The 288,358-nt window shown below is 37.6% G+C and overlaps 9 protein-coding genes and 1 long non-coding RNA gene across 21 annotated transcripts in view; 7 read left to right on the top strand and 3 right to left on the bottom strand.

The window, feature by feature from the left end:
- The window catches only part of LOC133521466 (uncharacterized), a 520,259-nt gene extending 488,908 nt beyond the window's left edge, over nt 1–31,351 (top strand). Inside the window, exon 2 of the mRNA XM_061856440.1 lies at nt 29,803–31,351. Within this exon, the coding sequence (XP_061712424.1) occupies nt 29,930–30,685 (756 nt within the window). The 5' untranslated portion in view covers nt 29,803–29,929 and the 3' untranslated portion in view covers nt 30,686–31,351. The remainder of the gene's footprint in view (nt 1–29,802) is intronic.
- Nucleotides 31,352–68,317: 36,966 nt separating this feature from the next.
- LOC133521491 (glycine receptor subunit alpha-2-like) lies at nt 68,318–115,701 on the top strand. 4 transcript variants are annotated; one of them, XM_061856485.1, is made up of 10 exons: nt 68,318–70,570; nt 97,829–97,896; nt 103,739–103,806; nt 104,446–104,675; nt 105,078–105,160; nt 105,648–105,806; nt 106,920–107,118; nt 107,574–107,784; nt 107,991–108,104; nt 108,741–115,701. In XM_061856485.1, exons 1-10 carry the CDS (start codon nt 70,479–70,481, stop codon nt 108,957–108,959), a joined length of 1,443 nt encoding a protein of 480 aa, XP_061712469.1. In that variant the 5' UTR covers nt 68,318–70,478; the 3' UTR covers nt 108,960–115,701. The 4 variants fall into 4 exon arrangements, with proteins under 4 accessions (XP_061712469.1, XP_061712470.1, XP_061712472.1 ...); XM_061856486.1 differs by having other exon boundaries at nt 104,461–104,675; XM_061856489.1 differs by having other exon boundaries at nt 70,437–70,570; nt 97,833–97,896.
- On the bottom strand, nt 115,687–118,882 carry LOC133521498 (mitochondrial inner membrane protease ATP23 homolog). Its single transcript, XM_061856501.1, has 5 exons — nt 118,449–118,882; nt 118,328–118,373; nt 118,159–118,240; nt 117,601–117,825; nt 115,687–117,000 (listed from the first exon to the last, which is right to left on the bottom strand). The coding sequence occupies exons 1-5, from the start codon at nt 118,684–118,686 to the stop codon at nt 116,806–116,808; spliced, it is 786 nt and encodes a 261-aa protein (XP_061712485.1). The 5' UTR covers nt 118,687–118,882; the 3' UTR covers nt 115,687–116,805.
- An 808-nt stretch (nt 118,883–119,690) lies between these two features.
- On the bottom strand, nt 119,691–126,256 carry LOC133521495 (protein-lysine N-methyltransferase EEF2KMT). 5 transcript variants are annotated; one of them, XM_061856497.1, is made up of 6 exons: nt 126,117–126,256; nt 124,630–124,786; nt 121,403–121,744; nt 120,981–121,242; nt 120,568–120,783; nt 119,691–119,893 (listed from the first exon to the last, which is right to left on the bottom strand). In XM_061856497.1, exons 3-6 carry the CDS (start codon nt 121,724–121,726, stop codon nt 119,706–119,708), a joined length of 990 nt encoding a protein of 329 aa, XP_061712481.1. In that variant the 5' UTR covers nt 121,727–121,744; nt 124,630–124,786; nt 126,117–126,256; the 3' UTR covers nt 119,691–119,705. The 5 variants fall into 5 exon arrangements, with proteins under 5 accessions (XP_061712481.1, XP_061712479.1, XP_061712482.1 ...); XM_061856495.1 differs by having other exon boundaries at nt 126,073–126,212; XM_061856498.1 differs by lacking the exon at nt 126,117–126,256 and having other exon boundaries at nt 124,630–124,852.
- Nucleotides 122,150–150,902, top strand: LOC133521486 (uncharacterized protein YdcI). 4 transcript variants are annotated; one of them, XM_061856476.1, is made up of 18 exons: nt 122,150–122,286; nt 125,410–125,538; nt 126,138–126,176; nt 131,094–131,120; nt 131,527–131,616; nt 131,711–131,800; nt 138,278–138,609; nt 139,098–139,251; nt 139,611–139,837; nt 140,322–140,567; nt 141,852–142,086; nt 143,095–143,216; nt 144,565–144,712; nt 145,361–145,444; nt 145,845–145,987; nt 149,130–149,342; nt 149,914–150,170; nt 150,600–150,902. In XM_061856476.1, exons 1-18 carry the CDS (start codon nt 122,263–122,265, stop codon nt 150,785–150,787), a joined length of 2,748 nt encoding a protein of 915 aa, XP_061712460.1. In that variant the 5' UTR covers nt 122,150–122,262; the 3' UTR covers nt 150,788–150,902. The 4 variants fall into 4 exon arrangements, with proteins under 4 accessions (XP_061712460.1, XP_061712461.1, XP_061712462.1 ...); XM_061856477.1 differs by having other exon boundaries at nt 138,347–138,609; XM_061856478.1 differs by lacking the exons at nt 126,138–126,176; nt 131,094–131,120; nt 131,527–131,616; nt 131,711–131,800.
- Nucleotides 150,891–168,685, bottom strand: LOC133521480 (uncharacterized). 2 transcript variants are annotated; one of them, XM_061856468.1, is made up of 26 exons: nt 168,385–168,685; nt 167,220–167,439; nt 166,647–166,801; nt 165,978–166,097; nt 165,397–165,679; nt 164,780–164,861; nt 164,368–164,545; nt 164,070–164,176; nt 163,660–163,792; nt 162,922–163,085; nt 161,951–162,118; nt 160,887–160,953; nt 160,548–160,718; nt 159,838–160,026; nt 159,311–159,387; nt 158,710–158,980; nt 158,104–158,346; nt 157,783–157,956; nt 155,737–155,880; nt 155,116–155,231; nt 154,645–154,764; nt 153,854–153,986; nt 152,900–153,037; nt 152,316–152,428; nt 151,570–151,692; nt 150,891–151,251 (listed from the first exon to the last, which is right to left on the bottom strand). In XM_061856468.1, the coding sequence occupies exons 1-26, from the start codon at nt 168,493–168,495 to the stop codon at nt 151,152–151,154; spliced, it is 3,900 nt and encodes a 1,299-aa protein (XP_061712452.1). In that variant the 5' UTR covers nt 168,496–168,685; the 3' UTR covers nt 150,891–151,151. The 2 variants fall into 2 exon arrangements, with proteins under 2 accessions (XP_061712452.1, XP_061712453.1); XM_061856469.1 differs by lacking the exon at nt 152,900–153,037.
- A 459-nt stretch (nt 168,686–169,144) lies between these two features.
- On the top strand, nt 169,145–194,299 carry LOC133521485 (activated Cdc42 kinase Ack). The gene is made up of 10 exons (XM_061856475.1): nt 169,145–169,478; nt 171,189–171,442; nt 172,207–172,621; nt 174,544–174,745; nt 179,444–179,639; nt 182,180–182,305; nt 182,896–182,969; nt 187,459–187,665; nt 188,114–188,233; nt 188,711–194,299. Exons 1-10 carry the CDS (start codon nt 169,389–169,391, stop codon nt 189,880–189,882), a joined length of 2,856 nt encoding a protein of 951 aa, XP_061712459.1. The 5' UTR covers nt 169,145–169,388; the 3' UTR covers nt 189,883–194,299.
- Nucleotides 194,300–197,805: 3,506 nt separating this feature from the next.
- LOC133521483 (receptor-type tyrosine-protein phosphatase N2) lies at nt 197,806–236,253 on the top strand. Its single transcript, XM_061856472.1, is given in 22 exon segments — nt 197,806–198,255; nt 213,829–213,912; nt 221,541–221,594; nt 222,288–222,351; nt 223,071–223,205; nt 224,705–224,792; nt 224,869–224,998; nt 225,094–225,840; nt 226,108–226,263; nt 226,963–227,059; nt 227,138–227,227; nt 227,307–227,386; nt 227,465–227,532; nt 227,688–227,906; nt 228,342–228,490; nt 228,916–228,970; nt 229,372–229,593; nt 230,038–230,235; nt 230,888–231,054; nt 231,589–231,642; nt 232,187–232,364; nt 233,273–236,253. Coding segments are annotated over 21 exon segments (3,147 nt in total). The 5' UTR covers nt 197,806–198,255; nt 213,829–213,833; the 3' UTR covers nt 233,390–236,253.
- Nucleotides 236,254–240,758: 4,505 nt separating this feature from the next.
- Nucleotides 240,759–250,499, top strand: LOC133521497 (glyoxalase domain-containing protein 4). Its single transcript, XM_061856500.1, has 6 exons — nt 240,759–240,980; nt 241,525–241,574; nt 242,854–243,119; nt 247,334–247,489; nt 248,492–248,668; nt 249,575–250,499. The coding sequence occupies exons 1-6, from the start codon at nt 240,891–240,893 to the stop codon at nt 249,685–249,687; spliced, it is 852 nt and encodes a 283-aa protein (XP_061712484.1). The 5' UTR covers nt 240,759–240,890; the 3' UTR covers nt 249,688–250,499.
- Nucleotides 250,500–265,695: 15,196 nt separating this feature from the next.
- LOC133521507 (uncharacterized) lies at nt 265,696–270,161 on the top strand. The gene is made up of 6 exons (XR_009799909.1): nt 265,696–266,830; nt 267,242–267,361; nt 267,895–268,024; nt 268,276–268,358; nt 268,836–268,956; nt 269,950–270,161. It is a non-coding gene; the product is annotated as an uncharacterized LOC133521507 (long non-coding RNA).
- The last annotated feature ends 18,197 nt before the right edge of the window (nt 270,162–288,358 follow it).

Raw genomic sequence — 288,358 nt, forward strand, 5'->3', positions numbered from 1 at the left:
TTGGCCGAGTGGCTCAGGCACCTGCCGCGATAGCAGAGGACGCTTTTTTGACACCAGCCCGGGGCACTAGAGGCCTTGGTCACTTTTTCTTAGTATATGACATTTATATTGGTTTATAGCTTATCCAGCTTCCAAATAAGGAGTAGGTACATTATAAAAAGTTCCAAGTTAAGGAGTGGTTCGGAAAAAATGTAGCAGCACATTATGTGGATTTTTCATTTTATTTCGTGATACTTTTTAAGCAGTGCTTTTTTATAGTAATATGTAGATACTATATTCTATAAAATTATTTACAATGGTATTTAAAATAAAAGCGCGAATTGAAGTTTCGCTTTTTATGTTACACCTCTCCTAACACTTTTTGAACAGCGTCTTCTGAGATAATTTCTGAGGCGTTTCTCATAAACATAGTTTTTTATTTTAGTTTAATGAGTTTCTTAATACCTTATTAAATTAACACTTTTCATTTGATTCCACTTCAAAGTGGAGGGTAAATGGAATTTCCACTTTTGTGTATTTGCCATTTTTAGGGTTCCGTAGCCAAATGGCAAAAAACGGAAGCCTTATAGATTCATCATTACCATGCAAACTTCCACCGAAAATTGGTTTGAACGAGATCTAGTAATTAGTTTTTTTTTAATACGTCGTAAAATTAAATAAAAAAATTTTTTTTTCGTCAAACCCATACGTGTGGGGTATCTATGGATAGATACCCCACACGTATCCACCAAACCACCACCATACCACCAAACCATGCAAACTTCCACCGAAAATTGGTTTGAACGAGAATGGTACGGAACCCTTCATGGGCGAGTCCGACTCGCACTTGGCCGCTTTTTTTCAGAAATTTGTCTCCCATTAAAAAATCTCTGTCAGAGGTTAGATTGGAGAGAGTTCTTGACTACCCAAGATAAAATGCAGTTTATTGGTACAGTCAGCATCAAAAGTAGCGGATGAAATAACGTTTCATAAGTAACTACCATTCTGAAACAGCTTAACAAAAAGTGATTTCTTTAATATAGAACAACTAAGACTGTAAAAGATATACTTTTGAACGCGAATTTTAGAAATTTATCTATATTTGGAAAAGTTATCCGGAACATCAGAGACTTTTGGCGCGTTGTTTCATCCGATACTTTTGATGCTGACTGTAAAACTTATTGATAATATGATATTCCTAAAAGCATAAAACAAGTTGTGAAAATGGAAATTCAATTGTGGCATTGTGGAAAACGGCAAGTGAAGATTGTCAAATTGTGTTGTCCAAAAAGATTCAAAGTACATTGTAATAAAAATGACAAAACTCAAGCAATCTCATATTTCTCAATATGATTTTATTTTTATTTTATAGAGTTAGATCTACAGATAACTTAAAAAATAAAACTGCTACGTAATTAGCAAAAAAATACCAGGTAGTTCACTGTCACTTTTTTACTGATCCACTCCTTTAAAACATTGCTCATTATAATTTTCCTGTTCCTAGACCTCTCTGAAACCTCGGCATTATCAAGATGAATACGCTCATAAATCGCTCATGTCCCTGAGAAGCCGAGCCTACTCGCGGCTTAACGCAAATGCCCCCACTATCAACACAACCTCCCAAAATTCGACCTCGTTCGCTTGAATTTTAAACACTATTTCCATATACTACGTTTCTTTTTCCAAAATAAAGTGACGTAAAATAAGACATTGCGACGATATCAATTCAAAATATATATCCTTATCACTTGAAGGGCCACATTTCGAAGAACTTGTTTATCTGAATTCCGTAATACAAAGTATACTGAGGGAAGTTGGTAAACATCTATTAAGCGTATATTAAGTATCCAGGTGAATTTAAACAGTTTCGTTAGTTTTAGAGACATTACGCACTGTCGACTTGTCGCCGGCGACTATAAGTGATTACGCATTTGATCTCCGGTCGCCCGCCTTTGTTTAGGTCGCCGAGAGACTAAGTCGCCGGCGACAACTCGACAATGCGTCTCACTATACTCAATTGTATGCAAAAGTAGTTTGCGCAAAGAAGAAAGGGCAAATTTAAGCAAAAAGTCTGACATTATGTAGTTAATAGTATTCTATAGATAGGCACACTCCGAGTGCTGCGTATGATATAAGAAATTAGATTATAAGTAAGTGTATTAGATTAAATGTACAATTGTAACAGGAGCCAAAATTACAAATATAAATTATTTATATTTAACTTTCAGGATAATACAACAGTACCATAGAACAACATAATACCTAAACAATTACCGATTTTCACCTCGACTAAGCCTCAGGAAATTCGTTGTTTTAAAATTAAAAATAAACGTAGTAAATGTATTAAGCATTTGATGTTAAGTATTTTTAATATTTCGATTATATAATCAATTTGTTCGTTTATTCATACCTATATAACTAGAGTATATTTTCGTCAAATAAAAACAGAGAGCGAAAGATAAAGCAACAGACTTCGTTTGAAAATTCATCAATTTCTCAGAGAAACAAGAAAAAGGAACAAAAGAATAAGATTTACAAGAGACTGTATATAATGAAATCCTTACCATTTATGGAATTTTCCTCATTATAAATAATATTATGAATACAAAATATCACAGACCTTAATTCTTTGAAAACAGTGGGTATTTTTAGGGTTCCGTACCCAAAGGGTAAAACAGGTCCCTAATAGGGACCTAGGGACTCCCTATTACTAAAACTCCGCTGTCCGTCAGTCTGTTTGTCTGTCTGTTCCAGGTCGGTCACCAGGCTGTATCTCATGAACCATAGACAGTTGGAATTTTCACAGATGATTTATTTCTGTTGCCGCTATATTATAAAATACTAAAAATCAGAATAAAATAGTAGATCTTTAACCAAGGGTGGAAAGTGAACCATATCACTCGAGTTATTTTATCCAATAGTTTGAGGGCTCGATGATTAGGTTGCTTTTACCCGAGTTAAACACTATACTTTTCATTTCGACTATAAGGAGAGTCAAATAAAAGAAATATTGATTTATTATGGTTATATGTATATTTCTTTAGATCAAATTATTAACAGTTTAGGTATTTAGTACCGATAACGATTCCCGCCTTTCCCTAATTAGATTTTTTTTAAATGTTTTGTCATAAATATAAAAATGTAGGTCCTGCCAGAATGTTTATTTTTGTGTATAAAATAATATTTAATATTTATATGTATGAAATAAACATAAGTATTTGTTCGTAAATCAATATAAATGACGATAAATGTTTAAAATATTGTCATTAATTACATTCATTCATTCAGTTTCACTTTTTTTAAGGCGCGTATACATGAAGGCCGTTTCAGACACATCCCAATTTAAGATCGGATTGTCTATGGTTTTAGAATATTTTCCGATCTAAATGCAAATGGCGTCAATTCCAGTCGCTAATTCTCTTAATCGTCAAAATACTTTTTTTTTAATGCTATGCAATTGACATTTAATTTCGATAATACTTGGTTCGAAAACGCGGAAGCTAATATGCTTTTTTTTTTAATTACTGAATAATATGGCATATATGGCTGTTAGCCGTTCGTTGTACGAAGTACAAATTAATTTTTTTTTTACTTTCCACCCTATTACGTTTGGAAATCCAATTTTTTATCCAGCTATCAGTCTATGAAAGGTGAACTTTCCGAATGGGAGAGATGAAAAAAATATTTAAGGGCGCTTCCATACAACAAACGTGATTTTTATAGATAAGGGTACGGAACCCTTCGTGCGCGTTTCCGACTCGCACTTGGCCGATTTTTTACATTTACGTTTATTAACGATGCCGGATATGTAAAAATGTCACACACGTTTTTAAGGTGCAGTAGGTTCAGCCAGCAGAGTTTGAAAAATCGTAGCACTTTTTTAGATGACAATACGGTTGCCAAAAAGATTTTTCCAGATTAACATCAATCAATCAATACAGATTACTTGACTTTCGCTTGATAGAACGTAGGTCTAAACCGCACCTTAAATTTTTACCAATTTTTGCGCAAAAGCTAAAAATGTGAAAACTTATCAATTATTTTATGTTATTATAACTACAAACAATTCAAATTCAAAAACTGATATCTGCGATCCCAGGCACGCATAGCCATCTCACTCGTGCTTAGGCTCAGTAAGAGTGAGAGAAGAACTTGAACCCACGGGGGTTTTATGATTCTTTGCTATACGTTGCCCATCCAAATGTACCAATATGAAAATGAATTTATGATAGTGTGATTGATTTTATACAAAGTCACATGTAATCACACAATGATTGAAATGTCATTTTATCACAGACATTATTAAGAGCTCGGTAACGGTTTTAGAGCAAAAATGTAAAATTGATAGATTTTTTTTTTTTTTTTTTATTTATTTATTTAAACTTTATTGCACAATACATGAAGAGTACAAATGGCGGACTTAATGCCAGAAGGCATTCTCTACCAGTCAACCATGAGCCAAACCGAAAGATCATAATTGGTGCAGGGTCAGAATACAGAGTAAAATGACAAAAAAAAAATCACAATATTACCTATATAAAATTATACGTACATAAATAATATGATACATAAATATAAATACATACATATATAAATATATACCCATTGTGAAACATCATGAGGACGACCTTTGAACCTTGTCAAACAGATGCTTGCGCAACATGCGCTTGAAGGAGAATTTGTTCTGGGCTTGTCTCATAGAGAGAGGAAGATCATTCCACAGCCGGATTGCCTGAATGTTGAAGGAATTCGACATGAAACCTGTACGATGTCGAGGGACAATAAGTTGAAGGCTACGGGAGGTTCGGAGATCGGTGCCGGGGCGCGGAGTAACAAATTTGAATTTGGAACGAAGGTAATCAGGGGCTGAAGGATTAAATAAAATTGTAAACAAAGTGCAGAGAATACGCAAGGATCGACGTTCACGAATAGGGAGCCAGTTAAGTTTTTTGCGATAAGCAGAGATATGGTCGTATTTTCGGAGTCCAAAGACAAACCGGATGCAATTGTTAAGTAACCGATCGAACTTGGTTAGGTAAGCTTGTGAGAGATTGCTGTAACACACATCAGCATAATCCAGGATGGGCAGAACGAGGGCTTGGACAAGAAGAGTCTTGGTGCAGGTCGGGAGAAAATGTTTGAACCGATAAAGTGCTCTTAGAGTATTGGTCACTCTACGACAAACGTCAGACACCTGAGGATCCCAGGTCAGCCCACTATCGATGATCAACCCCAGGTTCTTCACTTGCGGCACAAAAGGTATATCTACTTGCTCATACTGGATAGGGGCTAAGTACTTCGTGTCCGTCAAAGACAGCAAGCGCGCACTACCAAGTATGATGGCCTGACATTTGGTGGGGTTCACTGCAATGCCATAACAACGTGACCAGGTAGATATGAAGTTAAGATCAGCGTTCAAATCAGCAATAGCTCGATCCAAATCATCGGTGCTTGCTTGAGTGTATAGCTGCAAGTCGTCGGCATACAAGTGGTAGGAGCATTTAATCTTAGCGGTAATGAGGTTAATAAAAATGGAGAAAAGCAGTGGGGATAGAATGCCACCCTGTGGAACCCCAGATTGGAGTTCACACCAGTCCGAAGAAGATCTGTCAGCCCGAACTAACTGATGACGGTCCCGGAGATAGGAAGCAAACCATTCAGCCACAGATGATGAAATGTTCACATTCTTAAGAGAAGCCAAAAGTAAATCGTGATCTACCGCATTAAACGCGTTAGAGAAGTCGATAAGAACCAACACTGTAAGCAGCGAAGAGTCCATACCGATCCTCACGTCTTCGACCACTTTGAGCAAGGCGGTAGAAGTGCTGTGGCCACGACGAAATCCGGACTGAAGAGGTGATAGCAATTGATTAGAGAATATGTGGTGAGATAACTGTTTATGAACTGTGGCTTCCAAGATTTTTGACAAAAAGGGTAGAACTGAAATGGGACGAAAATCTTTAAGTGAACTGGGATTGGAAACTTTAGGTAATGGAATGACATGGGCATTACGCCATAACGAAGGAAAAACCCCAGAAGACATTGAAAGGTTAATAACATAGGTTATAACCGGGAGGATACATTCTAAAATGCCCAAAATCATCGTCCTACTTAACTCCTCATGACCTACAGCGTTGGATTTAACAGACGTTAATACCTTGCGAGTTTCATCATCTGTGACCGGGGTGAAAGAGAAAGTTTTATTAGAAATACAGGGCAAGGCATTGATATGTGAAATACTGTGAACTTTAGTGGCGGGATCTAGTGAAGAAGGCTTGGCAAAGTGCACGTTTAAGTCATTTAATGAAAACGAAGAAGTTGCAAAAGAAAAGTTATTAGAAAAATTGTTAGACTTGGCCACACCAATGGATTTTAAAAATTTCCATGTTTCGGCAGGGGATGACATGGCAATGTTGTCATGAATGTGTTTCCGTTTAGCTGCTCTTACCATCTGGTTGCACTTGTTCCTAGCCATTTTAAATGCACACCAATTTTCTTCGCAACGATCGCGCTTAAATTTACGAAACGCCCGATCCCTCCGCGTCATCGCAATACGGACGACTCGGGTGATCCACGGCGCAGGTGGGCGTTTAAGTTGGACTTTTCGGACCGGCGCGTGTCTATCAAAAAGATTTAAGATCGACGAGTTTAAAGACGCCACCGCCTCATCAACTGACGGCGCCGACATGACGGACGACCAGTCAGTCGCATGTGCGTCACGCTTTAAGGCCTCTATGTCAAGTCTAGCAAAACTACGCAGTTGAACAGACACACGATGCACCTTAGGGGGTCGAATACGGTAGCTCAGGTAAATGAGGTCGTGGTGTGAAAAACCAGGGGCAGAGAGTTGGCCAACCATATTGACGCGTTCAGTGTAGGAAACGATAGCAAGGTCCAACCAGGAGTCTGACGTGTCAATGTTATGATGCGTAGGCAATAGAGGTAGTACTGAAAGGTCAGCAGACTCAACAATAGCATTTAGTTTGCGCGTCCTGAGGCTATTCTTCATGAGATCAGTATTAAAATCACCTAAAATTATCTGATGTGTGTAATCAGCGCTAAGTGAAAAAAGAATAGATTCCAGATCTGTGAAATAATCAACACTAGGCGGACAATAGAAAACTCCTAGTGCAACTTTAGTACCTGAAATATTAACCTCCAGTATTAAGTACTCCACAGATCCAGAGAACAAAGACGGAGATGAAGAAATAATTTTGAAAGGGATGTTACTGCGGAGGTAAATGGCAACACCACCGCCACCCTTACCTATGCGGTCGTTGCGCAGTAACACAAAACCGGGTAGACCGAAGGAAGTGGAATCAAGACCGGGTTTGAGCCAGGTTTCAGAAATGAGAATGGCGTGAACATTGCAGGAAGAGAAAGTGTCCAGAAAATCATTGTAGTGGCAAGGTATGCTTTGTGCGTTAATGTGACATGTGTTAAAGTGTTTAGTGGCATTTTGGAAAGCACGACTCAAGCAGTTACCCAGAGTGTCAGGCTCGGACAATGAGCTATTGAGAGAGTAAAAAGAAGCGGACGTGTCGCAAGCAGAGTGAAACGATTCGCCGTCGAACATAATAAATCACAATGAAAGGTATAAAATATAATATATATAATATTTATAAATACTATTTATAAAAGTGCCGTGTGCACAAAAAGATAAACCAATAATCTAAATGCTTTCGGTTTACCCCACCAGTCGACCATTTTACCATGAAACCAAACAGAACATAGTAAAATTTAATACGAAATTTAACACAAAAATATCAACAAGTTTAACAAGCTGCAGCAACGAAAAAAAACATTCAAAGTAGAAAGGATAAAAACAGTATAATAATTATACCATGCAAAAACGAAACGCACAAAAGTTGACAGCTAAAATGTCATTACTATTTTACTCATAACGTCAATAAAAATATCATTATTTTACACAGACCTATAAATCTATGGACTAGAAGTACCTACGAAATGAGCGTGCCTACCTAAACTATTTTGTCGGAAAAAATGGCGTACTTCCGGTAGGGCTGCATTGCTCTGTCTTAAAAAATATCGATATCGATAAATATGTTATCTGCCTGTCTATCGCTAATTTTGACATGAAAATTAGCATAGCTGGAGTTTAGTAGCAACGTGGATTGAATTAAGTGTTAATCACCATATTGAGCTGGATAGAGTCGACGAATCCTTCTAAGCCTGTAAATTGCAAGCGGGTTGCTGTCCGTAACTCTGCAGTTTGTTTTTTAATAGGATAGACTGTGGGAGTGTTATGAGAACACTTTCACGATCTGTGCGATAGCACCATGTTTGATAAATGATGGTGCAGAGTTCGCTTATTTCTATCCATTTGGATATTGAATATTGGATTCCGTTAAGATTAATTAGATATTTGCTATGCATATATACCTCTCGCGTCGAATGGTGCCTATGACAGTTCCTTCAAGTCTTTGCTGTCTGGGTTTAGTTTAAAAATTTATTCAATATCTTTTTACCATATTTTATTACTAAAACGTTATATTTCTAAATAAATTCATGTACTAAACTTCCAAAAAAATGTCTTCAAACATTTTTCGTGATAGCTGCGCCATATTAAAATAAACTGTCACTGTCATAGGGACCATCATTCGGAAGTTTAGCATATTAATTTATTTAGAAATGTAATATTCAAGTAATGAAAATACAGTAAAAACTCATTTCTTTAATAGTTTTATAAATTAAGACTCACCATAAGAGAATTTAAGGAAGTGCCATAGGGATCATACTTTGTATAGGCCTAGTCCTTTGTGTTGAAAGGTAAGATGGTAGTAGCAGTAACTTTAGAAGGGTTAAAAAAAAAACAATTTTTCACATAATTTATTCATTGCGGAACAGTATCAATTTATTAAAATAATTCCTGTAAGACACCTTTTCTGTGGCTTTTTTCCCGTAATACCGGTACCTAATGTCGATATAGGCCTTAATAATGCTTTTTATTAATAGCACCCTGTGGTTCGTGTCGTGTTCCACGCTTCCGGTGGATAAAACGTTTTGGTTATCGAAACCATAAAATTCAACAAAGAATTTGAAGACGTACAGATAATATTCTTCTGGCTTCTTTTTAGTATCAAGATGTTTTTTTATCACGTTCTCTGCTTTTTTAATTATATTTATTACATCTGTTGATGCATATTTCAAGCCTCCCCTTGATTTTAAATAAATGAGGCTCTTTTTATTTTCTTCGCCACTTAATAACTGCAAACAAATGTCGCACTTTAAATTGTTTGACAGTTTCCTGCATACGAAACCGGCTATATATTCCACCACACTTTCTTCATATTTGTTCGTATCACTCGCCAATGACTCGAAATATGTTTCGTATAGTTCGCTGTGGTCCTCCTCTATCTCGACGAACCTGTTTTTTTCCGTCAAGTTATTAATATTTTCGATAGGACTGGCGCTTGAGCAAGTTAGAATATTTATTTGCTCGAGGGCGATGCAGTTACCTATCCCGCCATCCCGAATTTCTGCTCTCACTAGCAATTTTTTGTACGCCGCACGAAACTGCACAGCATTTGGGTTGTTGTTGAACCCTCCCCTCGCTCGTATCGAGGAAAAAAACAGCTCTAGATGGTCCTGGCTGATTTTATACATGGGTATGTACTTTAATAGAGCTTTTTCTTCCACCACGTCTTCGTACAGATTCAATGCGCTCGTCATATCGATTATGAGGCCAATGAAGCCGGTTTTCCTTCGGGACTGTATTAAGAGCTCTCCCGAAGGAAGCTTTAATCTTCGTAAGTATTCAATGGCGCCTTCAAAAAATGCCCGAATAAAGCCTATATTGGCCGGACACATTGCCTTTTTTAAGCCAGGAGGCCGCATAGAGTGGCTGTTTAGTATATCAAATACGTTGTTAATTGTATTAATAAAGTTCACAGTGCCTTCACAATCTTTAAAGTCCTCCAATTGTAATTCATTTTTACAAAACAATAAGGCGTCAGCGACGGAATTGCTTAGCAACTGTGTTGCCAATCGCACCTTCATCTTCTGTTTTTCATAGAAGATATGAGCCTTTGATATTTTTGTTGCGAGATGCAATCCATGCTGTTCTTGCAAGCTCAACAAAAGTTGTAGATATCTGAACTCTACTTTTCTTTCCAGACCATCGATCAGTACCCTTAAGTCACCTAAGGTATTTCTGATGAGTTTGATTGCGTGACATGGGTCTATAAATGAGTGAACTCTGTTGTCGTTGTCGGTTTTAAATGATGTGCTTTCTTGAGTTTTATTAAGGGGACAACCCAATGCAGAAAACATGCTAAAATTGGAAGCCGGACCGTCGCAAGTAACGGATACTACTTGAGCGCCTGTGTTTTCCGTCATTTGAATGGCAGTTTCTACCAGAAGACATTTTTGCTCGCCGCTTAGGGATGTTATAAAAAAATAGCCGATTGGCAGTTTCCAAGCACCATTAATGCATGTTAACATTAACACCAGACACTGATTGGCTTCTTCGGCTGAATCACAATCGATATGGTGACCATAATCTACACGACCATGATATTTTTGGGCTTTGGGGTCCCATGTTAAGCCTTTTCTGATGGCAATCTCATCTAAGACAAGAGCGCACAAAATTTGTTGTGGCTTACTTTGCTCTACCTTCTTCTTCAAAGTATCAAATGCTTCTTTAGTAAAGCCAGCTTCTGCATTTACGTTTTGGTACCACTTTGATAGGGTGCGGGGGTGTGGCAAACACGTGTTGTATACTCTTCTGATATAATCATAAGCCTTGGGTGACAAAAAGTGTAATGTCAAGGCAAATTTCCGTATTTCTTCAGAATATTTTTTTTCTAACGGCAACCCTTTAGATTTTGCAATCTGTCGCTTTAAAAAATCCTGAGAGCCACCGCATTCCTCCAGAAGTATAGATTGTTCATTATTTATAATCAATTTTTGTTTTAAATCTTTGAGAATGTCTTCCAAATTCCCGATCTTTTTTCCTTGCCTCCGCACCTTCTCTTGCAATCTTTTAATCTTCTTCTTTTGCTCTTGACAGATTTTTTCCAGTTTTTGGAACTTATTGAACTGCTGGCTGACCTAGAAACAATATATTTATGATATTAGTAATATATTTATAGTATTTAATATTTTGATTTTAACCTGTACCGTTATAGTTAAACGCTACGGTAAAAAATGTTTTCTAGGGGTTCGTTTTAAAAAGCTAGGGTTATAATAATTTTAAAAGTCAAATGCGTCAAAACTGACTAAATCGCCTCTTGCTATTGGTCGCACATCTAGGGCTCTTAAAAAAATGAATAAACACATATCTTACCTGGTTTGCAGCAGGAACCAAAATTTTCTTTGTTTTAGCAGGTTGCTCTGTCAAGGGGATAATTTTTTTTTGTAAAATGCTAGCTTGACTTGCGGCTGATGTCGACGATGGCTGAAGTAAAAATAATGAATAACGTGAATATAGCAGAGCGAGAGAAAACGCATGAGACAAAAAAACTCAAGAATATAACCCCTCTAGATCTACATTCCGGCTTTCTTAGAACTTTTAAATATACAACTATTTTTGCTTTAAAATAAATAAATAAAAATTTTATATTTTCAGATTCCTCAGATCCATAGATACAGTACAGTTAGCCCCAAACAGATAGTTAATACTCCCGAAAAAAGAAACCAAGAAAAAACTTATACATTTAAATTTCGAACATATTTGAGGTTCTTTATTAAATACTAAATATTACCTGGCCTGCGGCAGGAATCAGAATTTCCCTCGCTGGTTGCTCTTTCAGGAGAACCTCTTCTTCTTGAAAAATGCTATCTTGGCCAGCGGCTGATGATGATGGCTAAAAGAAAATTAATAATAACATGAGTATAGCTGAGCGAGAAATAAGTTATGGGACAACAAAGGACCCAGCAGCAAACAGGGAAAAGGTGGTTTCAGTAAAATCTCACGAAATTTTAACTTTTTCCTATGTTTGCTGTGGGACCTTTTCTCAGAACCTGTTAGGACTTTTATTTTACATTAAAAATGTATAATTCATTTTTATTATATTTTATACAATATGTTCATTGTATAATGTATATCATTACCAATTACAAATATTTTCAATTGATAAAAATATATATTAAAAAATAGTTTTCATTGGAAAAAATCATAATAAAAGTTTGCTACGGATTGGATCAATCACTGTCTATACACCGTGATTTTATTGAATCCCGTTAACTTTAGGGTATGGGTAAGTACGTTTAAGAAAATTAATAGCATAGTTAATTTAAAAAAAAAAATTTTTTTACTATTTTATTGTTTTTACTTTTATAAAAAATAATTAAATGTTGCTTATAGCGTTGTTGTAATACGGGCATTACATTTAATTCAACCTAACATTTGAAAACTGTGACATCAATGTCATTTCTAACATCAATCGTCCGAGATAGTACTTACATTTAGAGACAAACTCGTACTAAATACTAATCAATATGTAAACAGGCCCTAAGACAAGTGCATACGTTCGTAAGGGCTTTATAAGATAAAAATAGATTATTGATTACCTCCGAAATGGAGTTAATTAGAATACCATTGTCTTAGAGTAACTTACTTACTTTAAGCTCAGGAATGCACCCTTGAAATTAACAGAAATAAAAATAAAAACACGGTCTATAGAACAAATCCTTACCATATCATAAGCCGGAAACGAATATTTCTTTGGCTCCATCTTTCCTTGAATATTACCAGTTTCACACAAAACAGGCACATTTTTTGAAGTTGGCAGCTGAAATAAAAAAAAATATATATAAAGTAGAGAAACTTACAATATTAGTTTTCACTATGTATGTACATGTACAAAGACTATGAAAAGAATAATGTATGTGTTATATGTAATTTACCATTTCATGAGCTGGAGTCAATTTATTTTCTTGGTGACTCATTGCAGTATCTTGTTCTTCTGGAACATTACCCGTGCCACATAATACCAGAACCGGTTTTGAAATTGGCGGCTGAAAATTAAATTTATATTAAATTAAGTTGATCTGAATAGAAGTTATCAAATTTTGTATTATAAATTCATAGGATATTTAATGTTGATTTAAAAAATACCACAGCAAATATTACCATTTTTGGTGACGGATCCAAATTTTCTTTTTGTGTGTATATCATATGTTTAGATGTTGATGGCTGTAAAAAGAAGAGACATTTAATCAAAGACAATAAATGAACTTTAATAACATCCCAGATAAAAAAATAAGACACATAGTGGTCATAAAGAGAAATTACCATTAAAATGGTATGAAATAAGGATTTAGTCATTAGTTTTAGATGCTAAGTATATAATAGATTTACCATATTAAACAACGTCGGTACGGCATTTTCACGCAATCTCACCACGTCTAGAGTTCTGTTGAAATGGGATTCCTCAAAATGTAGGGAACAGATATACAGTTCTTTATGTCGCGGATTTATGTTCTCCAGGCCAATAGCGTTAAGCCATTTTCGACGCAAAACTTCATTTTTTGGAACACTGTAAAGTTGTAATAGACACATTAGTATTAAAATAGCTTTTTCTAGGCGACGCCGGCAATCGACATTAGCACTTCCCTATGCTAGACTGTCAAATATACTATATGATTTAAATCATGAAAATACAAGGCAAATATAGAATATATGTATATATTCATATTAGAGACATCAAACATGTCTTAAGAACCATAAGAACTAGGCAAAAACTAGAACTTAAGTGTACTTTTTTGATGAAAAACGGTTACTAACCTGTGAAGGGTCAAATTCGGTCGATTTTTCGATTTTCGTGCACCACACTGTTTTATTGAACACATAGGCATATTGCGATAGCATCACTTGATGTCCACACCACAAAACCGAACGCTAAAACTGATTTTAACAACGAAAACTACTATTTAAACTACAAAGTTGTTGTCCACTTGACAGCCGATCTACTACAAACAGCGGGTTTGACGTCTGGCGGTTAAGATGGCGGCTGGCAGCCGGAAATAAACACGTGGTAATAAAGTCAAACAGTACCGGAATTAAGAGCAACTAAATGTCATGTTATCTCTTTCATCATACGTGATGGGCTGTTGGAAAGAAAGAGACAAAATATGTTTTTATGTTTCTATGTCGATTTCATATACATTTGTATAACACAAAGTATCTATAGTAGAATAGGGCCTCTCCTCTTTATTTTTTCCTCATTGTTATTTTATTTTACAAGTACTCACAAGGAAGTTTAATATGAAAATAACTATGTAATTAAAACTACAAAGAGGGTAGCCTTAGGCAAATTGAATTAAATAAAACTAAATGAACTAGCTAGTGTAAGAAAGGCAAGTTTCAGAGCGAGAGAGCAAAATAGAGTGTTACTGCAGCTTAATACTATGAATAACACCGGAGGAAACACAGCACCTTATTTAACATCGTCTCGCACGTTTGTCAATCAAAGACTTAGCAGACTCGGGCTCGACAGCAACAGCGGGCATCGACGCAGGCGCGGCGCTTGCAGGGGCCAAAGGCGAAGGCACCTCTGTTGCAGGGGCTGCACGCTGAGAGTTGCTAGGGTGCTTCTCAATCAGAGCATGGAGTTCCTCAGCAGTAAACAGCCGTTCTTTCTTTCCGCTGGCCAGCTTGACATAAATAGTACCGTCTCTGGTCCACACTCGACGCATACCAAAGTGCTTGCGAGCTTCAATAAACACAGTTTGTCGATGTTTAGTCAGAAACTCCGATATTACAACCGAAGATCCTTTAAGCGCCGTTTTCTTGGTCCAAACTGCATTCCTTGCCTGGAGATTGGAGAAGCGGACTAGAATAGCTCGGGGTCTGCCCTGGGTCGCAGATCCAAGCCTGTGGCACATTGAAATGGACGCGCAGGTGACCTCGGGCAAGTGTAGATCTCTCTGGCAGATAGTGGCGATAGTTACAGCAACATCCTCATCAGCCACCTCCGGAACTCCACTGACCACCAAGTTTTTTCTACGGTGACGGGTCTCCATAGCATCCACTGTTCGGTGAATACCAAGGATTTGCTGCCGGAGCAGCTCAAGCATAGCAGACATTTGCTCCTTAAAACTGCTTACCTCTTTGCTGAGGCTTGCTATTGTGGGATGGGTGTGAGGCGATGCAGTTTTCAATTTGGAATCCAACTCCAGGAACCTCTTGTTGAAGTTAGCCTCGAGGGTCTTCTGTGTCTCCAGGATGGTTGACAATGTGTCCATAGTTGTGTGTTTGAGAAGAGAGGCAGTGTCAATACAAAATGTCAGGGTGTAAAGGTCGAGTGGCAGGTTAGTGCTGTTATTTTACACTAAAGTCATCCAAAACAATAATCCACACACTTTGGGGTATAATAATTACTTTTTGATAATGTAACAAATAAATTAGAATAAATAACTATTAAATTTAAATAAATTAATTAGCATGACAGTAAACAGATTTAGTCCTTGAAATTGTACACCTTTTGTTACGTAATATCTAAATAACAAGTATTGGTTTCTATTAGCACGTCTTCTCATCTTGCCTTTTAATAATGAGGTCGCAAGCGTGCGTCCCCGGTAATATATGACAAGAAGGGACAGTTTTTAAAAATTTATCAAAAAATTATGGTGGTAAATTATACAAAACGATGTATAGGAACAGTATCAGCAAATGTTGTAGATTCTTTAAGTATCAAAATTACGTTGAAGTAAATTATGATGATGAAGTACTAATTGTGAAGTACTAATTGAGTTTGTTTTCAAAAAAAAACTTTATAGTATAGATAGTACTTGTTATTACTAATAGTTAACAAAAGGTGTACAATTCCATCGACTAAATCTATCAATTTGTCATTTTTGCAACTAAAATCGATAATGGCCTCTTAATTAATAAACACTAAACTTTATGTCAATTCCAAGACAAAAATTTAAGTATGTGAGGTAGCTACTTACTACATAAGCGTTACCTTTAGAACATTTATATTTCTATCAACCAAATTAATGTTGTTAATTTTGTTACACTTCTATCCACAAGAAACTATGAGTCAAGTAAGACAAATGAAATTAATTTCAATATCAAGTTGCCATCGTAGGGTAGTTTATATTCCCGACTCTGCCAAGTAATCACTGGAAATCTTGGCCACAAATATATGTATTGAAGTGAGAGTAATGTTGAAGCAATTTCAAATCAAGAACTGATTTTGACGGTGTTCGAACGCCACTTCTTACATTCTGTCTTATTCGTTATGGCAATTAAACAGCTTAATTAAAACTTACACATAATCAAAAGCAAAGGTGATCCGCCATATGCTTCGTCAAAACACAAATGTAATTCGCACAAGCATCGTCACAAACTTATTCTACATTAATTATTTCTGCAACAAGCTTCGTTCGTACCCCATTCCCCAGTTCCCGTTTGTTCGTTCGTCCGTTCGTTCGTTCTGTCTTATTGTTATTTAAACTTATTTTCAATTCAATCTGCTTTATTAGTGCATTTATTTGGTTTCTATTCAGAGATGTGTATGACCGTACCCGTCTGTTTTCAATATCAGTGTGGCTACCACCAGTTCAGCCCTGAAATAAACGCTATGGAGAACGTAACTTACTTTCTATGCATCTCGCTCGTACTTACATATAAGTGCAAGAGAGATGTATAGAAAGTAAATTACGTTCTCGATAGCATATATGTCAGTTTTGACATTGTCAGTGACTCATAGTACGGGTACAAGTGGCCTATTCGACTTGTCCTAGTGACTTGTCGAAAAATAATAATATGTGGTAGCCACGTTATATCTTGATACAACGTGGCTACCACATATTATTATTTTTCGAAGTACGCTTGTGACGTCTTGTGTTCATTGTATGACAAGGTGGTAAATAAAAACTGTGATCGTGTGCTTTTCGACCAGCTATCCGCTCGCTATGACCCTTCACAACGGAGTTTCGACTTGCAGGTAGTTGGCAACCACACTTTTATTGTGTAAACGTCACAACGCTTACAAAAAGTGTGATTGCCAACTACATTCAACATTTATTGTGTAATATGTTATTCCGACGGGCCAAAAGCCCCCGGTGTGTCAATTCGATCTAAAGCGCGGTTGTTAAGCGTGTTGAAAATATCCTATAGGTTTTGTTATGCAATTATTGTCCTATTTCTTAATAAAAATACGTATAATGTGTAGTAAAGATAATAAACAATATAACAACGTAATCTTTCATATAAATTCAAGATTGTACAACCCTTGTTGCAACCCTTGCTACAATGCTATGCTATGCTTGCTATGTTGTGTTTGCTTGTTGGCAACCCTTTAATGTGACTTGTTGATTTAAAATCTGAAATGATTCGTGGCAGTTTTATTCTCTCAAAACCTTCCGAGGATCAACGTCACCTATTTCTTGTATCAGATAAACGGGGCCTGATTACTCGGATCGGATTCCCTGCCTGGCCAGGAGTTCTCATTCGTCGCCTGGGCGAATTGCAGTCGAACTAGTCTAGCGTGATCTGAAATGTATTGATACATTTATTATGATAATTAACGACGCTGGTTGATCCCAAACCTAGACAGGAGGCCTTGTTCACTTTTTCTTTCGTAGGTAAGTATATTTATATATTTATTAAATTTGATTCAGGCAACAAGGCCCATATTACAAATACCTTACAGACTTCTTCTTCTTCCTTGCCTTATCCCTTCATTTGGGGTCGGCTCTCCTCGTCCTTAGGCGCCAGGACAACCTGTCCTGGGTTGTCTCTGTGTTCAGCTGTGCCCGTTCCAGATCTTTGGCTACGGTTGTCCACCACGTAGCAAGCGGGCGCCCTCCTCCTCTTCTCTCTTCCGGGATAGCCAAGGCCTTTTTGACTGGGTACTCTTCGTCCCTTCTCATAACATGGCCAAACCAACGCATTCGTCTCTCCACCAGCTTATCCCCTATGGGTGCAACTTTGAAGGAGCCTCTGACGTATTCGTTGCGTATCCTATCTAATACCTTACAGACTAACATACATATACATTTTATAAAATTACTACTAAACACTATTTAGGCGACAAAACGGCGTGGCTCCGTTGAATCGGCTGCTCTTGTGTCGGATTCGGCAGTTTGCCCCGGAACCTCCGATGAACCGATATGACGATGATGATATGATATTTCTTTTACTTTATATATTATATAGAAGTGTGACTACTAAAAAACTGGATCAATGCAAGTCAAACTCGCCCACCGCGGGTTGCGAACAAATTTATAGGTACATATTATAAAAAAAACTAAAAAAAGATTTGGTCCCCCATACAACTATAATAAAATTACAAATGTAAAAGTATAGTTTTAGATTTTTTTCCTCTACTTGTAGTACGAGTATAATCATCAAAGTTATAAAATCGAATTCGATGGCATTATTACGCAATGATAACATTATCACAGACGTTAAATTTATAAAATAATAAAAAACAGTATTTATACATTTTGCTGTCCGTAATTTTCGGTTAGTGTGTGTAGATAAAATTACCTACTTGTACCCAATTGGAAGGCATAAATTCACCGGTCCTTAGTCTTTGGTCGACTGTGCTTCATAAGCGACTGGAACGACACCTGGAAGTGGGTCACTTTCAATTAACGATGCCAATTACTTTCCCGGAAATTTGCGCTTCCCTTTGGAATATAAATTACAAGCGAATATGAAGTAATCACAGTGAAATTAATCAATTTAATTAACCGATATATGCTGGTAATTATAGCGTGAATATTACTTTATTATTAACTGTCCAGAAATGAACGTAAGCATATTAATTTTTGTTCTAATATCACTGTGTTTTACTCACTCACGTGATCTCCGCAGATTAAAAACCGGCCAAGGGCATGTCGGGCCATGCTCAGTGTAGGGTTCCGTAGTTACTCTTCTGTCACAATATAGGTATCATCTGCTATTATGTAGTATAGTAGATTGTTAACCAAGGGATGAACTGGTACCTTCCACCCGAGTTGAACAAATAGGCAAATTTGCATAATCAGTACCTAATTAAAGTACTTAGGTACTTAATAGACGTATGGCCATGATTTTTTCCTTAGGACTTACTTGCAACCGGGGACTTTTCATGTCTAAGATAAATATCCTATAGCGAAAAACATTTAGATTGCTATATTGACGATAAAATTTTTTTAGAAAACTACAGTAATTTTGCAATGATTTTGTTCATTAGTGTATCGTCCGTCTAATACTCATAAGTACAGGCTTTGCTAGGTATAACATATTTAATTTCTAACAAAGCTCTTAAACAATCTATATTGACAACCTAAACTAAAATATAATAAATTACAAAATTAAACCTAGAAATAAAATAAAATCACTTCCTTACTATAAAATAAAGGTACTTACCTACAAAAAAAAGCTTTGCTTAGTTTGGGGCTAGGTCGATTTGTATAAGATTGTCCCTCAAATATTAATGTATTATTTTATTAACAAGTGTACATCTTAATATTCTTTTTGGATCGCTGAGCCAAAGCAGTTAGTTAGTTTAGTTAGTTAATATTTTTTTGAGAATACAGTAACTTGCCCTTAGACTTACGATAAAATATCTGATGGTTAGACAAACCACACATTTAGTTATGTCGCCTAAATCGAATTAGTATTTAAGATTGTGTATTATTTATAATTATATTTTACAGTACATATGGTGCTACTTTACCGCACTAGTGCGAAAATTAGCATATTACGTTACTGTGTCGAACATTTAAAGGGCCATATGTACTGTAAAACGTTGTACGATACATGTGCGAATAGATAATTCGCAACTCGTGTCGATTTAAAACACTCTCTTCGGTCGTGTTTTAATTTATCGCCACTCGTTTCGAATTTCCTATTTTTCGCACTTGTATCGTAATGTACTATTGTTCATTTGTACTGTAGTTTCACAGTGCCTTGTTAGTGCATAATTCAGTAATACTGTGTAACTAATATTAATAAGTTGTGCCTGCTCCGACCGGTTCATGGGTGTCTATATTGTGAACGGGTTCCAGCAGGCATTCTACATGACATTAAAGGCCTCCTAGGGATCTCTACGTTTTGGATCTATATCCCCATGCAAGCCTATCAAAAGACCGGGATCTATAGGCCCGTGAAATACAAGGAGATAAAATAATAGATAAATGGTAATATGCATTTATGACATGGCTTAGAGTCAAAAAAAGTTGAATAATTAACGCTTCAGTTCATAAATATTATTATTGGATATTGTTTTCTCGACACGCCCGATATTAAAACATTTCCATTTTGGAAATAAATGAGGAAAACACGTGTAATTCGTTTGCGCTAATTAATCTTTCGGATCCACTTGTTATTCGTCATTCGCAAGCAATAATCGTTGCGATGATTAATTAGCTTTCGACGAACATAATCCTTCGGATCGTGTTTCACAACAAATATATTAAGCATGTTAACTGCTGTCGAATCCACTGTGGGGGCCTTCTAAGTCAAATATATATTAATACTTAAATGCTGATGCAACGTATAACCCAAACTGTTGAAGCCAAGAATTTTGAAATTTGAAACATATATTTTCCTTAATCCAAGGTTAAAATTGAGGTTTTAAAGCTGTGAATGACTTATTTATTTAATTTTGACTGATACAAAGCTTTTAGTTATTAAATATAGATAAATTGAGGTCACGATTTTATATACAACTTATTTAGGTATTTTAGGATTGACATTAGACGCAAATAGACGGTGAAAAATTATACTTTACAAAAGGGAGTATAAATCAGTATCACATCAATAAAATAGTTACAATTGTTTATTTGCATGAAATTACTTTATTTTTCTGACAAGTTTGTACCAGCACTCTCGGATAAGTCTTCAAACTAAGGGTACTTTTCAGTAACACGCTTAGATTTGACCTCCATACAACAAGTAGATTTTGTAAAACATGTACAGTAGCAATAATGTCAATCTAATTCATATGAAATATATATCAAAATCAAGTAGTGTATTTTGGACGTGTGACTCTTTCTGAATATTACCTAAAATTATTATGCACAACTGCGGCAGCAAATTATGTTAAATTATATTCTAAATTATTCTCAATTAATTAGCTTTTAAACGATATGCATAATAAGGAATCTGTATACATAGCGTTTTTATAAATAAAAACCTTTGTGACATAAATTATGACCTGACAAAGTCCATAAGCACGTATTAAATAATAGAAAGTAATAATTTCATTGATTTTGGGTACATTTTAAATTTAGTACTTAGCTATACATATTGCATCATCTAAACGGGGTAGAATTCGGCAGGTTACTTTGTTGAAACCGTTTAAATACAACACAGGACGGCCTACAACGTGCACGGTGTAATGTCTACGAATAAGCTACGGGGCTACGCTCTACATCATGGCATACGTAGGCTATGTAACGGGTAAAATATTATCCTTAAACTACCCAGCACTTTATAATTTTAAAGAAAAAATCGTGATTTAACATTGATTTGATGTTAATAAGCAGTCTCCGTGAATCTCGGTCACACTAATATCTAACACGGATAGGAGCAAAACGAACTGAGCCTTCATCAACACATAATCTTTTTTTTTTTTTGTTAATTGGACTTGAAATATTGTTTTGTTTTTAATCGTGATGTAACATTGATTTGATGTTAATAAGCAGTCTCCGTGAATCTTACTCACACTGATATCTAACACGGATAGGAGCAAAACGAACTGAGCCTTCATCAACACATAATCATTATCTTTTTTTTTTTTGTTAATTAAAAATATTGTTTTGTTTTTAACTGCTGCTTAAACCGTACTACTTACGGCCCGATTCGAAGAATGAGATACGATACACTTATCATAAGTTTTGGTTTAAGTAAGTTCTCATTTAGATATCGTTTGTATGTCGTATAATTGACAGAAGCAACTCGATTCGGGCAACCAATGTCACTTTGAAGGTAGAAATATTAATATATCTTTATATAAAAAAAGTCTCTTGTTACGTAGGTTTTGCTCTCATAAAACATTGATACCAAAATATGTTTAGAAAAGTAACAATAATTCAATTCAAGATTTTATACGTTTTCGCGATTGAACGGGTAGGTAATTTATACTATCTGTGTTATACATGTTATTTCAATCTTTATTGGTCGCTTTTATAAAAAAAAGAATCTATTCCATCTATCTGTGTCGCGAACTTTATTGGATTTTTTGTTAAAATTCCCTAAATTTAAAGAATTAATATAAAAATAATTCCTTAATTTACATTGTCTTTGCGTTATATATACAGTCAAAGGCCGAAATTAAATGAAGGTCACAGGAAAAGTCACCAAAATCCTGCTACGAGAAATTAATTAGAAATTCGGGCAAAATTTGTACGTACGCCACGGCATTGTTTTTCTTTTACATTGTCCGAGAGTTGTGCAAAATGAATCCCGCAGGAAAGATTACTTACATGGAAAACAAAGTGTTGTGCTTAAGGCGACCACACCATATAATAAATAAGAGTATAAATAGAACACCAGCGCGTGCGAAATAAACAATTAAATACATTCGCCAATATAAAAATATGGTTTAGGTATATAGAATGTGAAATAGTCGGAAAAATGATACACTATTTTAATCGAAGGAGTGGTGAGACTAGTACCGCTTAATTTCAGGAGCCTAGTTGATTTATAAAGAAAAAACTGCCTTTGATTAGCTACCTGTAGGTAGCGGTAGCGGTTGTTTGGATATAATCCGCTGACAGACTTACAGACAGAGTAAACTTAGTAACAGGGATTGCCACCCTTGTAACGGAAAAGCAAAGGAGGTTACTAAAATCATCCAAAAAAAATTAAACAACTTTTATATCAATGTTTTCGGTTAGTAACAGTGAAAATATACAAAACACTAGCCGCCATAAAGGGGATTCTCCCGCGCACTTGGCAAATTGAATGCACCACTACGTCCTAGCTGGCTAAAAATAGTTCCACGGTAAATGTGTTCGTAACTACTAACAGCGACATACTTAACTGACCATGGATAGACCTTTTGTCGTTGCTATAAGGTTTAGGTATGATCAGTTTGCTCTCTAGATAGTTTACGTAGAGAAAAAGCTTTCCACCCGCTAAGGCGATTATGTCGCTGAGCGTTAACTGCTAGTAGGTTAACACTAAGTAGAGAAACAAGACTGAACCGAGGCCGCAGTCCTTGCCTTGGTCTGCTGATACTATAAATAAAATGTAATAGCATAACGTGCAGGTTTTATTTAGCAACCTTGTATAATTAATTTTATTAATACATGAAATCAGTTATTAAATTGTAGTTAAGTTACAAGATATCATTTATATAAATGTGTATACATGTATTATTAAATACTTACCTTTGAATCAACTTCAATTCAAAGACAAGATATATACCTACGACGAAATGCTGTAATGAACAAAATGGATTAGGAATCCTTAAACAGTAAGATATTGATTAGGAATGATAAGTTATTGATAACACCGCTTCACATTACAATTTATCGCCAAAGCACATAAGCCTTTAAACGCTGTATTCACTCAAAGTAATAAATAATAAGCAGCAGCGTACTCCCGATCAAAGGCCAACAATGGATCGGCTAGGTCACGGGGAGCGTATTACGGCGAGGATTACACACGTCATGGCGAGCTATGCAAGGCTGCAGGATCTCAGATTAGAGTCTCATATTACACCGTACCGTTCCAAACCGGTCTACTGGCACTAGGACACATAATTAATAAGCAATGGTGAGCCTGATTAAAGGTCGGATCGGGGCTCAGGACCTCTTTGTCCACAATCCCATTTCGTCATCTTTATAAATTGTCCACTATGCCATGTCCAAAGCATGTGATTCCTAAATCATCACCTTCCTAACTTGTCCACGTTACTATTTTGACTACAGTCCCTGATCGTCTGCATTCCTATTTTGACCACAGGGCTATTTCATCCGCTACTAATACTGAATAATGCTGACTGTACCATCCATTATCCCGACTGGCTTCTATAAATAAGACAACATCGGCACTCTTCTTTACTTCTGCATTTATTTATTTCCAACTGAATAGTTTTGTTGGCCTGTCATTTTGACCTCCACCAATGCGAGGATTGTGGACTATATAGGAATGTGGACAAGATAAGAAAGTGACGATATAGGAATGTCGACTATTCAGAACAGTGGAACATATGTCAATATTGTGGGCGAAGCGGTACTAAGCCGGGATCGATACTGAGAGCGTGGTTATTACCGGAGGATTATACACCTCATGGCGAGCCATGCAAGGCTGCAGGATCTCAGGTTAAATGATGTCTCATATTACACCGTACCGTGCCGAACCGCACTACCGTACAAAGGTCATATAATTAATAATCTGTCAGGTCCACTGCTTATTAAATATTAATTAAAGACCGGATACGACGAGAGCGTATTACCGGGACAAATAGTTCATGTTGCACGATGACGTGCTACCATTTGGCACTAGGCCATGTAAATATTCATCAAAACATACCTGAGACCCATCCGAGTATCGAACGGGAAATGGAGAAATCAGGCTGGTATGATTACCGCACAGATATAGACAAGAAATGATAGCCGCCATATCTCATATGTCATGCGTTTTTATAACAAGGGCGACATAAAACTGTAAATAGTATCGGACCAAGATAACTCTGCGTGGTATTTGCTATAAAAAAGTTTGGCAATGACATCATTCATGTCAAATTTCTATGTAGATATGACGTTTATAATGACATTTCCTTACTTTATTCCATTCAAAACACTTCATCTCGCGGTATCAGGTTTTATTTAAGTCTCGTAAATAATATTGACCATAATGCACATAGTATTAATTGAACGGATATAACATTTTGTGTATATAGTCGTTACATGATAAAACTGTTGTAATGATGTCGTTTTCTTTTACCTAAAAAAAAGTAATTCGACACACCTAGACACCTTAACTCAAAAAATCTTTTTAATGAATAAATAGTAAAGTTTGTAAAAATGCATGTTTTTAATGAAATAAACAAGATTAAATTTTAATTTTTTATTAATAATTTAAACGTTTAGTTTACGGCTCGCCTCTCGTTTGGTGTGGTAGACCAGGTGCTAACTTTACACTCTTTAAGTAAGTTGTTGTAATGCTACCGGATGAGAGTGTAAATCCTGGAAGTGCCTATACTTACAGTACAGGATTTTTTGTTTCACCCTCGCACAGGTTATGGTAAATTAGTATGAGCGAGATATATTGAGATTTATATACTGTTGGTATCATCTATTTCAAATCTAATTAGACTCCGGGACTAATCCAATGGAAAAATCCTGATGAAACAAAATATTATTTAAGTTTTACCATGGTAACCGGTTTTCTTATCCGGATTATAAGTAAAACTTTTGTTCATACTAATTGTATCGTAATTAACTTTTTTATTTTTAGATTTTATTGTACCCTAAACTTTTGCTAAAAGTGTATTTTACTCGGAATTTGAAAAGTTAATTCTTCTTTAGAACAAAAAAAAAAATCTCGGCGACTTAAAGTAGGTAGTTAATTCCTTTACAGAGCCCTATATTTTTTTACAGTACAGTATAGTCCAGTAGCGTATTAATGAAAGGGTATAAATATTATGAACTAGAAGGAAGTTTAATTACCTACGTCATATTTCGTTTCTATTATTGATCAAATTTGAAATGATAATTAATTATTACAGAATAAAATCATATTTAATTTATGTTGATCGATCAATACCCTCTATCTGGATAGTGAATTTTATTTAATTTTTTATAACTTTTTTCACGGCGGGAAAAAGTTCATAACTTGTGATATAACATTGAAGAAATTGTAACTATATTTGAAGTTAAAATCTCTTCAATTTTATATCTTGAGCTACCAAATTTTTCACGCCGTGTACAGAATTATTCTTAAGTTACGTGATATATGCCAAGGAATATCACGTGTATGTATACAATACATCCATCTTGGTGATTATATCAAAACTACTAACCAACTAAGTTTTCGCATAACATAAGTTTTCATCACGTTCCGAAGAGAAACTCGATGAATTAGTCTTAACTGCGAAGCTAAAGGTAATTAGGCGTGTATTATTAGCTCCGCCTTTTCACCTAATTTTCTCGACAGTGAAAATACGCTGAAGTCATAAAAATTATTTGACGTTAAATATTACTTGAATCAAAAATTTTTTTAATATATAATTTTCGTTCGTATATAATTACTTAACTGCCGACATTAATGTGGGCGTAATTTAATATCTACAGTTAGGTGGAATATTGACCCAATAATGGCATCTAGTAGATGAAAAGAAAGAAACGATTTGGACGTCCGGTTAATAAACCTCTTAAGAGGCCAATGATTTCCAGTTCGCCGGAGGATATCGCGATAACTGACAGGCTGATATCGTCCGGCGAACTAGTAATCAGTGGGCTCTTTTAGTATAATGTGGAGAAGTTTGATGTCAATCAGTATATGGGCAATACATATAAAACACATTTGAAATTTGCTACAAATCCGTATAATTAATGATATATTTACTTGTCATCAACTTTTTTTTATGTAATAGCAGGCAAACGAGCTGACGCATCGCCTGACGGTCAGTGATTACCGACGCCCATGGACACGCCAGCAGAGGGGTTGTAAGTGCGTTGCCGGCATTTAAGATGGGAATACGCTCTTTACTTGAAGGGCGTATCGGTCCGGAAATACCGTAGGCGATAGTTTACTTAAAATTCAGTTTAGTTCACTTTTTTAATTTAGAATCGAAACTGGAAACATTCACTTGTTGTTCGAACAATCTTAGTTTCAGCAATGCCAATTGCAAGAAAGAAACATGACAAAATATAGATAAGACAATATGTAACTAATGTAAACGTGCAACTACTGGATTATACAAAGCATCACCACTTAAATATTTTATACGCATGAACAATTTGTAAGGTTTTTAATAGCATAAAATCGCAGCAGCAAATAACTTGTGTTTCATGGACACACGAAACTACGGTAGAAAGAAAATGAAGATATAATAATAATTCTCTGACAGCGTCTGGCCGCAGGTTACCTCTATAAATTCGGACCCTACTTTATTTCCACGATATAAATCTGTCCGGTTATCTTACTGTATGTGGTGTTTTGTATACTTTCTTATCGTTTTGTATTATTTATTAGGTCTTGTTTAACATTCGGTATGTTTTTCATAAAAAATAATTTAGAAATTAAATCTTTTTTCGGATACTGATACATATTTAAGTACTTCCCTTAACATTAGTCATATATAGAAGCAAAATGTTATTGTATTTTTTTACATTCAAAAACATCATCACGGGCCCTTTATATTTTCAAAATATAGATAAATCTCTTAAAATTCTAGTTCAAAAGTATATATTTTACAGTCTTAATTGTTCTACATAAAGAACTATCACTTTGGTAGGTACTTTCGACACCTTGTTTGATCCGCTACTTTTGATGCTGACTGTACAGTGAGCTGCGAAATTCCATGGAGAAATTATGAATGTATTCATTGATAAAATCACCATGCACTTTTACGGCTGATGGTGCAACTGAAATTTAATCAGACATGGTTTCGTAAGTATTTCTATCAAACCAACTTTAACCTATCAGATTTTTGCTGGAGTCTTCCCTTACAATTATAATCCAGTTTTCTATATAAAAATCTCAATTTTGCGTTAGCCTCCTATTAATAACAATTGTTAACTTTTCTCTAAAACTTTTAACAACAAAATTATGTTGCCTTTGAATAATGATTGTGTTATCCTGGGTACATTTTTGTTTGTAACGAATTACTGAGACGAAAACACTTTAGGCAATTTGTCAAAGGTCATTTGATTATGAAAAGACTTTCGTCCCTGTTAAACGAAATAAACGCTAATTAGATTTGGCTAATTCGAATGATGACGTGCTCAAGCTGTTTGCCGGCCGGTTTTCACCTTCGTAATATGATTCGCCGGGCCCGTTCCAACATGTCTGTAGCACGAGAAATAACATTTCTGTTTATTCTATTAGGAAAATTGTATTCCTGGGCTTATACATTTAACTCTCTTCTCAAAACTAAACTAAATGTGTAAATAACAATTTTGTAGAATGTTATTTACTAACTTCACTTTAATCTTATTAATTGTATTTCATCATTCAGATATAATTTACTTATTAATTCAAAATCAATGACAATGATCATAACCTCATTCATGTACTTACACTACACTATTTACTACGAAGAAAAAAAAATTGTGGACAATCTTACACAGATCGACCTAGCCTCAAACTAAGCAAAGCTTGTACTATGGGTACTAGGCGACGATATACATACGTTTTCAAATAAATACATACTCATACGCATAGAAAACACCCATGGCTCAGGAACAAATATCTATCATATCTATCAGGACTATTGGCTTCATAGGCAGGGTCACTACCCCCTAGGCCAGACCGGTCGTCAGAAAGTAATAGTTGAGAAAAAGAAATAGTACGGTCGCCAAGCCGCTCAGAGGCCAGATTTAATTGACTCAGCGCGGCCTTACCCACAACCGGTATCAATGTGTTCGGACAGTTCTCCTGATCACCGTACATGCGGTAGTAAAGCGGAAAAATGGTGGAGGGGATAGTAATGACGTCACAAAGATGGCGGCCGGACCTATTCTTTTTGGCGGTGTATCTCGAAAACCACTTAACCGATTTTAATCATCGAGGTGTCAAATAATAGCTTATATTATGGAGATTATTTCCTTTTCTACAAACATTTACGTGAAACCTATAGGAAAAAAAATAATCACAAAAAACAGTTTTTTTATAAAATTATTATTTTTTATTTTGTAAAAATCTCCGTAAATATTAGCATTTCGCAAATTTTGTTTAATATAAAACATATTGCTTCATTATCAAGGAATATAATGAGCCTTAAAACATACAGATCGAGTAATAAACAATGAAGCTACACTCATTTATTTGCGCATGGGTAACGATAACTGGCTTTTACCGGTCGAAACTGTGGTGACTGTTACGATACGTATTGAATGGAATTTATAGAGTATCGGTTTTAATTACTGAAATTATAATTAAAATTATAAAAACCAGACACAATAATGTTACCTTACTTCGACGTTTAGTCTCTTTTTTCGTCTTAATCATAGGTAGGTACATATTTCTTTTTACTTAAAAATTTTATACAGGGTGAACTTTTAACCACCAGGCATACTCTGCGCAGCGACTTTATAGGTCATACTTAACAACTTTTACTATGGGACCAATTCCGAAATCGCGAAAAAATTTTTGACGGTCCCATATAAAGGTGCGACCAACTTTACCAGACCAACACTTTTCCAAACTGAGCTACAGCTGTCCGATGAAGTTAAGTACTTAGGACTAACTCTCGACAATAAACTCAATTGGAACAAGCACATCAACAAACGGATAGACAAGGCGGGAGTTGTCTTCTGGCAGTGCAGAAGGATGATTCGTAAGAGGTGGGGACTCAACCCGAAAATTACCCTCTGGCTCTATAAGACGATAATCCGCCCCTTACTCTGTTACGGTGCTCTGGTTTGGTGGCCAAGAACAAACCTAGGCAACGTACGAGACAAACTACAAAGACTTCAAAGGCTCGCATGCGCGGCCACCACTGGCTGCACGAGGTCTACCCCGACTGCAGCCATGGAGGTCATGCTAAACCTTCCACCGCTGCACCTACACATACAGCAAGAGGCCAGTCTCTCAGCGGTAAGGTTGCGAACCCTCAAGATATGGTCTAACATCACAGGAGCTCTTCACACAAAATGCCTGGAAAAGGTGTATGACGAATTTCCAGTGCTTAGGTCAGGCACGGACCGGATTCACAAACAAGCTATCTTCGATAAAAGGTACAAGATACAGTTATATGAGGACGACAATCATGAAGGACTCAATCCCCGGGAGCTGAGAATCTTCACTGATGGGTCCAAAACAGACAGCGGATCGGGCTCTGGAACCTTCTCAGAACACCTGAACATGTCGATCACCACTCCGCTAGGAGCCCATAACTCGGTATTCCAAGCTGAGTGCATGGGCATCATAAACGCGGCGGCTGCCATCACTGCAAGGAAGGTAGTAGGATCCTCCATCCGCATACTCTCCGACAGTAGAGCAGTCTTAATGGCTCTAAATAGCCATATAGTTACATCCAAACTTATACACGAATGCCACGAACGACTAATGGAGGTATGTCATAATAACAAGATCACCCTACAATGGATCAAGGGACACAGTGGATCCCGAGGTAACGATGCTGCGGACGAGCTTGCCAGGCAAGGATCGAATGCGGGGGCGATTGGTCCGGAACCGATTCTCCCGATACCATTTAGCAAGGTACGCTCAATGCTGCTGGCACGTACAGGGAAACTACACACAGAACACTGGCTGAACCAGACTGGATGCAGACAGGCAAAAGAAGCCATGCCTGGCATCAACGGAAAACTCACAAGGGCGCTCCTGCAACTAGGGAAGGTCCGACTGAGTATGGTAACCAGTGTCATAACAGGTCATGGACTATTTAACAAACATCTTTTCACAACAGGTGTCACAGACAGTCCCCTGTGCCGAGGTTGCATGGAGACAGAAGAAACAGCCTCTCACGTGGTGCTGGAATGCAGCGGAGTGACTCCATACAGGGCTAAACATCTCGGATCTCCGAGAGACCTCCCCGAGGTCCTACTCAACATCAAAGGTTTGATAGGATTCCTCGAGGAGCTGGGCTGGCAGGACTAGCCCACCCCCAACATATCACGCAAAATAGGCGCAAGTCGTCGAGTTGCGGAAAAATCGCCCGAATACAATACAATACAATACAATACAATACAAGGTGCGACCAGACCGCAGCTTAAAAAACGGTCACGATACGGAATCGCAGTGACGCGTCGTATGCGTACCGTTTTTGACGCATGCTCCCCACACCGCTGTTTAAAAAACGGTGACGGTACGGAATCGCAGTGACGTGCTTCACGCGAATCTTTTTTGTTCGCAAAACAGTTGCGTCTTTTACGTCACCGGTACGGTGTCTGCCATAAGATCTCCGTGTAATATTTTTTGCGATTTTTACGCAGTTCAATTTACGGTGCGTCAGCTTATTTTAAGCAGCGGTGTGGCGAGCATGCGTCATGGACCCGGGTACGACCTTAAACTACGTCCAAAAGAGAGGTATGGGCATTGTGAATGTCATCTCGCTTTGTGTGGTAGGGCACAGCCAGTGGGTGTCATTCCAGATCCAAATTTTCTTGCGTGATTCGGCATTGGTCCCATAATAAAAGTTGTTCAGTATGACCTGTAAAGTCACTGCGCAGAGTATGGCTGGTGGTTAAAATTTCATCTTATACCTATATTCGACACAAGTAGTAAGTACTTACAGACCAACTATGATACACATTTTGCCTGTATAGTGATCAAAGGGCGGCCGATGGATGCAATATGGTGACGAAAGCATAAGATGGATAAGACTTAATAAGTTTTGAGTTATATTTATGTATAAAAATATATGCATTTTTTGTTATTATATCAGTAAGTTCCAAATAATGATGAAGTATCACTTTACGAATACGCACCTCTTACATCTGTAGATGTAGAGAGGTCATTTCCCCTGTATAAGTGTATAGTGAACTATAAAAGGAATGGACTGAAAATATCGAATAAAGAAAAATTATGATTAATTATTTCAAGAATAAAACACTATAACTTTTTTGAAATTATGTTGTCTTTATTTGAATCGATTGTAGTCGTATTCATATTACGTATATCGTTCAACATCATTTTGACGTAATTTGCATCCGTCAGCCGCCCATTAATAGTGATACATAGTGAATAAATTAATACCTGATTTAAAACATAAACTGATCTGACTGATCTTTCCGGCCGATTTCGACCATGGCGACCACTTCGACTCCTAGTTAGCTCGGCGCTCATGCGCCCGAAGATGGCTGACATAGCCGATCTTTGAGGTGAACCCCCGCGCACATTGAGGGCACGTGAGGACACCAGCTAGGTAGTGGTAGTGAATGGACGCAGGCTGGCGCGTTTTCAGCTCGTCGCGTTTAGCGTCGAGGTCAGCTTTACGTTGCTCCTCGAAATCGCGCACATTGCCCTGCACCAGCCTGCGCCACTCAGGACGATAAAAATAACAAATAGCATGTTATTTAATTCAGTAATCATTAATCAGTCTTAAACAATGAACATCATACTTTTAGATTAGACAACAAAATGTATATTTATACTGTGTTTCGACTTGAAAGATTTTACTGCTTTAAAACATAAGACAAACCTACCAACGAAATGTATAAAAAAAAATGTTTTTTGTGATTATTATTTTCCTATAGGTTTCACGTAAATGTTTGTAAAAAGGAAATTATCTCCATAATATAAGCTATTAGTTGACACCTCGATGAATACAATCGGTTAAGTGGTTTTCGAGATACACCGCCAAAAAGAAAAGGTCCGGACGCCATCTTTGTGACGTCATTACTATCCCCTCCCACCATTTTTCCGCTTTACTACCGCATGTACGGTGATCAGGAGAAACGCCCGAACACATTGATACCGGTTGTGGGTAAGGCCGAGCTGAGTCAATTAAATCTGGCCTCGGAGCGGCTTGGGGACTACTAATAGTAAAAGTTGTTCAGTATGACCTATAAAGTCGCTGCGCAGAGTATGACTGGTGGTTAAAAGTTCACCCTGTATAAAATTTTTAAGTAAAAAGAAATATGTACCTACCTATGATTAAGACGAAAAAAGAGACTAAACGTCGAAGTAAGGTAACATTATTGTGTCTGGTTTTTATAATTGTCATTATAATTTCAGTAATTAAAACCGATACTCTATAAATTCCATTCAATACGTATCGTAACAGTCACCACAGTTTCGACCGGTAAAAGCCAGTTATCGTTACCCATGCGCAAATAAATGAGTGTAGCTTCATTGTTTATTACTCGATCTGTATGTTTTAAGGCTCATTATATTCCTTGATAATGAAGCAATATGTTTTATATTAAACAAAATTTGCGAAATGCTAATATTTACGGAGATTTTTACAAAATAAAAAAAAATAATTTTATAAAAAAAACTGTTTTTTGTGATTATTTTTTTTCCTATAGGTTTCACGTAAATGTTTGTAGAAAAGGAAATAATCTCCATAATATAAGCTATTATTTGACACCTCGATGATTAAAATCGGTTAAGTGGTTTTCGAGATACACCGCCAAAAAGAATAGGTCCGGCCGCCATCTTTGTGACGTCATTACTATCCCCTCCACCAGTTTTCCGCTTTACTACCGCATGTACGGTGATCAGGAGAACTGTCCGAACACATTGATACCGGTTGTGGGTAAGGCCGAGCCGAGTCAATTAAATCGTGTTTCTAGAGGGCTTTTGAGATTTGGCGACCGTACTAAAAGACCTACGCATTTTACCCTCTTACGTTCAACATTTAAGAACAAATCTTACAACGTGGTATAACTACATATACTAAAATAACACGCTCATCTTGGAAAAGGTGGCATAAAAATAGTTGAAAGAAACCAACGTTTGAATGGATGGCAAGATGAAAAGAAACTGGAATTGCTCAAACCCCCTAATCATAAAATTCACAAAAGGCTAACTTTGAAACTTTTTACTGTAGAATTACTGATAATTTCATCCTTCATTTGAGCAATATAAGCTTCTATTCAATTATTTTGCAACAAAAATTTAAGCATTAGACACAAGAACTATTTTGAAACTTGTACCTTTTATCTAAGAAAACTATGAGACGAGTACGCAAAGTTAGACGAAGTTTTTTGTTTAGTTCGCAACCGTTGTATGTTTTAGCATAGTAAACATCGCGCCTCGGGAGGTGGACTAACTTTAGACATCTAACCAAGAAGTAATCGCGGCTACCAGGAGAGTAAGTATACTTTAAGGTTTAATTTACTTAGGAATTTTTAGTAAGGATTTCTGTTAATTTTAAAAATGAAAGTTTTTCGGTATTGGATTGACCTATAACGCAAAACGTAAATTACGAGTAAGTAACACAAGTTAAATAAGAAGTGGTAAATTTAATTAAATACTTTACCACTTGCTTAATTACTTCAGGGTAGGTATGTATATGAATTTAATTATTAATTAAAAGATACCTATTTATTTGCATCGAGAAATACCACCATACACACACATTAAAATCGATCACTCAAATTGTGCTGAGTTTGGTTGTCTACTCGACCTACTTCACCAAAGATTGAGTTAACGATAAATGGGAAACTTAATCTACCTAATAATAGGCATACATATACATAGTGTAACAACTATGAACAGCATTGTAACACAGGTTTTTACCTAGCTCAGAAGTCAGGGACTTCAATCACTAAAATGTACTTACCTTAATGCCAATAAAAAATTATTTTATTTTATTTTATTTATTTACTTATTGTTTTTTTTTTTAATATTGTACAATCGACTTATAAGTATCTCAACATACAAAAATGATACAAAACATAGAAAAATAAACAATTGTAAATAAAATTAAGTTCCAAAAATACACACGTATTTCATTAGTCTCATAAGATTCGCGAATCGCTTGGTGTGTTTATTCATGATTACTAATTAAAAATACAGATGACAAACAGCGGAGGACAGATATTTAGTTTATAAAAATTGATTTAAATTTTATCTTCTAAATGAGCCTTTTACAATATATTCGTACACGTAGCTTATATTTGTCACAAAAGGAATTTTTAAAATAATATTAAATTCCATCAATTAGCCTCCTTCACAAATTGGTCTACTGTCTGGAATAAAGTTAAATTAGGCCCGTACCTGCTAACAAAAACGCATAATTTCCACAGGACTCGTGAACAGTTAATAAATCATGAATACGTATTGACGGAACTCCTAACTCCCAAAGCATCCGCCTCCGTAATTTATTCATAAACATTTCCCTAAAAATAAGCAGAATCGGAAACAATGAAAGTGTCTAATGGGAAAAGTTGGGAGCTCCACAATTAGGTGATTCCTGCGGGCAAATGTTTGCACGCCGAGGTGCGTTAAGGCCTCCTCTGGCTTACGGCTCGGCTAACAATATATACCCGGGCGCATTTCTATTTTGTACTTCGTCAGCTCGTAGCATAACAAATATAGAGACAAAATGGGATCCCTTTCTTTCCCATATTCTTATTGTTCCGAATTTCGATAGTCAGAAATTGATATCCATATAATTAAAGAACATAAAGATCAATAGTCATAATTTTTGCTAAGCATAACGATTAATAGTTCGAACATTATCATTCTATAATATTAAATACTATAATCGCAAAAGTTATAAAATTGATTAGTATAACATTCTAAGGCCTATGCATTATTATTCAGAAATATTTTAAGGCATACATTTTAACGGACTAATGGTTATTATTCATATAGTTTTAATTACTAAAGTGAATTACACAAAACATGAACAAAAAATCATGTTTCCCCTGGTAGGTTCGTTAGTTACCTTGTGTCCCTCAGAGCGAAAATAGAAGTCCCGCGAAGCGGGGCTCCGTCGACTCGTTGGCGGCACGAAATGTATTAATAAGTTACATGAAATATAGGAAACACAGGTAAAGTCAGTAAGCCAAACAAAAAATCATGTTTCCCCAGGTAGGTTCGTTAGTTACCTTGTGTCCCTCAGAGCGAAAATAGGAGTCCCGCGAAACGGGGCTCCGTCGACTCGTTGGCGGCACGAAATGGATTAATAAGTTACATGAAATATAGGATATCAAGTGAATATCGATCATTATACCTTGCGAAAATAGACCTTACGACAATTATTATAAACAAGTTTATTACCTTCTACATTATGTAATGATATAGAATCTGAGCTTTGAATATTATGACTAACAATAATGATGACCTGCAAAAATCGGATCTACAATTTATGTCGTTAAATTTTATGACTATTAACAATATGACTAATAAAAATTATGGTAGAAAACGTTATGGACTGAGAAAATCGGAACTAAAAATTTATGGGAATCAATAGAGACCCAGACAAAATATATAAATATATAGTCAAAGATAGAGACTGAAGATACTCACGGCCCGATCCGAACTTTTAAATACGTCAATTATTAGGTCTGGATACGAAGTGGTTGTCAGTGTTTTAATAAGGCAGGAAATTCCTTTAAATACCATTCCTAAATAATATTCTCGGGATTGGGTGCACTTGCGTCCGCGCTTGCGTTTAAAACTAAATAAGGGAGATTCATATTAGCCCATGAAATTGGTACATTTTACCTAACATCAAATGAGGTAGTTCTGTTTTTTTTAATATGTTGGTAGTGATGAAAATAAGTAACAAATCCAAGTTTTCGACCTCGAAAGCCCATGGGATCATTTTAAAGTACGTGAAAATCCATTAAATTTTTGAATTTTTTTCAGTTTTTGCACACTGCACACTTTTAAGAAGATGATATTTGCAATTAATTGACTATAATTTAGTCTTAGTAAGCCAAATAATTTCTAAGATACGGCTTTTCAAAGGTTCGCAAAATTTTGAACTAACTGTAACTGCAAAAACGGTTGTACCAGCAGTTGTGGTTGCAGGAAAGCAGTACTCAAATGCTCAGCTGTTTGCAAGTACAGTAATGGTCAATCGACCGGACCGGAGATTTGTGCCGACAGTGAAAAACCAGTCATTGATAATCCACCATCAAATGACAATTTCGACCGCCCTGATCAGGTTGACGAAGAAATGCTACCACACAAGCTGGCCCCAAAAGGAGTGCTGTGAATCCAAAGCACCAGCCTGGTCCATCAAAGATATACAAGAGATACGAGTTATAACAATTTCGCTCGCTGTACTGTATATTATACACACAATGATCCGAAGGGCGTTCGAGGTGGAAAACTTGGATTTGTCTATTTCATCACTACCAATACATATATAAAACAGAACAACCTCATTTGATGTAAGGCAACACCTCTTTTTTGGTATGATTTCTATGATTATATAAAGACTTCGGGATTATTTCCTCGGATATCTGTGACGTTTTTGTTCATATTTCTTTTTCTTCATCTTCGTCTTAACGAGGTTAATAATTCCGAGTTATGGAAGTTTCTGGCTTTTAAGACGAAAGTGGAGGACCTGCGCGAAATCGCCTTTTCATACAAACATAGTCCTCATTGTCCTCTCTGGATATTAATATTGAATATATTTTACACTACTTGTTGTATACTGACCAAGGCCAAGTCCCTACGTTTGATTTTTTCGAATTTGTAATTATTATAAGAGTTAGGAGCATTTAAAAATTTGCTTGGAAACTGTTTTTCGCACCAAATTTTTATAATAATCGAAAAATCGAAAAACGTCAAAGGACATCAAATTATGTAAAAATGTTTTCCATAATGTCAATATTCAGAGAGGAAAATGGGGACTACGTGTGTATGGAGAGGCAGCCATCCCCTTTCCTCTAAAGGGAAGGGAATAGATTTCGCCTTATCGAGGTTTGAGCTACCAAGGTTCCTCTGTATTCACTTAGCCATATTGAAAAACTTTCATCAAACAATGGAAAAACTTCTCGACCTTTTTCGATTCTAGTGGCATGGAAACAATTTTAACAATCAACTCCGGAGAGCTGAATTTTAAATTAAATTATAAGTAAAGCAGAGGCTTTTTGCTGTGTTTTTACAATCAATTTGCCAAAAATGTGAATCCATAACAAAACAAAAGCCGAATCGTTGATTTAATTCCGATTCCGTTGATTTAATGAAGCTTCACTGTCAAAACAATTTGCGCTACTTTCTGGGGTAGTATTCAAACCTTATTCTAACTTGATTTTTGATATCTCGGGTCATAACTGTCATTTGATCCTTAAAGAATATTTTTTTTATACTACGTCGGTGGCAAACAAGCATACGGCCCGCCTGGTGGTAAACGGTTACCGTGCCTATGAACGCCTACAACTCCAGAGGTGATACATGCGTGTTGCCCTTAACACCCCGCATCCTCGTTGAGCTCTGGCAACCTTACTCACCGGCAGGAACACAACACTATGAGTAGGGTCTAGTGTTATTTGGCTGCGGTTTTCTGTAAGGTGGAGGTACTTCCCCAGTTGGGCACTGCTCTAAATCTGGAATGACATCCGCTGTGCTGTGCCTTATTACCACACTAAGCGAGATGACATTCACAGTGCCCATACCTCTCTTTTGGACGTAGTTTAAGGACATACCCGAGTCGGAGTCCGGAAAAAGGTGTTAAAAATATCAGCATAGATATTTTTTTTTCCGAAAAACGTCATACTCTACGAGCACATTTAAAAGCTACTACTGAATAACGATACTTGACATTGTCAAAATCATCTTAAATTTGATGGAGGCCATATTTTAAAAGAAGAAGAAAAAAAAGTAGACATTACAGCCATTATCGAGAAATTATGACAATTAAATTAAGACATACTACTCCTGAAGAGTTATGAAGGAGGCGACACAATTGTCATTTATCTACCAAGTTTTAATAACTGTTGAAAGTTCAGAAACAAGTGTAATTAATTAATGGAGCTAAGCTTCTAGTCATGACAGGAAATAAATGTCACAAGTACGTATTGGATTGCTTATGCTAATAAATTAGTAAACTGAGCTCAGTGGAGATACCTATAACAGTTGTTCTGATTCTGACTAAAAAAAACATAGGATTTCTCACTCACACTCATGCCGTTCCTGGTATGTTTTTTTTTCTGTTTTCACTATCTCACAGCACAGATTTTGAAAGTACAATAGTTAAGTACTACTCAGAGCCTGCGTTGAAGCATTTATTTTGTTCAAGGTCTACGCTCGTGATACAATTTTGGAATCTTTTGCTTGCTCGGGTATCAACATTAGCATGAGAAGTTAAACAACACCTGCCCTCTTGTACATCAATAGTATTTTATACAATCGTGATATAATAGAGAGCTTTTCAGTCGAGTACCGTGTTTAGGCAACGAAGCTTGCTGAGTTGCCTAAGTGAGGTACGAGATTGAAAAGCTTATAAGACCTAAACCTAATAAGTAATAATAACCTAGTAAGTAAAATTGGTAAGTATCTAAGTAGACAAAAAGACATAAACTCGCGAGCCCCCGCCCGCCCGTCCCCGTTCTATGGGACCGCGGCGGCACGTAATTGGTCAATTTTTTTATAGTTAAAAGAAATTTTATAGCTGACTTGGGAGCCCATACATGAAAAGTATGCAATTATAGTTTGGTATACGAAATCATAATTCAACGATTACAGTCGACGAGTAGAAAAATAACTATTTAGAATCAGTGCCCCTAGTGTAAATTTAGTCGATAGCGAAACGTGACGTACGCGTTTGCGTTAAGTCTCATTTTGTATGGGTTTTTGAACAGCGCGCCAAGCGGGACGTTTTGGAAAGTCAAAAATCTCATACAAAATGACACTTAACGCAAACGCGTACGTAACGTTTCGCTGTCGAAAATATTTACACTAGGGGTACTGAAAACAATAACCTATGCTAATACTAAGATTATGTAAGTACATGAAGTCAGTATCAAATGCTGTTTACGTTAGACCAGTTGTTCAAGATTTCGCATAGGAAGATTAGGTAATTGTTATTTCTCGTAGTTCTTAGCAGCCAAGTGGGAAATGCATATACTCGTAGTTTATCCGCCTTATTTATAGTAGACAGCAATAATAAAACTTATTACAATTTCGAAATGTGATACGAACTCGGAGGGACTCGTAATACGAAGAAGTGAATTTAGATCTAAACACAGTTTTCATTAAGTAAAGCTGAAAATGATTTGTATTTTTCTTAAATAAAATATACCATAGTAAATACGTAAATTTAGTAAATACGTAAGTAAGATATCTAGGTCTGCATTATTTTAGTTTTTATATAATGGCGATTCAACCTGATGAATAACGCGTCGCGCTCGGGCGCATTTGGTTTCGCATTAAAAGAAGCAGTTATAGCAGAATCAATATATTTCCAATGTAATACAAATATATCAAATTTCTTTTGAGAATTGGCCAGCTGCATTCTATTTGCCAGGGTTAAATTTACGAGCCCCTGGAGTATAGCGTCGGGTGTCGCACGTCGTAAAGACTTAGATCAGGTGTTATAGCTCGCCCGGCGATTTACTATTTACCCAAACGTTAATATACTGAAAGTCGTAAAGATATATCTTTAATTTTCTTCTTCTGCTCTGCTTCTGTAGAAAATGCAAATATGAGCACACATATTAAAATTTAATGTGACTCTTTCATAGTTTATGGCTGATACGTTTAAGAAATTTTCGGTCTTGTATTCATTTTAAACATTAATTTCTTCCTTTATTTATAACTTCTAGTGGCCATATAACTTATCAGTTAAAAATGATAATAATAATGCTCAATTTTTTATACTACGACGGTGGCAAACAAGCATACGGCTCGCCTGGTGTTAAGCAGTCTCCGTACCGTATGAATGCCTGCCACTCCAGAGGTGTTACATGCGCGTTGCCGACCCTAACACTCTGTATGTACCCTCGTTGAGCTCTGGCAACCTTACTCACCGGCAGGAACATAACACTATGAGTAGGGTCTAGTGTTATTTGGCTGCTGTTTTCTGTAAGGTAAAATAAAAATTAGAGGAAAAAATGAATTTTTAGGGTGCCTCTCCTACACCAAAAGTGGGGATGATTTTTTTTTTGTTCAACCCTATAGTGTGGGGTGTCGTTGGATAGGTCTTTCGAAACCAATATGGGTCTTACTTAACCATTTTTTGATAAACGTAATATTTTCGGAAATAATCGCTCTTAAAGAAAAAAGAATAGCATGTGCCCAAAAAATAAAAAAAAGGGTGAAAGTAAAGCTTACTAAAAACTTTCAATGAAAACAATAGCAAACCTGATCGGTCTAGCCGTTTTTGAGTTTTTGCAAAAAGTTTATATTGACGAATGGGTAACTATAGAACCCTACACTGAGCAGGGCTCGACATGCTCTTGTCCGGCTTTTTATATTTGGGCAACAGGCTTGATTATTCTAAACAAAAAAAATGAGATATGATGAATAAATACGAAAAAACGACGTTTTCTTAAATCGTAATTTTTTTATCTCTCTGTTAACTTAAACACTGCTAGAGCTACAGGAGCTCCTAAAGTATTGATTGTAGAGTAAAAATAAACATAACCAAATTTGTAGGGAATTTTATGGTAAAACTTTTGTCTGTAGTACCTAAGCATAATGCTATTCGTAAAGATATTCGAAATATGAGCAAAATTCTGAAAAAAGGTACCTTCAACCCCCTCCTACACCCTCAGCACAACCCCCAACCTCGAGGACTTTTAGTATGTTTATCTGGAGACCACAAGGTATAAGTATACCAATTTTCAATACTACACGAATTATTTCCCCTGATTGCCCATATTCGGGTTAATTTTCTTGAGCAATTAGGCATTCCATACAATGGTATACGTACTTACACTCAAGCTTCGCAATTTTATAACCTAATACTTCTGCACCCCCACCCGTCGCCTTTGGCTCGGTAATTTGTAATCACAAGCATTTATTTTATCCTTATTTTTAGGGTTCCGTACCCAAAGGGTAAAACGGGACCCTATTACTAAGACTCCGTTGTCCGTCCGTTCGTCTGTCCGTCACAGTTGACATTTTCACAGATGATATATTTCAGTTGCCGCTATAAAAACAAATACTAATAACCGGCCAAGAGCATGTCGGGCCACGCTCAGTGTAGGGTTCCGTAGTTACTCTTCCGTCACAATAAGCTAAAGTACCTATAGTAAATTGTTAACCAAGGGATGAAACGGTACCTTTCACCCGAGTTAAACAAATAGGCATATTTGCATAATCAGTACCTAATTAAAGTAAGTCTTTTTACTATGAAGGGAAAACTTTTTGCGATAACTCAAAAACAGCTAAACTGATCATGTCTGCTATAGTTTTCATTTAATGTCTTTGTTAAGCTATACTTCCACGATTGTTTTCATATTTTTTGGATCTATGGTTCAAAAGTTAGAGGGGGGGACACATTTTTTTTTTCTTTCGGAGCGATTATCTCCGAATATATTCACTTTATCAAAAATGTTTCTTAAAAACCCCTATTAGTTTTGAAAGACCTTTCCAACGATACCCCACACTCTAGGGTTGAAGCGAAAAAAAAATTTCACCCCCACTTTACGTGTAGGGGAGGTACCCTAAAAAAAATTAAATTTTTAGATTTTATTGTACGACTTTGTCGGCTTTATTGATTTGTATATCCGTGCCAAATTTCAGCTTTCTAGCACTAACGACCACGGAGCAAAGCCTCGGACAGACAGACAGACAGACAGACAGACAGACGGACATGGCGAAACTATAAGGGTTCCGTTTTATGCCATTTGGCTATGGAACCCTAAAAAGTACGGAGCCCTCGATGGGCGAGTCCGACTCGCACTTGTCCGGTTTTTTTTTTACTTTTTTGCCCTCATTGCGTCGTGGCGATTAAAATCCTTCCTTGAAAATCCCCAAAAACTGTTAATGTTTGCTAACTCTGAAAGACATAAATTAATCCAATGAGCGTTTTTAAAGATCAGTAGAAGCATTAGCGTTACCCAATTTAAGCGAGACCCGTAAGTTTAAGGGCCATTAGTGCCGTCTCCGGATTCGGAGCTACGGCGATTAAAACTTTGCTTTTGCTCCGAGGCGATTGCGACAAGATAAGGCAACGCTAATTCTTTTAAAAAGTTTGTGATATCTCTATTCGAATGATACCGAGACTTCCATTGAAAATTATGATCCATCCAAAATTGAATTTTGACGTTAGGAGCAGGGACTGCATAACCGAAAAATAGCAATACCTTTATATAACGGTATGACGTCATACCGGTTTCATCCGAACCATTTAGGTAGCCGAATAAATTTATTTCGCCACCGAAAAATAACGGTACCGTTATTTTTTCGGGTACCTTAACCGCTTTCATAAAGGTACCCTATCAGCTTAGGCGTCGTTGCCAAGCCGCCCACGCCTTGCGCTAATTTGGTTCCTATTGAATGAAGTTGTATGTACAGTCAACCAATTTGATTCCTAGGCCACTATAGAACCATGCCATAATGACTCCTGACACAGGTACTTCATACCTAATAGAAGGACTCGACCACTGTGTATTTACCAACTAAGATTGAAATGAAATAAATGATTATCTTATCTTATCTTATCTTATCTTAAGGTATATACCGGAAAAAAATCCGGTACCGTTATTTTAAAACGGTAGCGATACTTTTATATTGGAGCCGCGCGGCCTAACCGGTATAATGTATCTGTATCGTAATTTCATACCGCTATCATACCGTTATACCGTAACCGAGATCAGTCCCTAGTTAGGAATAGACACTTAAAAATAAATTGAAGAAGAGTGTGATGTTTCTTCTCGCATGGTTACTATAACTATTAATAATATAACAATGGAGGTACTTGCAGGTACCCTGATCTGACCGATCTTAAACGATGGGTTCTCTTTGACTTCCTCGACCCATGTGAACGAGCCTGTCCAATTTGCTCCGTGTCCCCACTACCTACAGTTTTGCTAATAGTATAATGTTATTTTCCCAACTACCTACCTCTGTATTAATCGGGGTAACGCAATAATGTTGCCACATTAAAAGTATTATTCAACTGTTATCTTTGATGAAAACACAAATAAATCATGACAGCAGCATTTGTGTAAACATTCCTCCAATAGTTGTTATCTTTTACTCAGGACTCTTTACATCCCTACCGGGCACATCGCTAATTCACCATCCAATATAAGTTTTGCATATAATTACACATAGTTGTTGTGAATCCTCGGGTCAAGTTATACTAGAAATGAGATACCAGTTGAGACATAATAATGATTGGTGAATTAGAGAGCGGGCTCGGGCTCCGCCATTCACAATCTTCAAAGGAGCGTCCCCGTCGCCATTGTGTTATCTGAATACAATCGCGGAATTGCGTCCTACGCCATCTGATATAGCTAACATCCACTTTGTACTTAATTGACTGATAGCCAATAAAAACAAAAAGCTGGAAAGCAAGATAATCTCGACTCCGATGTCTGAAACTGAATATAAATTCATATATAATAATAGTTTTTAAAGTTTAAGATAAACGACATTAGGAAATAAGATATTTTATTATATTTTGTAAAACTAGTTCATAAGATTGTTAACTAAAGGCTTATTGAACCAATAAAAAAGCAATATTTGCCAAAACTAACATAACCCTTTTACATAAAGACTCCATTCGGAAGTCTATTATATTATATTCGTATGAGTCGTATGTATCTCGACACATTACTTCGACATGACATGAATTTCGTTTTTTTACATCTAAACCAACAGATTGACGGAACAGTACCTATTGATGACTGTATAAAAGTGACCACATTTTTAAGTGGGATATTTTTACGCTAACCAACCATACCTTACCCGTAGGGTAAAAATATCCTTCAAAGACAACATAATATTACATACAAAACCAAATATTTAGAAGTTGCTTGGAGATTTATTAGCTTTTTGCCCAACTGAGCAAGGTTTGCGGTGGGTTTATGGCGCGAAAAGGTTAAACACTGCCTCAACTGTGCTTAAATATTTATTCTGAGCAAATTTACGTTTCCACATCTAGATTTAACTACAAAATAATTTGCATAATAACTTAACGATATCATCCCTACATATTAAGTACGTTTTATTATTTTGTAAATTTTGTTTCAATATCGTTTGCACTACTAATCTTCACCTACAGTAAGGCACAACCGATTCCTTAAGATGTAAGGTATGTTGGGTAAGACGAACACAGTTTATTTTGCTCGGGGCTAGAGGAACAGTATGAGAGTTCCTTACAAGTGTTTCTTTCGCCAAAAATCTATATTTTCAACAAAACGATTGTAACGAGGGGGTAAGTAATGGAACGTATACGAACTTATGCTTATATCTAAAATAGGCCGTTGAGGCATTGTACCAAGGATGCTGGCGGCATTTCCTCGTTATATCGCAATACTGATACGTTGTGCGAGAAAGCCGCCATCTCTTCGGTCGCCAGTTACGTCAACCAGCCGTTTCGCGAATTCTGGAGGACCCCATGGACCTAGAGTTTCAACGCCAAATGGAACAAAATGGTACTCTCTACCGAGGCTTTTATATTAATTACGTTTCAAAATTTCGGCGCCTTCCGCCGCTGCGCCCGCTTTTACATTAGTCCGTTGGAGGTGGGACGGTGACAGTGTGTCTACGAAGGTAGCATCCCACACTAATATCCGTCCCAAGCTCCAAGGAACTAAGGACACCCCATCAGGCCTCTTGCCATCATCCCTGATAATGCCAGTCGGCTCAAGACGAGCAGGCACATTGATGGTGGCAAGAGATCGACTGATTATGTCATTAAGCGACGCATGTCTTGAAAAACGACCTGCACTTTTTTGACAAGATAATCCATGGTGTCCCAGTCGGTCCACGTCCATGCCATAATAGCATATATGTGGCGTACATACCGAAACCCCGACTCGCAAACCAGTCGCCAGTCTTAGGGAGGTCGGATCCAAGAAAATACCAGTATTAGGTGAAGGATGGGCATGTAGCCAGTAGCCGGCTTCCCGGGCTCCGACCGCCAAAAGCCTCGCGTGATCTGGACCTGTATAGTTGTTTAGAGTAGTATTGTAAGTTAAATCACAGTAAATATTATCCCAGCTCCTTTGTGATTTTGGGTTGTCTGGAAATTGTTTGCCCGAGCAAGCAATTTTAAAATCATTTTTAGCATCCTCAAAGCCCGCAATCTCACAGTTTGTGGGCAAAGCCCTTAAGATATTTCCTATGAGACCAGACGTGCTGTGAGTGGATAGCAAAAAGGCTGGGGAAGCCACACTGGAAATTGATTGTGAATTCCTAAACCTCCGAATCGAATAGGGAGGGACGCTTGAGACCAGGAAGGCTCAGCTGAATGTTTAGAATCGTCTCTAAACTAAATTTGATCAAATCGTCTATAGGCGATAATATATTTTGATATTTCCAAAAAGGACAGCAGCGGAATCACAAGAGCATAATGAGGGCTAATTTCGAGTAACCGACTCGTGTGACTTTTGAATTTAGATATAGAGTTAGAAACCGGGAAAAGATTCTTCAAATATAGGAGAACCCAGGAGGCAAAGATAATCCTTGTCTACTAATTTTATATTAGGAGCCAGATCGTCAATTTTGGATTTTAAGTCGGTCAAAGTACAAGAAGATTTGTGAATAAAGAGTTCGCATTTGCTGAAATTTGGTTCTAAACCAATATTTTCGAAACTGCTCTTAATAAAAGACAAATCAGAGAGCACAGTATTCACGTCACCTCCTAGGGTTCCGTCATGTAAGTACCAGACGTTGAATTTTGATTAAAAAAATTTAATAATTGGATTTATAGCCAAACTAAAAATTGCTGGCCTGAGAGGGTCACCTTGCTGACAGCCAACCTAGATAATTCATGTGCCTTGTACATTAATTTAGATGAGGCTGAATAGCAAAAGAAAAGGTAATTGTACAGTTCCGGAATTTTGTCCTTAACTTCTGTCAGCAAAGTGTCCCTTTTATCCGAATTAAAAGCATTTTTCACGTCAATTTTGACTACAATTTCACAATCATCGAGTGAAAGGTAGATCCTTAGGGCATGGACGGCTGCCTCGCACCCACCTTTCGTGCCAAAACCTAACTGTACTGGTTCGAAAAGGGACTGCAATTTTGATCTAAAGTGTCTAACCGCATTTTTTGATGCCAGACGTCGTAAAGTAGACCCCACCGCAATGGGTCTCACCCTTCTGTCCTTTTTGGTTAGGGCGATCAGGTTTGCACCGTATAGGATAGGAACAATTTCGGTGTTAATTTTGCCTGACAACATAAGGTTTATTAATTTAGTAAGGGAACAAACAGATAAGCTGCTCACCTGCGTCGCCCACGGAATAAGAAATTATGTCCTTCAAATGTTGGGGCGAGTTCCCATCCAGGCCAGCTGCCGAACCGACATTTTGAAAGACATTATAGCGTCAATAATGTCCTTGCCTTCGATTTGGAGGCAGGCCTGGTCAGCCGTAGGTGGGGCAAATGAGTGTGGTATTGAAGGAGCCGGGGGATGTTTAGAACATAAGGCCGAGAGGGTATGAGGAGTATCTGGCGATAGCACGTCGTTTGTCAAAAGAATACGGACGGCACCTTTAAGATCGCCTTCGCTAATTTTACTTTCAATTAATTTGGTTCTATTGAAGGTGAATGGGGCGCACCCTTTCGAAGGTCGATAAATCTGTGGAGTTGTATTCGAAACGCAATTGTTTTAGATTTTTTGTGTTAAGAAATTGCCTCATCCTTTTTGGCATGAAGGGTATTGAAAAAAAAAAGGAAAAGTTTATGCCAATCATCAATTTGATTATTTTCCACACATTTTGTAATTAATTTTGTAATGAAAGATGGTTAGCGACTGTAATCCTAGCGCCGCGCGGAACTCTTTTAACATCGGGAACATTATTTTTAAGTTCGCTGAGGTATAAATGGAAATGGATAGAATTTGGTGGGTCAGAAAGGGGGGTGGTCAAAAAGGATGTCTAAATTTAGACCGGCATCGTTTTGACTGATACAAAGACGGTGTTTTTTGGAAATATGAATGTTGAGGCCTCTCTGCGTTTTAAAAGAGTTATCGCATTGTACACAAGTAAAATTTAGGTATGACGTGCCATCGCCTAGTTGAGTTGCGGCATGCATCCACTTACCAGAAAACTACACTCCAATAGTACCAAAATACTTATATACGTATTAAGATTATATAAAACAGAATGAGTTAAAATACTTGTTATATGAAACAGCGGTATGTTTAATATAATGTTATACTCGTAATACTATTAACTTATACTAATTGAAAATAGACATTTACTGCATAATTTTTGACGTTATTATACGTTTTGATCGTTTGTAAATTGAAATTATGCAAAAAGTTCGTATTCATTACATTACGCACCCGTAACGAGGCCTCAATATTACAATCAAATAGTGTTGGACACGTACCATTATATTCCACTAGCAACCCGACTCGGCTTCGCACAAGTTACACAAAATCATAAGAATTATACCTAAACCTTCCTCAAAAATCACTCTATTAATAGGTGAACGCCGCATAAAAATCTGATTAGTAATTTTTGAGTTTATCGCGAACATACAGACAGACCGACGCGGCAGGGGACTTTGTTTTACAAAATTTATATTCCTAAACGTCTCACAATTCCCTTTAGTTCCACGACCAGTCCATCCTGTACAAGTGGACGTCTAAGCAGGTGTCGATCGAAAAAGAAAAACCAATCTCCTTAGTGAAAACGTTGTGTTTGAATAAAACATGCCGTAAACTGCTTCGCTAACGGCCCCGTGATACCGGTGAAGCCTACTTGGGTTCCACGCAAAAAATGAATTAAGTACCCTTTAAATGCAAAGTGACTTATTTCATTTCTATATTATAAGGTACAACTTATCTGCACATTCCAACTCCCGCAGGCGAACGTAACCCGTCCTAATATCGAACATTAGTATATTTACAAAAACGTTCTTGGAATTCTTTTGCACCAGGTTTATTATTATTAAGTTAAGGGGTAATTTACATAAAAAGCCGAATTCATTGACATGACAGCCGACTCATATATTTTTCAAAACATTGAACACGTTTAAAATTATTTATGTAGATAATTGATGATTGTGCTTTTCCGCGACCGTCATAGACCCCGCTGATGGTTATTCAGTATATTATACTTCGTAAATCCAAGACAACAAATATAATTTACTAGCAGCAGTACACGTTATCGTGCAGTCCAAGTCACATATTTTAGAGATTATAGTATTTAAAAAACAAGTTCGCGCTGTCCCTCTCACTCGCTACGCTGCGTTCCTGCTTCAACATCGCTCCTCCAGTACTCATTACATGTTTTTGTGTTAGTCCGAGTCACACGTATTTTCGCCAAAATAGTGTTCCTCTAAATATGTGTACCTAATTGTGTTTCGATTAATGTTTATTGTGCGCTGAATAAGAAGTATAGAATCAAAACATTATTTGAACTGCCGACCGCCGTACCCTCGAACGAAAAATTTATGTTTATTCAGCTCGGCAAGTCTAGTCTCGTTTGCCATACTTACATGGCAGTTAAACTTTCAATTTGAAATTGTAGGTATATTCGTTTAGCGTAATAAACTTATTACCTAAGAAATCAAGCAAGTAATTTTTACGTTCATACGAAATCACATACTACAACTACCTTCTTTTTTGAATAAATAAATTACGGAAAAATAAAGTATGGGGCTACAAATAGATTACAATTTGAACTTTAAATAATTGTAATACGTACTATTATAGTATTATTTACTAATATAATATTATTTAGATTTCATTTTATGATTGCATAAAATGCAATGTTCACTCACATTTTTTTTTTACGAGATGCTTTCGCGTACAGATTTAAATATACAAACCATATCTGAATAAAGTTAATATATACTAGGTAATCGTTTCACGAAAGCGGCTTTTACCATGTCCGATCTACCCTACCATACAATAAAACAGATAACAATGGTAATCCTTGCCGATTGGTAATAAGTGCCTATGAATGATAACAAAACGCGTCTTTATGCAAATGTACATACACAGTACCAACAAGTTTAATGAGCGTCTTATGAGGATACCTATAGGTATAAATATACAGGAGTAATGTCAATCAATACACAATCTATAAGACATTGGAAGACTATTTAGTCTGACTGACAGTTTAAAGTGTTTAATGCCATTAATCGACGTATACAAACGGGACGTGCTATGCGTGCTCCGATACCGTGCGCCCCATGCCCCATATGAGGGCCATAGTGAATCTATCGTATGGATCATGACGGATTAGGTAGTAGGCTTTAATCGGACATCGCGGTATCGTCGAGTCTTGGGTCCAATCGATGTGGTCGCCTCCTAAATTTGATCATCAGTTAGTTACCCGCTTTGTTATTATTAGACAGCTTTGATTAACATAATATAATATAATTTTAAAATGAAATATATTATGGAAAGATATACTTGATTTGTGTAATATTGTGGACTCCGTCTAATAATAATTCTCCTTTCCGTGAGTACTTAGAAGCTTAGGTTTACTGTGCAACAAGATATTCATCAAATAGAAAATCGGTATTAACTGTGTTGATTAAAGTTTTAATGTAATTTTATAATGCACATTAATTAATAGTTCAAAATTAAAACACATATTAAATCAATATTTTCTTATAAATGAGATGTCGACATGGTACTATATTTGCCCCACTTTAATAGTGAAGAGGCTATCATTACTCCACAATCATTGTGTCGAGGGCTCCGCTTTCACAGCGTCGAGGTTATATTTGCCCCACTTTAATAGTGAAGAGGCTATCATTACTCCACAACCATTGTGTCGAGGGCTCCGCTTTCACAGCGTCGAAGCTATATTTGCCCCACTTTACTAGTGATGAGGCTATCATTACTCCACAATCATTGTGTCGAGGGCTCCGCCTTAACAGCGTTGAAGCTATATTTGCCCCACTTTAATAGTGATGAGGCTATCATTACTCCACAATCATTGTGTCGAGGGCTCCGCTTTAACAGCGTCGAAGCTATATTTGCCCCACTTTAATAGTGATGAGGCTATCATTACTCCACAACCATTGTGTCGAGGGCTCCGCTTTAACAGCGTCGAAGCTATATTTGCCCCACTTTAATAGTGAAGAGGCTATCATTACTCCACAATCATTGTGTCGAGGGCTCCGCTTTAACAGCGTTGAAGTTATATTTGCCCCACTTTAATAGTGATGAGGCTATCATTACTCCACAACCATTGTGTCGAGGGCTCCGCTTTAACAGCGTCGAAGCTATATTTGCCCCACTTTAATAGTGTTGAGGATATCATTACTCCACAATCACTGTGTCAAGGGCTCCGCTTTAACAGCGTTGAAGCTATATTTGCCCCACTTTAATAGTGATGAGGCTATCATTACTCCACAACCATTGTGTCGAGTGCTCCGCTTTCACAGCGTTGAAGCCATATTTGCCCCACTTTAATAGTGAAGAGGCTATCATTACTCCACAATATTGTGTCGAGGGCTCCGCTTTCACAGCGTCGAGGCTATATGTACCCCACTTTAATAGTGAGGAGGCTATCATTACTCCACAATCATTGTGTCAAGGGCTCTGCTGTCGTAGTGTTGAGGCTAAGTTTGCCCCACGTCATAGTGAGGATGCTATCATTACTCCACAATAATTGTGTCAAGGGGTCCGCTGTCGCAGCTGTCGCAGTGACGAAGATATATGCCGCACTTTAAGTTATATGTACTATACAATTCCACAATAATCGTATCGAGGCCTCCATTTCCGCAGCGTCGAGGCTATATGTGCTTCATTTTAAGTGTCGAGGTTATAATGCTACGGTCATTTGGTTCTTCGGTTGCTTTGCTCCTTTTGGTCGCTTCGCTCTTCGGTCGCTTCGCACTTCGGTCGCTACGCTCTTCGGTCACTTCGCTCTTCGGTCTACAGTCGGTCATTATACATATCTCAAAATGATATCGTCAAAGATATATAACGTTGCTCTACTATAACAGTGTTGATGCCAATGTAATGATTGAAGACTTTAATAGTATTGGAAGTAGCTTTACGCATGTAAATATAAGGGACTAAAGAGCAAAAATATTTAAGGTTGAGCTAAAGTTTACAGGACTTGTAAAAATAATGAAATATAAAGGAGGTTCTTGTTACGCTCAGGTAATTTAATAGGTGTTAATGCGGCCTAAAATACCTTAAACAAAATGTACGCAATGTCATTGCCCTTACAGACAAAGAAATGCTGTATGTAAACAACATATAGGAAAAAATATATCTGTAAACCCTTTAACCCAAATTTATGATTCGTACTCATATCACGCTGTTATATACTCCTAATAACTTCAAACGTCAGCTTTGATATGCTGTCAAGAATATACCATATCAACGAGCCTAATGTAATAAATCCGGTACAATCTACTTACGGATTCTCAGCTCAAAACTTCAGGGGAACATCGCCGCATCAAACAAGAGGTGAACCGCCGTTGATGCACTATCCCGCGACGCGAAATAAGTGCTGTAAATTGTGCAACCATGCAACTAGAGTTATGCTGCCACGTGTTGCAGTCGCTTGCGCTAAGTAGCTAGATTAATAATCGCAATAAAGGGTTGAAATCCTTTAACAATAACATTATTATTGTCTGAAATGTAAATGCTCGGGTTGTCATATTGTCTTGCTGTAAAAGAAAGCTTAAATAGTTTTCATTTTTAGTCGCAATGCACACTGTACAGTTTTATTGTAGGTAACGTTAAAAAATGTTACTCCTTAAAATGAAGTACAAGTTACAAGTCATGCCAGATATTTTGTTCACAAATATATCATAACTCAACACATAATCTACCTAAGTTCCTTGCCACTTGTTAGCGTAGTAGCCATCATCGTTCAGATACGCATAAGCAGATGAGATTAGCTATTTAGTTATAAATAATATCATATTACTATTTCTTGATCTGTGGTAATAACTAAAATTAGTCCATCTATATTTTCAAAGTGATAAGTTTCAAATACTTAATACCTACAGGATACTCTACTAGTAATTGTCCAGACTTAGTTTTAAAGTACTTACATATAGCCTTGATATTTATGGTAGCTTTACAATGAAGGAAATTCTCCTTTATCTACCTCACTCAAAGGCTATTTACCGAGGAAAATATTGATTGCTGTATTCAAAATTAACTTTAAAGTGTCGTAACATAAAATTAGATTATATTTTAGGGTCAGTAACGCGCATGTAATATACCTCTGCAGTAGCGGGCATTCATAGGCTACGGTGATTGTTTACCATCAGGCAGGCCGTATGCTTGTTTGTCTCCGTTGTAATTACATCCAGAGAATGGTTGGTAAATTCTAAATTATACAAAATGGTTTGTTTATATGGTTACAGACAGAAAATGCCCATCTAAAACTTATTTAGAGCCAACTAAAGCTTGAAAACACATTTACACTTAATGGCGTCCTGGCTTGTAAATGACATAAAAATAGTTGTACCTTGTGAATATTAAGATATATACAACTTTATCAATATACTACAGTGAAATCAAAGAAAGTTTTATACTTTTTTAATATTAACGAAATGAAATACCAAGAGCAATTTCACTCCTTAATTTTATTATGCTATACATACATTTTACATTTATACTATGTGGATACATAAATAATTATTTAAATTGGATATAAATTAATAACTTCTAGGTGGTACGTTGTTCTCTTTAGTCAAAATCAATAATATCAGTATGTTCGTAACATACTGATTTGATATCGATATTTTATTTTATTTTCGCATTCAGGATTTGAATTTAAATACAAAGCTCTGAACATCTGCTAGTAAATTATATTTGTTGTCTTGGATTTGGATACGAAGTATAATTAATAATCAAACGAACTTACCTGTGAAGTTTGATTACAATTATGCGAGTATCCAAATCCAAGACAACAAAGACCCGCCCCCCATCCCCAAAAATGAAAATAAAATAGTCTCTGTTAATAACACAAAAATAACTCTGAAATAATGAGTACTGGAGGAGCGATGTTGAAGCAGGAACGCAGCGTAGCGAGTGAGAGGGACAGCGCGAACTTGTTTTTTAAATACTATAATCTCTAAAATATGTGACTTGGACTGCACGATAACGTGTACTGCTGCTAGTAAATTATATTTGTTGTCTTGGATTTGGATACTCGCATAATTGTAATCAAACTTCACAGGTAAGTTCGTTTGATTATTAAATATAGTAGTTTTTAAAATAACTTCTCACTCTATTTAAATAAGTTCGTACAATATTTTTTTGATTTCAGTATCCGTTTAATATGAGCTGTTTTGTCAAGGTTTAAAATCCAATATCATGCAATTTATGATTTATGACCACTCTAATTAAACTAAAATAATAACAAATACTAAAAAGTAAAAATAATAGCTAAAAATATTATAGGGTTTACTTTATGTAGCTCGTCGTTATATATCGTACACCGTGTACATTTTATTCGCCCATTCGCCCCAAAGGTAAGGAGCTGATTGAATGCCTCACAAGAACGATCGAATATCAAAATACCCATTTGTGTTGGTAAGTAGTTATAAAAATGTTAGATAAGAAGCATCACAAGCTGAGTGTTACTGCGCTTTTTTGTAAATATATTAGCTTTTCTGAGCTAAAAAATATGAAAAGAATTTAATTTGTTCTAATAATAAATAAGAGTTAATTATTAATCTTGGGCTTTCGTTAATTATTAATATGTTATTGATTACTTCCAAAATATATCAAAGTACCACCTTGGCCTAAAATACGTCAACGAATTTTTAGAAACATCTTTCTTACTTACACGTATTTTACAAAATGTAATTAATAATTAAAATCAAAATAATTTAATTAAAACCAATCTTACTATCTTCAAAATGGTTTTTTTTTTGTTTTTTTTTTTATACTACGTCGGTGGTAAACAAGCATACGGCTCGCCTGATGGTAAGCAGTCTCCGTAGCCTATGTACGTCTGCAACTACAGAGGAGTGACATGCGACATGCGCGTTGCCGACCCTAAACCCCTCCCCCCCCCCTCGTTGAGCTCTGGCAACCTTACTCACCGGCAGGAACACAACACTATGAGTAGGGTCTAGTATTATTTGGCTGCGGTTTTCTGTAAGGTGGAGGTACTTCCCCAGTTGGGCTCTGCTCTAGATCTGGAATGACATCCGCTGTGCTGTGCCCTACCACACAAAGCGAGATGACATTCACAATATCCATACCTCTCTTTTGGCCGTAGTTTAAGGACGTACCCGGGTCCCAAAATGTACAGTAAAAAAAAATGTCAGCGTATATATATATATATACATATACACCGTGTTAAGGGTAAGTACACTCCGGGGTAAGGGTAAGTACGTTTAAGGAAACAAAATGGCATAGTTAACTTTCAAAAAAAGATATATTTTTTTATATTTTTTATTTCTATAAAAAGTAATTCAATGTTCAAGTTACATGTAGCGTTGTTGTAACACTGGCATTACATTTAATTCAACCAAACAATTGAAAACTGTGACATATTAATGTCATTTCGAACATCGATCGTCCGAGATAGTACTTATGTTTAGTAGCAAATGTACACACTCGTACTAAACACTAATCAATATGTAAACAGGCCTTAAGGCAAGTGTAAGGGCCTTATAAGATAAAAATATATTATTGATTATCTTCGAAATGGAGTTAATTAGAATACCGGTGTCTTTGAGAAAGTTACTTAATTTAAGCTCAGGAAATAAAATGGGACGCTACATGCGTGGATACACTGGCCCCGTCCCATCTTCATGGCACTTCCGTCTCACCGGGTGCCGCGGCGGATGCGACTGAGCAAAAAAAAGAGCTAAGTACAGCCGCATCGGCCAAGAATATAGTTTTACCCCTTTTGGTGAGGAAACACGTGGCCCGTGGGGTCCCCGTGCCCTGAAATTTTTTGGGGCTTTGTCAATGAGGCTTGTGGATGCGATTGGAGACCGTAGGGCTGGCAGCTTTCTCGCACAGCGCATTAGTATTGCAATCCAGCGGGGTAATGCTGCCAGAATCTACGGCACCTTGCCGAGGGGTGAATTTTTATTTTAGTTTAGGATTTGGGTTTTTTCTAATTATTATTAATTTCGATGGTTATAATTTAGTTTAGTTTATAAGTTTTGATACAATATTTATGTTATTTGGTTTACTTGAATTGTATTGATAAATAAATAGAATACATAGAAATAATATGAAAGTATATATAAGATACTCTATGATAAAAACATACAGTTAGGTATAATGACATTTCATGATATGGCAACAATTTTCATTATCTATTAGTAAAAATATGATATTTGAGTCGAGTTTTGCACGTTAAAGAACACGTGAACTTCTGAGAAAATACCTTAAAATCGTTATTAACATGAATATAATAAAATGTGGGTTATAAAATCATCACAAATTTTAAAATTTAATTACGGTGCGTGTTAATGTTCAATATATTAGTTTCTTGTCTTATTACTAGTAAAGTTATATCAGTTACACGCGAAAGTGAATCTGTAACGTGTGTGTGTATGTGGAACAACTTTTGGCTAAGCTCAGGAATGCACCCTTGAAATTAACGAAAAAAAAAACACGGTGTATACATAATATATTTTTATGTTTATTTGTTTATGTATAACCTCAGTACACTTTAATTGTACTAATTACTCTAATTAGCAAGTAATATCTACTCGTAAGTCTCTCTTAATAATATCTACTCGTATATCTAATCTATACCTAGCTGAACAGTAAAAGAAATGACTAATCACTACATCTTATAAAACAAAGTCCTCCGCCGCGTCTGTCTGTTTGTATGTATGTATATTCGCGATAAACTTTATCAATAGAGTGATTTTTGAGGAAGTTTTAGATGTAAAATAGTTTACCTGTGCGAAGCCGGGTCGGGTCGAACTTATTATGAACAATCCGAGTAATCCGGCTAGTTAGATTAAAACAAAAGAAGGAATTAAAGAAATATTTCTGGTGAAAATTTGCGTAGGTAACTAACGCTGCCAACGCCATCTTCGGGACAACTTGAAAACGTTAACGCCATTGGCGCCGGAAAACTTGTTACACAACATGCTCCATTTTCCAAACATTATCTTTGTCTTCGGCTAGATGGCAGTAATGAACGTAGCTATATTAAGATGAAATTATGAAAAATACTACAGTATTTACACTAGTCGATGCAAATTGATTTCATAATTTTTCACAGTTATTACACTGTTCCGCTTCAGATGCGTTTTCGGTGAAGTGCTTTAAGAATCTTCTTAAGTGGGTTTTACCGCATAAGGAAATATATTAGATTCGTGAGTTACAGTCAACTGTAAAAATATGGGTGTACACATCTTACTCAAAAATATGTCCCATAGTATCTTATTCCAGTGTAATAAGAGCGTAGTACCATATTTATGAGACGGTTCTTTCGATACATATTTTTGCACTTGACTGTACTTATCATATTTAAGCTTTTTCTTAATATTAACTTGTAATACTAATATTTCTATGTTAATAATTCATTTTAAAATACCACACAACCTTCCGAAATGGGTTTCCTTTAAATCATCGAACTCATGAGCAGTCAATTCTACAAATATAAAGTACGTACTTAAATGATTGCGGCCAAATTCGTTTGTGAGAAATTCCGTAGACGAGCGTATTTTTTTTTTGAGCGTACTACTTTCAACTGCTGAAACTAAAAACAATTGCTGCTTTGACGATGAAGATAACAATTGTTTGATAAAATTGCTCATGTACGAAATTTTCTGTAGACGGATTTGGCCGCATTGACTACTTACAGTCGCCAGTAGATCACAATTTGGATCGAAAATCCGACAATGTCATAGCCAAGTACTTAGTATGTTAACGGCCTAAAGCATGTACATCACTTTAAGTACGATATTTATTATTGTAATGTGTGTCATGTATTTAGCCGTGTATAAATCAGAGACTGCGTCGAAAGAGCCTTGGGGCAGTCACGCAGGCCTTCATTAAATACCGCCCTTGGTTCGGTTTTAGCAAAAGTCACACGCATTCTGCCAAATTTTCTGTAGCGTAAAAGTTTTAATATCGGCGCGTAGTTTGGATTGGGTTTGTAAAAGTACGCACCGAGGGCGGTAAAATAAACAACCTTTTAGCACGAGTTTTATAACATGTATTTCGGTTAACGCTGTGTTGATATATTAAAAATCATGTCAACTGTAAATAGCATAAGAGCTGTGCTTTTAGCTGCTCTATAAATAAACAAATAAATAAACAGGGGACCTAGACAATATGACAATCGTTGATAGAATACGCCAATTGAAATAGGATGTATGGAAATAATCATGTGAATTCTCGTAGCATCTGTCATCTCGATACATTTTTCTATTCGTTTGGCGTTTGTCGATGTACGGTTGTCATCTTGGCTAGACCCCCTGGTGTTCTGTCCTTGAAAGATAATCATAACCACATTCATTTAACTCCGCGCTCTGTAAATTATATTGAAAATGAAAAAAAAGTTATTTTATTTACGCATTCGCTGCCAGCGATCCACTAGGGTTCTCCGTTCGTATGCGCTTTTCGCTACGTACGTGGCTCGCACTGGCAGTGAATGCGATAATTGCTAGTCACGTAGAGGCTGCGAGTGATCTACGACTACCGGGCCTACCGCGTAAGACGAAAATCTCAATCACTAACGCTCTTGCATATTTCATCAATAGAGAAGCAGATAAAGAAATTTCGATTTACGTTATTCGCGATAGGGCCTCGGGCATATCAGTCATTAAATATATAACCGAAAAATAAACATAATGCAATTTTTATATCTCCATGTTATCCTGTCCTTTGTCGCTTGTCAAAAATGTGTTATTTTTAAATAGTGGTCTTAAAGTTTAAATGATTGAATATTAGAATGTCGTTGAGGACAGATGCCCGATTCGGACCTAGCCACACAGGAAAGTTAGGTTACTAAAATAAATTTGAAACACTTGCTTTCTAAAATTTGCAAGAATCTTACACACTGTTATTAGAAATATAAAGACGGATATGGTTTTAATAATGACCTACTACACCCCGAGAATTAAATATTGTATTAAATAAGTACATCAATCAATAGAGGGCGAGTAAAGGCGGGTGTCAGTAGCGCTGAATTTTAAAGTTTTGTTGAATCAATGCCGCTTCTGCTCACGTAGGTAGTTAGCGAGACGACGCCGTCGGGCGAGGCACGAAGGTTCCATCAAACTTGGCAAGGATAGTCAGATGTGAATAACAAAATACACAGTATTTAATAAATTTAAGTGTAGGATATTAAAATAACTATTATCGCATGAGATTTCTAAAAAAATATGTTTGTCTTCACTAGAAAGACTGTACTCTCAGTAGAACCTATAGAATAGACTTGCGGGCAGTAATAGTCAGTAATCACTATGACCACCCATGATACCATTGATAACCCCATGATGTCGCCCATGACTAACCCTATGACAAATCTATGACCACCCCCATGACCAACTCTATGACTTTCTCCACTACCACTAAGAAGGTAAATAGAAGGGTATATCTCCCTTCAATACTATTTTCATACCTATATATTTCTCATTTAATTTTTTCATTCAAAATGTAAATACATTTTACTAATAGAATTGAAATATGAGTGGTCAGTACCACTCAATCTCGCTGGTATTGCAATTATTGTTTTTCACAGATTTTCGCGGGGCAAAATCGAGCATTTGAAATTCAAAACTCAGCCCATTTTTACAAATGTGTTCTATCGAAAATATAATACATGTATTTTAAATCCGAAATCTGAATCACCTTAGTAAGGATTATTAGTATTGTTACTAAACTATAAAAAATCACTTCTTACTCTTACCTTCAAAAAGTTAAAATGTAAATGAATTAGAAAAAAAACTTACTTTTGCTCATACATAATTAACATAAAATAAGCAGCTTAGTGTATACCAATTATAATTAGAATCCAGAATAAATTAAGGAATAAAATCGTAGTTAATTAATCTTCTATTTCGCTGAACATTTTAACAATTTCTTAAATTTTCCTGTTTATTAATTACAGATGCAGACACAATGCTCTTACTGCTGTTACAGTAAATATGTAACTATATTCAAATAAGCTATTTTAAGTAGACTGTACTACAAGCATAAACCTACAACTGTGACCTTTCATATTCACTGATAATTTCTCAGTAACTTGAGTTCATTTCAATTTTCTTTCCGAGGAAATAGAATATACCTTCTTAGATATATGGCCTTGCCTTTATCTGTCTCAACTAATGGGATATTAAACATTCTTAGGTTTGTTAATTCTACTGAGAATCTGGACTACCGTGAGTAGAAATAATATTATGTCAATGCCATATTGGAATGTGCAATGCAATACGAAACTCGTAGTTTTCTGAAAAAAAGGCACCTAGAAGGCATCGTTGATTAGTGTTAAAGTCAACTAACCCTTTAATTTATCATGTTCAAAAAATATATAGCGGGTGGATAAGTATACTAAAGGTTTACAGAGCAAAATGCTCTTGACTTATATCAGGTGGCATTTACCCTGCAAGGCAATTTTGAATGGTTTGACAGTATCAGTAGCCTGTTTTGCTATTTCAGTCAGTCTCAATACAAAAAGTACTGAGGTTGACTGAAGTAGCATGACAAATACGAACATTTCCGAGAAAATACGATGGAAAACAATTATGCACTACATTATGTATAAACGATTTACACAGCTCTATTTTGCTATCCAATTGGATCGGATGACATTTACCCTGCAAGGCAATTTTGGACGGCTTGACAGTAATCAGTGACGAGGTGTATCACATATCTGAAAATTACTTAGAAATACATATTTTTTATCTAAAAACACGCAGAATGACGTGTTTGAGTAAATAGTGAAATTTATATGTATGTTAACACTTTATTGTACATAAAAGACAGGTAAAGATACAATTAAAAACAAATGTTGGCAATGTACAAAGGCAAACTTACCATACCAATACCAAATTGTGCATGCAATACCAAATTTGCATAATATAGTCGCATGAGGGAAAATAAATATATGTAATTTAAACTGCCTAATTAATCAAGTGTGAGCGTGTATATCACAAAATTAGCAAAGAAAACTAATTTTAGTGAGCACGCGAATGAAGGAATGGCACTTTCAAGGACTAAAGTAAAAGGATTCTCGTCATACAAAAACGTTAGGTCGCGATCGGGCCTCATCCAACCAGCAGCCGGAAACAAGTTTCTTCTAACAGACATTTATGATTACTAAGAACAAGGAGTCGCTGTATTATTTTCTTTCTTATATGTGGAATTAATTAGTTAATACAATATTTATTCATTTATAAAAACTTGTACAAAGAATGTTACAATGCACGTCAAAAAAATTACTTAAATAAATGGTGTTAAAATAATATTAAATTTTAAAAATAAAGATGGTGGCCTAGGGGTAGAACATGCGACTTGCAATCCGGGGGTCGCGGGTTCAAACCCCGGCACATACCAATGAGTTCATATTTACCAGTCCCTTTTCGGTGAAGGAAAACTACGCGAGGAAACCGGACTAATCCCAATAAGGCCTAGTTTTACCCTCTGGATTGGAAAGTCAGATGGCTGTCGCTTTCGTAAAAACTATTGCCTACACCAATCCTTGGGTTTAGTTGCCAAGCGGACCCCAGGCTCCCATGAGCCGTGGCAAAATATCGGGACAACGCGAGAACAGCTAAATAGATTATTTAAGAATGTTTTCATCTCGTAGAATGTCTAAATTCATTTTCTTTCTCTTCGCATTTTTCAGTCGCGACGCGACAGTCTCTTCTTATTATTAAATTTAAGTGTTTTATATTGTGGATAGCCTCTGCATTGTTGCGCCATCATGAAACGCCTAGTACGAGTTACACGCTGTCTGCATTAACACATTCACCGCTGAGCTATGTCGTAGCCGATAAAATAGGTTTCCCGGTATGTAGAGGAAATGCTTCGTAAAGCAAAACGACAACGTGTTATAATTAGCGCTGATTGGTTATACGCTAGTAAGGGCACCTAGGTGCGCAATCAACATGCCAATCGTTTACGCTCCGTCACTGTCGCACTAATATGGAAGAGTGATAGAGAGAGATGACTACGCTACGCTACGGAGCGTTAACGATTGGCATGTTAGCTAAGTAGCCTGGGGGTCTAGCCGAGATAACAATCGTTAGCAGAAAACGAAACGAAACGCTATTGTCTCTCCATTACTCCACCATATTATTGTGCGATAGAGATAAATACTGTTTCGTTTCTCGGCGAACGATTGTCATCTTGGCTATTGAAGTTGTAGAATACAAGGGGTATTCTACAACTCTTTCAATGGTTTGAAACCTGTTACTTTTTAGTTCGATTCTACATTCATAACAACTGTATTTACCTATACGTGACTAGACATCTCATACGTAAATATGACGAAGCGTCTTTTGAACTTAAATAATGTTCTTGATTTAACATTAAACTGAACCGTTGGCACCGTTAAGGGGCCCACTGATTAACAGTCCGCTGGATGGGGTCAGTCTGTCAGTTAGAACAAAAAGTTGATAGTTCCGAAAAAAGTTGATAGTGATAATGAACAACTGACAGTCAGTTTTAAAGTTCACGAAGAATTTATAATCAACTCAAATCTTTTTACTCCGTCCGGCATTTCCGGCATGCGGTAGGTTAAAACCCGGCGGTTAGCATAAGTTTTTTGTTTGTTTAATGAAACATCGCGACTGCAGAGACTTCCTTGCCCTACTTCGGTCTGTCACAGAGTTAAGCTTCGTTAGCACGCACACGGCCGTACGAAATTGTTGCCTTACAAGTTTTTATTACCTACTTGTAATGAAAGTTATGGGATCAAGTCTCTGTAATAGTGTAAAATAATGTTTTAGGTCCTCAATTACATGGGAAATTATTAGGGGAGGTATCAGGCAGTGTTGGCAGAACGTTAATTAGAATTGACCATATTGAAAATTAACCATTACAAATTGAACCGTAAACTGTAACCTTTTATTACGCCAAGTCCCCTAAGAAAAGTAGAAAACCTTTGGGGTCCCTTTCAATTTTGTAGCGATAAATGAACAATTGAAATAAATGACTAGTGTTTCAGTATTTGTTTTATAATCTAACTTATTTAATTTTGAACTTACAACCTGCAACCCATGAGCTTTTATTTCTTCCAACCTGTAGCTACTTTGCATAAATTTCATATACTTACATTAGCTTTCGCTAGCTATTTCAACGTATACGTTTGCGTGTTAAAACCCAGAAAAGAAACGGTTTTGCAAAACATACAATTATAAAAGCCTATTTTTTTTCTTTATTATTCCAATTTTTTAGATAATATGTACAACAATAAAACTCTTCATCTGGTGGTAAATATATAGGCCATTTTATGCACAATGAAGAGCTGATTTTTTAGTACTCAAATACTAACAAATACCTATGTTTATTAGAGCGTATTAATGATATTTTAGTTTACAATCAGTAAAAAAAGAAATCAAACAAAATATGTTTACCCAGGGCCACAAAATAAACAAAGTTTATGGTGGGGATGATATAGGTACGTCTTACGTTACTAGAAACTAATATTAATAAAAAGCTAAAATACATAGCATAGCCGCACGGTAAACGTCGCTAGGGTCCCCTAGACGCATGTGGTGGGAAAATTTACTGGCTATGGATAGAGGTTTTGGTGGCTGAGTTAGCAGAGCTCTGGAGTATCGATCCAGGAGCCATGAGTTCAAGTCACACCCAAGGCAGTAATTTTTCCACTTTTAAATTTATTCACATTTATAATTCGCTAAATAATCGAGCCTTGAGTTTAATCTTTGTCACAATATTTGAGAGGATATATACAGAAGATCTAAGCCGAACAGACGCGTGACGAATGGTTAAAAATGTTCTTTTATTGCTACCTAGTGCCGGACGATGCAACGTGGGAAGGCTGGGAGCCTTGATGCACCGACAATTTAATCGAGGTCGTAGGGAAGCTTTGCATGAGCGCAGGGACCACCAGTCGCTTCACAGTATCTTCACAGATAGAAAGACTGTTATCAAACAAAAAAAAGACGTTTTTCGATAACAATATATTTTACAACTTAACTTGTGGGTATTACGTAGGAGTTTAAGTAGGCACATGTAACAAAATCACCAATATTGGGAATCGTTGTTAAGAGCCCTGACAAATAACATACAACTACATTTGTTTTCATTAAATAAAATATCCAATCAATAAAGCGACTTAGAATAATAAATTAGCGCGCTGAATCGTGTGTCAGTGTCGGCGAGGGGCGCCGGCGCAAGCGCATATGCTAGTTGTATAGGCTAAGGTACATCTTATTATATTTTAGAAAACATTTAACTGTACACCTTGTTTTAATTAAATAAGGTGGAAAATTCTATGGATCCTCGAATGTCGTTACTGTATCTGTGCTTAAAACGACAGCTCGGGACATCTGGCACGCTATCATCGCGTAGTGCGTCTTATTCCGGCTTCACTCCAACACCTAAATAACCAGATTTTTCAAATACCAGACGATGTTACGCAATTGCAATTGACATTAGTCGATGTCGCGATCTCTCGTCTATTTAAATAAGAAGCAACGGTTCCAAGATCCAACCTCACATATTTTCACTGATTTATCTATTAAGATTCAATCAACACTAAATTAAATTGCTTTTTTTGAGTGTATCTACATTAGTTACACCATTAAAACGAGGTTGTAAAATAAAATCAAAGGGCGGATGATCGTTAACTAGCATCGCCGGCAGGTTGGGTGCGATTTATTAATAAATCCAACATTGACAAAGACCGCCAAAACACCTGGCTCACGGCCAGGCACGAAAAAATTAGCCTACGCTGGCTGTCGCTCGCGGAACAATCCCACGACGCGAACTACTACCGAATGAAATTTTTTATCACAACCACAGGTCGTTTCTAGTATAATTTGATCTCCAAATTCAGTAGCCACTATTCGTAATCGAAGATCAATATACAAGTTACAATTAGCAAGAGGCGGTTTTAGTGTTTGGGAATAAGCTTTAGCGACTGCACTCCCGAAATAAACTGACGGAAACGTTGATGTTCCTCGGAGATTACGCCGTTAAATGAGCCTACAAGATAAGTATGTGCTTGTGTTATGTCAGATGGAGGTCTGTGACGTGTGTTATCGACTCTCGTTCTAATTTTTTGTAAATTTGCTCGCGATGGACTATGAAACTTGTTATTTTATATGCAATTAGGTGCAGCGATTAAAATGGTCAAAAAAATACGACAGTGTCGACTTTACATCATACAAGAAACGTTCCCTGGTTACAAGGGAAGTAAATACTTAATATGTCTTGGAAAATATCAGTGAAGTTCTTATCCCGATTTGGACAATCTAGACTTTAAAAAGTGTGACATCATGTTAAGAAGTGTCCGAGACACAAAAGTTAATAATTTATTGGTGAATTCATAAGATCTACCAAATTATTAACAATATTCAATTTATGATCGGCCATTGCCAAAGTTTGATATTGGACACCAGTTGTAAAAAGCGAGTGTCATATCGTTAAGATGGCAACGTCACGTCATGCGGCGTCTCGCCGCGGCTCTCCACGTTTGCGTGTAACGTGCGCGAAAACAATGTGTTAAAATTAGCGCAAACGCGCGCCCCGGCCGCAGCGAGACGCCGACTAAATATTTATCGAACTTCCGAACCAGCGATAATTATCGGCCGACAATTGCCCACTTTGTGCCCGCGGCAATTAAACGGACGTTGATTACCGTTGTTGTTTGAAAATTTGCAAATTTTCGGAAATAGAACGCGATGAGTGACTCGTTTTACGTGCCCGCGTTTTATGGTGCTTCATGCGTTTTAGTAAAATTGCTTACTGATCTTGTTGATTTTTCGTAACATTTTTTTACAAGGCCTTTTTATTAACAAATACACGTTTTTAGTTACCTACACGTTTTACTGTAAAAGGAACCTAGTGCCGGGAACCTCTGCTGTATAGAGATTACCGGGCAAAGTGACCCATTTCAATGCTCTTGAGTGTACTTATACTAAGGAAACATAAAATGAATTCACAAAGAGTATATAAACTACATTTAACATTTAACACAGCGTTGTATTGAGAATAAATTGCAAATGGCAATAAAACACGTCCGTAAAAATGAATGTAAACGTAACGTAACACATGTTGCATAAAGAAACCAATGATTGTGTTAGTGTGTTACCCAACACGGGGGTAAAGGGAATCCGGTCAAGTGCAAGTTTACACTACGACATACTGGGCACGTTCCATGGCGGCACCGGTGACAGCCTACGCGTTGGGTGCTACCAGCGAAAACTGCTTTTCCCGCCTGTTTATAATTATTAAGAGAATATATTAGCGGTCATTTTTCCATACAAACGTTCTCGACATTTTTCTCTTTGGATTTTGGCCAAATATAATAAATATGTCTTATAATAAATATTTTTTATATGAGTTCAATATTACCAGTAGCTGTGTCTGTACGTTTTGCTTTTTTTACAAGCTTTTATTTAATTTGCCCTGTTAGTATGTATGGGACAAATCTTGCAGGTTAAATTTGACCCACTTCCCGGTTTCCGATGAAGCTGAAAATTTACATACATATGTAAGTCGGGTGACAATGGAATATTATGGTACCATCAAGCTGATCTGATGATGGAGACAGGAGATAGCCATAGGAAATCTGTGATAAAAATCTCGATGAGTATTAGTTGCCTGTGGAAAAAAAGTACAGTCAAGCGATAAAAGTTTGTACCAAAAATGAATTTTTTGCCAAAAACTTATTGATATTCTTGTTTTTATAATAACTAGGTTGCTAAAACAGTCAAATAAATGCGCCACGAACAGACACCTATCACACAAAAATCGGCAACAATAAACGCAAAAATCAAAACAGATAATTTCTTTCTCATCTGTTCCCAAAATTTCGTTTCGTTAAGTTTTGGAAGAAGAAAATTTTGACAACGGAACCTCGTTTTCTGAGATTTTTGCGCAAGATTTTTCGCCTAAGCTGCAATTGTCCTTATCGCACTAATTTTAGGAGCCATCCCCGTCATTGCGACGGAGATAATTACCTAAAATTCTCAAATCTGAGAAGGGGCTCAGCTGTTATTTTCTCTTAAGGTTGTATTCAGCAATACTAGAAGTATCCTCTTCCTGTCGTATAATTAATCATTTATTGGTATTTTTTTTCTAATTAATTGTTCTTTAAATTATTTATACTATCGTTTGAAACATTTGACATATATTTAAGAAAAAGTGAAGTAAAATTTGAAGTATTGACATATCACTTGACAGCTGACAGATCATATCCATAATATATTCAGGACAAGAAATGAATCTATCAAATTAATATTAGCCTTGATTTGATAGATTTATATCTATTTTTCATTAACTTTATTCTGAAATGTATCATAATAAATGATGAAAGAAATGGTTAAAATAAAATAAAATAAACAAGATATTTATCACGCCATTAAAATTGTAGTAATTTATGACAGGTAGGTACCCCCACCACGTAAAGTTTATTAGTTCATAGTGTGTAATAGCTAGGTACCTATAGGAGCTTACATTAAATTTACCTGTCATGTGGGGTAAGAGAAATATACCTAGTTAATTTTGCTCGGGGCAAGTGAAACTGACTAACTGCTTTGGCTCAGCGATGGCCTCCGAAACGAGAGAACGCCGCCTATCCCGATCCAGCGCGATTTCCTGCCATGAATTGGCATTCAGCCGACGCTGGTCCGCCTCCACGACATCACACCAGCGGTATCTGGGGCGCCCGATTGGTCGACGGCCGGTTGGTCGCTCCAAGTACGCTTCCTTGACTGCCCGATCCTCCCCGATTCTGAGTAGGTGAACGAGCCAGCGAAGTCTGTGGGATTTTGTTACGCCAATGATATTGGGCTCAGCCACCAACTCATCGACTTCGGCATTTTTCCGGATCCTCCAGGAGCCATCGCCACTTCGGACAGGTGGATGTTTCTGAGCACTTTTCTTTCCGCTATCAGGCGGTGACTTTCCTCTTTTTGAGTTAGTGTCCAGTCCTCACAGCCGTACATTAGAATAGGCCGAATGACGGTTTTATAGATTCTTAATTTTGTTACTCTTACTGAGAAGCCCGAACACCAACACTTTATGGAATCGTAGTGCGTTTTGAATGCGAAGTCCAATCTCCTCCTCCCGGGTGTTTGTATCGGTGACTGTACATCCGAGGTAGCGGAACTTGTCAACACCCTGATAGACGGTACCCTCCACATGAAGGCTGTCACGGCGAACTCGCGTGTCTTTGTACCGTTTCATGTGAAGATATTCGGTTTTTGTTGATTGATCCTGAGTCCTATGTTGGTTGCTTCCTGCTCGAGGACCTTTACCGCCTCCACCACCTCTTCACGGCGTTCCCCTAACAAAGCAAGGTCATCCGCGTACCCAATCACCTTGTGCCTCCCACCCAGCTCTACTCCAATGTCAAGGGTTATCTTATCACTTTGCGGACGACAAGGGGGCAAGTGAACAGTATGAGGATTATCTTCAAGTGTTTCTTTTGCTCTAATGTTTTTCTTACCCCATCTAACCTTATCTTTACACTACTGCGGCAGATGGGAGGTAATATTTTCGAGCATATATATGTATGTGTGTCCATTTGTTTGGAACGCAAGGTGTGAATTCGTCAGAATTGTGGTAGTTACATTGGCTATGTTAATTTATAAAATTGCACCCGCATAATAAAAAACGGGATTTTGTTTTTTTCTTACCGTAACAATATGGGTATCAAATGAAAACTAGTGAAGACCATTTCAAAATTATATATGTAGCAGCAGAATTTTTTGTATTTATAATTAATTACTTGTTAATGATGTGATTTCCAGTGAGTTTTCTATTCTGGCCTATGCTATTGTGAAAAACGGTCTGCTATTTGTGTAACCAAATGTGTGAAAGCCGTGAAAGGGCAACGCACTGATAGCCTAATTGAATTAGATTGGGTTTGAATCGACAGTAGCCGAATGCACGCTTGGGACAACAACTATCTTGAATAATGTCACTAATAAAATAATGCAGGGCCGAGCGCATCTTGGAGTTGATCCAAGACTTGATACGTATGTGACCATTAGGTGTGAAGAGCATACACCACTCCACTTTCAGTGGCTGTGATGTGACGCACATAAACGCCACTAACTCTAATTCTAATATTCTCTGATCTAATCAAATCGTACACTTAATGCCAACTCTATAAAGGCGTTATAAACACAATTTCCCTATCAATTACACGTTTAACTAGACAACATTTGCATGACTCAATGATAATTTAAGAGGAAACATTCATACATCGATTGATCCTCTGTAACCCTTCTAAATTTACTTGCAAAACAACATTTGCATTCGGTTCGAGATTATGAACGACCGTTATCATTCGATCGGAACGATAAATATCGTCTGATGGGTGAATGCCGAATCGGCCCGACTGGCGAGGTTCCTGCCGACGACTTACTCTATTTGCGATGCTATGCCGCAGCGCACGCAGCCGAAGTTGGCAAAAATTAAATAAATTCAAGCGGTCGCACGCAACTGGGCCTCGCCTGGTGAACGTGACGCGACCAATACTTTGCTATATTCACTATCTTTTGTCACACGTAACGTCGGTTAATGCGAGTAATCCTGTTGTAATGTACGATCGACCTCGAAAATCGCTGGACGCTTTAGTTAGCACATTGTAATTTTTTGAATTGACAATAGTACATATTAAACCTGACAGAGGTATTGCAGTTATAGCAAACTCCGAGGCCAACAGAAGAGCAGATTTTAATTTCTTTATTGTCTCTATATCTGCTGTAATCCGTTTGTTGTTGGTTTGTTGCATCTTATGAAACTAAGCCTTTGTTGACATCGTGATTGCGACCGGCACGGTATATAGCACACTGGTGCAAAGTGCAACCAGCATTATAAGTACCTCCGTTGTTTATGCTGTAACCAAGGCAGTTTAACTTACATTTTGTTGTGCCTATAGTACCTAGTGTTTGTCGAGTTTGTACCTGGAGCGTAGTCTGTGGCTGGGCACAGCGCGTCACGCGAGTTTACTAAGCGAATTATTTTATTAACCTTACAACCGTTACACCAGATATTAATGACCATTTTATCGTACCTGTCGTTAACATGCACTTCAGCTTAACATTAATGTGCGTAAAATTACTTTCGTGGTAAACGACGAACAACAAACTCTTAGTATCTAACTAAGAACAAAAAAAAATAAACAAACCATAATAATTGTTAATTAATATATGTTCATGTTATTTACCTACTTATTACATTAAAGTAGACTTTATTGTACTTTCTGTGGCTATGCCTACGTAGGTATACATTAAATTTATGTACAACGTGTAATCAAATTATTGCCAAGCCATTTCAAGGCAACGTCCATCTTCACATGGAATCTACAGTCACTTGACAGTCGAACGCGTGGAATCTAACAAAAAAACTCGTGGGAAAACGCAACAGCAATCAATTTTTTTTAAAGATCTCATTGGTTATAGATTTGCGAGCGAATGATGCGAATCCATTCAGATAATCGTCTAGCGCGTCACGAGCCCGATATTCCCGTGACAAGCGGGTTGTTTACAGCAGGTGCACAACGCTGCCGCATACGCCGTAGACGGCTGCGTAGCGGGCTGTAAGATCTCGGACGCGTCAGAGCACGGGGTGAGAGCGATCCGTCCGCGAAGGTTGCGCCCGTGACCGCGCCCGCCGGCCGCCGCGCCCGCAGTACCGTGCCGCGCTCGCTCCTCCTCGCACCTCCCAGCCCGAGGACCGCCAGACCAGTGTAGTGATGTGCCCTTGCTGATGATGTGTGGCCGCCAGTGTGTGACAGTGCGCGCGAACCGCGCGAGGCCCCGGCCCAAGAGACCGTAGCCCGACATGTGGAACTTGCTAGTGCCGTTGCTGGCCCTGGTCGCTTCCGGCGGTGGGGCCACCTTCGGAGCCAACAAAGCCCTGCTCGACTGCGCAAGGTTCGCAACACCCTCATAACAATTAAATAGTTAAAGTTTAAAGTTTAAAACAAGAAAAACTTTGAAAGCAAGAAAATCTCTCCATACAACGAGCTCTAAAAGAGAGTAAAACTTTGTATCCCATTCCGGTCCTTTACAGAGTTTTGTCTCTTTAAATCAGATTTTACTTCTACGACCCTTCCGAATACATTCTACAAATTACATTATGCATGGTATAACTTGTTTCGTAGATAGTTTTTAAACTTTTTCTTATTTTTATAAAGGTACGTTACATTACTTAGATATAGATACATGTTACGTAGGTAAATATATAAGTGTTTATGGAACTTAGTTCAGTAAACATCTTTCTAGAATAAACTGAACAAATACTGCTATTTCACTAATAATATTAAAATGTTGCACAAAACTAAGAATAGACATTATAATTAGATATAGTATGAATGCTATAAAATTCAGCAAATCTACATAGTAGTAAATCGTAATTGAACTGGCAAATTGTGCGGGGACCTCGAATCCGAAAATAATTTGGATGCGACACGCGAGCCATCACTGCCGTCTGCGAACTCGCCCAAATAATTATTATACTTACAACTTTTGCTTTGCTGAATAATTAATATTTTCGTATGACATGATAACTAAGATTTGTAATTTTAGTAAGTAAATAAATATTTTTATTACACAAATACGTTAAATATAAATTCTTAACAAATAAATTGCACAACATATCAATATATAACTTTACCCCAATACTTACAATTAACTTGGAGTTAGCGAAAGTCTTATTTTTGTTTAATTTAACAATGCCACATTTTTCTGGCTTCTGCATAGCGCTCGTAATATCGAGGAAGGCCAAAGGTCACACTTACTTACTTTCCCGAACACATTTTGGGTAAGCGAGGAGCTATTTGTAAATAAAAGTGGATTTCCAAATTTTCCAAGTACATTCTCAAAAACAGTGTCACATGCACTTTGCCGATTCTTTGTTGATAATAGGGCATTTAGGGCATCAAGTAATTTCCCAGAAATCATTTTGAAATAGGTGATCTAGAAAACCAATTGATGTTTAATCTTTCTAGTGTTCAAAAATATCTAAACATACACTCTGATGCTTTGACAATAGAAGTTTATAGACATTTGTGATCATCAGCATCAGCAGCTATGATATATCTGTGGGTAACTTGTGTAATAACTAAATAGTCTGCAACTACAAAATTCTAAGCTGACGGACCTTTTGCCCAATATTTTGGTCGTACCTTAACATCCAAGGACTTACATCATTCATTATATAACGATAACATAACAGTAAAGCGCTTATTACATCCATATGGTCGCCGGGCACTATTTTTAGGGAGGCTGTTCCACGAAAATAACCACCCTATAGAGTGCTAACTATAGTTAGCATCATAACAGTAGTTTTTCCGTTCCACGTAAGATCAGGACACCTATACCAATATACTTAAAAATTAAAACGAATTTACTTCCACAAACGATATTTCTATTTCGGTTTAAGTGTAAAAAAAAATATCGAACAGAATATTTTTAACTATTCGAGACAAAGTACCTATATTTTTACATTTCAAATGGTATTGTTAACGATGTTCTGTACCCCTAGTGTAACTTTGATCGACATCATAACGTGACGAACGCGTTTGCGTTAAGTCTCATTTTGTATAGGATTTTGAGTTTCCAAAACGTCCCGCTTGGCGCGCTCTTTCGAAATCCAATACAAAATGAGACTAAACGCAAACGCGTACGTCACGTTTGGAAATCGAATTTAGTTACACTAGGGGTACTGATATTTCGTGAAACGGAAAACTCAGCCTGGTCATCGGAAATCCGTGGTACATTACATACCTACACCGAGCCGCTTTCGTTTTGACATTGACTTGAAAAACGACCCGATTAGAAGAATGATTAAGACACGTTTAAGATCTTGGAAAGATCTTTAAAAGATCGATAACTAAACGACACGTTTATTTTGATTCCGCTGTGATCCCAATATGATCTATCTACGATATTTCAAAGTGACATTGGTTGCCCGAATCGACCTGCTTCTGTCAATTATACGACATACATCGTTCTAAATGAGAACTTATCGTTATCGTATCTCATTCTTCGAATCGGGCCGAAAGTGTATCAATATGTTGTATTACTGCAATGTTCTGCCGCCAGAGTGCAGCACTAACAAATATTGTAAACCATAGAGTAGTTTATACATCTTCTTCTTACAGACCGACTAAACCTTAAGAGGCTGTCAACACCCAATGTCCTTGAAATTGATGTTACTTAAACAGTTTTTTAAGAAAGACTATTTGTTTTAGTCAAGTAAGAAAAATATATGTTCATATTAATTATATTTCAAAGACCGTGGTTGTACTCGATACATGATTGAACGAAATCGGCTCGATAGAAAATAATTGCAAAGATTGGTCTTAAAATCACAATTAAACGGTTTTATGTCTTTATTGTTTTGACTTATGGGTCTGCAATTAAAATCACAATTTCAAAACATTTATATCTAAACCGTGGTTGAGTAAAATATTACACTAATAATCCACTTTTTTTTATTTAAATATTTTTTCTTATTATTCCCTTGCCCAGGCCCAGTAACATGCGACAGTGCTATCTCATTTACTCCGATAGAAATAGACAGTGTGCGCGCTTTAGGTATTGACAGCCTCTTAAACAGTTTTTTTAAGAACTTTTCACCATGACATTGATGTATCAACACGGTTTGTTTACAGAGGGCATATCGCGAAACGCAAAAATCGTTATCTGCTTCTTTATGCCTCGAATGTGCAAGAGTAATAGAGAGGCAGAAACCAAAATTTAGATTTTTGTGTTTCGTGGTAGGCCCTTATGGCCCGATTCGAACTTTATGATACGTCAAAAATTTGCTAAATATACAATATGGATTAGATATGTGTTAGTACTTATGTGCTAGTGGCGCTTTCTACGCAGAGTTTTGCGTTATGTGTAGTAAGGCGTATTATGCTGTGAATGATTTCATAGATGATAAGGATGCCTTTAAGCCAGTAGCTTGATCTTGATAGTATGATAAAAATGTCAGTAATAGTGTTTTCGTTTTCTTCCTGTGAAATAACCATACTAGCGTCCAGTAGAACTGACACAAGAGAACATCATGTTCTCGTTTGATTGTATTATTTTAGTTTTGGACACTTAGAGACCTTATACACCTCTAAGATTTTATTTTATTTTAAATTTTATTTTATTTTAAATTTCATTTTATTTTAATACCTATTTTAATGATTTGGACACTTAGAGACCTGTACATCTCTAAGTCAATTTAAATTTATAATTTAGTTTTATAGGTAGGCACTCCTTATGAATAATATGTAGTCGCGTTTATGTGGCGCTATGCCGTCTTTAATGTAACTTACAAGCACAAATGTTGTATCTCACATTTTTTTTTAATTATATTTATATTAATACAACCCGGCAGCTTGAACATGTCATGCTCGCTTAAAAGTCTTTACTTACGGTGGCGTCGTTGATCGGGTCGCCACTTTCCCGAATGAAGGTTGAGGGAGGCGATGGCTGAGATACACGTCATACTCGTGAACGGGTGCTGTTTGTGGAGACCGGTCTGTTTAAGCTTACACGGGGTACAGGTTATGTTAAAGTATGTAACTTTACTTTTGAGTGACATTAACGTGAGACACTTCATTCGGTTCTTGTCTGTTTTAATTTTTTGTCTTTTAATTATTTATATAAGAATTCAAGCCTTGGCGACCCTCTACATCTCTAAGGATAATTTAATATATATTTTTATATTTTATCTCTGACACGTAGAGACTTATACATCTCTAAAGAATTTTAGTATTTTATGGTTTTATTTTTTTATCATAGTTTTTTTTTTGTGTAATTTGACATTTAGAGACAGTATACATCTCTAATAAAGTATTTATTATTTCATAGATTCGATATTTGTAATTGTTTTTTTTTTTAATTTATTGTTTGTAAAAATGGACATGTAAAAGTGCCCCTGTGGCCTATTTGCTGAATAAATGTTTGATATTTGATATTTGATATTATATTCCCTATAAACGCTCAGCTACCTTAGTTAGACCTAGTAAATAGTTCCTTGAATTATTTCCATGGGTCATCGCTCCATTATGTTCATCTCGACTTATATTATTATTATTAATAAGCAGTTTCAATAAGAAACAAAGTAAATAAAGCAGTTAGTGTCAATTTTAACAATTCGTTAAGCCACTTTCGGCCCGGCTTTGATAAATCACCCAATTAGGATGTTCATTCAAAAGTATAGAAGATAGATTACCCGATTCATTCCATTATTACCGTAGCATTTAAAAGACTTCGCAAATAAGACATCAACTACTCATTAGGTTTTTTTACGATGTCAGTCATCTGTATAAACCGAAGATAACTTAACAATAAGAACTGTCAATATTTATTTAAGATTTATATTGCAGATAACACTACAATGCACCTCTTAACTAACTTATCTAGGGCACGTATTTTGTAGGTAATAGTGTTTTCTAGCCGTCTAGTGAGCTATCTAAGCGCCACTTGCACCATCCCACTAACCCGGGGTTAACTAGCTAAACCGCTAACCCAGTGTCATATTGTACTGGTAACCATGGTAACTGCCGGTTTAATTGGTTAACCCCGGGTTGGTGGAATGGTGCAAGTGGGCCTAAGAGAGTTATACAAGATAACTGTATAATGGAGACCTCCTAGTCCTAGACTTCCTTAAACATATCATATTATACAATGATTCTAAACGCTACCTATCTTGCACACCTACACTCATTCTATTCGTCATCCGAGAAGAACTCTTTCTTTAAGAAGAGCTTTCCAAACCTTATTCTAAAAATGAATAAATAAAATAAATAAATATTTGGGGACAATCTTACACAGATCAACCTAGCCCCAAAGTAAGCAAAGCTTGTACTATGGCTACCAGGCGACAATATAAATACTTACATACAATACAAAACATCCGAACATCCGTGCTCATCACACAAATACATGTACGTACATGGTCACTACCCACTAGGCCAGATAGGTTGTCAAGCCAATTTTTTTACGATAGCGACTGCCATTTGACCTTTCAACCTAAAGAATAAACTTTGCCGAAAAGCAACTGGTAAACGTTGGCACAAGCGGGGTTTCCAACCCACGACCCTTAGTTTAAAAGTCGCACGCCTCACACCACCACGGCTTCAACCACTTTGTAACTTTATTATTACCAGTCGATATAATTTAGTTGTCTCTAGTGTAAACATATTATTTTGCAATAAATGTTGTTCAAAATAAGAAGGCACTTGTAATACAGAGGTTTAATCGTCAGAGCGATTGCATATCATTAGATTCGAGTCACGTCCGGTGTTTCTGGCTGCTTTGTAACACGATTCAAAAGAACGTGCGTATGACATATTTACAGGAACAATTTTGTTATAAATTACATTTGCATACCCTTTTTATATGGAAAGCAACTATTCTAATTTGAAGACTTTTTTAGGGATGTGGACAGTAAGGACGTCCGACGTGTTGCCTCTCTGTAGCACTTGTAAAATCGTACGTAAGTGTGACAGGGAGGCAACAAGTCGAACGTGGTTCGCGGTAGGCCCTCAGTTCAAATGTTCATTTGCGATGTTATAACTGTAATAACAACTGTAAAAAATGTTTTTGTGACACGCACTTTTATTGCTGGCTGTACTTCTCATTACATGTCTGCCTAGTGTTTTTTGACCCCTTCTAATGAGCCTAAATTCGATTTGTTTGTGTTTTTCATTGAGGAATTCCTACCTTTACTACCTTATTTACTACCTTCCGCCTGCATCATCAAGTCAGCTCCATGTTAGTATATTAAGTAACAAGTTTTGAAGGAAACATATACAAATAAATAAAAGTGTGTAAAGATGGTCGGTAATAGGATAGAAGAAAAAGCTGAGCTATGTGTCTCAGACTCGATTAACTGAAGACTCGAGAGTCTCAAACTGGGGTTGGCCGGTCGAAGTGTTTTACATATGGCACAAGCATAGGTTTTACCTGTCAATCCCACAAATAGTGTCAAATACTTGTTTTTTTTTATATATTTTATGGTCCGGATGCTAGTCCTAGCCAAATCCCATAGAACAAAACTAGAAGCAGGGGAAACCTATGCTGGCGCTATTTATAAAAACCTTTTGCAGTACATATGGTGCTACTTTACCACACTAGTGCGATAAATTCGTTACTATATCGAAAATGTATGCCATATGTACTGTAAAGCCTTGTAAGATGCGAATAGGTATTTCGCACTTGTATCGTAATAATGCCCTATTAACATTCGCCAACCCCATTTAAGAGATCACGTTTCGATAGAATGACTAGAGTCTAAAAAACTGACTTGACTCCTAAATGGACTCCAATGACTCGACTCGATTTATAAACAATACGAGTAGATCTACAATGACAATCGCAGCTATATTTTTTCGGTTTTTTTGGTCGCGTCATTGCGGAATTACCTTTTTTTTACTTTAGTAAAAACAATGCTTTATGCAGCCTTACTGACGATGAAACATAAGCAGTCATTCATATTTTTTTAAATATTTTTTTAAGTTCTAGGTAATTTCAAATACTTAGAACGGCCCAACCCAGGGCTACCGCGTTTAATTTCGCCGCTAGGGACACTAGTGTAGAGTGAGGTCTTTCAAAATGTCAAATGCATAGAATTTTTGAGGTTTGCAAGCTATTGTGGTAATTGTGATAAAACTTTTTCCATCTTTGATAAATCATGATAAACATTAGATATAGTTCAATAAATGGTTTAAAAGAAGTGCCAACTAAAATATATTCAAAATTAATCAGGTTCAAAAAATGCGAAATCTAGACGTTAAAATACCTTTGTGTATATTAGAACGTATTTTTTTAAATAAGCATATACATCAAATTATATATAAATGGTTTTTATTTCTCATGCTCTGAAAGTGGGTCGTTGTTGTTCTATTAAGTGTGCAGAAAATGATATGTTTCTGCACTAGAGCATTATACTTTCTCAGTAGGTTTTTTCTTTTATATTACGATAAGCAATTTTACAATTTATTGTACAATTTCCATTCTAAAATTAGATAGATATTTTTTCCTGATTTGTTAATTGAAAGTACCCTCAAGTAATGCTATAAAAGTGTATGCTTGTCATATTTTTTTTGAAATACAAATATGTTTTACTTTCTTTGTATTCAAAATGACAAGTAGAATGTTTAACTCGGAAGAAACGCATCATTTCATCTCTTGGTTAACAATACTAATCCATAATGTCAATATCCAAAGAGGAAAATGGGGAGTACGTTCGTATGAAGAAGCGGCCGTCCCCTTTCCTCTTAAAATCCAAATAAAGCCTATTTTCACATTGTTACCTTGATTTGGGGCAAGGTCTTACATTATAGATGTTAATTTAAATTTCCCCGATAAACTACAAGCTTGTATCAAATGTTTTCGACAAGTAATGAGTAAAGTTATCGCTAAATACGCGTAGCGATCTAATCAAAAGTTAAGGGGAAAGTGGACGAACGATAAATAAAGTTTAAGAAAAAGCCTCGAAAAATCAAGTATTTATGCTCGAATAGACGGCGATATACCTTAGGCCTATACTCGAGTAGGTGGCGACACAGTTTGATACACATAATTATCAGTGAAAGAACATGGGTCAAATAGCCATATGTCATTCTAACAGTTTTAGTTCTGTGTCGAAAGATGGCAGTAAATTTTGTTGACTACAAAATTTATTTTGACAATATGCCTCTATACATTTTCTTTGATATTGACATCACAGAAAATATTTTAAAAAAATTAACCTGTTGCCTTTTCTCGATGGATTAATTAAAAGGCTTATTTAGACAATGCGAGAACTCGCATGCGAGTTTCATTACATTGCGGTATTTGATCGGCCGGCTGAATTGTATGTAACCTCAATAGTCCGCTATGTAAGTAAAGTCGCATGCGAGTTTCATTACATTGCGGTATTTGATCGGCCGGCTGAATTGTATGTAACCTCAATAGTCCGCTATGTAAGTAAAGTCGCATGCGAGTTTCATTACATTGCGGTATTTGATCGGCCGGCTGAATTGTATGTAACCTCAATAGTCCGCTATGTAAGTAAAGTCGCATGCGAGTTCGCGCACCGTCTAAATGAGCCCTAAGAGTTGGAAGCGGACAAAATTGGACATATTTTTGGACGCCTTTAATACAAATATGTATGCAGGGGTGCCAAGCTTTGATGAGTATATCAAACTGTGGGGCAAAATTGTTGTTTACCCGTTCGTGCCAATATTGATACCCGAGCAAGCGAAAGATTAAAAAATTGAACCATGAGCGTAGCGTGTAGTTCTAAAGTGGAGTCTTGAGCGCTGCGAGGGTTTCAAGGTACAAGGGTTAAACAAATTTTGCCACCGAGTGAAACACAAAAATTTTCACCACACCAACGCGAGGAAAATTCTAACACTAAAATATCAAACAAAATCAAATACATATGAACGTTATTAAATATTTATCATTCAAAGTTATAATTTAAAAGTCAATACTACCAGCTAACATAAGGAAACAACTCAAAATTTGCACCAGATTACTATGCCACACATGTGGATAAAACGCAAATGACAATCAAGACTATCAAGGAGTGGTGAAATAATATTTTCTACAAGTAATGATAATTTCCAGAAAAGAAAACAGGGACAACTTTTTTATAAAGAAGCGATCGTCCATATCCTCTTGAATCGTTTATATTATTCATTTTAATGCTACTTTATGTATACTGTAGGGGCCAACGCGTATGTGTATTTATATCTCAGAGATAGCGAACAACATTGCAATAAAACTGCAGTTTAATTAAATCACCGCACCTTGTATTATAATCATGTTACTGTGTAACTACATATAATGGGATCATAGACATTAGACATTTGACACTTTTATTAAAAATATGTATACACGACCTTCTTGCACATACATTTAGGTTGTGTATACATATTTTTGGCACTTTGTCCGTGTCGATATTTAATACCTTGACAGTACGTGCAGCTAATTACGCTCGGTGATATGAATTGGTAGTCAGATCACAGAAAACCGCCTTGGCCGGGGATTGTCTGTGAGTCAGATCTACCAAAGAGATGCTGTACGAGGGGTAATCCAAAAGTAATGATAATTGAATACTTTTAGTGGATGAAAACATTAAAAGGAAGTATGATTATTTAATGCGGTTCCAAGCTCGTAAATAATAAAAAAAATATATAAATCTGATTAGTGAGATAAATCCATTTATTCGTGAGTTGTCAGAAAAAATGCGCGGAAATGGAGAACACTGAAGTAAGCGTCGATACTAAAACACTTCAGTACCCCTAGTGTAAATAAATTCGATTTAGAAACGTGACGAACGCGTTTGCGTTAAGTCTCATTTTGTATAGGATTTTGAGTTTCCAAAACATCCCGCTTGGCGCGCTCTTTCTAAATCCAATACAAAATGAGACTAAACGCAAACGCGTACGTCACGTTTCGAAATCGAATTTATTTACACTAGGGGTACTGTTTGAAAAAAAAATACTCACATTGAACCAGCTTTGTGGGACTCTACTTCTCCGTATTCTACAGTTTCACGCTGATGCAAGGAGTTTAACCTGGGTAGAACATCAACTAAAGATAAACACCGAGAAAACCGCCCATCTATCGTCCTTACCGAAAAAAACGTCAAAAAAAATCACAATCTCGTGTTAACAGATAGAAGGATACCTATCAGGCATCTAGTTGAACTCACGAGGATCTCGTGAGGCAGTTTACACATCAAAAATTTCTCGGCTCTTTGGGTGCCTAGAATGTTAACGGCCGAAAAAAAGACCCCCTACAAAGCTGATGTTGCAGTGGCTGTCATCGTCGTGCAGGATTCAAATTGCCCCAGTGTAGGCCGAAACGTTAATGCAATTGACCATTAACTATTACAAATTGAACCGTAAACTGTATCCGTCCGTTACGATTTACGGTTCAATTTGTAATTGTTACTGATCAATTGCAATTAACGTTCGGCTAACACTGACAACTCCCATATTCGGTAGATCTAGCCCCCAGCGTCTTTTATCCCTTTCCACGGCTAAAGCAAGATCTTGGAAGCAACACATTTGTGAATGATAGCGAGGTAATGGCCGACGAAGGCATTTATTATGGGTCTACCAAATCATTTATTTTTCAATAAAATAAATAATAAAGGAATCTAGGAGACTAGATTTAATGATACAAGTTAAATATGTATTTCATTTCTCATGCTCTGAAAGACGGTCATTGTTGTTCCAAAAAGAGTGCAGAATGTGATACGTATCTGCAATAGAACATTTTACTTTCAAAGTACGATTTTTTAATTTTTTTACGATAGGCAATTGATATTTAACTTAATATTTAACTCCCCATTCCATAAATAATGATACTTTTACCTATATGGTTAATTGAAAGTAGGTATCCTCAAGATATGCTATAAAAAATATACTTAGTCATGTTTAAAAAAAACATGTATTTTACTTTCCTTGTATTCGAAATAAAAAATAGAGTGTTTAACTCGGGTGAAATGCATCATTTTATCCCTTGGTTAACAATTTACTATTTTTTTAGTTTATTTATATTACAACAAATCATATAAAGAACTTAAAACTAAGATAGACAACTAGAACTAGTAAGAAGAAGTTTATGCGTGGTGTAAATGCATCACTCCGCTCAACTGCTTGCTTTAGTAGATACGTAAGTATAATTAAGATAAGGAAGGTATATGTAAATAAACGTATAGCAGGTAACCCCACCATCACACAGTCCCGTCCGCGTCCGTTATGTAAGATGAATTTTCTTGAATGCGTTTTTACAAGTGTTTTTACAGAGGCTGTTTTTATAAACATCTGTTTATTTAAACATATGATATGTATTTCATACTAATTATCATTACTTTTGGATCACCCCTCGTATCTTTATAAGTACATATGTAGAGCAAATAAGACTGTGTCAGATGCTTTGGAACGCGAACTGTAGAGATATACACTAAGGAGCAAAACTGTCCCAATAGTAGCATATTAGTAGAATGTGGAGACGTTGATGTCGATCAAGGGGAGGGGCACATGGTTAATACATAACAGTACTCCTTGAAATTTTCTACAAATCGGCCTAACATATGATGTACTTGGCATTTACGGTTATTTTGTAATTTCGTATCGAAAAGTAGAAAAAAACACATTTTTCTTTTTTCCAATATTTCTATTTCCTCCTATGAAAACTCCAAATAAGGATGATGTTAGGCGGATTTGTAGAAAATTTCAAGGAGTACTGTTATGTATTCATCATGTGCCCCTCCCCTCGATCGACATCAACTTCTCCACATTCTCTAATATGCTACTATTGGGACAGTTTTGCTCCTAAGGTATCTCTACTTTAATTATTCCAGGATAGTAGACATTTACTTTTGGTGCGTTATTTTCTCCACTAGGTACTATTGATGCTAACTGTACCATACCTTAATATAGCCCTTTAACATACATTCTTTCAAGTGAAGATGCAAATCCTTCTACAGAATTTATTGTTGTACCTACTATATGCTGGTATTTCATCAAATACAGCTTTTTTGAAATATTATTGGTTTAAAAAAGTTCGTTCCCGCGCAATGAGGGTTTCGTTCAAACTTTTAACTATTTCATACAACTATATAAACACGATTTTTTACATTAGCCATTATTAAGCCATCTATGTGCAAATTGGTTAACTAATTAGCGCGAACTGGTGTATGTTAGTTTTTCAGGGATAATTCTTTATCACGTGAACCGATTTAAATGATTTTTCTTTTATTTGAAGGAACGTATCTTTACTGTTATCTCATAGAAATTTCGAGATAGAAGAGTTACCTATAACAAATAATGATATGATAATGATAATATAGTTTAAAAAACCCATAATTTATCTTTAGCAATTTTTTTTGGTAAAGGGTACATTTTCCTCCATAAATCAGTTTTTTATACGCTGTGAAAAAAAAATGTTTTAGAATGTACAATTTAAGCTCTCTCAAAGTGTTACCCCATTTGACCTAGTATCTAGACTTGGAAATTTTGGTCAGATTATATTATGCTTATTATGCATATCCATTCCCTGTGTCCCTCGCTAAAATGCCCGAAACAGAATGTTTTGTTTCGCTTCCTAATGGGCCCCTAGCATAGTCCGTACGGGCACAAAGCAGAAAGTCCTGAATCTCGGTAAGAGCATTTATTTGTGTTTAGCAAAAAAATGTTCCTATTTATTGATTTTTCTATATACATATAAATATAACTAGTGGCTCTGTGAGCTGTAGACCACGCAAACCGCCACGGCTCCGCCATTTTGAAAAACTTCCGTAAAATGAATCGACGAAAAAAATCCATAAGTATAATTCTTGACCCTGCTATCAAAATTTCACGATAATCGGTTTAGAAATGCGACCATGTAGAGGAAAACATTCGGACATACGAAAGTATTATTTTCCAAGCTGAAACTGAGACCTTCGCTAACGCTCGATCAACTAAGATTATCCTTATACCTATTTTTTTTGTGTCACCACAAAGACAAAGACACTCTGTTGCAGATTGGTACAATGTTGTCCACAGTTTGGGCAATGCTCGTTACCCGGGTGACAGAACGCGCAATGAGAGGTATTCAGAGCAAGGGTCTATTTCTGTTGTCACAGTTACGGTACGGGCCAGTCGGTTATATTTGGACTTTAGTGACGCAAATAGCAGCTATGAATGCGTTAATTTTGGCTCGATAGTTCAACTATTGTTATCATTAGCCCATCCGTCTGTTTGACCCAATTTGTGCAGTTTTATTTATTTACGATCTTGACAGAAATGGGACCGAACTGGAAATATACATTTTTATACGGAGTTGCGAGGTAACAAACATTTAAAAAAAAAATCGCCAAGTGCCCAATTGTTTCTTTCTGTTTATGAAGTCAGTTAAAAATTGCAAGCTTATAAGTATAACTTGTCATTACATAAATATAGGATACTTTTCGAGTCATACCCGGGAGATAAAGAAAAAGCTATAATTTTCCCCAGAACAATATACCTAACGCCCGTTGCCACTACCACCAGTAGTAGTAATATATACTTAAATGTTCCACTGTTTATTTTGAAGTAGGTATAATTTATCTATTAAAAAGGTGTAGGTATAATTTTCATGGACTGTTGACCCAGAAGCCTAGCTTGATATTTATATCGCCTACTTTTCCATAGCGGTTGGACTTATTAGAATATTGGCGGAAAACATGAACTTTTGTGTGTTTAAGATCTCTGATAAGGTAGTCGTAACCCGCAAATCGCGGCCAGCACCTGTTAACAGTATTATACAAAATAAATATTACATTTCATATTTATATCTACTGTAAGATTTATATTCACGAAGGCTTAATAAATTTATAATATCTTAGCACAGATCAGTCAGATGCAGGTCACCAAATTATACAATGTTAACACAAATAGTATTGTTCCACACTTACTGAAAACTTAGTATTTAAACACCCATTTGTATTTGATAATAAAATAATTACGATAATTCAACCTACATAGTTTGTGCCATCCACGAAGACACGCCCCACTCTTCTTCCTAATCGCTTATAGTACCAGTGAACAACCGTTTAGCAGTGTAGTAGTTCTATCAACACACATTACTTAAGGACCGAAGACAGCTCCTTGAGGGACACCACTAACAGCGCAGCTTACGTGGGCGATGACTCGCGAATGCGACGCGGCGCGGTGCGGCGCAGCGGCCCAACGGCATTCGTTGATCGCCCACGTAGGACACTTCCATAGGTATCAAAGGATTGAATTCACCCGCGCCGCGCCGCTTCGCGTTTGCGAGTTATTCGCTCAGGTAAGACACTGCCTTAGAACCTCAGTAGGTTCAGTCAGGTCCTCCCCTACTCTGAATCTCATTTTTCTTACACTTGATATTAAAATAAGATAATAATAATAATTCAGCCTTCATAATTTAGTTTGTGCCATCCACGAAGACGCGCCCCACTCTTCTTCCTAATCGTACCAGTGAACATCCGTATACTTATATTACTTAATGATATTTACATAAATAACGACAAAACATATACAAGGCGTCCCAAGACTATGGGACATCAAGGGAAAGTACCTTAAATATCGTAGATCCTATCTACTGAAATATCTCCTATTTTGCTGAAAGAAGACTATGTTATTTTTAAAAGTCAGTAATTCTGCATTTAAAGATTTTCTAAGAATTACTTGCTTCATCTGGGAATCGAACCCACTTAAATGTAAAAAAAACATCACCCCTATTTTTATGATGCCAAGCGAAAGAATGGACAAACAATAATAATTCTTCTTCAGTAACATAGTATTTAAAAAAAAAGGAAAAACGTAAAATGTTTAAGTCAAATTTCAAGAAAATTATTAAGTCGGTTCGATTCCCAGATGCAGCAAGTAATTCTTAGAAAATCTTTAAATGCAGAATTACTGACTTTCAAAAATAACGTAAAGTCTTCTTTCAGCAAAATATCCTATCTACGATATTTAAGGTACTTTCCCTTGATATCCCATAGTCTTGGGACGCCCTGTATACTTAGGTCATAATGAAAGTTCCTGTAATATCTAAAAGTGTAGTACTTTGATATGCAACATTTTTATGATCGCTTTTCTTAACTCTTTCTGACAATGCGTACTAATTTTCTTTACGATGGGATCAACCTGAAGAGTATACGGCCCGTTTTTTCTAGAGCACTTTTTTTATGAAAATATGGACCTTCAGCGATTGTGTGCGATTTTCTGTCGCATAAGTGTACGTACATGGAGTATTTTTTATACTTAACTCATTTGGATACCTGAATTTGTCTGAATCCGCTGATATGCGATTTTTTTGAACTTTTTTATCATTGAGCACACAACTGCGACTCTAGTTTAAAGGGTCGCTGTTGAAAGACGTCCTTTTCGATTATCTTCCGTAAGATTAAAGGCCGCCAACGCACTTACAAACCCTCTGGTGTTGCAGGTGTCCATGGGCGGCGGTAATCGCTTACCATCAGGTGATCCGTCTGCTCGTTTGCCTCCTCTACCATAAAAAAAAGATTAATACGAAAGCGACTGAAATTATGAAACCTACTACAAACAGTCGCACGAAAAGTTGGTTTCATTATAAGATGATACTGGAAGCCTGGTATAACTTTGTTGTCGAATGAGGGCACATTGAAAGTCGTAGGTACAAAATTCTAACACAATACAATTTTCAAACTGCCGGCATTCCAAAATTACACATCACACTCAAATAAATTGTACCTCAAAAAATAGACAAGGGTTTATATTTTTTTAAATAAACGTTTTGTTTCACTGCGTGATCTCTAAGTAGTAAGTAGTAAACGTTCCCTATGTAAATACCAGAAAAAAGTGAATACGTAGGTACGAATTGGTTAGACACTGGTTAGACTTAGCTAAATATTGATCACAAGAAAATATTTCTAAATAACTCACTCTAATCACTCATCCCGGTGTTATTGAAGAAAGAAACAATATATTTTACAATTTCTCTCAACAAAAGTACACACCAATATAAGCTAGTGTAATTTAGATGCAGCACCACCTGCGCGACATTCGCCCCGCGAGTATTATGTCCTTTGACTATTTTTTGCTGCCGCATATGAAACCCTTATCTCTTTGAAATAGTTAATGGACTAGATAAGAAAATAGGCAGCTCCGAACTTATTCAGTCACAGTGTTACATTAATGGCGAGATGAAAGGGGATGCTGATGGCATCCCGCCTATATAGCCTTACGGTCAATATTATTATGTATTATTATTTAGGGGTTTTGCGGGCATATGAGCGCCACTTCGACTAATCAGTGATCTATTGTGACGGCCCTTTAAAGTTCATTACTAATGCCCGTGGAATCTAGGAAGTTCCAGATTCTTTGGGCCGTAATGTTCTGTACCTCATAGGGTTGCTAAGTAGGTACTTCTATTTGACATTAGTGGTCCACAGAAACAGAGAACGTGCAATGCAGTCTCCTATGACTCCTGGCAGAACATGTCGCATCTTGTTTCTTTCCAATTTGAAACATGTGTTTGTACAACTTACAATGTCCAGTCAATATTCTAGTCACCGCGCAAATTTGTGCCTTTTGAGCCCTAGAAGTTTCTTAGCAGTTTTGCTGTTCAACGGTTACTAACGTGTTATCGGAAAGTTTCCCTCTTTTCCAGTGGAAATTTCCTGAAATTTTGGAGAACTTTTGCAACTTTCCACACTTTCTGAAACTTGCACTTTCTGTACTTACGGTGCGAAGTTAAAGGCTTTGACTGTGTGGTAAAAGAAATTGTCGTCGTATTTTACGTTTACAAACAGATTTGCATCCGACTTCTCCTTATTTGATTAAATAAAATTAAGTTTTATTAGGCGGTCAGTATTTTGTCAGTATCGTTCTACCTTTACTTATAATTCATGTTCAGGTATGACCAAGTATGATATTCTGTTTGACGTGACGCTTGCATAATCAGGCACAAAAACGAACTCGATACCGTTATTCTCATGGACTACAGAGCGCAGGGAAGCGTTTGCTTCTTACGTACCAGTATAAGCGTTACCTCGATTTAGGCAGTTTCAATGGATATCGGAGTTACATATAGATAAGTTTTCATGACGTTCGCTTACGACGGAAACACAGCAGGCTGGTGTTAGCTGATCTGCGCAGACGACTGGCGCACAGCCAAGCACTCAGACATACAAATGACAATACTTTTTACATCTAACCTCGACAGAGCAGACTAGACGTATAACGACAATTCTTTTTACATCTCTTACGTCAGCCAAACGATGTGCCGAGAGGACAGAGCATGCTGCACGAATACTTTAGATTATAAACTCGAAAACAAATGTTAATAAGATAATAACAGTGCAATTTTTTTTAACATCTCTAAATGCTCAAGTTTATTTAACTGTTCTTCTAATACAAGAGAAATCGACATTGAAGCTCAGAATACGAAGAAGCAGATTTATGTAGGCAGACGGAGAAATACAGCACAAGGGCAATTAGCCCCAGGCCCATCCCTGTAGTTGACTCTGTTCACCCAGCTCAAATCACCTGGGTCAATTAAGTAAACTAAAAATACACTTTATTCACCTTTACGTCGCTGCGTATTTCTCCCACACTGTTACATTCTTTCAGTCTGTCGTATATCTGAAATAACTACTCAGATATGACTATCGAACATGGCTCCAGTACTGCGTACTTACAAAACCGTACGTACTTACATGCTTTTAAAATGTCAACTGACTGAATTATAATCGCTTATAACGATCACAATAAATATTCTACAAAGACCATTGCCCTTTTCGCGTAGCAACTCTATCCCAAGGCCACAAAGATTATTTTGCAACGTTATGGTATTAATTCCGACGACATGTCCACTGGTCAGGTGGCCGCAATCCATCAGAGTGAAATATGCGGATGCTTCTTCTGAACGGAGATCTAAGACAGGGAAAATTTCGCTAGGTTAAAGATTACCTATATCCAACGGTATGTGCTGTAATAATACATTTCAGTTACAAATCGCACCTACCTACACGTCAGTAGGTTAGTATGATTAAAATCAAGGTGTTCTATTTTGTTTTAATCAGTCGTAGATTGTATGCTTAAGTTTTGTGTTAGTTTTAATACTAAAATGTGTTTAGAAGCACTGTAAGGTATGAATTGGACAGGGACTTTAATAGTATATGGTGCAACAGGTACATAATAAGTGTTCCTAAAATAGAAGGACCGAAGTTACAAAATGAAACGAAGTTGAGTTTTGTAAAGACAGGCTCGAAAATTTTAAGACCTAATTATATAGGTACAACATACTGTTGCACACTATTTTTTTTTTCTAAAACAGTAGTAAACACCTAATATGATAAATAACATCATAATAGAAATTGGTTTGTAGATCTTAGCCAAGAAGTCAACATTAAAAATACAACAGTTACATAATATTGCCTGAATATTGCTATCAACACTGCTGTTATGATCCTAAAGACAGAGGCCCCCGCCCCCCACGCCCCGCACTTATGAATTTGATTTCGACATCACTAACAGTCAAAAATAAGTGCTGGAATAAATAAAAAATGGTTATTTTAATACAATTTGTAAATAGATGATATAACTGAAATGACTTTTGAAAATCAGGTTAGCATTGTTAAAATAATACGTCATAAACACATAAAAACATATCTGATTTCCCCGCAACTACAGTTTGCGGCTTTGTTTTTTGGCACACCATTGTGTAAGCTTTATTTGAAACTAGCATTTCAGAATTATTACAGCTTTGTCGCGTATCTACGAGAAACAATCGTGATAAAAATAAACATTATACCTATTAACTAGCATGAGGTTTACGAATGGTAAATTATCTATGTCAACTCTATAAATAAAACGTAATGAATGTACAAATCATAACTTTTTCAGTCATATTTTTGGCTCAATCCAATTTGAAACACTATCCATGGCGGCGGTTGCTCGTGGCCCCTAATCATCAGATGATCTAGAGATGAAAACAGGACCTTTTATTAAAATACACACTAAATTTCAAGACTCTGCCTAATCTAGAGCTGCTAAGTGTCACGTTACGAGTCAAGCCAATCTGAAATACAGTGGCAGCCGACAATTCGAGTTGCTCTTCATTGGATCCAGAGGGAGAAGCTGGTAATGGGGTACGCCTGCCCACAGGTTAAAACAGTATTCCATGTGTGGGCGGTTGTCCGAGACAACTAATGAAATGCCACTACTAGCTGGATCAATCAACAAAACTATGGTTCGTGAATTAAACAACTTGTATACTCTTTAGCTCAGCATTGGATTCACCAATGTTCGTCAAGCTATTTGGAATGAAACCCAGAGCTGCTAAAATTATGCCATTACAGTTAAAGTTCATTGTTATGCGCCATCTTTGCTGGCTTTTTTAATTTATCCTGTTTCAGTCCAATTGGGTACTTGACACATGTTGAATATTATAACAAAATTTAGTTAAGTGGATAGAAAATGAGCCATCTATTATAAAAAGCGGCCAAGTGCGAGTCGGACTCAACGTCAAATGCTAAGTGTCACGTGCTGTTATGAAACACTGTATGGTTGTATTTTTTCAATATCCCTAAAAGAGTTCAATATATATCCACAACGTAGCTATTGATTATTTTTTAAACACGAAGACATTTCAGTACAATTTTGGGAGATTAGGCGTTTTAAGGTACTACGAGTACCTTCTCTTCGTGGTTGAAAAATACTATACTTCAGAGAACAAACGTAAATTGTTAGTAGCCTGTAGGCTCCATCACTTTGTCGGCTAGTGTAAACCGGCGCGGAAAAAATTACATAAATTTCATATAAACTATCTACACAAAAGCATATGCGTTTATGAGGGTGCTAAATTAAAATAGAACAATAGAGACGTAACGTTCTCGAGAATCATAAATGTCGGACGAGCCAGCTAAAGCAATTAAACACCGTTTCAGCCGCCTGTTTATATTGTAATAACAACTCTTACCTACTTAGGAGACGGATTATTGGACACCGTGGGCTAGTAAAACCCGACAGATTTTAACCAGGTATTCCTGAGGTCAGAAGGACCAAAAAATGTTATACACGCAAGTTTTGGTCAAACTCGAAAAAAAAAAATTATACCCCAAATTTTTTGCTGTGTATACTTTGCGAGGCGAGGCGCGGTATTTGTTTGCTACAAAGCGGAAAAAATGGCTACAAGCGGCGTAGCGCGTAGCTTGCGCCGCCAGTAAATACGCTATAAAAACGTAAGATGTGCGTAATTTATCCCTACTGAAAGGAATGATATGGTTTATACGTGTACTATAATTCTTTTTTTATAATATTAGAAAAAAGTTTTTATTAAAAAACACTTTTGAAAAACTCTCTTTGACTCTTTTTTCGTATCATATATGATGTATAAAAATCATGAACGATTATTTACATACTTTTGCTTTCATTAGTAATGCAAACTATTTTTTTAAAAGCGTCAATAACAATTAATTAATTTTCAAGATTGTTTACCTTTTTCCTAATTCTAAAAACAACAAACTATTGTAGCGGTTGCAATCAAGTGGTGATAAAATTATTTAATTATTAGACTGACAATGCTTTTAATTGTCTAACAATAAACATTTCACATTGAAGCGAGATTCGTTTATTATACATTATCCTGCTTACCTTGCTTTCTAAAGTCTTCTTCAGCTGTTTGTATTTTTATATGTAATACGTGTAATATATGGCAAATAGTACCCATATAATAAGTAGATGGTTTCCTAGGGATTTTAACATCGACATATATCTAAGGACGGGCCTTACGGGCACTAAGAATGATACTAGTTCAGCGGTATCACTCACGAATTCGAGCCAATCGTGCTGTATCTGTACCTATAACGCAACTAATTGCGACCAATCGCGCGCGCGGTTTGAATTCGTGTGCGTGACACCGCTGTACTGGCCCCATTCTTATTGCCCGTAAGGCCCGTCCTCAGATATATGTCAATGAATTTAACCCTTTAACGCATGTAACAAAAATTATTTATTTAAATTTTCATTAGAGTTAAATATTATAACTGCCATATATAGCTGCGTATGCAATTGCAATTTCAAAACATACAAGTAAATCTCAATATGCACAAAATTTTACAAATATATATATATATATTTATTTGTGAAAATTTACTAAAAATGTAATATGAAATGGAATATAAAATGTATAAACCTACATATTTTTAAGTTTTTATGAAAGTAAAATGCAACATTATAATTAATAGTCCGAATTAGCCATCTTTTCATCTCATTTACAACCATACTCGTACACCTGCGCCAACCAATCGCATGAGAGATCGCGCAGTTTGAGAAAGTATTTTTTTACAAGCGCTCTATGTCTATTTATAAGATTAGAACTGACACGTGCTTTGTATTAATGAAACGGTATGTATGAGTCACAATGCCTTTATCTTAAAAATACTTACCATGTTGCCTGGGGCATAGGATCGCCAGCACGTGTACGCAAATGTGCAAACACGTCTTTTGCATCTTTGTATGGTACTTTGATTTGATTCGTGAGTCGCATACGTCGACTCACGAATCAAATAAAGATGATAGAGAACCTGAAAAGCTAGCTACTTTAGATTTGACACCCGTATGTTCAGCGAAAATATTTTTTTCTGAAAAATTATCGTTTTATATTCGAAACTTATTAAAATGTAGTAGAGATTCTGGTCTTGTGACGATTTTGCGTTTTGGACGACTTACATTCCTACTTTTTGAAATAATCAAGTTATCAAGGTTAGTTTAATCATCGATTTCATGTTCTTAGTACACGAAATCGATGATTTCTTCGATATTTTTTACTTCGGAAGAACATATGGAGTTCTTAAGGTATTTAATTGATCTTCGTTTGATCCGTACTGGAAGTGACACCCTACATAATGAAGAAAGAGGTTCAGCAACAAATATGACCGGTCAGAATCGATCCATGAAGCTGATTCCGTTTTAATAATTTCATGTGGTTTTCATCTAATTTTGATACGACTTTGAGGCTTGTCATCACTGCCATCACGCAACTGCGAAAATGCAAATAAAAAGCCTTGTAATTAGGGGTGAACTGAAAACCAGCGCTGCGACAGCTAGTCTGTAACACACCAAATGCTGAGTTATCCCTTTTGTCAGACTATTGTTAGTTAATATATACTTAAGAATATATGTCAATTGTAGATAACTGTTGCTGTTATTGTTGCTGTTGTATTCTTGTATGTGTGGCAATATGGGGCATGGCATACTGCGTCCGATTCGCACGTCGCTCCGTAGTTTGAGCGAGACAACGCTGTGCGCGTATTATAGCGACGTGCGAATCGAACGCAGTGAGCCATGCTCCTAAATAATTATTATTCTTATAAACGATTCTGATTCACTTAATTGCATTTCGTCAGGACCAATTAACGTGAGCTGCTAACGATGATCTGTGTTCACGGTGAAGGTCCTATCAAAACAATAGGAAAACCATAACAAATTGTTTAACCGGAATCGGCCTCCAGTTGCGGCCCGCAGTTTCCGGTAGAAATGAGTACTGTACTGTAATAATCACATCTCAATGACGAAATCTCATGTTTGATTACTATAATATTTTTATTTCATAAAAATCAGTAACTATTACTTATGAACGCAAAATAATGTAAGTGATCGTGTGTGATTATTATTGTTACATACATATTTGCCGTGACTTATTTTTCATAAGTGTTTTCAGTAAAAAGATACGTCAAAATCGCTTAACTACTTTCTTACATCTTTCTTATGCCAAAATAACGGACTATAAGATATAGCACGGCCTACATTTTCCTAAAATATTAGTACATTTGTATTTTACCCTATAATAACTTCAATATAAAAATATGTCTACACACGAATATCTTTTTTTAACACAAGGCTGCCTTACTTAGTTGCCTATTATTGTATAATGCATCATAATTAGTCACGAAATGTTACAAGAACATTTCCTTTTCCGCGTTTAAATAAAACGATATTAATCAGACTAGTTTCTGAGTCATAATAGGTACTTAGTGCAATCAAAAATATCGTTTTCTGCTGTCCATCTATAACTTCTTCATTATATTCTTACATATTAAAATCACTACAAATTCGAAGACATTTCATTGAACACATCTCACGATTAATTGGGCACCGAAGAATTTACAAATACTAACGGACTATTTATAGTAGTAGTAGTACGAGGGAATTATAGACCCGAGTTTGCCATATTCTTCCCCCTGGAATTACACACAATGTTTTTCATCACACTTGCGAAGTAAAAACAAAAATTTGAGGGAAATAATTCTTAAGTGCGGTGACATTTCAAACATTAGTCCGACATATTGTCATTTCTTTACAGGTTAGGCACAGCCCCATCCGGCATTCAGCCACGATTGAAAATCATGTATAAATATTTAAAACGGCTATTAAATTAAATATTTATAAACATAAACAAAAATAACAGTATTTTAAAAGTAAAATTCATGTACGCTACTTGGTTTGTATGAATTAGTGACAATAAAAAAAAGCTATGTATCCTAGGGAGTTATAGCTTTTTTTACACAATCCATAACCACGGGATCAATATATGTAGGCATGTATGATATAGGATCTTTTTCGAGCAAGTGTGATGAAATAGTACATTTCGATGCTAGTGCGGAAAGTATGTATATTACTTGCTACAAGAATGACATTTCCGCACGTGTAGCGAACGACGTTTTTTAATACAGTTGCGAAAAAATAAGAAAAACAACAAGTACTTTTTTATGCATGTTTTATAAGACAGAAATAATTGAAAATATTATACTATTATTACCTAAGTATCGTTATTTACGATTATTTATGTATCGTAAGTAAAAAGCACTAGTTCGCGAAATCTTACTTTCCGCACGCTAAACAGCTACGTAAAGTAGCACTTTTTGAGCAACTGTATTAAAAATATATTAATGGACACTGGTCTTGAATTTTTGTTAGATAAGAACAATTGTCTTCCAAGTAAATACCTATTTTAGCTAGGAGAGTTCTGTATGACGTATAAAAATGAGTTTTCTACTACACTTAAATCGACCGGGATATAAACCGTGATTACCTTTTATATTGTTTTTATTTAGCTCCCGATATTTCTACGCACATGCATCTTGTTCACGGGTCTGCGTCGAAATATCGGGAGCTAAATAAAAACAATATAAAAGGTAATCACGGTTTATATCCCGGTCGATTTAAGTGTAGTGAAACTAACCATGAATCATTCAAAACTGTTATGAGTTTTCTACTTAAAAATAAGTAGAAGAGTCAATTAAATAAATAATATAACATTACATGCTGGCTTTATTACATGCTTAGTTGCAGCATGTAATAAAGCCAGTGTTGCAGTTTGCGTCTTATTCTTCCTACTGTTAATGTTTTCTTGTGTAATAGTTTACCGTTAATAAATGATTTTCTGCTTTTTATAGTTCCGTACCAAACAGGTACAAAAGGAACCCTTATGGTGCGACTCTGTCCGTCCGTCCGTCCGTCTGTCTGTGTGTCTGTCATATCGCTAAATATCTCGAGAACCATTGACATTTCGCATTTTGTGAACAACGCTAACCCAGTCATATTGAAAGTATTAAACCAGACAAAGAAAATGCCCAATATGAAGAGGGGGCAAAATTTCAAAGTCTATTGACTAGGTCAAATGGGGTATCGTTTGAAAGACCTCAAATTGTACATTTGAAAACATTCGTTTTCTTCTTTTTTTCACGGTGAAAAAGAAAATTGTATGAAGGAAAATGTGTAAAAAAGACCATTAAGGGGGGGGGGGGGCTTATCTCCGAAGTTTAATGAAGAAAAAATTTCTAGTAGATGCTATGCTTTATCGATATTGTCAGAAACTTGCTCCGAAAAAATTGTTATCAGTGCATATTATGGAACAGTCTACCCATTACTGACGTACGGAGTAATTTTTTGGGGAAATTCTGTTGATGTTGATAAAACATTTATATTGCAGAAAAGATGCTTAAAAACTGTTTTTAGAATGTACATGGATGAATCGCTACGTGAAGTGTTTAGAGAGAAGCGCTTTTTGACCCTTACCGGTATTTATATATTAGAATTAAGCCTATTTGTAAAAAAACACCCTGAATATTTCACAAAGCGTTCATGCAAAGAAAATATCAGATCACAATATAAGTACAATATGGTACTTCCGAGAACTAGCACCTCAATATATAAAAAAAGTACGTTCATATCTGCTATTAATGTCTTCAACCATCTGCCAAACGAAATAAAAAGCCTCGAAGGAAATACTTTTAAAAGATGCTTAAAAAACTTTTTAATAGACAAAGTTTTCTATAATTTAAAAGAATTTTATAACAATGTAAACCTAAATGTATATTAAAATATAGTTTAAGATAAAATATTAAAACCTAGTTTAAGTTAAAAATAATTGTATACCCGAGAAGGGTAAAACTGTTGATACTCATCAAAAAATGTACCTAAGTCATATTCTTGTACCTACACAGTTTGCACAATAAATATTTCTGATTTCTGAAAAATTATGGAATTTTTACATTATATTAACATATATTACTATAAATTTTACAGGCAAAATATAATAATATTTAATTTTAAAATATATTTTTATAATGTGTATGCTAGTCTTAAGGTATTTATCTATGGGCCACTAGTTGCCTGAAATAAAGGTATAAATAATCAGACTTCAATCTTGGTAACTTTATTTTTTATTAACAAAAAATATTTCCGAATTCAGTTTGCAATTTAGCCAACTTTACGTCTGTTTATTACACTTGAAATCTCTATGAGATAACATAAAGAAAGAACAATGTTTGAAATTAGTTCACACGATAGAGAATTATCCTCGAAAAACTAACATACGTGCATTACATCGCGCAAATTATTTAGACAATTTGCAAATTATACTTTTAGTACTTATATGTACTTCTTATCAAAAGTCTTTCGCCTTTATAGTTACACAGGATAATTCAAATTTTGTACGGAACCCTCGGTGCGGGAGTAAAACGAACTCGCACTTGACCGGTTTTTTATTAAGTTATTTGAAGGCTTGTAACATTTATTTTCGTTAGAACAATAGCAAGGGTGAGAAAGGGAGCCCTGAAGTTACAAGTGCAAGCGATGACCTATAACGATAAACAATATACAATTTCCGTCATCCTTCATTGTGACACGTTTTAGTTTGTAGCCGCCTTCGTGTGCTCGAACATGCAATATTTCATTACCAGTCGGTCGTGTAATTAATATACCTACATGTGCAGTAGATTTCGAGAAAGTGCTGTTTTATTCATGCGAAGAAAACAAGAACAATAACAGTAAGAATTCACGTATTAGTTGATTTTAAAATGATGAGTTACGAAAAGTGTGTAAGGTAAATTATGCGAACCACCCAACCAGTTGATTTCCATTTACGAATTTGATTTTTAATTGTTATAACGCAACTAGGTACCTATTATAGATCACTATCACGAAGTTTAACATAGAGAAGGATTCATTCCTATTTGTCCGCCAGCAACAGATGGGAATAGGTGCATTCCGAACAATTACTTCTCATCAGTGCCGGGCGGGGAGGAATGGGAGTGAAACTATTCTTCAGTAACATAAGCACCATATTATCCTTAATCAACTGTGAAAAATTATACGAGAATAATAGATAATATATATCAGGAAATACCTACGCAGCTAAACTGTCTCTGGCAGCGCAGCTTAGTGGCCCTAATCCACGCAAATGCCAAGTAAATTCTTCGCCTTCCCATAATTGTATTAGTGGAATCTCCTTATGCATTATCTGTTACATAAATAAACGCCATTGTATACACGTAGTTAAATATGTTAGCTTGTCGGCGCAGTTCGATGCATTATTAAAGTAGCCTGTCTGTCAGTCTGTTGATGCTGCTTATTGTGATGAATTTTAAATTATTGTTTCCGTTAATTCTTCAATTTTTAGTAGACACTACAGCTATATACGAAACATTCTTTTTTTGCCAAAAACATTGGTTGATGCAGGTAAGTTAACAAGAGGATGGCCTATATAACTCAGAATACGATTTCTACGAAGCTAATAATTTTCGTAGCACATACACGGGGGTCAAATCAAAGCTCTTTCCTAAAAGTACTTATAGAACTTTTTTGGAATTGTCAGTCTACTTTAATCCATTTTAACTGCTGTCTGTGAGATAACAAAATGTTTACGCAACTGAGATTGATAAAAGCAAATAAGGATGAACTAATTAATATACATATACAATTTATGATTTGTAAAACTAGCCTCTGCCCGCAACTTGGTCTGCGTGGGATGATGATGATGATGATTGATAAAACTACCCTATGTACTTCTATGGCCCTCAAACTATCACCATACCAAGTTTCATCTAAATCGGTTCAGTGGTTTAAGCCTAAAAACAACAGACAGACAGACAGTAAGACAGAGTCACTTTCGCATTTTTATACTTATATACCTTTTAGGTAAATACGGTGATAAGAGTACCCATTTTACAAAAAAAAAATACCTGTGATAAGTAATAGAGCCGTGAGACTATAAATAAGGTGAACATCACAGTATTTACATGCTAACAAAAGAATGGTTATTTGAAAATCTTCCCCTTAAGAGAGAATCGTTTAGTGATACATAAACGAATATGTAATCTGAACACTAATCAGTGAACCTTGTTTCCAGCCAGATCCTGTACCTGGAGCAACAAACGTACGACATACCTTCAGACTATAACAGAAACATTCCACCTGGTGAGTTCCTAGGTTTCTACACCCTTATTCATTTTGAGGATCAACGTATAGTTGTCCTCGACGCTTTTTTTTTTATAATACGTCGGTGGCAAACAAACATACGGCCCGCCTGATGGTAAGCAGTTTCCGTAGCCTATGTACGCCTGCAACTCCAGAGGAGTTACATGCGCGTTGCTGACCCTAAACCCACCCCCTTCCCCTCGTTGAGCTCTGGCAATCTTACTCACCGGCAGGAACACAACACTATGAGTAGGGTCTAGTGTTATTTGGCTGCTGTTTTCTGTAAGGTGGAGGTACTTCCCCAGTTGGGCTCTGCTCTATATCTGGAATGACATCCACTGGCTGTGCCATACCACACAAAGCGAGATGACATTCACAATGCCCATACCTCTCTTTTGGACGTAGTTTAAGGACGTACCCGGGTCCACGGGCGCTAAACGCTAAACGCGACGAACTGAAAACACGCCAGCCTGCTCCCATTCACTTCCAGTACGTGGCTGGTGTCCTCAAGTGCCCTCATTGTGCATGGGGGTTCACCTCGAAGATCGGCTACGTCAGCCGTCTTCGAGCGCACGAGCGTCGAGCGAACTAGGAGTCGAAGTGGTTGCCACGGTCGAAATCGGCCGGAAGGATCATCATCATCATCACACTTTTATACTTCCTGCCTCGCACATCTAAACTGTGGGATGAACTGTCGCCTGCGGTAGGTATTTTCGGACCGATACGAACTTCAAACCTTCAAGAAAAGAGCGTAGTCCCTTCTTAAAGACCGGGAACACTGGTGTTACAGGTGTCCATAGGCGACGTCTATAACTTAAAAAAATATACGACACGCATAACTAAATCACATTCACATTATTCAAATGATCAACAAGCATGTTTAAACACCAGACGTAGGTGTAAGTATTTATTGACATTTTCATCCAGCTCATAAAAATGTCTTCTCTGTCATTAATTTTTATGGTGTTTAAAGTTCATCATCGAAGTCATTCACCTGTGTACAGATTTACATATACCTACAATGCTTGGTAGATTGTGAGTAAAACGTATGTATGTATGTATGTAAACATTATGTCGTACATGCGACACATTACAAAATACGATAAAACACAATATATACAACGTACAAAGGCGAACTCGTCCCTCTAAGGGATCTCTTCCAGTCAACCTTTGAGCAATTGAGCAGTAACTGTTTCGTACCAGTATTTGTGAGATTGACGTTATTTTATTTTTTCTGTTCAAAAATTTTATTTTATTTTATTTACGACAATTATGGTCACCCTCTTTGTTTTATCCATAACAAGTGACAAATTGAATGTCATCGGAGTCTGGTTACTTTTGAAAAATTGTATCTCACTCAAGTGTGACATCTTATTTTCTTCATAAGTTCAAAGTGCTATCATAACGGTTAAAGAAGTTTTATCTTTGTTAATTAAGTGTTGTAGGGTGTCCATGACTGTAGATAATCAAATTTGTCCTTTAAAAAGTTAGATAACAGAAAAAAGCGTGATTATTATACTTAAATATGACGATGAACGATTCATTAACATTTACTGATTGTGTAGGCTTGGTCCTGCTCATGTCTCATGAATCACCCTGTATAAATATCTAATGTGTGGAGCGATAAAAACAAAGTATTGCATATTTAAGAACTTTTTTGAAAACGTGTACCACTTTTTAGATCACAATACGGTTGCCAAAAATTTAATTAGAAATCTTGAGGATTTTCTCTAGTTACTTCATCGATTCGAATTTTTTACTTACGCTTGATAGAAAAAAATCACGAACATAGGTCTAAAGCGCACTTTAAAAATTTGTTTAAATATATGCACGAAAGCTAAAAATTTTACAATAACTTCTAAAAATGCTCAACTTTCTTTTTGAGGGAACTCATCGATTACTTTTTTCTGTTACCATTGAAAGGATGTGTACCAATATACATATGTATTTGGTCTCTTTGGCCGTCACTATCTATTTGATGTTGAGTTTACTTAACGGTTTTCTAACTATGTTCTCGGGTTATATCAGAGAGTGTTCTCTATCTCCCTCTCTCTGTAATTTTTCGCATAAAAATAGTCCATTATTAATTTTCAATGGTATATTTTTAGTCGGTAGGCTAGACATCGCGCCTAACGATGGCTGTGATCCATCCACTTAAGGCCGGATCCGGATATTATTCGGCGGATTCAGCGCACCTCGTTTTTAGCTTATCATTCATTAACTTCGTTCATTAACTCGAATCAACAAGATTTTATTTATGAAACGCCTCGTAATATCTGATATTTACTTACTTTTCAAAGCTTACTCAAATGATATACTTTTCCGTGTCATTTTCCCACTTATTTGGAGTCAGCTTTTCTAATTATTTTCGTTAGGATTCTTCGTCCTAGGTGGGCTCCGATGGGAATTGGGCTCCTTGTATAGGTATTCCTCTTCACTGTAGCCAGCCATGTCAGTCAGTCTTCCTCGTCTCGATTATATGTTCAAATATGATATAGTACAATACAATACAATACAAATATACTTTATTGCACACCTCAATACAGAAACAGTACAAATAATACAACACATAAAGAAGAGGTAAACAACAGGCGGTCTTATCGCTAAAAAGCGATCTCTTCCAGACAACCTTTAGGTAGCGGAATTAAAAAAAATATATATATGTTATGTCAGTAGGTATAGGTAGTATATAGGTAGGTAGATAGATTAATATTACAATAATTATGCATATAAAATACATATTTGCTATAGATCGTGTCATCCACGATTTGTTCGACTTCTGTGTAAATGCGAAATATGCTCAGTGTTGCTAAATATGTTATTTGTAACTAACCTTTTCATAAATATTAGTCAAGAGACATACATTTCAATGCACAGACCTCCACTAAATCCTCCACAAGTACCGATCATGCATTGCCTATGTCTGATTTTTACCCCTATCTTATTTATTATCGTGCTAAAAACAGCTATAGTTCCCTTTCATGCAGTGTCATACTTAAGCATTTTTATTACTGAAACCTGAATCTTAATTTTAATTTCAAGGTTGGCTTGATCAATCGCCCCGTAACACGTTCAGTAGTAAAAGTTTTGGTTGTTTATTAAAGTTCTATCGTGTCTGCGGCTCTGACGTAGTCATTTTGGCGGAATTGAACTTTAAGTATTGATTTAACAGTCGTGATGCCGTTTAAAGCTTGAAAGTTATGGCTCAGTTTACTAAATACTACAAGGGGTTTTGAAAATTATTAGATACTTTCTCTTTAAAGTAAATGGCATGACTTGGAAAAAACAAATTTACCTATCTTTGTCCGTACCTAAACTAAATATGTTGTATGTACACGTTATTGTCGTTGTCTTACGAGTACACAAGATGTTCACAAGGAACCTGAAAGATTTTAACCACGCATTTCTGAAAAGAGGTAGAAGAAATTTTTTTAATATGACTTTAGATGAACATCGCCAAAAAAATATCCTTTTGTTTTCTTTTTTGGTTTTTTGAATGTATATAAAAAGTAAATGCTTAAAATGAATTGGTGCTTTGCTTTTTCCTAAAATCTAGTTTTTGCAAAGTGTTACTTGTCACTTTTTGATATCTGTCAATGACGATACGAGTATTTAGACTAGGCTCCATAGTGGCAACATCACCATCAAAAAGGCGTTTTGCACAAAGTAACAATATAAAAATGTTTTTTTTTTTATTGGTATTAACTCTGAAATTAGGCGAATTTCTGGCATTTTAGTCTTTAAATATGATCAGAAATACACTTATAAAAATTTTCGGGTTCCTCGTTGTATGCAGATTTTAAAATAACCCGGAAAACTGTACTGTTTCGGGCAATAGAATTTCATGAATGTTTCCAGAATTAAGTAACACTTGAACGATTTAAATTGAACAATATCAATTGTTCAAGACGCTCAAATGAAGACTACTAGGTTAACTACGCGGATATTCCAACCATATTATTCAAATGTTTGAAATAGTATATATTATAGGTTAACTGGAAGAGATCCCTCTTAGGGATAAGTTCGCCTTTGTACTACACAATTATGTCCTATCTGATGTAATCAATATTTATTTTTTTCTCGTGTATGTTTACTTACTTACTTAATGTTCTTTTAAAAAGACACGAAAGTGTTATATTACGGACCTGTACTTTTTGTATTATGTAAATATCTAGGAAATATCACCATATCGTAGGCATCCCGGTAGCAATCTCCTTCGTTAGTTTATAATTGTGTTGGATATTGAAATGGTTGGTTGATTGACTTGAGAGACAAATATAGAGAAACGGTGCATCCCGGTTATATATAGTGGCAAGGCGACACTTTCATCGAAGCCTCTGCGCTGTTCGCTGAACATAGTATTGTATAAATAAACCTTTGAGACATATATTTGCACTCCCGTATAGCTAAAACGCACGACGTTATTTTTTAAATGTCATTATCACCGTAGCTTCCCTCAATCCAATCCGGAGGTCGCGGGTTCAAACCCGAAACCGATACGAAATATCATTTGATATTCACCAGTCGCTTTTCGGTGAAGGAAAACATCGTTAGGAAACCGGACTATCCCAATAAGGCCTAGTTTTCCCTCTGGATTGGAAGGTCAGCTTTCAGTGGCTAATGTAACACGATGTAGTAGTTGTAAACCAAGATGACAATCGTTTGCAAAGAAACGAAACGAAATGCTGCCTGTCTCTATCGCACTAATATACAAGCGTGATAAAATAATTTTAAAACCAAGGGATGAAAGGCACCCATTTTTGTCGAGGTTTAGTTTCTCACTGCGTTCGAGCGCTAATGGCGAGCGAGACTGAAATGGCGCCTTTCACCCGAGTTAAACACTCGTCTTTTCATTTCGAATACGCGGATACATGTGAATTTAAAAAAAAACACGGCTCAGTTTAAACTTTAGTAGTATCCATTCAGAATACTTCCATTTTAAAATTTAGGTAAAAATATCGTTATTTATGGAATGTGGAGTTCCTCGTAATTATCAGAATGGAAATTGTACAGTGAATCCATTTAAAACCAAAATTTGAATTTTTCGTAAAAAAAGAGAACGTACTTAGAAAAACTTTCTTTGTAGAAAATAAAGTGCTCTAGAGCACAAACGTATCATTTTCTGCACATTTTTAGAACAACAACAACCTACTTTCAGAGCATGAGAAATGAAAACACAATAGCGTTAAATTTTCTGCAAACGATTGTCATATTGGCAAGGCCCCCTGTTGTAGCCTACTAGTTATAAATATCGTTATTTATGGAATGGGGAGTTAATTATCAGAATGGAATTTGTACATCGAATCCATTTAAAACCAAAATCTGAGTTACTCATCGTAAGAAAAAGAAAAAAACTTACTTATAAAGTACAGTGCTCTAGAGCAGAAACGTGTCATTTTCTGCACAATTTTTAGAAAAACAACAATTCACTTCCAGAGCATGACAAATTAAAAATAATTATGCCAACAAAAGTTATACTCGTTGCGTCAGACCAAGACAACTGTTCAGTTGTTGTTAATTTTAAGTTTAGTTATGCCGTACTTTGTTTTTCTTTAATGAGCTACTAAGTGGTGGCAACTGTATTGGTTTATGAATTATGTAGGTACAGATACTAGCTATAAGAAACATGTACCGTTTGTGCCCAAATAAACATTAAAATATTAAGACAAGTCTGCAACCATTTTTATAGTACACGCAGTGCAAGTGTCATAACTTCATAGAAGTTTCACGTTTAAAATAACACTTGCACTGCGTGTGCTATCAAAATCGTTGCAGAGTTATCTTAGTCTGACTCTACCACGTAAGTACGTGATTATTTTTAATATTCTTGTTTTGTTTTCAGGAAAGAACACAACCGTGTTCATAGGGCTCAATGTCAACCGTGTTTCGGGAGTCGATGAGAATAAGGAGGTAAATATATGTCGCCTGATCTTAATTTAATATGGGAGGCCTACTCGACTTACTTCCTCCTAAAATACACGTGCTTTGACCCTTTGGCCGCCAAATATCAACCTTCGTGCATTGCGACAAGGTTCTCAATGACGCGCCGCGCACGATAGGCGTGGCGTTTAACTTTAAAGTGGCTGGAGGCAGAATTTTAATTTTTTGCAAAGGGTATATTATCCAGTTACCTCTACTAAGGGCCGGTTACACAAAACCAGACGGTTATGTGTCAACGTTAAATTCTTTGCAAATTTTTATTGTCAAATTAATAGCTCATTGCGGAGTGTCGTTGATCAATCCGTCAATTGTGATTTGTGCAACTGGTCCTTAGTCTTCGTAAATACCTACGTAAAGTACCTACTCGCTTAGTTCGGCTCGAATAAACATTATAAAGCTCTGTTTTGTTCTATTTAAATCTATACATATACAAGGTATAACCATAGGAAGCATTCCACGGGCTGTCCGGTACAAACGCATTTTTTTCATGTATTACAATTATTTTCCGGCGTTTAAAGCCGATGAATGTACGGAACAACGGTAGACAACTTCCAACTGGAATGCTCCTTAGTTGTCTTCTCCCTAATGATATTAATTTGAAAATATAAGTTTCTGTTCTTCAAGGAGATAACACTGGACGTGTTCCTACAAGTGTCCTGGAAGGACCCTCGGCTAAAGGTGGGCCTGGAGTCCATCGACCTGCCCTGGGAGTTCCGCCAGCTGATCTGGACGCCGGACCTGTACATCTGGCAGCTGCAGACCATGCGGATACTCTCTGTCTTGCAGGAGATGGCCTCGCTCAGGCTTTATAAGAATAGCACCGTCTCAGTCAGTATTGGGTTCGTCCATTGACATTATTATTTAATTTTACATACTAAATAGATTTGTCTTTTAAACAGACTTTAACTACGATTATATAGTAATAATCAGCGAATAACGGAGATGAAAGTAAGATTCTACTCGCATTTACAAAACAAAGTAATAAACATAAAGCAAACTGTATTCATATATTAGTTTCATTTTAATTTGATCTCGATTCAAACAGACATATGGAATGTGTTATTTTAATGTTGTGACATAAAACTAGCTTTTGTAATGGCGTTGACAACTTAACTTTGAATTTACGATCTGGCCGGAAATATTAAAATTGTTGCTACAATCTATTTAATGGGCCAATGGACATGAGTTGTGTGTTTAAGATTTGATTTGTGTGAAAATAAAATGTTTTCAATTAATTTTAGCGCGACGATAACAATAAAATGCGAGATGGACTTCGTGTTATACCCTTTAGACGTGCAAACCTGCAACATTGATTTTAGTAGCTGTAAGTATAAAATTAAAAGTAGTAACTTTTATTATTATTAAGAATTCGTATCATCAAATTCTACTAAGTTTCTTATGCGCCTACTGCTTGAACATCAACAAAATTTGACATGCAGCTGCAAGATAACCGCCTAATTTTATTATGTTATGTGATCTGTGACCTAGAGATCGCTTAAGCAATGAGCTATTATGCGTGACATGTTTCATTTTTTTATTATGCTCTACCTATTTTAACTTCTTTAAAGAATTTTGGCGAAATGTTGTTCATTACTTGCTGTTAATATCAAAGCATACTTACGTACGTATGAAATATTAATTAAATTGTGCATGAATGTCTTTTGCTAATATTTATGTATATACATAAAACCCATACATATTTCAGTATATGCCATAAAACTGGCTTTCTTAAATGACTACACTACAGTGCCACTGTTCATATAATTTCCAAACGTAATACTGTAAGTAATCATGACCTAAACTGTTTTCAGACAAATACACATCGGAGTACGTGAGATTCGAATGGCGGGAGGTGCCTCCGTGGCTGGGCTGGCGGCTGGCCGGCGGGCAGCGCAACCAGTTCCGCTTGCCCAAATACGTAGTCAGCTTCACTACGGACAAAAGTAAACATATTGCCCAATATGGTGAAGGTAAATGTATATTTATTGCTTTGCGCTTAAGTTTGCGCCTCATAAATCACTAATCATGTACGTATCCAATTTAGGACCGAGTTATGAACAATTTTGACATTCAATCGCTTTTGACTGTAATTAGGGACAGAGTCCAATCCTTTGTTAATAGGTTCTCGGTGTTTCCCGAATGCAGATTAAGTATCTTATCTCTAAATGCTTATTTGCCTAGTAATTTGTGTTACTGTCAAAATTGTGTCTCGTACGGTCGGATTCTACTAATTCTATACTGCTACGCTCTGTCGCTTGCCGCTGGCATGACGCAAATAAGCTGGGTTCGGATGAAACACTGTATTGCAATTATTTTGTCAACAACGACATGTAATTTTCTATAAACTTGCATATTCGCTATGTCACCGTCATCCGTGCCAAGCAGATGATACCTTTTTGTTCTTAGTATTGGGTTGTGTTGTTAGTCATTTCTGTTACTCTTCTAATATATGTTTTCATAATCATAGTGTGTGTTTGTAAAGCTTGGTGGTTAGTTTGTATATGTCATGTCGTTAACAATACTGATGTTTTACTGTGTCCTGTCCTAGTGTATAGATGTTGAGCTACGTTTTTGTTGGTGGAAGTCTTAGATAATAATAAGTACAAGAAATAAAAATCGTAGTTAGCTTATTGTTTGCAATTAAAATGTTCCGTTGAGAATGTGTTATGTTGAGTAGTAGAGTAGATTATGAGATATTCTCTACTAGTTACAGTAATGTCAGATAAAATATAGAACTGAAGTCTGCACATGTATCTACAGTCACTAGTAAATGTTACTTAAAAGTTTATTGGAACCACTCGTGATAGCAATGTAGTAGTCGTATAAAAGTTCACCAGAATTAGATCAGAGAGAAGTTAGTAGCAATTTGAAAAAAAAATGCGTTTTACTTGCAACAGTAGGTTCCTAGGTTTATTAGTCGAAAAGTAAACATTGGAATCACCATACAATAGACCTCTTTGCACGACAAGGTTGTCTTGTCTGCTCTTATTCTATCACATTACTGACTTTCTCTCTGAAAATATATAGCTAGATTTTTTTGTGTCTAGACTTGGAACCTACCTACCTATTTGTTATGCCTCCAGGCGAGCATTCGGCAGCGCGGCTGCAGATGACGCTGTCTCGCGAGCTGCGGGGGTATCTCCTAGAGAGCTATCTGCCCTCGTCGCTGTTCGTCATCATTTCGTGGGGCAGCTTCTGTGTCATCCCCGAGATCGTGCCCGGGCGCATGGTCCTGCTTGTGACCACCCTGCTGTCGCTCGTCACCATGTTCGACACAGTCAGGTAAGGTCTCAACTTTCAAGGGTATTTACCTCTTAGGGAGCTGGAGCCAATTCAAACTTACATTTACTTTCGCACGTGCATTTCGCTCGTACGTAGGTTCAGCTACTGGCGCAAGCGAGAAAAACGGGCGAATGATATAACAACATAATAACATCATTCTGACATCCAAATATAAAGCCAAATTGCTGTAGTTGTTCTGCATCATCAACTCCTTAGGCAGCTTCTTTTCTTCCATAATCATAAATAATAAGTGTGTAAGTCTTGAAGATCCTGTAACAGAAAAAGCAGGCGGCCTTGACGCCGCCACATTGGCATGTCCTAAGAGCATTATTTATTAACCTGGTCACAATGCTCAAAACAGGTGAAATGCATATTTTTATAAGTTATTTAAATTCAATATAAAAATATTCCAGTTCGTATTGTAACGTTATTTATTGTTCATTCTCAATTTGCAGTACAAACTCGCCCGACGCGCTCGAGCTGAAGTGTATAGAGGTGTGGCTGATCTCGTGCACGATATTCGTGTTCCTGGCGTTGCTCGAGTACTTCGTGGTGCTGTTCGGCATCCGCTACGACAAGAGCTGGTGTCGCCGCCGAGCGGACATGCGCCGCGCCGCCTCCGCCGCGCAACTAGCTCCACCCCCTGTACACGTCAACCATTCTCAGGTACAGACCAATACTAATATAGTGCATGAGTAGCCTTTTACTCCATTTTATTCTTAATAGAACGCTTATTTTGCTATATCTCACACAATCCGCCATGAGACGAGAGTGGATCTCAATGCCCGAGACGCGGGTCAACTGTACCTACTATATCGGACGTGCATGCGGTTGATCCCAGGGCATAAATTATTATTTTCTTGCGATTCCAGAGGTTGAGTTGCACTCCCGTGACAGGCACCCCACAGGGCGGAATGTTCTCGCCGACCCTCAGTGTGGAGGACGAAGGACTCAAGCAGCAGCTCGACCATCAGACCATTTCGAGGGTAAATATTAAACGACTCATGTAACACGCCTTTAGAATCTTGTATGTTTAATACTATGTAGATTGCATTTTGTAGAATATTTTACAAATAACGTTCATTGGGCAGGCATTACTATGCCACTAACGTGTGCTCTGTGTGCTTAGGATGTTGCATAAATTTGTTTTAAAAGTGACCAATTTTTAGTCATCCCTCTCGGGGAAAAGGAATTGGAGAAAAAATAAGGTCGGAACTGAGTCAAGATCGAGAAGTAAGGTAAAGATAAATTAAAGGCACTGCACTGTGTGGCTACAGCACATCGCAGTTCGTAGCCGGCCACGTCTATTAGGTGGAAGAATATCAATTGTAGTGAGGTATCACAATCACGCGCAAGACTATAGGCTAACTGAAATTTCTACGTCGTCCTACCTTTACTCTCGCTATTGACACTGTGTAAGTACTGTACTAGACGCTAAAGTAATTTCTGATACGCTTACGTAGCAAATATTGTTTTAATTGAAGTATATTTCTAAGTAGTGCACAGCTTGCGGCGCATGTTAGGCCTGTGTAATAGTATGTAGGCTCAAGGAGGGAGGGGCGCTCGGCTAAATGTTGTACATTGCGTGACTGTTGTGTGTACTGTAGTGTTTTGGCCGGTAGGACTCGCCGCCGATGATGGAGACGCTGGGCGGGCGCGCCGCGCAGGGTGCGCTGGCGCGGGTGGGCGCGTGCATCGACAAGGGCATCATGTTCTGCGGCGCGCAGCACGGCACGCTCGACCGCATCGCGCTCATGCTGTTCCCCTGCTGCTTCGTGCTCTTCACTATCATATACTGGACCACGTACCTAAGTGAAGTGCATCGGCACCCGCCGAAGTGAAAGTGTCAAACGATTTACGATCACATTGAATGTGAAGTGCCTGTGCGAGACATTGTGTGTTGTAAATATTGTTAGACAAATGCTAGTCGATTATACAACATTAGTTATACTACTTACGATCTACGTAAGCTAGGTTAATTTTACAACGAAATTAAAAATATTTAGAATTATCTTCAAGTGTTCCGTAATAGTATAAAATACTTAGGATAATGTGATATAATTATATCTTGCTATTTCTTATGTACTTACCTATGCTTGACGACGCTGTAGGACAATATTTAAATTACGATATGAAGAACAAAGGTGACTCCTACATTTATAAGTGTACATATCCTAAGTTTAGGTATCGGCACGGATTTTAAGTGATGCTGAACTTGACAATATACCTACAAATGGAAGTTTAATTTTAACCTCTATTTGTTAGGACCACGGTCGCTTTTTGAAATGCCAACAGATGTCACCGTTCAAGATCCGTGACACATTGTCTACTTACCAAAGTAGATATAAAGGTATTATGTACATGCAAATTGGAACAATTATTTACAACCGTCCAGAACCAAGCCTTGTGCCTTTGTAACAAATATATATATGCTACATACCTACAAACCCATATCAATAGATATATCCCTAAAACCATGTGCCCTAAAATTAGGTTTTAATCCAGTTAGGAAAGGTTTTCTTGCTTCTGTGAATTATACGACATACAAACGATATCTAAATGAGAACTCATCTAAACCAGAACTTATTGTTATCGTATCTCATTCTTCGAATCGGGCCGATAAAGTATGATACTAATTTGGCGTCGATAAACAAATAATAACTCACTTGGAGCTTATATTAACGTACTTTTTATATAAATACCTCTCTACTATATTACTTAATAATTATGTTTGTAAAAACGAGATATCAATCTAATTATGTAAAAAATATTAGTTAAGTATTGAACGCTCGCCTGTTCCGTATTGTCTACCACACTATTGCGATCGAGTCTGGTTAAAATGTACACCCAGCTGCAAAAGTTCATACATATATGAATGGAATTGATTCATATGTGGGTATGGACTTTTGCAGCTCGCTGTACCCAAAAGTCGTTTACCCACTACTGGTAATTAACACAGACAGTGATTAATCAAATAAAGTCAGAAACGAATATTCTATATAACTTTTGACCATTATATCAACTTCAAGTGACTATTCTTGTCAACTTTTTATTTTTAATATTACTTAAGTACAGTCAGCAACAATAATAGCGGATGAAACGCTCCTAAAGTATCTGACACCCTGGAAATATTTTCTATTATAGAAATATTATATATTATATACCTCTATATAAGCGGTGGTGGCCGAGTGGATATGACGTCCGACTTTCTATCCGGAGGTCGCGGGTTCAAATCCTGGCTCGTACCAATGAGTTTTTTGGAACTTATGTACGAAATATCATTTGATATTTACCACTAGCTTTTCGGTGAAGGAAAAACATCGTGAGGAAACCTGCATACATCTGCGAAGAAATTCAAAGGTGTATGTGAAGTCCCCAATCCGCATTGGGCTAGCGTGGGGACTATAGCCCGAGCCCTCTCGCACATGAGAGGAGACCTGTGCCCAGCAGTGGGACGTATATAGGCTGAATTATTATATATATCTCTACCGGTCTGGCCTAGTGGGAAGTGACCCTACCTATGAAGCCGATGGTCCTGGGTTCGAATTCCAGTAAGGGCATTTATTTGTGTGATGAGCACAGATATTTGTTCCTAAGTCAAGGATGTTTTCTATGTATTTAAGTATTTGTATATTATATATATAGCTGTCCGAATACCCACAACACAAGCCGTCTTGGCCTACCGTGGGACTTAGTCAATTCGTGTAAGAATGTCCCTATAATATTTATTTACAGTTTGCATTCTAAAGAATCTGTTGCAGTCTAATTATTCCACATACAGGGATCAGTATAGTTTTGATAAGCTATCAGAGAATATTGATCGCGTACTCTGATCCGTTACTCTTGGCGCTGATTGTACATAACGCTTGAGTGGTAGTGGGTTAGACAATCTAAAATACTTTAAGGGACCATTAAACTTACTCGTACTTATATACTCGTAAGTCAGCTGCTTTGCGTGATGGTGAAATTATCGTAATATTGTACACTGACGTCAATAATAACATTACTTAATGGCGCTAAAATATTTGCCATCGGTACCCCTGGGATTTTGAGTTTCCAAAACGTCCCGCTTGGCGCGCTGTTTCTAAATTCCATACAAAATGAGACTTAACGCAAACGCGTACGTCACGTTTCGATATCGAATAAATTTACAATAGGGGTTCTCTTATCCTTTCAACGAACGAGTCTGACTTTAGTTTTCAAAGTGGCGAAACACTCTCGTCTCAGTCCCGCTTCATGACCAAATGAGAGGAGGCAATAAGGTAGAGCCTCGGCTAAAGTCTCAAGAACCCTCAAACAAAAACCCGCTCCCATACAATCGTAATTACGCTCTTATTTTAAAACGACAAATTGAAATAATATAAAACTTGGCATGAACGGTTTATCAATCAATATTTATTTGCAAATGAAAACATTATATAATGCATGCAAATACAATTTTTAACGAACATTACACCACTGGTAATGTCAAAATTAATAATTAAGAATTATAGTCTATAAGTAAGAATAATAAATTAAGAATAAAAATCTATTACAATCAAAAAATAAAGTAGGTATAAAAAGAAATTAAATTTTATGTATTTAAATGTCAATTAATTAGAGATTGGGAATGAAACTAAGAAATAATGTGAAGAAAAAAAAATAACATGATGAACATATACAACAAAAATAGTGGGGATCTGTTTAAGGGCATGATCGGTATCGTGTACTGATTATAAAAAAAATCAAAACTCTTTTGACACGATAATTTTTTTTTCTATTGGACAGGTCGTCCAATTCGGACAACCCTCCATACAAACTTCGACTTTTTTTTTTACCGCGATACCGCACGAACAGGATACTATTACGATACTGCGTGATACGATTTTGTTATCTATGACTGGTATTTGTTTCTGTTGCTAAAAATTGCAATATAGGTTATAAATAAAATAGAGCGTGTAGAAGTTTTCAATGAAAAATGTCTACTCGCTCTATTTTCTTCGTATTACAATTGCTAGCAACGAAAACTAGTCCCAGACATAGAAATATGTTACTTGAATTACCATGTCAAGTTTCAAAATCGTTTTAAAATGAAAGCGTGAATTCGACTGACATACATCGATGTCCCTTATCATTACTACGTCAAGATACATCCTAATAAGAAAGCCTTCATTAATTCAACATTGTTACTTAAACCGACGCTAATTAGTTGTAGGTAATAATCCAGCCCCCTTTCAGTCTTATATTAAGGTCCGGCAGTAGTCAGGGCAGCGTGTGGGTATCTACTTAAGCATAAAACCCTACACAAGGATAATTACTATAGAGAGATAAAAACCCCTTGATATTATCCTTGGTTGGTAATCACTAATCACCGAACCAGTCGATTACAATTCAAATATTGATAAAAACAAGAAGGATCGCCTGCGAGCGATAATTATTTTTTATATTAAAAGGAAAATGGGAAAAATCACTTGCGACTTTTTGAAACACCAATCCGATCGCTCTTAACCAACCGAGCCACCGAAGCCTACCAGAAGCGTGCGAATCTTTCCACTCCTTCCTATTTTTCTTGTAATATATAAATTGAAATACTTGGTTATCACCCTGGTGCGATTTCTGGAGTTTACGGTTAGCAGAAAACCATCCGTTTGCTATCTTGACCTTCAAAAAACTCTGATCAGAGGGTTTGCTATCCGGATCCGAAATGTATGAAATTATCCGAATCTGGATCCGGATCCACGGATCATCCCATATATTTCAGACCCGTTGTGCAAACCCTAGTCCTGAATAACAGTCAAAACGAGTATTGGGATCAAACTCCGATTCTTAATATAAATTGTATTATAAAAAATAATTGATTAAAATAATTATTTACGTAATAAATAACGTAGCCAGAGATATTTTTATTAAAATTTCGCTGAATTCAGCGAATTTGATTGTAAATAACTTTTATAATAATGTAGTAAGACTGCTCAGTAAGAATTTATACTGTGTAGATTATGTACGTAAGTTTGTTTAAAATCTTATCGCTTAGATTTAAATTACATTTAAGTTAAATTAAGTTTTCCAATCTAGTCAAATATTCAGTACTTAATTTTGTAGTAAGCACCTAATATTGTTTTACAAAGTGTTTCAATACGTGACCAAACCTGTGGATTTAGCTAGAAGATGATTATGCTAAAAGCTATTTATATTATAGCCATAATGAGACGTTATACGTGCTGGGTAACAGCCATTTTACATTTAAGTGGGTGTCCGAAACGATATTGATATAGTCAACAAACATTACAACAATAATAATATCGGATCGGGCTATATAAGACAGCAATATAAGGCCTATTCGAATTCAATGCGGCCGAGACTGCGAATCGTGTCACGTTCGTATTACCTATATCAATAACGACAACAACAAATCAAGTTAAGGTGATTAAACTTCAAATAGGTTTGAAGCACCCCCATAACGGACGCCAGAGTACGTTAAGGATCCGTGAATACATCCCAACAAGCGACAGGAAAACCTGCAGTTATGTGTACAAAATCTCATTATGTTAACTTAACATTTTGTCGCACATTTAATACCTCGGGAAATATGGTCACTTATTTTTCCCTAGATTATTTTCAGTGACATATGTGTAACTATAGTCAGCAGCAAATACACGCGGGCGAAGAGTTCAAGATTTTTAAATTCTGTATGCCCATTGCTGTGATTGCAAGAGGCTAGCCTAGATAGGCAGTTATTTACATCGTTGCACATCTGGTGCTGACTGTGCTATTCTCAAGCAAGTATCAAGATTGCTTGCTAGCATCAACGCGCGTTATAAAACTTAGCACAAATTAATGTAGGTATAGTATAAACGACAGACTCCCTGATGGTATAGAGATATATCTACTTATAAATTAGCTGGTATATTCCTGAACAGGCACTTATCTATCAGAATAAATATAGGTAAGGTCAATGTGGAGAATACCGTCTACAATTAAGCTCTTTCGTCACTTTTGACACTTGCGTTTGTACAGTCGCTATCCGATATATCTGAGCGGCCGAGGTTCTCAAAAATATCTGAACACGCACTCTAAAGCGGCCCACTGATTAACTGTCCGCCGGACGCTATCGGTCTGTCAGTTCGGAACTGTCAACTTTTTGTTCTAACTGACAGGCTGATACCGTCCGGCGGACTGTTAATCAGTGGGCCCCTTAACGCCTTAACAATAGAGGTGTATTCAGATATTTGTGAGCACCATGGCCGCTCCGATGTATCTGATGGCGATTGTACAGTCAGCGTCAAATACTTTGTAGCAGTCAAAGTGGCCAAATAGTTCGGTACACTATACTAAATATAGGGTGTACCGAACTATTTGGCTACTTTGGTTGCTACAAAGTATTTGACGCTGACTGTACACATACTCAACGTACAGGTCGGTAAAGCAGGAGTGAAGCTTTCTTCCTTTCCTTTCTGACTGTGTCTGAGCACTTACTTTACTCTTTGGTCTGAGCGACGTACCTACAATAAATATTATATGCGCCTCTTTCCCACATTGACTTTACTAACGTCAGGTTTTTTTCAGTCATTAAATCAAATGTTGACTTATTCTAAACTTCTGCGACCCTGCTAGAAGGGATCAAAGTGACAATTTTCTTTTCATGTCAATAATATTTCGAAACATAATAATTTCCTCATAGGTAATGTGAAAAGCAGTATGAGTCACATGGTAGCAAAATTATCGCTACCTTGGCCATTAACACTTGCATACCTCACTACGCTCAGGATTCTATTATATTATGAAGAATCCTTCACTTCGTTCAGGATTCAATGTACGCCCTCGCTGTAAATATGTCATTTTGCTCCCTTGTGATACAATATACTATTGTATCATGCAACTAGTCTACTGAATAAGAATCTTTGTAATAGTTTTTCACCATTTTATAAACGTAAAGGTGTTTAATTTCTTAGTTTATTTTTATATATGTATTACCTATATTATGTCCTCACAACTGAGGTGGAAAGTTGTGTGTGCCACACGAGACTAAATTTGTTTGAACCTCGTACTTACACTTTCGCTATGCTCAACATTCTAATTAGAATCACTCGCAGCAAAACACAACGTTGCTCTCTTGTTGGACAAACAACATTTATTTCTACCTTTCACACATGTAGGTAGATAGTATAAGTTTATAAGTGAGATAATATCAAACGAAGCTAGGACTGCTGCGATAAAATATAATAACTATCAAGTCTTAAATAAATTTGACCCTTTTTGCCAAAACTTCACTTTGTCGTTTGTCAAAAAGGATTACTATAGCATCCTCATGCCTTAAATATACACGAAGGAACCATTGATAATTCTATAAACCTAAGTATAAATGCTATTGTAAGCCAAACTATTACAATATTTTAGGGTATTTTAGACACAGCTTTGAAATTATAACTACATAGCTCATAAATTTGTGCCTTTTCTATAACACTATGCTTTTTACTCGAGGATGTAAAATTAAATGGGAACAGGCTGTAAAATAATACTTTGAATTCTTAAGCAATAATAATGTAAAAGTTAATAATGTTGATTCTGTAAATAATGAAATAAAAGACATTATTTTAAATTCAACGCAAATTTTATTCCCACCTACATGTCAACAATCTTAATACATATGCTACTACACTTCACCTGTTGCCTACATAAATATTTCATAACCAGTGATCGGCGATTCGGTTGCAACGTCAAGGGATCTGGTAGAAATCAGGGCTAGTAAAATACCTTTTAATATCATTCCAAAACCGTTATATCATTAATTTCCCCTCCTTGCGTCGTATTCCTGAACATCTTACGATCTTTCTCCATCTGTTTCTGTCTCTGACGGTGTGGAGAGCCATGTGAACTGTGGTCTCAAGAGTGGTGCGGATCTGGTCAGACCAACGTATTGGACTGCGTCCGCGTCCAGGCCTTTTCCCATCCACTTTGCCGGTCACAATGAGTTTTTCGAGGTTGCCACCGTTTTTCATCGTTCATTTAAAAACCGGTTAATTGATAGAACGCGAACTAAAAAAATCGTTCTCTCTCCTTATTAGGGGACGAAACTTTATGGTTCACAGGGAACGATATAATACCGGTTCAACTCAAGAGTCTCGATTAAACTCGTTTTGAAAGAGATAGCAATACCTACTTAGGCACTCATTCTATCTTGATTCAATATTTTCAATTTAACTGATTAATTTCTTTCCACAAAAACGAAAGATGAACGAATTTGGCATAAATTTGGCATTTGGACCTACATGTGTTGCGGTCCAAACGCAACTGTTACTGTCGCACTAATATGGAAGTGATAGAGAGATATGACTACGTTACGCCACGGAGCGTTAACGATTGGCACGTTGGCTATGCACCCTGTTCTTTAACCGGTAATTGCAAACGGAGACGAAATCCTTTTCGTTCCCGGGTGAATGAACGAAAATGGTTTGAAAAATAAGTTTCCGATTGTCTTTATTACCATGTATGTCAAATTCTAACAAATATGTATGTGCGAAAGTGACGCTTGACACGACAGGCGAAAAAAAATCGATTGTTTACAAAAATGCTATTTATGTAGGTAGTGTCTAAATACAAAGTACCTATTTAAAACATTTGATAATATATTGTCTTTTACCCCTACTAGCAAACGAATCGCCGATCACTATTAATAACCATACCATATGGTCATAATGTATATAGAAATCAATCATATCCATAGTAAGAGGCATCTCTAAGCACTCTGATCATGTCGTCAGAGTTTCTGCGTATCCGTCTGCCTATGGGTTCCAGGTCTGCATAACATTTTGGAAATACCTTTTCGATGATATCCACAGCTTCAGCTTTGCCGATTTGACGCACTGCCAACACTGAGTACAGAGCTTTCGTTTTTACGCAATCCTGAAATGTTACATAAATATCAGTTGAATGTTACACCTTTGCTGTGGCAATTAGTGTAATCAACCATACTTTGCATGTGAACATGTTAAGTCTCCTTTAGAATATAAAATGTTAAAGTGAACTACTCTTTACGTGGTTTGAGGCAGATTAAAAGTGAAAAAAAAAACAAGGAAAATAGAACTTATAGGCTATTTAATTTTTTGAAGATGCATTACAAACATTTAGGGTATGGAAAACTCAATTGATTGTTTATGGGTTTCTTACATAACTAATTCCATATTCAAACTAGTTATTCATTAGCTGTTGGGACTTATGGCTGTTATGCAAGGTATGATAGTTACATCACCATCAATTTAAACCTCCCCATCATCAAAGTATACTTCTAGCTTACAGTGTTGTGCCAATAACTGGGGCATTCCAGAAAAATATCAGGTATGTGATGCTACTTTTTTAATAGTTCCAATAAATCTTTTGATTTAATGGTGTATAATAATACAGATTTCTGCAGGTTATTCAGGTACCTGCCATATGCATCATATCTCGACAAATTAGACCTTTTTCTGGAATGCCCCTAAAATATATATTAGAAGTTGTACCAACCTGGTGGGCCTTCCTAATCTTAGTCCAAGAAGCATCACCTTGAGACCAAGCGCTAGTGAAAGAGCAATGCGTCAGGTTTGCCGCTCGGATCTCCGAACAAGCTAGATGTTCCATGTTCTTAAAGTCAAGCTCATTGCGGCAGTAGTCGAACATGTGGATCATCTCATGAACCAGGACTCCTTGAACCATGCCCTTTCGCGTGCTTACATTCTGGCATACTACAATCTGTAAGTCAATTATTTAAAGATTTTTAATCTAATTAGACTAAAGATACAGGAATACAAAATAAACTAGCTAGAATTTGTTGCTACCATCCTCAAAATGATCATAAAAATCTAAACGTAATTTGAAGAAATTGAATGATGCAATAATGTAGTAATCATAAGTACATTTAACACCAGACTGTCTGTTAGAAAAAAGATATTATTCTATCTATGTTACATTTTACCAATTTCATGTCAATTATTTGATAGAGGAGAAATAATAAGTTCATATTCTTATACACTGCTGTGCCAAACTGTAAAAATACAAGACTAGAATATAATAAAATAGAATTACCTGATTGAGCTCAGGATCATAGCCTCCGCTGACAGAGTAATCACACACTTCACATGAAAAATGTCTCCGAATATCTATTGGGCTGGAATAACAAATATATATATATATTATTACTTATAACAACATTTATTTATAGTAAAGTAAACAAATTTTTAACTTCTTCACTTACCATCCAGAGCTTTTTAGCGCTCTCATCATTAGTTTCACAATAGGACCTGGAATCAAATAAAATTATAGTTTATTTTTCTATTATTTACCAAATAAACTAAGCTAAGAATATAGAAACTCACTCGTTTTAACACACTCAACGACATTTTGTTCACATTTTAACTTTTCTACATTTTCTTTCCCCTCTTTTCCGACAAGTATATTTCCTATTTTAGGGGAAAAGGTTCCTCGTCTCTCAGGATACAAATCATAACCCCAAGCTTCCTCCTTTTTGGGCCCAGTCTGTGTAGGGGTTTTACTAATGTCAGGGCTGGCTTTACTTTTAGGTTCTGGTGCCGGAGCGTTACTAAACATTTTCATACATTAATACCCCTAATAATAAAACACAAAATATATTTTTTTAAATGATCTAAGACCACTTTTAGAACCTAAAATATCCAAGGCACACACAAGTGCCGAAAAGTTACCATATGATTTTGACAGTGACAATGACAGATAATGATGTAATGGTCGATAAAGACAAGAATTTAAAAGTAGATCAAAATTAAATATAATATTAAACTCTTGAACTAATGTGAATTAGTGTCTTTTGTTAAAAAAAATATATTAAATTATACAAGCAGTTTTATAATAACCACAAAATCCTTTTTCCCTGTATGCATTAAGTAGGCACGCTTATTACATAAACGAGAGTTTAATATAAGCTTGAATAGCTTAGTAGGGTTGTGACACAAGAATCCGATTTATAATCGATTTGTAAACCAATAATTATACCATTGATCAAAATTAAAATTATAGCTGTTCGTCCTCCATTGTAATATCTTTCTGTGTCCCTCTCATCAAAAAGGAGATGCTTTAATAATTTATCGTGATCGTCGATATTAACACAATTTATCGTCACAACGATTTTTTTGTTTAAGTTCCCGATTTCTGTACGATGTCTGGGGGCCTACCGGGAAAATCGAAATTCGCAAATTGCGGGGATCTTTCTCTCTTACTCTCACTAAGACGTAATTAGAGTGACTGAGAAAAATGCCCGCAATTGACGACCTTCGATTTTCGTGGTAGGCCTCCTGGACCAATTTAAGATTATTTTTTTGTTTGAGTATACAGTACATTACATTGGTATAGTCAGGGGGCCTACCGCGAAAATCGAAATTCGCAAATTGCGGTGATCTTTCTCTTTTACTCTCACTAAGACGTAATTAGAGTGACAGAGAAAAATGCCCACAATTGACGAATTTCGATTTTCCCGGTAGTCGCCCAGGATCTAATAATGGTATCCTGGGGAAGTTAAGGAAGTTCTTCATATATTACATGCATACCTATATAAACACATATGTATAAGTATATCATATTATATACTTACACATATGTGTTTATATAGGTATGGTATGCCTGAATTTAATTTCATTTAATAGTGAGACGGGAAATAAAGAGCAAAAATATACTTCAATGTTTTTATTTCTTATTATTTTTAATAAACATCTATGTTTATTGTTGTAGTCCCAATCAATTAATTCGCTGCACTCCAATGAAATTTCAATAAACGTAAACTCATTATTATCTGAAATGAATAAAAAAAAACAAAAATAAATAAAACCTTTTTTTTGTGAAACGTAAAATAATAATGTACATATATTTTAAGACATTAGGGACTTGTACTATGTATTAATAAAAATATTTTTTTCATTTTTAGGCTTCCGTACCCAAAGGGGAAAAACGGGCAGGACCCTATTACTAAGACTCCACTGTTCATCGGCCTGGCTGTCACCAGGCTGTATCTCATGAACCGTGATAGCTAGACAGTTGAAATCTTCACAGATGATGTATTTCTGTTGCCGCTATAACAAAAATACTAAAAAAAGAATAAAATAAATATTTAAGTGGAGCTCCCATACAACAAACCTGATTATTTTTGCCGTTTTTTGCGTAATGTTACGGAACCCTTCGTGCCCGAGTCCAACTCGCACTTGGCCGGTTTTATCATAAATTGTAATGTTTAGATTATTATATTTGACATAATTATTGTACATGTATATTCATCATGATCATAATATAAATTCATATAGATTAACGTACAATAATGTATACTGAAATTTATTATTGCAATAATGTATAATATGTATAAACCAAAGTAATGTATACAGATGTGCAACATGCGACTGCATGATATTCATGACATTTGTAAAATATTTAACAATAGTTATTCTATTAAACTGAATTCAGATTTAATCTTACCCAATGTTTTTCGAAACTCATTAAAAGTGTCTTCATTGCGGATAACGCTAGCAATGTATACTTCTAATTCAACATTCTTGACAAATAACCTTCGTAATACATTACAAAGTGGTTGTAGAATTGAAGGGTCATATACTATGTCTGCTCCAATTACAACTTCTGGCAAAAAGTGACTAGGCATTTCATGGTCATCATTCCAATCCAACATCATCGCTTCTGAAAAGTGACCATAATAAATAAAATGAAACAAATATTAATTAAAATTAACAACTCTTTCGATACAATTATGGAACAAATCAAATTATACATATAATATATTTTACTAAATATATTAATTTTTTTTAGAGATACCGTATTTACTGTAAGTCATAAAATGAATTTATGTTATGCTAGTAAAGCATATAATTTATTACCTATATTTGACTGACAATTTCTCTCTGAACCAGATAAGTCGTTCATTTTTGCACCACTGGAATCAGGAAAATTAATAATAATATTTTCCTTTATTGCTTTCAATACATCATCATGACAATCAGTTAAAACTATAGACTTGATTTTACAGTGTTTTGCTATGGTGATTCCAGTAAAACCAACTCCAGAACCAAGTTCTAATACTTTTTTATTTAAAAATATATTTTTATTGCATAACGCCCAGTCTGCTAGCATCAGAGCAGCCTGAAAACATAGTCAACATTTAGATGTAGCTAGTGTAGGTAATAATAATCTTCAGCAATATAATTGTTTGCATTAGAAGGAAATAAATTACTAAGCCAACATGCTATGTGAATGCCAAATGTATATCACCCCATTTATTTGTGATGATGCGGTGACTAACCTTAACAGGCTGATAATTTACCTCCCAAGTTCGCATTCCAGTGGTCCCATTCACAACCATGTTATTAGTTTCCTTTATTGTAATAATATCTCGAAGGCTATCGCCAATAACATAGTGACGGTAGCAAAACATGCCTGAGCTTTCACTTTTCATTGCTGAGCACAAGAATTCGTAAATATCGTCGTGAATTTCTTGATAAGGTTCAATAAAACCGATCAGTTTCTTGAAAAAAAGTTTAGAGAACTCGTTTTTAACTGGGTAGCGTTTTAATAATTCACTGCGAACTGTTGCATCAAGAAATGCTCCTTGGTTATTCCATGTCATTACTTCTGCATCTTCAGGCTACAATAAAATAACATTACACTCTTAGATCAATATATTTTTAGTAATACATTGAAAAACATTTTACTCATTATATAATTAACTCACCTGTAGATAAAATGTTAATGATCCTTTGAAATAATTCCTTATAAGGGAATCTAAAATATTGTCAGCCTTCATGTTTAATAGGTGTAGTATTTTTTTATAAAATACTGATTTAATACAAAGTTTATTCTTTCCAGATATTAAGGTTATGAATATGAACCATGTTATAAACAAATAAATGTCAATGTCACGTCCGTCACGTCGTCACGCCGCTTCACAGATAAAGACAAGTTTTACTATCGACTCCGTAAATAACATAATCGAGTAAAATAATCGTCGTAGAAAATCAACACTATTGAATGCATTATCAACACGCACGATGATAAATATTATTATTCAAGCGAAACTAACGAGTCAGCACTTCAATGCTGTACATTTTACTGTAACTTGTGTAATAACACTGATTAAGGATACGTTAATGTTATTTAAAGGACATGGGATCGTGCCAGTCGTGCTTGGTAAGTATTCTTTTAAATAATTGATCATTTTAACAATTTTAACAGATAGTTATTGTCATTACTAGGTAGGATATTATGTCTACTTTAACTATCTAATCGTAACGTTTCCGAGCTGGTCGTGAGTTGTTGGTTTTTTTTTTAACTATAATTACTTATATATATATATATATATATATATATATATATATATATATATATATATATAAATTAATATGTATATGAATTAATTGCTGTACCCTTACAGGACAGGATCTGTATTCAATGTAATACATATTATATAAGTAATAAAAATGTTATGTTATGTTGTTATTGACGTTTTTTAATACGAGAATAGGTGAGTAGAGTAAAAATAGTAAAATTCGTTATCATGTTTAAATCTACCTTCATTTTGACAACGGAGTAGTGATGTCATACATAATTATTTTGTTACATTGATATCGATATTATATTAATGTGTGGGGGTTCCCCTTCTGATATGCATGCTCCAGCCCTGCTCTGAATAATATCCTTCTCGCGCACACTATCCTGTCTAATGTTTTCGTAAATTGTAATTTTCCACCATTTCATTTTCCAAAGAATACCTTTTGTCATGCGAAAAAAAAACCTCTATCCGTATCCAGTACGTGTCGTATTTCATATAGTGTATTGGTTGCTTACTCGTTGTCATCTGATACTGCTTGCGTTGTGTTCAACATACGCAATAAGCAGTAACAACAAAACATCATGCATTTGCAGGCTCCTTTTTAGGGTTCCGTGCCAAAAAGGTACAAAAGGAACTCTTACGGTGCGACTCTATCCGCCCGTCCGTCTGTCTGTCACATTGCTAAATATCTCGAGAAGTATTAAAGATATCGATTTGAAATTTGAGATAGTTATGAATAACTCTATCCCAGATACATTAATTGTGTTATTTTTTTTTTAATTATGGAAAATGCCCAATATAAAGAGGGGGCAAAATTTTGTCTAGTTACTAGGTCAGGGGTCGCCAAATGGCGGACCGCGGTCCGCATCCGGACCGCCGACCCATTTTGTGCGGACCGCGAGAACACAGCAACTTTTGCACTACAGAGTACGTAATTTAAAATAAAAATGTATCCCCCGCATTATCTTTGTTGACGTCAATTTGAAAACGGCCGGGCGAAGTCACTAGCTAAGATAGTCCAGATAGTCCGCAACAAAAAATGTAATTTTTCTCATTGATATGTAGAAAAATACCTTTGTTATTTCTGTAATTACATTTGTTTAATAAATATTTTTTCTATAAAATGTTGTGCGGACCGCGATGGTCAATTCATTTCTTAAAACAGACCCCGAGCGAAACTAATTGGTGACCCCTGTACTAGGTCAAGTGGAGTATCATTTAAAAGAGCTCAAATTGAACATTACAAAACAAGTTTTTTCATAGTGAATAAAAATTAACTTATGAAGGAAAATGTAAAAAAGGGTATAGAGATATTTTAAATCCTGAGGATGGACATAGAATAAAAAATAAAGGTACCCAAATTAATACTTACTATTTATATTGGTCTAAAGATGTAAAATATTGTTTACTGTACATATGGTGCTACTTTCCCGCACAGGTGCGGGAATGAGCACTTTCCGTGCATATGTCGAAACTTTAAAGAGCCCTATCAGCCATATGTACTTTAAAACGTTGTACGATACACGTGCGAATAGCTCCCTTCGGTCGTGTTTTAATTTATCACCACTCGTTGCGAATTTCCTATTTTATGTACTTGTATATTTAATACACGCCATTTATTAAGATAATTTAAAAAAAAATACATTTTCAAGTTTAAACTGTACATTTCTTATCGAATATGTAGTTTGACATATACATATGACACGATAGTTGACAATGTTTAGAAAATTGCATGCAATTAGTTGCAAGCGGTATTGGCCGGGTACAGAGGATTTGGCGGGAAAACAAAAACGATCGCAGCGCTTGATGTGGCCAAAGTTGGCGAAAACTCTCACGGCGTTTCGGTAGTTCTCAGTTAGTATGTTCGCGATAAACTCAAAAACTACTGTACGGATTTATTTATTTATTTAGACTTTATTGCACAAAATATATACAACAATATACAAATGGCGGACTTAATGCCAAATGGTATTCTCTACCAGTGAACCATAGGGCCAAACAGGTGCAGAGAAAGAAATATATTGAATGAATAAAAGAAAGCAAAGCATACTTATAAATTACATAAATAAATACATAATAACAATATATAAACTACCACACATTATAGAATACATACTATAAATATAATAATGATGGATATTATTCGAACTCTTGTTGTAGCAAATGCTTTACGCAATCAATTCGCTTGAAAGAAAACTTACTTGGAGCTTGTCTAATATTTAGAGGGAGTGAATTCCAAAGACGACTAGTCTGGACGAAGAGTTTTACATGTGGTTTTCATCTATCAATAGACCGACGACCGGTCTGGCCTAGAAGGTAGTGACCCTGCCTTGAAGCCGATGGTTCCAGGGTGAAATCCTGTTAAGGGCATTTGTATGATGAGCACGGATATTTGTTCCTGAGTCATGGGTATTTTGTATGTATAGTATATATAATATATGTCGTTGTCTAAGTACCTACAACACCAGCCTTATTGAGCTTACTGTGGGACTTAGTCAATTTGTGTAATAATACTAATAATACTAATAATGTCCTATAATATATATTTTTTTATTTATATTATTTAATAGAGTGATTTTTGAGGAAGGTTTAGGTGCATAATTTATTTAGGTTTTGTGTAAATTGGTTTAAGGATAACTTACTATACTCATTCTTATCTTCTGAAAAAAGATCATTTGCAAAGATATTTACACGAATATAATATTAATCATTAACAAATTAAATACGTTAGTTACATTGAGCATTTCATACGGATTATATACATAAATCGAATCAAAACATGTTTAAAATAACTTTAATATGATCGAGTCTTACGGGAATAAAAAAAACGTAACAGCTAAACATTTTATCTAGCATATGTCCACACAGATGTAACGCATGTTTTTTAATGAAATAGTATAGCTAATTTATACAGTATACTAACATTAAGTGATTGTGATAATAATTCGCATTGAATTGATACACTTTAAATGATTTTTAAGGGGGGTAATGATTCAACATCGAGTATATTGGATAGGTCTCGGTCACCTAAACGAGTTGAATGCACACAAACTTGTACTACACGAGTAAGAACGCCAAATCCGACTTCATATAATCGGAGTGTTGCACAGGTATAGTATAATTCTCAATTTTTAACTTAAGTAATATTCTTTTTTAATTCCGTAAAACCACCCAACTATAGTCCAAAGCTCCCAACTATGGTCCACAAATAAACTCAATTTTTCTCGTTCAGGTGTGTATTTTACTATATTTTTGTAGTTCTAAGACAAAGTCTGTTTATAAATGGAAGGTAAAACTAGGAGTAAACCAAAAGGAACATTGGTATAGATACTTAGTTTCCTTTTGAACTTGTGGACCATAGTTGCAGTATTGGACTATGGGTGGTTTTACGGTTTTCGGGTTAAAGATATTTATTATTCTCAAAAGAAATTAACATTTCACTTCATGAGACTTAAAGTTTTGGACTATGGGTGGTTTTACGGTTTTAATATGCTCTGGTAGTTGTTTCGCTAAATAATTATATCGTAGGTTTTTTAACCGAATCTCAACCCCAAACAATATAACTTTAGTAAGTTGAGTAAGTCAATAAAGCAAGTAGTGAGTTATTTGTTGTAATGTAATAACAACTATAGTCTGACAAACACCTTTTTCAGTAGAAAATTTTCTGTGGAACGATAACTCTTCGCACCTATTTATTTATTTTTTACAGACTGCTCCATTTGCGCATCCACAGAACGAAGACCGCATTATATATTGTTAGAAAAATACACTTTTCATGGTTGTCTATGCTCCCTTCCTATAAAAAGCTAGGTGACCATAGAGTTCTCTCTCTCTCATTTCTGACAAGCCGCCTATGTAGCTGTAAGTTATAATATGTGTCGTCCATTAATTTATTTTAAAACATAATTGAAATACGAAGTCTCTACAGTCGTTGTGTGTACCTAATTCCAAATGCATATTAATTATTCAATATAATTCCTGCATGAAGATGATTGTTTGATTTGTGTCCGTCACCACGAAAACCTTCCTGCGCTCTCAACTCTGCTAAAAGGTTAGTGGTCCAGAAAATAAAGGTCTACTGTTTTATCCCATGAAGGGTTTTTACTGTTAGAATAACAGGACCTGTGAATAAAACTTGAGTGTTGTCGACTTTCACGAGCACGAGGTATAACCTCAAAATGGCGGAATCACAATCATCAAATCATTTTGCTACTTCTACATTAATTGAAAAGCTGCACGGACTGGATAATTATTTATCTTGGAAATTTGCAATTAAAATGATGTTAACATTGGAAAATTTGTGGGGCTGCGTCGATGGTTCCGACGCGGACGGCGGCAAGGACGCGAGGGCGCTGGCGCGCATCTGCCTTTCAATTCAACCCAGCTTATATCAGCTTGTAAGAAATTGTACAACATCCAAGGATGCCTGGAAAAAGCTCGCTGACGCCTTTGAAGACAAAGGACTTTACAGGAAAGTACTCTTACTCCGACAGTTACATAGAGTTGAGTACCACAATTTCTCCTGCATGTCTGACTACATAGAAGGTGTGATGAAGCTCGTCGCCCAGCTCTCTGATATAGGGAAGAATATTGAAGATGGCGAAGTGGCCGAAATATTGCTCTCCGGATTGCCAGAAGAATACAATGTTTTAGTATCTGGCTTGGAAACAGCTGGATTAACAAACACACTCACTAGTGAAATCGTCCGTACTCGACTTTACAGGAAGATCATCGAAAAAGCAACATTCAGACTAACAATGATACATCAACAGCGTACATGATAAAGAAGAAGAACACCAAGCTTTTATGCTCATATTGCAAGCGCAATGGACATGTGGCCCGCAGATGTTTCAAGAGGAAACGTGAGGAAGCAAAGGCAAATAAAGAAGATCACACATTGTATGCTGCTGCCTACTCCGCATGTACCTCTGAAGACTTCATCATTGATAGTGGCGCAACGGTTCACCTAGCAGGAAATCAAGAACTTCTTCATGAAACCAAAAAGAAAAAGTGTTTGATATCTATTGCTAATGGAGAACAGCTTAGCAGTGAGCTCATAGGTAAAGTTCCTCTTAATGAGAAAACTTGTATAGATAATGTAATTTTTGTGCCACAGCTGGCAAGTAATTTATTATCAGTAAATCAAATCACTGAAAAAGATTGCATTGTCGTTTTTGATAAACAATCCTGTAATATTTACTATAAAAATTCATGTAAAATCACAGGCAACTGTTTCTTATCTGCTAACAAAAGTAATGGGCTTTATAGACTTAAGTTGCAAGAGCAGCACATTCCCAAATTAGGTCACTCTGCGTCTCTTCACTCTAGGCAGGGATTACAGAGTGCCAATGCTGCCGTGCCCGCGCCAATGCATCTTTGGCATAGACGCTTAGCACACCTGCATCGCGACGGTATGTACGTTCTGGGTGGAGGAGATCAGTGTGTTGGTGTCGTTTTTCAGAATAAACACGATTTGCCAAGCAGCTGCGTGCCATGCCTTACTGGGAAGATGTCTGTGACACCTGTTCCTAGGCAAGGAAGTGGACGTGCTACTAAACCACTGGAGCTGATCCACAGTGACGTGTGTGGTCCGATGCAAGTCAGCACTTGGAATGGAGCCCGCTTCTTGCTGACATTCACTGATGACTGTACCAGGAAAAGCTTCGGTTATCTCATGAAGAATAAGTCAGAAGTAAGTTCCCATTTTATTGATTTTAAAAATATGGTAGAGAAACAGACTGGGTTACATATCAAAATTTTACGTAGTGATTGTGGTACAGAATATTGTAATAGTAATTTATCAAGTTTTCTTAAACGTCATGGTATAATACACCAAACGACTGTCCCTTACAATCCAAACCAAAATGGTGTCTCGGAGAGATTAAATTTAACAATTCTTTCGAAAGCTAGAGCTATGTTGCAGGAAAGTGGTTTGGATGATCGTTACTGGGGTGAAGCTGTGATGACAGCAATCTATTTAAAAAATAGATCCCCTAGTAGATCATTATCAAACAAAATTCCGGAATGCGAGTGGACTGGGTCAAAAGTTGATCTGAGTCATTTGCGCGTCTTTGGCTGCAAAGCATATTCCCATGTGCCACATCAGAAAAGACGAAAGCTTGATGCTAAGGCTAATCTATATATATTTGTTGGTTATGGTGAAACATGTAAAGGCTATAGATTAATTGACCCCAATAATCCTCGCAAGGTAATTTACTCTCGAAGTGTAGCTTTCTTAGAGGATGAATTTATGGACAAGACACCAGTTACGAGGCAGGCTAGAGAGCATTTTATTATACATGATCAATTAAATTTTACCAATTTTAATAATAATTGTTATAATGATATTTTACAAAATAATGGTGATCATGTAGCAAGTGATAACTGTGATACTAGTGTTAATGAGAACTGTGATATTAGTGATAAGTCTAAAATAAGCTCTAAAAATGTTTCAGATGCGGATGTAACGCCAACTGCGCAGTCTCCGCTCTCTGATCAGTATCTGTCGCTTGATGAAGATGGTGATGAGGGTGATGTGAACCTGCACTCAGACACTCCATCCTCTCTGCCAGACCCATCACTTCGAGGAGGAGAGTCGATTTCACCGGTTGCTGCCGATGCGTCGACATCTCGCCCCGTTCGCAGTACGAGAGGTATTTTCCCAGAGAGATTTAATGATTTTGAACTGTTGTCGCTATATGTCACTGATAGTTATCAAGATGAACCACAAACATACTCCGAGGCTATCAGTTCCCCTGAAAAACATGAGTGGCTTACAGCTATGAGAATCGAACTTGATTCAATGGTAAGAAATAATGTATGGGAACTAATAGACCGGCCTATGAATCAGAATGTTGTTAAAAATAAGTGGGTTTTTAAAAGAAAATTAGATTCTGCAGGTAATCTTGTTAGATACAAAGCTCGTTTGGTTGCCTGTGGTTACAGTCAAAAAGAGGGTAAAGATTTTTCAGATATCTATGCACCAGTAGTAAGACATCAAACCCTCAGACTTTTGTTTAGCATTTCAAATCAGCTGGCTCTACATATGGATCATATAGACGTTACAACCGCGTTTTTAAACGGTAATCTTGATGAAACAATCTATATGGAGCAACCGGCTGGTTTTAAAACAGACAAAAATAGTAATAAAGTATGTTTATTGAGAAAAAGCATATACGGCTTGAAGCAAGCAAGTCGTATGTGGAATGTAAAAATTCATCAAGTGTTAAATGAAAATGGCTATAAACAAAGTAAATGTGAGCCTTGTGTTTATGTTAAGAAAACCAAAGAGGAATATATTATCTTAGCATTATATGTTGATGATTTTTATGTGTTTCATAATGGCTGCATTGATAAATTGCTTTTACTTTTAAAGAACAATTTTGAAATTCGACATTTAGGAAATTTGAAAAATTGTCTTGGTATGAAAGTAACTGTAACAAACAATATCACTGTATTAGATCAGTCAGACTACATAAGGCGCATTTTAGCTAAATTTAATATGAGTAATTGTAAACCTGTATCTACTCCATTGCCAGTAAACTGCAGGCTGGATAGATCTGATAAGCCCTGTTTAGAAGATGAGAAATATAAATACAGACAGCTTTTAGGGTCACTTATGTATTTATCAGTGTGCACTCGCCCAGATATATCTTACGCTTGCAGTCAGCTGAGTCAGTATAGTACATGTTTCGACCAAAGTCATTGGCGTGTTGCTAAACGGGTACTTAGATATTTGGCTGGAACAATAAATTATGGTCTTTGTTTTCAAAGAAGTCGTAGTTTAAATATTGTAGCTTATGCCGATAGTGATTGGGCAAATGACTTGTCGGATCGCAGATCTTATACTGGCTATGTTATAAAAATTGGTGAAAATGTGATTAATTGGGAGGCTAAAAAGCAGAGATGTACAGCCCTGTCAACATGTGAATCTGAGTATATTGCCATAAGTGATGTATGTAAAGATATATGCTTTGTTAAGAATTTCTTGTCGGAAATAATTGACAAACATTTTGATGTTACTGTATATAATGACAATCAGAGTGCTCAGAAATTGTTATTAGTTAAAGAATATTCCCATAAAAGAACTAAACATATTGATTTGCGATACCATTATGTTAAACAGCTGATACAGGATAAGAAAATCAATGTTATGTATTTACCTACAGATAAAATGCTTGCTGATATATTTACTAAGCCTTTGTGTATTGAAAAACATACATGTTTTGTAAAGGGTCTAAAATTGAAATGTATAGAATGTTAGTGCATTCATTGACATTTGTAATTTTGCTTCTTCCTTTTTAGTTTATTAACATGTATGTACCAATAGCTATCACAGAGTTTTTTATTACAGGAGCATATAAGGAGGAGTGTTAGAAAAATACACTTTTCATGGTTGTCTATGCTCCCTTCCTATAAAAAGCTAGGTGACCATAGAGTTCTCTCTCTCTCATTTCTGACAAGCCGCCTATGTAGCTGTAAGTTATAATATGTGTCGTCCATTAATTTATTTTAAAACATAATTGAAATACGAAGTCTCTACAGTCGTTGTGTGTACCTAATTCCAAATGCATATTAATTATTCAATATAATTCCTGCATGAAGATGATTGTTTGATTTGTGTCCGTCACCACGAAAACCTTCCTGCGCTCTCAACTCTGCTAAAATATATGAAAGATTAAATCAACCTGTAGTAAGTAGCATCATTAAAACAAAATATTTGAGGTGTTTTTCGTTAACTTGTAACTTGCAAGTTGACTTCTTCCACAAAGTCTGCCCTCAGAGAACAAAGCCCAAACAGTCATATTTTGCGATTGGCTTTGTACCCTCTGTAGGTATTTCGCTATTAAAATTGTGAGTTGTGGGTCTAAGTCATATACTTACTTGATCGTGTGTATTTATAACATGAACAGGGAATATATATATATTATATAATAATTTTTTATTAAATTAATTAATGAGTTTAAACTCTGGATTTATTAACATTGAAAAAAATTAATATATTATCAGGCAGTACCTAAGTAATAAAAATTATGAATGGTGTATATTTACATTTTACATGCCGCACAAATATAAAAGATTTGTATGTTTTATTTTAGAAGCATGTCGTAATACCGGTACGCAATGTTCAACCTACAGGAAATTACAATAGACTAACATTTACCTTAGGAAGTGGTACCAGTACAAGGGTAAGCACAAGCTAATTAATTGGTACTTATGCTCATTGCTCATGTAATATTTTAAACAGAAAACAAATTAAATCAGGGATTTGTTTAATTTTAGACACGAACCGTACAACAGACGTGCAATGTTCAACCAATTATAAATGATAACAGACCAATATTTACCATAGGAAGTGGCAACAATTCAAGGGTAAGTAATATTTTTGATATTTTCAATATCCCATAGTACCTACGTGGATAGAAAATCATATTACTCTAGGCAATATCTGGGGCCCGAGATTCATCAGTGTCCCTACACCCCTGTATTTTTTAGCAGAGTTGAGAGCGCAGGAAGGTTTTCGTGGTGACGGACACAAATCAAACAATCATCTTCATGCAGGAATTATATTGAATAATTAATATGCATTTGGAATTAGGTACACACAACGACTGTAGAGACTTCGTATTTCAATTATGTTTTAAAATAAATTAATGGACGACACATATTATAACTTACAGCTACATAGGCGGCTTGTCAGAAATGAGAGAGAGAGAACTCTATGGTCACCTAGCTTTTTATAGGAAGGGAGCATAGACAATCATGAAAAGTGTATTTTTCTAACACTCCTCCTTATATGCTCCTGTAATAAAAAGCTCTGTGATAGCTATTGGTACATACATGTTAATAAACTAAAAAGGAAGAAGCAAAATTACAAATGTCAATGAATGCACTAACATTCTATACATTTCAATTTTAGACCCTTTACAAAACATGTATGTTTTTCAATACACAAAGGCTTAGTAAATATATCAGCAAGCATTTTATCTGTAGGTAAATACATAACATTGATTTTCTTATCCTGTATCAGCTGTTTAACATAATGGTATCGCAAATCAATATGTTTAGTTCTTTTATGGGAATATTCTTTAACTAATAACAATTTCTGAGCACTCTGATTGTCATTATATACAGTAACATCAAAATGTTTGTCAATTATTTCTGACAAGAAATTCTTAACAAAGCATATATCTTTACATACATCACTTATGGCAATATACTCAGATTCACATGTTGACAGGGCTGTACATCTCTGCTTTTTAGCCTCCCAATTAATCACATTTTCACCAATTTTTATAACATAGCCAGTATAAGATCTGCGATCCGACAAGTCATTTGCCCAATCACTATCGGCATAAGCTACAATATCTAAACTACGACTTCTTTGAAAACAAAGACCATAATTTATTGTTCCAGCCAAATATCTAAGTACTCGTTTAGCAACACGCCAATGACTTTGGTCGAAACATGTACTATACTGACTCAGCTGACTGCAAGCGTAAGATATATCTGGGCGAGTGCACACTGATAAATACATAAGTGACCCTAAAAGCTGTCTGTATTTATATTTCTCATCTTCTAAACATGGCTTATCAGGTCTATCCAGCCTGCAGTTTACTGGCAATGGAGTAGATACAGGTTTACAATTACTCATATTAAATTTAGCTAAAATGCGCCTTATGTAGTCTGACTGATCTAATACAGTGATATTGTTTGTTACAGTTACTTTCATACCAAGACAATTTTTCAAATTTCCTAAATGTCGAATTTCAAAATTGTTCTTTAAAAGTAAAAGCAATTTATCAATACAGCCATTATGAAACACATAAAAATCATCAACATATAATGCTAAGATAATATATTCCTCTTTGGTTTTCTTAACATAAACACAAGGCTCACATTTACTTTGTTTATAGCCATTTTCATTTAACACTTGATGAATTTTTACATTCCACATACGACTTGCTTGCTTCAAGCCGTATATGCTTTTTCTCAATAAACATACTTTATTACTATTTTTGTCTGTTTTAAAACCAGCCGGTTGCTCCATATAGATTGTTTCATCAAGATTACCGTTTAAAAACGCGGTTGTAACGTCTATATGATCCATATGTAGAGCCAGCTGATTTGAAATGCTAAACAAAAGTCTGAGGGTTTGATGTCTTACTACTGGTGCATAGATATCTGAAAAATCTTTACCCTCTTTTTGACTGTAACCACAGGCAACCAAACGAGTTTTGTATCTAACAAGATTACCTGCAGAATCTAATTTTCTTTTAAAAACCCACTTATTTTTAACAACATTCTGATTCATAGGCCGGTCTATTAGTTCCCATACATTATTTCTTACCATTGAATCAAGTTCGATTCTCATAGCTGTAAGCCACTCATGTTTTTCAGGGGAACTGATAGCCTCGGAGTATGTCTGTGGTTCATCTTGATAACTATCAGTGACATATAGCGACAACAGTTCAAAATCATTAAATCTCTCTGGGAAAATACCTCTCGTACTGCGAACGGGGCGAGATGTCGACGCATCGGCAGCAACCGGTGAAATCGACTCTCCTCCTCGAAGTGATGGGTCTGGCAGAGAGGATGGAGTGTCTGAGTGCAGGTTCACATCACCCTCATCACCATCTTCATCAAGCGACAGATACTGATCAGAGAGCGGAGACTGCGCAGTTGGCGTTACATCCGCATCTGAAACATTTTTAGAGCTTATTTTAGACTTATCACTAATATCACAGTTCTCATTAACACTAGTATCACAGTTATCACTTGCTACATGATCACCATTATTTTGTAAAATATCATTATAACAATTATTATTAAAATTGGTAAAATTTAATTGATCATGTATAATAAAATGCTCTCTAGCCTGCCTCGTAACTGGTGTCTTGTCCATAAATTCATCCTCTAAGAAAGCTACACTTCGAGAGTAAATTGCCTTGCGAGGATTATTGGGGTCAATTAATCTATAGCCTTTACATGTTTCACCATAACCAACAAATATATATAGATTAGCCTTAGCATCAAGCTTTCGTCTTTTCTGATGTGGCACATGGGAATATGCTTTGCAGCCAAAGACGCGCAAATGACTCAGATCAACTTTTGACCCAGTCCACTCGCATTCCGGAATTTTGTTTGATAATGATCTACTAGGGGATCTATTTTTTTAAATAGATTGCTGTCATCACAGCTTCACCCCAGTAACGATCATCCAAACCACTTTCCTGCAACATTGCTCTAGCTTTCGAAAGAATTGTTAAATTTAATCTCTCCGATACACCATTTTGGTTTGGATTGTAAGGGACAGTCGTTTGGTGTATTATACCATGACGTTTAAGAAAACTTGATAAACTACTATTACAATATTCTGTACCACAATCACTACGTAAAATTTTGATATGTAACCCAGTCTGTTTCTCTGCCATATTTTTAAAATCAATAAAATGGGAACTTACTTCTGACTTATTCTTCATGAGATAACCGAAGCTTTTCCTGGTACAGTCATCAGTGAATGTCAGCAAGAAGCGGGCTCCATTCCAAGTGCTGACTTGCATCGGACCACACACGTCACTGTGGATCAGCTCCAGTGGTTTAGTAGCACGTCCACTTCCTTGCCTAGGAACAGGTGTCACAGACATCTTCCCAGTAAGGCATGGCACGCAGCTGCTTGGCAAATCGTGTTTATTCTGAAAAACGACACCAACACACTGATCTCCTCCACCCAGAACGTACATACCGTCGCGATGCAGGTGTGCTAAGCGTCTATGCCAAAGATGCATTGGCGCGGGCACGGCAGCATTGGCACTCTGTAATCCCTGCCTAGAGTGAAGAGACGCAGAGTGACCTAATTTGGGAATGTGCTGCTCTTGCAACTTAAGTCTATAAAGCCCATTACTTTTGTTAGCAGATAAGAAACAGTTGCCTGTGATTTTACATGAATTTTTATAGTAAATATTACAGGATTGTTTATCAAAAACGACAATGCAATCTTTTTCAGTGATTTGATTTACTGATAATAAATTACTTGCCAGCTGTGGCACAAAAATTACATTATCTATACAAGTTTTCTCATTAAGAGGAACTTTACCTATGAGCTCACTGCTAAGCTGTTCTCCGTTAGCAATAGATATCAAACACTTTTTCTTTTTGGTTTCATGAAGAAGTTCCTGATTTCCTGCTAGGTGAACCGTTGCGCCACTATCAATGATGAAGTCTTCAGAGGTACATGCGGAGTAGGCAGCAGCATATAATGTGTGATCTTCTTTATTTGCCTTTGCTTCCTCACGTTTCCTCTTGAAACATCTGCGGGCCACATGTCCATTGCGCTTGCAATATGAGCATAAAAGCTTGGTGTTCTTCTTCTTTATCATGTACGCTGTTGATGTATCATTGTTAGTCTGAATGTTGCTTTTCCGATGATCTTCCTGTAAAAGTCGAGTACGGACGATTTCACTAGTGAGTGTGTTTGTTAATCCAGCTGTTTCCAAGCCAGATACTAAAACATTGTATTCTTCTGGCAATCCGGAGAGCAATATTTCGGCCACTTCGCCATCTTCAATATTCTTCCCTATATCAGAGAGCTGGGCGACGAGCTTCATCACACCTTCTATGTAGTCAGACATGCAGGAGAAATTGTGGTACTCAACTCTATGTAACTGTCGGAGTAAGAGTACTTTCCTGTAAAGTCCTTTGTCTTCAAAGGCGTCAGCGAGCTTTTTCCAGGCATCCTTGGAGGTTGTACAGTTTCTTACAAGCTGATATAAGCTGGGTTGAATTGAAAGGCAGATGCGCGCCAGCGCCCTCGCGTCCTTGCCGCCGTCCGCGTCGGAACCATCGACGCAGCCCCACAAATTTTCCAATGTTAACATCATTTTAATTGCAAATTTCCAAGATAAATAATTATCCAGTCCGTGCAGCTTTTCAATTAATGTAGAAGTAGCAAAATGATTTGATGATTGTGATTCCGCCATTTTGAGGTTATACCTCGTGCTCGTGAAAGTCGACAACACTCAAGTTTTATTCTACACGAACACAGGTCCTGTTATTCTAACAGTAAAAACCCTTCATGGGATAAAACAGTAGACCTTTATTTTCTGGACCACTAACCTTTTAGCAGAGTTGAGAGCGCAGGAAGGTTTTCGTGGTGACGGACACAAATCAAACAATCATCTTCATGCAGGAATTATATTGAATAATTAATATGCATTTGGAATTAGGTACACACAACGACTGTAGAGACTTCGTATTTCAATTATGTTTTAAAATAAATTAATGGACGACACATATTATAACTTACAGCTACATAGGCGGCTTGTCAGAAATGAGAGAGAGAGAACTCTATGGTCACCTAGCTTTTTATAGGAAGGGAGCATAGACAATCATGAAAAGTGTATTTTTCTAACAGTATTCCATGTCACTTTATTTTATGTTAGGATAAAGGTCCCTTGAAGTTCGGTAATGTATTTCCCTTGTCACAAGTCCCTGTCCTCTGGTTCGTCGATTACCACGTGTACGGATTTCCGATAACCAGACTAAGTTGTCCGATTGACGAAATATCAGATCATCGTTAACAATATTTATATTTATTTATTATATTTTAGAAACATACAGTCGTTTACAAACAGTACTTATACAAAATTGCTGAAGTTTAGACCTAGAGTTTCATTTTTTACATAAAATCACAGTCTGTTTTTTTTTTTTTTTTTCTTTAAGATTACAATTTTAAATGTTACCCAAAACTAAACATTTGAGAGCGTAAAAGAAAACATGCATAATTACATTTATTACCTAAAGAAAAGCACGTTTTAAAGTATTAATGGAACAAGTAAATATATCTATGTTAGAGAGCTTGTCAGTTTCGTTAAATAGTTTGCAGGCACGTCTTATGAATATATTTTGTGCATAACACGTTCTACTGTTGGGAATCGAGAATAACCTTTTCTTCTGACAGTGGCGCTGACGTCTACGAGGAACTCTGAGCTGTATTTGGTGTAGTAGCGAGGGGACATCTAATATATTGCGCATAATTTTATAGAGTAAGACGGAATCTGCGATATCTCGGCGGTTACTAAGTGTTTGAAGTTTATGGTGGATCAGTGATTCGCTATAGCTAAGATGTGTGTGACCAGTTCTAAAATATATTAAGAAACACTTTGTTTGGAATTCCAAAATGTATTTATTTTATAGTATATTGGTAACGATGTCCTGATATTACGTGGAACGGAAAAGTATACAGCGAAAATCGAAGTTCGTCAATTGCGGGCATTTTTCTCTGTCACTCTAATTAGGTGTTAGTGAGAGTAAAAGAGAAAGATCCCCGCAATTTGCGAATTTCGGTTTTCGCGGTAGGCCCCTAGGCCTAGCACGTGAGGGCCCTACCGCGAACCACGTTCGCCGTGTTGCCTCTCTGGCGCACTTGTAAATTCAAACGTAAGTGTGATAGGGAGGCAACACATCGAACGTGGTTCGCGGTAGGTCCTCTGTTGACCGGGCCTCCCTACAGAAAGTACCCGGCGTTCATTTACAAATAACAACTGTCGACAACTATTATTCACAACTATTACCAAACGGCACAACACTGGTTTGCTTGGTGTATTTTAGTATTCGAACGTACAAACAGCTGTCGGAGCCGTGCTGCCACTGTCACTGTCAAGTAGTCAACAATTAATTAACTTGTCGCTCTCGGCGCTTTCGTATTTTTAGGATTGACTACGTTACGTTTTGCTTTTATACCGATTTCTTTTATTTACTTAAAGTATAGGAAGAAGAAAACCAGGCTAAACTATTTTTTTTTCATGCGCTGCAATGGAAAAACCTACAACTACTACCCGAAAACGGAAGGCCGCGGTTGCAAAACAAGAGCCATCAACAAGTAAAAAACTTAAGACTGATAAAGATGAAATATTTAAGGTGCCAGCAAAACCGGAGTCTAAACCCAAAGCCACAGCTAGTAGATCGAAGAAAATAGAAACAGTGTCAGATCAATCAGATGACGATGGACATGAAAATACCGAGCATATTGTTACATGGGATGAGGCAGAGGTGCTATCGCAGGTTGAGAGGGTGCCGTTATACTTGGCTAAAAGTTTTGTTTCTCTACTAAGTATAGGGTGTACTTTACCCTTCATTTGCAGATACAGAAAGACTGAAGTGGACTACTTAATGCCAGATCGGTATGTTTTATTAAGTTTTATTAAGTTCAATTTTATTACTTATAGTAGGGTAAGCATCCTAGTGCTTGACATGCTAATGCTCAATATATGGCAGCCTGCTGACACCTCTAATGAAAAGACCTAAGTTTTTAAGGTAATATCTAATGGGACATAACATAATTTTATGCATGTATTGAAATTTAGTTGATTAAGTGATGGTGAAATATTGTTAATAAAATAAATTGCCAGTTATAGTTACATCTCCCAATTACATTATCAGGCTCAGTAATTACTATACATGGTGTCATTCATGAAGATGCATGCCTTGACTCGTAATTCAAGGTTAGATTTGACAAATCTGTGCATCATCACAGATGACACAAACTATACCACAAGTTCAGAACCATAGTAAACCATACTAATAATAAGACAACTAGTAAGTTTTGGTTGTCACCTGATGAAATGAAATACTGTTTACAGTGACAAAATAAATAATGCTTTATTTTTAGGCTTCAAGAATTGTTTGAAAGCTACCAAAACATTACTGCTTTAAAAAAGAAAACTAAAACTGTAATGGAGACTTTGAGAAAATCTAAGAAATTGACACCAGATGTTGAAAGAAGTCTTTTGAATGCTCGGAATTTATCAGAACTTGATTTAGTGGTAAGATATATTTTATTGTATTGTACAACAAGCAGGTTTGATGTTGAGTAGGACCTTGAGAGCTCCTGTGATGTGATGTTTGCTCTCTACTGTATGTGGCCATACCGTTGCATTCCTGCACATAATAGGTTGTCTCTTCTGTCTCCATGCCACCTCGGTAGAGGAGACTGTCTGTCAAGAAGTAATGAATGATACTTCTTCAAATGAATTCATTCTTCATATTGCTTCTGGTAATGAATTATTTTTAGCTTTATTGGCTTGTTAACCTATTTACGGCGAAGAACACCATATGTGTCTTCATTTTGTACTGTAAGCAGGGCGCCTGCAACCGAAACTATCAATTTTTTAAATATTTTCAGTATGCCCCATTAAAGACCCACTCCTTGTCACTGGCAGAAAAAGCGCGTAATCTAGGCTTAGAGCCTTATGCCATGAAGCTGCTCAATGGAGACTATGTAGATCTACGGACATTGTGCACTGATAATGATGAGCTGTCCTCAGTGGACAAAGTGGAGACACATGTGACACACATCATTGCTGATGTTATTTATAAGGATACAAGAGTACTTGAACAGATGAGAAAATTGTAAGTTTATTTTGAATTAAAAGGCATTTATTTATAGGCATGCATTCTACCAGTTTTGCATGTTGAACTCCTATTTATCCAAATAAATATTGTAATATAGTGTATCATAGTATAGTGTTTCAAATCAATATGTACGAGTATCATTATGTTACTCGAAATAAACGAATTTTAATTTTTAATTGTAAATTAACTTATCACAATAAATAAATAAGTAAATAAATTCGCAATAGACCCACTAATATTATGATTTAATAACATGCATTTTCTTTGCCATAAGGCCATAATGTACCTAAAATAAATTCCAACATAATCTCATTATTATCAGTTTATCATACTTACACAAATCATATTATAAATCTTGAAGCATCAAACATCCAAAATATTTACTTCAATATTTCTGTGATAAAATTTTGAGAAAAACCAATTGAATTAACAGGGTTTGTTGATAGGACTAAAATTATTTCAATTGTTTTTTCCATTACAGGAAAGAGGAAACCAGATTCACAATTCAAACCAGCCGCACCAAAAGTTCAACAAAACCAAAGGAAACTGAGAATATGAAAACGGACACCAAATCTGACCCTGAAACTTATAAAGTGTATTTTGAGTGGAAATGCCCAGTGCATTTCGTTAAACCACATCAGACCTTGGCAGTTAATAGAGGAGAAGATGAAAAAATACTTAGTGTTAAAATAGTGGTACCTGATTGGTTTCATCAAAAGCTGGAGAGGTATGAACTGGTATATGGTACTGATATCTATTGAATACATGTAATGTCTTATCCATATGATTCCCATCAAAAACTGGATACGTGTTACAAGAGTCTAATAAATTTGTACCTACAATACAAGTATACAGCAATCACATACCATATTTAAGTGGAAACGCTGCTGTATTATAACCACGCTGTTTGTCTGCTATTAAAATATAAAATGTAACTAGAGTATAGAAGGCTCAAATTCCTTTGAATTTTGTAAGATTCGATGACTCCAGCTGTTTTATTTGAATCAATGCATAAAAGTTATAAAACCCTAGTCGCGTTTAACATTAAAATCTTCAGATCATAATTAGTCTGTGGTGTGATTTAGAAATTTGTGGTGAAAAGGGGTGAAAGGGGAAATTTTAATGTTTCATAAACGTGAACGGCCCTTAAAAGTATTCCATTTAATAAGTATTTCATTTTAGTGAACACAGTACAGATCAGTGGTTCCCAAAGGTGACCGAGCTCTGACCCACCTAACAAAAATTGCCAAATTAGGACCCACCTCTTGGCAGTCTTAAATAGGGAGCATGAAATATTATTAGTACCGGCTGTTAACCTGATCGGTGGGCTATCAGCAAGTCGCCTTATGTTCCAGGGCCCACTCAAATTTCGCTCGCGACTCACCAATGGATCGCGAACTATAGTTTGGGAAATGCTGGTATAGATTAACGAGCCGATTTTTATTTTGTTGTAGAATGTTTTTTGTTACTGGTTTCGATAAAATTTGGTGGATAAGTAGATAAGAGTTCCCTATTCTGTAGGGCTAGGATGGTTGGCTCTTTATCATTTGTCACCATGCCTGTCACTTTCTAACAAGTATGTAAGTGCGAAAGTGACGCATGACTTGACAGATGATAAAAATGAACGTCTGTACAGCAGCGGTATCATGGTTCACGACTGGTACACGACTTTATTGCCCATATATTAAGTTAGTGTATACATATTTTTGGCACGTTGTCCGTATCGATATTTTCAGACGTGACCGTACAATATAAGTGCAATTTCACCGTATGTCATAAAAAATCCTCGAAATCGTATGGGATTTTTCGGGACAACTTGTGATTTCGTATTTATTCCGTCCTAAACGAGGAGCTCCTTAAAAATACGACAACAACAACGCCTCCAATAAAATTGGCGTTAAAAGCAACACAGCGGCGATATAGCATCTTCTACCGCCTGGTAAAAACCGTGCGTTTCCACCGGCGTCGCAAATACTCGTATGTAATGATGAACTGTTTAAAAATCTTTCAGATTTTGTATGACGTTGTGGAAGAGCAATCACTGGGTACACAAAGGTGTAGAAGACGCGTACAACCGCCTTATCAAGCCGTGGCTATCAAGAAAAGTTAGAACGGACCTGACCACAGAAGCACATAAAGAAGCTGTGAAGACTTTTACGACTAATCTGGAGAAGTATTTGTTGACTGAACCAGTAAAGAATAGGAGGATAGCAGGATTGGATCCTGGGTTCAAAGCCGGTTGTAAGGTAAACATTAATTACTCCCTCTGGCCAGGTGGTCCTACCACTACTACTATTGAACTTTTCTTTCGATTGTGATCCGATCGGTAGGACGGAATTAAAATTCCGTGTAGTCCGATTAATCGAACTAATAGGAAAAAAGTTCATGTGGTCCGATCGGTAAGACAAAGCGGAATTTAATTCCTGGTAGTCCGATTAATCTGACCAATCGGAAAAAAGTTCACGTGGTCCGATGGGTAGGACAAAGGCAGTAGGACCACGTGGCCAGAGGCGAATGACCCCTCTTAGTACTGACATTGGCACAAAGCCATTTATCAATAAATATGATTTTTAATAATAGTGTCATGAAATTTGAGTACTCAGGAAAAGTGTCGGAAATGATAAGGTTAGGTGCGGTAAGAGAAACTATTATCATCATCTGAGGCATTATAGACGCGGGTGGGCCTTATACTGGTCAAGCTATTCGTGGTTTTTCTTTAACTTGTCACTCCTAAGGTCCTGACATCCTGGTATACGCCATCCAACCATCTGTGCTTGGGCCTGCCTTTAGCCCTTTACCTCTACGGCTAAGAGAAACTATGGGGCAAGAAAAATAAACAGAGATACTTAAAGGTATTAATAACTACATTAAATGATAATACTAAAAATAAAACTAATGCATAAATAAAATTAACTTTAAAATACATAGAAATATTTTCCTCACGTCGTTTCTCTTGCCCCAAGCAAAATAAACTGTCTCATACATACCTGCCCTTAGTAATTTTTATTTGCGTGAAGCCCAAAAGATTCAGTAGAAAGAGTGAAGGTTCCTAGTGGTCGCAGGACGCGAATGCATATATGCATGCCCTTTGGCATATAGTTTTTACTTTTTCACCATAGGTATTTGGGTCCTAATTCAGGATAGTTCAGAATTTTTGTTAATCCAAAAGTTACCCGTATTCCATCTAGTTCATTTTAACTTGCGTAGCGACCTAACTTTTATAGTTTCGTTAATGATTTTTTACTTGATTTCAGATAGGCATCATAGATTCAGATGGAGAAAAGCTAGAAGCTTGTACTATTCATCCAAATTTAAGACAAAATATGCAATTTGATCCTGCTGCTGCACAATTAAGAAATCTATTAACCAGACATAAGTAAGTAGAGCTAACATTATTTTAATGTGATTTTTACAAGCTTTTATTTAACTTGCAATATACCTATGTATGTAAGTAACTATGTTTGTACAGATCAAATGTTGTTAGTTACATTTGACCCACTTCCCGGTTTCTGATGAAGCTGAAAATTTGCATGCATATGTAAGTCGAGTGACAATGCAATAGGATGGTATCATCGAGCTGATCAGATGATGTAGACAGGAGGAGGCCATCGGAACTCTGTGATAAAACTACGCAAACTAATCGTGTTTGGGGTTCTTTAGAATTGTTTCGATGAGTATTAGTTGCCTGTGGGAAGAAAAGTATAGTCAGTGATAAAAGCTTCTACCAATAATTAAATTTTTGCCAAAAAATTATTAATTTTATATTCAGGCCTGCTACTTGAGGACAGGATAACACAAATGATTTTAAGACATGTAGGTGACTGTTTAAAAAACAGTGGTGCCTCCGAGTTTGACAGCTGAAGTAGTTAGCGTTGTTCAGTAGCATATACTTCGTGCATAGAAGTACAATAATATAGAGATGAAATGGGGGAGGGGGAGATGACCGAACGAGATGCTGTTATGGAACTTTCAGTACGAGTAGCGGAGTTTAAAGGTCCCTTTTTAGGGTTCCGTAGCCAAATAGCAAAAAACGGAACCCTTATAGATTCGTCATGTCCGTCTGTCTGTCCGATTATTATAGTTTTTCTTAAATAACTCGTAAACGGTGGCCCATAGCAAAAAAAATGTTCTTTCACGCAATTTAATCTATATAAAATTGCATACAAGAAAGATACCGTACCCTTTTTCGCTAGGATCAACATTTAAAAAGATATTATAATATATAACTATAACTATGACTACTGATAAGCTATATAACTAACACATTTATGGACCATTTGTTGTCTATAATAAAGAAATTTTAATTTGATTTAATTACATAAATGCACATAACGTTGGTATAGGCAAAGAGAATTGATTGTAATACAGAGGTAAAGTTAAACGAGCCCCTTGGTTTGACGTCCAAAACAGATGGCGCTGTACTACGCCGTATGTTTTGCGGTCACTGAATTTTCAATCGTCAAATTTTGTCAATCAGAGATATCGCAAAATGTATGGAGTTGTACAGGGCCATCTCAATTTGAAGCACGAAATTGTCTTAGATTTTACACATCTTAATCAATGTATTTTTGGTATAGGTTTACATTTTAATTACTTTTTAGGTTAACTGAAGGAGATCCCTCATATCCCCTTTGTAATTTCAATTATATATCTACTGTAACCTCTCCTTGTGTCGTAAAATATATTGTTTATTACATACTTCGTTGATGGTTTTTTTTTTTCAGTGTGGAATTAATCGGCTTAGGGAATGGCACGGCCTGCCGCGAAACGGAAGCGTGGCTCAAATATCACCGTATATCGGACTCCATTCCTGTCATTATCGTGCCGGAGCAAGGAGCATCGATTTATTCCATTAGCAAGGAGGCCCAAAAGGTATATCGGCAGATGTAAACATCTTAATTTAACTAACACGTTAACGTTTAGTTTGCATTGATATTTTCAGTTAATCGTATTTTATGATTGTTGATGTGTTTTCTTTTGCTTGTATGTAAATTCCATGTTAACGTTTAAAACTGCCCTTGTGGCCTACTTGCTGAATAAATGTTAAAGTTGACCCTTTGACCATCAAAGGCGTGAAGTGACGCGCGCGGCTACAACTCAATATCAACCTTTGTACGTACCGACAAGGGTCACGATGACGCGCCACGCGCGATAGGCCTGGCGTACAAAGGGTTAATGTGTTCGTTGATCATCTTGAAAATCTTGAATTAAACCCACAAAAATGTCAAAAACCCACTGCGAATATTTTAATTCGGCGATTGGCATCCTCTCTATACTTAGGGCCGTTTGCTCCAAACTGTTTGTCACCGTTAAATAGTTCTCTAAATTTTATTGTATGGGAAGTTTCATAGTAAACTGCCGCGGAGCGCCCGGTGACGTTGATCAGGCTGTCAAGTGCAATTGGTGCAACTGGCACTTACTCTACCATTGCGACCAGCGGTTTTACAATTTGTTTCTTACCATACAAATATGCAATTGTCTGTTAGAATAAACGATGTATGTATCTATTTCTTGTTCTAGGAGCACCCAAACATGGACCCTAACCTCATATCGGCATTGTCTATAGCTAGAAGAGTTCTAGATCCCCTAGGAGAGCTTATAAAAGTAAGTATTTCCATGTATTCTTTTAGCAGCTCCGCTGCGGTAATTAGCGTAGCTCGTAATTAGAATGTATAACTACCACAGTGTTCCACTAATGCACCCTTGTCTCTTGAAACTGTTCGCGCACTGCATTAAACGCTGCAAATCGCAATGCGAAATGCACTCGAGCAGTGAGCAATCCTTTCGTAAATAAATGCATGGCGAACAGCACAATGGCTAGATCTGGACATACCTTCCCATCGACTATCGGGGGTATAAAGTTGGCAGCCAAAAATCGACCTTGTACTTTAGATTTTAGAATTGAAACCGATATTTTTTACTGACCCGATGTCACATCGGTTAAAAAGTGAGAGTTATTAAGCGAGTATTTTTCATACTTTTATAACTTGTAATTACATTACAGGTAGACCCGAAAAACTTAGGCGTCGGGCTTTACCAGCACGATATACCGCCAAAGATGTTAGATACAGCACTGGATTGCGCCGTTGAAAAGATCGTCAGCTTGGTTGGTGTGGACATCAATACCGCTTCATTGGCCTTACTGAGGTGAATTTTACTTTACACATTATCCTATAATACATAAAAATTCTAATGTACGGAGCCGTATATCTCTATCTACATCAGCTGTCAAATTTGAAGAACGTAATGCCACATCATGAAAAAGTCAAACCCGATAACCATATTATGATGAATAGGGGAGATGCAATCATGGCACTTATGTATATTGCTCGCTGCGCGCTGCGCTTGCTCATGCTCTGCTTCTCCCCATTTTAGATTATGCGGATATCAGTTATCCCGATCTTACTGAAGAACAACTAAATAAACTCGAACGTCTTCAAAATCTATGCATCCGGTTCATTTATGGCTTGCGAAAATATGATCATGTCTCCTATTACCGTTCGCAGCTCAAGTGGCTTCCCATACGTTTGCGACGCAATTCACATATTCTTGCTCACCTGTACGGTATTTTATTCAACCCCTCTACCCCACTCTACTTGAAGGAGCGCTTCAAATACCTCTCTTCTTTGAGATGCTCCCAAAATTATATGCTTGCCCAAATTTCTTCTTCTTCAAAATTCTATAACGATTCTTTTACCTTCAAAGCGATTCGGTTATGGAATGCCCTGCCGTCTGAGATAAGACATGCTAAATCGCTCCCCATTTTTAAGGCTCAACTCAAAATACACTATCTGTCCCTTCCTCAAACTCGTTAATCATTCGATTCAGTCTCTTTGATTCTGTGTTGTGTGAAATATGTATGTATATGTTTATATATATGTATATATATATTTATTTATCATATTTATGTATATATTTATATGTTATACATATATTTGTGCTGTTTTATTTTTTTCCTCTGTTCTGGTTCTCCATTTATATTTGCTACCCTTATACATATTTCTTCCTTACAGTAATTTCTACTACCTGAAGGTTGTCTGGAAGAGATCGCTTTTTAGCGATAAGACCGCCTGTTGTTGCTTAGTTTTTTATGTTAATTACTGTATTTAATCATGTTTTCGTTGTGCACAATAAAGAATATTATTATTATTATTATTTATCCTTTATTTCTCTTTCTTCTTAGGGTTATGTTTTTTACAATATGGATATAAAAGTAAAATATAAAAATACATTAAAAAATACTATACAAAACACATATAAACACATTGTAAAAAACTTAACCTAGTGTGCCGCCAGCAGCGGGGCAGGGCCCAAGCTGCCGGTGGTCAGGGCTGCAGAGAGAGGAACCGCCGCACTATCCGCGCCGTGTCCAAGATCACCGCCTTCTGCATCTGACCCTTGATCCAACCACCTAGCGAGAGTCTCTCAAGGTGTTGGTCGAGACTCTTCGCTATGAGACCGTTCGCTGAGACGACCATTGGGACAATGATCGTCGAATCAACATCCCACATGGCGGTTATCTCGTGAGCCAAGTCTAGGTACTTGCTGGACTTGTCCTTCTCGGCTTTCACGAGATTCTCATCATGGGGGATGGTGATATCGACGAGCACGGCCCGGCGTTGCGATCGATCTATTATCACGATGTCAGGCTTATTGGCTACAATAGTCCTGTCAGTGATAATAGATCGATCCCAATAGAGCGTGGCACGACCATTTTCGAGAACTGGCGCAGGTGAGTACTTGTAGTACGGTACTTCGCGGTCCACAAGGCGGTATAGAAGAGCAAGTTGCTGGTGAATAATTCTGGCTACGAGATTATGTCTGTGCAAGTACTCACCGTTAGCAAGATGAGAACAACCGGAAATGATATGCCTGAGTGACTCTCCGGGACGGCGGCATGCCCGACAAATGTCGACCGTACCGTCCTTCAGGATATACTTCCGATAGTTGTTCGTCATCATAACTTCGTCCGCAATTGCACAGGCAAAACCCTCGGTTTCTCCGAAGAGGTCCCCGAATCGTAACCAGTTTACCGACGCGAGCAGGTCCACGTCAGGTCCCGTGAGGGCCTTGTAGAACCGCCCGTGTAGCACCTTACTCTCCCATGCCGCCTTGCGATCCGCAGTACTTAGTACCACAGGTTTGCGCCAGTTCTCGTTTGCCAAGGAGAGCGGCGTGAGGTTCCTGTCTACTGCCACCACGTCACGATGCATCCCACACTCGTTGTTAAGGAAATAATTCCTGAGATTGCACACCTCGCGGTTGTGGAGATCTTTGGCGTTTAGGAAGCCTCGACCTCCACACTTCCGTGGGATGTACAATCTCATAACAGACGAGCGTGGGTGTAGCATACGGTGTGTGGTGAGCAGTAGTCGGACCCTCCGATCCAGGGCGTCCAGCTCGGTCTGAGTCCACCTTAGTATGCCAAAGGAGTATGTGAGTAGGGGCATTACCCAGGCGTTGAAGGCGCGCACTTTGTTGCCTCCTGACAAAAGACTGTTAAGGACTTTTGTGAGCCGACTGAAAAAGCGCTCCTTCACCGACTGTCTAATACCCTCGTCCTCAATACCCAACGACTGTGACATACCAAGGTATTTGTAGGTTTCTGATTCAGAGATAGATCTGAAAGACATTGTCTCAGAAAGTTGTAAATTTGTTGAATTTACAACCTTCCCCCGCTGTACATGCATAACCGCACATTTATCGACACCAAACTCCATGTTGATGGCACTACTGAAGACTTCGGTGGTTTTCAGTAGCTCCAACAAATCTTGGCTATTTGGTGCAAATAATTTGAGGTCATCCATGTACAGAAGGTGAGAAATGACTTCACCCTCTCTCCGAAGCCGGCAACCTAGTCCCGAATCCTTCAGAATCCTTATTATTATTATTATTATATTTTTTGTGTCTAAACGGCTAAAAAAATGGTGTAACTTTTGACATTTGACATGACAAAAGTTACATTTGTAACAGTAATGCAGTCGGCAGTAATGTCGCGCTGGAATACTGCCTCAGTAGTGCAGTTGCGGTCTGAATCCGAACGTCACCATAAAAAGCTTCGCTCCCGCCTCACGCACGCCGCTCGCTTATTTGAAAAGAACCGAGAAGAGAGAAAGAGAGAGTGGATAGATAGTTCCGTTCCTATTTTTTGTACGATATAAGCGCAATTTCACCGTAGGTCGTAATGTCCTAAATCTTCCTCTGAGTTTATTAACTTAACGGAAACTATCTGTAACTTACCTCCATAGATCACCTCATCATAGTTTGTGCTGACCTCTAATTATTTCAGGCGAATATCGGGACTGAACGAGGGCCGAGCCAAAAAACTAATTGCCTACCGCAAAGACAACGGAGGATTCACGACGAGAGCCGAAATACTCAAAGTGACAGGCATCGGGAAAATCACATTCCAACAATGTGCTGGCTTCCTGAAGGTTATCGGTGGGACTGAGCCTCTTGATTCTACCATTATTCATCCAGAAAGTTATGGTGTTGCGAAATTGTAAGTTTTACAGAATATGTTTTACAAAAGTTCTCGTTACAATTAGATTCTTCATGCCTAGATCCTAAAGTTGATTGTCTAAGTTTCATTTCGTAACATGAGATTAGGACGTATAGGTAACAAGGATACAAGTGGCGTCTTTAGATAAAGAAAGTATGGTGGGATTGTAGCTAATCCTTAGCCTCTCCTTGTATTTCTTGTGTAGGCATACTTGTTTCAATATGGCTCTAACTATCTATTAGCCTTCGTACATGCCAGCAGTGTCGCGCTGCTATCGTTTACATAGCATTAGATATTGATCCTCTTGTTTTATTGCACTTGATCATTGTTTTTCCCGAATAGGATGTGTGCATAAACTGTAGGGGGCGCGAGGTTGTGAAGTTTATGCTTCCAATTCCCATGTAGCCCACAAGATGGCAGAACTAGCACAAGAAAACGCACGAGAACGGTAGACGGCAGCAGTTGCTTTGGCGTTAAGTGTCAATGGCAGACCTTCCAACGCGCAGGGTCCCTATTAAGTTTATTGTTATTTTCCCTACAGCAATATCACTTAATTTTTTGTTGTTTTCAGATTCGCAAAGAAACTCAGCATTGACATCAAACAACTCGCCCAATCACATTTCGCCGTATTAGTTGAAAGGAAGACCTCAAACCTCGACATCAGCTCCCTTAGCAAAGAGCTTAAAACTGACGCCGGCACTCTAGAGCTCATAGTAAATGCATTTAAACAGAAACCGCATGAGGATAATATTATAGTATTCTGCAAGCCTGTGTACTCTATGGCTATTCAGGCAACAGATGAGCTGAAGGAAGGTCAAACTTTGACAGGTGAGGCTCATTTAATTGAGGTGTTTTTGACGTTCGTTATAAGTAAAAAGAGAAGAATCTTCTGTCCTCACAAGTTAAGGATACTGGAGCCAAATTTTTGGTTATATGACTTGCGTATATCGGCCAAATTTAGCACCGGCGTAGTTTTGGATTATAGACAATTTGTGGTGTTTCACCAAGGTTTTTAACCTCCGGGAACAGATAAGACAAATTAGAACGTAATTCTGAGTACGAACGTAATTCTATTAGCTGCTGCTTGTACCGACATTTTGTTAAGTTGGCTGAGTCGACATCGCTTTTTAAATATTTGGCCGACGTACGTATCCTTAACATTGACTACCTTTCCTGTTACGAAAATTCGAGACTATTTGAGTCGAGTGGCTTGTAGTTAATCAATGGTTCTACATAATTAATCCCTATTCATTTCAGGAGTTGTTCGCAATGTGGTTCCATTCGGCTGCTTCGTGGACTGCGGTTTCAAAGACAACGGCCTCATCCACAGAAGCAACCTCGGCGGCAACCAAACACCAAAACTGGGTGACCGCGTTAAAGTCACCGTTATCGCTTCGCCGAAGCCAAAAAAAATACAACTAAGACTGGAGAAAATTCTTGACTGATACCTTAAGGTACATATATATTTAATTTTTGTTTTGTCCCATTCCTGTCGATTGTGATATAGTATAAGAATAATTGTTTGATGTTTAATGAATAAATTCGTAATTATTGTAATAATTCAATTTTTTTTTCATAAAATTAAAACTAAGAAATCACACTACGAATTAGAGGCGTTTTTACTACTCGACGCGCGCTTCTGTCATAGAAAATGTGTCGTTAAGCCTTTGAACGCCACTTCTATCGTACAGGACGCGACGCGCCGCGTCATTGTGAACCCTTTTCCAAATGCACGAAGGTTGATAATGGGCTGTATCCGCGCGCGTCAAAAGACGTGTTTCGCGGTCACAGGGTTAATAGAAAGTCATATTATTCAGCTTCGAAGATGGATATTTCGTGCTTCGGGTTGAGGTTGTAGACATGGTAGATGGCTTTGTTCACGATGGCATCACAAATTCCCGACGTTACTCTAAAAATTAAGATCCACATTAAGTTTACTACTGAATCTCGTGTAAAACTGGATTTTACTAAGGTCAATGTGCAAAAGACCGGCATACAACATTTTTGGTTGGAAATACTGTCATAGGGCAATAACTGCATTTGTATGCGTAGGTACTTCACTCAGACTGTCAAATAGGAAGTGCTTCGCTCCTTGTGCTCTGCCGACCCTTAGAAGCAATGGAAGAGCTTGGAGGCGGCCTTCACCACATTAACCTTAGTCAATATTTTTCAAGTGTTGGCATCGGTGATAATAATCAAGCCTTTTAGGTAATAATACACTGCTTACCGTCTGCTTAAATTCGATTTCTCCTTGCTCTCTATAGCATTAATCAAATGGGAATACGTTGGTATGTCTTCTTTGGCGTAGTATTCAATTTGGTTCCTAAACATTTTGCTATGTAGAGCATCCCTGAAATAATCAGTCATTTTTACTTTCTCTTGAACATTATTCAATAATCTAAAAAAATTGGTGCTATTTCTGCGAAAACGACTAAATTTTATAATAACTCTGCCGTGTACTCGGTGCACTCCGCCCATGCGTGCATTACAATTTACATACCGTTTTAATATAATTAGAACCTTTCATAAACTAAACAAAGTAGCAATTCTTTGTTTCATTGATATCTCAAACAAACGGAATCCATCCCAATTTACTATACAACAAGGTTCCAATCAAAAAAATTGCATGATGGGCCTTACGAGGCTAGTCTAGACGTCGCGTAAACCCGCATGAGGTTTTCACTACATCTACATTTGAGTTTGAAATGAAACTTGTATTTAATTTACCCTACACTATATGTCAACAAAATCCACTTTATGGCAAAAATGCCTTCATCATATACGATACTCTTCAAACTGCTTAAACGATTTATCTGAAACATAGCTAAGAAAACTCGCTTTCACAGAAAAAAAAACGCATCGAAATCGGTACATACGTTGTAGAGCTACAATGCCACAGACAGACAAACAGACATTGGCGTCAAACATATTACACCCCTCTTCTTGCGTCGGGGATAAAAAACTAGCACTTACCATAGTATCCCGTCTATGATTCTTATAACATCCAGTGTAGTCATACTGTTTCCGAAACTACCTTTTTGGTAATTGTCCTGGAGTTCGGATGTTAATAAATCGTAGGGTGGCGTCTGAAACAAATTTTATTATTAAAAGATTTTTATCGAACCAATAGCGTTAAAATAACTGCCAACTAACATTAAATGAGGCCTATACATAAGATCTTGTATAGTATATTACCATATAGGTGGAAATCTGGAACGGTTGGCAGCTCCTGAATCATTCGCTGCCATGCAAAAATAATCTTTCTACCCTAAGAGTCATTTGTTAACTTTCATAATAACCGAACCTAAGAATAAACCTAAAACTTGGTAAAACAAACAGTAGGCTTATCACAAGAGCGCTTTCGCAATCTTTTATTACCTGTAATAATTAGAGAGGGATGGGTAGTCTAACTCGAGAGATACTGTCGCGGAGCTGCTGTACTAATGTCAGCAGCAAAAAGTTTAGTTTTTTTTACAAAATTAGTCGCCTTATTATATTTTTACTTCAATGAAACAAACAAATAGACTATTAACTACAACTTTACTATGTTGTAATACCTGCTCCCATTGTTGTTTCAAAAGCATCCGTGGGAAACCATCGCGTTGTCCTTTGGAACATATCGATATAGTCAGCGATAAGTAAAATGGTTGTGGTTTCTCTAAGTCCAGCACGTATGGTGGCTCTTCGTTAATGCCCTAGAGAGACAATGATTTATTGCTGAATTACTCTATTTTACTTCACTTAACTTGTTAATCCACTAGTGCGATTTTCATTTTATTGTAATTTTTTTTCGTCACATTTTGTTAAAAGTTTGGTAACTTTTAAAAACTCCTTATTCTGGGCGGAATACAAAAAAAATACCTATGCGATTTTCCGTTGATTTACGAAAATATGTATCATACGTTTTCATAACACAGAGGATTTTGGAGGACATACAGACAAAAAATTGCGCTTATATTTTACAGAATAGGGAGTTCCCTATTCTGTAAAATACTAACAGATAAAGATAGGATAGGATATTATTAAATCTTAATTAATATCAACATAGTGTAAAAATAATATTCCTTAATGTCAATATCCAAAAAGGAAAATAGGGACCACGTTTGTAATTGAATTTAAACTGTCGTGAGACATACTACATTAAGTTAAATCGTAAAATTAGCTTGACTCATTGACATATAGCTAAGGATTAGCTTTACGGGCAATAAGAATGGGGCCAGTATAGTCATGTCACGCATACGAATTCGAGCCAATCGTGCAGTCTAACGCCACAACGCCATTGATATATATATATATATATATATATATATATATATATATATATATATATATATATATATAATATATATATATATATATATATTATGTAGTTATGAAAACTTAACATACCATTTCAAGTTTGTGTATCATTTACGACTGGTGTGTGTGTGTGTGTTACGTTTTTGTTTATGGTGTTCAAAATGGTAAGACCAGTTTTTTTTCTTCAATAAAGACTTCTAAAAAATACTTACAGGTCGAAAATATCCTTCTTCAGTAATTATGAATTCTTGATTACACTTTTCCGTTTTATTTTTTCGCAGCAATTCATTTTGTTGGTAGCGTCTCCGTTCGGTTAAATCTAGCAATTCACACGCCACGGTTGTGCTGTAATTTTTTAATTGATTATACGTAAAGTATTTTATTCGATGATTTCGATGCCATTATACTGGAAATGATAGTCAGGGAGAAACTGACCCCACGAGCAATGTATGCAATATTACGCTATGACTATTACAATCTGAACTTTGAAATTAGTTTGCTTGGAAACATATTCGTTGTGCGTATGACAAGTATCTTTCCAAGCATACAAATTTCAGGGTTCAGATTTTGTAATGCGTTGCATACGTTGCGTACGTAGGCTCAGTGTACGGGTAACCTTGCCTTAATATGAATGTTAGACTACCTACAAAATGACTACATCTCTCGTAAAGGATTAGCTAGACATTGAGAAGGCACTATAGTGTTATTTGAGTTATTTCGGTGTCTTCATCCTAGGTTTCCACTGGGCCTAAGATGGTCGTTATCTCATGAAATGCACGCTCGCAAATACTAGTTTATCTAAATCTGGATACAATAAGTGATAGTTCTGATGTACGTTTACTGAGTTACGTTGACATTCATAACGCACCAGAAATCCAGAATTTACGTGCCCTGCCTGAACTCGAAATCTTTAACGGTACTTTATAATTATTATCGAATAAGTATATACTATCCTTCGACAAGTTATGGCCAATATGAATATAATGCTATGCAATTAACATACGTGAACGTAGCAGGTTCTTGCAAGGTATAAACCGTCATAGTAATCCACTCAGAGCTCTTTGGCTGGATCACTCCCCAGCACGGTGTCATCACCACGTTTACTATATTTGCAATTCTTTCTCTAAAAAAATCATACACATTGTTATGGAGATCTTGCCGTTTAAACATTTTATTTCATTCCACGTGTTTTGGGAGTCAAATAATCTAACAAGCAGAATGACACTTCCCGCTTTAGATTTAGTTGATTTTTTGCGTATAACCTTACAGTACCAATGCTGGATTGTTTAATGGATGTTTGGGGATGAAAAGTGGCTAAACCACTCACCCTGTTTTCTGTATAGAAAAATAAAAGGCGAACGCTACTAAGTGTAGACTCAGAATAGTTTTGAGGTCGTTGGTAAATTTACAAAAGAAAAAAAAATATTTTGTCCCAATTTTGACTGACATTTGTTTTAGACGGCATCGAACTTACGGTAGCCATATAAATCGTATGATGTGGTCCGTGTCGTTACAGATCGCTAATGTGTCTCTGGTTAATGAATGTGTAGGCATTATTGGAATGGTCTTGTGTTCCAGAGACAAAAATACCTGGAAAGATAATTACAAACATATTTTAATGTATAATTAACATTAGGGCGCAACTATTTCATCGACTAACTGCAACATTTGCAGCATCTTCTTCGTTGCCTTCCCATTATGGAATATGATGCCATCCCTTTTTATAGCCCTGGGTCTGAACAAGCATGAAAGAGAGCAATATAACTTCAGTTGCCGATTGCTATTGGGCTTAGTATAGAATGGTTTCCCATTATGGGATATAATGCCATCCCTTTTTATAGCCCTGGGTCTGAACAAGCATGAAAAAGAGCTATATAACTTCAGTCGCCAATTACTATTGGGCTTAGTATAGAATGGTGTGTCCTGGCCAGTAGCCAACCTCGCCAAGTCTGTTGAGTCTTCTACTGCATCACTTGTAGTTATTTCATCGCTTGCTCGTCATTGCTTATTATTTGTTGACTTGTTGATAAACTTTATATATGAGGTTAATGTTACCTTGTCAATAAAGAGGCTAAATATTAAAATAGTAACTTACAACTTCTTTTCTGTACGCAGCTCTGATAACTTTTTCAACATACAATGGTATGTCGAGTCTTGTTTCCACGCAGTTAGGGAGACCACCCTGCCCTTTGACTGATATTTTAACCGTGTCATACCCAAAAGAGCAGGAAAACGTGGCCTGTTGTTAAAACATTGTTCAGTTAAAATGTGATCATAAAAAGCGGCCAAGTGCGAGTCGGACTCGCCCATGAAGGGTTCCTTTATGACGTATTAAAAAAAACTACTTAAACTACTAGATCTCGTTCAACATTTTACCACTTTGGACACACATTTTACCACTTTGGTAGTGTCTCTCGCGCAAACTATTCACTTTAGAAAAAAATTATATTAGAAACCTAAATATCATTTTTGAAGACCTATCCATAGATACCCCACACGTATGGGTTTGACGAAAAAAAATTTTTTTTTAATTTTATGACGTATTAAAAAAAGCTACTCACTAGATCTCGTTCAAACCAATTTTCGTTAGAAGTTTGCATCGTAATGTATATCATATATTTTTTTTAGATTTTTCATTCTGTTATTTTAGAAGTTACAGGGGGGGGGACACACTTTTTTTTACTTTGGGAGGTTCTCTCGCGCAAACTATTCAGTTTAGAAAAAAATGATATTAGAAACCTTAATATCATTTTTGAAGACCTATCCATAGATACCCCACATGTATGGGTATGTTGAAAAAAATTTTTTTTTTAATTTCATGACGTATTAAAAAAAAAACTACTTACTAGATCTCGTTCGAACCAATTTTCGGTGGAAGTTTACATGGCAATGTATATCATATATTTTTTTTTGATTTTTCATTCTGTTATTTTAGAAGTTACGGGGGGGGGGGACACACATTTTACCACTTTGGAAGTGTCTCTCGCGCAAACTATTCATTTTAGAAAAAAATGATATTAGAAACCTCAATATCATTTTTGAAGACCTATCCATAGATACCCCACACGTATGGGTTTGATGAAAAAAGATTTTTTGAGTTTCAGTTCTAAGTATGGGGAACCCCCAAAATTTATTGGTTTTTTTCTATTTTTGTGTGAAAATCTTAATGCGGTTCATAGAATACATCCACTTACTAAGTTTGAACAGTACAGCTCTTATAGTTTCGGAAAAAAGTGGCTGTGACAGAATCGGACAGACAGACGGACATGACGAATCTATAAGGGTTCCGTTTTTTGCCATTTGGCTACGGAACCCTAAAAATGGACTTACTATAAAATATCGGTCTGTGAAACAAGAGTTCAGTGCTAGTATATTTTATGGACAAATTACTTCTATTTTCTATGTAGTATTGTCCCTTAGCTTACAAGGAAGGGTACCCAACTGTCCGACTCCGATTTGATTCATTTTGATATATGTTATAGAGTAGTCTAAAATAACGGACACGTATTTTTTTTTTAGCTGCCCAAACTCAACCTATTGGGAGAAATTGTCCTCCAAAGTACTAAAAAGTTACTAAATATTCTAACTCCTATAGAAAGTGATGCTCAAGCAACTTGCTAGTTAATGTCTGGTTTGAGTATATGTTTGAAAGCAGGAAAAAATAATGTACACGTGTTTTGTTATATAGTAAGCAATAAGGCTTGTGTTGAGGGTACTTAGACAACGATATATATAATATATAAATATTTATAAATACTTAAATACATAGAAAACACCCATGACTCATGAACAAATATCCATGCTCATCACACGAATAAATGTCCTTAACAGGATTTGAACCCGGGACCATCAGCTTCGTAGGCAGGGTCACTACCCGCTAGGCCAAACCGGTACCGGTAGGGTAAACCGGGTAGGCGGTCGTCGTCCGTAGTATTGTTTAGATTTAAGTAGATTGTATTTGTTTCCCTTGATATTCTTGACGTGAATGCAGTCATTAAATCACAGTCAAAGTAAATACCAATTCCTGTTACTACCGCACAATTAAACAAGTTCGAATTTGTATTTTATAAACTTCGTCGTCTCCATCTAAGTACCTGATTTTTAATTATTAAAATACGACATATGAGAGAGAAATATTTACTTCATAGTCCACCATTTCTGTTGGCATGAATGCGAACGGGATCGCCAGCTTTCCCAACGGTGGAACCTCCGCGAAGTATAGCAGACATTTGATCACCGAGTCTTGGCTTGTCGTGTTTCCTCGCAGGAGCCTCCACGTTGTGAACACCTCGGTTGGATTGTAGAACCATATGATCTGCAATTATATGTTGTAGATGAATTATACTGTCATGACGAACATTGTATCCATACGCTGTTTTTCGTTTGATGTACGTAAAGCGCATAATACTCGTTGTATGCAGCTTGCCTGTAATGTAGGTATTTATTATTGACTATGACTTACTCTAATAACTGGATCCAAATTATTTATCGGAACTATTCCACATTCCAGCACAGCCAAATAATCATTCGTGTTAACAGCTGGTCTCCGTAAAGGAGTCAATATCCCCTTGGTTATGACATTAGCAAAAACGTGGATGTACAAATACAATGACCTCTGATTGGGCAGAGTAAGCACGTAACATAGCGTGTTGAGGCCTTCGTATGTGTAATTAAACTTCAAATGTAAGAGCGCAGGATTGCCGGTCTGAAACGTTTTTAATCATTAAATACTTCAAAATTTTAGATCTCTCTCATATATTTCATTGCTAAACACGACACAAACAAGTATTATTACGCACATACGGGAGTTACAATAACTATTTCATTTCGTTCTCTTTCTTATATGGTACGATACTCGTACTTATAATTTGTACCTAATCATTAAAAAAAATGTCGTTGCAAGTTGCAACCCAGAATAGAAGTTTCTATGTAGGAGAGAAGATTCTCTTTAGGTAGTATTGTACCTTTATGAGTAAGGTCAATATCCAGTCATCAGTTAATTTAATTAATAAACATTTAGTGCAAAATTGTGACGAGTAAAGATGTAAATAAACCGCTCAATATTCACCGAAACGATCCCATTCGAAGGCGTTAACTCAACCAACGACCTGTGCACGCAATTATGTCGCCACTCATACGTAGATATTCCTTTCTGGACCTCAATCATAGCGCAATCACATATCTTCTCCCTTCGTAGGCTCCAGGCTACTGGTACGTCATAGACACAGCCAATTACGAAGATGAGTTCTACTTCGCCGGGCCGCACGCAAATGTCGGGAGCGTGCAGGTTCACGTTCAAAGGTTCGTTTGGTCGACAGTCCATTAAAGCTTTATTGAATCTGCGTTGTGGGTTGATAGATTAAATACTTCCTATCAGTGATGTGCGCAAACATAGTTGGCAGAATCTGGATCAAATGTTCTTTTACGTTCTTACAAGGACCAAGCTAAGGTGCACAAAATATCACATTCAAAGGCAAATTGATAGGCTGTTAATCATGTTAATGCTTTATGATTCTGCATTGCCAAATTATGGGTTTTAATATACCTATGTATCTGACTACTCGTACGAGGAATGACACCAAATGAGGTGCCTACTTAGACAATGGTCGTTTATTAGTTGAGTCAAAAAAAAGTAATTGTGTTAAACATGAGCACGCTGGTGTACTTACTCATCGACATTAGTAATATTCCAAACGCAATGATTGCTTAATATCACTGGACATTTTACAGATATCGTTCGCTTTACCTGAAAATAATTTATAAAATGTCTATCAGACCAATTGAAAGTGCAAATCAGATATACCTACGCTCAATCTACCCATTTGATTACGCCTCTTACTGTTTTTAACGTGCAGTGAGTTCAGGTCTTTCTCCGAACGCAGCTCGCTGATGAGCACTAAGCGGAAGGCCGTGCGTGTTACTGAATTGTTTAAAAAAAATGTATTCAAGATGTTCGATCAAAAATAACATAACGCTTTTTTATTTTTAAGCGTGCGTTTTTGACCTAATTTCATGACTTTTCTATAGAGCGAAAGATGTTTGATCAGATTTCTAATCGCTGAAGTTACTACAGAAAGGCCTTAAGTTTGCTGTTATATTTTTTGGCAACCGTATCATGATCTAAGTAAGCGCTACGATTTTTTTTTAAACTGCTGGCGGAACTCATTGCACCTTAACTGTTCATTAGTTAGTTTACCTTGATGCTCGGATAGATGCCATCATACCAAACGATGCATATAGTCTTGGTAATGGGTTGGATCTCCTCTATCTGGTCGTACTCGTTGCGGTACAGCACCGTGTAAGAAATGCTGATCTGCCGGGGTCCTGCCCCGTCGGGTGTCACCGTCAACTTGACCTCGCAGTGATTAGACGGTTTTAGACTATTCTGTTGTTAAACCGTACGGTTGATTTATGTACCATTTTGAACCATGTCACAGTGATATTAATATGAGATCTCTAGTGGCTTTCATATTGACTGTGACATGGTACGAAAGGGTACAGAAAATTCATTGATTGTAGGTACTTTAGTGTGATTATTAGCGGTTCTGTTGGCAAGCTCCGAACCAGTTTTTCTGTAAGATATTGTGGCAAATGCGGTGCTTAGAGAACTAAAGGAAAACTTTCCTCTTACGCGCAGTACGAATAGAGTAGAAGCCACAGGCAATCATGGACACTACATACTTACCTGCGTAGCTAGTTTAGTTAGGCTAAGCGTATACTGAGACGCAGGCGACGCAGTTCCATGCAGCACAGGGCAGAGCAGATTTTGTAAAGTATAGAACGTCATTCAGCTACACACGCTGCGGCGCAAGGACGTACCATACTTCACAAAATCTGCTCTGCCCTGCGCTGCGTAGAACTGCGTCGCCTGTGTCTCAGCATGCATATGCTTAGCCTTATACATACAATTTCAGAGTCGATTTCCATCCTATCACCACTCCAATCGTCGTCCATGCCATCGATGATGTAATATAACTTTGACGTAAAAAAACAAGAACAGTAATTGTAAATGGTGATCGTGCGGGTAACCCTCTCTTTGACCACTATATCATGAAGATTGTTCAATTTAGGTAATACCTGCAAAACGAGAATAATTACATAGGGAACGGCAACATTGTAACTATATCCAACGTGTAAGATAGAGGGATTAGGTACCTATATAAACATTACCTACTAACTAAAATGTAATACCCACAGTATTTGTTTTTTGGGGAATACAATACCATGTAACTAATTAAAACTTACTCTTAAATCGGGTAGTTCCGAAAATCCAATGATTTGGATAAATATTTCTTTTGGTTCATCGATGGGTCTGAAAAATATACAAAACCCTTTTTAGACCATCTACCGACAGCTATAAATTAATTTTACAATTTGAAAAATTACGTGTTTCATTACCAGACCTCGGACAGAGTGAGCCATTTTTACGTCATTAATGTCAAGTGTAGATGTTAATATAGATATGCCTCAAGATGAAATATTAAAAAGAATTCATGAATAATAATTAAACAAAAATGACAGTGCATTATGTACAAAACGAGTAAGTATTATTTATTTATTCAAATTTTTCTTTGTTATTGGTTATTGTAATAAAGAACTATAATTTTTTCTAGATTTTCAATTTTCAACGCACTTCTTCTTGAGTTTAATATCCACTTATAGATGGAAAAAGACCTTTCTACTTCCACTGAAGTGAGCGGAGTGAAGTTGTACATTAAAATACCGTCCACATCTGTTCCTTCCGAAATTTTTTCAGCATAGTCCCTAAACAGATCTAAGTCTGGGTTTCTAGCTATGACGTCTTCTAATTTCTGACTGACAGAAGCAGACGAAGACCAGCTTATAAAATAATATGCTTATCATTTAAAGAGGCTTGCTATACAATTAATTTGTTTTGCTAGTTATGTAAAGATCTAAATAGAATAATTTAATTCGTTATTCAATTACATCACATCTGCCATTGAATGACTACGTAGGTATGTCCATATTATGCAAACTCTTAAAACAGCTCACCCTGTCCGAGGTCTGTTCATTACAACTATTACAAGTATTTATCATCCACTAAAATTTCGCGCTTTATTATTATCGAGCGTTTTACCTAACAAATAAAAATGGCATATTGAAAGGAACTAGAATCGACCAAGCAGCCTTTGCAGTAATAGGGAAGTGCCACCGTAAGATAAAATTCCCATGAAAATATACGTCCATATTCCATGCTTTGCCACTTCAGTCTGTCCAGAGTTATAGCTTAGACGGATCCTATAACCAATCAACATCCAAGTTCTCTTGAGAACATATTGTAATATTACCTGCCATTTATCAAGACGACGCATGAGCATGTGATGGTGGTTTTGTAAACCTTGTTGGCCTCTTTCGGAAAGAACCACCAGTGGTAGCACAGTATTTCCTTGGGCGATATCACTATTGAGCCGCCGTCGTCCGCGCCGAGCCATGACACGGAATTTAATATTCTTAGGCTGACAATAAGAATTGATTTTTAATGTATTATAATTATAAGTAATGTTATAATTATGGGTAACTTTTAGTAATGTAAGAATAAAAAATTCAATTGGAATTCCTGTTTCCCTGTGACCTGATCACGTGCCTAATTAACATTTGATTGCTCTCTCAAAAGGCGGTTATCACATTAATGTTGATTGACACGTCGCTCCAGTGAATGAGCATGACAGCAGCTAGACGCGTATATAGTGATGTCCTGCTCGTACTCCGGAGCGGCTAGCGAATCTGCATCCAATGTGAAGCCTGCTAAAAGGTTACGTCTCATTGGGATGGGATTCATTGGATAAAAGGAACATTAGTTCTACTTTTATTCGTACACTGCTCTTTCAGTTAGATGTATGTAATTTGTAAACCTAAATATGAAAGGTCCAAGTACGTTTCTATGGGGAATACTAACCGTTAAATTGTATAATTCACTAAATCCACCTTTACTAAGGCGTTTGTCAGAACAGAACGTGTTCTGCTTTCAAGAGCCGCGTATTGATGTATGATAATGACAGCAGTATACAATCGGACCACGCTAAGTTTTTATGCCAAGTGCTGCGTCAAGCATTTATTCCTGAGTATACGTATTTTATTATTATTTATCTATATCCGTATGTAAATCGTCGCCTAGTACTCATAGTACAAACTTTGCTTAGTTTGGGGCTGGGTCGTTTTGTGTAAGATTGTCCACAAAAATATTCAAAAAAAACTTTATGCAAAGTTAGCGTGGTCAGTCTACACTTGACCTAGCATTAGCAAAACCAATAAGACTAACTGTATGCTCATCCTCGTAACGTTGTGAAAATACGCTGTGGTGTAGTTAGTGCAGCCGGTGATGGTGGCCGGGAATTCGTAGACCGCGTGAGTGTCGGGGTTGTATCCGTGCGACATCAGTTCTATCTCACTGCTTTCAGCGCTTCCAGTTAGTCGTATGTAGGCCTAAATATAATAGGAGAATTCAGCAAAATTATGCATAGAGCAAGCCTATGATACTGATGATTTTTGATACTGGTTTTGGAATTGGGCTGTTTTATATAGGGGGAAAAAAAGGATTGTCAAAAATTAGCAAAATTGTTTGAGCCTTAGCGATACGGGTTAACGCGGAACAACTAGATGCAGAGATGCAACATGTGATAAATCGTACTTTGCTTATTAGAAGCAGAGGCAGCCCTAGTATATTTCACGCGGTACGAAAGATACGAGTCTCCCAGGGAGATCTTTAGCTCGCGACAAGCTTCCAACCCTATGAACTGGCACTCTTCGGTTGCTCGCAGCGCTCGCGCCGAACTAGACTACCTTTCCACTGAGGCTACTGGGGCGCGAGATGAAGGCGGAAATGAGAAGAATCGACCAATAACATTAGTTGTAATCCACATCTCTACTCCGCTCCGCTGGATTACAACCAATAATATTGGTTGATTCCTCTTATCGCAGCTTTAGGGTCGCTCCTGCTGAGTATCAGCTAGGACCAACGATCAGTCAGACGAGTACCTGGGTAACGTATTTTACGTACCTTATGGCCCCTGTTGATCCTCAAGTCCCATGTTTCGTAGAAGTTTCCTAAGGTCGTAGGTTCTAGGGCTACTGATATTATCTGCCATCCTCGTCCTTGTACTACGCCGCACATAGGCATGACCACAAAGTTCCTGGTTTCGGTCAATAATTTTACTAAATCATTAATGGAATAATATCCAGAGTGATCCAGATAAAGAAAATTATTTGTTCTTATGGGTTATGATCTTGATAGTTTTGATACGGTATTTCAGGTAGATGAGTATTTACTTTACTTAAAAAATATGTTTGTTAAAAATAGACACAGAAACTGGCATCAAAATCCGGAATGGATACATAATATTGACTTAATCTATCTACTTTCAGTGTAATGGAAAATATTTTATATCAAAAAGTCACATCAAAACTTACGTTCCTTCCGGAGCTTCGAATTTAAAATACATAGCAGTTTCTAGTCTATTTGACAACATAAAGTTGCCATAAGCGGTTCTGTTTGGGACGGTGGGTGGTAGAATCAGCTAAAAAGAATTAGAATTATTAAAAGACTCGTCACAAATAAAATAACTACTTCCGCTAAGTATTGGTTGGTATACATTTTAAAGTAAATCTTTAATGTTACAACTAAATGGTAAAAGGCGAACCCTTCGGGCACACTTAGAGACACAAGAAAGAGAAAAACATGGATGGATGAAGAGGAAAGCAAACATACTTCAGTAGGACAATGCCATTCTGTGGCCCATTCGGTGCAGTGAGACCATGTGTTACCGATGCAGGATATTCTAAACCACGTGTGTTTGATTTTCACCTCTTCAATATCTCTGTCATAGCTCTCGTATTGGAAATCGCCGCACATTAGATAGCCGTAAACTTCTGCTTCCATTTTAGGCCTACAATTAAGCTTGATGAGATGATGAGATACAATTCTCCTAACATTTCAAGCACCTAATTTTGTTGATATTTAAGCCTAGACTTAAAATTTCATACCATTACTAAGAGTACTTACCAAATTCATAACTCTACAACCCAAACCCCGTAACCCCGCACCTTTAACTTAAATCAGATACTCTCTTATTAACTGTAATGTCGGTTAGATTCTATCTGCTTATTCCCCGGATACATACCTAAACCTGACAGTAAACAATCTTGAATCTTTTGCGGGTATTATGGACTCAATCGGGTCTATTAGGAAGATATTATCAGGATCTGCAAATATATTTTTATGGTAATAAGTAATGTTGCGTTCATCATGGCCAATATTGACAATTGCGATTTATGTCGGTCATACATGTTGGGCGAACCTTAAATCCCCATTACACGATCCGATTATTAGTTCATGAGACTTCAGTATTTACATATTTGCATTTAGAATCTCTTTTAGGTATCTATAAGAATAAGTGCCTGTCTCTCATAGTCATATGGCTCTTAAATCACATCGGGTCACCAAACGGATGGATCACCCATTTTGGGTAGGGTGGATTTTGGATATTTATTCACCTCTTGTCTGTGTATGATAAAATCCTGACCGGTTTTTTAGTTATCTTTATCCATGCTCTATCAATACCCACAGCACAACCAAGGTACCCACGATTATCGATCACCACACACATATGAAAGGTCAAAACGTAAACATTTCGTACTTTAAAGATTGAGCAAATCCAGATCGGATCCAGGGTCTTTGAGATGCAACTGTGTACCTAGGATTACCGAGTATGGCCCAACATGTTTACCGGCATTGAACCTGGAATCCACTGTATATAGCTGTCTTGTTCTTCGTGATTTGTGACGCACAGAGTTTGCGATATGTTCCTCGTGACATCAGACACACTTCCGACCCCAAAATCCAGGTATTTGTCGAACACTGACGCCGAAGGTATGTAACACAAGCGATTGAGGCTGTTCTCCATCAAATGAGTGAAGCGGTTTTTGCGTTTGATATTCTTTTCAAAAACGTGGTTAGTCATTGTGAACATTGGGTTGCCGGGTAAAAAGATAGTCGCGATCATGTTAAGAAATTGGGGAGCCTGAAACGAGTGGAGTATGAATTTGTAGTCTAATACGAGTTAAGTACTTACCTACCTATTAGGCAGGTATCTACTCTCAAAATAAATGCTGCTTTTTCGTGGTTAGAAGAGATTAAATCACAATCCCAGATTTTCAATCAATTGTTCGCAATGTTCGCATACTAGTTTCTATTGCATGTCAGCAGCTATGGTACCAACAGAGATTACCGAGATATCAGTTCCATCCCATAGAACTTTACGAGTCACAATAAAAATATAAATAAAAATATAAGTGCATTTTATTTTACCATGATTTTACCTGATGCAAGACCAACAAGGCCAGCTCAGCTACGTAAATTCCAAGAGCTGTTCCGCTGAACAGGACAGTAGTCTTTATAGTTTCGTATGCTCTTATCAATCCACAGTTACCAGTAGATATCTGCAATCATCATATTCCAAAAAAAATTTATTAAAGGAAAAATGGAAAAATTCACCACCCCCGGCCAGACTCTAGCAATCATTGAAAAACCGGTCCAAACGATACTACTATCAACTGAGCTACGGAGGATTACCATTTCTTCCCTTATAATAATAATAATTCAGCTTACACGCGTCCCACTGCTAGGCACAGGCCTCCTCCCATGCACGAGAGGGTTTGGGCTTTAGTCTCTACGCTGGCCCAATGGGTTGGGGCCTTCACATACACCTTTAAATTTCTTCGCGGATGTATGTAGGTTTTTTTTACGATATTTTCCTTCACTGAAAAGCTACTGGCAAATAACAAATTATATTCCGTTTTACAAATATTCTCTTGATAGAATGAATGATTGTCGACATACGAAATTTTCCGTAGTAGGTTCCCTAATACTATGTCAATATAATATGACAAGTAAGTGCCTAATATGTACCTCATGGGTAAGCGTAGCGCAGTTTGTCCGAGATCTCACGCCTTACGTGAGCGTGATACGAGTGAATAGAGGAATCTTACCTGGAAATATCCTTGTCCAGATAAGGGCAAAAGCCATTGGTAAGTAGTTTCCACAGCGGATCTATTGATAATATTCACCACTGCCTTCCTTTGCTCCAGAATATTTTTACATATTTTAAAAGTAAGTTTCTTTTGACTTACTGTTACATCTGGACCTAAACGGTTTTATTGTCGTCGTAAGAATATATGTATATTTTAAACAGGTGTTATATAATATAACTCATTACAGTCATTACTCTCATCGCTACCTGATTTAGTTTTATAATGGTAGGCTTTTTTAACTAACAAAATGAATTGCGCATTTGTGGTAGATTTCTTTGACCATTAGTACTTATTTACAGGATAAGAATCTTAAGAAGTGCTCCTATTCTACGTAGTTCTTGCAGAACTCATATGAAATTTAGGTCTAAAATTTAAATTTTATTTATAGGTAACTAAGCCAACGTCAGACCTGCTAGCTTGAGTTGCGTTCTCGCGCGTGACTTCAAGTATGGACTTGCGTGCGAGAACGGAACTTATGCTAGACGGTCAGGACTACCTAAACGATATTTTAGACCATTAAAAAAATCTTACCAATGGATTTCCCAAAGACGGTGAACCTGTAAGTGTTTCCAGCCGTATCATCGACCATGTAATAGTCCGTGTAGGACTGTCCCGGGACTTTGGGCCGGAAGAGGGCCAGAACCTCCACGCTTTCACGTGGCTTGACCGGAGCAGACGTCACCGACAGTTTGAATACTTGATCAACGGTATTTATGACGTAGATTACTGCAACGCGGTAGGTCAAAGGTTCCTAAAAATATATAATTTTAGGCACGTCGGACAACTTTGCATGGCATTTGTGAAGACTAAATGTGCCAATGTCATCATTAATATCAAATTTATATTTCATATATTCATAAACGCGCTACAATAAGCCTCAATTAATTAATAATCGTATATATATATATATATATTAATTGTATATATGTATAAGGAATATTCAAACACGATGTAAATTGTTCTTGAATAAATAAACTGAAAGTGAAACTGAAACTGTGTAAGAAAGGGATAAAACATAAATTAACTAATTGAGGCTACAAGTGCGTTTTTTTCTATAAAATCGGTGCAAAGTTAGCTTAGTGAACATAGTGATTAGATAGACCTATCTTGGTAACCGATACGCGGTAGCAAATCGCAAGAGCGTAGAGCCCTTTGAAGACAAAGACAATGTGGCATACGGCTTCCGCATTACCAGGGCTATAATAAGATAAAGATATTTGTTTCATTTAAAAATATCCGAAATTATAACAATCATAATATTATAACTAAGTTCGCAAATTGCGGGTAACTTTTCCTATCACTCTAATTACGCCTTCATTGGAGTAAAAGAGAAAGATCCCCGCAATTCGCTAATTTCGATTTAGCGGTAGGCCCTCGGTTCCCAGTCTTCAACGTTAGCCATGACCATTCTGTCTAACTTTAATATCGATTTTATTTACTTATATCCGTTTGCCGTACACTTTCTGCTGAGGGATAGAGAAAGATATACATGTGTTATTTCCCTGTCGCTCTTAGCATCAATACAGACAGTTTCCGGAGGCCGTATAAATATAATAAGTTAATAACCCCATAATGGCATAATACCTAAATCTAAAGTACTCATACCTACTCGTTTCCTGTCGTAGGTATTCGGTACCTACATAATATGTGATTATTACGGGTAATATTTACGATTTTACGAATTGAATTCACTCACGTTGGATGTATTTTCAATCCATACTGATTTTTCAACAACCGTGTCGACTGGAGCAGACCCGAAGTCTACTTCTTTTATTTCACATATACTTTCACCCGACAGGGACTCCATTAAGATTTAATTTAGGTATTTGAGGAAAAAATTACATTAATTTATTTTCAAATCAATGGCAGATAATACAATACGTTGCTAATACTTCAGTTTTAAATCAAAACTGCCGCCATATTGCTTACATGCCAAGCAAAGAGCATATGCCAAATAAAAAACTATTCCAGTTACATTGTTTGAAGTGTAGTTTTTTTAATAAAAATATCGAATCATTATATAAGAACTTACAGAAATGCCGCTATAATTTTGACTGTGTTCTGTATGGCTGTCTCATTCTAAAAGATAGCTACATCCCTTTCACTTGCAATAATTTTAATCCAATGTTGTTACCTCTGTAAGTCTGTAAAAGTCTTAACAGAGTAGTGAGTATTGTATTCTTTGGTCTGTAGCAAGTCTGTAGCAAAGAGTCAATGTTCTCGATTAAACAAAATCCGATGATTATTTTTATAATGAATATTCGATTACTATTATTCGAAATTTTATTTTAATTTGTAAATGAACACTGATAACAAGCGTATTAATACATACCTCAAACAACGGCAACTGATCGATTTGATTTTGACGTTTGGTGCTCCTCCGCCTCCGCTCCGCCTCCTCACCTCATCAACTCAGTCTCCGTTTCGTGTTGCAAGATTGCTTTACTTGGAAAAATATGTGTGTATAGTGAATTATTTTCGGAATGTGCGGTTAATTTTATTTATTTTGTATTTTAGACACATATGTGGTGCTTTATAAGTGATCAATCCCGAGTTTATTTAAGTGGTCTTCCCTTGTTAAACCTGTTCGACGATAAATGCTTCCTTCTCGATTCCAACTTCCTGCTTGATGCGTTCAAATGTTCCTTACTGAATACACATGAGGGATTAAACCAGCGTCACGAACGCTGAGCTTGCACCATGGACCCGGACACCACGGACTGGCTGCGAGAGACTTTACGGAGTGTGCAATTGGAACAGTTTTATTTACCAATCAGGGATCAACTACAGGTAAACATTACATTCTTACCTCTAGAACTTTGTCAACAAGTCTAGTTAGTAGAATATTATTTATATAATTTTCGTACCAGTTCCTAAGTTTTTTTATCTCATCATTTTTTTTTAAATGCAAATAAATAATAAAATATTTTGGCAATTTGCCATATTTTGAAAGTGAGTTAAAGTTGTTTAAATTGTTATTAGGCAATTTAAAAAGCGGCCAAGTGCGAGTCGGACTCGCGCATGAAGGGTTCCGTACAATTTAAGACGTATTAAAAAAAATCTTATTAGATCTTGTTCAACATTTTACCACTTTGGACACACATTTTACCACTTTGGAAGTGTCTCTCGCGCAAACTATTCGGTTTAGAAAAAAATGATATTAGGAACCTAAATATCATTTTTGAAGACCTATCCATAGATACCCCACACGTATATGTTTGATGAAAAATTTTTTTTTAAAATTTTATGACGTATTAAAAAAAAACTACTCACTAGATCTCGTTCAAACCAATTTTCGGTGGAAGTTTGCATAGTAATGTATATCATATATTTTTTTTAGATTTTTCATTCTGTTATTTTAGAAGTTACAGGGGGGGGACACACTTTTTTTCACTTTGGAAGGTTCTCTCGCGCAAACTATTCAGTTTAGAAAAAAATGATATTAGAAACCTTAATATCATTTTTGAAGACCTATCCATAGATACCCCACACGTATGGGTATGATGAAAAAAAATTTTTTTTTTAAATTTCATGACGTATTAAAAAAAAACTACTTACTAGATCTCGTTCAAACCAATTTTCGGTGGAAGTTTACATGGCAATGTATATCATATATTTTTTTTAGATTTTTCATTCTGTTATTTTAGAAGTTACAGGGGGGGGGGGACACACTTTTTTTTCACTTTGGAAGGTTCTCTCGCGCAAACTATTCAGTTTAGAAAAAAATGATATTAGAAACCTTAATATCATTTTTGAAGACCTATCCATAGATACCCCACACGTATGGGTATGATGAAAAAAAATTTTTTTTTTTAATTTCATGACGTATTAAAAAAAAACTACTTACTAGATCTCGTTCAAACCAATTTTCGGTGAAAGTTTACATGGCAATGTATATCATATATTTTTTTTAGATTTTTCATTCTGTTATTTTAGAAGTTACGGGGGGGGGGGGACACACTTTTTACCACTTTGGAAGTGTCTCTCGCGCAAACTATTCAGTTTAGAAAAAAATGATATTAGAAACCTCAATATCATTTTTGAAGACCTATCCATAGATACCCCACACGTATGGGTTTGATGAAAAAAGATTTTTTGAGTTTCAGTTCTAAGTATGGGGAACCCCCAAAATTTATTGTTTTTTTTTCTATTTTTGTGTGAAAATCTTAATGCGGTTCATAGAATACATCCACTTACTAAGTTTGAACAGTACAGCTCTTATAGTTTCGGAAAAAAGTGGCTGTGACAGAATCGGACAGACAGACGGACATGACGAATCTATAAGGGTTCCGTTTTTTGCCATTTGGCTACGGAACCCTAACTAGATATAAGTTAACAAACAGTCAAGTTAAATGGTTTAATGGTGTATTAGGCAGAGTTTATTGCAAAACATGCAGTGACCTTTTGCAATACCATGAATGCATAGCATTCAAGGTTGAGAGACAATGTATAACACAATTCTTAAGTCAAAAGTTTTTTTTTTCTAACATTTTGTTCTAGATAACAAGGTTGGCTCACTTTGATTATGTACATGAGGATGATTTAGAACAAATTGGCATAGCTAAGCCTGCAGTGCGTAGGCTCTTAGAAGAAGTAAGAAAAAGGAAGCAGAAATTATGGATTCAGAAGTTTTGGACGAAAATATTTGGGACTACTTCAAATTCAGTAGCTAAGGAGAAAGCGGGTTTAGCACCTGCAACACCTACAGCAGCCGTTGGAAGATCAACGTGTATTATATTAGAACAAGATATTATGTAAGTCAATTTTACTACCTAATTACCACTCTTAACCTTAAAACTTTGTACAAATCATCATACATACAAATATATTACTGCTGTATCCTTGCAGTACGACCTTGATAATCTGTACACAGGCTACTCCAAATGTTGCTGTAATTCAAACTGCTGGTGACCCCTTCTTTTCAGGGACAAAGCCTTTGCTTGGTCAATAAATAGAACCTGGCAGATGAGTACTTCAAAAGATTTCACATTTCACAGCATAATTATGTAGTGTTAAGTTACTTTATTAATAAGTTTATTTGCATTTGTAGTTTTGAAGTCTCTTTAAAAAAATTTTTTCAGAATATACTTTTGTTTTAAATCAAACATACTATAATCCAAATGCTCCGTGTGTCAGAACAGAGGTTGTTTCTTTGTAGTATGGATTATTGAGGGCCTACTATATTTATATTGAAAATTATTAGCACTTTTTATTGGGATTTGTCTTATTCAGACCTCCACATAGTACTTTCTGAATTATAGTTTACTAGCTTCTGCCCACAACTTTGTCTGCATAAAATGATAATGATGATTGATAAACTATCCTATGTCCTTCCCCAGACCTCAAACTATCTCAATATCAAATTCCATTTAAGTTGGTTTAGCGGTTTAAGCATGAAGAGTTGACAGAGGTTACATTTGCATTTCTAATATTAATTATAGCGATTTATTATTTCAATGGTTAACATATCAGTATGGCAGAAGACATGAGCACAATACTTAGCAATTTTGTTTTTCAGGCTCCAGAATGAATTAGGAAGTGGGTCATTTGGTGTAGTGAGAAAAGGCGAATGGCGAATGCCGGACTCAGGAAAGACTGTGGCAGTAGCTGTGAAAGTGTTGAGAAATGATGTCTTTTCTCAAACTGGTGTCTATGATGACTTTAGACGAGAAGTTGAAGCTATGCATCAGTTGAATCATAACAATCTAATTAAACTGCATGGTGTGGTGTTCCATCCATTGATGATGGTCTGCGAGTTGGCCCCCATGGGTGCTTTACTAGATTACATTAGAGCCCAAAACGGGAGAATCTCACTGAAGTTTATATCAAAATGGTCAGAGCAAGTGGCAGGGGGCATGGCATATTTAGAAAAAAGTCGATTTCTACATAGAGACTTGGCATGTAGAAATATTCTGCTAAGCAGACTAGACTTGGTAAGTACAAACTGTACTTTATAGCCACTCTCGTTGCGAATTTTCTACTTTTCGCACTTGTATCGTAATGTACTATTTCATCTTATTATACATACATATTTCATTATTCATAGGAGATGCAATCTGTAAATCATAAATTTTGACCTAGGGCTGGAATGTACGTACGAAATTAGGCAAAAGCTTTATTAATTTCGTTTTTCTAACAAGTGTGATGATAAACATTGTGTGTGCCACGCGCGGTATAGGAATTACGAATTTCACACTCCTTTTTAAATTCTTGTTTACCGCCCCTAATACACGTACTATTTGTTACGTCCATTTATTACGTCACCAAGTCATGCAAATAAATAAAGTCGTATAAGCCAAACAGTTCACCTTGCGTTATAGGACGTTCGTTAGAAACATGTAGGTATTCATTCGCCTTAGCTAAACAAATCACAGAACGATGACCTTCAAATTGTTACCCAAATGGACAAATGGAGGTAGATACCTTAAATGGGATTATGTAAATTTATTTTATCTGACCACTCTCACTTTGCGCGGACTCATTGTCGATCGTGTTCACATAAATACTAATCCAAACCTACATACGTTCCAATTCCATGGCACACGTTGAATCTACTTATTGTTTTGCTTAAACAGTAAAGGGATTGCAAACCGGATTGATTTTCAATCCGGCCGGATCCGGCCGGATTTTGGCCATAACCCGGCCGGATCCGGCCGGACCGGATCCGGTTTGGTACAGGGATATTAAAGTTAATTAAATGACATATTTTTCTAGTTTTTTGCGTAATACGTATTCCTTAATCTATAAATTGAAGTTAATAAATAACTTCTTAACAATAAAATATGTAGAACTTAGTAGTAAAAAGTGTGACACTGTCAATATCACTTTAAAAACAAAATATGAAATTGGTCATTTATTATATTTAACCGGCGCACAGAACTCAACGCTAAGCGCGACGAGCTGAAGGCCAGACCACCTGTGGCCATACTTTACAATTATGTCGGAGGAGTGTTGACTTGCAGCGAATGTGGTCGCACATTTGCTGCAAAAATTGGTTATATCAGTCACTGAGGGCGTACCACCGTTGCTATAAGCGCTAGAATGCACGCAGTCGCTGTGGTCGAAAAGGGCTAGGAGGTGTTGATGATGATGATGAGCTTTTAGCACGTTGGTTTATCCCCTAATGTTGATGCTGACTGTTATATCTTATTATTTTTATTTACATAGGCATCTACCTATATGTATCTTATACGTTTGGTTTTTTGGTTTTCCACACAAAAATACAACACTATTAAAACTTTATAGCCGATAAGGCATGGTCCCTGTAAGTGTCATAGTAGGTAGGTTACGAGTGGGAGAAGTTTTTACGTCCGTGATAAACGGTTTTGGGGTAGCCCCCAGAGGTAAAGACAACTGTTGGCTAAGTTAGAGATAATGTCACTTGTGCTAGGACTTCTCATGCGTTGATATGTCGTAAGAAAACTTTTGGTATCGGAAGGTCTTTTGTATCTCATCACAGTTACATTTAGCGATCAATCTATAAAATTTATAACAAATTGTTAGACAGTATAAATATATAAATTGGATGACATTGGACTATTGAAAAAGAGCCTATTTAAATGTTTAGTTAGAAAAGCTTATTACTCAATCGGAGAAACCTGTCTGATTCAGAATATTAATTTTATTTAAGATTGATGTGATTATACAGTATAATAAAACTATATTTTGTTGTACAGTCGACATTAAAGATATGATAATACTTTGGCAATTATTTACTCCCCTGTAGGTAAGGGGAAAAATGTAAAACTATTTGTCACGTCTACTGAGAAAATTTCAATTGATTTACTCAGAGTATGCACCTAATGACATATGTTCTCCAATGTGTCGTTCCTTTGAGAATGCTTCCCAATTTTAGGTAAAAATCGGCGACTTCGGATTAATGCGAGCACTATCTGACGCCGATGAGTTCTACGTGATGAGCGAACGGCGGAAAGTCCCATTTCCATGGTGTGCACCCGAGTCCCTACGGCATAAACAGTTCTCGCACGCCTCCGATGTGTGGATGTTTGCTGTGGCCTTATGGGAAATGTATTCATTTGGAGAGGAGCCGTGGATTGGTAAGTTTATCTGTGATGAATAATTATTTACTTCACTCTTGAATATTTGATGGCATTTGGTCATCATAGGGACTGAAGCGCATACCTATGCGCTCGGCTTTATCCATGAAAGAGGGTAGGTACCCACTCCATAAAGTCCTATTATCATTTGTTCCAATATACTTCAACAACTGCCCAAAAATCGATAGAAAGTCATGACTTTCTATCGATTATTATATACGTCCAAATATATATTATATATTTGGATGTAGGTATAAAAAGATTTTTGTAATTTTTCGGTGTTAACGAAACTATTCGGACGTGCTATCTTCTTATTACGTCAGAGCCTTTATTCTCAGAATTTGAGCTTTCAGTAAACTCGGCCCCATTCTTTCATCAGGGCGCACTAACACATTTGCAAACATGTTTTTGCGGCGGCCCCTGCGGAAGCTGGTGAAGCTGCCTCTTTACATTCTGTTTGTGCATTCTTCTTCTTGTGTTCAATGAATAAAGTAAAAAAGAACATAAACTAACAATAAAACAATAGAATTCAAAAATATAAAAAAGTATAAAAAGTAAACATCTTCTAAAAAGGTGCGTCGCCCACACATGTAAAATTATATTAATGACTATTTGCCATGAGCATTTGCAACACATAAGTCCTTTTTTTAGTTCATTTAGGTACAGAGAGCCGTAAGCCGAAGTTACATCGTGTTTCCAAAGAAGTGGTACCTATAAAATTCGATGATGACGCTTTATTTTATAAAGCGGATATGACTATCGATCATTTACTATTTATTTCTTAATTAATTTAATTATATATACCGGATCTGCCAGAAATTCCTGAATGGTAATTACTTTAATTAGAGGATTTATTATCATGGGTTGGGTGGGAGTGGAAAGGTTGGGGGGACGCAAATACGCTGCTTTAATTAGTTGCGGGAAAAACCATGTTCGGGAGTAACATTTTAATTAAATGGAGTAGGCAACTATTCCAAAGCTAACGTTTTTTATACATGTCACTAATTTCGACACATTTTGTTATCGAAAGTGAAGGATGGCCTATTGAAATAGTAAAACTGATACGGTATGCGTATAGGTACAACGTTACGATAAGGACCTACGATAAAACGTAAAATAACAAGCCCATGTATTCATCGATGATGAAAGCTTGAACAAATAAAGGCGCAGGGGAGGCACTTCTTGCAACGAAGATACATAATAATAATAATAATAAAGCCAGATGCTACTGCCATGACTGATTTCTGGCGTAGCATCTGGTCAGTGCCTGTCGAACACACCGAGGGGGGTTGGATGAGTGTTGTCGAGCGTGAGTGCGAGTCCATCGAACCTATGGGGGCAATCACCATCAGCCCCGATGACGTAAGTTGTGCCATCCGCACGACCCAGAACTGGAAAAGCCCTGGGCCGGATGGATTGCACAACTTCTGGCTAAAATGGTTCCGATGCTCGCACTCACGCTTGGCAGCACAATTTCAACAAGCCCTCGAGCTTGGTTCTCTCCCACCTTCCTTAACAACTGGTGTCACCTTCCTGCTCTATAAGTCCGGTAGTACCACGGAAGCAAAGAACTACAGACCCATCACGTGCTTGCCTACACTCTACAAGCTCCTTACATCCATTTTGAGATCAAAAATAAACGCGCACATTGTTGCTAACAACATTTTGGCCTCCGCTCAAAATGGATGTAGGGTTGGGTCCCGTGGTACTAAAGAGCTCCTCCTCATAGACATGACCATTTGCCAACAAATCCGGCGGAATGGGGGGGCCCTCTCTGCTGCTTGGATTGACTACAAGAAGGCCTATGATTCGGTGCCTCACTCATGGCTGGGGAGGGTCTTAGAGCTGTATAAAGTTGATACAGCTTTAAGAGCCTTCCTAAGCGCGTGTGTGAGGCAGTGGACCACAGTCCTTCGTCAACCAGGAGGCGGGGATGACCGCCCTGGCCCGCAGGATTTTATAAGGATTGAGCGAGGAATATTCCAGGGTGATAGTCTGAGTCCCCTGTGGTTCTGCCTAGCTCTGAATCCCCTCAGCACCCTGCTGAAGGATTCGGGACTAGGTTGCCGGCTTCGGAGAGAGGGTGAAGTCATTTCTCACCTTCTGTACATGGATGACCTCAAATTATTTGCACCAAATAGCCAAGATTTGTTGGAGCTACTGAAAACCACCGAAGTCTTCAGTAGTGCCATCAACATGGAGTTTGGTGTCGATAAATGTGCGGTTATGCATGTACAGCGGGGGAAGGTTGTAAATTCAACAAATTTACAACTTTCTGAGACAATGTCTTTCAGATCTATCTCTGAATCAGAAACCTACAAATACCTTGGTATGTCACAGTCGTTGGGTATTGAGGACGAGGGTATTAGACAGTCGGTGAAGGAGCGCTTTTTCAGTCGGCTCACAAAAGTCCTTAACAGTCTTTTGTCAGGAGGCAACAAAGTGCGCGCCTTCAACGCCTGGGTAATGCCCCTACTCACATACTCCTTTGGCATACTAAGGTGGACTCAGACCGAGCTGGACGCCCTGGATCGGAGGGTCCGACTACTGCTCACCACACACCGTATGCTACACCCACGCTCGTCTGTTATGAGATTGTACATCCCACGGAAGTGTGGAGGTCGAGGCTTCCTAAATGCCAAAGATCTCCACAACCGCGAGGTGTGCAATCTCAGGAATTATTTCCTTAACAACGAGTGTGGGATGCATCGTGACGTGGTGGCAGTAGACAGGAACCTCACGCCGCTCTCCTTGGCAAACGAGAACTGGCGCAAACCTGTGGTACTAAGTACTGCGGATCGCAAGGCGGCATGGGAGAGTAAGGTGCTACACGGGCGGTTCTACAAGGCCCTCACGGGACCTGACGTGGACCTGCTCGCGTCGGTGAACTGGTTACGATTCGGGGACCTCTTCGGAGAAACCGAGGGTTTTGCCTGTGCAATTGCGGACGAAGTTATGATGACGAACAACTATCGGAAGTATATCCTGAAGGACGGTACGGTCGACATTTGTCGGGCATGCCGCCGTCCCGGAGAGTCACTCAGGCATATCATTTCCGGTTGTTCTCATCTTGCTAACGGTGAGTACTTGCACAGACATAATCTCGTAGCCAGAATTATTCACCAGCAACTGTGCCACGCTCTATTGGGATCGATCTATTATCACTGACAGGACTATTGTAGCCAATAAGCCTGACATCGTGATAATAGATCGATCGCAACGCCGGGCCGTGCTCGTCGATATCACCATCCCCCATGATGAGAATCTCGTGAAAGCCGAGAAGGACAAGTCCAGCAAGTACCTAGACTTGGCTCACGAGATAACCGCCATGTGGGATGTTGATTCGACGATCATTGTCCCAATAGTCGTTTCAGCGAACGGTCTCATAGCGAAGAGTCTCGACCAACACCTTGAGAGACTCTCGCTAGGTGGTTGGATCAAGGGTCAGATGCAGAAGGCGGTGATCTTGGACACGGCGCGGATAGTGCGGCGGTTCCTCTCTCTGCAGCCCTGACCACCGGCAGCTTGGGCCCTGCCCCGCTGCTGGCGGCACACTAGGTTAAGTTTTTTACAATGTGTTTATATGTGTTTTGTATAGTATTTTTTGATGTATTTTTATATTTTACTTTTATATCCATATTGTAAAAAACATAACCTAAGAAGAAAGAGAAATAAAGATAATAATAATAATAATAAATAATAAAGACGTTTATTCAAAAAGGACATGTAATAGGTCTCATAATGATGGTAAGATATAAAAGTCGCCTTCACTTACATGGTCTTAGGGCACGAAGACCATTTTAAGGGTACGTTTAAGGTAAGCATCACTATCGATTTTAATTTAATGCCTTTTATAAACGATTTGACGATTTGAAATTAACACTGACTTTGCCGAATATTTCAGTCCAAGAGTATGTCGCTAGTATTATTAAACGAAGTCTTATCGGAAAAGTATGACGAATTGCCAGTGCTAATGCTAAGGGACCAATGTCAAGTGTGAAACTCAGAGATTAGAGCCTGGTTGTAGGTCAGTCGCTTATACAAGCTAATTAAAATGTTATTCAACTAATTTAGAGCATGGTTGAATTCGGTCTGGATTCTATTGGCAATGCAGTATTAGTCTACCTTCTGAAGTAACACCTTCAAAGAGTATCTCCGTTACCTATATTTACAAAATGTCAAGTCCTGTGTCTAAACGTGAGCTGAAAAGTTAATTTGCCGAAAGAAATAGCTATAATACAGACGAATATCCATGATTAATGTTATGAGTAAAGCGTAATTTGTTTTTCTCAAGATTGGGAATTCGAAAACCAATATCTTGTCATTTATTAAATTGTACTAAAGCAACATTTTTAACAGTCCATGTGTAGACTTTATGTCTTTCCAATAAAGTTTACGTATTGTCGGTTTTCTGCGTGGACGAACGGTGCAACAACGGTCCGACATAAGTTAAGACGTTGTAGTGCATATTCTTCCCCGTCGAGTTTGCTTTCGCTATATTTGTCTTGTTAGTTACTTGACAATTATGTAAAGAAAAATCGACATCAAAAATGAAGACGTGACTCGTATGACAGCTACCTTAATAACCTGCAGACGTCTGTTTTATATACCGTTCAATTTAAAACTAAGTTATTTGCCACTTAGCTGGAATGCCCCTTCAATAAAAGCTAGTAAGTATAACAGTGCAATTTGTTTTAGATTTAAACGGATCGGAAATACTGCGACGGATAATGAGAGACGGGCAACGCTTGGCGGCGCCAGCAGCCTGCCCACCAGACGTTTACATGCTCATGATGCAATGTTGGGACCTGGAACCCAAGAAGAGGCCTACCTTCGAGGGCATCCTGCGGTACATCCAAGGGAATAAGTTTGAGACCGCCATAGCTGCGCTAAGGTAAGGATTATAATGTTCAAATAGTTGCAACGATTTTTTTAAATATCATTCGTTTTATAGCACTCGCACCGAATGGCGATCTCTATGACAGTTCATTTTTATATTGAGTAGATGTTTTTTAAACATTTTTCGGAAGTTCAGCACATTAATTTACTTATTTGGAAATGTAACATTCGTATCGACGAACGAGTTCAATTACTTCATCTTTTATCACTGGATCCATATTAAAAACCAGCACGCGCACCGCCCGAGTTGTAAATAAATACAAGAGAGCTGCGCGTGTACACGCACAGCACCATGCAGCACCGAGCTGTGCGTGTCCGAACCCGCTCGGTTCGCCCTCTCATAGGGAACGCCGTTAAACACAACGTCATCACTGCACGCAACGAAGCGACGTTGCCGCTCCGCTGCGTGCACGCGTGTACGCAGCACGCAGCCGGTTTGTCTCGTCGGAGCTGCAATGCGTGCAGGTCACGCGCACGCGCACGTCACGCACACGTCACGCAAGCGGTGTGTCATATCTTATGAGAATTCTTAGTTTACAACGCAACGGAACGCGCACGTCTACGCACACGCAACCGGTGTGGCCTGGGCTTAAGCGCTTAAGCGTAAACTTGTCGACATGTGTATCCTGCCTATCCTCACCTACGGCACCCAAACATGGTCTCAAACCGAATCTGAAAAGTCCAGAATTAAGGTTTGCCAAAGCAGCAGCAGAACAAAGAACGCAGATTACTGGGTGTTCGCAAAACCGACCGTGTTAGAAACACCGAACTGCGTTTCAAAACCGGCATTTTGGATTTGGGCATGAGGGCCGCCAAGCTAAAGTGGGACTAGGCAGGGCACATCTGTCGAATGCACCCAGAGTGCTGGACCAAACTAGCCACAGACTAGGTCCCACAGGATGGATCTCGGGGCAGTGGACGACCTTGATACATTTTGTAAAAAGTGGCGGCGGGAGTGTGCATTGTATAGGACTATAGAACCAAATGTCGGAAAAGAGGGGAGACCTTTGCTCAGCAGTGGGACACTCTTATAGGCTAATAACACATTCACAACAAGAAATGAAATCGTGAAAACATATTTCGTCAACCAAAAAATAGAAGTCTCTTTTGAACTGTCACTGGGACTGTGACGTCTTGACTCCGTTGTATGACAAGGTGGTAAATAAAATACAGATTGTGATCGTGTGCTTGCAACCAGCCATCCGCTCGCCATGACACTTCCCAACCGAGTGTTGATACACGGATTGTTTGATAAAATATCGATTTCGAGAAAGAGAACATTTGTCATAAAGAAAATTCGTTAAATACAACCTCGGGCTCATATACGCATTCTTCGGAAATCTTTGACTTTCTATGCAGTCCATAATTAACACATTCACTGCCAGACAAAAAACGGCGTACTACCCCAGAAACCGGTGGTCTATAGCTGCGTACAAAACAACCCGCCCAGCGGGTTGTCCGGCATCTGAACAAAGTTCACGAGCGCCCACCAGGTGGGTTCCCGGCAGTGAATGTGTTAAATAAATTAATCTTTGTTTGAAAGTTTAGTTTTAAATCAACGCGATAATGGAAAAGTCGCGCTTGTAACTGCGAACCACTGCGAACAGTCGCGAATTGTCAATACCACCGGAGATTAAATTGTCAATAGCCGATTAAATTAGTTACTTGTAGGTAGAGGTCATTCATCTCTGGAAAACTTACCATAGCTATAAGTAAATCTTATATATCATCTGTCTCAATTGATTACAAACTGAGATGACAAAAGTACTGCAATACGAAAAAAGCGTCCGCACGCGAATACAAGTATAGTTTTCGATTATGCGTTGTATAAGCAAAACCTTGGCTTGTATATTTGTACACGCTGATGCCAAAGCCACCTCAACAAAATGAAAACGAAACAAAATCCACGATATCCGGTTTTATGGCTACGGTATTCCCTTGACCTAATTTGAGCAAGATGAAATAAATCCACGTCTAAATGGACGGTGACCTGATGACATTGCCCTGCCTTTAGCGCGCGCTTCTGATTTAGCGCATCAGCTCAGTAAATAGGTGCGCCATTGAGCTGATTATCTGACCATTCATACACTACGTAAGTGGGTTAAAAGTTTAAACGAGTAGCCTATTTGTAAAACAGCTCTCAAAAACGGTTTCAAGGATTTATATGAAAAGTATCTAGGGGATTATGATAATGTCTTCATAATCCCCTATATACGTTGCTCAATTATGCAAGTCCTTCATTTCCTTTATTTTCGCGTACTCTCAGAAAGCAAGAAACGGCTTACATATTAAATTGTAACTTTGAGGGAGCAATGACCTTTATAATCATTAACCCCCTTATTCTTAAACGTGTACTAAAGTTACGATGCCGCTAATCATCGTTTGTCCCTTTCCATCATACCCATACGTTGGAAAGGGACAAATGATTAGCGGCATCGTAACTTTAGTACACGTTTATGAAATTATAGTACGTGTAATTATAGAACTACATAAGGTCTAATTTTTACAAGCCATTTGCGTAAATTGTGGTTGCAGTTACCGTAAACAAGACCAGATGACGGTGGAGGCGGGGGACGCGATCGTGCTGATAGACAGGCGTCCGGAACTGCACTGGTGGAAGGGGCAGAATCAGAGGACTATGGAAGTGGGATTGTTCCCTAGGTAATGCTCTGTAACTGTGTTTTTCGTGTTTTTATTTCTATGTACAATAAAGTATATACATACATACATACATAATGCGTTGTACACTACACAAAAAGAATTGTTGATTGAAAGTTGCTATCACATGCTAAAGAAAAATTACAATAGGTTCAAAATGAGGCTGGATTTGCTCCAGCGCCTTTATCTTTCGCGACCCAGATCAACGTATTTCAATAAACGTATTAAATTAATCCTTAAAAGTACTATGTCCATAAAAGTAACTTAAAAAATTAAGTCTCGAGATAAAGTAACTTACAAGAATATTGGGTTATTCAACTTTTTCCTGTCACTCGTTGCCATGGTTACGTTCCCCAGGGTCACTTAAAACCCGGGTTTTATGGTATTTAAATTGACAAAACATGAATTTATGTGTTAGTTATAAACCCTTTCCATAATGGGCCATCTACTGAGCACGATAGTAGCATGTACAACAAATTTTCTAACAAACATTGCAAAAATTGTCCCCGGCTGATGGGACAGTTATTTTTTCCATATGGTTGTTGTCACATTTGAACCAGCAAGGAAAATCAATTCATATATTTGTTTTACAGTACCATCTTGAAACCAATTAAAAGCAAAATAGTGCCGGGGACGACCTTCAAGAAGACATCGCCTTCAAATAAAGGTGAGTAATTTACATTTTCCTTTACAATTCACACAGTTGTCCGTACGTAAACTTTTTAAGATTATAGGCATAGTTTTTTCACATCAGCTATTCAGAAAAGTAGAAATTGTTATCGATGATCACACTATTTTCATATTTAATTTTGTTAATAATATTATACTGGCAATAAAATAACCTAGAACAGAAAAATGTCACTTTGATCCTAGCAGGGAAGAAAAAGCCCTTTTCCGAATAGGTGATGTGAAAAGCAATATGTCACATGGGAGCAAAATTATTTCTACCTTGGGCGTTAACACTTGAATCCCTCACTATGCTCACGAGTCAACGTACGCCCACGCCGTAAATATGTAATTTTGCTCCTTTGTGACACAATCTACTATTATTTACGAAAGGACTCCAAAAAAATAATCATCAATTTATAACGCAGAAAAAGTATAAGTACCTGGACGAAAAAATGTGCCCCCCCCCCCCCCGCCATGCTCCAGTTACAGTCAGTATTTCAAAACGAATCGGTTTAATTTCTGTCCACTATTCTCATTTAAATTCAATTTTTTTGAAAATATACCTACTGGGTATCATTACCACTCAATTGTTTAAAAATATTTCTTCTAAAATTAACATTCGTTACTTCTGTTACATGTTTTTGTTCAATATCGGTTAGGTTTTTCCCGATAAATTATCAATTATATTTTTTGTGGGTTCTGTATTGCGATGGTGATTCATTTAACAATAAGTAGTATATATTTAATAGAAAACGTAGTGTTGTCGCTCAGATAACTTCGACGTATAATATCCTACCAGATTAACAACGCCGCAGGAAATAGGTTTTTTACTCATTAGCGTTCTAATACAGATCTGGTTCTAAGATGCTTGCCATATCAAGCAGGCTTTCACACGAGCGATATCTAGCATTCATAGACTATCAACTGTCCGCCATATGTTATCTTTGCCAATCCGTTGTGAACTCTAATTAAAACGAACCAAGGTCGCTTTTATGTTGTCACGTTTTAGATACGATCTTTATTAAAATAAGTCGGTATGCTTAAGTTGTGCCATACTTATTAATATGACGCGCGCATTTTTATGCAGCGCATATGGTAATGTTGGAGGACATTGTATCACATACGTAATACTTGGCCCAACGTTCGTGATACGTAATGATATAACATTCTACTTACGTGGGTATAGTCAACCATTTGGAACATCTAAGATACTGTAGAACTTTTTCAAATTAACAAATACGATGACGCGCAGATTTGTCAAATTTAAACTTTAATAACATGACATTAAGAGTGAAGGCCCGCGTGTGCGTGAATGACACGATCTATATAGGTCTACTACTTATCTCAGGTAGTTGTTAATGTTTGGGATTAAAAGTAGTTTAGTAGAAGTTTTGGTTGGCAACCAGTCTAGCTAACCATAATTACTTTTTACGTTCTTACCAACAGCCTCAGTTTAACGGTAGATCTATAGGATATTTCCTTACGATTTTATTTATAAAGCTCCTTTGAAACGATTCTGTAGTGTCTAGAGTTTCAATTGTTTGATCGTACAGTCGAGATCGCAAAAATGTTCACGAGCCACGTTGGCTCCAAATATATATTTACACGATTCTTAAACACTGAAAATAAGGTCGTGTATATATATTTTTGGAACATTGGCTTGAAAAGATGTTCGTGAGCTCGACTGTACGTAATTATAAGAATGTGTGCAATGTTTGGCTAACGTACATTTCACTTTCGTTGATGAAAGTAAAATTTAATTAGTTACGGTAGTAGATCGATTATAATAACTGTTGGAACAGTCGAGTTTTTTGTCGTTCATTCCACTTGGAGGGTTTTTATGGTTCCGTAATTTGACGAAAAAATTCTTATCTTTGCGGGCAGACTGTTTCATGGAAACATTTATCAATACATATAAATGAGGTAAAATAAATTATTGAGGTCACTTTTACACTTCTTTATGTGAAAATACAGCTGTATACGTTTAAAATGTTTTAACTTGAAGTTATTACTTACGTACATTGGTAACGAATCTAATTATTTTTCACCAATTATTTTGATTTATTTGTGTTTTTAAGTCGTCATACTACTATATCTACATATAAAATTATTATATATATTCCCCCTTCTGACAGCCCTGATCATCTATTCTACTTTTTAAATCTTTTATGCGAAATGTAAATTAAATGATTACGAATGTAGTGTACCATATGTAACGTATAAAACGACACATCTTTGGAATCTTTTTTATAGTTTTATCAAAGGTTTCTAATTATTAGCGTACTTTAATGAGGTGATTCCGTGCTCCTACTATCTCATGTGAAGTCAACCAAGTACATTGTTCTCTGTGCATAGTTTATGTAAACGTCGTTTCTTGTTAGATTGTTAGTAGAGAATTAATTAGATGACAGGAACTGTTTGCTGCAAGATGACGGATAGATGTATTTGTAAAATAAATACGGACGCCTCTGCCCGCGATTTAGTCTGGGTAGAATGAATACTTCCATATTATAAAAACACACCTTTTCACCCTCTTAAATGATTATTTCCGCGATAAAAACTATCCTACTCGGATGTACTTTCCCGGGACTCTAAATTTCTCCATATCTAATTTGGTTTAAATCCATCCAGCGCATGCAGCGGTTTAAGCGTAGGTACAAACATTAGCATTTTATATCTAATATTAGTAGAAATAAAGCAATTGTCAAAATGTGTTAAAACCTTAAAATATCTTTGTTAAACATAAATTTGAAGTGTTTATACGCGATCTTCATTTCGGACCAGTATGATAAATAAATAACAAAACCTAGAAGAACAATTAATTGCGCAACCTGAATGTAAATCAATCGGATGAGAACTGATAAGTACTACTCATAATTAACATTGTCATAAGAAACAATCAGATGAGTTTTACATTGTGTAATATCACCTAATTAGATACCTATTATTAAACTTCCATTGATTGTATTACATGTGTAAAGTTCAAGACATCAATCGTTCACTCGAGTTCGACAGATGCCGAGGCTTACTTAAATATTTGGCGCCCCGGGCCAATTAGATTCGCCGCCCCATTAAGTGATGATAATGTTTTTCCTTTAAGGATAAAAAACCTTGTTTTGTCGTCCTTTGCAGCCTGCCAGCCCCGTCCATGGCCCCCTTGACCCTAGGGTAAATAAGCCCCTGATGCCGTCTGTTTAGTGGTACGGTCACGTCTGAAAATATCGACGTGAAAAAAGTGCCGAAAATATGTATACATGACTTTATTGCCCATGTACCAAAAATATATATTAGGTAGTGTATATATATTTTTGGTACATTTTTCGTATCGATATTTTCAGACGTGACTGTACCTAACTGAATTGCCAAACATTAACTGTTGACAAAATTTGTCTTTCAGTTCACTCGTCCAATACAACCAATGAATCTTTGGTATTATGAATTCCATTATATGTGCTTTACTAATGTGCCATAGGTGGCGTTGTAACATTATACATATATTATTAGCTATTGCCGCTTATATGACGCAGTAAGCGCGGCAAATCGCTAATCTATGACTAAGTGGGGATTTTATCACGCTGTGACTATTAACGCCTTTTCCTTACACAAATCCGGCGCCTAATACAGTTGGTATGTAAATGTAAGAATAATCCAAGACTTCATCTTTTTCGGAGTTTATTGCGCTGGTTATTGTCGGGGCGGAGGTTTATCTGTATGAACCGGGAGTAGTTACTGACAATGCATAATTTTAATTAATGGAGCTGGGCGGGACATGTTGCGAGACAGAGTGATGGCAGGTGGGCCAAAATGTTAACGGAATGGTGGCCGCTTTCAGACGAAAGGAGTGCCTGGCGTCCGTTGGTTCGTTGGGTGGACGACATTCGGAAGATTGCGGGTCACTACTGGACGAGATTGCCCCAGGACCGGAATTATGCGAGAGTTCTGCAATTCTAAATCTATAGGCATAAAGTGTAGATATTTCCTCAAGGAAAATTATACAATTTAATGTATAAATTGCGGCCAAGTCAATTAGGTATGGTGGTTTGTAACCGCAAACCACTATATTTTGTTATGGTTTTTGAGAGAATGGTTTTTGGTTTGATCGACTTGGACGAAATGAGTTACTATAGATACAAAATAGAACGTTACTCAGATGTCCTCTACTTATAGGTACCCCAATTTACCTATTAGCCGATCGCGGTACAATCGACGGTTCTCTCTCTTATAGCTGGTATTACAGTCTCGCCAATCATTTTAGAAATGTTTGACTAGAAAGTTGAAAGATAGGCAAAAGTTGGGTCGCTGTCGCTACGAAAAATCTGTGATTTTATAATAAACCGACTCCCTCGTATTGTCGGGGCTGAACGGTCAATGTCTCCAACCCGATGAGTGAGTGCATGCGAAATCGGCTTGTCATGAACCCAGTTTTGTCTTAAGCGACGACCCACATATCTGAGAATTATGTGGACTACATTTTTTTTTATCCGCAGCTCAAAGCGCAACATCGCCGGTCGCATCAGACGACTCAGCGGTGGTACTACGAAACAAGCGACGAACAATCGAATCCACACAACCGCCGAGCACACGGGCAGCGAACGCCGGCAGCAAACATTTCAACTACAACAAGCTCATCAATGACCGCACGCTAGCGCTGAAGAAGTTAGAAAGAGGAGTGCATTCGAAGAGCTTGTCCCAAGGTACGTAGTAGGTTATAATCTAAATGTGATTTAAGCTCTTTAGTGAACGCCGGTAGCAAGCGGATCGCACGCTAGTGCTGAAGATGTTGAGCCAGCCGCGTATTCGAAGATTCATGTTAAGGTACGTTGGTTATTTTAGAGTCTAAAATTTAGACGAAAAATGTTATTTGTATCACACGTGAGCAACGACGGAAGCAATCAGTTCAACTACAGCTGGCTTTGTTATAATGATCGTAGGCTTGCTTAAATACCCAAAATGCGGCGCGTACTGAAAAAAAACTGGGCATACAGCAAGTATGCTGTGTTGTGCAGTATCTACAAACAGATTTTCAAATGAAAGAAGATATTTATTTGACCATATTTTTGTAATGAAATCTTGCCTTAAAATCGCCTTACCTAATGATGAACTCCAACCAGACTTTTTTTAAATACTTTTTGTTATTTGCAGTGAGAACTGATCTCCTGATCGACTTGGACATGCCGCCGGCGACGCGCATGAGCGTGCCCGCTGCCAAGACCTCGAACAACTTTTCGTTATTGGACGAGCCTATTGATGTGCCAGAAGCCAGTGAGTACTATAACGCTCATACATAATAAGGATATAGAAAAATACATAATAAAATTTGTTTATATTATATGAACATATTTGAGATAGAACAGTATTAAATGCTGTACTTTTTAAAACGGTTTATCAATTTAAGGATTGTATCGTCAGGTGACAATCAACATTTACTATTTAATTTAAAAAAAATCAACTTTGTTTTGGTTTTAGTATGCACCACTATGTCCACTATGGCTTTCAACTTGTGGTAGTAATTAGTGAGTTTTAGTTGTCACCTGACATTATAAGTGAAGTTACGATGTCACTGAATTTGTCAGTGTGTTTATTAAGACTAAATCTCTGTATTTGTAATTCTCTATCTTTATTTTTTATTATTTCTTCTATTTATTGTGTTTATTTCTTTGAATGTGAATGTAGGTATTAAATTATTAATAAGTATTGTAATATTTAAGGAGGTAATAAGATTTTTTTGCTTTCTTCCAGATCGATTAGCTGACTGGGGCGAACCAAGCACAGACAGTCTACCGAACTACCCGCAATCCCCGCGAACCCAGAGCGCGAATCTCTACGGAGCCAAGTCTCTAGATAACCTGTTTATATCTCAATCACTAAGTGAACCAGATCCCTTCGACACTTCCCAGTGCTGGACCGTTACACCACCGACCCAGGCCCGACCGAACTATACTTTACAAGGTGAATTCAGTACTGAACACACTCAGGAATCTCATAAATACTCGAATAATTATACACCAGCCACTAGTTCTACCGTAGAAAATATTTATAACAACGCACCCGCCTATCAAAGTAGCTCTAGTTTAGTCCATAATACCGGCAGCGCGACGCTTCCAAATAATTCTAGTAATAACCGATATGGAGCTGTCCCCAATAATTCTAACTATGGAACGGTTCCAAACTCAAGTGCCAACTATGGTATGCTTCCTAACAATACTGCTATACCTAATGGGTTACTATCGCATAGTTCAAACGTAGCCCCCTACGGTTTACCACCAAATAATACATATTCAAACACATTGTCAGAAGAAAATGCGTCATCAACCAAAACCATTACCGAGGCTCTAAGAGACATATCCCTGGACGATAAAATCTCTGAATCCCTCAATCTTAGATCGAAAAACACAAATAGCGAAAACATTTACGCAAATCACAATGTGAACGATGGCCCGTCCACGTCGGCCGCGCCTGCCGCGGGCCGCGACGCGTTCGGCATGCCGATCTACGGGAACTTCGACGCTAATCCCGCACAGCGGCAGTTTATCTTAGAAACCGAGGAATTCTATTCAAAACGATCGAGCAACTACGATAAGAACATCTTCGTACCCGAAAACGAGAACGAAAATGAGAAGCTGCAGAATTTCAGCGAATCCGATAGCACAAAGAAGTATTTTGCGGCGAAATACGATAGTTCATTTTATTCGGGCGGCAGTTTCAGCAGCGCTTCGACGTCGCGCGGTAATTACAACTACGCTGTGCCGAATGACGCATCCAGTAACATCTACTCGGAGATCGGCGACACGGAGAGCGTGTACGGAGCGAGTGGCGACTACAGCGACGCGCGGCGGTACGACGTGGTGTGCGACACGGCGCCGCCGCGGCCGCACCGCCCCGCGCCGCCTTGCCCTTTCCAGCCGAAATAAACTGTTGGCATCTTTAGATAGTCTCATAAAATGCAATTCAAATTGGAATGTTAGTTATTATGATAAGTCCGGACTGTAAAGAATGTTTTTCTCAGACGTGCCATTAAATACGAGTAAATGTGACTCTTGCCTCAAATTGGCACGATATTGTGCTATGTCAAATCAACAGTTTGGTTACCGATATGCAAACGATTTGTCACAGTTTGGATGTATTCCGTTTCTTTCTAGCTGTTTTCTTTAGCTGGGAAACACGACCATCATATTATGGCTCGTCCGTTTATCTTATAAGAAAAGACACGAGTGTTATCAAGGCGTTGGATTAACCCTTATAAGGGTCCCCAGCAAGGTCGGTTCTCCATACAACCGTAGTTACCCTCTCATTTTAAAACGACTAGCTATATTGCTCTGAATATGGTAAGTCGTGTAATTAGTTTATGTAGCTTCAGATGCCATAGTTTAAAAAATACAGCGAATTAAAATTTTTCATCCAAAACTTCTTTTTGCTGTATTTCGTTTGTTTTATAAACTGACTAGATATACCTCGTGTCATTAAATGTGTAAAGTTTCATTACAATCGAGCACGTAGTTTTAAAATGAGAATGAAACTCCGTTAGCATGGGAAGGTTAAATTCAGCCGAGCTTACCGGGGACTCTTAATAGGGATGGACGTTAGAAATTACGTAAAATTAAACTACACCATTTTTAAATAAAGTCCAAACTATGGTGGTAAATATACGCCCCTTGCTATTAAAGGTTAAGAAAGGTTATTTAAGAAAAAAATTGAAACAACTGAAAAATAGCTCTTATATTAATTTAGAACTGAAATCATCTTCCATAAAATAACCTTAAAAACCAATGAAAATTCTCGTAGTAAAATAACAACAAAGAAATACCGCATGCACTCTGTAAGTCACGCATCACCTCATCCCATGAGATTGGTCATGAGAACCTTCTCATTATACGAAGCGATAACGATTGTCACCTGACAATCCAATCCAATCCTGACAATGGCCATCGCTTCGAATAATTCCTCCATATTAGTGCGACAGTGACAGATGCGTTTCGTTCGCCACGGACCGTGAACGATATGCACTAATATGGAAGAGTGATAGAGAGAGATGACTACGCTACGCTACGGAGCGTTAACGATTGTAACGTTGGCTACGCGGCCTAGTGGTATATGATTGGGATTTTCCAGTTCGACTTCTATCACCACGATCGTTATATCGTTATAGTATTATATTATGTATTGTTGACTAAATTACATAGCCCTGAAAGTCAGAAGTGAAGTCAACACACTTCAAATGGATAACTATAATCCCAGCGAACGTACTGGGGTCATTCTACGCAAATACGAATACGCATTACGATTGAATGATGACAAATAAATAGGCGGGTCCACACACGGCGAGCATACACGCGAGGCGATTTCCTCACGCACAAAACAGCCGAGGCACGTCTACACTGGCCGTACTCAGTATGGACCCGGCTAATAAATAATGATCACATATTTGTAGACGTATGCTCTCAGAACAGTCATTCAATGGTTCGAACATCTTTTTTGATGGATGATTATGATATCTTCGCGTCTATCCGCCTAGTGTTTGCAGCTGTGTTTTATATGACAATGAACCGTTTTAAATTTATATCTCCATAGTATTTACGTTTTACTCGAACATCTCACGGTGCCTCACTACTAAGTACCTGTTAGATTAGTTGCTAATATAATGTTAAAATATGTCTCCCCTGCAACTTTGTGTTATTTATTAAAATTGTTTATGTTTTTGTTGTATAACTATGATTCTTTTAGATTGCATCGTTCTCAAGTAAAAGGATATTGCGATTGGCGTTTACATTGCATGCACTTAGTATCGTATTTACATAAGGCTCCTTTTTTCTAAGAACGACACAATATTTTAATATTTGACACCGAGAGGCTGCATAATTGGTTGTACTTAATGAATGCAGCTAGTTTATACTTGTCTTGATATTTTGAGATTGTATTATAGTACTAGTATTAACCTTTGTTCGAGATATTATGCTTTGATATTCATTGTAATACTTTTTCCAACATTTTTTGTGCGTATTCGCAAATGTTTTTAAATCATTAGTGTTACATCACAAGTAGGTAGTTAATTGTATTAATTTAAGAGTAGTTATCTAAATATTAAACTGGATTCTTAGAACATATTAAATTTTACGTAAAGATATTCTGGAAAAACACAAAGGCATGCTGAAAGCTTGAAATTTTAACGTGATTCAAGGATCGAAGGAAGCAAAGAAGGAGAAAAGTTTGAGAACGATTTCTACTCGGACGAAGTCGCGGGCGAGGTTAGTAATAGTATATGTCGACTTGTAGTTACATAAAAATAATGGAAAAGTATAAAGAAAATTAAGTCACATTAAAGTCAAATTATGTGACTTATATGTTGTTCCTGACTTAAATGGAAGTGTGAAGTTTCTTCTATTTTGGTGCTGATGACTATATATTTTCTGGGACTGCATCTAAAGGGTCCAGTGCAGACAAATTTTAAACTAATTGAAATCAACTTCAAAGACTACAGTCGACGTTAACTTCGAAGATATGTTTACAAATTTACGTAACTCGATAGTATGAATTAAATATGTTTGACGTTGACTGTACAGATTGAACATGTATATAGACTATTTTTGACAATTACATTTTAAATGTCGTTATTTGTCTAGAAATATATTCCTAACTATATGAATCTACTGCTGTATGTGGTGTACGTCAAGTGTATTTTAATGGTTATAAAAGCAACCTTCCGCTGTGCGGTAGGTGCGAAGTTCATGTTAAAGTGGCAATGACACTGGGGACAAAGGTACATTGATTGAGTAAGATGTATCAAGTCTATGATTATTTTGTGAAGCCTGACCGATGATAAATGATCACGCGCCATATTGCGGAATTTCGTTGGAACTAAATTTTTCATACTGAACTGAACTGTCACCCTATACCTACATGAGAATAACAGCGCCCTCTTGACAATTTCTGGTCGGGCTTTACGAAGAATTTGATGTCCAAACCAGAAAAATTTGTAAGGCTCCGTACATTACGTGGTTATTCTGAATTCTGACTGTCAAAGGTTGACGTTTGACAATTCAGTAACCACAGAATATATGGCGCAGTACAAACAGCAACACTCCTAACTGTTCATCGGTGGACTTTATGTCTTTTGTAATAAGGTCCACCGATGGATCAGATCGAATTAACAAGTGTGGGCAATTGTACATTTGACTCGGCTATCAAACTAGAGGGCACGTTTTATTCTATGTTACAATGAATAACTCTTTACTGAGGGTTTTTGTGTAACTCTTCTCAATGACAGTAACGGATACCTCTCGGATCAGCTTAATAAGAGAAGCAGTTTTACTTACTAGAAAGAAGCGGACTCCTAAACAAAATATTTATGTTTTACTTGAACTATTTTCAACTTTTAATGAGATCTATCTGATTTATTATATGTCTATAACTCTACATTTAGAAAGATAATAATATAAGATAAAAAGCTGTTGCAGCAATTCTTTTCTGTATTTCGGTCTGTCTTTACTTCGAGTGTTCGTTCATTGTATTAATGTGTAAGGGCTTAGCCATTACGTTAAGTACCTATCTCAGTGGTGGGCAAACTTTCTTCATGGGGGGACAGAAAATTAAAAAAATTCGGAGAGGGCCAGAACTGCAGAATAAATGCATTTTTATTTGTAACCGTTATGTCGCGAGCCATATACTAATTATTTCGAAGGACCGGCTGCGGGCCAGAGCTGGCCCGCGGGCCGTACTTTGCCCACCACAGACCTAACCTATACTGTGTACCTACTGATTGGGAGTATGAATCATGTTCAATATTTATGTTTACTTGTTCACATCGGGAAAGGGAGGAAGATACAACTCAATATAATGTTACATGGTGCAATACAATACATCACAAGAAATGTTAATTATCGAAATAATATGTAACTATTACACAATTGAGATATTATTCTAGAAAACTTGTAAGGCATTGCTTTACATTTTAAAAGGTGTGAAAGGATTTTTAAGAGATGACTGATTATTTAAAAATTTGTGCCTATTTTTTGTACAAATGTTTCAAATTGTTTACTGTCTAAGGAGTATGATCGCGTTTTGTATCCGACGTAAATGTAAAGAATGTAAAGATGAGATTAATGCGATTGTGCTAGCTAGTCTGTTACCCCTATTTGTTGAAAGTGCTATCTCCACACTACTTTGTTCATCTGACAATATTAGCATCGATTTGATCGATAGAAGCGAAGTATGTTTCGGCTAAAATAGCGCGAGTGTGGGAGTAGCATGAGGTATGTTTTTTACGGAGTGTCTATAAACTGTACAGTCTAAAGTAAAAGTAAGTTGTTTAATAAAAACTTATTGGCTTCGTAACATTTGTTTCATTATATGTCTTCTATATCCTCCTTACGCAGAAGAATTTGTTTTGATTTTTAATTTGGAACCCTTTGTTACTCATTAAAATAATAATATATTGTACATATTTATGTACAGTCAGATGCAGAGACAGGTGACCCCCCCTGAATAGACTGATTGTATCACCTCGGGGGAGGGGAGTCACTCTCTGCAGCTGACTGTACGCAGGGTCTTGAGGTATCACTCAGGCCATGTACTAGGTACAGTCATGTCTGAAAATATGTATACACGACCTTATTGCCCATATAGGGTATACCTATTAAGTTGTTTACATGTTTTTAGCACTTTGTCATTCGTATTTATATTTACAGACGTGGCCGTACATAAATTGTCTGTAAAAACGTAGGTAACATCATTTTAAAAATGATGAAAAATATCAAACTATTCTTGTACATCATGGTTCGTATTCGTTCCTTAATAACCGTCGTAACGCGCGAGCGTAGCGAGTGGTTAAAAAAGTGGAATATTGACCACTTTTTGAATAACTCGCTGCACTCTTGGTTAAATTTTATTTACAATGATTATTCTGCTCAGGTCTTTATCTAAGCACGAGTGGTATATACAGGGTGATCAATCAAAACGGTCAGTATAGAGAAGTCAGAAACTATGAGAGATAGCCACATCTGTTCTTAGGAAACATGGCTTCGATTTTAAATTTAATAATAATGACATTCAATCTAACCGGGAATCGAACCTGATCTATCTTTATGTAATCGCGTGTAAATAGTATTTGTTTGCATAATAGATCCTGAAAGTATAAGTAAATATAAAAAAAATATTGAATGTCATTACTATTAAATTTAAAATCGAAGCCATGTTTCCTAACAACAGATGTGGCTATCTCTCATAGTTTCTGACTTCACCATACTGACCGTTTTGGATTCATCAACCAGTATATGTACACATATTCGAGGGCATATTTTTTTCATTCAAATTAGAACTCCACGTATGTTCTTTAATTGCTTCTGGAACACCTACTGACATGACATTAATTTATTTAATTCCGCTACCTAATGGTTGTCTGGAAGAGATCGCTTTTTAGCGATAAGACCGCCTGTTGTTTACCTCTTCTTAATGTGTTGTATTATTTGTATTGTTTCTGTATTGAGGTGTACAATAAAGAGTATTTGTATTGTATGTCACATATACCTAGTTCCAATTTCAAAAACCCTTTTGCTCGAGTTATCGGGTTTGACCACCCACCCCTCGATATATGATACTCGTTCGTTGGTGCGTTGGTTGGTTTGCTGGTTCGTTTGTTGGTGCAATAAAGAATATTTACTTACTTACTTACTTACTCGTATAATACTTGGTTTTGCATATTTCCCGTAATACAGGAATACTTATTTGCGACAAAAAAGTTAGAATGAATGACCAAAGCACGATTATTAAACACTCGAAACGCGGGCGAGTACTTCAGTAGGCAAGATTCATTTTGCGTAAGTACCTACTCCAGCCGCCGCGCTGAGTTAACGACCAATAAGGTAAAGCTGTAACGTTCCTACCGTACTATACTTGCCGCAAAACGAACTAGCGACCGAGATCATAAAGCTATCTCCTCTACCCTTGTTAAGACCAAAGAGTGAAAGCGATGGCATTATGACCTGACTCGCCACTAAGTTTTGCGGCAAGTATAGTAGTATAGGTACAGCAATATAGTACCGTATAGTTAGTGTCATCCACGATAATGAGCAGATTTGTCAAATCTAACCTAGGCACGCGTCTTCGTGAATGACACGTTCTATATCACACCACACTTCGATCGATTCTAATTTAATGTTTTGAACTGGTTTTGCTACTATAGGTAGTTCGTGCCATCCCCGATAACGCGCAGATTTGTCAAATCTATTGGTGCATATCTCACGCACGACATTCACCTCAGTTCGCTTGCACCAATTAGCGCGAGCGATCTTAAGATCGTATTAATTAAGATCAAAACCCTCACCACTTGTTATATCAGAATCGGGATCCTACTGTATATAGTATAAAGCATGCTTTAATCACTTATGGTGGATATCCTAAGGTCCAGGAGGTTCGTGTTCTTCTCTCACTCCCACTGAGCCTAAGCATGAGCGAAGCTGGATGAAGGTGGATGTGTGTGCTCGGAACCGTGGATGTCATGGTTTTATTTATTTATTTATACAAGGAATTCCAAGGAATTAAACTTTTAAGATAGTAGTACAGAGCCAATTACAGGAACTCACAAATAGGAACTGTAAGTATATATAATTACAAAATACACACTAGATACAAAAGCACATGTGACACAAGATATTACAATATGAAATATATCAAGGTTACAATTAATAAAAAAGAGAGACCAAGAAATAGATATGAGCAATAAGCAAGAACACTTATAACTTATGAAATTACACTAAGATAAACAACTTATATTCGCATTTAGATGAACAACATGGACCGGGCTCAAATACATTAAAGTTACAGATCACACTCCATAGCATACCACCACCTGCAACATGTTATTTAGAAGCACTGATTGACTAGATTGCGCCTTACACTAGGGATTGAGCAATTAAAAACGTCAATATCTAGATCCTTTGACAAATTATTCAAGTTACAAGTTAAGTTGCGAGTTTTACAAGCTTTTATTTAGTTTCACCTGTCCCTTTGTTTGTCTGTAATCAAATCTTGCAAGTTAAATTTGATCCAATTCCCGGCATCCGATTGAGCTGAAAATTTGCATACATATGTAAGTCGGGTGACAATGCAATATTATGGTACCATCGAGCTGATCTGATGATGGAGAAAAGAGGTGGACATAGGAACTCTGTGATAAAACAACGCAACCTACTTAATTGTGTAATTATCATTGTCATCTTAACTTTTCTGTAACGAAGTACTTAGTCGTAGAGCATCGAGCATTTTGAATACTTACCTAACCTATATTAGAAAACTACTCACATCTAAATAAAGTATTGGTTGTAATTTTTTGTGTTCGGCAGATAAAAGGATATGATTAGAAATGGAGCTGGAAAGGCCAAGGCTACGCCAGAAATACCTACGAAAAAGCTCAAGAACCTAACTATAAGAGCCTTTCAGACTCAAGTACTACGAAGCTACGCGGAATGCTACGAATCGTAGAGGTATCTACATAAACATGTTTAATACGTAGATAATAATAGATATAACATGTCTATCGTGTTTTATCAAAATAATTAGTCTAAGGGCCAAGGACATTAAAGGCACTAGTAACTTAAAGTGACAGGCACTGAACCGAATGTAACACAAAACCGCGTTATCGTAACTCTACCACACAGAAATATCTATAACACCTACATTTGAAAATTCATTGAATTGTGTACCTTATTCTCACGCAATAGGGTACAGAATTGATTTACTTTTTAAATGAAGATACTGCATTTAGGCTAAAAGTGTCAGAACAACGTCATTAACATTCGGGCGCTGTTTACGCGATAACCGGCGTGTGGGCGACACCCGGCTAAGTACTAGGACACGCTCAAACAAGAATTCCACCCGACCTTAGTATTCCCATTAAAACAGTAAAACGGCGCAGTAATCGTGGGCTAGGTATTTTACCCACAATATCTGCCAGAGCCATATTTTTTCACCGCCGCTTTTATCGCGCCAGCATTATTAGTGTCCAAGTGAAGTGTTTCGAGAGGCTCAGTGCTAATATCGCGTTATCGAATGATGATTGGTGTATAACATAGAATCGGAACGTTATGTGGGCGGTGGAACCGCCGCATGTGAATGGACCGCTCTCGGATCGATAGAGCTCAGTGCGCAGGCCCGCCTTAACAGAACACAGCTGGTGGCTTCGCATCCTTCCTCCAACACTTCCACGAACTCAACCGCGTCTCAGTGCCTGTTGTGAAAATTAAAGTGCCTGGCAGATTGAGGATATGTTCGCGACCTCTTGGCGGCTCTAAACGGTGCGTACACCATACCCTAGGCCACACAAACATGCCCGCTCCACAGCTTTCAGCCGCACTTCAGAGTCGCCATTACCAATTATTTCGACGCGAAACCTGTTACACGACCCCTTAACTAATTATTATTATGTGGACGCGTTTGTTTATCATCCATAAACCTATTAGTGAGATCATTTTGCTTTAATATAGGCATACGAGATTCGTAATCCTCAACCATACATATAAATTTACGTATTTTGTTATGCGTTACGTTGGAATTGAATACTTTGTCGATAATCTGGGTTATTAATAGAAGTAGGGTTTAGGGATTGTTGTACTGCCTAATATAATTAGCATACGTTCTTTTTGTATTGTATGAAAATGGAAGAAATACTTCGTATTAATGTAGGCAGTGGTTTGGATTGTGTGGGAGGAAAAGGGCATGGGTATCTACGTCAGTGGACCCGGACCGACGTACGTCACGCGCGGGTCGCTGTCAAACAGCTCTTGAAAGATTTATGGATTTCTATTGAATACCACATTGTATTAACCCGGTAAAGAAACTTTCACACGCTTTGTTTAAAATTTAACTGGATGCATTTTGTTATGTACTACTATTTTAGTAAAAAAAAAAACAAAAGTAGGTAGCCTGCAGGTTGTTTAGGTAGTCCCAATTAGAGATAATGGGCAAGGCGCAGGCCAAAACGACTGCTCATATTTCACAGAATAATCTGAAATCGGAAACTTGAATTACATTTATATAGAATTTATGACTATCCTTACAGCCAAAAACCTCCATTAATGCAATAACAAGGAATCAGGTTCATTGCTAAACGAAGAGGAGATGCCTATAGCAAATATTACTAGACATTTTCAAATAACCGTATCATGCGTATTTTGGAAGCTAAGTAATTCATTTCCTTATTTTTGAACGTTTTTAGTTATACCTAGTGATAATACCTGTTTACTTACCTATTACCTACACTACATACAGGTATAGTCTGTGTTTTATAAGTAGATAATTTATAATTATTAGGTACGTACCTATTGATGTCGTTTTTAGAATCCTGAAGTTTATTTTTAACGATACCAAAAGGACTTAGGTTTTTAAGAAAACTTTGATAACATTTGAAAAAATCAAACTATGGAAACGCGTTTATCGAATTTAAAATACATCCGAGTTTTCGGTTTTTTTTAGTTTTTATTATACGCGATAAACCTAATCCGTTTCCATGAACGGGAGTAAAATTGTACATCTTTTTACTAAGAAAAGAAAACTTTTTGTAATAACTCATAAACGGATTGATCGGTCTTTATCGCTATAATTTTCAGTGAAAGTGTTTATTAAAATTTTGTTTTACGATTTTTTTGACCCAAGGTTCTAGAGGAGGGGGGTAATTTGGGGGACATAATTTTTTGCTTTCGGAGCGATTATTTCCGAAAATATTCATTTTATCAAATAATGTGATTTTGGAGAACTATCCAACGATACCCCATACCACTGGATCAAAGTGAAAAAGATTAAAAAACTGTCGCCATACATGATTTATGTGTCCTTGCCAAAATGTAGCTTTATAGCACTAACGATCACGGAGCAAAGCCGCGGACGGACGGACAGATGGACAGGACGAAACTATAAGGGTTTCTAGGTGACTACGAAACCCTAAAAATATGTTTCAGCTTCATTAGTCCCTATTAAAATAAATGAAAAAAGACCCAAGTATCTACCTACACACCTAGTTGAATCTGATTAAGAAAACTTCTCTCAGTCGTTCTATTTTTAATCAATTCATTTTCATTTTAGTTTTCAGTTAGAACTACGTCCATCACAGAAAATTCTAGGACTCTGCTTAATGAAAGTTCGAAGTAGCCAGACAATCCACTCATTATTTACAACGATCGATAATGCTATTAGCTTATTTATAGATGTAATGATACCGTATAAAATCCGCATGCAACTATTGATCGACGACTAGGTAGCTTTTAATTTATTACCTCGTGCAACTTCATTAAGGTGTTCAAGTCGCTGCGAGTTATCCGAGTGACTTGATTTAATATCCAGCTAAGTTATTTCTACCTACTTAGTAGAGTCAGGTAAAGCCCGACGATCTTTGTCAAGAGGGCGCTGTTATTCTCATGTATAGGATGACAGTTCAGTTTATTATGAAAAAAATAGTTCCAGTGAAATTCCGCAACATGGCAGGTGATCATATATTACTGATCAGGCTTTACTTAAATAGGTAACTGCTTAAGCTTTGTCTGAAATTCACATGTGTAAAGGGTACATTATAATTATATAATAACGCAATTTTAAGTTACATGAACTTCTGGTTGATCTCCATAACGGTGATGGCGTCTCGAGATATTTTTTTATTGTTTTCCGCTCATTAATCTTATACCTTTAGAGGAGCAATTTTTACTACATAATCATCATCAATTTGATGGAAGCCGTATTAAAAAAATTAAGTTATAATTTAATGTATAAAAATATATAATTTTGTTAAATGCAAGTTTTCTGTTATGAAAGGTTGCAAACTTGTTCGCGAGTGCAAGCCAAGGATTTCCAAGTTAAAGCACAAGTCAAGCGAGTAAGTTAAAAATTTGAATAATCACCATGAGTCTCTTGGTATGCCTACTAGTGATACTGTTACAGAATTTTTCGCTTGCTTAGTCTCGAATAAGTGAAATATTCTAAAATTGATCACAAGCTTATGTAAAAAGTGGAATTTAGATCGTTGCAAGGGTTTTAAGGCAGGAGAGGTTTAAATACTAATGTCGAGTGAAATACCTACGAAATTATTCACCCCACCAATAAATAATAATGTATGTATGTATATTCTTTATTGTACATAGAAAAACAAATACGAGAAACAAAGTTACAAAGAGAATTAAATAAAACAAAGGCGAACTAATCCCTACTCGTATTTACTTAATTAAGTATGACATAATATAAATAAATATATACGAAGTACCCTCAAGAAATATTACTGAAGTTTATAATTCGCCGTGTTTTTTTAAATGCATATGTGTTTTCCACTTTTTTCATTCTTTTTTTTAGCTTAATTTCCCTAATACTTTTTTGTGTAAATTATGTATGTTTATCCTATAAATTGTGTATGTATTTATATCCTCTACTGTCTGGTACCTTGTTGTACATATTGCGGCATTTGTCACCCTCTTCTCACTCTCTCCTCTCATCTACTCAAAGGTTACCTGGAAGAGATCCCTTGAAGGGATAAGTTCGCCTTTGTACTTAACTTTTCCTAATTGTAAGTTCCTTTTATTATGTGTTTTTGTACGATAAAGAGTTTACTACTACTACTACTACTACTATTTTACTTTCCTCGTATTCGAAATGACAAGCAGAGTGTTTAACTCGGTTCATCCCTTGGTTAACCATCTACTATTTCGTATGCGCGTGTCTTATTGGATGGAATTGCGAGTGAAAGATTGGCGCTTGATCGAAAACGGTGACCGCTATCAGCAGGCGAAAAACTAAATCTTTCGAAGAGGTGGCGAAGCAGGATTGAATAAAACATTGAAAAGCAATGACAGGACATGCCCACCGACGACGGATCGGAAGCCAGCCAAGCTGAGTTCGGAAATGGGATACGTGATCAAACTTACGCAGGACGTAAATGTGATCTAAGATACCGATGTTTTGTCATCGCTCATGTTAGTCAAGCAGCTATTCACTGAAGTCCAAAAAAAGCAGTATCACCGTAATCTAATAAGGAAGTACATACATAATCTGATCTTTAGGTCGAATAGGGTCCGAGCTTTTTGAAGTTTTTTGCGGAAATCGCGAAGCTTCTGGTTGACGTAACTAGTGACTAGTGACCGAAGATCTGACGGCTTCCTCGCACAACGTATCATCATTGCGATACAACGAGGAAATGCAGCCTGCATTCTTGGCACAATGCCTCAATGGAATATTTTAAATTTAAGCTAGTTATTCATTTAGTTTAGTATTTGTACAGTTACCTACTGTAATACCTCTGTAGGTATATATCTATTATGTAAATAAAGATTTGTGTTCATTCATAAGGGAAGTAATATCGAGCAAGCAAGGGTTATTTTAGTTTGAGGAGGAAGGCAATTTTGCACATGCCTCAGTGAGTGGAGAGAGGCAAAATAGTACATTGTGCAACGAGGGGGGTAAGTGAAACATTGGATACGAGGGTGGTAATTAAAGACCCGAGTTTGCAATATTCTTACCCCCGGAGTTACACACCATGGTTTTCATCACGCTTGCGAAGAAAAAAGTAATTTTTAACGAAATAATTCTTAAATACGGTGACATATCAAACATTCGTCTGCCATTTTGTAATTTCTTGGCAGGTGAAGCATTGAAGGCACAGACCTATTCGGCATTCAGCCACGTTTTAATCAAGTCTTTCTGCAGGAAATTACAACAGGGATCGCCTTCCTTTGTTTCAAAGGAAAAATAAACGATGTTTTATTGTTATATTTATATAGTTACGTGTCGCTTCGTTGCGGATTCTCTTGTCTGAGATAATAATTAAGTAGGAGCTCGAAATGAGGTATTTTATTGTTTTTAATGACTGTTCATAAACTGGCTGACAATGCGTGAAATAATAGGGGAGAAGTAATGTAACATAAGGAGTGAAACGAAGGAGCCAGATACTGAAAGATTCACTTGTGTATTTTAGTGGTTTCAGAGGTTTTTTATATGACAAAAATGTTTTTTGGTAACGGGAAATTAGTATTTGCACAAAAAGAGCTCATATAAAATTTGTTCGGAAACCACAGAAGTGATTAAAAGCCTGTTTCAGTACCTTGCTTCGTCATGCCACTTCCCCCTGCCACTTTTGTAACTGTAATATTATCACCAAAACCGAATTCCAAATTCGAATTCGAACCGAACCGTCGCCACGAGCGGCTCGCCCTAAGGAGCGCTTGTGCAGTGCACTCACATAAATAATCATAATGAAATAATAGTACCTAATTAATATAATACTACTTATTCATAATAAATGTATCTATCGTAAAACAAGTCAATAATAATTAAAAAACGATTTATTATTATAGTTCATAAAAGTTCATAGACTACTTATATGTATAGGTTCTATGACTACTCGCCTACTGCTATAATTTCATACGTAACGCGCAAAGCGGAGCGCTCTGGATTGCACTCCTATGAAAAATGATTTAGTACATTGAATCAATAGGAAATTCCATAAGAGCGAAAGAGAAGTTTCGCCACAGTTCCGCACGTGAAACAGAAGATGTGCTATGAAGAAAGACGTAAAATTGGAGCGGCGCGCCGAGCCCGTTTGACTTTGCGCCCTCTGGACGAATGTGCGTGCATTCCACGCGCCATGTTGTCATTTATTTGCAATACCAATACCTTTTACCTTAGTATTTTTAAAGTACGCGCGGGAATGCAATTTTGGCTTTTTTCATTCTAAATAATTAGACAAGAATTCAAAAGGTGAGTGTTCATAATTTGTTTGTGGTAATGTGTTTAAAAATGAATGAATACCTATATATAATGTGACATTCATAAAAGAATGTAAAAAAACTTTACAAAATCGACTTGAGTTGGATGCAAAAGGATGACCTTCAACTTTCGTAAAAATGTTTGGACCGAAACCGGTGTACAATGTAGCACATATGTCCATAAAAATATAATCACGAACCCATTTGTTAAATGAAGTGCAATTGACGTCTATCGGTCGTCAAGATATTCGTAAAACATTAGATTATATTGCGCATACTTACCCAAAATCTATAAGAGATTTCAATGACCGGGTGGACGAAAACTGATATCTATAGGTATTTTGCGAGGGTTAATAAATAGATTGTGTAGTTTTAGTTTTTTCTTTAATGTAAGTGAACACCTGTAATATATAGTCACCAGCCGCCCCTGGTCGTCGCCCTTACAGGCTTACATGTCACGTGAAGGTTACAAAATTCGTAACCTAATACGTTTATAAAAGCTTAGGTATTCTATTTATTACTCGACTACTAACGCTTTCTTTAATTAGTTAGACGCAACCATCATAACTTCAATAGGCTGGAATAAAGAATCCACATTTAATTTTGTGGGCCTGTTTTTAGGGTTCCGTAGTCAACTCCGTGTCCGTCCGCGGCCTTGCTCCGTGATCGTTAGTGCTAAAGACTGCAATTTGCACAAATCATGCATAGCGACATAACGGTTAAATAGATAAAAACTATTCTTTTTTTAATCCTTTTTAAATATTTGTTGTTGTCTTTTGTATAGGTCGTTTTTATAAGTTGGATAGGTCTTTTAACGAATAAGGGTATCCAATGGCAATTTTTTGAAATAGTGAATATTTTCTGAAATAATCGCTCCGAGATAAAATAAAATGTGAGTATGTGAAATAAATAAAATATGTATGGGTCCAAACAATATGAAAAAATCTTGAAATAAAAGTTTAACAAGTACTTTCAATGTAAACTATAATGAACATGATGGGTCCAGCCAGCCGTGTTTGAATTATTGCAGTAAGTCTTCATCGAATTACTTAGGTATTGCAAAAGGCATCGTACTGTAAATTATAATATGTTTCAAGGCGGCTTCTACTCATGCGTGACGTCACGTTTGGGTACCGTCAAGTAAGAGGTGTTTTGTGTGTTGAGTACAAAGAATATAATACTCACTGTTGAGTATGATAATTTGATGGTAATTTCTTACTTTTGTATTACTTTAATGCAATGAGTCTAGGGTTCCAAATCTGATCTCCGATTTTACGGGAAAACTGCATTGAAAATACGTTACTCGAGGTCAAAATACGGGATAGGCCGTTTTTAGGGTTCCGTAGTCAAATGGCAAAAAACGGAACCCTTATAGATTCGTCATGTCCGTCTGTCTGTCCGATTATGTCACCGCCACTTTTTTCCGAAACTATAAGAGCTATACTGTTCAAACTTGGTAAGTAGATGTATTCTATGAACCGCATTAGGATGTTTACACAAAAATAGAAAAAAAAACAATAAATTTTGGGGGTTCCCCATACTTATAACTGAAACTCAAAAAAACTTTTTTCATCAAACCCATACGTGTGGGGTATCTATGGATAGGTCTTTAAAAATGATATTGAGGTTTCTAATATCATTTTTTTCTAAGCTGAGTAGTTTGCGCGAGAGACACTTCCAAAGTGGTAAAATGTGTCCCCCCCCCCCCCCCCCCCCCGTAACTTCTACAATAACAATGAAAAATCACAAAAAAAATATATGATATACATTGCCATGCAAACTTCCACCGAAAATTGGTTTGAACGAGATCTAGTAAGTAGTTTTTTTTTAATACGTCATAAAATTTTGAAAAAAAATTTTTTTTCAACAAACCCATACGTGTGGGGTATCTATGGATAGGTCTTCAAAAATGATGTTTAGGTTCCTACTATCATTTTTTTCTAAACTGAATAGTTTGCGCGAGAGACACTTCCAAAGTGAAAAAAATGTGTGCCCCCCCCCCCCCTGTAACTTCTAAAATAACAGAATGAAAAATCTAAAAAAAATATATGATATACATTACCATGCAAACTTCCACCGAAAATTGGTTTGAAGGAGATCTAGTAAGTAGTTTTTTTTAATACGTCGGATGATGGTACGGAACCCTTCATGGGCGAGTCCGACTCGCACTTGGCCGCTTTTTTATTAAACATTAACATTATTTTTTTGTTACTAAAATTTACCATAATCAATTAAATAACCTATACAATGACTAAATTTCTTAATGTAAGACTTTAAAAAACAATATTAAATCGGATAGCGCGGTGTTCACCGCTGTGTGCCGGTGTGCAAGAAAATGAATATTGTTCGAATAAGTATTTTTATCATTAAATGCAATTCTTTTTCTTGGTCCTCGCCTTATCCCGTTACGCGGGGTCCGCTTTCGTGATTTTAAGACGCAATCTATTCCGCTGTTTTGCATCGTCGGCAGGCAGGCCACATTCTTTCATGTCCTGGACGTTGGTCATCCACGTAGTCTGTGGCCTGCCATTCCCTCTCTCTTGTGTAGTCATGGAAAGACACTTTTTAACAATATGGTCGTCGTATCTACGCTGCACATTCCCAAACCATCTCAGTCTAGTCTCAGTTATTTTCTCTGTAATAGATGCAACTTTGAAACTCCCCCTTATATGTTCATGGCGCACTTTATCTTTAAGTGTAATGTTACTCCACCCGCCCAGCGCAGTATACGCATTTCCGTGGTATGAAGTTTTTGTTCTTATTTTTTCTTCATAGCCCAGGTTTCACTACCGTAGAGTAAAATTGGTCTTACAGTGGTTTTATAAACCTTACCTTTGGTTCTTATTGGCATCTTGGGGTCGCATAAGACTCCTGTTAAGGTGCGCCATTTATTCCACCCACATGTAGTTCTGTGCTATGTGTAATGTCGGCGGTTATCGATCCGTCTTCTGCGAGAACAGAGGGCCTACCGCGAACCACGTTCGACGTGTTGCCTCCCTGTCACGCTTACGTACGAATTTACAAGTGCGACAGAGAGGCATCACGTCGATCGTGGTTCGCGGTAGGCCCTCTGAGCCTATAATATTTACTCCAGGCAAGGCCTTACCGTCTAGTATGACGTCTACGCTCGACAGGCTTAACTCATCGGGACTGAAGTTGCAGACCATGTATTCGGTCTTTGTTCTGCTTATGCGCAACCCATTCGATTCAAGAGATTCCTTCCACTGATCCAGATTTTCTTGTATACCGACTACAATTGTATACCGAGTTGTATACCGATTTCTTGTATACTGTCGGAGATCAGAGCCACATCATCTGCATATAGGAGATTCCACGGCGTAGGTTTCTGAATTTTATCAGTAACATAGTTCATGGTGATATTAAATAGCAATGGAAACAGCGCACTTCCTTGATGATGAACTCCTGCTTTGATGTCTAAGCTGGTTGACATACCGGGCCGGACTTCTTACACTGGTCTGCACGTTTCGATACATGTCCATTAATAGTCAACATGGCATTCGGGTGCATTCTGAGCTCTCAGAACTTGCCATATGATCAAACGCTTTTTCGAGATCTATGAAGACCATCCATAAAGTTTGCTTGTTTACACGAGCCTTCTCCATTACCAATCTAATTGTGTGGATCGCGTCTGTGGTTCCACTTACGCGTAAGTCCACGCAGCGTCGGATAGGAGTCACAAATGTTCTCAATTACACTAAACACATCACACACACAAAACAACACTAAATAAATATAACTAACAGTGTTCACTTCTACACTTTTGCACAATGACACATTAGACAGTCAACAAACAGAATAGTCTTTAGTTGCTAGGTAACTTGTTCTTTTTTCAATATCTCCTCTCAACAAAGACCTATCTGTTGAGTTATTTTTCTCAACCTGGGTCTTGCAAGTGGCTTTGTGAACATATCAGCCAGTTGCTCTTCACTAGACACTTTAGCTATGGCAAGTTCTCCACTTGTAACCAGTTCTCTCACAAAGAAATGTCGGACTCGGATGTGTTTCGTTCGACGATGAAACTCCGGATTCTCAGCTAGCTTAATAGCTGCTTCATTGTCCACTCTTAGGCAAGGTATGTGCTTGAGGTCGGTTATACCACCGATGAGACGAGAGAGCCAAATCGATTCTCTTGCAGCCTCGCTCGCAGCTACAATTTCAGCTTCCGTAGTTGAAATAGCTACACTCGATTGCCTTTGGCTGAGCCAGGAAATAGCTCCTCCCGCATACATGCAAAGCACACCACTTGTGGATCTTCCAGTGTTAATGTCTCCTGCATGATCAGCATCACTATAGCATTCCAAATAACCCTTTTTGTGATCTTTATGATAGAGTACCCCCAAGTCTGGCGTAAATTGTAAATACCGCAAAATTCGCTTCAGCTTGATGCAATCTTGATCACTGGGATTTTCTAAACTTCGTGATACTACGCTGACAGCATAAGCGATATCAGGCCTGGTGCATACCATTAAGTAGGCCAAAGCTCCAACCATCTGTCTATAGTTGCTCAGCATGTAACTCCGGTCAACTTTGTCACAAAACATGCTGTCCTTTGCTATAGGCGTCGAGACTGGCTTACATGCATCCATCCCGAATCTGCGCAATATCTTATGAACGTACGAGGGTTGACAGATTTTTATATTATCTCCTCTGGTTTGTATCTCTACTCCTAAGAAGTAGGATGCTTCCTTTGTCGTTATCTTGAAACGACCAGACAGCTCTTTGACCAGTTCGTCTATTAGCTCCTTATTAGTGCCAGCGACCAAGCCGTCGTCAACGTATAGAGCTATAATAAGCTTTCCAGAACCCTTAGTGCGTGTCAGAAGGCATGGATCGGCGTCACTTGTTTCAAAACCAATCTCTTTGAGGAAATCCAAGATACATCGATTCCAACATCGTGGAGCCTGTTTCAAACCATAGAGGCTTTTCCGTAAAAGGCACACTTGACCAGAGCCATCATCATAGCCTTCTGGCTGTCTCATATAGATTTCGTCATCCAGGGAACCATACAAGAAGGCAGTTGCAACATCGAATTGCAGCATTGCCATTCCTTCACTTGCGGCTACGCTAATAACAGAGCGAACCGTCGCCATTCTTGTAACTGGACTGAAAGTTTGCTCGTAATCTATTCCTCTTTTTTGATAAAACCCTTTAATAACAAGTCTGGCCTTGTATTTTTCCACAGAACCGTCAGGGTTTAACTTTATGCGGAACACCCACTTACAAGGTATTGCTTTTCTTCCTTTCGGTAAGTTTTTCAGTTCCCATGTCTGATTTTCATTCAATGATGTCATTTCAGCATCCATAGCTGCTTTCCAAAATTCTTTTTCTGGGCTCAAAATGACGTCCTTTATAGAAGTCGGTTCCTGATAGTCAGAGTAGCCCATCTCTGCGTTCATAACAAAATCTTTGAATCTTTCAGGAGGGCGAAGAGTAGCACGATCTCTCAATATCATTCTTTCCGGTACCTCAAACTCTGTGCTTAAATGTTCATCTTGGTCTTCTCCAAGCAACATTTCTTCCGTAAATCTCGATCCTTGCTCATCGTTTGAAAGTAACATTTCTTCCAGATCTACTCCTTGCTCTTCGTTCCTCTCATCCTCCTCTAATTCAACAGAATCTTGTTGAACTGGCACTGGTAACTCTGGTAACGCATCTTCGAATTCATCTCCGCTAGCGGTAGGAACTTCAGGATAATCTACACCTTGGTCTCCTCTAAGACCAACCTCGTCACGCTGTATCACAGGAACAACCATGCTGTGATCTTCTTCAACGCCAAGTCTGTTACGTTGTTCTCTATCCTGGTCTAGCTCGTTTTGCGGTTTGTCGACAGATTTACGTACCTCCTTATGAAGAGGAATCTGGAAGTCAGTCGTTTCTTCTCCTCTTTCCGTGTCGTCTGAGTCTATTTTTGTTCGAATAGGTCTTTCGTCAAAAATAACGTCTCTTGACCTTACTAAGGAGTTCGTACCTTTGTTCCAGAGTCGGTAGCCATCATCGTTGTCATAGCCAATTAAGATGCACTTTGTTGCCTTTTTATGCATTTTCTTCCTTTTCTGCTTAGGAATATGTGCATAACACGTTGAGCCGATAACCCGTAGGTGTTTTATTTGAGGCTTTTTACCAAGCCACAGCTCGTAAGGTGACTTTACTCCATCTTTGGTCGGACCTGTCCTATTAAGAATATATACGGCAGTACTCACCATTTCAGCCCACAAAACCTGAGGGATTTCGTCGTGCGCGTGCATCATGGCTCGAGCTGACTCGACTATAGTCCTATTTTCTCGCTCGGAGCATCCGTTTTGTTCAGGAGTGTAAGGCATAATTAATCTTTGCTTAATTCCACTTGCCTTCAACAAATCCTTCACTCTCTTGTCATCGTATTCACGACCATTGTCGCTGAGCAGCTCTTTCACCGTATGTCCAGCATTCTTAGCTTCAGACAACATCTCCTTGAGCTTTTCATATACGTCCGATTTGTTCTTCAAAAAATATACATACCGGTAACGTGTACATTCATCCTTGAATAAAACAAAATATCGATATCCAGAATTACTTCGTGCAAATGGACCACAGACATCAGAGTGCACCCGTTCTCCAGGCATAGTGGCTTTTTCACGAGTGCCAAACGGTTGTCTATGCGCTTTTCCAAAAATGCAACCTTCGCATAGCTCTCCACTCTTCACAGTCTTGATTCCTAATTCTTTTTCAATCAGTGTCTTAATGTGATTTTTGTCTTGATGTCCCATATGCTCGTGGTACAATTGAAGCACGTCTTTATCCTCAACAAGGTTTAAGTCAGCAACTGGCTGTATGGCTTTACAAACCAATTTGTATAGCCCTCCATATCTTTGCCTTGTTCCTGTCATAACAACCTTCCCGTTGATAGTCATGGAGCACTGTGTAACCTTTGACTCAAACAGGCTATTTGTATTCCTGTCCTGGGTACTGAGCACTGAAAAAAGGTTTTTGCTAATTTTTGGTACATACCACACGTCTCTTAAGTACAGGTCATGCGTCTTTTTATTGACCGTGGCCTTCACATGAATTGTACCTTGTCCCACAGCTCCAATGACATTACCATCAGCTGTTGTGACGGTATGCGGTTCTCCAAAGTGCTCAAAGTCTGTATAAAGGTCACTGCGCATAGTGACATGGTGCGTAGCCCCGTTATCTACATACCAGCCCTCACTATCTGCGATAGAGTCAATCGAGCTCAATGTGAGCAGCATCATATTGGTGCTTGTTGACTTCTTCTGAGTGTCCCTCTTTGCTTGCGTCGGACAATCCTTCTTCAAGTGACCTACCTCTTTGCAGACGAAACACTTAAATTTACTTGCAGGTTTCTTTGCATCTTTCGATGTGTCTCCTCTGGCTACCTTCTTGCCGATTCTCACAGTCAATGCCGTGCCGCTCGACTCTCCGTGAGTATCCTTAGCGAGAAGCGCCTTTTCATGTGCACAAAGCTGGCTCGTAATGTTTTCCACTGTCCGATCTTTTTTCGCCATCAATAGCCAACTCGATCTGAAGGCGAAAAATTTTTCTGGTAGAGTGTCCAGAATCTTGCAGATCAATAATACCTCAGGAAGTTCTGCTTGTTTTTCTTTAAGGAGTTCCTCTTTAAGTCTATGCCATAAATTCTTTAGTTTTGACACATGAGTTGCCATGTCGTCGGAGACTTCCTTCTTTAATTGGAAGAATTCAAGGCACAGATCATATAACCGATCCTCATTAGCACCCTCATATAGCCTGTGGAGTTCTTCCCAAACTTCCTTTGGTGTAGACAGCCTTATTACTTTGCCGAGTGTCTCATCAGTAATGTTAGTTGTTATCAAAAGTAGGGCTGTACTTTCCAACTTTAAAAACTCTTTTATTTCCGTGTTGTATGTTGCCAAAGCAGCAGCATGAGCAGCTGGCACAGCAACGGCATTTGCCGCATCACCTTCGCCACTGCCGACCAAGGGTCTAATTGGCCTTTGTGTGTTGCCCTCCACAATATCCATGAGTCCATGACCGCGGAGCAGCGCTAGCATGCGGTATTTCCATGAAACCCAATTGTGGTCGTCTAGTTTGGTGATCGAAATCTTTGACAACTCCATTTTATTTTCAAATTTCCGGCAGCTGGGCCCGTAACCACTTACGCGTAAGTCCACGCAGCGTCGGATAGGAGTCACAAATGTTCTCAATTACACTAAACACATCACACACACAAAACAACACTAAATAAATATAACTAACAGTGTTCACTTCTACACTTTTGCACAATGACACATTAGACAGTCAACAAACAGAATAGTCTTTAGTTGCTAGGTAACTTGTTCTTTTTTCAATAGTTCCTTTTCCCGCAGTAAAGCCAAACTGATTTTCTGTTAACTTTTTTATATGTAGAAGCGTTCACTAAGAACACGTTCCCAGATCTTGAGTGTGTGTGATGTGAGTTTTATGCCACGGAAGTTTGCTTATTCTCGAACATCGCCTTTGTTTTTATAAAATGGTAGCAGTACACCTTTTCTCCAAGAATCTGGCATGGTTTCACTGCTCAGGATATCGTTGAACAGCTTAGTGAGCCATATCACTCCGTCGTCGATTAGGGCTTTCCAGAGCTCGGCGGGTATATTATCTGGGCCTATCCCTTTACGATTTTTCATCTTGGAGATTGCTTTCTTGGCCTCTTCTGCAGTAATTTCGTTAACATGATGGCGACATGAGTGATTCATTTTCCGGTTGTCTTGAAAATTTTTGGTTAAGGAGTTCTTGGTGGTATTCGTACCATCTTTTACGAATGTCCTTATCATCGGTGACCATCGTGAAAACCCGTATTAATATTTTTGTTTTATTTCGTGAATGAATAACTATTGCGATAACCGAAGACAATATTAGTCTATTCAAGTACAGACAGCACACAAGCTTCAAGGAATTATAGCAGTGTCCCACCTTCGTCCCATAGCCCACGCTCGGTAGCTTACTTTTCCGCTTCCTCAGCTCGAAAATACACAGACCCTGTTGTGAGGAAAATACCACAAAATGTGTAGTTCAATCGGCGGAAGGGCTCTTCGTGTGTTAAAACCCTCGACACACTCAAAATTCCATTTTTCAAACCACTTGCAACGCTCGACACGCTCGTGGCACAATTTTGGACTCTTTCGCTTACTCGCGTATCAATATTAGCACAAGGTTGCCCCGTTCAAAAAATTAGCAATTTTTATTTGAAAGGGTCATATCTACTTCGCAGTTAGTGATCGTTATGGGTCTGAGCATTGGATCCTTGAGGAATCTAGGGAACTCTTCAAATTTTATAGGCAGTAGGCACCCCATAGTGATTTGGGTGTTTTGTAGGAGGTAACTCGTGCATTTTCTCTCGGAAAGGGATATTTGAAGAAATGGAACTGCCAATAAAACCCAAAAAAATATGTTATACTATAAGTCGGTAACCTATTGTTAAAGATTATGAAGGTATATTGTATGAACTATTAAGCGCGATTAAGTCACTACAACGGGACTTAAGCGGACACGGGAGCTGGAATTTAAATATTTCAGGTGATCCGAAAACTAGTGAGATAAGGACAATGCCAGATTAGGCGAAAAATCATGCGTATAAATCTCAAAAACGATTTCGTACTCGACTTTTCCCTCCTCCAAAACTTAACCAAATGTAACGAAATTTTGGTAATCAAATTATCTGTGTTGGACTGTTTTGCTTTTAAGGCTAATTGATTTCATTGCTCTTGCTTGAAAAACCACGAAGGAAACAGTCGAGTTCTTTTGTATGGAGAAATGACCACACCTGTAGCCTCTTAGTCGCGTAATGTATGTTTGTTTGTGTTTTAATTAATTTAAATTTACCTCCGACGTTTTGAGGACGGCGTTGGCCGTTGTAGTGAATAAAGTATGACTCACACTAGCGGGCCGGGGCCGGGCCGGAGCTTCCAACGCGTCGTTTCTTATGGAAAGCACCACGTGATCACAGATCAGCCGTCATAGAAAATGACGTGTCGAACACCTCGGCCCGGGCACGGGCCAGTCTAGCGTGTGTCATCCTTAATAATGAGTAAAAATTGTGAAAATTTAAATCACTGTATTGTATGAACTAATTTTCTTATTGTATTACGACAGATGTGATGAGCCGCCAGCGGCCGGCTCTGTGGGCGCTGGCGCTGCTCTGCACGCTGGCGCCCTCGCATGCCGATGGAAACATAGGTAAGAACCGTACACCTTATGCCTATAGGTAAGTTAGTAGTGGCTAATATTCAACCAAAAACGTCACTGACAGATCCGATCCAGACCGAATTAGGACAAATGCGCTTATGTTACAGAATGCGGCGTAAGTACATGGTGATAGCGTGATGCACATTTAAATCTTGTGTTTTAATATGAAACTTATATTCAGATTTTACATTCCTATTTGGTCCATAAAATGCTGCAGACCTTATTTTGAAGGCTACTTGGAACATAGTTACCTGCCAACTAAAGTAAGGTACTGACAACATTAAAGTTTAGTTATTACTTAGTTTAAAAAAATTAAGCTCTTTGGCCACATGTAGAGACATCTGATTGATTGATTGATTAATTATTTATTTATCAATAGTGGGTTTACAAAGAGGCCTTAAAACTATTCACAATATGTAACTTTATATGATTAATTTTAACAAGCAGAAACGTCTGCGAACGATGCTATTAAGCTTAGAATAAGTTAAAAAGTGGAAAAATACTGTCTTGGGTGACTTGAACTCACGGCCTCCGCGATCCAGAGGCCGTGAGTTCAAGTCTCACCCAAGACAGTATTTTTCCACTTTTAAATTTACTTCATATGATCTCCACATTGTGCCTACAAACTGGCTTAGAAATATAATTTAACTAGCCTAATTACATGCAAAGAATATTATATTTAACTTATCTATTAAGGAACTCGCCCACAGTGTAGAAATATTTCTCACACAGCCAAGCTTTCATCATTTTCTTAAATATTGTATTTTTTCCCTTTTAAATTCATCCGGTAACTTAATTGTAATGCACATGATGTATTACAAACTTTTAGACGCAAATTCTAGTTTTGTAGCTAGCAGTAGTCTGTGCAATTTATGTTTGTATTGATGTCTAACAATACGGGAGCTCATCTGTTGTGTTTCTATGAATTCATCTCATCTGATGGTAACAGTACTCTGCAGAACATTTCCGATATTGTACAAAAAGCTGAATTTCCGTAAATTGACCAGAAATGGTAATTTTCCGGATTTGTAGCTTTGTCGGAAAGGTGGGCCAAAATGGTCACTGAGTGGGACCCATGGAACACCATAGACGGTGCAGGCAGACCGAGAGAGGAAATGGCGGGACAACTTGGACGTATTCTATCCAAAATGGTGGGAAAATGCCGACGACAGTTTCGAGTGGAGAAAACGAGGGGAGGCCTTTTCTCAGCATTGGGACACTATAGTACCCTAACAAAAGAAAAAAGTAATTCAAAACAACATGGAAATTTATAATGGTTAATGTGGCTAGTAGGCGTTTCGTGAAAGCTTCAAAGAAGCCTCCTTTCAACTCCTTTTATTAGAGACTTCCGCTTCTATTAACAGTTACAATCCTTCATGATGCTGGCTCAATGAAAGTGACCCGCCTACCACACCACAATAGATAATGGTACCTACTACGACCAAACTAAATATAGCAAAATTAGGTAACACGCGTTTTTACTCGTGTAACTTATTTTTACCTACGACCCAGTTCCGGGGACAATAACGTAATATGCAGCTTCCGCTATACCGACATCGCAGAAATAATAATTGCTTGTCACTCCCAAAAACGCTTCTGAAAATAAAGTGCCTGACATTGTCGACCCTTCTCAATCTCACGTAAATATCTGGGTATCAATAGGGTCCTGAAGACAAGATAAACTTGTTTCTTTCGATACTACTGTGCTATCCCTTACTTAACTCGATAGCCCCAGGATTGAGAGTAAAAGGGACGGCCGCTTTACCATACAAACATGGTCCCCATTTTCCTCTCTGGATATTGACATTATGGAAAATATTTTTGCATACTTTGATGTATATTAACCATAGCTATGCCCCTACGTTTGACTTTTTCCATTTATTGATTACTGTAAAAATTTAGTGCGAAAAACATTTTTTTAAATGCTCCTAACTCTTATAATACGTAATTGAGTATTCGAAAAACAAACGTAGGGGCATAGCTGTGGTTGATGTACAGCAAATTGTGTCAGAATTTTTTCAATAATGTTAATATCCAGAGAGGAAAATGAGGACTATGTTTGTATGTAAAGGCGATTTCGCGCGGGTTCACCATTTTCGTCTTAAAGTTAACGAACAGTTAAAGATTCTTATCATCAACAACGAAAGCGTTATCTTTAAAACATTTGCGGACTTCGATCGATACGTGGCTATAAATAGAAGAGCTCAGGGCTTGAATAAACTTTACCTGCAATTTCATTTGTGGGAGATTTTCGATGGAAGTAACATCTTATGAAGCTCTTGAGCTTTGAACTCGTAAAGCCCTACATAAAAGGACTCAGTTTCAAAGATAGAATTTATTATATTATAGTAACTTCCAATAACTGCCTTTGAACTCAAGCAAAAGTGGGTCATAAACTATCTAATAAATAGTATATTTCGTAATCAAAGCCAGATTCCAAAAGGGTAGATTAGATTGGTATTTCCAAACATGGACTACTACGCCTACCAAGCTTTTCAGAACCAGTAAGATGTTTCATTGTAGTCTTGTAGATGAGCGTCGTAGGTGTCTATATACTAGAAATTGTATTGCTTTTGGTTGGAAACATAATATTTTGTAAGTAAATATACGCAAGGCTCGGAACCGGTTTTTTCTTCATACAAAAAATACCGGTATTATTACGTTCTTTTTCGTTCTTTGGTTTATTATTTCATTTTTAATGGGATTATCTGTTAATGCGAAGTTGTTACTTAAATACATGATCCAGTCCTACGTAAAGAGTATAAAATAATTAAAAATATTGGGCTATTTCGAGATTTAAAAATAAACTGGTTCCGAGCCCTGAATATACGTATGTGGGTCGATATACCGTGGGCCAATTAAACCCGACAGATTTTAAAGTTGTATTCTTGACCGCATTTAGAGACTAAAATGTCATACAAAGTTGCCTGAAATCGGTCTTGTTTTAGAGATAATGTAAATTTTTGTGATTTTTTTTCTGTTGTAACTTAGTGAAACACGCCCTTTTAGCTGTGACACTACCACTATATGACTTGGTTTAGACATACCTACTGCCAGGCATTAACGTTTTAAAGTAAACTCGCAAATTTTTATCTTTAAAAAAACGACTTATTCTTTCAATTTTTTTTTAACCAAGGTGTAAAAATAGATAACGTGTCGTGTGCAGACAACACAAACATATTTTTTTTGTCAAAATAATTAAATGTTGTTGAATTTGGCCAAAAAAACTCATATAACATTTTTTGCTCCTTGTGACCTCAGGAATGCGTGATTAAAATCTGTCTGGTTTAATTGGCCCACGGTGTATAATTCTCGGTATGTAACATGAAAGGGTTCGAGGCACGCTGACATACTCGTAGCCTTTGAGGTCCATGGCTTATAGAAATAGAAACTGGTTTTAAGACGTTCAGACGCAAATGTGTCATTCCGACTCATACATAAACTGAATATTAATTTCGTAAATTAATTTGCCTGTTTCTGATAGTTGAACAAATTTGAATATAAATACAGAACTAATTTCAAAGACCTCTAAAGTTGGCTGATCTAGAATTGCAGATTCGAAGACGAAAGTTGAGGTAAAATGACAATACAATACAAATACTCTTTATTGCACGCCTCAATACAGAAACAGTACAAATAATACAACACATAAAGAAGAGGTAAACAACAGGCGGTCTTAAGGTCTTAGCACATTGTTACAACTCAACAGCCACTCGACTCAAAATTAAATATTGAAATTAAAGCCTTATCTTGTATGTCCTATAGTACAATGTTTAAAATTTAGAACTGTCGGGTGGTCTACGCGTCGTCCACTCGTCGTCCACTAAGGTAAACCAAAAGTGAGTTGAGTTGGTGTGGAATTGGTATAGTGTGCGAAGACCTTTATCGCTAAAAATCGATCTCTTCCCGACAACCTTTAGGTAGCGGAATTAAAAAAAAAATACTCTGACATTCGAGAACAGAAGATTCTATTTTGTGCTTTTCTTGGGAAGTTGAGACTTTGCTCGGGGAGCTGAGGCATCGCCTGCAGAAGAAGGGCCTCGACCCCCGCTCAGGGTCGATCCTGATGGCGCAGAGGTTGTCCATAGCGGTTCAACGCGGAAACGCAGCAATGGTGATGGGCACCTTTGTATCGGGAGCGATGCGGGGTTATTTGAATAGGTTAGACGGGTTATTATCTTATTATTGTTTAGTTTAGGATTAGTTTTATTTATAGTTATGTTTAGCTGTATGTCTTCTTAAGTATGGTGTTTCAGTGCGAAATAATGTTAATAAAATATTTTTCACCACACCATCTGGTAAAGGCCCTCTTGATTGTTCAAAAACGAATGAGAAAGCTGCATTTTATTCACATGTTGGCAAAGTAATCAGATGCAAATTTTGAGTTGTTTCCTTATGTTTGCTGATAGAATTGACTTTTAAATAATGATTTTGAATGATATTTTTTTTATTACGTTCATTTGGAAATGATTCTTTTTTTTTTTGGTATTTCATAGTAGTTTCCTCGCGTTGGAGTGGTGAAAAATGTTGTGTTTCACTCCGACGCAGTTTGTTTAACCCTCGTGCCTTGAAACCCTCGCAACGCTCAAGATTCCACTTCTTGAACCACTCGCTACGCTCGTGGTTCAATTTTGGAATCTTTCGCTAGCTCGGGCATCAATATTAGCACGAGCGGTTAAACAACAACTTTGCCCCCTTGTAAAAGAAATAACTATTTTGTAGTTCATCTTCTTGTATTTTAGTTAAATAACTAGGTAGATCGTGGCCCCAAAAATATCGAAACATGTCCCCCCCCCCCTCATGGGTCATCCCCATCGCTTCTTCGGTAACTAAGGTGTGTTACGACATAGTACTTGGTCACCATGGCCTTCACTGTCTATTTGATGTTGACTTTGCCGTTAATCTTTGTTATATGAAATGAAAAACAAAAGTTAACAGCCATTTAATAATTCAGAAGTCCCAGAAGTGTACAGTGACCTTTCGAGGTTACGACTGAATGTCAAAGGCCGCTTCCTGCCTACACACATTGGAAAGTTTAATTAACATTGAGTATTCAGTGATGGTTCTTTGCGTTAAGTAGTTGTATGGTAGTTACAGGTACTAATCCTGTTTTTTTTTCATAGGATGTGCCCTTAATTAAAACGTGTAAAAATTCAATATAAAGTAAAATTTTGGACCCGGGTACGTCCTTAAACTACGTTCAAAAGAGAGGAATGGGCATTGTGAATGTCATCTCGCTTTGTGTGGTAGGGCACAGCACAGCGGATGTCAACTGGCGAAGTACTTCTACCTTACAGAAAACTGTGTACAACACATAGTGTTGTGTTCCTGCCGGTGAGTAAGGTTGCCAGAGTTCAACGAGAGTGCGGAGTGTTAGGGTCGGCAACGAACATGTTGCAGGCGTACATAGGCTACGGATATTGCTTACTATGAGGCGGGCCGTATGCTTGTTTGCCACCGACGTAGTATTAAATTGAAATTGGAATCATTTATTTCGGGCACAGCTGTACAAAAATAGTATAAGCAGAGTGCACCTAGAGAAGATCGGCCCGCCCATACAAATTGAAAGAGGCGTTCGACAGGGCGATCCTATATCGCCAAAGCTATTTATTGCAGTGCTGGAATCAATTATGAGAAAATTAAACTGGAGACACATGGGAATACGAATAAATGGCAAGTACCTTCACCACCTCAGATTTGCTGATGACATCCTGCTCGTTTCCGAACGTTTTTTCCGAAATAGAATACATGTTACGTACTTTACAGAGAGCTAGTAGAGACGCAGGACTTGAAATAAATTTTAATAAGACAAAAGTCATGACAAACAGCAGTAAAATTCCACTTATTATCGAAGGTATCGAAATAGAATACGTTAATGAATTCATATACCTAGGCAAACAAATCTCTTTCGACAGAAGCAACAATGAGCTTGAAGTAGAGAGAAGGATAAAGATTGTCTGGAACAAATTTTGGAGTCATAAAGAAGTACTCAAGAGCAAAAATCTACCGATTCATTTTAAAAGGAAGATTATGGACTCATGTCTGCTTCCATCACTCACATATGGCGCACAAACTTGGAAATTCTCGAATAATGTAAAGAACAAAATAAAAACGTGTCAGAGAAGCATGGAACGCAGTGTTACAAATATAAAGAAGATACAAAAAATTAGACATACACTTATTAGGAAAAAAACAAATGTGATAGATGCACTAGATTATGCAAAAAAGTTGAAATGGAAGTGGGCAGGCCACGTCGCAAGAATGGCAGACAAAAGATGGACTAACCAGATAACTACGTGGCCCGGACCAAGAGGCAAACGCAAAGATGGAAGACCGTACATGCGATGGTCCGATGACATTGCAAAAATTGCTGGCCCAAAGTGGACTCTAACAGCACAAGACCGATCAAACTGGCTCTCTCTGGAGGAGGCCTTTACCCGAGAAGGGGTTCTTGCTTCATAGCGTAGGAATATTCTTAGAGTTATTTAAAAAAAATCAATTTAATTTTTTTTGTAAATATAAGGAAATTGTTGACTACTTATCATAATTACGAGATATTCCCTTCCAATTTTTTCGAATCATGTTGACACTGTAACTAGTTAACTACTTGCAAGAAATAAAAGGCTTTTTTATTTTATTTTATTTATTTCGGGCACAAATCCCATATAGTGTTAGTACATACAACACACACATAATACAACACAAAATACATAATAAAAAAAAAAAATCGTCAGCCCCCTCTTAAGTTATCACGCAGATGGGAAAGGATATAAAGGAATCTCGTATTACATATCTATGCCTACAATTGCGTTATCGAGGCAGATCTCTTACATAAGAGATGAGATTATGTCCATAATCTAATTCGTAGCTTTACTGAATATTGATGACAGGCGGGCGCGGTTCTTCGGGCGGCTTTAACGTTGCTTTATTTATGTTAGAAATCATCTTCTATCAAACGCTTGTTCGTCAATCAATAAAATATTGAGCTTTTATATAATTATTTACCTAACTATACAATACAATACAAATTCTCTTTACTGCATTAGCTCCGAATAAATGTACATGGAAACACATGAATGAGATAACTATAAGTTCTGATTTAGATATCGTTTGTATGTCATATAATTGACAGAAGCAGCTCGATTCGTGCAACCAATGTCACTTTGACGTTAGAAATATCGTAGAAAGATCTTATTAGGATCACAGCGGAATCGAAATAAACTTCAATTTTGACATGTCGTTTAGCTATTGACCTTTTAAAGATCTTTCCAAGATCTTTATCTTTGAATCGGGCCGATAGAGGTAAACAACAGGCGGGCTTATCGCTACAGAGCGACTACACCATGACAATTTAACATCCTGCTTAAAGAACATTGTTTTTTTGCTAAGTGGCTTCAAGAACATTGTTTTTATTCAGTGAAGGAATATATGAATATGTCATATTAACATATAGGGATTAGAATAAGTAGATTATAAGTATATTTTAATGCCAACGCCGTAGAGGGACTATATTTACTTATTCTCTGTTTTGAATATTTATTTATTCTCTGGTATGTTCTGCCCTTTTTCTACCAATATGTACCTAATGTATAATTTACAAATACGATAATTTCTTACAGGTTGCTTATTCAGCTCAACCTTGTGCATAGAGGGTGCGGAGTGGTGCTATGACGGTAAGTTTACCCGTATTTTATGACGCCGCCGTAAACTCCACTTGCATCCACTACGAGTATTATTTAAGGCGATACATACCGCGACTAAACTTTTGCAAAGCTAGCTAAATACGTATTACCCTTGCCCGTATTAGCGTAGTATTCGACTCTTGCTACGAAGCAAACAAGGAGTTAGGCTCGCGTTATCTCCGAAGTTTCCTACAAATTAAAGACTACCAAGGTATAGAATATTCCATACCTAGGGCATATGTAGGTAAATGTCGGCCGAGGCGAAGCCCAGGTCCACAAACATATGAACTGAGGATTTCTTATTTACTGGCCGAGGTATGTATTTTTCTGTTCTACGGAGCGGAGCCGGAAAGCGGCAACTTCGTCTGGTGCAGTGAGCCGAAAGTTGACGCTTAAAAATATTTATAGGGTTATAATTTTATAATTAGTTGAGCGCGTTTTGCGCGTTGAAAGCATTTAGATCGTTGTTTTGGAAGGACTGTTATGCGACAAATGTACTAAACATTTTAAATTTTATAATAACGGATACCTAGAATCTTAAAGTAACAATTGTCTCCCTCTTAACTTTTAAGTTTCCAGGCAATATACTAGAATAAACATTATCTTCGCCTAGAACGGCTAGAACCAAGTTTACGGCGTTGTTAAATAACATAGTTGAAGTTTTAATAAGGTTGTGTTTTATAGATTTCGCCTTCGGGAAGTGTATACCGATCTACGAGAGCGAAGTGGATGAGGGCGCGCTCTACCAGTGAGTACCAATATTTACTTTCTATTTAAAACTAGGTACTTTGAAACACTGGTGCCATATTAAGTGGATATTTTTATTTAGCCTCCTGACCACAGTGCACAGGCGTCCTACACGTAGTAATCAAACTTTTTTCTCAACTTAACAGAGTTATATTTAAACTAGCAAATTTTGATATTCAGTCGTCAGGAGGTTACGTAACGACGAGGTAAAGGGATTGGATCGCAAGTGTGTAAATACCCACTTATTTTCCTAAATATCCTTAATAGATGTAAATTGTACCCTTCAGGGAGTGTCATCGTTGCTACGTGGGTGTAAGCATATATATGTAATAAAATTTTGGCCTTTACTCTTATCTCAATATGCTTAGTCCTTGTCAACAACATTGTTTTAGTCTTTTAGACAGTCTTTGTGTATCGTGACGTTAGACACGAAGTGCGTTGGTGGCAATTTTAACCAAAGCAAAGTTATATATTTTTAATGTACCTATGCATATTGTGACGTATAAATAATTAAATATCAGTCATCGTTTCTTGCACTTGAATCAGGTACCTATAAAAAAATTGTGAAGTTCAAATATTGCCACTAGTATTATCATATTTGTCACATCCTTCTCTTTGTTAAATAACTACTTAACTCTCTTTACTAAATAGGTATTATCTTTGGTAATAAAACGAAGATCAAAATAGTTACTACATATCGTTGAATGTTTATTTGCGCAGATATGACATGAGCTCTGAGCAGCTGCAATGGTTCGAGGAGGAGCTGCAGCGGCTAGCGTCGCGCGGCTACCGCTGGGAGCACGCGTACACGCAGTGCGTGCTGCAGGCGATGCTGTACACGTTACGCCAGGACCTGTCAGTACCTCTCTTTGTTTAGATATGACATGTACTCGGAGCTGCAATGGTTCGACGCTAGCGCTGAGAGCACGCCTACAAGCAGTGCATGCTGCAGGCCATGCTGTAAGCTGCGCCAGGACTTGTCAGCACCTCCCTCTGTTTAGATATGGCATCAGCTTGGAGCTACAATGGTTCGATGCTATACCGCTGGGAGCACACTTACACGGAGATCGTACTGCAGGTCATACTGCACACGCTGCGCGATGATCTGTCAGGGTTTCTGTAAAAAAATGCTCAGAGAGTGAGTTAGGAAATACTGCTTACTTTAAAATCTTAGTACCGTAAATCCTATAATCACGCACTAATATGGTTCGAGTCCATCTCACTTCAATGGTCATCACAGACACTTGTTTACTTTGAGCTTTGACTGCTGTAGGCTGTTGTATGTGTTAACTGCTTTGTGTGCAGCAACTGATGGATCGAGTTCGCGACAAGGCGATAGTGATGTCATTAAAATTAAAGAAATTACGTGTCAAAGAGAACTACAGACATGCAACTTATCTATCATATAATATGCGATATCGATTGATTTATCAGATTCAGATTTTTTATTGATAAAAGGCAAATTTTACAAGTTAATAAATAAATGTACATATCTATGCTTAAATAAGTTTACATGTCTGGTACCAGTTAATTATTATTACAAATTAATATTAATTGCATTATCACATTTAAATTTATAATTAATTACTTGTTATTTGTTTGGGTTAGTGATGATATTTTATGATTCGAAAAAATCGTCAGTGCTACGAGTATAAAAGGCCATGGCCATGCCTAGGAGATATGTTTTTAATTTGTTATGAAAGATTGTATCACTTGGTGAATTTTTTATATCTGCCGGAAGAGTGTTATAGATTTTAACGCCAAAAACATCGAGCGACTTGCGAGTTTTCGCTAGGCGCGCGCACGGCGCGAGCAGCAGGTGCGGTCGGCGCGCCTCGCAGCCGAAGCACCGCGCGTTGCTCATGTACAAGCTGATATTCAGTATGACGTATGCAAGCCTCAAGGAGGATTTTGAGTTTTTTTAATAATTCTTGTGCAATGGCACGTTTTTGAATTTTAAAGATCTTGTCACGATCGGCTGCGGTACACCACAAATCAATACCGTAGGTTAAAATGGAATGAAATTACCCATAGTATGCTTTCTTTATATTATCTATGTATAGACAGACTAGGAGCCAACCTAGACAATGCATAGGACGCTGAAGACAGCTTATTACAAGTCTCATCTATGTGTGATACCCACGTTAGGCCCTCATTAATTACAAATCCTAAATATTTTACGCTATCGGCTTGGGGCACAAGGATATCGTTCAAACTTATATCGAGCTTATCGTTGTTCGTTTTGCGCAGCTGAAAGTGAATTATATTCGTTTTGTCTACGTTTAGACACATAGGTACCATTGACTGTGAACCAGCGAGATATTAGTTTCATATCGAATCCTTTCAAATTTCAGAGACCCAACAAAGATCAATCCAAAAATATGCGACCATTTCGTGGACCCCAAACTAAGTTCCGATGTCGCTGAAACTACCGAAGAAGATGTAAGTATGCGATGTTTCAGATAATCGAAATTATTTTACTGCGCGACTTAATACTAATATTGTGTTGTTTTTATAGAATGAACCGGATGAACAGGAGGCCTACATTCGTTTTACACCTAACTCTAAAATTGACTCTAACTATGCGAATGAGGTATATAGCCCACCGTTAACCGATGAAGAAGCTGCTGAACTCCTTATCCCAAAAGGTATTCGGATAAATATATGCTGGTCATTGATCTGTAGGAGTATATGGTAGGAAGATAGGAATCTAAGGATAATAAAATTGTTTTCATAATTATAGGCCCCATAATATCTGACGAAGACCAAGCAATTTTAGCTGAAGAAACCCCAAGTGATAAATTACGTGATCTTATGCTAATGAGTGGAGACGAAGAGTCTCCTGTAATTCTACCTTTTGAAGGTTTCCGAGAAAGGATTAGGGCTGCTCAAAAAGCTAGAGCCGCTGATCCAGAAGCGTATGCCAGCGCTATTATGGATAAAATAAAAAAGTCCTTACCTGTAGTCAACAGAGCTGAAGACAACGAAGGTTATGACGAAGAGCGCCTAGGAGCTCATTTTAGAAAGATGAAAGTTAAAGCACCTCCGTTCACGGCAGAGTACATACTCGGAAATAATGTATCGCCTCTTGATGCAGAGGTGCTCTCAAACGCCCAAGAAAAGTACAAACAAAGCTTCGCTGAAAAGAATTTCCCATTTGAATATGAAAATCCTAGCGATTTACCAGAACCAAGAATTTATTTCGACGATATGGAAGAGGTACCCTATGATATGGGTAGTGGAGAACTTGAAAAACTGGAAAGGTAACTTGGAGCTAAGGTATTTCATTTAAAAAAGGTTAAACGGTTATAAGACTAATGTTGAATTTTTTACCTTATCACAGATCAAAATACCCCGGAATCTGTGGCGAAACATTCTAAGAATATGGAGTACTTGGTGAATTACTGGCGCCAAATTGTTGATTCCAAATTAAAGCCACAAGGAGCTCTCTATGCTGAAGGTGGTCCTCTAAAGGCTGAGGATTTTCAAGGTGGGTTTTGATATCCTTGTTATAATGTTTGTATGTTATAACGACAACGATTGTTGCTTCGTTGCTTTTTTTGCATTGTAGGTACAGGCAGCAACATTATTTCACTCCATCTTGTTGAAGGACTTCATCTTTCTGAGTTCATATATTTTGAGTTAATAGAAAGTTTCTGCTTTATTTACGGCTGTTTAAATCCCTCCATAACCCTAGGAGCTGGACTGGCAGTAACAATTGACGCAAAAGTTATTTCAAATACCGACCATGTTTCAGGTGAAAATTCAAAATTTTACCCCGAGGACTTTCAAGATTTACTAAGTAAAGAATGGGGGTTTATGCGTAGGGAACGAGATGATGTTAAAAAGCCTGGGCCTCGCCTGGACGCGAAAGTCCTAAAACATTATTTGCACCAGAATAAGTCAGTGACAGGTTAGTGTCACTAAGGCCTGAGATGTGCTAGAGCTGTCGTTGTTTCTTAAAAAAAAATGTCTCAAATGTATTTTCTTAAATATTCGAGCGCTGGTGGTAGCGTTATAATAATTATTTATACAAAATACGATAAAACGCACTTCTTTATCTAGAATATCGCACTAAATGTTTCCCTTCTATTGCAGCACTATTTCCCTTTAACACTCAAGGCATGAGGCTGTGGGTTCCTCTCACATAATGCGTACTGTGTTTAAGTGTTGTGTTTTTCAAATTATATCATTGTTATAATTTTATATATTCATATTTGCGTGTGCTGGTTATTACATTACCTATCCCTTCTTTTATTCAAACAATAATAAATCATTGATGTCGTCACGTTTCCTTTTTTCAATTAGGTAAAGTTATGTTCCGAGTGCATCTTCATTATGTATGACTTCTTTTTTTTTTCTTTTGCCACTGTAGAACACCGCTGTGCAAGGTAGTTTTATGGCCCTAAATAGCAATTAAAATTGCGTCAATGGAAAAATTAAGAATAAAATTTTATCTATGTTAATCTGACCAAACCTATTTTTATCAGCTACAACGGTGTAATGAATGAGTTTGCATGAATTTATTCCTTGACTTATGTATATGTCAGGTATGGTATGCCGTATTTCTTCAAGGCCAGTAGTGATATATTTTTATGATCTTGTATTGCAGGTCAAGGCACGCCTAGCGCACAAAAGTTTACCGGCGTCCATGATCATAATGACTACGATTACGATCCTTCTTATGCGTATGTTCTCTTCAAAAATCGGTATGCATATTTTTCTTATGATCATGTTGTTTATAAAAGCATTAGAGATTTGAATGCTAATCTTATTAACTCTCACAGGTTGTTTAATAATTGGGATGTCGGCGTCTCATTTATTAAAAAAATAGAAGAAAAACTGGGATTAGAGGAAAAGACTTTCACAAATCCACGGTAAGAAATTGAAGTTTCGTTGAGCTCACTAGTTGATTATTTTTCTTGAACCCAAAACTTATCTGTTTTTTTTTTTCAGAGTGGACAAGGGAGAAGTTACATTCAAAGTTGAAAAGAATAGTAAGGGATATGATGCAAGCACTGTAGCTAAGCGTATCGGTAAGGCGAGGTGTTCTTTTGTGATGAAAGACTTGTTAGATTAGACCTATATTTTACTATCGTGGAATTATATTTCAGATGACATCAAAGATGAGTTACGACGTGAGACCGGTGTTAAAATTTTAGCAACTGGCGTTGGAGACAGAGTAAGACTTTACAAATAAGTTATAGAAAAAAACTCTCATTAAAAAAATATCGAAGAATTGCCTAGGAATAGGAAATACGAACGATCAAAAATGATCGCGTAATATGCATCCTGTTTAGATTAAAAGAGATTCTTAATAAATTTCTTTGTTTACAGAGTAAACGACCAATAATAGAGCATTCAGAGTCTTCTGAGACTCAAATATTCGGCTTGGAGCTCCCGGTGCTGATGGCCCTAGTGGGCAGCTTGTCCGTTCTTCTGGTGGGTGGCGTGGTGTTCGCTGTGCTGCTGAAACGAGACCTGAACGGGAAGAGGAAGATGCATGGTCTGTCCTCGGCTGCTGAGATCGACGCTGAGGCGACTAGAGACTACCAAGTAAAGGTTTATTTCTGAACACATATACACAAATACAAGTAGTTGACGTAACAGACAATTCTGTTTCTAACAATAATACAGGTAAACCTGTTATTTTTTTTCTTTCGATCACAGAAACTGAATTGCCTATTTTAGATGGTATGCCTACCTCTACCCAACAATGCTGCTCTTTGGAAAAAGGAGTCAATTCAATTTGGTTTGTTAATATTTTTGACTTTTTGTTACTTCTCTTTTCTCAGGTTTTAAACTGATTCATGAAATTTAAGTTTTTCATTGAGTCTTGTAAATACAGTTCGTGTCTGTGTGGAAAGAGAAGAGACATGAAAATATAAGTGAACCAATATACATTTTATGACGCTTCTCTTTCGGCAAAGTCTATTTTATAAAATGTTCATTGAAATATCACATCTAAGTATATGACATGTATGATTGAAGGAACTGTGTCGTGCGCGCATGTCGGGCAAGTGGTCGGGCCAGCAGACCACTACCGCACCTCACCCTGCTGATCCCCCGCAGCGCATCACCTCGCTGTCACGGGAACCTGACGGCAACTCGCCATCCACTCGGTCCAGCACTTCTTCGTGGTAAGTAGGACAAGTGGAGTAGATCAGTAGAAAACGAACGCACCTGGTGTTCTCCCGCAGTGGATCACCTCGCTGTCACGGGAACCTGACGGCAACTCACCTACTACTCTCTCCAATGGACAAGGACAAGGGGACATTTCACAGTCACGATTAGGTACAAATCTTCCACGGTTCCGCACACTAGATCTACTGTATCTATACAGCATTTCTTCTCAGTAAATACAGCAAGTTACTGTCTAACAGAACAGGCAAGAGGCGAGGACACTTTGTAGTTTCATAATTTTATTATTTAGGACTTTTTGATTTTTTCTAGCATCTGTCAGACTGTCACACTAGGAATAAGGCAAAAAAAGATACAGATCTAATAAATCATTTGCTGAAGGTCCGGTTCAATTATATATAAATGAAAATATTTTTTATTTCAGGAGTGAGGAACCAGCATTGACTAACATGGACATATCTACTGGACACATGGTTTTGGTAAGTATTTTTAAGCCGGCTATATTCCTACTTCGCCCAATTTACCGAAATAATCGCGATAAATAACGCAACCCGTAGCTATCCGTCTCTGGAATGCACTTCTCCTGACAATTAGACAAGCGCCAAGCAAGTTTGTTTTCAAACGTATGCTTCACAAGCACAAGTGAGAGTCATTTTTTCTGAATTATTTTTCTCACTGCACCCACATTCGAGAATTTCTGTTTTGCCCTGTGGTTGACTGGTAAAGACTGCCTTAAGGCATTAAGTCCGCCAATTGTACTTATTTTTATTGTGAAATAAAGTTTAAATAAATAAATAATCCTTAATTTGACATCAGTCTTCGTTCAAATAGCAACCTTCTAATCCAACATATACACTTCAATGCGGCCTACCTTCCTTAGGCATATATGGAAGACCACCTCCGCAACAAGGACCGCCTGGAGCAGGAATGGCGCGCCCTCTGCGCATACGAGGCTGAACCGTGCGCCACCAACGCCGCCTTGAAGGAGGAGAACACTGGCAAGAACCGATACGCTGACGTCTTACCTTACGACCACTCCAGGGTCACGCTCAACAAGCTTTCAAACCATCTCGGCTCGGATTACATCAACGCTTCGACTATCGTAAGTTTTTTTTTACTGGGTTAAGTATATGACATGAAACCAACGCTTTACGAGTCGGAGCCGCCATGAAAGAGGAATAGGAAAACACCGACAAGAACTGATACCCTAACGTCTTACCTTACGACCACGCTAAACAAGCTGACAAACCATATCGGCTCAGATTACATCAACGCTTCTACTATTGTGTTAAATTACACGACCGAACACAAAACCAATGCCAATGATGATACGAGACGAAAGCCCGATGGTATTTTTCATTGCTTTCTCCACATCCGATAAGAAGGCATCTGTTGCAATTGTTAGATGACTACACTTGAATTGTTCACCTCGAGCAACATTATAAATTAAACGAATCTTGACAGTTTTATTTTAATTTAGCTTGCTGACAGATTTTACCTTAGACACTTGCTAAGATATTAAAAATAATGTCCTACTTCATTTCAGACGGACCACGACCCTCGCAACCCAGCCTATATCGCCGCCGCGGGTCCTCTAGCTCACACGGCGCCGGACTTCTGGCAGATGGTTTGGGAGCAGGGCAGCGTGGTAATGGTGATGCTGACTAGGCTGACTGAGAATGGACAACAGCTATGTCACCGATACTGGCCCGAAGAAGGCTCCGAGCTCTACCATATCTATGAGGTTAGTTATTTTTTTATACTACGTTGGTGGCAAACAAGCATACGGCCCGCCTGATGGTAAGTAGTCTCCGTAGCCTATGTACGCCTGCAACTCCATTTTGGCTGCGGTTTTCTGTAAGGTGGAGGTACTTCCCCAGTTGGGCTCTGCTCTAGATCTGGTATGACATCCGCTGCGCTGTGCCATACCACACAAAGCAAGATGACATTTACAATGCCCATACCTCTCTTTTGGACGTAGTTTAAGGACGTACCCGGGTCCCCTTTGTCTTTATACCACGTTATATTTGTTTAATGCGAATGCGAATACGAAGATGCCCGATTTCTGGCGGATAATTTTGGAGCAGGCTCACTGAAAATGGACAGCAGCTGGGCCACCGCTACTGGCCAGAGGAAAGCTCTGAGCTCTACCACAACTATGAGTTTAACGGAAAAGTAGAAATCAGGCATCAGACACGCGGTTTGATTGGTGGTAGATAAAGACACTCTCGTAAATTGAGAGATGCCGCTTGCACTTTGCTGATGAGATTTCACTATGGCAGCAGTGACAAATGCTACCATTAATAAAATTCATCCTCTTGTACTCTATTCTTTACTCTCTTAGTAACATTTGATCTCATGGACAAATTTAAACCTCTCTTTCTATTTAATTCTAGGTCCATCTAGTGAGCGAGCACATCTGGTGTGATGACTACTTAGTCCGGAGCTTCTACCTGAAAAATCAGCGTACTGGCGAGACCCGTACTGTCACCCAGTTCCACTTCCTCTCCTGGCCCGAAAATGGTGTGCCAGCATCTACCAAAGCGTTGCTTGAGTTCCGAAGGTTCGTACTATTGATTACTAACTGGTTTTCTAAGTAAAAAACCAGCGTACTGGGCTATTACCGCAAAAATCGAAGTTTGTCTATTGCGGGCATTTTTCTCGGTCACTCTAATTACGTCTTAGTGAGAGTAAAAGAGAAAGAGATCCCCGCAATTTGCAAATTTCGGTTTTCGCGGTAGGCCTCGTGCCCGTACTGCCATCCAGTTCCGTTTCCTCTCCTGGCTAGAGAATGGTATACCATCATCTGTGAAGGCGTTGCTGGAGTTCCGATAGTCCGAACCTTTTATCTTAAGAACCAGTACGCTGGACAAACCCACTCCGTGACACAATATTGATTGCCTAACTACGCCACGCCTATCGTTTGCGAGGCGTCATCGTCGATCTTGTTGGAATGCACGAAAGTTGATATTGGGCTGAAGCCGCGCGAATCAGTGACTTCTTTGGTGCTCAAAGGCTGGTAAACAGCAAACTTATTTTTCTAACCGTTTTCTAATTTCCATATTTAATCAATTAACAAAACTTTTTATTCCCACAGGAAAGTTAACAAATCCTACAGAGGGAGATCTTGTCCTATCGTGGTTCACTGCAGGTAAATTACGACAAATTCACGCAGTACAGTTCTTATACATAAATAACGTGATAACCACCATAATGACTAATGATAAGCAAATAAATATTGTAAAATACTTATTGCGGCGATTGAGGCCTTGATGTGTAGAATCAATCTCTATTAGCATACTTTTGTCATATTTGATAATGATATATCTGCATTATCTGGAAAATAATGAATAGGTTTTGAACCTACTTTGCTTTTTTGCCTTGTTGCGATAACGTACAGCCACAAACGATATTTATGCTATTATGCTCACAATACTTTAGAGACAATACACTAATATTTAAGCTGCGTAGTCTCTACTAAGCTGCGTTTAGTAGAGACCAGCGCGATTTCAGTAGAGTTTTGTAGTTACTATTACTACTTATATATTTGAGTGCCGACATACTAGGTTGTCCATCAAACCTGATTCCCACCAGTTTGCCTTAGTTTTCCACCAGTTGATAAATTTTCCTTGGGCTCATGCAGAAAATGAAAGCTATGTTAGCATCGGCTTATACCGTATTAAAACCTGTTACAGTGACGGAGCCGGCCGCTCGGGCACCTACTGCCTCATCGACATGGTACTCAACCGCATGGCCAAGGGCGCAAAGGAGATCGACATCGCAGCGACGCTCGAGCACATCCGAGACCAGAGGCCGCGGACTGTCGCCACCAAGCAGCAGTTCGAATTTGTGCTGATGGCAGTTGCTGAAGAGGTAAGGCTTGAATTTTAGGTTTATTGAATACTGGCAATGATGTTCGAGCACATACCAGACCAGAGATGGCGAACGGTTTCTACCAATTTGCTATTCGAGTTTTTGTTAATGGTGAGTGAAGGTACCTAAAGCTCGAGGAGATTAATATCGCAGCGATGCTCGAGCCCATCCGGGACCAGAGCCTGCGGACCGAATTTGTGCTGATGGCTGTTGCTGAGGCGGTAAGTACCTAAATCTCGAAACGTCAGGTGCTTGAGAAAGTAGACATCGCGACAACACTCGTCCGAACATCTTCAAACTGATGATGTAAAATTAAGGCTGTCGACGAGTAGAGACGTTGGATCATATTCGACATTATGTCGCGAGCCGTCGCTATGAAGTCAGCAGGTCAAATTTGTGTTTATGGTTGTCAATGTACCTATAGCGACGAGACTTGAATTGTTCGATGTACCTTTTTTGTCGGTGTGGGAAGGCTGTTACGCATCGTCCCCCTGGCCTGAGGTAAGCCAATTTTGGGGTGTATGTGGGACTCTCACCTGCCGGCTTTTTCCACTAAGAAAGAGGGGGAGAAGCCTATCCACTCAGTGGCGGGGCAAGGCCAAAATTTTATGTGGGCAAGGTATATTTAGCGAGGCCCTCTGGTGGCGCAAGTAATAATGAACATTATTACGTTGTGTCCGAGATGTACTTATTATTTGAGGCGCGAGGCCCCTCGGACCACGAGGCCGTAGGCGTTGGCTCACGTCGCCCACGCCTAACGCCGGCCCACACCGGCGTTGTAGGGCCTCGGAGGCCGCCAACCATCGCCCCGAAGCTATTCTAGGTTATGGTCATGGCTGTCCTGTCTAGTACATTTACCTATCACAAAATTATGTTGACCACGGGTAAAATGCCACCTACTTTCACAGGTGCACGCGATACTGAAAGCTCTACCGGCCCAACTCCAACAAATGCAAGAAAAGAAGGACAAGGAAAAGGACAAAGATAAAGAAAAGGAAGGCTCCGAGAAAGAGAAGCCTAACTGAACACTTTGCTATTCGTCGTTGTTGCGTTATTACTACCGATCACTGTATTTGTGTGTTTCCAATTCCAGGCTGAGAATTTCGCTGTTTCGTCTATTTATTGTCTCCGTTCATTTATTTATTGTGTAAGCAAAATATCTATCCGAAATTCTCAACCTTGACGACAATAAAGCAATCTAAACTGGGCGCAATTTCAAAATGGACTTCTTGACTTATTACAAAGGCCGCTTAGGTCATAACTTAGTATATTTTATTACTACAAACTTAGGATAAATAGCGTTAATTGTAACTTCCCATTGGTTTAAGTACAGTTGCCGAAATAAACATGTACCTACTTAACTGCTTACACATACTTATTCATCTCTTTCTTAATGCTACAGTACAAAAGGGTATAGGTACATGTTTATGCCAGCCACAGTGCAGACGGACCTACTAAAAAGTCTTAAAACGTTACGTCATCTATTGTTGCCGTATATCTTGGCATTTACCTATTTTTTACAGCTTTTTATCTGCGAGAGTAAATATTTTCATAAGAATATGCATACTTAAATAATTTTACGGCTCCTACCTTATTAATATCTGTCCAAACTATTTATTTTATCGATAGAGGAAACTATTTTAGAATTATATGTTGTTATAATGTAACCTCCTTATTTAAATTATGTAATTGTATGCCTAATGCCTATTATATATTGATAACTATTACCTAAGTATAAAATCATGTACTTAATGTACTTATTATGTATGTTATCATCGTCATCATGTTTTGCTGAAAAAATATATTACGGTCAATTGTTGGGGTGTCTAAAATGTCCAAATCTAATTTGCAAGCATTTAATTCTTTATTATAGTTTTGTGATGAAGACCCATTCATGTACAGTCAGCGATAGAAGTAGCCACGCTGACACGGTAACTAATATGATCTGCTCCAGCTCTTATTCTCTTGAACATAGGGAGTAATGAAGATCATTTTGAGTTCTTTGTTCGAGTAGCTACTTGTGCCGCTGAGTGTACCAATACCAACTCATTGCGAACTTTTGCATAATCGTGGACGTCCAGCCCGTCCACGACAGCATTTTGTTATTTTATAATAAAATGCCCGTAAGAGTTTCGAGATGACCAACTGATAGTAAAACTCGCTTAATACGACTATATTTTACACGTACGTAATACGTAATAATAGGTAAGTACGTACAATTTTCCACCTGTTTTGAAGCGTGTTTAATGTTTACTTTTATTATAATAGTCTGAGTCTTCAGACGATTTTCCGCTCCTATTTTTAGTTCAACCTTTTATATCGTATTATGCGGGTTTAACCGTTCATAATGCAGTTTTGAACAGACTATTGCATATTTGATACGAATGTTTGGATATCTTTAATCAAATGTTGATCTTTGTCTTTAAAAAAATACAAAAAAATATTTTTATTCTACTATGCATGGGATGCATTAGCTGTGAATCGATCTAGTCTATGAGTAACTGTAATATTTTATCGTTAAATTAATCGCGTTGTCTATGCTTTTTTATTTTATTATGGAACGCGCAGGCTGCTCCGAGTACAAGCGATGCTTTAGTTAGAAATCAAATTCGGGTTAAGAAACGTTGGGAGTTTCTGTTAGGTACTTCCAATGATATTATAACTCCAGATAGGTTAAAGGCGTTCCAAAATTTAAGCGCTTAGGTACCTTACACAAAATGTGCAAGTTGCCTTTAGTCGCACCTAGGCAAGGGAGAAATGTGCACCAGCTAACGAGCACCTGCCCACCGAAAGAGAAAGAGACAAGCTTATGTTTAACAACGAGTGTCACAAAGATTTATGGTATGCGAAAATTATCTAACAAAAACAGATTCATACGTAGTAGATAATTAAATAAACTTGGGAGTATTTTTTGTACTTCTTATGTATGAGTTTAACTTAATCTATAGTTATAATATCATTAGGTGCTTCATGTCACGAATGCAAGGGAACTTACCGAAATCAGATTAACTTCTATATAAAATTAAAAAACATAAACACGTTACCACTATAATGTAGCTGTTTATTACCAAGCAAGTTATTATAATGGCAGTTATTTATTACCAAGAGAACTACGGCCACGAACGGTACTTATTAGTAGCCTCACAAAGGACTCCTGGGTGCCTAGCCAAGATGCCAATTGTTCGCTCCATAGCGAACGATACTCTAATGTCTCTTTGTCGCACTAATTAAGAATGATAGAGAGAGATTACCGTATATAACTATCGTACCGAGAGAGATTACCGTATTCGTACCGTATCGCTACGGAGCGAACGATTGGCATCTTGGCTAGGCACCATGAAGGGTCTAAAACAAATTGCAATAGACAGATAAAACACTAACATCGTTCGATGCCTTCCTGAATTGAAAATAACTTACATTACTCCCATTTTATTCTAGGTAAGCGTTTAGAGATTTGTACCGGACAGCTGCAGTCCTAATTTAATTGTCAATGGCTGCTAGAAGCATTGTTTTTGGTTCTTTTGTTAAGTTTTATCTATATCTGTTTAAAGTTGTAAACATCCAAGCAATTTTTACAATTGCATTGAACCAGAAGAGTGGACATTTAATGTCCTCGGCCGAATCATATCTTGAACGAACGGAATACCTGATAATGTTTAATCAGAAATAACGAGATCAAAATAAATATTTACAGATCGTAGCTGAAACTATAGAGATCGTAATACGTATCTATATGCATAAAGTTTATGTAAGGTTATATTTATTGAAATGGAAAATGTAAAAAAAATATTACCCACGAAATTAAAAATGTAGAATTAGATTTAGGGAAAAATATATTTAACCGTATTTCTGTATGAAATTATATGTAGTTTTTATGTGGATGATTGAATATTGGATTTTGATTATTAAATTGTTTTAGGGTAATTACACAATTTAGTATCCTACTACTAGTCCCTACCTTACACCTAACCTTACGTCGTAACCTTACACCTTCCCGATTTAAAGGAAATTAAAGTCACGCAATTAAGTATGTAGGTACTGTAAAGGGAGGCGCCTCATTGTGGTGGAAGAAAAACACTTGTTGTAGTTTTCGGACTTTATATATATACATATTTTTATCATTCAGCTAGATCAGAAACATCGAATACTCTTAATGATTTCCACCTTCGGAATGCCCGCCTGCAGATATATACCTTCACAGTACATATATCTAAACCTAATACATCGGTATGATCAGCACGGCTAGTCGTCTTCCTCTCATCTTAAGCGCTTATTACACTTATCCTGCTCACGTAAAAAATACTTTGTCTTGAATTACCAAAAATCTTAAATGTTTGATATTTTTGCAGTTGAACAATTTTTTTTACATGAAGAAATATTGTAAACGATGTGCTAATACATATTTCGGGAAACGGAAAACAATCCTTCGGCCCGATATCGGGGCAGACGTCGCTGCCGATCGTTAGCCGTCCGAAGGCAGCTCAGAGGGCTTACCGCTAACCACGTTCGACGTGTTGCCTCTCTGTCGCACTAGTAAATTCGTACCTATGTGTGACAAGGAGGCAACACGTGGTTCGCGGTAGGCCCTCAGCTTAACTTTGCCCGGGGATCGGCCAACTTTTAAACAAAAGGGTTAACCGCAGTAGTCATCATTCGTTTGCGGAATCTCGCCATAAATGTGTATGTGGGTAGTTTAAGTCCTGTGTTTTTATACAGCCGCAATTGCAACTCAAAAAAGCCGCATGCGGCTCGTGAACTGCGATTTACCTCTGTCTTAGCTCCTCAACCTCTAGGCATAGTAGACCCAAACCAAACGGACGACTATGCTTGTAAAGCTTCTCATTCACGCTCTCGTGGTCGAAGGTAGGGTAAGAGAGATAGAGATATGACCCCGGTCGTCCGTTTGGTTTGGGTCTACTATAGTGTTCCGGAGCCCAGGGCCCGCTTTGTGACTTTTTCTCCTCCACTTCGCACGGTCTTCAGTATCCTGTATTATGAAAAAATTGACGCGCATTATATGCGATTGTGATCATTGATCAATGTTAGTACATTTACATACGTGACTTATTAGACCGTAGGTATATTATTCACTTGGTAGTCGAATAATATATCTCGCTGTTGCAAAAAATACTAGTATAGGGTATACTTAGAGTACTTGAACTGCGGCGCGGCTCGAATCTTCGGTGATATGTTAGGTATATTCTATTCAAATGTGATAAAATATAGTAATAAATTAGACATAATTATAATAGACCCTGTAATAGAGACATAATTTTGCATCATCTACGAGTACGTATACCTAATTATTAGATTGCAATCAATATTTATTTTATCTTATCTTGTCAAACGAACAATCTGTACCTACTTAGATAAGGATAGGTACCTACGTAATGTATGACTGTTATAGGTACTGTGAAAGTCTGTCTGCTTCAATACGTTGTAAAGATTAGGTATGTGTTCACAGACTCATTAAATCAGTCTAAGAGGCCCTAAGACTTACACCTAAACTAGCCAGTTCTTAGAGCAACGAAACCCCTCCAGTTTTACACTCAATCCTTATCACTGGTTGTTACTAGATCAGTGCGCCTGGTGGCTGTTCATCGGTAAAAGTCAGAGTGGCAGGCCAGCAAAGGATAATAATAACATTTTTTTTACAAAAAAAAGTTAACCGACTTCAAAAAGGATAAAATATAATATTATCATTTTTAAGTAGGTATATGTGTTACCAACTGCTAGGTTTGAAGTCGGTGCCAAGCCAAACTTTGAAGCATACCATGATTTTGGTGCGATTCGATAAGGCTGCGGCTACATAAATATGTAAATACAATAAAACGTTGGATTGCCTTACACGACAGCAATGAACATACTTTCTGTAGGTAAGTACCTAAGAACACTCCTTAGCCAAACCTTCTTAGCGCAGTCCATACCATGTTTGTCGGTATATTAGTATTAGTTTATTAGTATATTAGTTTTGTATACTAAATCTTAATTCAACCATCACAGTCGACGAGTAGAAAAAGACTTTAGCGAACTCGTTACCGTCGATTGAACAAAAACTGCTTTGGACAAGGAAAGATTGCGGTCATTGGTTTCGGCATTTACTTATATTGAGTGTCGGAGGCCAAGATCCACTTCGGTTCGTCACGCTACAGCAGTAAGTTTATTTACATTATTTACGTTCAATAAATTTATTATATTTAAGGTCCGACCGAGAACGCTTTTTTTGTCTCGGCCGAGACCGAGACCGAGACCGAGATTCAATGGGATTCTCGGCCGAGACCGAGACCGAGACCGAGAATTTATAAAATAGAAAAAAAAATACGAATTTTGCACTAAAAATGTTTTTAAAGTCAAAATTCGACGATTTATCAGAAAAAAGTTATCATAATCAATTCGTAGCGCTATTAAATAGTATTTTTAGGGTTCCATAACCATAATGGCAAGAATGGAACCCTTGTAGTTACGTCATGTCCTTATGTCTGTTGGTCTGTGCGTGTGTCACAGCCATTTTACTCAAAAACTATACGGTATATTTTATAACCAAAGTTGGAACGTAGGTGTAGATGTATTATGTAAGTCGCTTGTTAGTTTTGAAAACAAAAATTGTAAAATATATTTTCAAATATACACATTCAGGCCTTGTACATCTTTACAGATGATTTAAGCAACATCTATGATCTAGCGACAGTATATACTCCGTATAAATGTAACAAAAAGTTTTAAAAAAATCATGTGGCTCATCATTAGATAGGTCTTTAAAAATACAAAAAGGTTGCTAAAAACTTTTTTTGATTAAGTAAATACTTTTGACAATAATCGCTTCAAAAAAAAATTGTGTGATCCCCTCTAACATTTGAACCTGGAGAGCAAAACCATTAAAAAAATTCTAAATAATAAAGCTTAATAAGCAAATAATGTTTCAGGAAAATTATTTTGAATATGGTCGGTTAAGCCATTTAAGAGTTATAAAAAACTGATCTCTTATTAAAACAACGAAAGTGCCACTAACATACGCTCTTTTGCTTGTACGGCTTTTTTGTATTGTATGAAGGTACGGAACCTTCCATTATGCGTGGTCCGACACGCACTTGGTCGGTTTTTTTCAGTACGGATGTGCACAAAAAGAGGTAAAATAACAATAATCAAAATAAAGAGTTCTATATTGTAACCCAAAATATCCGCCACACGTGTCGTTTTGTACTTATCTACTGCTTTGCTTTTTTCCATTGACACAAATATATTTAGTATTAAAAATATTCAGTGTCATCTTCCACTCACAACAAGTTAATCTAAGTTACATCCCGATAACAATATACACTCATTTATTCATCAATAAGAACAACCACAAAACGAAAAAAACCAAATGAACAAGTGATTACTTGCAACCGCGCCTATCGATCCCAACACTTAGTATTTGATAAGTAATTGCCTTAAAATGTGGCTACGAAAAACGTCACACCAACCGGGCGATGCAACCAACTAGTGGCTTAGACCCCGGCTCTCGTGCGCTGAAAATTCAAATTTAGCAATGATAACTCATTGCCTATTCTCGGTCTCGGCAAGAATCTCGGCCCATTTTGGCCGAGAGCCGAGACCGAGATCTCGGCTCGATTTTTGGCCGAGAATGCCGAGACCGAGACCGAGACCGAGATCTCGGTCGGACCTTAATTATATTTATTGGTCGCTATCTAAGGCACGACGACGAGTCTATAACAGTATCAACACTACCTCTAAACATATGAACATATCGCAAATGTCTACGTAACTTACTTTTTAGGCTTCCGTACCAAAAAGGTACAAAAGGAAACCTTATGGTAGAATCTGTCCGTCCGTCCATCTGTCTGTCTGTCTGTCACATCGCTAAATATCTCGAGAACCACTTAAGCTATCGATTTGATGTTTGGAATAGTTCTGAACAACGCTAACCCAGACACATTGAAAGTATATATTTTTATTTTATTTTTAATAGTTAAATAACTGTGGGAAATTCTCAATTTGAAAATTAAAAGGAGGCAAAATTTCAAAATTTAGTGACTAGGTTAAGTGGGGTTAAAAGAGCTCAAATTGAACATTCCAAAACATTTTTTATTATTTTCTAGTACTTAGTGATCACGTCCCCAAGGTTATATTGTATGTCTATGTCCCCAAGAGATGGTGGAGGCACATGTGATAACAAAAAGGATCAAAGGATTCGGTCATTTTATAATAAAGTATTTTCATATTTGTGTCAAATATTATTGTGCAAATAAATGTCTACAAACCTTCTTCTTTACTTTGCCGCAGTCGGTTAAAAAAATCGTTTACTAAAGAGAAGCTTGTATAAATGCACCCTATGGATATGGAAGTAATCGGTTTATGAACGCATGGCTGCGCGTGTCAATGTCATTTGTGCCTCTGTCATTCGGTTGTCATACGCCGCGTACTGTGGACGTGACCGAAATAATCTGTGATAAATATTATTAACGACTTTACGTCTAATATTTTATAAATTCTCACCAATTATTCTAAGACTTAATCTGCATCAAAATGGTGAGCGGTCGTGCGTTACATTTCGTGTTCAAAGTGGCTGACAGAACCCTCACAGCAAAATTCTACCGAGACATCTTGGGAATGAAGGTAAATTATTGAAAATATGTATTTGTACTGTATGTAACTTTTGTATGTATTTGTTGAGCATAGATAACTTAGTCTCGTTGTAGATATAAGTCCTTTATAATTGCTCCTGAGAAGCTTCAAGGTCGATGTAAACAACCAAGTACCGGTCATAACGCGGCGTATCTAATAACTAAACTTGGGTTTTTTACACGTACATTTACGTTTAAAATGCAATTTGATGTTACGCTGTGATACGCCAGCCCAAATTTCGATAGTTATGCTCCTGTGCTGTGTTTAAAACTTACAAAAAGGCAGTCAAATTTACTCAGTCACTAAGAGTCATTAGTGCTATCCATATATCCATTTTTCTTTTTTGTCGTGACATTTCTTTATTTATTAATTTTATTTTTTTTGTTTTAATGTTAAGTTGACGATCTTTTAGTGAAAGCCTTTGTTTTATCCTTTTGTGTAAAATACTGTGTCTTTTTCTTTAAGAAATAAATAAATCTAATCTAATCTAATCTAATCTATAAGTGTATTGCTAATTAAATGTGCTATGTTTTAGGTACTTCGCCATGAGGAATTCAGCGAAGGGTGTGAAGCGGCATGTAATGGGTAAGTCATTAAATAAAGTAGTTTAAACTACTTGCTTAAATTACTTTCTTTATCTTTTCTAATTTTAATATTTTACGGGAAAAGAAAAATACTAACTTAAATAGATGTCTTGTGACGATATGTTGTAAAATTTCTTTTTTCTTTCTTCCATTGATTTATCATGTTTGTATTTAAAACAATATTTCATCATGAATCAAATATATATTTATATCATAATTGTGAATAAAACATGCCAATTTTGATTTTGTCCAGCAGATATCCTGTTTAAACAGTATGAGGATTACTTTCATCAATTTGATTCAATTATTTTAAGATATTAAACCTATAATATCCTGTATATCAGATAGTAGTGATACTGATAAGCAATGATTTTAATCTACAGCGAACTTTGCACTAATTCAAGCCTAATTATTTATATTTTATAATCTCGATTTGAATCTTCTACTATCTTTGATTGAATATAGATTGCATCTGATAATACATATTATATTAATTGATAAGGTGTTTCTTGGTTGTATATCTTCTATTTCTATCTTTTCTATTGGTTATTGTTAAAATAGTTAATTTCATTATAAGGATAAACAGAGATGTTTGATATTAATCATACTAATGATGAATGGTACAGTGCCATCAGATATATAGGAGTGGCCAAGGTGTTCACAAATATCTGAACACGCCTCTATTGTCAAGGCGTTAGAATGCGTGTTCAGATATTTGTGAGCACCTCGGCCGCTCTGTTAAATCTGATGGAGACTACGTTTATTTAAGAAGCTAAGGATTTTCGTAGTTACACATTGCTTTTGTTTTTTAAATCCTTCAAAGAGAAAGAGCAAGTCTACAACTCCAGCATTGCATTTCAAGTGCATTGTACTTCACACATTCTTAGATTCCACAAGATAAATAATAATGTTTTAAAAAAAAAAAAATTACATGGGTGTTTCTGGTTATATACTTTTTATATTCGGCTACTTTGTCTGAAGTCTACCAATTACTGCAGTAACCAATCTTCTTCTGCAGTACTCATCTGCATAGAGAGAAAAACAAGACTGCGTCTACTTAGTGATAGGTTAAGGCTGTAGGTGGTTGGGCCTTTAGAGCATCTTGTTTATTGTAATGGCCTACCCTCCTTCATTCTTCAAAATCATCAACCTTTAATTGCACCAATGATCTCCACTCTGGACGCTTAGGCGATTGTGTTTTCCATTCAGAGGGTTCAATATTAAAGAGATGGCAGGCTAGCCTACTTACATAATTAACATAATAAATTTTTATTTCACAGACCATATGCAAACAGATGGAGCAAGACTATGGTGGGCTACGGCCCTGAAGACACACATTTTGTTGTTGAGCTTACATACAACTATGGTATCACACATTACGAGACCGGCAATGACTTCATTGGACTTACCATACAGTCTAGTGAGAGTCTACAGAGAGCTGCAGCCAATAATTGGCCAGTGAAGCAACAGAATGGGCTGAAGTACTTGGAAGCACCTGGTGGATACAAATTTTTCATTGTTGATAAGCCGGAACCTGTTGGGAAAGGTAATTTTACCATATTTTTATTTCACTTTACTATACGAATGCACTAATAGCTTATTTAAATAATTAATTTATTATTTGTGAAAAATATTTAAACACTCATAAAAATAATATAAAAAATTTTAGACTACTCTGTTAAACATTTGTTTTTAAATTAAAAATTGTTGCACAACATCTATATGAAAGTACTAATGTGGGACCACAGTTTCAGATCACAAGACGGCACAAATGTAATATTCTTGAGGATTTTGCCTACTGACTTCATTGATTTGAATCCTGTTTCTTTTTTTTACTTTCGCTCGATAAAAAAAAAAGTCACGAACATAAGTCTAATACGTACTTCAAAAAATTGTAAGAATTAGGCGGGTCTACACAGAGCGAGCATACGCGCGAGGCAATTTCTTCGCGCACAAAACGGCCAGTGTAGACGTGCCTCGGCCGAGGCGGCGCGTGCGATTGCCTCGCACGTATGTTCGCGCTGTGTTGACGCTGTGTTGTACAAGATCAGGAACCTACGGGGCCTTAATGCCAGAAGGCATACTTTACTTTATTAGATTGAGTTACTGGAGGATCATATGGTCACGTCTGAAAATATTGATACGGACGAAGTGGCAAAAAATATGTATACGCTACCCTAATATGTGGGCCATAAAGTTGTGTATATATGTATTTGGCATTTCGATCGTGTCGAGGTTTTCAGACGTGACTGTACAGGTAGAGTAAAATCAGACAGTGTTTATCCCTAGGCAACAAAGAATACAAAATAGCATCTTAAAAATAACTTATTTTCTTAAACAAAGGCGGTTCTTTTCTAGGTCAATGCTATTTAATATTACCTTGAAATTTTCATTATTTACAGTCCAGACCATGACAATTAGTTTTAATACATTAGTATCTATTTATGCTATTTCTTTACCCGCCGAAACATTTCAAGTTTCTTCAACTATAACAATGACTACTGATAAAAGCCATCTCATCAGAGATAAGTGATAAAAGATTGTATCAAGTGTGCATGTGTCTTGTCACGCTGTTAGACAGTGATAAGCATTTAGCTGACTTCTGTTAGATATCAGTTTTATCCTAGGATGTAGGACCTAGATAAAGTGAAATGTGAGTGCTGTCTGGGTAACTAAACAAACAAAAAATAAATAAATATTAGGGGGACGTCTTACACAGATCAACCTAGCCCCAAAATGAGCATAGCTTGTACTATGGGTACTAGGTGACAACATATTTTATACTTATATAGATAAATACATACTTGTATACTTAGGAAAACACCCATTACTCAGGAATAAACATCTGTGTTCATCGCACAAATAGATGCCCTTACCGGGATTCGAACCCAGGACCATCGGCTTCATAGGCAGAGTCACTACAGACTAGACCAGACCGTCAAATAATGCCAACTTCTACTCGTAACTTGGGGTGATATTGAAAACGGCTAATATAAGTACTTTAGCAACACTTTTACGCTAGGTATAGTCGTTAGTTTTTTGAAGCTGGCCCTTACGACTAACCCTTTGTTTATTGTAAGTAAAACCCCACGTGCCACCGCAAAAAATAAGGTTGGGTTATTGACCTATAATTCTAATTGGCACCTGAGCGCTGGCTAGACCAACGCCCAAATGACCAGTGTAATTGCGCTCTCCGATAACGCGTCTTTGTTACGCATCTCGCTGACACATTTTAGACTAATTGAACTGGTTCTGTAGCGTTGGACTCGCCGGCATTCAGTAACCATATAGGGACCACACAGCCTTGCAAGAAATATTTCCATTAGTTCATTTTGAATCTTATTTCAATTTCCATAGGAGTTGTAATTCAGGAACCTTACTTATTGCTTACTTGGAATATATGTAAGCGGATGAACCACATTAAACGAGTAATAAACTAGCTACAGAGCAGTACGGTTTTTGCTTTCCGACCCCGCGACATACCATCTGGCGACGAGGATCTGGCGCCACTTTTTCATATTTAACAGATTGAACACATATTCTTCTTCTTCTTCTTACTCGGGTTGTCCCGGCATATTGCCACGGCTCATGGGAGCCTGGGGTCTGCTTGACAACTAATCCCAAGATTTGGCGTAGGCACTAGTTTTTACGACATCGACTGCCATCTGACTTCCCAACCCAGAGGGTAAAACTAGGCCTTGTGGGGATTAGTCCGGTTTCCTCACGATTTTTTCCTTCACCGAACAGCGACTGGTAAATATCAAATGATATTTCGTACATAAGTTCCGAAGAACTCATTGGTACGAGCAGGGGTTTCAACCCGCGACCTCCGGATTGAACATATATCAGTAAAAGAATAAGGCCTAAAGTCAAATGGCGTTCTAAAAAGTTTTAATTATGTGTCGAAAAATGGCAGTAAACTTACGTCGCTCTAAAGTTTTCTTTGACAATACCCTCTATTTCAAATTCTCTTCGATAATATGTAGCTCAAAGAGCCACAAGTATTGTTTTCAGTGGACTATAAGAACTCTATAGTGTTAATTTTTGTGTGAAAAAGAGCCGCAATTGTACCTTCAAAGAACCGCATTCGGCTCGCGAGCTGCGGTTTGCCGACCCCTGCCACAGTAGGTACTCAAATAATACTAAAATCTTTTATTTAAATATATTTTATTTCAATTTTACATGAAAATGATTTATTTACATAAAATACATATATACAGAGATACTACAGCAACAACAAATACTAAAAATTAATAACTAGCTTAAATCTAAAATAGGCATTGTACCAAGGATGCTGGCGGCATTTCCTCGGTGTATCGCAATTCTGAAATGTGCGAGGAAGCTGCCAGCTTTTCGGTCACCACACCAGTTATGTCAACCAGACGCTTCGCGATTTCTGTAAAAAACTTTTGCGCGCTGGAACCCCATGGACCTAGAGTTTCAACGCCAAAAAGTACAAAATGGTACAGTCAGCGTCAAATACTTTGTAGCAACCAAAGTAGCCAAATAGTTCGGTACACCATATATTTAGTATGGTGTACCGAACTATTTGGCCACTTTGACTGCTACAGAGTATTTGACGCTGACTGTACCTACCTACCGCGGCTCTTATATTTATTACGTTTCAAAATTTCTGCGCTTTCCGCCGCTCCGCCCGCTTTTGCATTAGTCCGTTGAAGGTGGGACGGTGCCAGCATGTCTACGCAGGTAGCATCCCACATTGGTTCCATGGAGCTTGGGACGGATGTTAGCCGTCCCAAGCTCCATGGAACCAAGGACAGCTTCATAGAGGAAAAACGACAATGTGTCGTGATTAGCGCTGAATGGGTTAGACAATGTTTTTTTGGAAATATTTCACAACAAAGTACAATACAAGTTTACTCATGTGTCTGTAGGAATAAAACAAGTATTATGCAAATAAATAATAAAATTTCACGGTATTTGTCCATGATCCATTGAAAGATAAGTCTATCTTTCGTTTGTCATGCTGCTAAAATTGGTAATGCGTGATAATATTTACCGTTCAAGTTGACAGATAGATATTCTGATAATAAAATGCAAAAACTTTCCATTTTTGTTTATGTACCATCAGCTCAGCCGTAAAAGTGCATGGCGACTTTTTCAATAAATACATTAACAGTTTTGAATGATTCACGGTTATGGATATAAACCATGATTACCTTTTATATTGCTTTTGAGCTCCCGATATTTCGACGCAGTTACGTTCATCTTGTTCACGGGTAATTGGGGGTATTGGGAGCTCAAAAACCATATAAAAGGTAATCATGGTTTATATCCCGGTCGTTTAAGTCTAATGAATTTATTCATAATTTCTCCGTGCAATTTCGCAGCTTACTGTACAATCAAACACCTACTTCTTGGGTGGCAATCTACGAAATTGGTGGCTATTGTCTCTCTATCATTCTTCCATATTAGCGAGAAAGAGACAGATAGCGTTTCATTTCGTTTCTTCGCGAACGATTGTCATCTTGGCTAGGCCCCAAGTGCTCACGACCTTCCGGTGTGGGTTTAGTTTCGCAAACGTAGGCACAATGTTTTGAGTTTGGTCAGGTTAGGTTAGTAATACTTACCATACTGCATGTCTTCGTTAGCCATGTACCTATTCGTATAGCGCCATTTGTAATATCGTGACATTCATGCACGATAAAATAGCTAACAAATTTGCGAAATACACTTACACGATAGACCCTTGTTTACAAAAACAATTATCATAATTGTCTTATTTGCTTTCTCTTTCAGACCCAGTTCAAAAGGTGTCGCTGGCCTGTTCCAACCTGGCGAGGTCCATCGCCTACTGGAACGGCCTGTTGACGCTCAAAATCTTCGAGAAGAAAGACAAATCCGTGGTCGTGGGCTTCAGTGAGGACCAGGCCAAGCTTGAGCTTGTTGAAATTGGTAATTTGATATTTTTTTACCACATTGGTCCAAACAAACATGCAGCCCGCTTAATGACAGTTGGTTGTAACTTATGAACTTCTGCAATTCCAGGGTTGTCGCCGACTCTTAAAAATCTTTTCTCTTTATTTTTTCAAAACCTCATTATTATTTTTTTGCAATTACGATAACTTGATAATACTACTTTTTAACTTCCAGTATTTACCACATCTCACTTTTTATGAGACTTTCTGTTGTTTGTGTTATTTGTTTAACAACCTGTAGCTATTGAAACATTGGAAGTAATAGTGTTGCTACTATTGCTGAATAAAATATTAGGTACTAGTACAATAATATCCGCTAGAGTTAAAAAAAATACACAGAGCAACCTAGTCCTGCATAGTAGACTCAATAAAACTTGTGTTGTAAGTACTACAACAAGTACTTGGCTAAAGTGCCCATCACACGTGTCATAAACACTTGTTGTAAAAGTGAAGTTGTTTTAATACCTATTGTTCACGAACTTAGCGAACTATTATTATTAATTTATCCGTAATTCGATAAAAACAGTTATTTTAAGTAAAACAGGACTTAAACAAACAACAAACAAGTTATTTTACTTTCAGAAAATATTTTAATTTGTTTTTATTTCACGTAGAAATACTACTATATAAATTATAAACATAAATAAATGTCATATACTTACTAAGAAAAAGTGACCAAGGCCTCCAGTGACTTTTTCTAAGTATATAATATTTTAGTTTAAAACGGGACTTTCCCGCGTGCTTTCACTATATATGCCGTTTTAACACCTTGGTGGATACTAGACGCCTATAGGCGTAATCCCATTGTTCTTTCTATTAGGTCTAGAGTAGTAGCCATCAACCTGTTCAGAGAAAATACCTACAGTTAATCTCGTTGTATCAATATAAGAAAACAATGATCTTACAATTTCAACAAATGGAGTTCTTTGGTTATTTTTTCTTAACTTCAACTTATTTCATAGTTTAATTTATTTTACAGCGGAGCCCATAAATCGCGCGAAAGCCTACGGCCGTATCGCGTTTGCCTGTCCCTTCGACGAGCAGCCAATCATCGACAGCAAGATCCAGGCCGCCGACGAGAAGATCCTCACGCCCCTCATCTCGCTCGACACCCCCGGGAAGGCCACCGTGCGCGTCATCATCCTCGCTGACCCAGGTAACCTGATAATGGCACCCGAACACGATTTCAATGTAAATAGCTTTGGCGTTCGACTGTCGCTCTGACGAGCAATCATTGACGGTAAGATCCAGGCTGTCAACAAGAAGATTCCGGACTTCGAGAGTTACCCGGGAAGGCCACCGTTCGTGTCATCATCCTTTTTTTAACGTTGGGTAAATGCGTTTACCCATGCCACCTGATCCAGGGGAACCAGGAGGGATAACGGACTAACCAGTGGTAGGACTACCGTCTAAAACCACAAACGAATGCTGACTCTGCCTTGCAGTGGAGTGCCGCGGGGTTTCTAACAACATTCGACCGCGTTGATCGTGTCATCTTCTTAGCTGATCCAGGTAAGGACCTAATGTAGGCGACGGAACATTATTACATGGTAGAAAGCCGTTGCCTGGTCTACTAACAACCAATCATCGACAACAAGATCCAAGCCGCCAACGAGATCATCACCCCCCTCATCTCGCCCGACACTCCCGAGGAAACAACTGTGCTCGTCATTATCTTAGCTGACCCAGGATAAGCACCTGACATTCTCGCCTGATCATAGTCCAAGAACAGCCAAAACATAACTGAATGATATTTATTTTGTATCGCAACAATGACGCTCGTACACGATTACAGGGTAAAAAGCTATCGCGTTACCCGGCCCACTCGGCGGACAGTTAATTACAAGTATAGAAGGCAGATTAAGGTGTTTACTGAAAGAAGCGCTAACTATTTTTTTTTGTGAATTCGACAACCGTCGGACCTATCCTACCATTTAACCAAACAGAAAAAGGCTATTGCGATTAGGCTTTTGTCATGATTGTTAATTGACTGTTGTATAATTATAACCTAAGTTTTCCATCGGTATAGATATACAGTGGTAAATTATTATTGAATTTCCAGACGGCCATGAGATCTGCTTCGTCGACGACGAGAGTTTCCGCCAACTATCCCAGGTGGACCCGGCCAGCGACGCCGAGCTCGACAAATTCATCAAATCAGACAAGTCGCGCTAAGTAATTCCTTATCTATGCTACAAGTATGTTGATTAGATGTTATACATTCGTTCGAGTATTATTACTTTGTTGCTATATTTACTAATACTGAAGCCCATTTCATAAATGTTAAACAGTAGCACCCGCTTAATACGATCACGTTTAATACGATTAGAGACACGCCATTTTACACTGCTCCCTGCAACTTGTTTTCATAATTTTTTTACGGTTCACTTTTGTGCTTAAGATGTGTATTTGACGTGGTCCCTTTAGAATATTCTTAAGCGGGTTTACTGCTACTAACAGTACAACCGAGGTTATGTACTTAGTTCCATACCTGCTCATAGTTTGACATAATTATGCCAAAATTAAAAATATATTAGCTATTTAATGTTGGGTATGAATTGGTGCCAATGATGATGATGCTCATCGGTATCATTTTTGATACCATTGATGCCGATCGGTTGCTACCAAACATGCCAATTGCTGGATCCTCAAACTGTCATGTTTGGGTGAAATGGGTATTAGGTAACTGCTCAAACATTTTTGAATGTTCAAACCTAAGCATTGAGACTTGTTCTCGTATGTCTTAAATATTTAATTGTGTATAAGACCTTGTATATTTTGGTCCGCGAAAAACACTGTATTTTATCGAGCTTTTATATGTTGTATTTGTAAGTTGTGCTAACATCACAATTTAACATTAGCATTCCACAAATTATTAATTTACATAAATAACATACAATAATAATTATACTATTAAAATGTTATTGTTGTCTCTTGTTCTGTTTATTAAAGTGATATCTTTTAATATACAATTCAAATAAGTAGAACTCTGTTTTATTCTTTTGCCTTTTCAATTTAAATTTAAGTTCAAGAAGTTGTAATAAGCGAACTTTTTACAATATGTAGTATTAGTAGTAGTTGAGCTAAAATTGCATATATTATTGTAGAATTAAAAAGTAGTTAGTTGAATTATAAAAATAAAAACACTGGAAAATGATGTTTAGGCCTGATGTCAGCCAGCCAGCCAGCCTATGGAAGCCAGTGTTGTGTGGGGCATCATCCTGGCTAGAACTAGAACCAATTCTCCCGAAGCTCTTTAGCGTGAAAGTCAGAATGGCGGGTGTACCTAAATAAAAATATTTGAAAAGCATACCATATTTTTGTACCTAATTTGTACTATTTAGTACCTCCATTAAAAAAAAATGTACCTCACGGTACGTAAAGTTATCATCAAAAAACAGTACACCCGCCATCCTGATAGTCAGAATGGCGGGTGTACTTTATTACGCTATGTTTCCGTGGTTATTGATAAATTCTATAAAAGCCAAATAAATCCCAGCTTAACCCTCTAACCGCTAAAGATGCCTATGCTAGAAGCACATGCTTACACTTAGAAATAAACCTTACTACATTCCAGTATTTAGGGGTGTTAAGTATATAAAATAGTCGTAGAATTCAATCAGGCTAAGCGGTGTGTTGATCGTATTATGTAATGCAGACAATGTTTCTACGAGGAATCATTCATTGCGTGAGGCAATTTGGTTATCGTCTAGCAACAACAGAAATGGCGTAGCGGATTGTTCTTTTTTAATACTACGTCGGTGGCAAACAAGCATACAAATACAAATACAAATCTTTATTTATAACGCCAAAGTTACAAGTCACAAAATCAAAAGGTTTAACAATAATAATAGGTACAATAGTAAACCAAATTATTCATACAGATTATTATTCAATGCGATTATTACACTAAACATAAGTTAACACAGTGTGTAAGCACATTGAAACTTATGTGTACGGAAGTTTAAAAAACTCCTCGACACTGTACAAAGATAAAGTTAGTAGCCACTTTCGCAGTCTACGTTTAAATATATCGGTGGATGCTGCATCTCTAACCGCTGCGGGTAGTCTGTTATAAACGGACGGGCCCATAATGTACGGGGAACGCTCTGACTTTGAAAGCTTGTGTTTAGGAGTGACAAGTTGGTAATTAAATTAACATAAACATAAAAACATAACAATAAAAAAAACTACGAAGCGCATGACTCTTGTTCGTGCCGCGTTTTTTGAACAAATGTAAATTCAAGTGAGTGAAGATCGCCACCTGGTACACGTGTTCGCCCGGCAATGTCAAGACCCCTAGATTTTCGAAGAGGTTCCTGCATGAAGCGTCGATCGGTGCTTTAGCAATGGCACGTATTGCTTTCTTTTGTATTCTAAATGCACGCAGAAAATCGGCCGCACGGGCCCACACCTCGGCACCGTATGTGAGTAAACTATGCACTGTCGCGAAGTAGCAGGAGCGCACTACGTTAGATGACGCTGTGCTAGCTAGCCTAACCAGTGCGAAGCACGCGCGCCCTAGCTTCGAACTTAGCTCGTCAATGTGCCCGTCCCAGGTGAGAGAGCTATCTATTAGGAAGCCCAGCAGCTTTGTCGACCGAACATGATGTAATGCCGTGTCGCCAGCTTTCACATTGAAAGGTTTCTGAGCTTTGCCGTTCAACTCGAAAGTCATGTAGCAGGTCTTGTCTCTATTCAATGCGTGGCCGTTGAACGAAAACCACTCCTCGAGTTTACGAACTACTTTATTAATTTTGATCTCAAGCATCGCGTCCGAGGGAGCCTCAATTACCGCAGCCACGTCATCCGCGTACATATAAATTTCGGCACCTTTGATGGCCGCGGGAAGGTCGTTCAATAAAAGGCTAAAGAGCGTATTCGATAGACACGACCCCTGTGGTATCCCCAGGACATTCTCCAGTTCCCCGGAGGTGACACGTCCCGCCTCACCCACCACAACTTGGATCCTATTAGACATAAATGAGGAGAGCAAGGAGAGGACTGGACCCCGAATCCCGTGGAACTGGCATACGGCCCGCCTGATTGATTGATGAACTGTTAACTAAACTAATGCAATACATACAGCATAGATATAGCAAAAAAGATGTTATCATCGGTGGAGATTTTAATGTAAACATCTTACAAGAAACGAAATGCTCACTAACACTACTAAATTTAATGAAAACTTTCCACTTTCACCAAAACGTTAGAGAACCCACCAGAGTAACTAATACTAGGGTAACGGCGGCTATTAACGCGGGTATCAAAATCGACGTCTAACACCGCGGTGTTTACAAATACGCATTTTGCAAGCAAACAGATCTATTCTCTAAGAAATAAAGCATACCCAAAACAAGCTCATTCATTGGTCTATCGTGCCCATTAGTGTGCATTTGTGTGAGTGTAACAAAAAACTCGCAATTCGTCAGTTTGTGCGACGGCGGCGCAAGAACCGGTTGTTCCATACAGACGCGTGACACCACAGGTAAGTGCACTCCAATCTTACTTAGTGTTTTACGTAATAGTTATGGCAAATAAACTAGTGCAATGCCTTTTAAGAGGTTGTGTATTGGTTTCTAGACGATTTTGAATTACTTTTAACTTAGTTTTTGACCGGAAATTACGTTTAAAATTGAAAATAAAATACACCGGTGATAGGCGCCAATTACTTCTGTGGTAAGTAATTCCGTGGTATGCCACGGTAATAGAAAAAGTGGTAGTTTTGTTATTTACTCTTTAGTTTTGGTACAAATTATCATTTTTATAATTTATTTTATTTATTCCAATCTTGATCTATTCACGCTATTAAAGAGCTATTTCCGTGGTATGGAAAGTATTCAACTAACCCTTAATTTTTAACAAAAACTTCAGCACCGATTTCCTTGTTTCTATGGGAACCCTTAATCTGTCAACTTTTTTTTATTTTGAGTTAAAACCTAAAATTTACTTGCCAGTTATGTGATTTTGTCTTTACAAGAAGCTTGTAATATACGTGTTTGATTTGATTTGAAAAAAACATCTGTGTTTTATTCTTTTTATGGGTCGGAATTAGGTTTAATTAAACTCCAAATTAAGCCTATTACCGATGGTATGATCATATTACCCTCGGTAATAGAATGTATAGAAATCCATTACCGACCCACAGAAATATCGAATGGGTCGGTAATAGGCTCTTAAAGAGTTATCTATTACCGAGTGACTATTTGGTATTGTATTGAAATATCGCATTTAGGGTACCGCAAGTACAGATTTCGTTGATAAAATTTAGACTTCAGTTATCATTATCAGATTTAAATTCTTCTGTTTTCTGATTCAGTTATTACTCTGACAGACAAGGAAGGGTACCCAACTGCCGGACAATTCCGATTAGATTTTTTTTTTATATAATTTTATTTATACAGTAGTCCTAATCTCAGACATGATTTTTTTAGCTATAAGAATCAGCAATAAGAAAAGTACTGTGATTTGTTAGTTATAAACGGGTAAATTATAACACATAATATGTGAGAGACTTTATTTAACTTAATTACCTTATCAAAAATATTAGAATTTACAAATTTTCATGTTTTTATATATAGTCGAAATTTTATTAGGTGGACGTTTACTACGTTTATTTCACTGTGGTAAACTTTCATTCAGGTGGTAAACGTCCAGCTTATAAAATTTCGACTATAATTTACGCTGTGCCTTATGAGAAAATGTTACTTACTTGTTTTTTTTGTGCAGCTAATTATGTCAGTAAGACAAACTCTTATCAATCTTTATAGCATTTAAAAATTACTTTATTTAATAACAGGCAGGCCTATTTGTCATATACGTCCTTAGTAAAACTTTACTAACAATAATCTTTGTTGTTTTACATGTAAAACATTCAACTTATAACTTGTTATACAGGTACTCGTGGGTACTTGGTAAGTTAACTATTTAATAGTATTTGATTGTGCCAAAGTGTAATTATAATCTCTTCGAATATATCTCTTATTTTTAAACATACTCCTATAGTTTTATTTTTTATTTTTGTGTCATTATTAAACTTAATGACACAAAAATAATATACAGAACCCACGTCGTTATTATTGTTTTAACCCTCGGTATTAGGTTTCGAATTTTGAGTTTGGTTTCTGTTAACGAGTGCAGAAAAATCATGCCAATTGTACCCTCGGTAATGAAAGCTCCATTCGCGATAATAGAATCACAGCCTGTCCCTTGCCACGGTAATAGAAGATTTGGTCATTTTGGCTTCAAAAAATATTTTAATACATATAATAACCCAAAATGAATCCAAAAACGTGTGAAACGGAAAGTTCATTAAATGCTCTGATGAAAAAAAAATATTCCTGGCTGTTAGACAGCATTGATACCCTTAATTTTTGGATATCTTTTGAAAAGTTCTTTAACTACCACGGTAATAGGTGCCTTTACCCTAGCTCTACATGTATAGATCTTATTTTTAAAAAATTTCATCGCGAAAATTGCTATATTCAAGTACGCGATTATGGGCTATCAGATCACAAAGGTATATTAATTAACCTCCCGTCGGTTGCTTTCGACACAAATAGTACTTGGAATATTATGAAAAGGTTGTATAACGACAAAAATTGCTCAAATTTTAAAACAGAACTAATTAAAGTTAATTTTCAAAACATTATATCCCCAGCACAAACGGTAAATGATAACTATAATCAATTCTACAAAGTTATCAAAAAAATATTGAACCTATGTATACCTAAAATCAAAATTAAAATCAAAACAAAATCTAAAAAGGCATGGTTGACAAAAGGTATTAGACAATCGTGCAAACATAAAAGATTACTTAAAGTATTTATATCTCAAGCCAATAATGAAAACCTAAACAAACACTATAAGCAATATGAGAAAACATTTAAAAAAGCTGTGATAACCTCAAAAAGGCTGCACAATATAGAAATGATTAAAAAATCTGATAATATAATAAAAACAATGTGGTATGTAGTAAAAAATGAAACCAATAAATTAAATAAAAAAAATCGAATTAATATCAAATTAAAAACTCTAAACACAATCATAGATGAGCCAAAAGCAATCGCTAACACGTTCAATAGCTTTTTCTTGTCAGTCGGAAATCAAACGTTACCCTCGACGAGTAGACCAGTAATATCAACAACTAAAAACTCAATGTACTTACGACCAGTATCAGAACTCGAAGTTAAAAATATAATAAAAAACTTAAAAAACAAACGAAGCTATGGATACGATGAAATGCCACCTTATTTAATTAGACAATGCGCAGATATACTGTCAGGACCGTTAGCGCTACTAATTAATCAATCCTTCGCGGAAGGTATTTTTCCTGACGCATTAAAAATATCAGTAATAAAACCCATCCACAAAAAGGGTAATAAAAGCGACTGCGATAATTATCGACCAATAGCGCTCTTATCGACCTTTTCAAAAATATTTGAAACCGCGATGTCGAGGCGACTCTACTCATTTTGCGAAAAATTTGGCATCTTTAACGATGCCCAATACGGCTTCCGAGAGAAGAGATCCACAACCCTAGCAGTGTACAAGTTTGTTCGGGAAGTACTAAACATAATTAATGAAAGAAAATACGCTATAGGCGTTTTACTAGATATGAGCAAGGCTTACGACCGAGTTAGGTATAATATACTATTAAAAAAACTAAAAGATATAGGTATAAGAGGAAATGCTCATGACTGGTTTTGTTCATACCTCACAAACCGCGTCCAGTATGTCGAAATAGAACATCACAATTACAACACTGATACAATACAAAATGTCCAATCACAAATAACAAAAGTAAACCAATCGATACCCCAGGGAAGTGTCCTTGGATGTATTTTATTTCTTATCTACATAAATGATTTACCCAATATAATAAATAGCCCATGTACCTTGTTTGCTGACGATATTTCTTTTGTTATATCGTGCGAAAACGAACAAACCCTGAACAGCGATTTAAACTCTACATTAGAAGAAGTTGTAACATGGCTTAGTGACCACAACTTACAAGTAAACTTCGAAAAAACGAAAATTATACAATTTAAACCCTTCCAAAAGCGAACATTAAACATCAATTACTCTTACAACAATAATAAAATAGAATCAATAAGTTCAACTGTATTTTTGGGTATTAACATTGACTCAGCCCTTAACTGGAAAGATCACATAAATAAAATAAGTGGCAAATTAAGTAGCTTCATTTATGCACTATATCATCTAAAAAAGTGTACTGACATAAAAATAGCCACAAATGCATACTACGCCTATGCTCACTCTTGGTTACAATACGGAATTATACTGTGGGGAAATAGTCCAAGTGTGAACAATCTTTTTATATTACAAAAACACTGTATTAGAATCCTTGTAAATATTCATCCACTGGAAAGCTGCAAACCATACTTCGTAAAACTAAGAATCCTGACCCTAATCTCCATGTATATACTGGAAGTGTGTCTATTCGTAAAGAATAATGGAAATCTCTTTCCTCAATACTCGCGAGCGGCCCACCTACGACCTAAAACTAGACTAGCCACACCAAACTCTACGCTACAGATGATCCACAAAGGCCCTTTTGGCATGGCCATAAAAATATATAATAAAATCCCAAATGAAATTAAAGAAATAAATAATTTTAGTAACTTTAAAAATTCATTAAAAACTTATCTAGTAAAAAAAACGTACTACACATTAAATGATTTTTTTAACGATAATATGGACGAATAACGTCACCGGCACAAATAAGACATACAAATATATATAATATATCATACACCAGCCCTTTCTAATTGGCTTATGCCCATGATGCATGTTATTTCATAAGTTAGTTTTAAGAATATTGCTATACCCTTACAGGGTTCATGTGGAACTGTATTAAATAGTTTTAAAGAACTGTACACTAACATGAGTGCAATAAACAATTCTGATTCTGATTCTGATTCTGATGGTAAGCAGTCTCCGTAGCCTATGTACGCCCGCAACTCCAGAGGAGTTACATGCGCGTTGCCGACCCTACCACCCCTCCCTCCCCTCCTTTTTTTTTTTTTTTTTTTTTGATTTTTTTTGTGATGACCCAGGGGGAATCCGTTATGGATCCCACCGGCCCGGGAGAAGCCGAGTAGGTATGTCCGACTCCCACGGACTAAACCCCCTGGGGTGTTCCGGCGCTCGCTTTGTTGACGGGGTTTCGGGAACACGGTTGCAGGCCACCGATACCCTGCCGGCGTTGCCCTTGCGGGACCATCTTTTCGGGCTGCTCGAGCAGCCTACTTCGCTGAAGGCACCTCGGAACACGCGAGGGCCTTCCAGCTCGGACCCTCTTCAGGTGGGTGATGGAACTCCCGACCCATCACCCGTAGGGTCCCATTAGGGTGGCAGCATTCGGGCCGCAAAGGCTCTTCGCCGCCTGCCCGGCCTCCTGCGGCGCTGAGGGAGCGAGCTCGCATCATCCTCGCGCATTCGCTCTGCCGCCTCCTTCTGCGTCATGACGGTGACACTGAAGGAGGTCACTGCCGCCCATGCCTCCTCACTGTCCACCATGCGGCGGATTAGCGCCGGCAGTGAGAGGTCGCCTCCTATAGCCGTGGACAGGACAGCGCGAGGCTCCGCCCACGCAGGGCACTCTTCGCGCGTGTGCTTGGCCGTATCCACGGCTCCTCCTCCACAGTGGTGACACGCCGTTGTCGGCTCTCTTCCCACCCTCTCACACAAGTACCAGCCGAAGCAGCCGTGCCCCGTCAGGAGCTGTGTGAGATGGAAGGAGGGTGCGCCATGTTTGCGTTCGACCCATTCCTTCAGAACGGGCTGAATAGCAGCCACCAGGTCCCGGCTAGCTCCCGGGATCTCTAAACGCTCCGACCACTTTTCGAAGAGCACTTCTCGCGCCTCTTCCCGCCACTGGCGAACTTCTCGAGGGGCGGGCCAGTTTTCCTCCCTCCTAGCAGCCTGCACCCGCCAATAGACAACGGACTGCACCTTGGCTTCAAGGTCCCATGGCGGGCTTCCAGCCAGCAGGCCGGCTGCCACATGCGAGTTGTCACGGTACCCTCGAGCAACCCTGAGGGCTATAGGCCGCTGCGGTCGACGCAATAGGGCCGCACTTTTAGACCTCAGGGTATCCGCCCATATTGGCGCCCCGTAAAGCGCCATTGAGCGCAAGACACTCATATAGAGCCGCCTGCAGGCCCCTCCTGGTCCGCCCAGATTTGGGAGAATCCGTCCAAGCGCTCCGGCTGCAGTCATCAACTTAGGGGCCAGGCGCTTGAAGTGCTCTTCGAACCTCCATTTACTATCGAGGACGAGTCCCAGGTACTTCATCGTCGACCCGATAGCGATAGGAGTTCCTCCCACGGTAATTTGTGCTCCCTCCGGTGGTTTGTTCCGAGGCCCATGAAAAACCAGAGCCTCGGACTTGTGCAGTGCCACCTCAAGACCTAGTGCCCGAATCCTATGTATCACGTATGCAACCCCCGCTGTAGCTACATAGGCGGCCTCCCTGTAGGTCCTGCCACTGGCTGATACGAGGGTGTCATCAGCGTAACAGGTAATGCTGAGCCCCCGCAGAGTGGTCCCGCGTAAGACCCAGTCGTACCCGATGTTCCACAGGAGCGGCCCCAGAACCGAGCCCTGTGGAACACCGCACGCCATCACCCGTCTTCCCCAGCCGTCCTTGGTTGGAAATACCACAACGCGCCCTACAAAATAATCCGCCACAATTTTTTGCAAGTACTCGGGCACGTTGTGGTACTTTAGAGCCACCTTAATTGTTTCCCAGGGCAGGGTGTTGAAGGCGTTAGAGATGTCTAGCGATACAGACATCACAACCCCACCCTGAGAAACCGCTTCTTCCGCGAAGTCCCTTAGTCGGGCTATTGCGTCTAGCGTCGAACGCAGTGGGCGAAAACCGTACTGGCACTCGCTCAGGCCTGGCTGCATGCTTCTCACGAGACGAGATGCGATTATTCGCTCAAAGAGCTTGCTTGTCTCGTCGAGCAACACTATGGGGCGGTAGGCCGACGGCTGATCAGGTGGGCGCCCGTCTTTCCGGAGGAGTACCAGCTTGCCTGTTTTCCACCTGTCTGGAAACCTCCCCTGAGTTAGGCACACGGTGAAGAGGCCCCTGACTCGCTCTTCCAATTCGCTGAGTGCGACTACCAAAGCTCGCCCAGGTATGCCGTCTGGCCCTGGGGCTGTTTTTTTAGCGTGAAGTTTTAGAACAGCCACATTAAACTCCGCCTCTGTCACCGAAGGTATGTCTGTCTCCACTTGGCGTGGCCTCGACGTTGGAACCATAGGTGGCGGCACAAACTCACCCCTTTCGGGGAAAAGAGCGCTTACGACTCGGTTTAGGAGGTCTGGCTGGAGGGTGCTTGTCAATGGGGGTGCCCAAGGACGAAGCTTTTGCCTTACAGCCCGGTACGGTCTGCCCCAAGGATCCCTGTTGAGCGTCTCCAGCCACTCCTCCCAAGCCTCCTCCTTGGCTTGTGCGATGGCTTTCTGTAAAGTCGTACGAGCTGTCCTGTAGGTATCGTACAGGGCATCCTCCTCGGCTTGATGACGGACCCGCCTCCTTCTGTATCTGGTGTATTGGCGACGTGCAGCCACGCAAGCGTTCCGCAATTGGCGGAGTTCTGGTCGCCACCAGTACACGCGACGTTTCGTCGAGAAAGGCTTAGCCCTCGGCATTGACGCGTCACAGACACGGGTCAGGCTGGCGCTAAGATGCTCGGCCCCACGCTCCACCTGTACTGCCTCTCCTGGTCCATCACTAGCATTCCAGGACTCAACAATGGCCGCCTCTTTTGCGAGCTGCCTGTCTAGCTTTGACACCATCCACCTGGGACTGTCGCCAACAGCGGGTCGGTTTCCACGTTGAGTGTCAGGAAGGGTTGCGACATCGAACCGAATGTACCGGTGCTCCCTCCCCTTGTACCTTCCCCCCCTCTATAACCCTTATAAATCTTATATAAATTAAATATACCTCTTAAGTACTAAATAAATGGCGTCGTGATCGTCTAGTCTAGCGTTAGGACCCCTCGAAATGAACCGCGGCACCCCAGATTCTTTAATGAGTAACAACTATATTTTGGACCCCTGTTTTATTTGTACATATTATTACCTAGATTAGAAAGAGTATGTTTTAGTACTGAAGATATATTTTGTTATGTTAATGAAGAATATCCTGATAAATTGCTAAAGATAAAATTATCGGCGAGTTTTGAGGAGAAGTATAGATGTTATTGGTAAAAAAGATTAGAATGGAGTTAAGGTAATGCAGAATAAAAGACAATTTGAGTATAAAAATGTTTTTGGTGAAGTCCCGCTACACCTATTAAGCCTTCGGGATAACATAGAAGCAGCACTCCCAGGTTAAGCCCATTTATACCCTAGCATTTTAGGATTAAGTATAATTAACTATCACCTCCGAAGCGATGTGTGATCTGTCCACACGTGCTACTTCGTATGCTCGATGCGGGTTTGAAGGCTCTTATCCCGATCCACAATATTCGTCGGGTCACCTATCCTACTACTTTAGCCTGATGGGCTTTTACCAACACTTCACAACCTAGGTAATCCTAGATGAACTGAAGAAAGAAGTGCCAAGTATCTTCAGTTAATCAAATTACTTATCTTTTTTATGTTCAAAAACTAGGGAGATATGATTCCTTTTCCCAAATCCCAGCACTGAAAGAATAGACAATATTTCTGGTACTTTAGATGTATAAACAAAATACTTAAGTTTATTTGTTAACTACTTACTAAATTTTACTAGACAGAAATATCAAGTTGAGCATTATTTCACTCAAAATTCCCATTGGACTGCTCTTGCCTGCCAAGGGGTCCCTAAAACAAACCATTCTTCAATTATTCTATCTCAGAATAGCTTGTGTTCCTCTCTGCTTGATATTTTAGTATAAATTTACCATAGAAAACCCGAATGCTACACTCAGCACCTCGTCTCTACATCACAAGACCAGAAAATATAATAAAATAGAAGTAAGTATTTAACGAAAAACATCAATGTATTAATTACTCAGGTAAAATTTAAGAGTTTTAGGATAGATTTAGGCAATTTAACCCTTTACCAACTTTAGAATCCGCGCAAGATAATAAAACCTCAAAGAGATAAATATATATCAACCAATCAATTTTCTAGACCAAACCTAAGTAAGACCTTTTAACAGTGTGTATGACTCTACCCTACGCCTACCCTCCATCCCTAATCTAGTATGTCCAAAACACAGATCGCACTTACCATTGATCTAGTGCTATGGAACATACACAAGTGTATCCCTAAGTCTATGCTGTAAAGTTCGGCCGACAAAACCGAGGTATAGCAAACCCTAGTGTCTGTGTGATTGGTCCCCTCCTCATCGCCACGTGGGCACGGTGGATGAGAATAGACCGCCCTAGCATGTCTATAGGTAATCAGCACACTAGCACACACACCCGTACCAGTCACATGGGATACCCCGCCATGACTAAAACTTTATCTGTGTTTGTTACCAATCATGACAGAAGCTCTCCCGCGACCAGCACTAGCGTGAGCCAGAGTACCGAAATATATAAATATATTTAATACGAGACCTAGCCTCAATTACTGCAGACTTCAGTGAGCAGAGATTACTCTCAATGGCACGCACGTGATGCCCTCACATTCATCTAACAGCTGGACCTTGAGACCAGGGAGAGTATGTTCGCCTCTTATGTTGGTAAAGAAGAGACGCCAAGCCCTCTCAACTTGGAACAAAAGACTTCTAAACAGCTGCAATTTGCCACCGTTAGGGAGAAGCTGCTTAGATGGACAAACTGTTAGTCCAAACAGTGATCTGGCTTTATAAAATATCAAACGAACACCATAGAAAGGTAGTAAAATAACTAAGTTAAATTTTACTAGTAAATCAAACATAAAATGAAGCTCCTCCTGACACCATTATCCAAGCCCAATGTCTCGGAAATTACTTTCCGCAACACTCAGCAAGACACAGTGCAGAAAACTTCACAATAAAAATAACACAAACTGTAAGTAAAGTATCTCCACCATAGCCTAAGTTTAGCGTTACGACGACATTGTCCCCGCAAAACCAAACACAGACACAATTTACAAGTTTAAATTTACCAGGATAATTCCCAGCAAACACAAACAAATAGAAAGAATGGTAGAGGCACTTCACTTACCAAAAGCCAGAGATACTGCTAGTCCGACGGGTGAAAAATTAATGAATCCCCACTGCCTTTACCGGCCCTTTTATATGATTTCATCCCAGAAGGTTTAAGATTGCAACCCAGCCTTTACAGCTACATACTTAAGTCTCATTTTTACTTGATACCATAACTCGGACACATGCAGGTGCAAAACTCAGACAAAAATTCCAAGAAAAAGTATCCGCATCTCGATTAAGTACCTAGAAGGTTTAAGATTGCAACCTAGCCTTTACAGCTACATACTTAAGTCTCATTTTTACTTGATACCATAACTCGGACACATGCAGGTGCGAAACTCAGACAAAAATTCCAAGAAAAAGTATCCGCATCTCGATTAAGTACCTAGAAGGTTTACACCCTTCATAATGTAGTCTTTACATCTTCTGTTTTAAGTCTCATTTTTGTTTGCTAACGTAACTCAGACAAACACCTGCGATATCTACGAACAAAAGTCATAACGACGCGTCCCTCGCATAATCCTTAATATTCCTTATTCCTCATATATAAGGTTTGGTTTTGATTGACCGTGATATATTAGGTTAATCAGAGCCATCTATGATCCTTCTCATGCATTCGCTTGAATGTTAAACAGCTTACTGATACTGTTTCGACGGTCAATACTTATGTACGTACGTCGTAATGTTATAAATTCCCCACGCGACCCACAGATGGCGCTGTTTTCAAAATCATAGAAACTAATCTTTAAACTAAAACTAATGTTATCATTTGGCTTTTTTAAAGTTTTTAGTCCTATTTCTGATATTATTTAACTCAATTATATTAAATTGAAATACTTTTGAGAGAAAGTTTGAATAAATAGACACAAGATCAATAAACAATTTAAAGAAGAACTAATTTTAATTTTTTTTATTAAGGCCCCGTAGTTCCTTACTACTTAAACGTTTTATATATATAGATAGGCTTATGGCCAGTTACACCTCGCCCCCAAATCGATTGAATTTTGTAATGGAACACATGTGTGTGCTATGGAAAAATACAATCTATTTTCTAGACTTGTCGGTGCTTTCCCTCCCCGCTTAAACGTGTAGTGTGTATTCCATTACTAAGTGACTGCCAGCGACTCAGCTCTGAAATCAGTTCAACAGAACTCCGTCAATGAACCAAGACAACTTTTTCCCCAGTAACCTCGCTCCGCCAGAGATATCGGGTTGTGAGTCCGATAGGTCCCATTAACCCGTTCTTGCCAGCTCACCCCGGTCTCGGCGAGATCTTTTTCTCTGTGGACCGTACACTTCCGTAGAAGAGCATCTAATGAGACAGCAAAAACTCCTCAAGCAAAACAAAGAAACCTTTAATTTTTATAAGTACGAAGCTTTCAAGTTCCATTGCCAAAATTCGAACCAAAGTCCACTGCCTTATCACCCTCAGCCACGTTTTCTTGGCGCGTGTCTCATACTTCAATAAGATACACCGACTTTTAAGTTTGTTTGGGTGTTTTTTTTTTTTTTTTGAACAAACTTAAAATTGACACTAGAAAGTACCTTAATATGGTACAGTGAGGATGCTTTGTCCAACCAAGTGTTAAATAAAGTAAAAATATCTGCTGATCATTACACCTTATACCAATAAAAACTACTTTATAATCATGTTTTATTAATTCTTGATAAGAGCCTCGTCCTTTTAGACGCTCACGGCCCATGAAATATGTCGAATGTCGGATATATCCCATCCAAAATGAGTGTGTGGGTTTCGTAAGTGTCTTCATACCTTGTAGAGTACTAACTAGAACAATCTACCCTTTTAAACGGGTCTAATCCAATGGATTTTAACCTACTGATAAGACTTTTCCAGTTAGTTGTGTTTCCCCTCCCCCCCCTTTTAATCCCCTGCAAATACCGACAATTCTAGTTTGACTACACTCTAGCCTTTGTCTATCTGTATCGATCCATTCTTAACAATAAAAGTACATTCATCCACTAAATATGCATCACATTCATACATCTTACTTATATAAACCTCACATATTTATAACCATTCAACGCACATATACATTCCTCCTCAGTCACGCATTCGCACGATCTTTACAGACGGCCAAGACTCTTGAGATGCAATCAAAAAATAAAAATAAAAACAAACAAAATTTATTATCGTAATTTCATTCAAAACATAATGTACCTACGCCCTCTTTTTTTTTATCGATATACATGTAGATAGATAATTAAAAATCCAGAATGTAGAATCCATGAAAATGTAGGAGACAAGAAATTACTTCATAACCTACGAATATTTCGGCTTGTCTAAAATTTTGTACTCACGCTCAGTGCACATTTCTTGTAAATTAAGCTATTCTTTATCACTATTTACCCCACTGATGCAAACAATAATAACTGTTCCAATATAAATTTACTGCATGAATTCATTTTCTTTTTCGCGAACGAAACGATACCATTTCTGTACTTTGCTTAAAAAATGCACTTATACGCTTTACGCCTCCTGTGATTGTAAAATTGAAATAATGTCCATAAAATAAGCCTATTTTCATATAATTCGGGCCAAATATCACTATATTTTCTCATAAAACGATAATTATTAATCCAGATCACTCTTTGTTTATTTCGAAAACGTCAGTCGGACTAAATTGTCAAAGCTCAAAATGAAAGCTATCGATCTATGATCTATTTCAAAACCATTCAGGACATTCGTAGTCTGTTAAGCCCTTTCCGTCAGTAGAAGGAGTGGCAAATTTAAAAATGTATGCGCAAAAAGGAATTTCGCGCGTTCTTCCCTTGACATCGTGTTTCACCAGAGTATGTTTAATAAATAAAACTTCATTTTAACTACATCTAGTGTCGAGCAGCAAAACTGTAGCTGTCAATGTCACTACTCGCCGTTAGATGGCGTTGTAATAAAAATTGGGAAATTTTCATTTCTCGATCCAAAACACTACATATTGAAGCAATTACGTATTGAAATGAGTGATACTTTGTTCAAGATAGAAATCAATTAATAAGTAATTAAATTAACCTATTTCTGGATTTAAGTGCTATTTTTAAATTACTGTTCTTTAGAAACGTACAAATCGCTTAAGTACTTCTACTCTACCCTAGATGGTTCCACTAGCGCTAGTTTTTGCATATTATTTTTTATCTGTGTAAAAATTAACCCCATTTATCTGTTTTCAAATATATATTTTGCAATATATTTAAGACCTATTTTCAATACTAAATGAAATCGATCGTGTAAACGTGCCTTTTGTCATAGACAAAATTTTCTAAGGACGGCCATGTGCATGCGCTCGTGTAATGCGACAAAATTAAAAACACGCTCCATCATGCCTGACAAGACACTAACGCAGCCCACGCGATTTAGTCGGATTGTAGTCAACTTTGTTAAAGTTCCTCACAGATGGCGTGTGTAAATAAAAATAAAGAAATTAACAACGAAACTTGACCGTCTTAAGGTTTTAATATGTATTTTATATTAATTTGATAATAAGGCCACATTTATTCAATTAGTATAGTACTATTCTAGAATGAATCGACATATCTATGTAAGTATACATAGAAATTTTGCTCCTGGCAGCTCTAGGATCCGTCACTTTATTTACTTCCGTTCATTATGTTTCGTATTATATTTTTTATACAACAGCTTTCAATTTACGCACTTAAAACTTGTCATTAAATCCCGAAACTATTAATTAAATTCATAGATACCAAAGTTATCCCAACCACCAGTGTACCTCTGATTTAACACCTTTATAAGTAAACAAATGACAACCATCCGAACGCCATATTGTAATTGTTGTATAGCAAGAAAGTTGACAAACAATAACCAATATAACCATGACAGAAATTCAAACTGAACTGGAAAAGATCGTCTTCGAGTGTGCTTCTTATGATTCCCTAAATATCCTATCTATTGCTTATGGCAAGAACTGCACTAGACAAACGAAATAGAGTTTCGGATTCAAACATGTGTTTTTTTTTTTTTTTCGTTCGTCAAAAATGTATAAATGTTCAGTGAATCCAGTGCCCTGTGATGACCTATGACCTAACGTTTGAACTGTATAGAAACAAGGATGTTTAATTAATGTGCCTAGCTACTGATGATTGAAATGGACTCAAGTATTGAACCTGTTACTTCTAGAAAGGTAAGTTTCTATTTTTACTCTATTATTTAGAAAAATCACTGCTATAGAAGCCCTGTTAAACATACTCACATACTTATAGCCTGCTAAAAATAATTACCTCCCACAAATCAACTACAAATTTACCTATCTATCAATAAAACTGCTTTTCCAATCAATCGTTTCAGCTTCTGACTAGCATTAGGTTCTTTTTTTTTTTCAATTTGATATTATTCTACTTACAGTGTCAGCCTAGTGTATCATGTTGCCTTATGTGTACTGCCTTGTTCTACAACATAAGCACATTTCATTTTGAAAGACCGAAGCAATCAAAGTTAAAGTCTATTTTACGCTGCCGATATAATGTAATTTTAATCTTTCACTAAGCATTTCCTATTGCAATATGGGTTATACAAACTTTGCCTGCTTTTCCAGCAAGGTGACAACTCCATTGAAATGAACCCTGCCACGAACTGTTATTGATCAAAATGTATGGAAATTATGCTGGAGAACCCTATTTGCTGGTTTTGATGAATCTTTACACAAACTTTAAGAGTAAGTATGAAATTTTTGATACAAATAAATTCCCTTAGGCCTGACTACTGTATTTGGAATATGAAACATGTTATTATTTTATAAGCATGCTAAAAATTGGTCCTGAAATAAGTGTTCCTAGAATTCGGAGTTGCAATATGTTATAAAATCACAAATTATATGATAACGTTGGCTAGAAATAAACAGGATTCTATGTGTGTTAATGTAAAATTTTAGCGAACATGTACTTTCTGTTGAAAAGGAAACCAAATTTTTTAAATTGTCGGACTAACCAAATAATGAAAGCAATTTTCCTACATGGATTATCAACCTGTACTATCTGTCAGCACAATCTATTCTTAATTTACTATGCCCTAAAGCATTGTCTAAAGTGTCACCTTAGTTAATTCATTTTATTTCGAAGTGAGCATTTCAAGTTGTCGGAAGCAACCACTCTGTATCATTTTTATGTTATTTACCTACTCAATTATTTTATTGGTGATATAAATACCTGTTATTGCAGTAAATTTAGCGATATATGTTTAATTTTTCAGCAAACAAAATACCTATATGATACCTAGCCGTTAAGAAACTTAATGGATAGTCAAACTGAAGCCAAGGGAAGGAAATCTCCATTGTTACTATCATGGTTCCTGTCCCACTATGTCTTTCCACAATCTCCAAGTAAGTAGAACAATCCACTCCACTTAAAAAGCTATTTTTAGACTTGACCTTACTTAGCAAAAAACTTCAAATTAATTTTTTTCATTTGTCCCGAAGAAATCTGAACTGTTTGTTTTTGCTTTTCCTGAATTGTGAAATATCTGAATATGAAATAACTTATAGTAGTACATGACACTTTTAAAGATACTTATAAATAGGTTTTCTTAAATATATCCTACTTCAGCTAACTTTTTTCTCATTTTCAACTTCAGAGTTTCCCGGAGAACTGACAATGCCCCGCAGAGTCAACCTATCTACCCTCAATGTACACACTGCTGTATGCTTCTTATGAAAGGTATTTTATTATAATAAATTGTAGGCACACAATGTAATGTTATGTATGGAACTCATGACTTATAACTGACACTAATATTTTAAAATCTTAATTATGAGTTCTCGATGAAAGAGCAAAGAAATGAAGAATGTGCTTACCCTTACATAACCTATTCTATTTCTATTGACTAATTCGACTTAGCCTAGCTTATTTGTCACCTAGTTTATGGAAATATGTCCTGCAAGGCAAAGATTCTCAAATTTTTTAGGATTCCTTTTTTGAAAATTTAAGTACTGCCTAGTTTAACATTATGAATCCTAATATTCATAGAATGTGTCTATATATCCTTGTATTATGCATTAAAAATAATCATGCGCCTCCGCGAATGGATGAATTGAGAAAAATGTTGATATGTTGCCCAAGTAAAACTGACTAAGAAAATCAAAAGCTACTTACTTTACTGAATTTTCCTAATACTCGTCTATTTTACATTTACAGATAACCACGAGCCCTACTACTGAGGCTTCTGTTCGTTAGCTTATCTCAAGAATTTTGCTGCTACGATGGCAGCTATCTACACTGAACACTAAAGAAAATGAGACCCATGTTTTCCCTTCATGTTAGTTCCTTAGTATGCTAGCTTACTGTTTTCTTGGACTAAATACTCTATCATCTGTGGTAAATAACTCTGTGTTTGTTGGACGGACCCAATCGGATCTTAGTTCATACATACATACATACATGATTATTTTACGGTAACAAATGTATGATGTTCACACACAATAATCAAACCAAACATAGTCCCAATGTATGTGACTGTCATTTAGACCTACGCCTAGAGTGATTAATTGTACCTAACAGAATTATCTGTCTGTTGCTACTACTGTATAAATGACAAAACTCTGCTGAAGAATCAGATAATTCATGAACTTTACTATCCATTTCGTGGCCTATAGAGATATATTATCAGTAAAGAAGCCGTGTAACAAAGATCTAACTCCTATATTATTACATGTGCATAGTTATTTATATGATATAGGAGGCAAAAAAAACAAACAAATCGCCCGATGGTAAGTCGAGCGATCGCAAAACAAGAGAAGTTGTAAGTACGCAGCCTAGAAGGTGCGGAATACGCCCCCTGTTCCTTAATATTTCAAGAAAACCTATGTGAAACGAACTTATTTCACGCCCCCATAGTTTTTCGACTAAAGCATATCTTATTACTCAACTACTTATGTCTCTTATAAGATAGCCTACATAAATCTAGATAAGCCTAGACTATACCTAACCACATCCTAATTGGCAACAGCCTCCTAGCTCAGTCGGTGATGACCCTGCCTATGAATGCTATCTATTTGTCAAATGTAGTGTCACATTTGCGTTGCCACACTTATAAGAAAGTTGGATTTCACTCCCGCTCCTTTAGGCTACTTGTAGAATCTGAGAATTCGTTTTTCATCCCCCATTATTTAAGCTAAAGTACTCTTATACAACAAAAGCTATCCTGTCTTATCTTATCTTAAGTGTTAGCCTACCAGTAAATTTCCTATTTACTTATGCTTAAAAATAAGGTAATTTTTATTTAACTAATGTGTTTATTTTCATTTCTCAGATACAAGATGTACTAGCAGCTACAAAAATGAAGATTGTTCCTAAAAGTCCCTAGCATGACTATGTGATGAAAGACTATGAAAATGAAAGGCACCTTCTAGACGGCAGTATCTCTATGAACACTACCCTGAACTAAGACTGAAACCTGAAAAAATGTATTTAAGACCTTAGTTATTGAATAATAAAGTTAATATTTGTCTTTTTATTTCAAAAGAGTCAATTATTTTCGCTTAAGGATCCAAAATATAGCGTACTCACTCCGTTCTCACGTCAACAAAATGTAGCCTGAATGGCTACTTTAACAGATATATCTTGAAAACCCATAAGTAAAACAGGTAAAATAAATCCTGCGTCACGGCTCACCAAAATGTACCTTCCCCCCCTCTATAACCCTTATAAATCTTATATAAATTAAATATACCTCTTAAGTACTAAATAAATGGCGTCGTGATCGTCTAGTCTAGCGTTAGGACCCCTCGAAATGAACCGCGGCACCCCAGATTCTTTAATGAGTAACAACTATATTTTGGACCCCTGTTTTATTTGTACATATTATTACCTAGATTAGAAAGAGTATGTTTTAGTACTGAAGATATATTTTGTTATGTTAATGAAGAATATCCTGATAAATTGCTAAAGATAAAATTATCGGCGAGTTTTGAGGAGAAGTATAGATGTTATTGGTAAAAAAGATTAGAATGGAGTTAAGGTAATGCAGAATAAAAGACAATTTGAGTATAAAAATGTTTTTGGTGAAGTCCCGCTACACCTATTAAGCCTTCGGGATAACATAGAAGCAGCACTCCCAGGTTAAGCCCATTTATACCCTAGCATTTTAGGATTAAGTATAATTAACTATCACCTCCGAAGCGATGTGTGATCTGTCCACACGTGCTACTTCGTATGCTCGATGCGGGTTTGAAGGCTCTTATCCCGATCCACAATATTCGTCGGGTCACCTATCCTACTACTTTAGCCTGATGGGCTTTTACCAACACTTCACAACCTAGGTAATCCTAGATGAACTGAAGAAAGAAGTGCCAAGTATCTTCAGTTAATCAAATTACTTATCTTTTTTATGTTCAAAAACTAGGGAGATATGATTCCTTTTCCCAAATCCCAGCACTGAAAGAATAGACAATATTTCTGGTACTTTAGATGTATAAACAAAATACTTAAGTTTATTTGTTAACTACTTACTAAATTTTACTAGACAGAAATATCAAGTTGAGCATTATTTCACTCAAAATTCCCATTGGACTGCTCTTGCCTGCCAAGGGGTCCCTAAAACAAACCATTCTTCAATTATTCTATCTCAGAATAGCTTGTGTTCCTCTCTGCTTGATATTTTAGTATAAATTTACCATAGAAAACCCGAATGCTACACTCAGCACCTCGTCTCTACATCACAAGACCAGAAAATATAATAAAATAGAAGTAAGTATTTAACGAAAAACATCAATGTATTAATTACTCAGGTAAAATTTAAGAGTTTTAGGATAGATTTAGGCAATTTAACCCTTTACCAACTTTAGAATCCGCGCAAGATAATAAAACCTCAAAGAGATAAATATATATCAACCAATCAATTTTCTAGACCAAACCTAAGTAAGACCTTTTAACAGTGTGTATGACTCTACCCTACGCCTACCCTCCATCCCTAATCTAGTATGTCCAAAACACAGATCGCACTTACCATTGATCTAGTGCTATGGAACATACACAAGTGTATCCCTAAGTCTATGCTGTAAAGTTCGGCCGACAAAACCGAGGTATAGCAAACCCTAGTGTCTGTGTGATTGGTCCCCTCCTCATCGCCACGTGGGCACGGTGGATGAGAATAGACCGCCCTAGCATGTCTATAGGTAATCAGCACACTAGCACACACACCCGTACCAGTCACATGGGATACCCCGCCATGACTAAAACTTTATCTGTGTTTGTTACCAATCATGACAGAAGCTCTCCCGCGACCAGCACTAGCGTGAGCCAGAGTACCGAAATATATAAATATATTTAATACGAGACCTAGCCTCAATTACTGCAGACTTCAGTGAGCAGAGATTACTCTCAATGGCACGCACGTGATGCCCTCACATTCATCTAACAGCTGGACCTTGAGACCAGGGAGAGTATGTTCGCCTCTTATGTTGGTAAAGAAGAGACGCCAAGCCCTCTCAACTTGGAACAAAAGACTTCTAAACAGCTGCAATTTGCCACCGTTAGGGAGAAGCTGCTTAGATGGACAAACTGTTAGTCCAAACAGTGATCTGGCTTTATAAAATATCAAACGAACACCATAGAAAGGTAGTAAAATAACTAAGTTAAATTTTACTAGTAAATCAAACATAAAATGAAGCTCCTCCTGACACCATTATCCAAGCCCAATGTCTCGGAAATTACTTTCCGCAACACTCAGCAAGACACAGTGCAGAAAACTTCACAATAAAAATAACACAAACTGTAAGTAAAGTATCTCCACCATAGCCTAAGTTTAGCGTTACGACGACATTGTCCCCGCAAAACCAAACACAGACACAATTTACAAGTTTAAATTTACCAGGATAATTCCCAGCAAACACAAACAAATAGAAAGAATGGTAGAGGCACTTCACTTACCAAAAGCCAGAGATACTGCTAGTCCGACGGGTGAAAAATTAATGAATCCCCACTGCCTTTACCGGCCCTTTTATATGATTTCATCCCAGAAGGTTTAAGATTGCAACCCAGCCTTTACAGCTACATACTTAAGTCTCATTTTTACTTGATACCATAACTCGGACACATGCAGGTGCAAAACTCAGACAAAAATTCCAAGAAAAAGTATCCGCATCTCGATTAAGTACCTAGAAGGTTTAAGATTGCAACCTAGCCTTTACAGCTACATACTTAAGTCTCATTTTTACTTGATACCATAACTCGGACACATGCAGGTGCGAAACTCAGACAAAAATTCCAAGAAAAAGTATCCGCATCTCGATTAAGTACCTAGAAGGTTTACACCCTTCATAATGTAGTCTTTACATCTTCTGTTTTAAGTCTCATTTTTGTTTGCTAACGTAACTCAGACAAACACCTGCGATATCTACGAACAAAAGTCATAACGACGCGTCCCTCGCATAATCCTTAATATTCCTTATTCCTCATATATAAGGTTTGGTTTTGATTGACCGTGATATATTAGGTTAATCAGAGCCATCTATGATCCTTCTCATGCATTCGCTTGAATGTTAAACAGCTTACTGATACTGTTTCGACGGTCAATACTTATGTACGTACGTCGTAATGTTATAAATTCCCCACGCGACCCACAGATGGCGCTGTTTTCAAAATCATAGAAACTAATCTTTAAACTAAAACTAATGTTATCATTTGGCTTTTTTAAAGTTTTTAGTCCTATTTCTGATATTATTTAACTCAATTATATTAAATTGAAATACTTTTGAGAGAAAGTTTGAATAAATAGACACAAGATCAATAAACAATTTAAAGAAGAACTAATTTTAATTTTTTTTATTAAGGCCCCGTAGTTCCTTACTACTTAAACGTTTTATATATATAGATAGGCTTATGGCCAGTTACACCCTCCTTTTTTTTTTTTTTTTTCCAGGGGGGAAAATGCATTCCGCATACCACCCGGGTGCGGGGGGTGACCCGAGTGGTTATGTGGGACTCCCGTCTAGGCTAATGAGGCCCACGGTATACCCACTAAAAACCCCCCATATGCCACCTCGCCGCCTTATTGGTGGGGTTACGGGAACACTTGCGTACTCATCCGCGACCCCACCGGCGGCAGCCGCCCGCGAGCGGCTCCTTCGCGGATGCCCGAAGGCCCTTCACGCGAGGCGCGCCAGATGGTTCGACGCGCCTTCCTCCTCGGCCTCCGTCCTGCAGTGTAGCGGACCCCCCCGAGACCGCCACAAGGAGGCCACGGGCGCCAGAAAACTCCCCAGCGCCCGGCGGCAGATGAGGTCCATGGTTCTGCCGCAAACCACAACTCGGCTGCAGAGGACAGGGAGAACGGCACACCGTAACACCGACACTCCTCTTCCTCTGCAGCCCCACCAACGCCGCTACAGCGGAACGGCCCCGCCAAGGTCGCAGGGGATAGGCAGAGTGGCGCATCGTGATACCATCACGCCTCTTCCCCTGCGATCCTACCTCGGCCGTCGAGGATAGGGAGAACGGCTAACCGCAATACCGACACTCCTCTTCCTCGACGGTCCACCTCCAACGCGTCACAAGCGGGCTTGTCAAGCCCACTTGGAGCGTCCTCCTCGGGCCAGCCAGCACCTCAAACAGGCCGGCCCTGGTTGCCTCTTCGCTTCACCGTGGGAGACCAAGCCACGGCTACTAAGCCCCTCCACCACGACAAGGTGGGCAACCCTCGGGGGGCTCCCTCCCCTCCTTTTTTTTTTTTTTTTTTTTTTTTTTTTTTTTTTTCTAGGGGGGAAAATGCATTCCGCATACCACCCGGGTGCGGGGGGTGACCCGAGTGGTTATGTGGGACTCCCGTCTAGGCTAATGAGGCCCACGGTATACCCACTAAAAACCCCCCATATGCCACCTCGCCGCCTTATTGGTGGGGTTACGGGAACACTTGCGTACTCATCCGCGACCCCACCGGCGGCAGCCGCCCGCGAGCGGCTCCTTCGCGGATGCCCGAGGGCCCTTCACGCGAGGCGCGCCAGATGGTTCGACGCGCCTTCCTCCTCGGCCTCCGTCCTGCAGTGTAGCGGACCCCCCCGAGCCCGCCACAAGGAGGCCACGGGCGCCAGAAAACTCCCCAGCGCCCGGCGGCAGATGAGGTCCATGGTTCTGCCGCAAACCACAACTCGGCTGCAGAGGACAGGGAGAACGGCACACCGTAACACCGACACTCCTCTTCCTCTGCAGCCCCACCAACGCCGCTACAGCGGAACGGCCCCGCCAAGGTCGCAGGGGATAGGGAGAGTGGCGCATCGTGATACCATCACGCCTCTTCCCCTGCGATCCCACCTCGGCCGTCGAGGATAGGGAGAACGGCTAACCGCAATACCGACACTCCTCTTCCTCGACGGTCCACCTCCAACGCGTCACAAGTGGGCTTGTCAAGCCCACTTGGAGCGTCCTCCTCGGGCCAGCCAGCACCTCAAACAGGCCGGCCCTGGTTGCCTCTTCGCTTCACCGTGGGAGACCAAGCCACGGCTACTAAGCCCCTCCACCACGACAAGGTGGGCAACCCTCGGGGGGGCTCCCTCCCCTCCTAACCTAACCTAACCTAACTCACCGGCAGGAACACAACTATGAGTAAGGTCTAGTGTTATTTGGCTGCGGTTTTCTGTAAGGTGGAGGTACTTCCCCAGTTGGGCTCTGCTCTAGATCTGGAATGACATCCGCTGTGCTGTACTTATTGTGACGGAAGAGTAACTACGGAACCCTACACTGAGAGTGGCTCGACATGCTCTTAGCCGGTTTTTATAGATAATTATAATATGACAGTACTTTAAAAATGTTATACCTCATTGTGACACAGTCCTACGTTACACATTTCAATCTGTTTCACGCTACCAACCGCGTTGAAAATTACCTGTAGGATAGACACGCTAACCCTACCGTAATAACCGTTTAAAAGTAAATCTCGCCGCGGAGGGATTGCAGCGAGTAAATGACTTGATCGTATCGACCAAATAGGGGCGTCGTTCCCGTCGGGTCATGCACAGGCGAGTCGAGGGCTCAGGCGAATCAAGACTTGGAACTCATGATTGTGATAATGTTTGACGCCGTCATACTTGACGTAAAACTTTGCGGGTAATTTGGCTTTAGAACGCTTATGCTTTAGCGGATTGCGTACATATAAAGGGTGATTAAGACTGACCATACCACCTTATTGTTTGTAATTAAGTATATACCTAAACATAGGTCATACTGAACAACTTTTATTGTCGGGGCACGGGGGCCGATAACGCAAGACAGTCAGTTGTTTCATACATTTGGGCAATATTTTCCGGGGAAAAACTGGTACCTATTTTTTGAGTTTTATAGTTACAGATTTGTAGATGTAGCAGGAACGGTGATAGACTCTGAAGATTCTCTCGATCAGAGTTGGAAGCGAGTGCCATTTGCCGCACTCGCTTTCGAAAAATTCCGGGCTAATTTTTGAGATTAGTTTGGGACCTAAGTCTCCCTGAATAAAACCGACCGGATGCGAGTCGGATTTGCGCACCAAGGGTTTCGTTTCGATTACGAAAATGTGTATGATTACACACTTTTTTTATAATTTTTTTTATTGACGCACGCTCAAGTTTTCTACCGGTTTAGGTAGGTAATGAAAAAATTTCTAAGGTTCTTGACGCCACGGCAAACTGGTATTTCCGTGATCTCGGCTCGCTCTCGCAATAAGAACACACGGGTCGCAAAACTGCACGATCGCGTGCCTCGGAGCTTCCGTGGAACTATTCGTGACACATTTTCTCGTCCATTTAATCGATTTTGTTTCGGTGTTTTGTGCGGATACTGCTTTATGATCATTGACTTTATTTATTTCGGTTAGGTTATTTAAAGCTTGGAGATATTTTTGCCTGAATTCAAATAAATAAAAGTGCAAGTAATTTTGCCCAGGCGAATTTGATCGGTAGGCGCTAAAAAGCTCCCGCCTAGGTATAGTTTAGGTTAAAAATAAGCTAAATTAAATTTTGTATTTATCTCGATAAGTGTATTGTAAAGTTCTTATTAGAATAAATGATCTTAAACCTAAAAATACCTATAAAACGAACCAGTGTTGCGACTTTATTTAACATGACTTATTAAGTTATTAATTACAAACATACGAGGGGTGATCAAAATTACCTGTACCTAGTGATGATTAGATACTTTTAGTGGATGAAAACAGTGAAAATAGGAACGTAATAATTATTAAATAATATAGATCTGTTAGAGTGAGACAAATCCATTTATTCGTGATATGTCGGAAAAAATGCGTGGAAATGGAAAAATCTGAAGTTAGCGCCGTTACTAAGTGCTTTTGTTTGAATAAAATGTGTACTAATGCACATTGACTTAGCGGGAATTGGGCGAGTACTCTACCTCTCCGTATTCTACAGTTGTACGCTGGTGCAAGCAGTCTAACCTGGGTAGAACATCAGCTAGAGACGAACACCACGAAAACCGCCCATCTATCGTCCTTACTGAAGAAAACATAAAAAAATCCCGATCTCGTGTTAGCAGATAGAAGGATACCTATCAGGCATCTAGTTGAGCTCACGAGGACCTCGTGTGGCAATATTCGAAAAATCTTAACACAAGAAAAAATACTCTGCTCGTTGGGTGCCTAGACTGTGCCGAACAAAAGACCCCCCTACAAGGCTGATGTTGCAGTGGCAGCCATACGTCATGCAGGGTTCAAATTGCTAGAAAACCCCCCATATTCGGCAGATCTAGCCCCCAGCGTCTTTTATCCATTTCCATGGCTGTAGGAACATCTTAGAAGCAGCAAATTTTTGGAAGATAGCGATGTAATGGCCGCTGTGAAGGCATTTTTTAAGGGTCACTTTTTTTATGAACAAAAGGTCTAGAAAGAACAGAAGGTCTGGGCATGTGTAGCGTAGACACGATGACCATATTATTAAAAAGTGCCTTTCCATGACTACTCAAAAGAGAGGGAATGGCAGGCCACAGACTACGTGGATGACCAATGTCCAGAAGGACATGAAAGAATATGGCCTGTCTGGCGACGATGCAAAACAGCGAAATAGATGGCGCCTCAAAATCAAGAATGCCGACCCCACGTAACGGGATAAGGCGAGGACCATGAAGAGAAGAACAGAAGGTCTAGAGAAACGATGACCTATGTGAGTAAGCTTACTAAGAGACTAAATTGAAAAATAAAATATGTTTTTAAAATGTGATGTGTCTTTCATACTGATTATCATTACTCTTGGATCACCCCTCGTAATCACTTAGATGGTTTGGCAGTTCTGAAAGTGTGCGTTTCTCCAAAAACTTCGCCTCGCACAGCTAATCTGTGGAATATTAAACTCTCGCCCGGGTGTATTCCCATTTGTCCCCGCCGGGCACAGATGAAAATAGGTGCTTCATTTAAATCATTCCCAGTCGCCCCGGCCTAATGTAATGTGAAGAGAGGACAACTGGGAATACACCGACGCGCCCGTGATATTTCGGGACCGATCGATCTACAAGAAAAGGGCGTTTTTTTATACTACGTCGGCAAACAAGCATACGGCCCGCCTGATGGTAAGCAGTCTCCGTAGCCTATGTACGCCTGCAACTCCAGAGGAGTTACATGCGCGTTGCCAACCCTAACAACCCTCCCTCCCCTCGTTGAGCTCTGGCAACCTTACTCACCGGCAGGAACACAACACTATGAGTAGGGTCTAGTGTTATTTGGCTGCGGTTTTCTATAAAGTGGAGGTAGTTCCCCAGTTCTTCACTAGATCTGGAATGACATAAGATGTGCTGTGCCCTACCACACAAGGCGAGATGAAATTCACAATGCCCATACCTCTCTTGTGGACGTAGTTTAAGGACGTCCCCGGGTCCATTATTGTTGTCCGGTTCCGCGTATTCTCATCTCAAACGTCGGTAACGCACTTGTAACCCCTCTGGTAATGCAGGTATCTATGGGCGACGATAGTTGCTTCCTATATAATAAAAAAGCACAGACAATGCAATATACTAAGACGAATAATGTAGTTGAATATTGTAGCCGCAAATAAATGGCATTGTACGGTCCTATTAGTAGTAGTAGTGCTTACTTCATGCGTCTTAATATTATTCCCTTGTCTACGATTAAGTTAATTTTCCAGTGCATTACACTGCAGTAACTCACTATATTCGCGCTCTATTTTCGTTATGCTCCAACGGCGGCCGATTGCAATTTGCAATGCAACGGTTATGGTAGCGAGGTTTATTGCCTACTCGTTATAACAGGGGTTTTGCATTTTACTGCATAAAAATATGGGATATTATTACTGAATTTACATTTTACGAACTACACTCGAAAACACGTTCAGATCAGAAGACTAAATTCAAGCCCCTTTATTATTTCCCAGAATTGATTTTGACTAGCTCTCACCTACCTATATTTACTTTAATAGCGTTTTGATTTACTACTCGTAGCTAGAAAAACCTTGGCATCATCAAGGATAGGACCTTATCAGGGGAATCTTAGGTGGGTGAAGTCAGCAAGAAGATAATCGCGGCAGTTAGCTCACTCAAGAGATTATAGAACTTCCTTTCCTACCGAAATTGCACTCGCTCAAACTATTCTCCTCCCCATTCTGGAAGACGCCGATAGTGCTTATTTCGGTCTCACTGAGGAGCAACTTGAGCGAATCGAAAATGTGTGCATATGATTTATATTTATTTTGGGGTACACAAATATACCTAACCATGCGTCTCATTTCCGTTCGAAGCTTAAAATACTTTTTGTTAAATTATTATCACAGCGAAATCATAATAGTTTTAAGTGTCATAGACCCTATTGGAGCTCAAAAATCTATCTAATTACCGAACTTCAAACTCATAAAATTTCACGAGAAACAGTTGCAGAGGAGAACATCCGGACATACGAAATCATTTCTGCCCAAGCTGAAACAGAACTTCGCTAACGCTCGGTCAATGAAATTGATACGATAGAAAAAATCACGAAAACATCATGATTTCAAACGACCAAAATCTTAACCTGAAGTATATTTTCAGAGTAATAGAGATAGGTAGTTAAAAAAAAGCCCGCTCGTTGGCCATATCATCCATCGCAAGTTTCGCGCGGCACGCCATATCTTTCGTTTCCTTCTAATTTCCTGGCTTTTTTTAAGAGGGTTTTTTGCTCGTTATGCACCTATCCATTATCATGCAATTATGTAGTCGTTTCAATTAACATACCTTTGTATGTAGGTTTTGTTATCAAATGAATCAATTAATTCATTCTGTTCGCGCGGTTACGAGTAGGTAGGCATTTATGATAGGTGTACATTAATGAAGTACTTAGCTATGTAATTAAATAGGCAGATGCATATCATATGTTGCTGTTCTTAAAAACTATTTACCTAATACAGTTCCACGTGAACCCTGTAAGGGCAACATAACATGTTTGCTTTAGAACATAAGTGTTCTAAACATTAAATTAAGGGGAGCTTTTCGACTTGCCAAATTGACAGAATGCCATAAAGCTTAGAAATAAATTAAAAGTGAGAAATAGTATTGGGTTTAGAACATTCGTGTTCTAAACATTAAATTGCGGCTATTCGACTTGCTAAATTGACAGGTGAACCATGGCTGTCAAATAACGATCTTGTGGTTTCAAAGAACAAAAATTACAGCAACGTACCAGCAGGTACCTATGTCTAATATTTAGATCCTCATACTCGTATTTCTTTACCCCCTTTGGATTATAAACACATAATATATATATTTAAACAACTTTCTCAGTAGAAATAACCCTTCGCGCCTAATTTTTTTTTAATTTGCCGCTTTTTTCTACTGATGGAAATGGCTAGACAGACTACGATCCACATCAATCCGTAATTTATAAATGGCTTGGCTAACCGGCATAAAATACAAATCACGGAATGGCGCAATCGGCTTAAAAATCAAACAATCCCAATCCGGCTCAGTCGCCCGGCGGCGGGTAAAATTTGCAATGACAAATAAACAAATGACCCAACCCGGGATATTTTTACGTTTTAGCCTTGCCACAGTACTGAATCACCATTACCGGTAAATTGGGGTTACTTTGAATCGCGGGGAAACATTGATCATAGATTTTTAAATTACTTATAAGGAATTGGTGCGTGAACGCCTCAATTCTGAATTTCTGGTAATATACCTGCTAACCACATCATAAAATCTTAAGCGTGCGTTCAAAAATCAATTCCATATTTAACATATTTTTTTTTTTAATAACTTAAGTACCAATATTAAAATAAAACTGCTAATTAAATAACTAACTTTGCCTAACAACACCTCTAATTGTCCATGTGAACGGCGTTCCACTTGTTGACTAGGTACCTAGGTACCTATTAGACAATCCAAACTGCCATGCTATCCCATCAATGTCTCCCCGCGATTCACAGTAACCCTAGTTTACCGGTAATGGTGATTCAGTACTGTGAGATGGCTGTAGGGGTACCTCAGATGGTAGCTGGTAGCTTTCACCCGATGAGGCGAGATATGTAAGGGTTTGCCAGCTTTATAGCTTTCTTTTTCGATGGGCGGTGATTGGCAGTAGATTTATTTAAATTTGGAACTGGCAGTCACTGTCAGATGGAAAGGATGTGCTGGCCGGCATTCCTATAGAGGCAGCCATTAGTAGTAGATGTCTGTATTGTAGCTGATGATAAATATATGAAAGTGTAAGACGCCCTACCCACCCGTTAGATCGTCTCTCTTACAGTAGGTAATACCTACCTACCGTTACTACTTTTTAGGGTTCCGTAGTCAACTAGTTTCGCCATGTCCGTCTGTCTGTCTGTCTGTCCGAGGCTTTGCTCCGTGGTCGTTAGTGCTAGAAAGCTGAAATTTGGCATGGATATATAAATCAATAAAGCCGACAAAGTTGTACAATAAAATCTAAAAATTTAATTTTTTTGAGGGTACCGCCCCTACACGTAAAGTGGGGGTGAAATTTGTTTTCTGCTTCAAACCTACAGTGTGGGGTATTGTTGGAAAGGGCTTTCAAAACTAAAAGGGGTCTTCAACAAACATTTTTTGATAAAGTGAATATATTCGGAGATAATCGCTCCGAAAGAAAAAAAAATGTATCCCCCCCTCTAACTTTTGAACCATAGGTCCAAAAAATATGAAAAAAATCGTGGAAGTAGAGCTTAAGAAAGACTTTAAATGAAAACTATAGCGGACATGATCAGTTTAGCTGTTTTTGAGTTATCGCAAAAAGTTTCCCCTTCATAGTAAAAAGACTTTAATTAGGTACTGATTATGCAAATTTGCCTATTTGTTTAACTCGCGTGAAAGGTACCGTTTCATCCCTTGGTTAACAATTTACTTTAAGCTCCAGTTTAGCTTATTGTTACGGAAGAGTAACTACGGAACCCTACACTGAGCATGGCACGACATGCTCTTGGCCGGTTTTATTATTTATACGAATATACTATTATGTCAGGACACTTCTATTGCTGGACAAAGGTTGTCAACGGGTTTCTACTGTCTTGGCCGGTTAATCGTTCAATATTTCACTTTAGTAGTCCGAACAATAGTTAGTCAGCCGCCAAGTTTTTCATAAATTGTCGCTGCCAATGGTAATAGATACAAATACCAATAGATAATAATTTTGGGATCGGGGAGATCGGAGTAAAATCAAAAATGACCGGTTCGATGTGTATATAAATCGCAATGACAAATAAACAATGAGCCGCCGACCCGGGTTATTTATTTTTTAAATTAAAAAACCGGCCAAGAGCATGTCGGACCACGCTCAGTGTAGGGTTCCGTAGTTACTCTTCCATCACAATAAGCTAAATTGGAGCTTAAATTATAGTAAATTGTTAACCAAGGGATGAAACGGTACCTTTCACCCGAGTTAAAGAAATAGGCAAATTTGCATAATCAGTACCTAATTAAAGTAAGTCTTTTTACTATGAAGGGAAAACTTTTTGCGATAGCTCAAAAACAGCTAAACTGATCATGTCCGCTATAGTTTTCATTTAATGTCTTTCTTAAGCTCTACTTCCACGATTTTTTTCATATTTTTTGGACCTGTGGTTCAAAAGTTAGAGGGGGGGACACATTTTTTTTCTTTCGGAGCGTTTATCTCCGTATATATTCACTTTATCAAAAAATGTTTCTTGAAAACCGCTATTAGTTTTGAAAGACCTTTGCAACGATACCCCACACTCTAGGGTTGAAGCGAATAAAAAAATTCACCCCCACTTTACGTGTAGGGGAGGTACCCTAAAAAAAATTAAATTTTTAGATTTTATTGTACGACTTTGTCGGCTTTATTGATTTATATATCCATGCCAAATTTCAGCTTTCTAGCACTAACAACCACGGAGCAAAGCCTCGGACAGACAGACAGACAGACGGACATGGCGAAACTATAAGGGTTCCTAGTTGACTACGGAACCCTAAAAAGGCTCCACTATATATGAAACTAAATAGGTACATGTCTGACTTTACCTGTTTACATTTTTAGATATTCCCAACCCAAGTGCACTTTCGCTTTCAAAATTTTCCATGCCTTAGTTTCTAACTTGTGTTAAATATTACTTGCTAAATCACTTTCTGACACTGCCTTTACTGTTCTGAGCTGTCTTCTTGCCCTGGGCTCCACGGAAGACCAGCGCTGTAGCATATATATGTTAAAGCATATGCTGAGTGGTGTCCATTTGTACTATTTGTAGCCTCTATCGCAGCATCATCACTATAACGATTGCATGTTAGTATAGGTTACAAGTAGCAATAACTGTTTGGTGTATAAGATCTTCTTTCTTTCTTTATTTTTACTAATGTGGTGCTATTTGTAGATGGTTTTGCAAAAAACGTTAAAAAAAAACAAAGCTGAACTGGCAATATCACCATAGCTATCTACTTTATATATATTTATTTTATAATTTTTTCTTGACTGCAGAAAGAATTTCTCATTTTAACTGTGGTCCCACTGGTTTGACCTACCGTAGCAATTCGCATGAGTCCTTAATAGCGTGGTCGGACTCTATGACTTGCAGCTATTCATTCGACCAAGTGTTCAAGATACGATCCAAGCGCTTATCAAGATGAAAATTAACTCGGCCCCGTAATCTGTAAAGCTTATCTCGCAAAGCCAATTTAAATCTGTACGAAGTTAATCCACTTCCGATTACCACAAAACTCTGCGTTTATCAAACCTGGCATAAATTATTACCCGTGGCAAGTCGATAATAGATCCACGACCTGTCATAAATTTCATTGCAATCGTGGATCTGGGTGATCAATTTGCGAGTCGAGTGACTGGGTTGCTATTGGATGAAATAACCTCACAATTGCGAAATCTTGGAACGTCTTTGATCTTGCACGGTTAAAAATAAAACTGTTTAAGAAGTAATTTTACTTGAAATTCTAATATTATTCTTATAGTAGTTTAATTATCATGATAACTATCTCAGTTATTAATAATAATTACTTCATGGATAGCCTGTAAATATAGAAGTTAGCGAAAGTTCCCAAAAAGGTAGTTGTTTTGGTAATGCGAGTATTGAAGTTGGTATTATCGGGTAGGGCGGGCGGCTCGGTGGGGGCCAGTGGTGGCGCGCCTGCGCGGGCCCGGGCGGCGGCGGTCCCGGCAGTGCGCGAGCCGTCGTCGCCTGCCGCGCCGCCATGGCCGCGACGCGCGCTCGCTGACGCCCGACCGCGCCCGTCCCGCGCCGACCGCGACTTCTCGGCCGAGCCCACACCTCAATACGCCGCCGCTAGGTAAAGTAAACTATAGTTGTGTTGATTCGCGACCCTCGTGCTTTGTTCTCGTCGCATGCTCTGTTCATGACGGATAGGTAATGTTATCAGTAGTACGCACGTTGCTCCAATATCGCGACGTCACACAACCTATCTTCGATTTATCTGAACTCTTCCGAGCGGGCTCCCAGCGTCGATAAACGGCCGTGTGCTGCGCATCCAGCTGCTCCGATGCCTTTTCGGTTAGTTCGTATACCATAATCTTTCCCTTTGTTAGAATTAGATTTGTTAAGTAGATAGTACCATTTTGACGACCCTGTCTGATATCATCTGCTCATAGCTTCAGTGAGAGTGGTTGTTACATAACAAGGCTTCCACTGTTGGCTAGCTCTAGCTCTAAACATGCTTTTCGGCCTGATTAAAATCTGTAGAGCTTGCATGCGTTGAGCAAATGTTTTCAGAGGTTTGATTTACAAAATAACATTTCGATGTTTATGTTGTGTTTGTTTACGTTTAGGTATACCACAGAATACAAATCTTATTTTTTCTTTAGTAACAAGCATGACGATGTATATCAACAAAAGTAATGTTATTCTTTTGAGCTTTTTTAAAGCTTTATTCGATTTATTTTTAATTTTGTGGGATATAGATATCTACACTCTATAGGCATATGCATGTATTACCTACCTCTCAGTAAGTTCTTTTAAGAAGGATCCAAATCACTTAGAGACTAACAAAGGCATTTAAATCACTGTACGATTACTGCTGTGTACATTTATTAGCGTAGTTATCGATATTTGCGTGCGTGTGTTCGGAATATAAGGAGCACACGGGAAGCAGACGAGGGACTAACCGAGATTACGAATGAGCAACACCAAGTTATGATATGAGTCTGTATTAATCGTAGTAAATTAACACACAACTATATCTAGTTTTATATGATCGAAAACATTACATTAAAAGAGGTTTGTAAAAGTTATAAAGGCTGAGTAAAACATAAAATAATTAAAATAAATGAGACGACACAATCTTACAACCGCATTGGGCTGAGGGCAGCGACAAAGAGGAAACCACAGATACAAAATCTTTTTACCCCTAATGTACGGCATAGATTACACAATCTTTAACACGCCTCCTTATGCTGTACATTGGATAATCTTACAACATGATAGAATATTGAACAAGTATACTGAACAACATGAAATCTAACTAGTACTGTGACTCTAAAACATAACAAGTAACAACAGCTATGGATGCGAGTTTTCAGTTATGCATTTTAGTTTCAAACCTTTTACAAATTTTAGATGCTTTTGCACACACAATGGTTTTGTAAGCACATCGGCTATCATTTCATCAGTACACAAGTATTTAACACTAATATTCCCTTCATGTATCAAATCTTTAACAAAATGGTACCGCAAGTCTATATGTTTAGTTTTTCTATGGGAATACTCCTTGACTAACAACAATTTCTGTGCACTTTGATTGTCATTGAATACATTGACATTAAATTGTTTATCAATAATTTCCGACAAGAAATTCTTAATAAAACATATGTCCTTGCAAACATCAGAAATACAAAGAAACTCACTTTCTGTACTAGAAAGAGCGACACATCGCTGTTTTCTGGCTTCCCAGTTGATGACACAATTACCAAGTTTAACTACAAAACCAGTATACGACTTGCGGTCAGTTATATCATTAGCCCAATCAGCGTCCGCAAAAGCGTTTATTTCAAAGTTCTTATCTTTTTCGAAATAAAGGCCATAATTGATAGTACCGGCTAAGTACCTTAATACCCGCTTTGCAGTCCGCCAATGGCTTTCATCAAAACATGTACTGAATTGACTTAACTGGCTACACGCGTATGAAATGTCTGGGCGAGTACAAACGGACAAAAACATAAGCGAGCCTAGTAGTTGCCTATACTGATAAACATTGTCATCTAAATGCTTGTTGGACTTTTCTAATTTATAATTTACAGGCAATGGAGTTGACACTGGTTTACACTCAGACATGTTGTAGCGCTCAAGCAGCCTCTTAATATAATCATGCTGATCTAGAACAGTTACATTATTGTACTTAGTAACATTCATGCCTAAACAATTTTTTAAAGTACCAAGATGGCGTATTTCAAAGTGCTGTTTTAGCAATGATGTAACTGTCTCGATACAATTATTGTGAAAAACATAAAAATCATCTACAAATAAGGCTATAATTATGTACTCAGTCTCATTTTTCTTAACATACACACATGGTTCGCATTTACTTTGCAAGAATCCGTTTTTAGCAAGCAATGTGTGTATTTTAATGTTCCACATCCGGCTTGCTTGTTTCAAGCCATATATACATTTTTTAAGCAAACATACTTTATTATTATTAGATTGGAAACCAGTTGGCTGCTCCATGTAGATTTTTTCAGTTAACTCACCATTTAGAAAAGCTGTGGTGACGTCAATATGGTCCATGCACAGATCCAACTGATTTGCAATTGCAAATAAAATTCTTAGGGTGGAATGCCTAACCACAGGCGAATAAGTATCCGAGTAATCTATTCCTTCTTTTTGACTATACCCACATGCAACAAGTCTTGCTTTATACCTATTTAAATTACCTGTGGAGTCGTATTTTTTCTTAAAAACCCATTTGTTTTTCACAATATTAACATTCTTTGGACGATCTACCAACTCCCACACATTATTTTTGACCATCGAGCCCAACTCAACCTCCATGGCACCATACCACTCGTCTTTTTCAGGTGAATTCATGGCGTCGCGGAAAGTAAGTGGCTCTTGCGATGAACTTGCTGTAGCCATCAGAGAATCAATATGGAAATCATTATACCTTTCAGGAAATATACCTCGCGTACTCCGCACTGGCCTAAAGTTGGTTGGAACAGCAGACTCTTCTACTTCCGCCAACATTGGCTCGTAATCTGAAGATGCAGAGGGTTGCAGTGGTGAGGTGACAGGGCTAGACAGCACCACAGCCTCGCCGCTATCCTCAGTGGCGTCTTCAGTTGTGCGATACAGCTCAGACAGGGGTGATTGCACTGGTGTGCTTGCCGCCTTCTCTGAAACAGTTATAGAGTCCCGATTAGGTGAATTATAATTTACATGATCCTCATGGCTGTTTAGAGGGTTAAGATTATTATCACAATCATTATTACCTACACTAATATCACAGTTATTGTTTAAAATATTATTGCAGCAAGTATTATTCCCTCTATTATCATTTTTTAAATTATCATTTATTAAATTATCAAAAATAATAAAATTTGCTCTTTTCGCCTCAGCATTTGCATGTAATAGATTGTTTCCTATAAATTTGTCCTCAAGGAACACAACACTTCTAGAATAAATAACCCTTCTAGGGTTAACTGGATCTATTAAGCGATATCCCTTACACGTTTCTTCTTAAAACAGCGGCTTGCGGAGTGGCCCTTTTTCTGACAGTAAGTACATAAGTTATTGTTGCTTTTCTTCTTCCTGTTAGCCATGAAGGCTAGGTTGTCTGTAGTGTTACTTTGGCTTCGTCTGTGATCTTCTTGAAGTAGTCTAGTCCGGACCACCTCACTTGATAAGGTGCCGCTGAGGTTAGCCGCTTCAAGGCTGGACACTAGTATGTTGAATTCTTCTGGCAAGCCCGACAGCAGGATTTCAGCTGTCTCTGCATCGTCGATAACCTTCCCGATATCGGCTAGCTGCGTGACGAGCTTAAGGACACCTTCGATGTAATCCGACATGCCCGCAAAGTGACCGTATTCTACTCTATGTAATTTGCGTAATAAAAGTACTCGCCTGTACAGTCCTTTGTCTTCGAAAGTATCGGATAATGACTTCCACGCATCCCTAGCGGTCGTCGCATTCCGCACGATTTGGTAAAGGTGTGGCTCACATGACAGGCAAATTTTTGCTAAAGCCCGTCCATCTTTGGTAGTGTCCGTGTCTGTGCCATCGACGCAGCCCCATAAACCATCAAGAGTAAGCACCATCTTCACAGCGAATTTCCAATTGATCCAATTG

Source organism: Cydia pomonella, chromosome 9 (genome assembly GCF_033807575.1).
Source record: "Cydia pomonella isolate Wapato2018A chromosome 9, ilCydPomo1, whole genome shotgun sequence".
NCBI classification, from domain to species: domain Eukaryota; kingdom Metazoa; phylum Arthropoda; class Insecta; order Lepidoptera; family Tortricidae; genus Cydia; species Cydia pomonella.

What these genes read in the sequence shown, in the direction of transcription:
- LOC133521491 (XM_061856485.1), top strand. Translation starts at nt 70,479, where the DNA reads ATGTGGAACTTGCTAGTGCCGTTGCTGGCCCTGGTCGCTTCCGGCGGT. An exon ending in ACCGTCTCAGTCAGTATTGG is followed by an intron (nt 104,676 to 105,077) that starts GTTCGTCCATTG and finishes AATTAATTTTAG; the next exon opens with CGCGACGATAACAATAAAAT. An exon ending in TACACGTCAACCATTCTCAG is followed by an intron (nt 107,785 to 107,990) that starts GTACAGACCAAT and finishes TTGCGATTCCAG; the next exon opens with AGGTTGAGTTGCACTCCCGT.
- LOC133521498 (XM_061856501.1), bottom strand. Translation starts at nt 118,686, where the DNA reads ATGAAAATGTTTAGTAACGCTCCGGCACCAGAACCTAAAAGTAAAGCC. An exon ending in CGTTGAGTGTGTTAAAACGA is followed by an intron (nt 118,374 to 118,448) that starts GTGAGTTTCTAT and finishes ATTTGATTCCAG; the next exon opens with GTCCTATTGTGAAACTAATG. An exon ending in GCGCTAAAAAGCTCTGGATG is followed by an intron (nt 118,241 to 118,327) that starts GTAAGTGAAGAA and finishes TTGTTATTCCAG; the next exon opens with CCCAATAGATATTCGGAGAC.
- LOC133521495 (XM_061856493.1), bottom strand. Translation starts at nt 121,903, where the DNA reads ATGAAGGCTGACAATATTTTAGATTCCCTTATAAGGAATTATTTCAAA. An exon ending in CATTAACATTTTATCTACAG is followed by an intron (nt 121,745 to 121,831) that starts GTGAGTTAATTA and finishes ATTTTATTGTAG; the next exon opens with CCTGAAGATGCAGAAGTAAT. An exon ending in AAATTGTCAGTCAAATATAG is followed by an intron (nt 120,784 to 120,980) that starts GTAATAAATTAT and finishes GTCACTTTTCAG; the next exon opens with AAGCGATGATGTTGGATTGG.
- LOC133521486 (XM_061856476.1), top strand. Translation starts at nt 122,263, where the DNA reads ATGGGATCGTGCCAGTCGTGCTTG. An exon ending in CACAGAACGAAGACCGCATT is followed by an intron (nt 126,177 to 131,093) that starts ATATATTGTTAG and finishes AACTCTGCTAAA; the next exon opens with ATATATGAAAGATTAAATCA. An exon ending in GACTACTTAATGCCAGATCG is followed by an intron (nt 138,610 to 139,097) that starts GTATGTTTTATT and finishes CTTTATTTTTAG; the next exon opens with GCTTCAAGAATTGTTTGAAA.
- LOC133521480 (XM_061856468.1), bottom strand. Translation starts at nt 168,495, where the DNA reads ATGGAGTCCCTGTCGGGTGAAAGTATATGTGAAATAAAAGAAGTAGAC. An exon ending in TTCGAAGCTCCGGAAGGAAC is followed by an intron (nt 163,793 to 164,069) that starts GTAAGTTTTGAT and finishes GACCGAAACCAG; the next exon opens with GAACTTTGTGGTCATGCCTA. An exon ending in TGAAACAACAATGGGAGCAG is followed by an intron (nt 152,429 to 152,899) that starts GTATTACAACAT and finishes AATTTGTTTCAG; the next exon opens with ACGCCACCCTACGATTTATT.
- LOC133521485 (XM_061856475.1), top strand. Translation starts at nt 169,389, where the DNA reads ATGGACCCGGACACCACGGACTGGCTGCGAGAGACTTTACGGAGTGTG. An exon ending in CAATCAGGGATCAACTACAG is followed by an intron (nt 169,479 to 171,188) that starts GTAAACATTACA and finishes ATTTTGTTCTAG; the next exon opens with ATAACAAGGTTGGCTCACTT. An exon ending in ATATTAGAACAAGATATTAT is followed by an intron (nt 171,443 to 172,206) that starts GTAAGTCAATTT and finishes TTTGTTTTTCAG; the next exon opens with GCTCCAGAATGAATTAGGAA.
- LOC133521497 (XM_061856500.1), top strand. Translation starts at nt 240,891, where the DNA reads ATGGTGAGCGGTCGTGCGTTACATTTCGTGTTCAAAGTGGCTGACAGA. An exon ending in GCCGGAACCTGTTGGGAAAG is followed by an intron (nt 243,120 to 247,333) that starts GTAATTTTACCA and finishes TTTCTCTTTCAG; the next exon opens with ACCCAGTTCAAAAGGTGTCG. An exon ending in CATCATCCTCGCTGACCCAG is followed by an intron (nt 248,669 to 249,574) that starts GTAACCTGATAA and finishes TTGAATTTCCAG; the next exon opens with ACGGCCATGAGATCTGCTTC.